The sequence below is a fragment of the Tachysurus fulvidraco genome, chromosome 21 (assembly GCF_022655615.1).
Source record: "Tachysurus fulvidraco isolate hzauxx_2018 chromosome 21, HZAU_PFXX_2.0, whole genome shotgun sequence".
Taxonomy (NCBI): domain Eukaryota; kingdom Metazoa; phylum Chordata; class Actinopteri; order Siluriformes; family Bagridae; genus Tachysurus; species Tachysurus fulvidraco.
The window spans coordinates 14,670,748-14,895,747 of NC_062538.1; the positions used below are offsets into that span (position 1 = coordinate 14,670,748).

Consider the following 225,000-nt stretch of genomic DNA (forward strand, 5'->3'; position numbering starts at 1 on the left):
AAAGGGAAAAAATTGTGGGCTGCAGAAACAGCAGAAAAATACTGGAAACTGTTTAATGCGTCAGCTTAAGCATTTGGTGATTTTATTTAGTTACTTGTTAACAAAGTCAGGAATGCTGCAAAACCCAAGTCGAGACTGTAAATAAATCTAAACGAGTTACTAGCTGTACCTCAGCTCATTATAAAATGAACTAAAGTCATTCCAACTGCATGTGCTCGGTGTTAAACAGCAACAAAGAGTGTGAAGCAGCCCTGATAATAATCAGCACATGTTGCCATGTTCGTGCATCAGCAAAATCTTGAAAAATGTTCCATCAGATTGTAGCATTTTTGGCCACATCCAAAAAAAACCCTCTGAAATCTTTAAAGGATTGTGTATTAAACACCTAACCCGAAGCAGATTGCTTTTGTACAAACATTTATAAAGTTTCATATGACTTGATATAAATGATGCATATTCAGCAAAGGCTGTTAGTTTTCAGTACTTAATTCAGTAATCACACAGATTTTCACCCTATGGAGCTGGATTTCAGGAAAGATAAACCTGCGGGTGTCACCATGGCCGACAAGCCTCTGGTGGTTAATCTGGATGGAACAGTTAGGCAGGTCAGCGTGGCCCAGGTGAATGATGAAGGTAAGCCTGATCACCGGCTATGTGTAGGGGTATGTGAACACACAGTTATCCGTTATCAGCTGTTTATTTTGTACATGTGAAGTCAGTGAATAGAAAATACAGATGATTATCATTAACTCAGCATGTAGCTCACATTGCTCTAGGAAATGTTTTATTAATAATGTAACATATAAATACCTGTTTGAAAATCTTGTTCAAATCGTGCTGGAAATGTGCTTTGTTAATGAGAGTGCATGAAGTTTTCATCATTTCATCTGCTGCCGTTAGAATTGCCAAGATGTTTGAATTTTTAAAAACGTTTAACTGGGATTAGGATAATGTGGTTGAGTAAATATGCTTCCCAACTTAATACAAAGTTTTCTAATATAGAAACAATACCATATGTTTTTAGATTTTTCATGTTTTGTCTGTTACACTCTGCACAACAACGCATTCTTTGTAGAGGAGGATTCTGAGTGATTTGTTCATGTATTTGTTTGAGTAATACATAAATTGTTTTTACGCCGGAAAAGGGGGCAGATAAGATTGTTTACATTACAACCATACTATCACAGTGCAGTGGGACAGTGTTTAGGGTTGTTGCTGATTTAGGTACAATGATTTTGACCTTAGTGGCACACCAAAAGCGAGAAGTTAGATAATATGCGAAGATGCTCCACTGTTTGTGGACAGAACACGAAGGCAGATTAAGTGCCAACTTGAGCTAGAGAGTGCTGGGCAGGATGAACACTGGACATTGAAGCCTTGCAAAAACTAAGGACATAGAACATACAGTATCAAAATGGTATTTACTAAGGCAAAAGGACTAACTCACAGAATACTGGTACTTGGTTCCTCCAACTATTAGTGGGTACAGTGCCCTCGCTCTAATGAAGAAGACGACTACAATACTAAAGAGTACTGTATATCTTAAGTATGTAACCTAGTGAACCAGCATTAATGTATTCAGTGTTAGAGATTTAAGCACTTATGTACGTCGCTCTGGATAAGGGCGTCTGCCAAATGCTGTAAATGTAAGTACTGTACTCAACTTCAAGCACGGAAGAGGGTATTGTACTCATGGCTTGAAGAAAATTATCTAAAACCCTGTTTAATATAAACGTATTATGTTTAATATAAATTCAATAATAATGGCTTTTCAAACATTAAAATTTAGAGAGAGTACAGGCATGCTTGTAGACGTATTCTCTTTGGGGAGTAAAGCTGAATTATATGTTATATTTCCACTGTGATTTATCACAGTATGGCACCAGGAGGTGCTAATAACTTGCAAATCATGACTCTACTGCTCACTCTTCACCTTTTGGGTATACTGTTCATTTGTGTGGGTTTTTGTGTTTGCGTAGCTTATCTAGGCTTGCGTTCAGATCATTGCTGTGCAGCATGGGAAATGAAAGCCTCTAATCATCCTCGTTCTTTAGAGGTGGTGCAGCTGAAGCAACGAGCCACCAGTCTCAACGTCAGGTGTGCGATCGCTTACCTTCCTAATGTTTTTTTTTAATGGTGCTTTTATCATTTTTTAATAAAAGCTAATGCAAAAAAGTTTCGATGATGCTTAATGTGCAAGAATATATTTAAAATGAATCATTTTAATAATCAAGCCAAGCCAAGACATGTGATTTATGTATATGGGTCAGCATGAAGAAAGTTTTCAAAACAGCTTTACTATTTGTACTTTATCATTTCTCTTCTAGAATAATCATCTGTAAACATTTGATAGGTGAAACAGAAATGTAGGCAATTGTTGAACATTATTCACTATATCACAAAATTGCCAGAAAATGAATAATAAGTTAATAATGGACAAAAATATCCATACTATAAGAATTATGCAACAGAAGGTTTTAAAATGTGTGCATTTTGCTGTCGTAGTAACAGTAACTAACATTTGTTAAAAAATTTTTGGGGGCAAGGATTTGTAAGGATGTACATATTTACAGTGAAAACCCTTTTTATCTATTAAACAGATAGATGTTCATAATGTTTTACCACAATTTAAGTTTAGTTCATGCAGGTGAAGTTATTACACCCAAGCGATATCAAACCTGTCAACTTATCAAACTATAGTGTGAACTATAATATTGAGATTTTGTACCACTTGCACCTTGCATTTGGTTGCTTGTGAGCATGTGGAGCTTGTTAACAAAGAACTACATGCCTCAGTTCTGCTGCTTCTTTGCTAGGGTTATAAATTCACTGAACCCACTAAAGCTGATCTACTGTTGGTAATCAACATAACATTAAAATAAAATCCAGCTAACTTCTTCCCTCCTGCCCTAGCAACATTGTTTTCTAGAGACTTTGAGATTACATGGTACCATCTACACGCTGCATAAAACACATTTTATGACCAAAAAAAAAATCTTATTCATTTCCTTAAAGCAATTCATGAGCAGTGTTGATTGCAATGCATTATAGAGTCAAGAAAACCTAGACAAGTGGTAGCATGCATTAAACTCCATGTTCTTTTCATTTCTTTGTTTCTCTTTAGTCCTCATGTTTCTGGAGAGTTTGTCGTAGCCAGCGAGAGTGGAGCAGCCTATCTCTGGATTGTGGGAAAGGGGTAAGTGCGTGTGTGTGTGTGTGTGGGGGGGGGGGGATTGCGTAAGTGTGTTTCTGTATAAAACATGCTGAACTGTTCATGTTGTCTGAATGTTTAAGAACTGTGTGTGCTATCAAGGAATGTTATGTGCACATCATTCTGAAAAACATGCTCCTAAACATTTCAGCAGCCAACCAAGGAGATTCGTTAAATCATTAGATAATGCTGAGTAACAAAATGTCTTCCAAATAAGGCATCTTTTGGCCTTGAGTCTTTTAAGAAACTGTGATATCTGAGAGATGCTATATTGAGTTCCTGAAGTGACGTGTTCTTTTTACACGTCTATATAAATGTCCAGAACAAAAAAAAGTATTATTGTGAAACAGCAAGTTTGGCCGACACCAATATGGCTTCCTGTTTATTCTGTATGCTCACTACATAGTGTGTAATATAGTTGCTACACAGAACCCCATATTGGATTTGGACACAGTAACTCCAACAAACGCTTACTAAAATGAACTACATGCATTTAATCTCTTTTAGCCCACATACTCTGTAAGCTGTATATTTAGCCATGTATAGATACATACCAATAAAAACTACAAGTATTAAACTACAAGTATTAAATGCATTATAATTGGCTTGGTTACTAAAAGTGAATGCTTAAGTAATCATACTTGTACTACATATCATAGTCAAGTGATGATATTTGTAATAGACACTAATTACACATTTTTCTTAGATCTTGATCAGGCCCAGAGTGAAGTAAATAAATAATATATAAATACTAAACTTTGATTTTCCAGCCTGCAAAAGATTCGGGATGAAAAGATGAACCTGTACTTCAATGCCAAGTCACCATGGCGATGGTGTGAGTTCACGGCTCATCCACGCGTGATGGTTTATGCTGATGGGACTGGAGCTGAGCTTACAGACATAAGGGTATGATGGCAACAACCAACCAACCAGTTTCTTCCGTTTGTTTCTTTATTTACTTAATTATTTTCAGTCATTTTTGTTCATCCCAAAATCACATGTAACTAGTTAGGAAAAAGACTAGCAGTAAAGAGACTTCAGCGAGTTCATGCTGATTATTTAGTTTACTTCTGTCAGGGTTGATATGGTTTTAATGTGTATTCTTTTACTATAGGGACCAAATGCTTTTCATTCATTCAAAAAATGCATCGATGTTTATACTGTAGTTTTCTGTTCTTCAGGATTACATTATCTAAAACCCAGAACAGGTTAGCATCAGCTGATCTCTGGGCCAAATTCTGATCACTGACAATGATTAGTTCTGTGTAAGACTTTAAGTGCATTTTGTTTATGGTCAGGTTTTTATTGGACACTGAATGAGACCAATATTTCCACAGAGCAGTGATTGTCGCACGTTGTTCCGGATCAGTGGGGCAGCTGCTTGTAAGAGTGGAGAAAGAGTGGTCTTGGGCAAATACCTGGCAGAAAGCCACGGATTCCACCACCTCATTACTACACAGGTGAAAATAGAGTATTAGATACACACCTTAATAGTAATGCTGTGTTCAGTACAACAGTAACACGTATGGGAAAAGTAGTGGAAGTCCATGTAGGGGTCACACATCTACAACAGATTGTGTATTACTTATAAATTGTTTATATTCGGCTCTGTGTCTTTCTTTCTCGTAGTTCTCCGCATACCTCCTGGATGAGCGAATGCCTTGTGTGCCTGCCCTGAAGTGGGAGCACATGCTGGAGACACCTCCCTGTTTTGCCCATGTTGTGCCAGCTTTGGGCCAAAGCAGCAGCTCTAAAATCCTTCTGGGAGCCCAGAGAGCACAGGAGACTAGGATGCTGCAGTATTCTGGTCAGAGCACAGTTTTAATGGTGTCTTTACTTCATTTTTATATCATGAATATGATGTATGTGATATATGAAATATGAATACAGTGTGTATATATATATTTTTTTTATTCATGTGTAAAATTTGTGCAACTTGTATGTAGTTTTCTTCAGTGCATTTTGCAAAGTGAGCTGTGTAAAAAGTCCAGTCGAGCTAGGTGTTATGTGACAAGGGCAGAAATGTCCAAGCTCCCTCGATGTTCTCGGCTTGTCAAGCATTGCTTACAGTAGATCAGCTGCAAGTCAGGGAGCTCAACGTAGATGGTACATCTAACCTGCTTAGTGCTGTTCCCTAACCACACTGTGATGCTTCCTCTCAGACTGTAATACCCTTTATATCTGCTTTAATGCACACACTCACTTCTACCAGTGTTTACTAATTGTAAGCTTTCAGGAAAAAATAGTCCAAATCCAATCCAAAATGTTGTCAGTTCAGAACTGAAGTATAATTCTCATAATTTCTGCTAGGATGTAATGACTTTTTTATATTTACACTACCTAGATTAGAAGTCCCGAAAATGTTTGTGTACAGACTAGGCAAGATGCACTACATGGCCAAATGTTTGTGGACATTTAATTGGCACAGCATCAGAAGCACACAGTTATATAGAATGCCCTATGTATAATGGACTTTTTAGATTAGATTAGATTCAACTTTGTCATTACACATGTACAAGTACAAGGCAACGCAGTTTAGGTCTAATTCATGCTTTTATCACCTCCCGCCTTGACTATTGTAATTCATTATATTTGGGTCTTCCTCAGTCATCCATTGCACGCTTACAGATGGTACACAATGCAGCTGCGAGACTCTTGACCAGGGCAAAGAAAACAGATCACATTACACCAATTTTAGCCTTTCTATTTTAGAATTCAATTTAAAATTTTGTTGTTTGTTTTTAAAGCTCTTAATGGTCAAGCCCCATCTTATCTCACAGATCATCTTATTCCTTCTTCATCCACCAGATCTCTAAGATCGTCTGATAGAGCTCTCTTGGTTGTCCCTCGTTCACGCTTAAAAACAAAGGGTGATAGGGCTTTTTCTATTGTGGCCCCCCGTCTCTGGAAACTTCAAGGATATATACAAGGGGAACGTTACAATTTCCCTTAACTGGAATAAAGGGGTCTAGTACAAACCTGTTTCAGCATGAAAATGACTTGTGCACAAAGCAAGACAAACCCTGAAGACATAATTTGTCAAGGTTGGAGTGGAGGAACTCCAGTGGCCTTTAGAGTCCTGACCCCGACTCCACTGAACACCTTTGATAAACTGAAATGCTGACTGTCCCAGGAAGTCATGACAGAACCTCTGAGAATTCTTAACCAACGTGATTGGTGCAATTAGTAAATGAAATGGAGATGTAAAAAAGTATTGGAGAAGATTTTGTTTTTTTTTGTCTGTGGAGCTTATAGCAAGTAAGTAGCTCACTGTTTGTTTGTTTTTTCAAGGTGGAAGAGAACGGGCATGCCAAGCAGAAGGTCCAATTCAAAAACTGTACAGTCCGTGTGAGAGCCTGAAGATTCAGCAGCTACCACACAGACGGCAGAAAGCACAAGAAAGGTTGGCCGCACGTGCCGCAGGTGAATGTTGCCTTTATATTTATTTTATATTATACACTGTTTGACCACTTTAACTTTGGCATGGCATATACACATACACACATCCACATCAGTAGGCTTCATTTCACACCAGATGTGGAAAATGATGTGATCTCGCCAGGAATTTTCACACTCAACATATATATAAATTTTTATAGACATAAAGCCAGAAGACTTATTTTGAAGGAATTCAGATGACTAGCATTTAGAGAATGTTCCAGCAGGTAGTTCTTTAATGCCAATTTTGTGTGTTAGGGTCTGGCTTTTGGCAGAACCTAGATTTTGCTATAAAATTCAAGTATTTGAAATTCCAAAATCTCGCATCCAGCAGCTTTACAGTTTTCGTAAGAGCATTTTCAAAACATTTGGTACACATAAGCATGATCATACGAGTAGGAGTTCTGTTTTGCTGCGTGTCAGCAAAGTACTGATTACCCTGTTCTTGCTGTTAAAGCTAAAAGATAATGATTCCATAAAAAATGGTGACACATCAAGTTTTCCAAGCAGACTGACAATATCCCAGAGCGCCTATGTTGGGTATCAGCACTTGAGAATCACCATATGCTATGATGGTCAGTGAAGTTAGTTACATAACCATCAAGTGTTTAAACTGCTAGAGTGACCCTTGGACTTTGTGTATTTTTTTTTTTTAGCCAGTTACATCGGCTTTGTGTTCACATACAGTGACATTTCACGTTTGTGTGACCACAGTGTACAAATAATGTTAACTTTTTTTACAATCTACATTATTTTGCACATACACGCAGATACACAGTATCAAATTGACCTCTGCTTTCCAAATACGGCATTTGAATGACATTTGTAATAGGGATTTTATTTTCTCCATTTTCTTCCATATTCCGTCCCTTGCAAATTATCACCAACCAGCCAGCTCTCCACATCATATGTCAGCTACCTGCTGGGGAAGGTGAAGGCTAACGTGTGCTTCCTCCGAGGCACCTGATGCCAGCCAGCTGTATCTTGCACAGGAAGCACAGTGCACTTGGAGAGAAGCATGAGTTTAGTGTAGACAGCCTCAGATGTCTAGCGTCAATGTGATTGGCAGAGGGAAGAGAGTACGCCATCCCTCCTATTAGAGAACATTTCTGATTTTGGTTTCTTGGCTCACAGCCAGAGATGGCTTTAGCATTATTTGCGATTTGAAGTTGTGATCCCCTGCTGAACACAGATCATGTGCATGGCTATTGAAACACAGATTAACCATTAGAAGCACTTTTATCTGACTACAGAAATGACACTTCATGTATCTGATGCTATGGCGTTATCTCAGGCGCTTGTATGACTGTGGTAATTATGGCACTTTATTATCACAGAAGTGGATTACTTCACTGTTTGCTCAGGTTTATGCTAGAACATATTTTATGCTAGTGATACAGTTACTGTTTTATTTAAGATGATGGTTTATATTTTATGCTTGTTATTGTTCTGTTCAAGAGGAAATTTCTTTTTTTTTCTTTTTGTAGACAAGAAGTTTGCATTGAAGCTAATTGTAATTTTATTTTTCGTTTTTTAGGCCTAACTGCAACACAGAACAATGGCTTTCTGTGTGTGTTCCAGCTCACAGAGGCCGGGGATATTTTCTACCAGCTGCTAAGACATTCTGATCCAACCAACTCAGAGCCACATCAGTCACACTCGGGTGAAGACAGCAACCTTGAAAAAGAGCAAAATCAGCGTATGCAGAGCCAAGTAGAACTGCTCGTCAATGACATTCATGAGGAGAATGACTCTGATACTTCAGATGATGATCAGATGAAGATCTCTAAAGAAGCAGGGATTAACTCCAAAGCTGCTCATGTTCTGGAATCATCCATGCATTTTGCTAAGAGTAAAAGTGGTCATCCCCTGAGGCCAACGATTCCCAAAATGGCTAGCCGCAATTTAAAATTAATCTGGAAAAAATGGCTGGAATCCCTCTTGACAAAATCTAAAGGAAGCAAACGTAGCTTGAGGCACAGGAAAATAAAGACCAGTGCTGTATTACAGTGTGAAGTCAAACAAAGTGACAAGCTTGAGGAGGACAAGTTTAAGAGATTGAGGAAAGACCAGGCAGAGATCTTAAAGACCAAGAAGCTGCTTGTTCATGGGGAAACATACCTGCCTCCTCTAGAGGTGATTCCAGTTCCAGATGAGGTGGACCCCAAGGACTGGACAGATGATTTGAGTCAGCGCATAAGTGCCTCGTGGATGGATGGTTGGAATAACTGGTGGGAAGAAAAGCTGGGTCTAAACCGGGACGCCAAGATTGAAGCCCTGAGAAGGAAACGCCGCCAGGCAAAGAGAGCCAAAGCCAGAAACAGAGTCTCACTTGCTTCAAGCTTCACTTCTTCCATCAGCTACCAGGACGATCTGTCTGAATGGTCATCAGCCACCAGTCAGTATCTGAGTTCAGACACAGAGAGCGTCCATACCTTTCAGAGTGCACCAGAGCTTGACGATATTTCTGAGCACGAGGTATCATCTAAAAACACAGTAGGGTTGAAAAGCCCTCAAAAAACAAAAAAAAGCTCTGAGAAGGATAAAGCCTTTGGTACAGCCCGATCTCCTCCAAGGGACGTCCAAAAACTGCCAAGCCAGGCTCCTACTATGGAAAGCAACTCTGCACTTTTTTCTTCCTCATTGTCCAGTTTGAAAGAGTCGCATCATGGCCATCAAAAAATAAGACGGTGGCAGCAGCATCAGGACTACCGCAATTCTCTCTTTGGCTCTTCTCAAGAACTTAAACAGAATGACGAGGGCAGTACATCAGCTGGTTCAATTTCTACCAAACCAAGACCTTCCAGTTTACTTTTATCGTCACAGGCTTCATTGAGGACTTCTTCACAGGCTTCCCAGACTCGGAAAAAGAAGTCTCGAATGGGATTCTGAATTTGTAAGTCACAATAATCAACACTTTCTTTTTTCTTTAATGTAAACATGATTTCTTTAATGTAAACATGACAGAATTGCTGGTTTTTTCTGCATTAAAAGAAGCTGCCAGAAGCTTTACTCTTCCTTCCTGGTTTAGTTGAAGGAACAAGATATTTTATTTGGTACTGCTCATTCAGGTTTAGCAGCAAGTAAGTGTTACATGCATGGTATTGGCTAATGTTGAGGATTTGTTGTAGTCATGCAGGTCATGAGTATGTAGCACATATTATGATGACATTTTGAGTTAAAACATTTCATTACCAATCGTTGATTTATTTGAGTTGCTCTTTTTTTTTTTTTTTGTCTGTGACCGATAATAAGTTATAGATTACTGATGTTAATTTCATAGTGCAAAAATAAAATAAATTATTGAAGGATATAACCTTCATAAAATTCACTTGTGTGGATGACCTCCCTGAAAGAAATCGCTGATTCTGAAACTAAATGCACAGCTCAGCACATCTTAGTGATAAAAAATAAGGCTTAATAGTTGAGGAAGGATGTGATGATGGATGTCCACAGCAGGATCTAAGAGATTCTCCAAGCTTGAGTCTAGCCCGGCTTGCAGAATAGAACCAACACAATTAATTAGAAAATATTGTGTGCAGATACAGTATCTCACAGAAGTAAGTACACCCCTCACATTTTTGTAAATATTTTATATTTTTTCATGTGACAACACTGAAGAAATGACACTGCTACAGTGTACAATACTGAGTGTACAGCTTGTATAACTGTGTAAATTTGCTGTTCCCTCAAAATAACACAACACACAGCCTTTAATGTCTAAACCGCTGGCCACAAATGTGAGAACACCCCTAAGTGACAATGTCCAAATTGGGCTCAAAGTGTCAATATTTTGTGTGGCCACCATTATTTTCCAGCACTGCCTTAACCCTCTTGGGCTTGGAGTTCACCAGAGCATCACAGGTTGCCACTGGCATCCTCTTCCACTTCTCCATGATGACATCACAGAGCTGGTCGATGTTAGAGACCTTGCGCTCCTTCAGTTTGAGTAACCAAAAAGCATGAGCGTTGACATTACTGTGGTGTTCGAGGAATAAAACACTTCTGGGGTTAGGGTCACAAATTCCTATCATGGTTTATTTTAAGGCTATAAACTTCCCTCAATTATTATCTTTGTTTTTTTATTATTATTTTTTTACTAGAACTAAGGGACTCTATCATGTTCCAGCATGAATGACCTCGCTGTCTCTTTTGCAGAAGGTGAGCGCTATACAGATCTAGAATGGCAAATTTGGTGTAACAGCTTGAGTGGCCTACACAGAGCCCTAACCTCAACCCCACAGTGTGCAAACTTTGAGATGAATTGTAAGACTAAACGAACATCAGAGCTTCTTGCTCAACATCAGTGCCTGACTTCAATAAAGCTCTTGTGGCAGAACAAGCAAAAAAAACCCTACAGCCATGCTCCAATGCCTGCTCAAAAAATTTTAGTCTGTTACAGCAGCAAAGGAGGAGACAAGCGTATTTACCATATTAATGCCCATGGCTTTGGAATGGCATGTTTGACCTGCACATGATCACATGTCCGCATACATTTGGTCATATAATGTATGTTAAAGATGAAGCGCCTGTACAAAAACTAAATGAACTTTGGACACCAACATATTTTTATTTGTTTACAACTTTTAACAGTGGGCCTTGTTACAAAGCAGACGCTTCCTGATTGGCACTTTTGCGGAAGGACAGAATTGGGTACATTTCATTTCAGGACATGATGGTGTTGTGAAGCAATAATAGATTTTTCCTAGAGTTGCTGGAATAAAATTTGCCTGATGCAGCATGATGCAAACTATGATTAAAGTGTCTGGCTTCATGAGACTGCAAGCAGATTGCTGTGTAACTTGTTATCCTTATAAGTCAGGGTGAGGCACTTCCTCTTTTCCACATTGCAGGGTGTATTGCCAGAGGCACTGTGACGTCAGGAGTCAGCTGTTCACACATCATGAATGTGAACAAACAGCTGAAATGTTTTTTTTGTACTGGCTTGCAGACTTTGTGCAACACAAAAATTTCCTTAGTAGGAAGGAATTGAATAAAGCGTCATGCTTGTTCAGGTGCTTTTTCAGTAAGTGTATTTCCTTCCTGAAATCAATTAAATATTTATAGTAAAATGTTTGTGGTTAGTGCCATGTTTTCGTACTCCTATAAGAAGTTGGATGTCTGCTGTGTGGATGTTTCTAACATAAGCAAGCTCAAACCTAAGGGACAAACGGTCAAGCTTTTATTGGTAGCCCAATAATACTTTTTTAATTTACAATTTTCCTGTGACCGTGTCATCCCGTATTAATGAAAAATCTGGTGTAGAGAAAATGTTTGATTCCCAGAATTGAGAATTTACGGGAGAGATGTTGCTGATGTAATATGCAAGATGATGCTGCTGAACATGAAGGTTGATGATTTGGAACGTGTTTGAGCAGAGAGTTGGTTTAAAGGCTGGACGAAGTATGTAGTGGCACTTTGGAAACCCATACCCACAGTTAATATAGTGCAACATATTAAAGATTGAAGAGTCGTATTAAAAATATTTAGTTTTATGTAACATGACAAAAATAACAATAATAAATAAGTTAGTATCTACAACTTACTATACATTTTTTTTGTACATATACAAATTTACAATTTTTTTGTATTGACATTTTTACATTTTGTGGCATTTTTTTTTTCCTCCCCATTTTCTTTTTCTCACATACACACGTTCAATGTTATCGTGTTTTGCTCCATACAGAAACATACTTTGGCTAATTTAAATCTAACCTAATCTGTCAAGTCTAAGGGTCACATCACCACACATATGTAAGAAGTAAGGCATACACACACAAAAACAACTCTACTGTCTCTAGCTGAACACAGTCTGAAGAGTGATAGAACCTGCCACTTATCCATGACTATTGTTATACAAAACTGTGCACAGTACTGGGATAAATGTCTCAGAACACAACAGTACTAAGTTATTGAAGTCTCACGTCTTGAATGATTCTGTCATCATCTGGAATGTGGCAAACCTGAACATGCACCAACAATTAAAACTATAGATAATTTTTTTTTTTTTTTTTAAAAGGTCTCTGGTTGTAAACTTTAAATAGCTGCCTGTGTTGTGCAATTTTTTTTTTTTAAGCTTAAAACCGTTACAAAAAGGAAGAAAGGCGGATCAGTAATGGCTAATAAGGTGAAAGAATAATCAAGAGATTCGAATTAAATAAAAAAAATGGCCATACTACATTCGAGTAAAGTCTTGTGTGGAACCCAGGCACTGTGGCTCTTTAACATGGAGAGGTCTGGGTAGTTCATGACATCACTACGGAAGCTGGATCACAAGACAGTCAACATTCCTGCTGCCATGTTTTGAGGTTACTTTGTAGAATGGCCTCTAATCAGCTGAGCACCTTTAGGCAACTTATTTTTTTTGAAAGTGGGCAGGGAAATAAGGCCCATCTGCATCGCTGCCCAAAGAACTGCTGAGAGACTCCTCCCCTGAGCTCAGATCTTCACTCCAGTCCTCACTAGACAGGGCAGAGAAACACATAAGACTTGCTTCAGATGACACAAACACACCCTGCTTTAGTCACACCAGCTACTTTTGAAGTCATACGTGCTTCTGCCTTTAACCCATAATGTTTTGTTCTGTACCACACCTATGATCTCTGAATGTTCTTTATAAAGTGTTTGTTCCACGATACCAAGTAGTCATCAACAGTTTAGACAAACTTTTATTATAACCAAAGACTGAAGGAAACAGTTTTTGTTTATTTTTCAGTACATGGACATGTATTAGCTTTTACTTTAACAAGTTAAAACAAACTGTATTAAGTTTGTTGGTAACTATGGTGACCTGCATACTAAGAAAGTGACCTCACTTATGTGACGTATCTGTAGCAAATAAAGTGTGTAGAGAGCCGGGCCCAAATTCCGAAAAAAAGAATGACGTGTGGAATTGGAAGAATGCTAGTGTGACGACGTTTTACGAGGGTTGGGTAGTCTCGGTTTATAGTAACGGTGAACTGAAACTAAAAGCTTATCTTTGCTCAGAGAGATTCCCCTAAAAATCCTCTGTTCACAATTTCTTTTTAAAAACTTCCCTAATTTGTTAATATGTATTTGTGTGTTACATAATTTTGAACCTATAATGACATGCTTCACTGTTTTGCAGGTTTTCAATGACTCTATTGTTTGTGATTAAAACTTGCAACGTGATCCGGGTTGGGATAAATCCAGGATAAAAAGGGACTAGTTGAATTTGCTAAGAATGAATAACATTGAAAGTAATTCTAATGAAGCCCCTGTTCCACAAACTGGCTCTTGAGTAATTTAAGCTAATTCGAAACTTTTTTTTTAAATATGTATTTTTCTTTGAATTTGAAGTGTTTATGCGAACCAGGATAATTAACAGAAAACCTTTGTGTGCAGGTCCACTGCTTACCTCTCACTCCAGCAGTCTTCAGGGATCGTGGGCAGCTCTGGTGCACTGCAGTAGCTGCTGTGCAGGTTCTGTGCCGTGCGCCGGGACACGATCCACACCAGCTTCCTGTGATTGGGTTTGGAGCATGTAGGTGAAGAGTACTGCAACAGGCACTGGGCCACAAGGCCTCTCCAGAGCTGTAGCTCCGTCTCCGAGATCTGCACATACACGCAGTGGTGGTTACATAACTAAAAGAGGTGCTTTGGGTGTAGTGTGTCGATAGCTGAGGGTCAGGCTGTTACTGAGCATGCCTGGAATTCTTTATCTCTCAAAGAAAGCAGGGCAGATTTGTTTGACAGACCAATACAGCTTGCATAACCACTGAGGCCAAATGTCAAACGCTTTACTAGCCTTTTTTTTTGTATTTTTATAAGTTTTATATCATGGTGATGACTCACTTATGTCTAAACACATGTTCTTGTAGTTCACAAAATGTGCTGTGTAAATAAACTGGCCAAATATTTGAAATAATCTTACTCTTAAATGTCTTTGAATAGACTGGGTGATCTCAAACAGGTCCACAGACTGCAAGGCCTCGATCTCTTGCTTTATAAGTGACAAAGCTAGCACCGATGGCTACAGGACAAGAGAGATAAAAAGAATGTCATTAATATATATATATTAGTCAAAAGTCCCAAATTGCTCTGATTTGTAGTGTAAATACTTACTTTTGCTTTGGAGAATACAATGCGGCAAAGGCAGGCTTTAAGCTGGGCTTCCAGCTTGTCTAGACTGAGGACTTCTTTCCTGCAAAGGAAAAAGACATGCTTCATTAGGTTCAGCTGACTTAACGTACATTATTTTCAATATTTATAAATGACACACAAGAACCAGCCAGCTTGCTATCTGTGCCCTTTGGTATATGGCAGAGTCTGTTGATAACTGAGTTTATGATGACTAATTGACCTACATAGTGTACAATGGACTTCAGTGGCATTCATCTACATGTTACTTTCTATCATCACCTATTCATGTGTCTCACCTGCTTGAGGTATGTGACAGTATAATCGCATGGTACAGGTGCAGAAACGTTAAGGCAGTGATGGCTTGGAACTGGAAGTTGAGTTTCACAGAGATGATTTTCTCCATGCGCCCGAGATCAGACACGGTGAACTTGCACTGACTGATGCGGATCAGCTCGTGTGTTGACGATACATCACACTTATCTTCCACCACTTTGGTAGCAATGTGGAGGCAGCCAATGCTGATGCAGGCCAGATGTTTGGGCTGAACCTGTAAGAAATAAATGACATTTTAGTTGGATTTTGACACAAAGTGTTCTTGGGTACTTGGTTAGTTTTACAAAAACAAGTAGTAATGCAGTCAAAGTATTTAGAATCAAACTCGTCATTTTTACAATAATAAATGAATGACACTATAGGTTTTTGCAAAACATCTGCGTGTACCTTCATTATAGCTAGAAATCTGTCCAGCAGATTAACAGCTAGGACGAAGGTCTGTGTGCTGTACCCGAAGAAACTGGTCAAGCTCCAGATATCCTCCACTTTGGCGTTGCGACATTTTGCAGAAATTCCCATCCCCTGTTGCAGAAAAAAAAACTTATTAAAAGCATGTACAATGATAACTATCACACATTAAATCATTGTATTTTAGAAATTAATCAGTTTTATGTCTTAATCATTCTGATCATTATAAAAAGCTGCTTTTATGTATGAACACATTAGAATCTAAAGTGTTCATACATTAAAGCAGCTTTTACAAGAAATACTAAAATTTACAGTCCATTATTATTAAACATTAGATATTAATGATTATTAAGCAAAAAATAGCACGTTTTTAAGTCCAGGCGCTTGGTTTGAAATGGATTGATACGTAAACACGGACGATTCGGTTGGTTTACCTCAGGATTCGACTCGATCAGCTTCAGTCCCGACTCTTTGGGCAGGTATTGACTCTCCTGCTCAAGGTTCAGCTTCAGCTCCTTCATGAGTCCGAAGGCCTCCATGTTGAGACTCGGGTTTACTTACGGTTAACTCGAATTAACCTTTTTAAATAAAAAAAAACAACAACAAAAAAACATATTTAGTGTAAATGTTTTCTTGTCCTAGTTAGTTACACTGCTTCGGTCGAAGGGTCAAGGTTGGCCAAGCCCAAGGGCTCAGATTTCTGCCGTCAAAACGCCTCCTTCAGCAAAGAAATCCAAAATAAAACTATACGCTACACATCTACATTCAATACCCTAAAAAACCCACTATAACTCATACCACCGGAAACACATTATACACCAGTAAATAAATCAATAAAGTTATTCGGTTTTATCCGAGCTCGGTAGCTAATGCTAGTTTTTTTTGCCTTTTGAAAAACATCCACGGGGGGGAGGGGAAACGTTCAGCCTCCATTTCCTTGTGTTTAGTATTTAATGTTTCTAGATCCAACATAACGGACCCAAATATCTCCGATCTATCCGATCAGTACCGTCGAAATAAAGCAACTTTAGGTGACAACGTACTCAAAATATTCTTTAAAAGAGCTCAGCACTTCTCAGGGCTTCTATCAAACCGAATAAAACCTCCATTTAACCTTTTATTTCACAGAAATAAATAAAACAAACAGAAAATAATATAATTGCAGGACTCACTCACGGTACAAATAATTATAACGTAAAAATTAAATTAAAGTGTTGGTGTAAAAAAAAAAAAATCAAACTGGCTTTTGACAAACCGAGTAAGAGGGAGGATTTAAAACCCAGCACAAAATATACTATAAACAGAAAACAGCATTAATGTTATAGGGGATCAGATACACTTACTGAGTCATAAATACGCTTTATTGTACATATAAAATATAAATAAAATTACCTGACACGTTTAGATGGACATCTTCTTGAACAAGGTCTTCTGTCTGTTTTCGAGTCTTTTTCCCCTTTTGTTGATGTGGACCGTTTCCACGCCCCCGTATGACGTCACAAGCTGCACGTACGACGCGTACTGTTGATTTTCTCGTCTTTTAGATAATAATTAAAATCTATCACACCAAACCGATACATCTGAGAATGTATCTAGTTTTAACATCTCTATATATCACGTAATTATTCGCGTGTTTTACAGGACAGAAGAGTATTTTTGAAACAATTTGACAGCAGTATTGACGTTAAAACAGACCAATGACGTTCTTCACATTTTCTGCGTTCAAATAGTCCGCCCAAAATAATCACGTCTGATTGGCTGCTTCCTCACGTGCTCGTTGCGACTGCTTGTTTCTTTCCTATTGGCTGTTTATTGTTTTGCGTGCAATGGCCACATATTTCACAGTCAAGCTGTTGTTTTTGTTAAATTTTGGCATATTAATGCGCCATATATCAGTAATATTTCACCAAGCAACAACACGAGGGTTCTAAACTTTAATTAATCCCCAAAATGACAGTATTACATATAAGATTTGACCTTAATAATAAAAAAGGTTGTTATAAGACATAACGTTTTTATGCCTATAGTGTTATTTTGCATGAGGAAATTTGCTAAACGTATCAAACGTCATGATAAATATATTCTCACATATATATATATATATATATATATATATATATATATATATATATATATATATACACACACACACACACACACACACACACACACACACACACACATACCATGTCCTATTCGTTTTAGCGTTAAAAATTTCGTTTTATGATTGTTATGATGATCGTATCCGTGATCCCCGGACTACAGACGGCCATGTAAATGCTGCATCCGCCAGAGAAAGTAGTTCCATCTCCGCCATATATACACATGAATATGTAATCACTAAATTCCACACATAATATATGTAATTTGATTACTGTATTATTATCACAGCTCATATTGAGACATGACTCTTTTTACTGAATGTCAATGTTCTTTATTTTCCAGTGTTTATCATTTTTTATTGTGAATAAAATATACGCAGTAAAAGTGGGCGGGACGTTTTCTTTCTTTTTCAGTCCCCCTCCTCGGAAGTATAGACGCGTTTGTCTATATTCCGTTCGTTTTCTTTTATAATATATGCATTAATCCCCTTAATTTCATTCTACACAATGGAGGCGAAGATGGAATTGTAGTCATGCCTCGATTCGACCTGATTTTGTATTTGATCTCAGTTTAATGGACCGGATGATCTCCGAGTCGGACTGCGTTTCCCACCGCCTTGCAGGGGAGGTAACGCCAAATGACCGTTTGTGTCGCTTTCTATTATCTAATATAAACAAAAAACAACACACTTATATACGTAAATATATATAAATATCATCATGACGACCGTTACAATTTATTTTTCTTTACGACTAAAACATATCGAAAACATATCGTTAGCAAAGCAAGTTAGCTTGATTAAATCCGAACGAAGCTGAAGAACACAGTAAAAATCCGGATTTTTATATATTTTAGCGTTAGCTACATGCTAACGCCAGTTTAGCTCGTTACCTTACGATATCGCTCTCTTGTGTGATATTTGACCTTGTCCTGTCGCCTAAAATATAACAATAATAAGTATTTCGTCGTCTATAAGTATAAGTTTGATGTTATTTCTGACACATATAAGCATCGTACAGCTCTATAGTCGATAAGGATTCATGAAAACAAGCTTTCCGTTTAATGAGACACTTCAATAACATTGTGGCACTTTAAATTGTGCTCCATGGAAACTTTTGTCGAAGGTTTAGTGCATAGATTACTGAAGTGTAGACCAGAGTGTACTGAAATACTGATTACAATTCTACAGTGATGAACACACACACACACACACGTGTGTGTGTGTGTGTGTGTGTGTATATATATATATATATATATATATATATATATATTGTGTGTATGTATGTATGTATGTATGTATGTATGTATGTATGTGTGTGTGTATATATACACTGGTGTAGTCTACGTGATACGCAGGTATACGCCGTATACCCACTAGGAAAGGCCAAGGATTTCCGTATACCCACTTAAAAAGCGTGAGGATACGTAACAATATCGTTTTGTGACAGAACTTTCATTCATAAATTCACCCCGTCTGTGTTGCGAACGAATCACTAACGTTTTTGGATTATTGGGGTTTCCGTGGCCTGTGACCTGATCTGAAGTCACCTACCAAGGAGGAAAATCAGTTGCTTGGCGGTGTTTTTTGGCGCAAATTTGAAATTAACTAACTAATGTAAAAGAAGATATGAAACGAAAGCAGACTCAAACTACACTCTTTGTGTTTTCGGAAGCCTGCGCCTAAAGCTACAGCAGCGTCGGGTGACATTTCACCCACAACCCGAGTACAAATGTATTTGGAAAGCTTTGTAAACTACCAGTTCATTCAGTTCATAATATTCTGCAATGAAAGAGTGTTGGTGATAAAACTGAACAAATGTTTATTGTTCACTCTTAAATGTACATTGAAAATTGACAGCTGATAAAACCTGTGCTCCAGGTCCCATTTTCATATAACATTTAAGGCTAAATGTAGCTCTTAAAGGTTCACCCAAAAATGAAAATTGTGTTATTTCCTCACCCTCAATTTGTTCCAAAACTGTATGAGTTTCTTTCTTCTTTTTAACACAAAAGGTGATATTTTGAAAAATGTTGGTAAATCAGACAGTTGGCAGCACCCATTTACTTTCATAGTCTATTTTTTCCTGTCTTTTTACTGACCTTTTACTGTCTGATTACTTTAAGCCTTAAATGTTATATGAATATGGGACCTGGAGCACAGGATTTATCAGCTGACTGTCTTTTGTTGCTTACAATAAATTGGAATGTTGATAACACATAAGCAGTCTTTAATAATGCTCTCAATTACATGTAGATGCATATTTTATGCATTAGTGAGTGTGGTGGTGCCTATGCGGTGTCGCTCTAGGATGGGTGCGTATGAGGCTGGGAGGGGGGAAAAAAATCACAGTATACTCACTACAAAAAACTACACTACACCACTGTGTGTGTGTGTGTGTATATATGTATGTATGTGTGTGTGTATGTATATATATATATATATAACACTAAGAAGATTTACATTTTGTGAGAGAAAATGTCACTGATAAACCACTAGGAAGAAACCTTGGACATCCAGATAGTTAAGAAGTAATGCTTTATTGTTGTTCTATCAAACATTGACTGTGTATTGATTGGATGTTTATTATGACCGTACTGTGAATAGCAGACCTGGAATACAGAACCGTCTTTATGACTGCAGCAGTTCTTACAAGTCTACAGTATACACATGGATTGTTATTAGTCAAGTCAAATCAAGAAGCTTTTATTGTCATTTCAACCATATATAGCTGTTGCAGTACACAGTGAAATGAGAACATTTCTCCAGGATTTTGGTGCTACATAAAACAAAGACAGGGCTATAAGGACTTGGTAAGTTAGTCCTAGGTACATAAAGTACATTTTTGTAACCTGGTGTAAACAGTGCAGGACAGGACAAACAAGACAGTGCAAAACAAAAGACAGTGCAGATGAAAAGTAACAAGACAATACAAAAAAGACAATACACAAAAGACAATAAACAGAAACAGGGCCGACCAGTGTAAATACTGTAAGTTCAGACAATATTGCATGCAGTAATACTAGAATGAACACAGTTTCTTAGCAGCAGGTCCCTGATATAATGTATAGGATTGTGCAAAAACAGCAAACAACTGAGATATTGTACATTATGTGCAAAATGACAGAAATGATTAGACAGTGTGTGCAAAGTAAAGTTATCCACTGAAGTAAGGATTGGATTTGGGTACAAACTGTTTTTGGGTCCAAAATTTCATCTTTAGGATTTGCAGTGTGGTACCATCCACAGCTATCAGGATGCAGGGTTATAAGGTCATGTTTCTGGTCTTGTATTGTCTTCTTAACACTAGCTCTTTTTATGTTTATTCCAGGTTGCTGTATCCAGTGGGGAGGTAGGCTTTTCCTGGGTTCGTGATGAAGTTTGCCGAACCCACGGAAGGCCAGAAGCTGTCTTTTCTTCTGGAAAAGGCTGCTTCTAGGGAAGCCGAGCTGTGGAGGAGCTATGTGCCTAAGAAACCAGCCAACCAGGTAAACTGATGTAGTTTAGTCAAGTGTTGTTGTTTTTTTGTCATGCTCTTAAATAGCTTTTATTCACAGGGACAAATTCTTCCAGGGAAAATACACACGAGTCCAGGACAAGAAATAAACAGGACGCTAAAACCCAGAGCATTGACTGTAAATTATTTGGTCATGTAGCACCAATACATTTTGCATGTATACACGGCAGAAGATACATTTATAGGCTGTATGTCTGGGATTGCTCTTTTGTGCTGTATCTACAATTATACCTCACACCCATGCTGTTTTTAATGCCCCCTTGTCACACGGACACCTTTATTTAATTCCATTTCTGTACCACTTTCATAATTGCATGGTGCAGGATTGTGTTAGTATTGCTGTAGTTTTGCTGTTCTAGGAATGCTGTTCATTGCTATTAAAATAGCAGGCATAGTGATCTGGTACAGTTTCCAGTTCAAAAACACAAACATGGCAGATAAATGTAAACAAGATCAATTCACTACACAGAAAAGTTAATATATATTTTATCTTTTTATAAGAGCAACACAATTAAGCAGACACACTAGTTTCTTTTGCACCAAGTCATGAAAATTCTCGCAGGCATGATGGCGAAATGCATCAAGACGAGATGTGTCCTGTGTGACATTAGCAATCAGATAGCAAAACGCTGCACACTTTCAATTAGGAATCTAGGGAAGTCCGTAAAGGTGGTTAAAAACGCTAATTAAACCAGGGAATGAAACTTCTACTCGGCAGGATACAGATATTTCCCCTGTCCAGCGTGACGAGGCCGTGCGGTGGCTCACTGACGTGCACTGGTGCTTGAAGCTTTATCCCGAAACCCTCGGTTTGGCTATCTCCATCCTCGACCGCTTCCTCTCCACCATAAAGGTATTCACTCTACTCACACTTTAAGCTGAAAGCTGTGAATGCACCTCTGGAGTAGGGATTTGGTTTAATGCTAAACTCCTTTTCCATCTAGACCCAAAAAAAGCACCAAAGTGCGTAATTACAAAAGGTCACAAAATATCATCATTTGGAAAAATGAAAGTTTGGAGGTTTTTAATATGAAGTGAGAAGTGATAAAAGAGTGTTGCCAAGTCATATGCGCATGTCACCTTTGAGCTGTGTGTGTGAGAGCGAGAGAGAGAGAGATAGAAAGAACATGTGCATGTGTGTGTGCCAGTGCGTGCATGTGGGCCGTGTGTGTGTCAGTGCTTGCCCATGTGTGTGCACACATGCCCGTGTGTGTATGCACTATATGTATATCAAGACTAAATTGAGCAGTTGAAGAGAACACGAGTTCAAATGAAATTGTATTTCTCTCTTATTTCACTGTTTCACTACCTGTCTCAGCATATCTCCATCAGTCTCACTGTGCTTATTTAGTCTTCCTTACTGTCCCACAGTCTAAATCTCCCACGCTCTTTCTGTTCCTCTCTGTCCTTATCCTTCATCCTGTCCCACGCTCTCACTCTCTCACTTTATTCAACCTCTGTATATGAAACTCTTTAATCCCTTCATATGTAACCTGTACAGTGGGCGGCTAATTAATAAGAAGGTGAAATAGAAATGGTGCCATAGATTGTCAGGAAATACAATTCACAATCATTTATAGGGAAGCGGTTGTGTAATAAATAAGCAGGACAGATGACATCATCTACAACCTGCTGACAGTTAACTAAACACTTCGTCATGGACAACGTGAGGAAACGTCTGAAGTGAGCAAAGAAATGCAGGACTTTTTGTTTTTTTGCCCTGAAATACAGTTTAAAAGCTGTAAGTTGACTAAAATCCTAAACATTACCAGTGAAAGTGTGCCTCACATTATGCTCACTCTATATGAACATGTGGTTTATGTGTATATCATTTGTGTGATGTGTGTTGTTTATGTTGGTGAATTGATGGTTCACACAGTGTCTCATTAGTGATGAATACTCGGCTAAGGAAACTCTTCAGGGTATTTCGGCTAATTGCAGCTTGTTGCAGCTCGTTTGTCTGTAGTTTATTTTTGTAGCACAAATAGTTTTTTTTTTAATTATTTGAAAGCAACAGGATTCATAGCAACATACCAATATAGCTTCACTTTTGTTTTAAAAGTGAAACATCTAAAAGTTATGCAAAGTCTGCTCCGTTTTGCTGGGCTACAAATGAATGATTAATATAGTACTAAATACCTAATTTATAATAAAAGTTAGAATGTAACGTCAGGGTTCTGGTGGAAATTAAACGCTTTCCTCAGGTGAGAGGAAGAGATTCATCTGGATGAGATGGCAACACACGCACACCTAGGGGCAATTTATCAGAGCCTGTTGACCTGTTGGTGGAGAAAACCAGGAGAAATCCATATGGACATCTAGGAGCTTTGAATAGAAAACACGCGCACACACGCTCAGGATAAGGCCCAGGATCCTCAGTCAGTAAATTGTTGCTGTCAAATTACAAAAAAGTAATCGTCCCAATTCACGTTGGTGTGTATGTAGGCTTTTGCAGTATGATTCTCTGCCTGTAGTTTCTTTAGAATGTCACAGTAGAATTCATTTCTTCGTATATACCATCTTTGGAGGTTGGGGTCAGAGTGCAGGGGCAGCTATAATACTGCACCACTACAGCAGAGCGGGTTAAGGGCCTTGCTTAAAGTGTCAGCTTTGCAGTGCTTGGGTTCGAGACCCAGACTTAACCACTTAAGCAGTTAGAAGAGAGTAGAGGAGGGTGATGTTAGCAGCTGTGCAGTCGGGAGCTGCTTGCTGGCAGCGGCAATCACACAACTTCTACCTTTTTTTTTTTTGAGTAAAATTTTCAGTGATGTTCACTGAAGTCAACTAGACAGAGAGACCGAGCGCCCTTGGATGATGTATTTTAGGGATATTAGGTATTGTGGCAGTATAATATCATGCACAGGCAATTAAAATTGGCATATAGCACATGCCTAGTATGATCTACTAATAATTAGTGTTGTTAATAATATAACTGATGAGGTATATTGTTCTTAGACAAGGTTACAAAATGTTTCTCTTGTTTTGCTTTGTGTTCCTGCGTGTCGTCAGAGGTTAAGAAAACACGCCGTCCATGGTGTTGCATGTGTCAGGGTTTCTCTGTGTTTCTTCATGCTGCTAAAGAAAGCAGGAAGTAGCATAAAGGAAGTAGACGCAGGTGTTGTGATGTGGTACGAGCCTTGGGACTTTTTTCAGCGTTGTGCATAGTTAAGTCTGTGTACACAGTCTGTGACCTTCAGTAACACAACACAGACTATTGGAAATGACGATGTAATGTAATAATTATTAACATCCCTCCCTCTCTCCCCATCTCTCTCTCTCTCTCTCTCTCTCTCTCTCTCTCTCCCTCTCCCTCTCTCAGGCTCGTCCCAAGTACCTGCGTTGCATTGCTATCACCTGTTTTTTCCTGGCAGCTAAGACAAGTGAAGAGGATGAGGTGAGTTCAATATCACAAAAAAGACTTGGCTGAAGTGTAAACGGTGACCTGTGGATAAAGGAAAGATCTTTATATTGGCAGGGGCTCTTTTTACTCGCTTTATGGTGGTGATATTTAAAACACACACGCACACGGCTCTGAAATGTGCAACACTCCCACGAGACGCTTTATCCTCGTCACTACGTGATGACACAGAACATTCCTTAGCTAAGTTTCCAGCAGGTGTGTAATCCTTACTCACCTTCTCCATCTCCGCCTCCCATTCACAAACCACCGCCTGACCACACCCCCACTTCAACAGTCATGTTACAGAGAAACTCTCTGCTCTCTGTTATGAAAACAGTCCCATGGCAGACTAACAAAAGCACCTTTTTTCGTAAGGTGTAAATCAATCACTATATAAATGATTAGCTATTTATTATTTATTACATAACAGCAGGTTTTTGTGTTGTCTTTATTGTCGACTTTACCTCATATAAGACCATGTGAATGAGTTGCTATAATAGAAACAATATTGTATTATACGTGTACGCTAGTAAGCGAGACAGCGACAGGCAATCGCTCATAAGTAAATCAACAAATCCAAAATATTACCTCGTATGATTCAGATCTCGTGGCACACGTATCTGACACTTAAATACCACGCTCACAGCTTTAGTTCCTACATGGAAATTAATCCTGTTTATGGCTTAATGTATATATATCTGCACATTTTCATTTGCTGATTCCATTATCTGTTTGTTAATTGTACATATTTTACACAAATTGTACCGGCTATATATATATGAGCATACTGCACATTTCACCTGTTGATTTCATTATGTTTGTTAATTGTACATATTGTACACACATATTGCACTAACTATATGTATGAGCAAATTGCACATTTTCACGTCAACTCATTATCTATATCTTTATCTGTATAACTGTATAACTGCAATTTCTGGAGTTTGTTCCTAAGAATTTCACTTACCAAGGCACATGTGCTGACAATAAAAGTGACTTGACTTGAAAAATGGAAGAAAAATGTAACAAATACAAAGCTTATAGCGGGAAGTAGCAGAAAGTGAACTTCCCTCGTTAATCATCCAACAAAGCCAAGCACATGACAAGCAAATCAAAATAACTAATGTTTACACTGATTAGTTTATTATTTAGTGTTGTAACAGACAGCGTTAAATATCTAGAGCTATTTCTCATCGAAAGCCTGGAGAATGCCCACAAGACCTTGCATGAACCTTGTCTTAGAGCAAGCACAATACGATACATTTCAGCTTTGCCTTACAGCCAGCACTACTGTTACTCATTGTCGCTTAACATTTTCTCAAAGCAGCTTCACAGAAGCATAGAAACAGAATAAAAAGTTAAAGTTTAAAATTAATTTATCATTTAACCCTAAAATCTATCGCTAACATCTATCGATATGAGGAAGAAACCTTGAGAGACACCGGACTCAAAAGGGAACCCATCCTCATTTGGGTGACACTGGACTGTAAATAATGTAAATAATGTTCTGTCAGAACTACTGCTATAGAAAATGTATTATAATAATACCTTGTAGAAATATGTTTAAACAGCACATTTTCTGTATAATTTAGTGTAATACCTATAGTTGGTTCAACTCTCTTTGTGTGCGTCTGTGTATGCAGCGTATCCCTGCACTTAGAGAGCTGATCAACAGCAGTGCTTGTGGATGTACTCCTTCAGAGGTGTTGAGGATGGAGAGGATCATTCTGGATAAACTCAGCTGGAACCTGCATGCAGCCACTCCACTTGAATTCCTGCACATTGTGAGTGTCTCCTAAATACATCCAAGGTTACTGCAAAATGGCAGTAAATGTCTACTTTAAATTGCACGCACACTCAATGATCACTTTAGTAGGAACATTAATAGCAGGGCAAGGTGTAAAATTATGCAGAAAGAGGTGAAGAACCTCAGTTAAAGTACACATCAGACATCAGAATGTGAAACAATGAGATCTCTGTGACTTCAACTGTGACATGGTTGTTGCTGCCAGAAAGGCTTGTTTGAATATTTTAGAAACTGCTGATCTGGGATTTCCACACACAAAAGTGCAAAGTTTTAAAAAAAAACACAAAAAAACAACTCCACATCAGTTTCGACTTCTGTCAGCCAAGAACAGGAATCTGAGGCTATCATGAACACAGACTCACCCAAACTGGACAGTTATAGATTATAAATAAATAAATAAATCACCTGGTTTTTTCCCCAGTCTTCAGCTGTCCAGTTTGGCCGAGTCTGTGCCCATGATAGCCTCAGATTCCTGTTCTTGGCTGACAGGAAGTAGAACCTGACGAACCTGTGTGAAACATCTCTTCAAGGTTTGATGTGCTTTTCTGCTCACTTGGATTGTAAATATATAATTGAGTTGACCTGTCTGTTTATGGGAGAGTTTGGAAGAGAATGACCAATGTGTGTTGAGTATGAAAATCTCAGGAGATCAGCAGTTTCTGAAATAATCAAACCAGCCCTTCTGGCACCAACAACCATGCCACGGTTAAAGTCACAGAAATCTCAGGGATATGTTTTCTGCCATTCTGGTGTTTGATGTGAACGATAACTGAAGCTCTTTACCCGTGTCTGCGGGGTTGTATGCATTGTGCTGCCGCATGATTGGTTGATTAATAACTGCATAAATGTGCATGTGGTTGAAGAGTTTAGTTTTGCTATTAAAGCGTGCACCAAGATTAGTTTTGCTATTAGATAATAATGCACCATTTAAAACACATATATTTGAGAAATCTGTGTATGAAAAAAATACCCTGCTTATAATGTTTCCTTTATTTTCTTTTGGAACATTGCCACTTCATTTAACTCTAATAAGGGCCACTGGGGGGCAGAAGAGAGCTTGTGTATAGGTATGCGGACTATCCGGGTTGTGTGGCTGTTACCACACCTGTTTATCTGTAGGTGAACATGTCTCTCATCACAAGACTGATTTTTCTGATTATTTCTATCGTTCTGTGTCTCTCTCTAGTTCCACGCAATGGTGTTCAGCTGCAAGGCTGTGAGTTCGGGCGTGTTATTGGGTCTGAATCGATCACAGCACCTTGCCCTGCTCACTCAGGAGCTGTTGCACTGCCTTTCCCATAGTGCACTGCTGCAGGAGCGTGGCTCCATGTTGGCCCTCGCTCTCGTCACGCTGCAGCTGGAAAAGCTCTGTCCTGATTGGCTCGCTCTTGCTGCCGACCTGCTGCGCAAAGTTCAGGTGAAATTACATACATGCACATCTCAATGCTTCTACTGGAGAAAACTTGGAACTTTTGTTTATTTTTTTAATTTTGGAAAGATGTAAAAAGACATATTTTAGGCTTTATTAAGGAAGTACATCCATTTAAAGCTTTAATACCTATAATTATCTGAAATTTCAATATGTGTGGCCACTTTATTAGGAACAATTCATGCAATTACCCAATCAACTAATCATGTGGCAGCAGTGCATAAAGTGATCACAACAAACATCAGAATAAGGGAAAATGTGATGTTGTTGAATAAATGTTTTCTGGTTGGTGGTCTGGAAGAGTGAAGCAAACAAAAAACATCCACTGACTGGCAGTTCTCAACAGAAAACTGGGCCAGACTTGTTTACGCCGACACGAAGTGACTCTTAAAACCACTTTAGAGCTGTGGTGAATAGAAAAGACTGACAAACATTGAATTTGATGAGTTACACCAGCAGAAATCAACACTAGGTTCCGCTTCTGTCAGCCATGAACATGTATATAAGGCTACACTGGGCAGGTATTCCCAAAAATTGATCAGATGAAATGTTTAGAACTGCATGAATCCATGTACCCAAACTGCCTTAGGGCAACAGTTTAGGCTGTTGCTGATGCTGCTATAGTAATGGTGCAGGAATATAGATATATTTTTTAATGCCCTTAATACCGATCAAACATTGTCTGAATGCCCCAGGCTGAGTTGTGTTGCTGAGCAAATGCATCTCTTTATGGCCACGTGGATACTTTCATACACCATCTCAGACTAGTACCATGTGTACATCGGTGGCCTTTTGGATATGGTAGGTTCACTCATGAATGTGCAGCTAACAAACCTGTTTTGATGCAATCTTACTAACATGGACCAATGTCTGAGTGGAATGTTTTGTGTAATTCATGCTGGGGATTTTGTTTGTGTAAACTGCACTGATAGCAGAGAGGGTTATTATGCAGTATTAGTATGGTGCTCCTAATAATGTGGACAGTAAGTGTGTATTGCATAATATTATCAGAGGTAATATCTTCTTTATCTTTTCATATTGCATTGCCTGAGATTTATATTTATTCTTTTTGTCTCAGATTGACAGCTCCAAGCTGATCGGCTGCCGAGAGCTAGTGGCACGCTGTCTCTCCACACACACGGCATCCCTGCCTCCCAACACTGTGTACGTCTGCCACCCACTGCAAACCCCCCACGACCCTTGTGCGACCATTCACCCCATTCTACCTACTCTGCCACTGCGCAGGAAGCTCTCGTCCAAGCGCAAGGTGGAGCAGATGGATGTGGACGAATACTTTGATGGCATCAAGCGTCTCTACAATGAGGAGGAGCCAGGAGGAGGGAGTGGGTCTACTACAGGGTACATGTCCATAGAGGGTGATTCCTCGCCATGTCCTGCCCTTCAGCCTGTCACCGTATCCTAGCAACGCGCTTGGGGTTGAAATGGGGCCAGACCGCAGTTACGACAGCATCCCGTATTCTTCAGAGCAGAACAGAGCTAAAACACACACATGAAATATTCTGCAGTTCTTTCATAACTATCTCTCTGTCAGGTCTAATCACAAGTTCATAAAATGTGGAAAAAATACTCCCAAGCCCACTCATACAAAAACACCTGTCTTTGTCTATCACTAGCGTATGTCTCGCATATATCTGTGAATAATTTAGATCTAACTTTATCTGTATTTATCTGTTTTCCCCTGCACGCTGTATCTGAGTGCTGTTTAAATCTTTTTTATTTCTTGTCTGAGTGCATAACACCTGAATGTTAAATTTAATTAAAGATGATATTTTTAATGCCATGGCTTAAAAAGCTGGAATTAAGATAACATTTTGAGAATTTATTTTTTTAACTACACATTTCTTTCTTTCTCTCATTCTGTTGTTCTGTTTTGGCTGTTTTTTGTTGTTGTTTTTTTTTTTTCTTTTCATGTCTTGGCCATTTAGGTGTGTGTGAGAGGTTGAACATTAGAGGTTGATAATATCCCTATCACTTCTGTTAAAAGAGCATTAATGAAGAATTCATGTGAACACACCATCCAATCACATGTGGCACAAGAGACAAAAGTTTTAGTGTTCGTTTTAAAAGATAATGTATCTGTAGGTACACTTTAACAAAAAATGTTGAAAAAAATTTACAAAACCTGTTGAAATGGCAAAAAAAGCTTTAGACTATTACCATTCTGTTTTCTCTGATAATCTTTTATCTCTGGCTCTGTCCTTCTCTGAAGAAAGAAGGGATGCCCACACTGCTGAAACATCACCATAAAGGTTCAAATAAATGGAAACTGTAACACACTTGAGAGAATGGAGTTTTTCTTTGTGTGATTTCTAACTCTATAGTCAACTATCCACCTGGTAAAGTGGGTTAACTGTTTCATTTTTGTAATTTGTGGCTCTGCTCATATTCACCTAACAATTTACATCACTCACAGTTCAACGTCACACACAGTTTTTTTATTTAAAAAAACCCTGCCTAACATTTTGTAGGTTGCTCTTGTGCTGCCAAAACTGTTCTGACCTTTTCGAGGCTTGGACTCCACAGGACCTCTGAAGGTGTGCTGTGGTATCTGGCACAAAAAGATTAGCAGAAGATCCTTTAAGCCTCATGGAGGGGGCCTCCATAGATTGGAATTGTTTGTCCAGCACATCCCACAGACGTTCAATCAGATTGAGGTCTGGGGAAGTCAAAACCTTTTCACCCAGGTCCCTCAAGCCATTCTAAGCCATTTTTGCAGCACTCAGCTATTGCTGATGGAATTATTTTCATTTGGAATTGTGTTAATCCTTGTTAAAGGGTGTTTGATGAGGGGGTAATGCTACAAGTGTAATGAATCCAGCTCTGCCTCTGTGAAGATGAAGTCATCATCATCTTCATCTTTTGTTTAATGTGCAGCTGAACATGAGGACTTGTTCACTGTCAAAAGTCCCAGATCTCTGGCAGCCTAAAGCATCATTTCTTGAATCCTTTTTTACATCCCATTTGTGGATACAGCCATCACATTTTGAAGTATGGATGTGTCACATGCTAGGGTTGCTTCACTGACTTCTAGTTTGAAGCTCTAGAAAGGCCCTGAATGTGTAATCAAGCTGCATTTGATCACATCAGAGAGCATTTCCACTGTTTTGGGTCTTCTTGGGGCATTCCACAAAGTACATTATGCTGTTGCTGAGTTATTAAGCCATGACAGATAAAAACTGTCTATCGTTGCTTTTTTGACATCTGCTGAAGTCACTATTCTGTCTATGAGCTGGCATGAGTTGGCAAAATAATCCCTGTGTCATTTTCCACAGAGTCTGAGGAGTCTTTCAGTGTACGTTACTCACCTGCAGTGGATCAATTAGCCTATTAGCTGATGTTGTGATCGGCCTGGGCAAGTTCTTGACAAAGGATATCAAGGCTAAATACATTGTTTTTAGACATCTAGACATCACAGAAAGTATTTTTAGTATTTTAAACTACAAAAAAAAAACGCTAAAGTATTTTTTATAATCACCATCAAATAGAAATGAAAAAAATTATATTTGTATTTGGAATGCATGTATTAAATACTGCTGATCCCTGTCTGAGGTGCCATATAGCTTTTCTGTCAGCTCAAACCAGTCTGTCCATTCTCCAAAGCATTTCTGTCCCCAAAAAAGCTGCTTAATGCATGTTTTTTTCTCAAAAACTACTCAAGCAGCCTGTCATTGATTTTGCATTTGGTAAATACATATTTTCTAAACCTTGTTATTGTTTTGCTGGTCACACTGGAAAAAGGTAACCCCTGCTTCTTTATAGTAGAAGATGAAACATTTTCCTTCACATTTTGATAGTCAACACCTCGGGGTTTTCAGGAATATATCATGTGCTGGGAGTATTTTTATTTTATCAATGATGAGAATGAACAGAAAATGCTGAAACAAAAGCGTTTGACCTTGTTTCCATGAACTAGAAAACATTCCAGCAATATCGCATCACTTAATTGGGTACAAAGTAATCCAACTCACCCAGGTGTGCAGGTGGCGCTCAGAGCGTGCAGGTGGCGCTCAGAGCGTGCAGGTGGCGCTCAGAGCGTGCAGGTGGCGCTCAGAGCGTGCAGGTGGCGCTCAGAGCGTGCAGGTGGCGCTCAGAGCGTGCACGCGCACTGCGAGTGGGCAGGGTTTGTGTTCGAGCGGCAGAAACGTCTGACCGGTTTGGAACGTCGTGAACTTTGAAACTGATCGAAACCCACGAAAGAAAACGTCGGACGTTATCAAGCATGGCCACCGATTTCACACAGGAGTCGGTGCTGCGCTTTCTCTTGCGCAACGGAGGAAAGGTGCGGAACGGGGATCTGCTGACACACTTTAAAGAGTTTTTGCGAGAGCACGAGGACCGACTGCGGAACCGAGAGCTGTTTAAAAGGTACGTGAACGCCGTGGCCACGGTGAAGCAGGAGGATGGCGTGTCTTATGTCTTGTTAAGGAAACAGTACCGACCTCATCTCGGAGACGTCGCCGCCAGGGCGGACTCGTTAGGGAGTGCAAGTGATAAGAAACAGAAAGCAGCTGGAAGCAGTAAAGTAGAAGTTTGCGCTACTAAACCTAATCACAGTGAGGATTCTAATCAGAAAACTCAGCTCTCACAAGTTCGTTACAAGGACCAAATCTTGCCAGTTGCAGGGATTGTAAACAATAGCGGGAATCATATTGAGAGTGTTCATTTGGAGGATTTTCAAACCTCATCACATCAACCATGGGAACAAAGGGTGTCCTCAGTCCCCAGCAAAGACAAAATTATAAATACATGTACTTTGGGCATGTCTTCATTTACTATGGACTCAAAACGCTCAAGTGGGAGCAGCCAGAGCTTTGATAAGCCTTCAGAGGTAAAAGGAGTATCGGAGAAGGCGAATTCGAAACACAATGGTGTTCATGGTGCCAAACCTGAACAATTGCAAGAAGCAGATGGCTGCAACCAGAAGTCCCTTGTTCCTCTTCCAGATTATACACATTGTGAGGTGAGGGTGACCCCTCCGTCTAAGGACACTGGATACAAACAAACCCTGCCTAGCACTTTCCAGTCATTTGACAAGAATTGGTCCAGTGCTTGGCCTTTTCCCATCTCTCTCAGACAGTCACAGATTTCGTCTTCCAGTCCATGTTTAGTTGATGTCCCTAGTATTGCTAACTCCTTTGATGCGTATAGACAAGATGGCCTCAGCCAGAGCAATGAATGTCTGCTCAGGCCAGAATGTTACGGACAGGCCAAAAGTATTTGCATCCGTGAACCAGAGGATTATGGAGCAACAGCAGCAGCTCCAGTCAGTCCTAGTAACCAGACGAACAGTCTTCCTTTGGAAACACCCCACCCACTTGTGGCTTACAGCTACCCAAAGCCCAAATTCCTTCAAGGCCTGTCCTCCAGCCAAAACAACCTCCTCCAGCCTTCTTCAATTAACTCTAACTGGCATCAAGAGTATCAGGACAACTGGTCCAGTGATGATGCATTAAATTATCATGGTGTAGGTTTATCAGAAGGTGGGGAGCAGACTCAGTCTGGAACCCATCGTTTCCATGAGGTCAGGCTGCTATCACGGCTACATTGCCAAGAACGCCAACTCACACCCTGGCACCATTCAACAGGAAACCTTCTTGATGATAAACCACAAGCATCTCTTCCAAGTTCAGCACCCGATGAGAGCACTCACAACGGACCTGTTGCCCGGCGGCTCTCTCACCGACTGCGAAGCAGAATGTGTCGAAGTCTGGGAGCAGATCTGGACCAGGCCTTCAGGGAGGATGGTGACAAAGCCCGACTCAAACGACTGCAACGGATTACCTCTTTTCTTAATGCCTCCTCTAGCCAAACCCACAGCCCCCTGGACAGTGTCTCCCCTGCCAGCTCTGTTCGCAGTCTGGGCCAAGACCCATCATCTTTTGGCCACAGAAACACCCAGGTTCCCTTAGAGCCCCAAGAGCATGAGTGGTTTGTGAAAGCAGCTACAGGACTCTGGACTGATGTTTACTCTCTTTTCAGAGAGGATCCAAATCTGCTGGCCAAACGAGACTTTGTGTCAGGATATACTGTACTGCACTGGATAGCAAAGCATGGAGACCATCGGGTATTGAACACTCTGTGGTATGGTGTGCACAAAGCAGGGATGGCGCTGGATGTGGATGCCAGGAGCACATGCGGCTACACACCATTGCACCTGGCTGCTATTCACGGCCACAAAAATCTGCTGCGGCTCCTAGTGCTCAAATTCAAGGCTAATGTGGCTCTCAGGGACAACAGTGGTAAGAGGCCATGGCAGTATTTGAGAAAAAACATTGACCAAGATCTGTTGGAGATGCTTGGTGCTCCCCAGGCGATGATTGGGAGCAGTGCAGGGGTACAGTGGTCCTTAGATAGACCCCCAGTGGCACCTGTCAACAGATCAGCGGCTACAGTGAAGAGACACGCGTCACTCGCTGCTCTGTTCAAACACAAATCCCAACTTAGAGTTTCTGCCAGTGCAGATTCCCTGTAATAGAAACAAGGGCTTTAGTCTGTGTTCAGAAACTGTAACAATTTAGTATTTTCCCTGACCTTATACAGATGATTAAATTCACAGTGGGTTTTATAGCAGGGTGTTGAGTCTGATTCTGCAATATGTTTGTTTCTTAGGACTGAAGATTAATACCAACTACATTGAGTCTTAAGAGGTTACCTAGCAGGGTGGACGCTTTAAATACTTTGTTTTTTGATTTCATGATGAAAATACATGCACATTCTTCCTTTAGCTGAAAGCATAAATGTAAACTTTAAGCAGTTCACTTATTGTAACTTTAGCATGCAGTATTTAAAGTCTCACTTTGTAAGAAGGTTGTCGGTTTATCCTACACAATATATTAAAATATGTTTGGTGCTTTAAAAGTCATGTGTTCTCATGCTGTTCTTTGGAACAATGTAGTTTACAGTACCTAGCAAAATTTCCCTCACCATAGAACACTAATGAATTGAATCGCTGCCTATACTGTGTGCCATGGTGCTAGCGCCACTGGTCTACATTTTAAATTGAGTCACACACATCCTTATTGTTATCTATTATCAATCGTGTATCTAATTCTTTATTTCTACTCTAATAACATTTTGTTTAAAGTAGTGTAAAGCACAGTGTGTGTTCAAGTTGACCTTGATGGGGATTTGCTCCCTGACCTGTGCTTCTTAATCTAGAGAAAAATCCTGACAAAAAAAAAAAACACCCAGCTTTTGCCAAAGCGTCTCTCCTCTGCCCTTTCACTTTCCTCATTAAACTCCCAGGAATGTGATAAAGTACCTAGTCTGGAAAGTGAAGCTACAATACCCCCAACATCCTAACACTGTTCTTCATGCAGACCTTCGCTTTGTTTTCTGGTTTAGTAATGATCCTGACTTCATTTCAAAACAGTCTCCATAAAATAGCATTTGATTCTAAGTATGTTTGACTTTTATAAGCAAATCTAGTATTTTATGCAAATAAATAGAATAGCATTTGGGGATTTATTTTAGAAATAAGGCTTGCATTCTGAGATATATTTTATAAGACTAATCAATGTTAGCCTTCAGCTCTTTCTTTGTGTGGGTTTAATATTTTACCACCTGTCTCCTGGGTTGATTCTGGAGTACAGTGAATAAAAATTGAGGTCTTAAAGATTTTATTATTAGGAAAGAACATTCCATGTGGGTTGTTGCTGGGATTGATACCACAGCAACCTGCACTTGGGTATATTGTAGATTAAAGGTTTCTAGTTAAAGTCACTCATTCACACTCACTATCTCTCACCCTTTCTCCCTCTCTCCTCCCCTCTGTAGCGTAGTGGTATGTCGGTACATAGCAAATGAAAGGAATATTTGTTGAAGCTTGCCCAAATCAATATAGAGTTTACTGAAGCATGTTAACAAAATGCTTTGTGCTAATGCTCTTAAATAGGAAGGAACTTTTCAGCAATTGGTGGATCCTGCAATATTGAAAGCTTTTTAACGAAACAAAATGAATGTCTTTGTTTCAGACCTAGATATGTCTGCTTCTTACATGCAAAACATCTCTCCATGAGCTCTGGGGCGTGTGAAGTATTGGCACGCAAGTTCCAACATGCACAAATGTGTTTTGATATAAGCTGAAATTCACTGGTGCTGCAGTGTTACCCTGTGTGTTTTCCAATATTATTTATAATATAATATTATGCAACTCCATTATAGAAAAGACAAACTTGACTTTGACCTTTTGCTTCAGCATGGACTGTACTTCCTCATGATTTTTTCAGGAAGCAGATAACAGTTATAGCGGGTAACATAAACCTAAACTGTCCAGAAGAATTGGATTAGTATCTACTTACAAGCTGGATTTTGACATAAATGATCCAACTAAGCAACTAATCTGCTTTATTTATTTTTTCAATGGGATCAACTCCTTATACCTTTAAATGCCTTTCAGTCTAAAAGCTACATTTTAAATGTTTCAGGTCATCACCCTTAGCCAAAATAGCTCTACATTCCCTTTGCATTTGTCTTTTTTCATTGAATGTTCAGTTTGAGATTTAAACCAAATATTACTACAAGGACTTTTTTTTATATACTTGGTGCTTTATTAATGCCACATCTCTAATTGACACTTCAGTGTTTATGTTCTGGCTGAGCAGGTTTTTGAGCAAGTTTCATTTATGCTGGCGTAATCAGGTTTCACAAAACCTTGCTTCACTTGGCATGAACCATGTTGGCAAACATTTAGGCTGATTTGTATATACATGCTATAAGATTCATGTCAAAGGCAAGAAGCAAAAACAAAACCTTAAGCAGGACATTTATATTCAGTTGATTATTGGGGACATATATGACGCTTGCATCACTCACTGACCTTTGATTAAGATGAGACGGAATACGTCACACAGTATACAATGCTATGGTGTAGGTGAAGGAGTGCTTTTCTTTCTAATGCAGATGAACTGCAAACTCTACTGTGTTGGCTTGAGTGTATTGTTGTGGTATGTTTGTCTGAAGTGTGTCAAATAGGATCACAGCAAAGTAAATATGTATGGAATTTAGAGACATATAAAGGATGTCAAGCGTTTACCCTGACAAACAGAGTTTCAGCTATAAGTTCAGTTTATGAAGAATTTCAATCTGAAATCAGTCAGGTTCATCCACCCACTTATTTGGAGAGGTATTATTATTATTATTATTATTATTATTATTATAATAATTATTATTATTAGTAGTAGTAGTTTGCTACCTACCTATTTGTTCTACCTAAGCTATAAAAGTTGATGCTATGACTTGTCAAAATACGGGCTAACCAAAATGATGAGACACAGCTTTATGTTCTAGTTGGGCTGGTGCTCTGTTGATGCTCCTCTTGTTACACCTACAGTATTCAGTATATTCAACATGACAGAAACACATAATGATACCATCTGAATGCCATTTAATGATGACTTTACAGACAGCTCTTATTTTACACAACAGATTTATCTGTAAAATGTGTCTGTGCTTTCTCATTACTGTTTCCACACAGCACAAAGCAAAATCCAACATCATCCATTAACAAAAAAACAAAAGCAAAAATAAAAGTCTTCAGCTCCAAGCTCAGACTTCTATGTCTACCAAAGGCAATGAAAGTGAAGCATCAGTGGTACCTTTATCGGTGTGTATGATCATACAGTGAACAGAAGAGTGTTTTACATGTATCTGTACAGGGTTTCAGAGTGCAGTAAATGTTTACAATTTTGCACTAGAAGAAAAAAAAGACAATGATCCTCAAAGAGAAAGCAACTATTGTATTTGAAATATTTGTTTCAAATGGATATTTATGGGAAATGACAGATATTCTGTGTGTGTGTGTGTGTGTGTGTGTGTATATATATATATATATATATATATATATATATATATATATATATATATATATATATATATAATATATATTTTATCTCTAATAAACATTTACAGATGTTGATATGGAACGGTTCAGCTAATTGCAAATTTTTTAAACTTAATGCCTTATAATATTTATTTAGGCACTCTGAAACAGTTCACAGCTATGTGCACTCTGGGTAAATCTTTTTAAAAATGAGCAACTTTAAAAATCTGGAGAGATTAGCACAGCATATGTACATGTACAAATTACACACATCCTCATATAAAGGCTATTTATAAATAATTCAAAGTTCCATGGTAGCTTTTGTGTGGCAGTTCTCAGATTTCACTGTGTGCGCGCACACACCCTAATATGTGTGTGTGTGTGTGTGTGAGAGAGAGTGTATACAAATCATTCAGAATAAGGAGAACAACAATAAAAACAACAACCCGGCATTCATGAAGTGCTCTGCTGATGCGGAGGATTGAAACAGTGTAATTATTGCAGCAATCTATCAGCATGCTCAGTAAACTCAACGCTATACTATACAGATGTGCTTTGGGCTCTGCTGTTGGCTTTTGTGTTGTGTACTTGCATAACTTGCTGTTATGCTGTTGCTTGTTCACAGTGATTTAATAAAGCGGTACAGAGACTGAGCATATCTAATAAACACTCGTCGTATAACGTGATCTGAAGAGTAGGAGAGAGCTGGAACAATTGTGGGCTTTTTTGGGTTTAAATGATTGTACTGATACATGGGTCACTTGTAACACCACTTAGTACATGCTGTTAATCATGTACATCAGGAAAATCAATGTTGAACCGTCATACATTCACTCTGTGTGATAGCTTTGAGTGTGACTTGGAAAATATTAAGAAGATAAAGTAGATCACTGGATATCTGTCCAACACATTCAGAGAAGAAAAATCACAGAACAGTCACCAATTTAGCCGACTTTTGATGCAGAGCCCATTAATCAGTTTTGCCTCATTTTCTTTTTTTTTTTATCATAGTAAATGCAGAAAAAACATAATTACAACATTTTCCCATTTTACAACAAGTGTCCCGAGAATCTATAAAATGGGAGGGTGCTGAGGCAAATATGCGGATATGATGATCTGCTGTGACAAACCTGAACAGGGAGAACAACTTCACTTGTCTGTGTTTCTGTGTGTGTATTTTGTGTTTGCGTGATGCCACATAGTGCTGTTGCACGTTGCTGCACAATCAGGCTAACAGGAGTTACGGCTGTACCACAGATCACACCTGTGCTTTCTCACAGTCAAAGATTAAGCATAAAATATCATTAGACAAATACTTCAGCCACAGAAAAAAGGGGGCTTTCACAAACATCTCGAGCAACACTGTACGGACCCTGCTGTTATTTATTTATTTATTTATTTATTTATTTATCATCTAAGAAGATTTACGTGTGTGCAGTCTAGAAAACAAATGTCTTACAAGTGTGCCAGCTCTCCTGTGTACTCTGACACATTTCTGTTTAGAATCTTCATAGACTATTATTGCAAAACTGAAAGGCTTTGAGGTGTTCAAAAGAAATGAAATTAGTGAAAAAGGAAATTTGGAGACAGTTCTTAACTTTTCATTTTTGCATCTATTAATGGTGTGCTTGTGTGGATATGGGGCTACAGTACTTATATTCATTTTGAATCACATCAGAAGTAGGAAAAACCTTTTTCTGTCCACGAGACAGGCACAAAGTGGAGTTTTTTTTGCTTGTAGTGCTAAACAAAGCTACTGACACTTGCTAAAGCAAATAACATCATCCTTCATGTTGTTTTTAATTCCTTAAATTAAGGCACTTCCCCACATGTGAGGGTGATGGAATAGTAATAATAGTCTCTCTCTCTCTCTCTCTCTTTCTTTCTCTCTCTTTCTTTCCTCTCTCTATCTCTTTTGTTCTACCTTTCATGTTTATGGTTTTTCTTCTCAGCAGCTTTCAAGTCTATCGGACAGTCAGAGCGAGGTCACAGTGGTTGGATTTGACAAGTTGGAATCACTACAAGAAGATGGAGTGGAGCCAGTTTGTGGATTGAGCTCATGGTCTGTGTTCTCCGTCAATCTGCACACTTGCTCCTCTCCCTGTCGGATGAGTTCGTCCAGGTGGCGTTGGCGGATGAGAAGGGCCGGTTTGGCCCGAATGTAGCGGCGATAGTCATGCAGTTGTGCAGTGCTCAGATAACCACCCAGAAACTGGAGCACGATGCGCTCACGACGGTCCAGGTTCTCCTTCAGCTCACGTGCATCTTCCTGTTGACTGCGCAGCTGCCTTTGTTTCTGCTGCAAGGATGCCTGGTCACACACAAACACAAAAACCAACTGATATGAATATCATTTGGAAGAATGGTGTTGAATATAAGTATGAGCTGAATATCATTAGGAAGAATGGCGATTTTCTCTTCTGTGCAGTTGTAGAATAAATGCAGAAGAAAACTGAAGCTGGCTTGTGGTGACCTAACACCTTCATTTGTTTTGGACTTTGGGTTAAATTGAACCAATTTAAGAGAATGACAATAAATGGCACATAACTGCAGTGACAAAGAAAACTACTAGATTATTATGTTAGCTTGTCTGGAGGCCTGATATGTCTTTTAAAAAAAGGGGACACATTTGCCTTGTGCCCCAAGTCTCCTGGGATAGACTTCAAGTTCCCTGACACACAGCAGGATAAGCAGTTAAGAGATCGTTGGATGGATGTCTTTTAAAAAAACAGCCAACATCATAAGAAAATTCTATAGGTATATCTTTGGCCCTTAACTTTTATCTGCTCAGCTCAAAGGTTGGATAAATCTGCCGAATGAATAAATGTAAATGTCAAAATCAGTACAGGTGTTTAAACAAATACAGCATCTTCAGGTCATGTCAGAATTTCAGCTATATCGAGTTTCTGCCTTTTAAAAGTGTTCATCTCTTCGTCGATCTTATAACAACCATCACAGTATCTTTAGCAGCAGATAAATTTAGCAAGTATAACGTATAATGCCAGGATTATACATGTGAATCAAACACTCCAGGAAGAAACAGGAGTCATATCTGTCATACTAATCATATCTGATCTTGTTCTACACTGCGGTTGGATATATGAGCAATCACTGTTGTTAGGATTTCTAAATAAATGCTGGCCGTTGTGGAATAGTTGTGTTTAGATTAGCTTGTGAACACTATGGCACTACCAGATGAATGAAGTTTTAGATATTATTTTATTTTAAATATTAATTATATTTTAGATTTCTGTCTAAAAGATGTTAATTTATTGCAGTTTTGGAAAAGACGGCAGCTCGGATGAAAACCTTTATCCAGAGCGACCTACATTTATACCACTGAGCATCTGACGGTTAAAGATCTTCCTCAAGTGATTTGAACTCATAACCTTCAGATTAAGGGCCTCTCCTAAGCACCCAATGGTGGCATACAATCTTAGATACCTACAATCTATAACCTTAACCAGTGAGCCACCACTGCCCCTAAAAATGACCATGTTTCCACCCCGGTTCAAATCAAAAGCCTTTTGCTTCCTAGGCAAACTTAATAACCACCACATTTACCTTTAAATTTACATTTGCTGTATATGACGGACTCCCTTATCGAGAACAAGCTACAGAAGTGCTTTGTAGTCTCAATCATAGACATATCTCATGCTACTACAGTATAATGAGGAGATGCATTGTACTACAGCAACAACATGGTGGTGTTATTATTATTAGTGTTATTATTTCTGTCTGAAGAGAGGCAGTGACTCACAAAGCCAGGGGCAGTTGCTTCTACTACCTGGGTGTTAGTACAGAGAAGAATCTTAATGCCTGTCTTCTTTGTGGTGCATGGAATGCTAAGAATGTGCTACTGAGCAGGGTCTGATAAGTGTTTTCATGCAGGTGTAACTGCTCTGGCTTTGTCTGTGATGGTTAAAGTTTAAAGAAGTATACACAGAAGCAGTAACTGGGACAATTTTGGACAGGCTGAAAAAGTCATGCAGCTGGATTCAGATGTAGTAACAAGGGTTAAGTGGGACATAGTGTGAGACCTGCTTGGAGTCGACTGCAGTAGTAGGATCAGAATGATCAAGAACCCTGATTGATAGGCATTTCCTTCTGATGCTGTACAAGATAAACATGCATGACTAAGACTAAGACTAAGACATCATATCAGTGTGATGAGAGAGAAATAGTTGGTTGTCCAAAAATGACACAACCTTCCCACATTTACCCAGGTTTGGACCGGACTGAAAGTACACTGTCTTGTACAAGACTCAGTGGCTGGACTGGTTTCCTGCTCGGAAACAGCGTGCGATCCTAGCCACTGGACCAGCAGGAAATACATATTGTCACGTGCTTGATTTTATTTGAAGTTAAATGCTGACAAAATAAAACAGCAAAGCAAAAAACCACCAGTACTTGAATTAACAGCCGTACACTGGGCCCCAGGTATCAATATTTTCTAATGCTGTGTGCAAATTGTTTTTGTAATTTTTGTACTACGATTTAAAAAAAGCTTGGGAAATACTGATTTTCCTGACAAAGCTCATGTAGCTTGTATATAGTGAAAGACATAGATGAAAGATATCCCTGTATAAAGGCTGAAAGACAGACGTGGAAGTTATTTTGAATTACTTCAATGGCAGTAAAAATATTTAATAATAAGAAGCAGGTTCTATATCTGCCAACGACTGAGGCATTTGTTTACAATTTGTTTACATGCACAGACAGAGCAGCCCATCCTCTGTTTACACTGTTGCATTTCTTCTGTCACATGAATAGTTGTTTTTGTCATAATTTATGGGTTTTCATTAGCTTCCTTTCTTTATTCAAGAATTCTGTCAAATTCTTTAATTATAACACATTATGAAATGACTGGTTTTTACAATATTTTCTTGATGGCATTCTTAGTCCCAAATCTTACATTAGTCTTTACACACACTCAGGAGCATGATTAAGATCTGAAAGTTTATCTGAATTTACAGGATTTTTGTGTTGTTTAAACACTCGTACAAAAGATTCATGAACAAATCCATTTGCATCCAGCTTAATAAATAAGGATTGATTTTTTAAGGCAATACTGATAACAACGAAAAGGAAAAAAATCACTTATATGCTTATATATTGTCAGCTGACAGTCAGTGTTACGTACTGCACATCACTGGTCATGATGGACTTTTGAAAGACCAACAATTAGGAATTCTGTGACAAAAAATAACTAAACACTAAAAATAATTCAGCACTATTTAAAACAATGTGTATTGTCTTTGGAAATATTTTATTCTTGCTTTCTTCTAGCGTTTGCCTCTCAGCTGTTTTTCCACCAGCCAAACAGCTCCCCATGGTAGCGACTGTTCTATGCAACACCTAATGGCCAAGATTCCCAGAGGAACAATGATCTGACAAATAACTGTATCCAGAACTGAATGAGTCCTTGAGCTGTGCTTTCATTGTAAAAAGTATAGCTGTTATGACCCTATGACCCAAACCTATTAAAGCATAACCAGTAATTTTCCTTTCAATCTGATTATAACGATTTAGATATGGTTATAGTATTGGAAATATGTTAGAAATACACTGCAGTTCATTTCAGTGGAACTTTTATCAGCTTTACATTAGGGCAATAAAGAGTGTTTACAGAAATATTATAAGATTAATTGTAGAAATGTGAGCAGAAATGTGAGGTAATTCACATATACACACACACTCACACACAGACACACACACAGACAGACACACACACAGACACACACAGACACACACAGACACACACAGACACACACAGACACACACAGACACACAAACACAAAGCTTGTGCCTTTTCCGGTTCGGAGCAGTATCCCAGGTGAAATGAATTTTGGTGTAGCATTAGCAGTATAATTACATCAGATTTAACTCTCAGTATATCCTTATACTGTAAAATAAATAAGTCTAGTTCAATTAAACCATTTAACTGTAAATGTGGTGCCACCTGGTGGCCACGGCACTGCACACGTCTCCAGATTCATTCTGTGAAAAGACTCACAATTACATTTTTCAGATTACTTCACAATATCTAGCTACACAAATATCATGGGTGGCTTTAATTTGGTAAATACATTTTGTTTTACATGAAGTGACATTATTGTAAATATCGTAACATTCTTACTTTTAGAGCATCAACACAAAACTCTCGGTGAGTTTCTAGTTCCAGTTGTGTGAATAAGTTTTATTTAATAACTAGAAATGAATATGAGTGGAATTTACACTACAATGGGATGTGTAGTAAGCATCATGCTGTGCTTTTAAATAAATGTAGAGTATTTTAATTACAGTACTGTGTCAGCATCAGGAAAATGTGTTATGTTTTAGCTGTATCTAAATTAGACAAATGTTGTTTTTTTAAATGCACATGGATTCTTTTTTACTATAGAGCTCAGGAAAGGTAAAACATAAGCCTGTGTGATGATTAAAACAAATTCCTAAAATCATGCAAATTGTAATTCATAGATTTAAAAAACCTCAATTGATTAAAATGGCTGAACATCCAATAAGACATGTTTTGCTTTGGATATTAGACATTCCCTGTTTCTCTGAATTCACCATAACTTAGTCGCCTTGCCATGGCAGCACTATTCGAGATATCAAAAATCCCTTCGGAATTTAGTAAGTGCAACATCTCGGCAACATGTTGACCACTTTTGATGTCAATCGAATTCCCTAGGAGGACTACTTAAAAGTTCACCGCATGCAATTATGAAATAATCCAAAATGGCCGACTTCCTGTTGGGCGGAGCTCATAGTTTAGAGCGCGAAAGTTGTTCAGGTCGATATTGCCCGATCTGTGCACAAATGTTTGTTTTTGCATTACAGGGGGCGCTACAGAGCCCCACTGCCACGCCCGTATTTCCAGCCTTTGCCCAAGCCTAGTGTCGCCCGACTTTGACGTGTATGCCAAATTTCAAGAGTTTTCGAGCATGTTAAGGGACCCCAATTGGCCAATGTGTGCATTTATTTATAAATAAATAAATAAATAAATAAATAAATAAATAAATAAATAAATAAATAAATATAATAAACCCGAGCAAAAACAATAGGGCTTCGAACCAGTCTGTGCTCGGGCCCTAACAAGAAGGATGTACGAATTCTTACAGAAGTTCCTTTGCTAATCTCTACAGCTTGATGACTTCATTTCATTTAAATGTGTGCCATCTCATTTCTGTCACAACACACAGTGTGATGTCTATTAAGATGTGATGAGTAATGAGTAATAGGTATGAAATAGAACACTAACACACCCATACTGAGAGGTTTGTGTGTCTAAATGGGGCTTTTTAAAGCAGTCACACCCACAACTCCTCTCCCATCACATCCACGGTGAATCATTGAAACGTTCATTAGGATGCCAATGACTGTAAATTCGAAATCCTGAAACACACACACACACACACACACACACACACACACACACACACACACACACACACACACACACACACACACACACACACACAAAAGAAAAGAAAATCTTCCCACACAGCCTACATGCTATTTATGGTACCTTGAATTACTCTTCTGAATAGTATCAGGTATTCAGCAGCATTGACTGGATATTGATCAGTCGCACATGGAAGCAGGATTTAACAGACACTCAGCCTGAAGGAGACACCTACTGTGTATTTCCTGTCCTGTTGTGTTCTGGTTTATTCCTGTACTATTTATTTTTCCTAAGGTTCACACAACTATCTTGTAAATCATCTTCTTACTTTCTTCAGTGTACAATTAGACTAATTAAACTATGAGAATTATTTAAATGTGTTGTCTGCCCTTAACATTGAGTATTTGAAAAACTGCCGAGCTCCTGTGAATTTCACACACAACAGCAGCTACAACTGAAAAAGAATGGTGCAAAAAAACAAAAAACATCCTGTGCACAGCAATTCTATGAGGGGAAGTGCCTAGCTGGGGAGAGAAGAATGGCTGGACCGGTTCGAGCTGACAGGAAGTCTATGGAACATCAAATAAGCAAATAAGGAGAGACAAAAACGTGTTTTTGAGTTATTCAGCTGTTTCATTCTGAGAAGAATTGACTTAAATAATAGAATTCAACTGGAATTTTAATGACTTGATGGAGCAAATGCAGAGTCAAATCTGAGGAGATAACGGTTGGTTTTTCCTATGTATGTAGACAAGACCATTTTGGGTTTATCTATCCAGTTTACGTGTTGTATATAGTCAGAAACTTTCTTAATTCTGATTTTTTTAAAATGAAATATAGTTTATTTTTTATTTAGAATTTTTATTTTTCAATTATTATTCATTTCTAACCCCACCCTGGTGAACCTGCGGAAGGATTCTGTGGTTGATCCTGTGGCCTGGATTCGGTTCAGACAGGGACTTAACCCAGCCACTGAGGGGTTGAATCTCAGTGCCAGTCCTAAGCCTAGATAAAATAGGAGGGTTGCATCAGGAACAGCATGTGGTGTTAAACCTGGGCCTAAATCAAATATACGGATCTGCTGTGTTATGAACACCGTCAAGGTTTTTTCCTTTAAAATCATAGGTCGTTTTATTAACTTGCTTTACCCTACAGTTTAATTTCCCACTTTTTATTTGGAATTTTTCACCCTTGATAACAACCACTTCATATTAGGACTAGCATCAGTGCAGCACATCAGTGTTTGAACCTCTCACCCTCTCCTCAGTGCTCCCCTTCTCTGTCTCTATCTGCAGGGCATTAAGGGCGTTCTCCACACGTGCCAGACGTCCACTCAGAGAAAGCAGCAGGTTGACGATTTTTTCCAAGTCACCAATAAACATGCGGTACTTCTCGCTCTCGTTGGGTTTGCAGTGCTCCTGCACCAGTGCCTCTATCCTGCAGCCCAGAGCGCTGTAGCACTGCTGCTCCTCCACCAGTCTCTTTCTCTCCATCTGCAATGCCTCCAAACTCACAGTCAGAGCCCGCAGGAGCTCCACCTACAGGAGCACAGGATACACTGCACTAAGTACAATCTCTAGCATCTACTGAATTTCATTTTTTTTCTGAAAGGTCACGAAACTCTGCAGTTTCCTATTCAGGATTAACTAGTTATTTATAAACAATGTTACTGTATTTCTATTCCAGAAATATGAATAGATGGAAGTCAAACCTTCTTCTCGTTCAATTCAGACTCTTCTTCATCCAGATCAGTCTCCATCCGTCCCTGAATAGCTTTCACATGAGCCTCCGAAGCAACAAACTCAGCACTCTGAACACTGTGTGAGGTCACACACACACACACACACACACACACACACACACACACACACACACACACACACACACACAATGTACAATTTAAAGATGACAATCTTGTACCACAGATGTCTTTGGACTGGGGAAAGCACAATAAGAACCTGCAAAATCCACAAACGGGGAGGAGGTTGGAATAAAACCCCCAACCCCAGAGATGCATGGCAAAAATACTAATCACGTGCCCCTGCAAGTGTCTACATTAAGCAAATGTAGACATTAAGCGACTTCATAATTCCAACTAAATCAATTCTATTACATCTTATTTGTATAGCACTTTTAACAATGGAAACTTACAGAAATATAACAATTTAGAAGAAAAAAGTAAAAAAAAATGTAAATTTAGATTTATTTTAAAAGAACAAGCCTGAGGCAAAATGGCAAGGAAAAACTCCTGAGACAATGTGAGGAAGGAACCTTTAGAGTAACCAGACTCAACAGGGAACCCATCCTCATCTGGGTGAGACCGGAGAGTGTGATTATAAATAATGTCCTTTCTACATCTCTATATTCAAATGGAGTTGTGTAACCTGGAGCTCGGAGATATTTAATATAAAACACCAGTCAGGTTTCATCATTGCCATTATTCTTTCAGAATCTTACAATGTTTAGTTTTTCTTTTAACCAAGTGACAAACTTTCATGCAGAAGTTAACCTGACCAAACTTCATAGGCTCCTTGTGACTGTTATTGTATCTTCTGGGTCTTCTATTTTTAAGTTTTGGGAGAAATGTATTATTTTAGCCTTTAAAGTACACAGTGTCAGTGTGCAGAACCCTGACTATTAGATTAAAGACAAAATAAAATCAAAAGCACTTAAAGGACAGTCAGTTTTGTCTTTATGTGTAAACTCTGTGTTATAGCTTTAGCCTTTAATGTTGTTGTATTTCTTGTATGTTGTACATACAGCACATTGGATGTTGCTTTTTTTTTAAATTTGTTTCCTCATAATTTGTTTTAGCAAATGAATTTTGTACATTATGATAATGTTATGTGGCTTAAGTTATTACTCTTATTTGTAATTTTCTATGCTTACATGCATGTCCCTATTAAAATATACATTTCATCGATACATCAATCAAAAAAATTTTTTTTTATGTTCTCTAACATCCTGTCCCACTTCAATTGGAATGCAGACACACAAAGTCACACAGTCTCGACCAGACATGAACAATACACAAAACTCTGATCACAGATGAACTGGATTCCACTCAGCAAACAGAGCATAAATAACTAAATAATAATTAATGACGCATATTTCCAGACAGAACAGCTACTGCGTCATTTCATACACAGCTCAATTCATCAAATCTGTCCTCATATGACACAAAGCACACTGAAACATCCACTGTGAGTTTTAGATCCATTTATTTAATAACGTGCTATCCTGTAAAAATACACTGTCACACTGAAGTACTATTTCTAATATTCAGTTTCAAGTGAAGATAATTGATTTTAATAATAATGGATTAATATAATAGTATTTAGTAAGCAGAGGTTTCATCTCTGTCAAGCTGAATATGTTCCAGTACTTTACCACTAGGTGTCAGTGTTGCACTGCTTTTCCATGTAGAACGCCACAAAACGCAAAATCTTCAAATTATACACAAGAAGACAATCTAATCAAATGTCAGTATGCCATAATTTTCTAATCAAATAAGAATTGATAGTGATATGGAAATATGTTAAGCATTTAACATGTGCACTAATGCAGTGATAAAGGCCACTAAAGCTCTTGTACTTGTATTTCTCCTATTGTATGTCCATTATAAGGATCCACTAACACATTCACCTTTTATGAAAATAATCTTTTAAAACTATTAGGCTCATTATGACAATAAATCAATGTTTCCCAAGTAGCTTATAATTTTTTAACTAACTAAATCACTAAAAAAGATTTTTTCAGGGATCAATAAATCGTTCATTCATCAAACTGCATATTATTATTATTATTATTATTATTATTATTATTATTATTATTATTATTATTATTATTATTATTATTATTAATACTACTACTACTAATAATTTAATTAAATTCTATTTATTTGTATAATGCTTAACAATTCCCATTGTCTCAAAGCTTTACAGAAGTATGGAAACAGAAGAGAGAAAAATAAATAAATAATATATATATATATATATATATATATATATATATATATATATATATATATATATATATATATATATATATATAATTATTATTATTAAGAAGAAGAAGAAGAAGTAAAATAATTAAGTGAATATATACAATTAAAGTTTAAAATTAACTTTAAAATTAAAAATACTATATACAGTATCTATCCCTATCCCTAATGAGCAAACCGGAAGAGACGACGACAAGGAAAAACTCCCTGAGATGACATGAGGAAGAAACCTTGAGAGGAACCAGACTCAAAACGGAACCCATCCTCATTTGGGTGACACCCAATAATAATAATAATAATAATAATAATAATAATAATAATAATAACCTCTAAAAGAGACATGGTTTTCTTACCTGTCACCTGCATGAATGCTGCTGGTGTTCCCTTGTTGCCATGGAGCAGATGAGCAGGAAGGGAAGATGTCCTCCATCAAGTCAAGCATAGTGGAGCTTGCCCAGATGTCCAGAAGAGGAGCGAGATCCTCGTCTCTGCTCACCAGCTCCCGAGCCAGAGTCTCCACCTGTATCTCCGCCTCTGTGCGCTCTCTCCTGGCCAGAAGTGGTGACTCAGGGCTTTCTGAAAGCTCTTCTGGCCCAGTTTTGGAGATCACAGCAGTGACATTGGTGATATTGGGCTCAGAGGTTACTGACAAGGATGAGACAGTGTTATACAACTGATCATCTCTCTCTTGGTGGGTGGTTGTGACAGACAGATGCTGAGCGACACTGTAATGAAAGCATACACAGTCTTTAGTTCTTTAGATCTTTTGCAGTTTATCGATTTCTTTTTATTTATTTACTGAAGCAGAGCCACTGACATAGATGCTGAAATACAATTAAGATTTATTAAAATAGATATAAAATAAAGGCAAATAAAGCAGGGGCCCTATTTTTGTGCAAGAACAAGCATATTAGGTTAAAACAGCTTTTCAGTTTCCTTCGTTGTTATTGTCATTGCTAGAAATTACAGTTACAGTTAATTATGCTGCTATGATGTGGATGGAGCTCTACAAGAGGGAAATTTGCATCCGAATCCTGTCATAGCAGAAGGATTATCAAATCTACTTTTTGTCCAAAGTTACTGTTCACCAAGAGTACCTTTAAGTACAATGCTCAAAACTGTAATTTTACTATAAATAAATAATATAATAATCTACTAATTAAAGCTGATTTAATTGATTTATCTACAGTAAATAAGCACAATAAATAACTGCAGTTGTGACTGCCTAATGTGAATAAGTTATATTTCTGTAGCATAATTATGATTTTAAAATCATATAATTAATACAAACAAATAATATGTGCAGTGGGAATGGAGTAATGGGTGAGCTGTACACCTGTCTGTGGTTCAGGGCAGTATATTTATTTGCTCTTTTCTCACTCCTAAGCTGAGCTATTAAACTATTAACTATTAGTAATAAAAATTACAGCTCCACTCTCTCTATTTACTGCCACGTACATCCCCATTCCCAACCTATTTTTCAAGGTTTTCAAATTATTTTAGTTTACAGGTTTTTAGAACAGCAAAAATCTGTTCGGCTGTGGGATAAACTGAATATCAAAAACTACTGAGAGATCTGCAGTGATTGTAAAGTGCAAGTGAACAACTGTATGCCAATAATAGTACAACGTTTGTGCCCTACATTACATGAGCATTAGGTAACCCGAGTGGTCAAGTAAGTAATTATTAACAGCCTTGATAAAGAGGAAAAGAATCCTGGTTAATATCTTCAATCATCTTGTCCAATGTATTGCCTTCAAACTGACTGTTTTAAACAAAACCACTGCACTACTGATGGAGTTTGCATATGATTAACAATGCTATAAAAACCAAGACAGTATAATCCTAAATAACACCTGTAATTGTACCTGTTCAGTATTTGTGATTCTTGAGACACTGTGACATCAAGTGACTCTTCCTTTCTCTGAGGCTGGGCTGATGGGTATGGAATTGGAGGTTCCTCAGAAATGTTTCCTTCTCTGCTTGAGAGCGGCTGTAGTGATGGAGAGGTTGGAGATAAAAACACTTCATCCTCCTCCTGTGAAACAATTGCAGATGAGGCAAAGTCAATACTGGACTCTGAGATCCGGAGAGATGGGAGGGACCTAATGGGAGAGTTGGAGGCTTTGGGAGAAGTGGCCAATCCAAAATTGATTGGCCGGGGAGGTGGAGAGAAAGATGTGACTGACTCTGTGACTTTTTGGCGTGAAGGCGAAAGGTCATAGGCTGTCTTGTCTGAGTTGTTTGGAGCATCTTCGGAGCTATTAACATTGGCAGAATTTTGATTGTCCATTCCTCCTACCAATGGATTTTCTGGGACAGTGCCTGGGAATGTGATGGCATCTAGGTTGGGCTGGCATTGTGTCGTGTTGGTGCTGTGCCACGCTGAAGAGGAGAACGGACAGGGTAATCCGACTGAAGCTGCTAGGCCTGAGGCACTATGGGCTCGGGGTCGGTCTGAGTGGCGCTGTCGCTCCCTCCTTATCACAGGTGGGTTCAGCTGAGTCAGACCAGGGGTAGACAGAGAGCTATGCTCCAGACAAACTTCACTTGATGACCTTTGCTCAGGTGCCTCGCTTCCTGATGTTCTGTTTCACATACAGATAGAACAAAAGGTACTTAGAATATGACAAAAATACCATACTTAAAGAAATTCACAATATATAAAGCATACCTAAGATAACAAACCACTAAATATTTCAAGCCATATGAAGAAAAGCAAAATGCAATATTCACAACAAATTACACAAAAACAAATTTAGGATTTTAATACAATTTTCTCCCAATATGATCATTTGCCAGCTCCCACTCACAATTCAGCTCTTCCATAGCAACTAGGGAGGATGAAGGCTAAAACATGCTGCCTCTAATACATGTGACACCGGCCAACACATCTTTTTGAACCACAATTCCTTCTATATTACAAGGCAGCATAACATATTCAGGAAATTGCTAAACCTTCCACATACATGAGTTCAGAGACAGCCAAGATTGGCTAGTGTTGCACTGAATGACAAAGAAGAAAGTAATGGCATCCCTAATATATCTATTCCCATCCTTTTGGGTGCAGCACTTCTAATGTGATATTGTGGGTGGAAGGGCAATGATTGGGGCCAATTGGCTCATTTAGAAGACAAAGCAAAATCGAACCGGACAGACAAACAAACCCCCACACACCTGTTTTCTTTAAAAACACTCCCGAACAATCTGAGGTCTCCAGCTAAGGCATCCTAGAAGTTAAAAGAACAAGAAAACATAATGGGGAGGTGAACAGCAACAGGGAAATGAATCAGACCAGAGGAAGTTAACCATTATACTGTAATTACAAAGGCAAAAACCTTCTGGGTCTAAAGAGGCCGTTAAGTGAGGCATTATGTGATTACTAACCAACCAACTATTTTTAATGAGAAATATTACAAACATCCACATAATAAGTCTTTACAAGGAAATTTAGTTTTGCTTTGCCTGTCATGTAATGAATGTTTTTTTTTTGTTGTTGCCTTGTTTGATCTGCTATCTGCTAATGTTGATTTGCTCGTGCCCTCAATTTAGTATGTTTCATGTATGTAAAGTATTTTGTAAAGTATTTAAGCAACAACTAATTCAAGACTGCTAGGTACACTGGCTGTTGACTGAATCTGTCAGCCTGAAAAAATGTGTCTTTGGAGCTTGTATTTACATTTGATCACCTCTTGCAGTTCCTGTAGTAGTACAGGACTGTAGTAGTAACTGTCATGTCAAAAAGGTTTTTGTACAAGGCTATCGCTTTCAGAGATTAGTGGAGCTCCTTAACCATGTCTTATGCCTGAAAATATGGCAGTTTATCCATTATCTCTCATGACTCCTCCCTGTAGTCACGAAGGAACTGTGTTTATCACTTTAGCACATCTGTCAGAGCCATGCCTGCGCCAGGCTCAGTGGCACCAAACAGGAAGTGAAGAGATTTGAATACTTCCTGGAGTGGGAACTAAGTTATTTCTTCATCATCCTCAACTGAGGATGAGAAAAATATGGGATCAGACATTGCCCCTTTCACCCCCACATTAAAGCTCATTTGATTAATTTGAAATATAGAAAATTGGTTGGTCATGTCCTTATAACGCTAACGAAAAAGTTATATATATAATTTTAAAGATTCTTTTCTTTACTTTTTTGGAGCACACTAAAACATGGGCTAAATGTCAAGAAAATAAATATAGTGCCTCAAAATCAAGACTTTAATTTCAAAACAATCTGGCCAATATTAAAATATTTTATTTGGCCCCTTGGTCCATTGCATCCAAATAAAGCATGGGGTCCACATTTTGGATGGTGATTAAAATTAGAGGATGATATTTCACTTTAAATATATAATGATATATAGTATAACTGGACGTTATCTAATACCAAACAAAGAAAGATTTATACAGTGCTAATGTAAGTCTTTAAAACATATTGTAGGTTTATTACCAGATTGTGGTTCTCCACAGCTGGAGAGGATTTTGATCTGAAGTGATGAGAAACAGGACGGTCTTGATTGCGATCCAAGAGGTCCTCAGCAGAAGCTGATTTCCCTGAGCTTCTGGCTGGAACAGCTCTTTCAAAAAATTCATCCAAGCTATGTCTAACAGGAGCACTGGGGAAGTGAGCGAAGGTTGGACCTGCAACATGGCTTGTAATGGCTCTCTTTGCTTGCCTTTCTGGTTTCTGTGGTTCTGCACTCTGTGGTACAAAAGCAGACTGATAGACATCAGATTGACTCTGAGTTTGGGTGTTCCTGTTGGGGTGCAAGGGATATTGTGCATTGGCTGTAAAAGTAAAAGACTGGCGGTTAACATCAGAGAAACCCTCTCGTCCTGGCTCCTGAATAGAGCACACACTGGTGGTGGAGGTGCGACTTTGTGAATCCATAGACAAACAAGAATTCGATTGCATGAAGGCACTATGAGGACGATGAGGCCGTCCATCCATCCGCCGACCAGTCTTGCGTTCAACATAATCAGCCAAAGCATCTTGCTGCATCTGCTTTAACTCAGGTCTTAAGGTGGCCAATTTAGTACCTGCATTACGAGTAGCTACAAGTTCAAACATCCTTCGTCGATCTGCAACACTTGTCTCAGGAAGCTGGAATTGCAGTGGTACCTTCTTTTGAAATAAGCCAGAGTCTTTATCAGAAGTTCCAACCTCATGAATGTTCTCTGGCTCAGAATATGACATTTTCTTTTGTTCCATGGTCAATCGTTTCCGTCCACATATTCGCATAACTGAAGGGCCTACAGGAGGGACTCTTGGAAGCTCAGGAGCATTCGTCTTGTCTGGTAACTCAGCTGGAATAACATGCCGTTCTTTAGGAGTGTGTGGAGAGGTGGTGGGTTTTGGGCACATATTGGATTCCTTCCTATTCAGGGACATGTGCTTCACAGGCACAGGAGGAGGGTTTATGCTTAAGTCTCTTCTTCGAAATGAAGTGGATCTCAGCACCTTAGACTGAGCATCCTTGATGCTATCTCTATATGCTCGAGTAAAGGTGGGGTCAGGAACTGTCCCTAAGGTGTCCTGATGGTCTTCTTTCCATTGGATGTCTTTATTGTTTTCCTCAAGATGAAAAGTGCTCTTACTCCTATGAATATCTTTGCCATTTTCCTCATTAAGTTGAAAAGAACTTTTGCTTCTGTGTAGGTCATGTGGTTTCCTATGCTGAGCTTGGCCAGCGCTCACATACCTTGACTGCATATCCTGTGATGATTCTGCATTTCCTTCATGGCTGGTACTCCAACTTCTCAGTTGAGGGACATACTCTTTTTGCAGATCCTTCAGTCCAGACATGGACCTCTTGGCACTTTGGGTATCCTGACTTGGATAAATTGAAGAGCTGTAATTGGAGAGGCTGTGGCAGTGGCTGTGACTGTGACTGCGCGGTTTGGTCTGCTGTCTTTCAAAATGACTGACTTTCTCCATTACTGACATTCGACGCTCACTTTGGGGGCTGCACTGGCTAGTAGTGCTGTGCGGGCTAGAACATCTCTGGACCTCTGCTAGTGCATTCTCAAGTCGGGTTAATGGATGGTCCAGATCTTGGTCCCTCTGTTGACAGGTGCTGGATTCATTGTGGAACCTTCCTGAATTGTTGATTCTCTGATCACTTTTCTGAGGTTGAACATGTTCCTGTAAAACTTCACATGCTGCAAAAGATGGTTGTGGATGGACATTTTGTTCTTGACATCTACTTGGCTCTTCCTCTCTAGAATGTCTGTAGGCTTCCATAGTATCCATCCCATGTGAGTACCTGGGTTTCTCTTGCCGTTGCTGAACTGGAGTGTAAGGGTCCTTTCTTTCCTGGCCTATGGACATCATTAGTGGCTTGAACCCCTGTGTTTGGGGATGAGATCTGTTATAGCCACATTTGGTTTGTGCATCATCTTTCACCTGGGTTGGTTGTTTAGGTTGTGGGAAACCAGAAATCTGGACAGAGCTGGAGTAGGGTGCAATGCTTTGGTATCCATTTTCTGCTGCCATCCTAACACCAGAGTCTGCTCCTCCAGTGTGTTCTTTCTGAGGAATTGGTTTGCTCTCCTTGGCAAGTGCTGGGTACACACTACTAGAGTTAGGGTTTGTAGTTGGTATCTGTGCAAAATGGGGCTCTGGCAGTGGAACAGGGTAGATGCCAGTAGGCAGCATGGCTGATCCAGGTTGTGATAAAGGTGGAAGGCTTTGTTTGGGTTTAATTGTTGGGCTACTCTCAGGACTCTTTTCAATTACTGTGTGAAGTTGACCCTCTGTTCCAAATGATGATTTTCCTGATGCCACAGAGCCACTGGAGTGATGCCAAAAACCCTTGTGAAGAGCCCGCAAAGACCGAGCCTGCTCAAGACTGGACCATGAACTGGGCCGCTCATGGTGTTTGGTGGCTGCATAGCTATCACTACGTAAGGGAGGTGAGGGTACCCCCTTCAGGCTTTCATAAGAGTTGCCATTGTGTGTTTGGCCCCATCCTGGTCCCGCACTGTGACGATGTGATGTGACTGTACCACATGCACTGCTTCCACTGCTACTGCTACTGCCACTGGTACTGTTGGAACGGTGACAAACCCTGCCCTGTATGCTTCCACTTCTAGACTGTGCTTTGGTCTCATTAGCTTTTAGGATTGCTGCAGAAAGGACCTCATGCTCTGCAGACATGCCCTGTTGAGAGTCATAGACAGTGCGGACATAGCAAATACCTGCTTGATGCATGTCCTCTGCAGTTCTATGTTGAGGAACACTGTCCATGGAATATGAGCGCTCCTTGCTGAATGATGGCCCAGCTGCAAGGTATTCTGGAATACTTGAGCTGGTAGAGAAGGAACTGTATGCAGAATCACGTTTGCTATGCAAATGGTCAATGCTATTGGAGGATTTGGAGACCGACAGCTGATTGCAGGAACTGTAAGTAGGATGCGAATGATCTAGGCTGTCCATACTTCCCCTTGAACTGTACTGGTCTGGACTTTTCCTTAGAAATCCTGCATCATAACCTGACAGGTCTGTGGTGGAGGCACTGTGATAAAAAATAAATAGTACAGCTAAGTTTTGTATGGTATATTTGGTACATAAGGAAAATGTAAATATACAATATAGAAGAACATTTAATGGTGCTCTACAAGTTAAAATTTTAATGCATATACTTATCAATAAATCAATATGTTTGTAATTTTTAAATTAACATACACAGCCAAATAATTTACACTTAAAGGTCATGCAGAACAGAAGTATCATGAGGTGACCGGCCAGAAAAAGTTGACCAGAGTGCAATAGCTCTGGTTATTAACATGTTATTGGAATCACTTACAATCTTCTTGGAAAAATGGACAGTGCTAGTACTATCCTTTGTGTTCATTTTGGTTAAATTAATGATTGCTTTTGACTTGGATCAACATGAAAGAGAGTAATTTGGATCCTGTTTAGAGATAATAAAATGGGATATCTTTAAACAAGGTGGTATTATTTTCATTCTTTGGGTGTAATATGAGTTTCCTTTGAGGACTATACAGATATTCACATGTTGAAATTTAAACAATAACAGTGCCATTAACAGTGGATACATTTACTTTTCTTTTTTTTAATGTTTTAACATTGATTTATCTCTGACCTGGCATGGTAGCTTTGGTGCCAGGGAGCCCCCATGGCACCCTGGGATATCTGCATCATGCTGTCAGAGTCCAGAGGGCCCTCACCAAGTTTAGTGGAGTGCCAGGAATGGGGACGGGACCCAGGCTCACTGCTCCTGCAACAGAGACAGAAATGAATACAGTTGCCAGAGGACAAAGCAGAAGGGGACAAGGCAACACAGTGCACTGATGTACATGTCTAAATTGTTTGATTCTTACACATATACTATCATTAAAACATTTTACCTTTTTTACCAAAATTTAACCTTGATTTTTTTTTCTTTGTTAAAATATTATGCTGGCACCCTTAATCTCTAAATATATTGTAGTTAATTAATGTTGACCATACTTTTATTTAATTACATTTCATTTGGAAGTAGTACATAATGAAATAAAAAATATTCTCCATTTTACTTTGACAGAAAGCAAGTCAAGCAAACTTTCATGCAGAGAGCTCAAAACACCTGCTCTAGTATATTTTTTCTAGCATATTTCTAAGTTCCTAAAAAATTAGCAGTATTTCACAGGTCTGAAAAGCTCTGATCTAAAGTCATATGATGTAATGTTGCTTCTGAGACAAATACGGGATTTCCAAAACAAATGCTCATTTAATGTATTTTTCATGTCTCATCAAGCTGGCTGAGGCAAGAATGTGAAAATTTCCTTAAAAATTCTTATACATTCCTATAACTTTAAAGCTATGCAGAAACAGACATTTCAAAGATAAACAAGGCAAAGAAATGCCATTTATACACACAACATTTGACTGACCAGAGACTCTACTGAATTTTTTATGCCTCCAGGGATGCATCCAAATGTTGTTTTGCTAAATGCAAGAGAAATGTGGAATTGGCTCTCTATCAAAAATAGTAAAACATCAAACAAACTTGCACAAATGAAAAGAAATTTCTCCCACGGAGCATCTTCAAAGATACTAATCTGTAACTGTAGCATTAGATCTATCTTTAACTGTGAACCTCTACCACTAAAGACATCCTGGACTGAGAATTTAGACTGTTTATGGAAGAATAAAATAACTGATAAACACAATAAGTTGGCCATGATCTGCATTTTTGCTCAGCACACATACACATATACACACAAAAAACACACAGATTGGAAAATGCCGAACTGATGCTAGTCCTGATGCTACTGTAGTCTGTGGCCTGTAAGGTATATTGTATAATATTGTATAATATATAGTATATTGTACCTAGAAAGCAGCATATGTTTTATCGGGTCTAAAATGGTTATATAAAGTGGGTTTTAACTGATTGTCCTACATGTTTATCAATGAATAAATAATAGATTAAAAATTATAATAAATTAATAAATTATAACTGTAAAAAATGACACTGTAGAAAACTAACAATAAAAATACAGGAATGGTAATAAACCGAGATTTAGTGCTGATCTTCTGACTAGACACAGGACACTTAAAACTGGGTGGGTAAACAGGAAATGGTCTTGTCTACATACATAGGAAGAACCAAGCAGTTATCTCATCATGACCGAATAATGACTCTACATTTCTGACATTTTTGGTCTATAAAGTAATCACATTTCCACTTGTGGGTTTCAGAAAAAGGCTAAACACCTGAAGGGGGTTTTGCTTTAGTGCAAAAAGTGCTTTTTTTAATCATAAAGTGCATGTAACAGAGAAAGATGAAAATGTTCTGAAGACTTACATGTGGTGCAAAATTTACTGTTCATTACAAACCACTAACACTAAATACTCTCACACTTACTGACATATCCTGTTCAAGTTCACAGGGTGATGCAGGAATACACCCGAAATAGGACACCAGTCCATCACCAAACACACATTCACACACTCATTCACAACAGAAGGCAATTTTATCTGAGCTATTCCACATAGTTGACTTGTATACTTGTACACTTCTGACTTGTAAGATTCAAAAACTGAAATAACTCTCACTTAAAAACTGCAATGAATTAATATTTAACTAACTTAAATTGTTGTGGTGACTCAATGCATAGAGTTATAGCAAGGATGGCTATGTGTTCAAATCCTGGCACTTCCAAACTGCTATGGTTGGGTCCTTAATAAGAACCCATAACCTTACTTTTAGTATTCTGCATCAAAAGTAAGAGAAAAAATACTGGACTGTGTGTTATTTTATACTATGTAAGTTATTATAGCTGCTCCCTGTTCAGTGTCACTACAGCGGACCAGCCGATACACATATTTGACTTTTTGGCACAGGTTTTACACCATATTCCTGTCCTAATGCAACTTTTTCAGTGGTGGGGATAGTTCCTGCCTGGGAATTAAACCTGGGTCACAATGGAAAAAAGCACAGGAACCTGCTGCTGGACCTCCAGGGAAATGTAAGATAATTTACTGTAACATTTAATTCATTCCTTTAAAAACACTGCAGACACTGATACCTCAATCTCGATAGTTTCCTGCTTTACATTTAGCTAGCCTTGTTTAAAAGCATTGACCAAAAAAAAATCAAATGTACTGGAGTATGTGTTATTTAATATATTTTACCAGAACCAAAAAAACGCTTTCTGACAGATTTTTTTTAAAGGTATGTTTATATTGCCATGTTTTTGGGAAGTAGGAGGAAACCGGCAAACCGAGAGGAACCTCACATGGGAAAAGTTCACAAAAACTCCACAAAGATTAAAACCATCAAACAGGGGGCCCTGGAGCTATGAGGAAGGAACACTACCTGTTAAACCGAACACTAAAGACTACTTCAATGATTATATGTTGTAATTTCATAAATAACAACACACATTAAACAAGATCTAATCAAACCATAATGTGAACACCTTGTAAATGAAACATAGAATTGAAAATTTATTAGAAGGAATAAAAAATGATAAACTTGAACATCATCTATGCTACCTAAATATATAATAAATCAACATTGCCAGTTTCAGGAATTCATCAATGCTGTGGTATAAAAAAAAGAACAATACAATAGTCACAGACCTCTGTGCCAGAAAAATGGGGTACAATTGCCCCTGATGTCCCTACTTACTGTCATCCAGCAATGCTGCTACAATTACACACACCATTCTAGGAACTGTTACCTGGACGTGAACCTAAGAACCTTGGAGATGAGACTGTTAACACCCGTCTCTGCCGGCAGCTTGCACAGTGCTCCATCAGACCTGCCAAGCTCAGACCTCTTCTGCTTTTTTCGCAGTTTCCTGCGGTAAAATGAACCGAGCAGCTCCATTCTCTCCTTCTCTGCTGAGCTCTGGTGCTGAAATGGCGGAGAACAAGCAGTTCCCAGTGTTGACCAATGTGAAGATGCTTACCATCATTCAAACATGCAATTAAACACCATTACGATGCAATTAAGCATCATTATGGACCAGTAAACATCCGGCCTCCCTGGAACTAACCCTAAGAATGCACAGAGAGGATAAGGGAGAGAGAAACCGCAAGCGAAAGGGGGCTCAAGAGAAAAAATAAATACATGTAAATGAAAATTGATAATGAAAATAGATTTTGATTTTGGAAGTCAACACTAACACGATAGCATGCGCAAACACACAAGGGTAGTCTGTGTTTTCATCTCTCTGTCTGTCTTCTGTGTTCTTTTTCTCTCTTTATACTGTATCTTCATCTATCATTCAACATATGACCCCAGTGTGAATTCATAGGACAGATCACACCCTGAAGGTGGAACAGCCACTGAAAGGGCCTTGTCTGTGGCATCATGCCTGGTGTGTATCTCAGCTTCATTAACTGACAAGTGACAAGGATTTCAGATGATTATTGCCAATGGGGAGTGACAGCCATGGTGCCTGGTGACACACCCACACACACACACACACACACACACACACAGTCTGGAGTAGGAATCTCATCACCTCTCTTTCGGCTTTGACACAATGACTACAGATTTCTGTGCACCTCAATGCTACGTTTCCTGGGAGACTTCAAGATTTTACCCTTGAAAACACAAACCCTCCAAATGTAAGCTGAGCCCCAGGAATGCAGAAGATCTGATACACACACAGACACAAATATACGCACACACACACACTGCTCAAAAAGGCCTAATCTTGCTTTCCACATGTCTGTTTTGTCTTCTGTCTAATGCTTTCTCTCTTGCCACCACCCTCCTTAATTCCCTCTGTCCTCTGTGGTCAAGCTATAACAGGGTGTGTCCGAGTGCCAAACCTTTATCTGAGCTTGGAGAAACTTTGCTCCTAAATCTGTTTTATCTGAGAAAACCGAAACATGAGTGAAGATTAGACAGAAGGAGGGAGAAGGAGAGAGCAGGACAGATGGGATGAGGACAGAGAGAATGTTCAGATACAGTCTGCCTGTATCTGTAGGAGAGATATGATCTGCATTTCCACTGCACTGTTGTGGACTCACAACTAACATCCTCACACTTTTCCCTGGTCAACTTCTGACCTTTGAATCTTTCAACCAATTCTGCAATAGAGTCAAACTTTTATTTACTAATGTGCTAGGATGTTTGGTATATAAGAGGGGTCTATGGCTTGTGTGTGTGTAACCTGTCAGCCATATCATTTTCTGTTAGTGTATGTGTATGTTTCAGTGTAATAAAATGTCATGTCCATTCTGGATTTTAATGATCTATGATAATGTCTGTCTGTCAATGTTTATAATCTGTTATATAGGAACAGTAATAACATTTACCTGTCCACATACATTAGATGCAACAAACCCTTGTAGTCTTTCCACTCATTTAAAACACAGAGAAATTATTTTAATTACATACTCCGGATAATTGCTAAGGTGAGCCATGATACAGCACCGCTGCAGAAGAGCGGGATAAGGGCCATGCTCAAGGGCCCAACAGGGTCAGCTTGGCAGTATGGGGCTTGAGCCATCAACCTTCTGACCATTGAGCCATCACTTCAAATTGGACTTAAAAAATAAGATGAAACTCCAGATGGAAAATATCCTAGGGCCTATATTATATAAATTCTCTGCAAAATACGTGGCCGATTCAGTGAGGTTTTAAAGAAGAGCTTGTTCTCGATTTTCTTTAAGATTTCCTTAAACTCCATTTGTCAGAACCATGAACACACAAAGGCCCTGAACACACAATATCCTACAAGCATGGCCACTCCAGACTACAATCCCCAGGAATCCCACCAGAGGTTTCATTCATCACCAGACATTTAACCACACACCAGCTCACAATTACACTTGCACCTACAGTATATGAACAGCCCATTAACATTTAGCCAGTTGTAAGTAACGCTCAGTTTGTGTTTTCCATGCTGATATGATCAAATCTTCTTGCTATTTGTTCTGGCCTGGTTTTGATTGTTTTCCCGTCTGTCTATTTACATGTGTGTTTTACCTTGTGTGTCCTGTTCCCTCAACACGTGATGTTACGGGCTGTCTGTCGGTTCTGTGTTTTTTTTTTGTTGTTCTTTCCCGCTCTCTCTTTGCTCCGCTATCTGTCTCCTCAGATCCCTGCCATTGGACACCTTTTCTGTCAATCCTGATTACCCTATGTGACGTCGCTCGCCGATTCTCCAATCACCGCCTGATTCCACCTATTTAAACCTGCCACCATTCATTCATGGTTTTGGTTCGCTCGTGTTCCGGTTGAACTTGACCCTGCTGTGTTAACGTGTGCTGATTTGTTCGTTGCATTGTGTTTTTCTGTTGTATGTCCTACTGTTCATATAACCCAACTCGTTAGTCACTCGTTCTGCGTCTGTATGTTAGTGTTCGTTCGCCCTGTGTGTGACACTGTGTATATTGGGGAAAGTGGACAGGTAAATACGTCACGTGACATACATTGTGCAACACGTAGGTACTCATTTCTGTATTAGACACATTAGGTTAGGAGCATGTGCCACCCTCTGTACGTTTTGTTTGGGTAGGTAGTGTAGGTTAGTTAGGGCGTCGTTCGACGCTGAAGATCTGTCTCATTACTTTTCCTTTGTAGTTTAGGATAGAGGGTTAATTTCAAGGTAGAGTGGTTTTTGTTTTGCTTATTTCTTTGTTTTGGCACAGCTCGTGTCCCTTTCCCCCTTTGTGTCTTTTGTTATCTGTTTTTTTGTAAGTATTGTAAATATTGTAGATATTAGCTGTTCTTTCACTTGTCACCACCACTTGTATATAATATACACAGCTTTTGCCCTCTATTTTGTTGTCCTGGTTGTTGATTGCCACATACACGCCAAAGACGATCTAACCTTATCCTTTCATGTGTTGCATCCCATCCATACCCCTAAACACCTTCTGGGATCGTAACACGTGACCTTTGCTTGTGTTTTTACTTTGACTTTGTTTTGAATATTTTGGGTACTTCTGCCTTGATTTTTGTAACACTGTTAAATTACTTTTGCAATCAAATTAGCTGTGTGTCCTTTTTTTTTTTTTTTAGCTGTTGGCCACCTATGAACATGCTGACTTCAACCAGATGTGTCGTGAAATAATAAGTCTGGCAGAACAGTGTATGAGTTCTAAAAATATAATTGAGAATGGATTGTTGATGTTTTTGTATTAATTTACTCTGATTGCTGCTCTGACCCAGTAATCAACCCTTGAAAGAGTTCCCTTTTTAGGTTTGGAATCCTTTTAGATTTTTTGTGTACTTTTTACCACACAGCACAAGCTAACTAAAGTGTACATAGTGTAGTACATAGTCTCAGAAAAGAGCACCACTATCTCCAAGATTAAAGACTGCACACGGATGCACATTCTCTGAACATGACACAGCAAACACAAATAAATGTCTAGATTTCAGTGCTTGCTTTTAGAGATGGCTTTTAAATCAAAACTCCTGAAAGTCACAGTGAACATGGCCAACACACATACCAACACTGCTAAACTTGTGATTCTTCCTTTATTGGGACATTATTATTATTATTATACAACAACACTATTATAATCCTGGAGTGGAGATCAACAGTGACCGTCTCTCCCAGACTCCCACGAGGACTTCAGATCTTAATCTCCTTCTAATTACAGAGAGATTCTGTCACTACCATGCTATCCTGGTCCCAGAGGACACAAGAATGTAATGTCCCCAATGACAGACGACTTCCCAGGGTGGGGACAAGTCGAGGGAGGAGAGGAAACAGAATGAATTCAGGACATAATGTGTAGTCTGTGTTATGGGATGGGTAAAGGCGGTATGCATGGACTTCAGGAATGTACGGAAGACACTGGAGATGAACTGTGTGTGCACTTTATGTCGGTCTCCATGGTGTTAGCTGCTAGGAGGGACTGAAGGGGGGCAAAATTGGATAGTGTAAAAAGAGGGAGAGAAATGAATGGAGTCAAATGGAAAGACAAAGAGAGGTAAGAGATACAGAGAGAGGAACATGAATGATTCAGAGATCATGGATACGGTTTCTGAAACCACTACAGTGTTCATTTGGGCTGCTCGATTTCATTTAATCTGTTTAATCCCCTTTAACTTATAACAGCATGGGAGGTATACAAAAACAGTGTATTACATTGCATATTATACATTATAGTAGACTCACAGCACTAGCATAGAGAGAGCTGTAAAAGTAAAATTTTGTTTATAAAATAGAGGATATACAATACATTGTATGGACAAATGTTTTTGTCCTGCACACATCCCTGACTTTAAAAATACAATGCTTTTGTGGTAAATGGTCACATTTCCACAGATATCTTCCAAAATTTAGTGTAAAATCAAAAGATTTTGCCCATATAGTGTACAAGTTTAGTCAAATTAAATGTTATGTGCCCTGCATTTTAAATGTTAAAAAGAATTGAATGTTATGTTGGCTTCCAGGGGGCATGGAATCTCCCACCTTCTGCCCAGAGTCTCATGGGTGCATTGGTAGCTTCTCAATTAATAAAGTTTGTGGGAGATATATTATTATTATTTAATCATGCAGTAACAAACTCTTATGTAGTTATACAGAGTTTGCACCATTTTATAGGGTCAAGACTGACATTAGCAGGTCAGAGACAAGGACTAACCGAGACCAAGACCAAGCCTTAAATGGGTTTGAGGCCAAGTCAAGATCAAGTCCAAATGTTCAAAAACAATAACCATAAAATGCTTTTTAAAGTAAAGCCCATAAACCTTCAGCTAGCTGGATTTCCTGGTGCACTGCACCAATGGCTAAACTAGAATAAGGAATTATTTCTTGGCAAACTTTTTTGGCAAATCCTCAGTTGAGACCAAGACCATAAATAGCAAGACCAGTGCCTAAGACTGACATAAATCTAAGTACAAATGGCAACAAATACAGAAAATGTCTTAACACCAGGGTTATGCCTATGATTGGATATAAGTCCTACAGCCCTACCAGATCAATATAAAATATTTTCTTAAATGGTTGCATGAACACTGCTCACTGCATGACGCAAAACCCAAACCAAGTGCAAAATCACACCTAATTCTTATTACAACCCGTTAAATATGCAGCTCCCCCTGCTGGTAGCCCCTGGCATCACGGCAGCCTGTAATTTTAGAGAACCGGGGACGCAGGTAATCATCTAAATTTTCTAAGAAATAAATATTTATTGGTGAAACTGATACAATCAACCTGCCATTTGTTAATCAAGTCATCATGCTATCTATCATGCATACAAAATAAACACAGCTTTCAAAATGTTATCCCGATGAGGACAAACCCATAAATTAATAAACAAGTATTTCAAATATGACAAAAGAATTGCAGCCACATAAGTGGAGGACAGGCTTGTCTGTCTGCATATAGCCATAAAAAGGCCATTAAAGTTTTATTGCAGGTCACAGGGAAAGGATGTTTAAACACACACACACATGCACACACATGCACACACACACACACACACACACACACACACACACACACACACACACACACACACACACACACACACACACACACACACACACACACACACAGAGGACAAGGGCACTTTTTGTGTAGAAGGGATATTTGGGTTATTGAAGGAAACGTACTTTGTTGGTCTATAAAAGCTTTTTATGAAAGTGGTGTTTTTTTAAAACTCAAACAATTCACAAAAGGCTGTTTGGAAAATGAGCTTTTAAGTCTAGAGAGTAATGACGTGGCAGAAACAGCAGAACAATTCTAGAACCATCTCAACCCATTGCCATAGTGATGGCCCAGTCCTGAATTCCATGGGTAGGGGCACTGTGGAATCCAGCTGCTGAAGAATTTCCACCATGTGACCTTCGGATTGCCACCTTATTAGGACAAAAGATATTTAAAGAGCAGCCGCTAGCTGCTATATTTATGGCATGTGTGCAAGGTACCAAAGAAAGTATGCAAGAAATCAAGTATTTACATGTAGGGAATATGGATATCCTTCTTTGAAATGTGCATCATTTCTTGTTTCCTGTCATTGTAAAGGAAGATGCACTGACGTTAGAATTGTCCTTGTGTGTGTGAGACGAAACAAACTGAACAACTGAACCAAACAAACATAAATGTTGAGCTGTAACAGCTGAGCACAACAATCAGACTTCCTGCACAAAACAACAACCCACCAAAATTAATTGATTTCTTCACAAAATTGACATTGGGAGATGGAGGACTAGAAGGACAAGGATGGGGATACCCTGTATGACACACACCCACACACACACACGCACACACACCCACACACACACACGCACACACACACACACGCACACACACACACACGCACAACGGATAATTTAGAGATGGCAGCCTACAAGGCACGTCTCTGTACTCGAGGAGGACACCAGAGAAACCCCTGAAGCACAGGGACAACATACAAACTCCACACACACAGGGTCGATGAAGAATTTACCCCAAACCCCAAACAACAACTACACAACTCTAGCCACCTTGTACACACAAATAAAAATATAAATAGTATTTTAAACATATATAAATGTAAATCTGAAACGACATATAAGAATGGCATAAAGGTTTATATGAGTTCAGGCAGACCAGAGGTTATAGCAGCAGCCATCAGTTCCAGACTGAGGACAGAGGACGGAGGACAGAGTCCAGCACAGGTGTTTTCCCTGTTCAGAGAAAGATGTCTGACCTCAGTGGTTAATCCGTTTAAAGGTGAGGAGTATGAGCCGGAAAAATACTGAGATCAGACAGGGTAGACTCTGACTCCTGAATTATAGACCTTATGATGGAAACAGCCATCAAGATTACAATAAAACGTTACGACATAATCGCGTGTAGTAAAGTGTCTTTTTTAAAAATATCTATTTACAAGTAAATAAATAAATAACTAGCCTCATTATTTCATCAGATGACACAGGGGTAGGGATGATATCACTTTATTAAAAAAACTGTAATAAGTGAAATAATATCAGGTGCTGGAACAAACCATAATACCAGATTTCTTTCATTTGGACGTATTTATTAGTTTTATTGCTACTAAGCCACTCAGGTAAATTAAGCAAGTAACCTTAATGCAAATAAACACACACAGACCTGTGTTTGATGCGTATCTGAACTCCTCCACTGCATTGGTATGTATCGGCTCGGTGGCAGGGTGACGCCGTGAGGGACTCAGAACAGCATAAATCTGCACAGTGCTCTCTAAACAAACACACACACTTAATAAGTGACCAGAAGATAACAAACCGATTTAGGAATGCTGATTTTCAGTAAAGATTTTCCTTTGACTAAATTCTTCTATTCTATTATAAAATCGTTCATATTTTAGACTGCCTATCACGCATTTTCAGTCTGGAGTATGGGAGATGATTAAAAACAGCTCTGAGAAATAGCCTATTGTCAGTGACCCCTATTTATATACAGTAAGTGTAAAAAAGTAACCTCTTTGTTGCTGCAAGTCAAACTCTTTTTGTGAGGCTTTAAGGGGCATAAGAGATTCTTTGATTTGAATCGATTAACATACATTGATTCACTTAGGCTAAGGCTCTGAACTTCATATATTCAGTACAGACGTACAGTCTATATAGACTATACTGTACAACTATACAAACTATATGGCCAAAAGTTTGGTTTGCAGACATCTGACAATCATATGCTTATGTGCTACATGAACATCCCATTCCAGGAAGGCTTTTCAATAGATCTTGAAGTGTGTCTGTATTTTGATTTGTGTTCATTCAGCTACAAGTGTATTAAGTAAAATCAGGCACTGATGTTGGGTGACGAGGTCTGGGGTGCAGTCAGCATTCTAGTTTATCCCAAAGGAGTTCAGTGGGGTTGAGGTCAGGGCCCTGTGCAGGATGCTTGAGCACTTCTACAACAGCTTTCGGAAACCGTGTCATATAGCTTGCTTTGTGCACAGTAAGAATGTTATGCTGGAATATGTTTGTGCCTCTATATTACAGTACTACATATAACAAAATCCTTTAAAATTGTGTTTTTCTAAATTTGAGGCAACGGTTCAGGGGGAAAAACATATGTAGGTACGTTAGGTATGTAAGTTACTTTTATACCTTGATAATTTTCCAAAGAACACAGCCATGCGATCAGGTTAACAAAACAGAAGTGGTTCTTGGCTAGCTGTGGTTAGTGCATGGCAGGTTAAGACAGTATTTGTCGAAGGAGGCACGTCTGGTCTTTTTGCCAATTATTCTCTCTCTCTCTCTCTCTCTCTCTCTCTCTCTCTCTCTCTCTCTCTCTCTCGCTCTCTCGCTGTGATGTGTGATTTGTGAAGGATCTGGCACACTGTCCATGCCGGATACATGACTATGTGATACCAGCTTGTGTGTGTGTGTGTGTGTAAAACTGTGTGTCTTTAGTTTCGGTGTTTGAAGATAAGTAGGTAGTAAAACCCATAAATGAGCATCTGTTTATGTTGTATATTTAATCAACAACTTCAAAATGTTGAAAGATTAGACAACTGTGGGTAACAATTCTGACATGGCCTGTGTGATTCCAGTCAAGAATGTGATGATCTGTAGTAATATGGTAGACAAATTGTTTTCTTGGAGTTAAAGAAAAACTCTGGACTTTGAGCTGGACTTTTGATGCAAGATAGAAATTCCACCCCCCCCCCCCCAAAAAAAAAAAAAGTCTGATAAAATAATTAGAACAAAAAATCCAGGAAGCAGCTACAATTTAAAGCGAGTTAAGACATGCTTACACATGCTGACGGTGCTGAATGTAATTAGTGCTCATTATATAAGCAATAAAATAGGACAAAAAATAATTCCCGTCATGGGGGTGTGATATAGCCTGATGTAGAACAGCAGCAACAAAGTTTTTACACCATGTATATTTACATGTAATTTAGTAGAACACCAGTGAGACATTATAGTAACTATAAATAATGACCCCCTTATCAGCCTCTCTGTCTCTCTCTCCTTAAATAAAAAGACATTTTCTTTTTTTTCCCTAAGAAACCATAAACCACATAAACCCTGTTCTGAAGACTTTCTCATGTTGTAAAACTTACTGGTGATACTAAACGCTGACACTGAAGATTCCTTTCATAAACATAGATCTTCCTCCAAACAAATCCCGGTGAACAAGCTGCTACTATTAACTAAAAAATATCCCACTAAAAGATTAGAACATGTGCATAAGCATAAACCTGCAGTTTGCTTTTTAGCTGAAATGACTGTTAGAGCTACTGTTCAAATAACTAACAACACCTGCTGATCACTCACATTTAAGAAACCTAATTCAGTAGGCAAAATCTTTTTTATTCCAAATTATATTTTATTCAGTGATATTATATTTGATATTTGCTTGTTGTCTGTTTGTTCAGTTACATTTCTGCATGAAGTTTGTTTAGTGTTATCAACAACACACACACACAAACTATGTGAAACAGCACCTTGCCACCGCTTCTTGAGGTGATTAGGTCCAAAGGGCTGTGAGAAAGCCATAAAACCGAATGGTATCACACATTTATCTCTACAAATGCCTGAAAACTATTTCCTCACTCCAGATAAATATGTTCCAATTTTCCTTTGTAAAAACTTGAAATCTAAACTATCATGGAGACATGGCAGGCAAAGCCCATCTTTTATTCAACATCATACTTTTAGTTAACATTAACAACACTCAACACTTCCTTAATTCTTCTCAGAGTCTAAAGGTCATACAATTCACAGCCAAAAAAAGCATAACCCTGCTGCCAACAACTCACACACACCTCCTTAATAAAACCCCCAGGATAGAGGATTTGAATGTAATGGGCAAACATTCAGGATTCTGTGTTACAAAAAAAAAAGCCTTGGCCCCTGCACTTGGCGCTCAACCAAAGACCGAAATGCACACAAGTGAAATCCTAATCAGCTTCAGAGTGGTGACATTGTAAATAAATTTCTCTCTTTGCTGGCAAACAGGACCTCACTTAACTACCTGTGTGTGAAGTGATTTTATTAGGCTTGTTGTTTCATTGTGTGTTGTGTGAAGTGGGTCAAGGTGTTAAAGCATAAAACATATGCAGAAATCAGGTGGAAGAATGTGTTAAAAGGAATTTAAGCATACAACGAGCACAGGGTCAACAAAACTGGGTAACTTTAAAAAAAGAACCTAGTGAAGCCTTCACCTGTCCAGTTTTAATGAGTCTGAGTCCACTGCTGCTTGAGTGGAATGCGATTTCATCTTCTGCATCTTGGATGTACAAGGATGAACACTGAGTACTGCTTTTCTGTTCACCACAGATGTATAAAGTGTTCACCTGATTTAGAGATTGTTGTGTGTTCTGAAATACTTAAAGCATCAAGTATGGCACTGTAAAAACACCATGGTCAAAGTCACTAAGATCACATTTTTCCCCTGTTCTGGTGTTTGATGTAAACATTAACTGAAGCTCTTGACCTGTGTCCACATGATTTCATGCGCTTAGCTGCTGCATGCCAGACTTATTATATAACTGCATGAATAAGCAAGTGTACCTAATAAAATGACCATTAAGTATACTCTGTCGTGAATGTCACAACAACAAATGTTGTGGTATAAGTGGAATAAAACACTTGCTGTTATTGGAAAATCTTTCATTTCCAGAGTGGTAACAGTACTGTAACTCCACATGTTATACAAGCCCATAACTCAAATTCACTCAAATAACTAAGTCTTTAATCTCATATACCTTATAAATAAGTTAAACCTAAAAAGGTCATGTCATGTCATAAAGTTTCTTTTTCAGCAAATAATACAATTCTTTTACAGAATAATATATGGCCAAAATTTGAGTCGTCCCCAAATAGTTAGGACAATGTTGTTTAGGATGTGTTTAAATATCACTAAAACTAAGTCACGTCTGAATCTGATTGATTTTTATTTATCATTTATCCATAGCCTTTATCCAGAGCAACTTTATACAACTGAGCAATTGAGGGTTAAGGGCCTTGCTCAAGGACCTGGGATTTGAACTCATGACCTTCCAAGCAGTGGTCCAACACCTGAACCACTAAGCTACCACATCCCACGTCTGGCTTAGTTTCAGACTCACCTGATTCTAGCAAATACCAGTGCATTTGCATTTATCTTACGTCATGACAAATGCACATGTAGAACGCAATGTGACTCATTACATTTTCTGGGGTTTTGTGTTTGTTTGATTGTTGTTGTTTTTTGGGCTATTCTGAGCTGCAGAGTGATTATTCCCTCTATGTGTGTTGCATGTCATAATTCATGACATGTTCTGATTAGCTGTTAAAACTAATCATGTCATCATGCACTAAAACATATGTACAGGTTATTTTATTTCCTGAAAAATTACAGACCTTACTATGAGGTGTGTTCACATTCACAGGAATTGCAGCATATTTCCTGTCAGACTAAACTCATAAGACCACCCCGAGTCTCGGGTTCAGTACCATGGTGCACTTCCTGGTCCACATGACAGCTTTTACATTACCAGTATTTCATGTGAACTGTGTTTTGGACTAAACTTGGCTAAATAAACCTGTTTCATCATGATTGAGCCCTGACCTCAAGCTCATTAAACACCTCTGGGATTAATCAGAAGGTTGATTGCTGACTGCTTAAGGGGCAGTAGTAGCTCAGTGGTTAAGATGATGGATTACTGCTCAAAACATCCCATCAAATTACACCACTACCAAACTGCCGCTGTTGTCCCTTGAGCAAGGCCCTTAACTCTCAATTACTCAGTTATACAGTATAAATCTAAGGGTGTCAAATGCTGCCAGTGATTGTGCTCCAGACCTTCTCACCTGAATGGGCAAATCCCCACATTCAGAACAGTGATGGTTAAGCAGCTAAATGAAAACTGTGTGCCAGCTTATGCCATCCCATTGTTCCAGCAAATCTCCTGATATGTCATGCATTTGTTAGTAAAATTGTCCTAACTCTTGAATTTAAGCTTTGTATTTTAGCCTGGTGAATCCACTTTAACCTCAGAGCTTTTGAACTCCTGCAGCTGGGTCTTGCACATTTTGTTTATCTTTGCATTGCAGATTTTTGTATAACTTTTTTTGAATGTCTTTAACAGGGTACACAGACTTTTTTTTCACCGGAAGATTCAAGCATTCCTCCATTAAATAAAGCTTAATATGACACTTTCTCGAAATATTTCTAGATAGTTGGCTAATGTTACACTAGCCGTCAAGGGGAAACTTACTGGAAATGTTAACACACCATTGACTGCTCTCTGGCATACATTTAAAAAATGTTTAAAAAAGTTCTATAATATATTTCTCTGATAACTTGTATGTTAACTTTCATTTTCTTTTCAGCACTGCAGGCTTGGTGCACATCACATACTAAACATTAAACTCACAAAAGCACAACATGAACAGCACAACATTTACCTTTTGTGTGTTATTTAGTAATGGAAAAATCCAACATGTGATTATTTACATAAAATTAAACCTTTTACTTTAAAGCATTTTAAACACTTTAAATATATAAAACCTTTGTGATAATAGAAAAAAATAACTGCTGGATGCTGAGAAGCATAAGAAAGTGTGCCCTTTAAAACCCTTTTCTGTACTTTCTCTTTTTCTCTCGCGCACCCACACCCACACCCACACCCACATGCGCACACACACACAAACACACACAAACACACACAAACACACACAAACACACACAAACACACATAAACACACACAAACACACATAAACACACACAAACACACACACACACACACATACACATACACATACACATACACACACACACACACACACACACATACACACATACACACACACACACACACACACACACCCTTTCCATAAATGTGGTAGAGAAAGTCTTTAAAAGGCCAAAACCAGCCTGACTTGTTACTGGAATGTTGACCTGATGAGGCATTTAAAGAGAGAGAGAGAGAGAGAGAGAGAGAGAGAGAGAGAGAGAGAGAGAGAGAGAGAGAGAGAGAGAGAGAGAGAGAGAGAGAGAGAGAGATGGGGAGATGATGCTTGGGGGTTAATGCTGGTAAATAGCTACTATTCAAGGTCAGACAAACAAAAGTGCTGCCAATTTTCTCCTAGCTCTACCCTGTTATGGAAATAGAATGCTACTGGACACATTAATGCCGTCCTCTGACCCTTCTAACCAAGCATAACCTATAATATTTTAACACATGTGAATCGGCAGCATTCTTTTGCCCCATAAAGCAGGATAAACATCAACTTCATCTGTGCAGATCATTCTTTTAACTCCCGCTATTGAAATATTAGATATGGTGCGAGTGACTGGAAGATATGGTGCACAGTGCAGGACAGCCACAGAGTTAGAGCTTGGAGCAAAGAATAACTCATGGAAATGACATCATTTCCCATTGTACCTTTGTTGCATATACAGGGTTTCACAAATCACTTGAAATATATTGAGCAAATATGTCTATCTCAATAGTGAGCAAAAGCTTCATAAACATGATACAGCACTACATCAGGCATAAGGGTAAACATCCGGAGTATATGTTGTAAAAATAAACCCTAAATGAAGTAGCATCTAATTTTACTTTCATTCCTTGTTACATAGGAATTGTTTTTTTTAATGGCTGCTGTTACATGTTGACATTCATTGTTCAATATTCTGTAATGACCATTTCACTTTTTCATTTTAAGCATGTTTGGTTATCACTCATCCCTTTAAATTCCCCAACAGCACCTACCATCTCTACATGAATCACTAACAACAGCCAAAAAGGTCATAGAACTAAACTGGAAGATCTAAAATACACTATCTGCACTGGCCACCTTTAAAGATTGCACTCAACATCAGAACATCTTACAGCAGCTATTAGAGACAGAACCCTGTCATATTTAGACATATGTACTGTAGATACCATTTATCACATATTGTTATAAATCTATATGTCTCTACAGGTTGTTAGTGTGCAAAAAAACACTTGCTTCACACTGTGCTGTATTATTGTTTCCTGTTGTTGTGTTCATGTGTTTATTGTACAAATCTGCCTTTACGTGTACGTAATGTGTGTTCATTCATAATGCTTGGTAAAATGGCAGGTTTACTAATTATTTTACTATAAGTACTAATTTGCATAGATACTAATTTGTTTAATTAGATTATTTTTTAACTACTGAGCATAATGACTTCATCAAAATGTCAGGTCTGTCAGGTTACATATCATATTCAATGCACATGAACTGAGAAACATTTGATTTTGCATATCATTTTAAAGCGGTGGGTTGCTCTGGGTTGTTGATCAGAAGGTCAGGGTTCAAGCCCTAGCACGTCCAAAGCTGGGGTATGTGAAAAAAGAAGTTTACTGTGCAGTAATGTATATGCGACAAAAATAAAAGCTTCCTCTTCTTCTAAAATAAAAGTACCTGTATTTGTTTTCTGCACTATGCTAGGACCTACATGCACTAAATATGACTCTTATGACTGTCTCATTTCACTCGTGCATCATACCTAGCATATCTGAGCAACTTGTCAAGCATTATATAATCATGTTTCTATTCATAGCCCTACTATTCTCTTCCCATTATGTGCTTATTCACTGCTTGTGTTCTTGTATAGGTGATGCATGCTGTGCATTGTGTCCATATGGCCTGTGTTTACAAAGCCTCGCATTAGAATTTAGCTCCTTAATGTTTTTTTTTTTTTTTTTTTTACAATTTCCAGTGTTATAACCTGGAACTTAAATGAACTTAACTGGAATTAAATATAAGGGGCATACACAAATCACATAATATTTAAGTGCGGCAAAAATCAATATAGTTTGCAAAATTAATTGCATAAGAAAAGCCCTTATTTTGTCACATTTACATTACAACATAGTGAAATTCTTTCTTCGCATATCCCAACTTTGGAAGTTGGGGTCAGAGTATAGGGTCAGCCACGATACAGCACACCTGGAGCCAGAAAGGTTGAGGGCCTTGCTCATGGGGGACCCAACAGAGGGAGCAATAATGCGTATTAACAATATTAATGAAAAAATGCTTATCAAATAATGTGTTGTAAAACATGTAACATAAAAAGGTTTTCTGGTCTGATGAGATCAAAACTGAACTAAACCACTTATAGTGTCTGCATTGAAAGCATTTCGCAACATGGTAGCAACAGAGCTGTGTTCAATATTGGCAATTTGATATATCACCGAAAAACTAAACAGAACACAGAACACAGGATCACTCGGGTAACTCAAACAAATACTGCACCAAAGCAACACAACCGAGGAAGAAAAATGTTCCACTTGACTGTGACAAGATCAAAAACACTACAGAGATGGTAACTGAATTCACTGCTTTGGATGACCAACCCATCACTGTGGTAAACACAGGTTTCTGTCCTCTTTTGGAGCTTTTGGAGCCATTGTACTCCCCTTGGACAATACATTGCAGACAATACTTTATTAGAGCTTTACCAGGTTTGTGACAGCCTATGAGGTATTTTAACAAATGTCTAACAGTAACTGTAATGTTTTTATATGACTGGGATCAAAAAAATTAACAAAAAGTGATCAGTACATTTCTACAGAGAAGCATGGTGTGCTGAGCATTGGGTTGTGGGGATGCTTTTCAACAACAGAGAAAGTGAATCTGGTCAGAATTGAGGGCAATATGCATGAGTAATCCTAGAAGAACATGTGTTAGAGTCTGTCAGAAACTTGAGACTGGGTAAAGGCTCACCTTCCAACACAGAAGACCAATATCTCGAAAGACCAGACTGAACCTGTAGCAAAACTTAAATATTTCTGTTTACCAATGGTATACATCCAACATGACTAAGCTTGAGCAGTTTAGCCCAGAAGAATGACCAAAAATATAAAGCTATGTTAATAGAGAAACATCCCAGAAGGCCTCTGTTATAACCAACTGTACCAATTTCTACCAATATTAATCTATGGAGGGTTGTATACCTATGGTACCAACATGTGTTTTCTTTGATTAATTAACATTTGTACCACAATTAAAGGAAAATGTAACTTCAGATGTTAGGCATATTGTGCAAAGTAATTACTAATCTATTTTAATATCAGGTTAAAACAATACAAATTATTGCATGTATAATTTCCAGAGGGTGAATACGTATGAAAGGCACTATATATTTTATATTAAATCTGGTATAGATCATTTCTCTGTATGTTATTTGTCATTTGTTTAACATAAAGCAGTCAGTCACATAAAAATTATTATTGTATTGTAGATAATTTTTTCTATTCTATTCATTTCCCATTATGGAGTTCCTCATTACAAATCCAACATCACGCCAAAATGACTCTTTAAAAATATGTATGATGAATTTCAAAAGAGGACAAAAGAAAGGTAAAAGATTACAGGATCAGGTAAAAAATGTAGTCTTGGTGTAATACAATACCGGTATTAGAGGATTAGAAGGTCTGTCCTTTGCTAAAGAGATAACGAATAAGCTGACAGGAAACATACTAATCTTAGGGTAATTGTCATCAAAGAAAATAAATACACATTCACAGCATTCTCATGGCCTTTATACTTAATGCTCATCTCTCTTCACCTTTTTTCTCTCTTCATTCTCCTCTCTCCTTGTTTTGCTGATATCCACGTATCTCTCACTATGATTTCATGTGACACAGACGAATATTAGGAAATATAATGAAGAATGCACATGCCAAACCTCCCAAAGGATACTTATTTCACAGTGATGTGACATACGTTTTAGCTTCAATCCACTTTAATATTAAATGAACACATTAAATATTATGGTCAGAAATGAGTTCTAGACTAATTTATGCCACAATTACATTCTTCATTGCTATTGAGTTCCACACCCATAAGCATAGTTTGGAGCATTACCCAGGTAATGTTTAATCCAGGTCATCTGTCTGTATGTACGAGCTTGTTTTCCTTTGGAAAGCTTTCTTGGGTTAAAAATATACTCAGATCAACAAACAAAACTGATAATGAACTGCAGAATTTCAGTTCCCAGGATAAGGGCTGATTAATTTATGTTTTATTAAGTAGTACTATACTTTCAAAAACAATATTACGAAGTGATAGTAATGAAAACGTAAGCATTTGTTATTCTATGAAAGCAGGGACAGACTACCAAAGAGCCTACTGGTCATGTGTGAACAAAATGGGAACAAGGGGTCACAACAAGCATGTGTTCGCAGATAGACAAGAATAAGATTATTTTAGAGCATGAGCCATTTGAGTAGCATATAAAATGATGGAAATGCATGGCTTTGAATTTATAACCAATGAATGGTCAGTTAGGCTGGAACTCTAATGGAGCAAAATTTTAGAACTCTTATAAGACAAAATGAACCAAAGAAGACTGAATAGTGTCAGCACTTCTCAATGATATGTTGGGCAGGTTTGTGAGGAGAAAGAAGAAGCTAGTCACCAAAACTCAGACTGTGTTCTGCATAGCACAGAGGTATGTACTGTTTTGCATGGGGTGTGGGGTGGGGCAGTCAGGCCACTTTGCTTTGGGCAATGCACAGTATGTGGGCAGAGGAAAGCCCACAGGTCTACGATTTACTAATCCATCCTTTAATATAAGAGTTACTTTTAAAAATTTTCAAAAATGAAAAAGACCCTTGACCCTCATAATAATGTGTGTTAATCATATATTAAAATGTATGCAAAATTCCAGAATGAGCTCATGGTGGCATCACTCAGAAGACACCACTCCACCCAGGAGAAAGACTTCCACCAAATGTCAACTCCATAGTAGCTGAAACAGGCAAAGAAGTAATCCCCGTTTTTGGAAGATTCCACAATTTTACGCAATCAGCATTTTCCTTTCCTGCTTGTAGCAAGGATCGTTATATTTCATCAGACCTGCTCCTCAGAGCTGACAAAAACAAACTTTGGAAAGACCCAAGCTTTCAGAGACAGTAGTAAGAGCTTACAAATCCATTAAACATGGGTGCGGGTAGTAAACATCGTGGCAAGATGTGTGTACACGCATGGTTTTTTTGTTGTCTGTTTAAATATAATAATGGCACCTTGTGACTGAGGTTCTGCTTCAAGAATCACAACATGTACACAGATACATTCATTGGAAAATACGATTTTAAATGTTTCTCAGCCTTCCATTGAAACTGAATAGATGTATGAGTTTTCTCCAACAAGTGAGCTGTTATAACCTCATTTAAAAAATACTGTATAAACAGCTCCACTTCACTGACTTGAAAGAGAAAAGCAAATGAAACTGACCAACACGAACGACTAGAGCAGATAAACACTGCATCCTTCACCTCAACGATTAACTCAAAAAAATGACAAATTCGTTAAGTAAATAAAAAAGGGAAGCGTTTTTCTTCATTACTTGTTGCTTTAAAAGGAACAAAGCGTTCACCTTACTATAAGAAAAGAGAATCAGAAACCTAATAATATAATACATTCTGTATAACTGTAGAATGATAATCTAATCTGTTCTATTATAATCAAATATGTGATCATCTATTCAAATGTATCTACTAGCCAGTCTCAGTGGAGGTTAGAAGACATTTTGGACACATTGTCCCCCTGTAACATGCCTTTCAGATGGAATTTTGTCTAGTCCTTTTAAAATGTTTAACAGTCCAGTACAATGCGCCTGTTGCACTGCAGCCTCAGATTGCTATTCTCTGCTCACAGGAGTGAAACCCAACATGGTTTTCTCCTGTTGTTGCTCATCCACCTGAAAGTTTGACATGTGAGATTGTTTTCTGATCACCGTGGTTGAAAAGAGTTGTTATTTGAGTTACTACAGCCTTGTTGTTAGCTCAAAGCAGCCTGGCCATTCTCCTTTGACCTTTCTCGTCAACAAAGCATACACAACTTCTGCTCACTGGATGTTTTCCACACAGATCACTGTACTCTAGAGACAGCTGTGTGCGAAAACACCAGGTGATCAGCGGTTTCTGAAATATTCAAGCCAGCTGTGAGATCATAGATTTCCTCATTCTGAAGTTTTGAAGTGAACAATAACTCAAGCACTTTGTGCACTTTTATGCGTTGTACTGCTGCCACTTTTCTATTAAGACTAATCATATGTGTTACATTAATGCAGTGATTATTGGGGCAACACTAACAGCATATATAACTTTTTCAGCATTACTCGGTGTGGCAGTTCAGCAAAAAATATTTAACAATAATAGTAAACCTTTTGCATGATTACACACGTAAACGTTTGTGCATGTATCTAAGCATGAGTGGATACTGTGTGTGTGTGTGTGTGTGTGTGTGTGTGTGTGTGTGTGTGTGTGTGTGTGTGTGTGTGTGTGTGTGTGAGAGAGAGAGAGAGAGAGAGAGAGAGAGAGAGAGAGAGAGAGAGAGAGAGAGAGAGAGAGAGAGGTTTACCTGCACAGGTGAGTATGCCTACCTCTCAGATCAGGTGTCTCAGGGAGTGGTGCTCCTTTTATTGTTTTTAAAACCAAAATGTGATCCGCAAACAAAAAATCAGCTGCAAACTCTAAACCGCCGGGCAATTACACAGACCTCCAACTGCTGCTCATTCTTCCTCTGTTTCTTTCTCTCTCTCTTTCTCTCTACCTTTCTATCACCAAACACAGTGGATTGAGAAAGGAATCAAATTACTTCCCTCCCACTAGCCAATCAGCATGCATGAATGGAAAGCATGTTGATGATGTCACAGGGCAGGTTATACATCTCTCTCTCTTTTTCTCTTCTCTTCTCCATCACCTATTTTCATTCTCGTAGGCTTACATTAGTACACTTTAATAGGGGGAGAAAACAAACCCAATTTCTGCTTGTTTGGATGAAAAACTTTTGTTTTGCCTCCTGCTTACTCCAGCTCTGCCCTTTTTATACAAAATTATGTGTCTTTAAGCTCATTGTGTTTAGTCTGCATCACCTGAGTTTTTCTGTTTAGTATATATACACCCTTTTATTCATCATGGTTACTAGTCTGCCTTGTGAGAACTTGTGAAAATCTCAACTCTTATGACATTCTAACTAAATCCTATATTCATATTCATTTGTAGTTTGTCACTTGTGGTTGTCAGCATACTGTATATGTACAGGTTGTCTCTGTTGTCTCTATTGTGGGTCTGTTTTATCCAGTGTTGTTGTTTTTTGTGTGTTTCCATGAGCAACAGTAATGTCATGCTGATCCCGGGAGTAAGATATAAATGCAGGCATAATTTTACTTTAAACTAAAACACAAAACAAAAGACAAGGTTAGTCAAGGTGATGGAGGTGTACTGTTCATGGAAAAACAAGCACAATATTCAGCAACAGAAGAAATGAAGAGTTTACTATATGTAGGGTACTAATCAGGACAAAACACACAATAGGTGTGCAGCAAGGCAATTCTGTCAAGTATTGCGATAATCCAGATGAAGAGATTCAAACACTGATTCAGGTTGACTCTGGAGCTCAAGCAATCTCTATTAGTTATTAACACTCAGTAAAGGAACCAATGATCTTTGTTACTTCCTTCTGAGCTTAACAATATACACATAATTTACCGGACAGAATGCAAAAGGCATTTTCACTGCATGTCGTACTCTGTATGTACGTGTATGTGACAAATAAAATTTGATTTGATTTGATTTTTAATGAAAGGGAATATATGACAGGATAAGATTTTTTTCATAATTTGCAAAAAAATGGGAATTAACTGCAGATAGGGACTAAAAATCACTTATACATTAATCCTTGTCCAGGGAATCGTTTGAGCCAATTAGAATTTTATCTTTACCATGTCCATATATAATTGGCAAGGAGGATAACATTGTCACACTGTGATTATGGGCTAGAGTAAGGTTAGATGTTGGGCCAATTTTATTTATATGAAATGAAACTAACTCAAGCACATCATTTTGCCCATCTGAATTCATATCAATTCCGTAATGAGGATTATCTAAAGCTATGTCCATAATAGCATACTATACACTATACACTATGTATTCATTGATAGAGACTTCAAAGAACTTCATACAAACTAAACTCAAGTGAATTGCATTGAAATTGTGCAAGTACACTGGTGTTCACACTTGCCTGGTAGGCTAGCTAATAGATTTATTATGTGTCTTTACCGTACCCTGTGTGGTAGATGCGGTTCGTTGAGCACCTGCCCTTTTGTCTCTGGATGTACACACTCCACAGTGCTCTTTCTGAAAAGACTTTTAAAGAGTTGTTAAATGGAGCAATTTATGTGTGTTTACACATCCAGGCCTAAATGTTCAAGTTCTAGTGTTTATGCAAGCTGAAGTCAGTACATGTAATTAATAAGTTCTATCTATGTGGTGTATTTAATATTATTAAATCTTTCCCCGAGTAGAATTAAACAAAACATTAAGAACCGCTGTTCATGTCTGTACTGATGATGAAAGAACGGACACTGACTGCTCTTTTGATGACATAATCAAGTTACTTGTTTTCAGGATATTGAACATAAAAGTGATGAAAGCACACATAACAATTCACAGTTTCTTACACTGACATTTTGAACATTTGATTGTTTGGATGGAAATACAGAAATTTCCACTTGACTGTAAACAGTTTTAGAAAGGACATATTTCCATTATTGGCATTTCCATTATTTACTGTCTGGTATCACACAAATGAGGACGGGTTCCCATCTGAGCCCAGTTCATGTCTTCCTGATTTCATCTCAGAGAGTTTTTCCTTGCCACTGTTGCCTGCGGCTTGCTCATTGAGGATAAATGTTAAGGATAAATATTAATTTCATTTTAAACGTTTTTTTATTCTTTGTTTTAGTATTTCTGTAAAGCTGCTTCAATGTCCACTGTTAAAAGCACTATACAAATAAATTGAACTGAAAATTGAAATACAGTTTTCTGTTCTTCTTTAACTGTGGAAATTCACAGACAATAAGAATAAGAGACAATAAGAATAATATGAATCTAATTTCATGAAAGATGTCTCTGCTTTTAAGTACACAAAACTAATCTCATACAGTACACAATAAACCAGAGGAAAGTAATATACCTAGATGCAAAAAGCAGATCATATCTATGCACTTTCTCTTTCTCATTCATCTATATGAGAAATAGATAGGGAATATAGATGAATGAGAAAGAGAAAGTGCATAGATATGAATAAACATCTCTTCTTAGTGATTAATGAACAGGTGAATAGGACTGGAGAAACATTTCGATTGTGGACATGAGAAAGGTACACACAAGCTACATTCAACACACACACACACATATACAGACACACATACACACACACACTCATATGTGAGGGTGGGTCGGGGTAGAAGTCTGTGTTTTGTAAACAGGCGTAAACAGGTTTGCTACACCTGTGCAAATACACACAGATAATTTTACATTCGCAAGCAGGTCCATGTCAGCAGCTTCAGGCAATGTCCAGAATGAGGAAAAAAAGTCTCTCATTAATTTTGACAGTGTCATGAATGTTGGTGCCAAACAGGCTGGTTTGAGTATTTCCATAACTGCTGCTCTCTTGTGACTGTCATGCACAATAGTCTATAGATTTACTCAGGACTGACACCTTGGTGATGGAAAAACTGAATGGAAAATGATCAGAACAGCCTACAGTAACTCAGATAAACACTGTACAATTGTGTTGAGTAGAAAAGCATCTCTTAGCCTCTGTCATAGATTGGGCTTGATTGGCTGCTTCTGGAACAGACTCAATCATTATTGATGATGTAGATAATGACAGTCTGCATAAGAATGAATTCAGGTGTCTATAGCTACATCCTGACTATAGGTCATGGTTTGGCTCATTGACTTATTTGCAAGTAAGAGAAATTCAACCAATAAAAAGTGTTACAGTATATACTTTAGCATACTTTGTATTGTTCTGTTCCAATACAGATTTGTTTAACAAATTTAGATGTAAATATCAGGAAATAAAAGCTGAAATTAATCTACTGATGTCAAATACTTCCAGAAGCTATATTCATGTATATTCATTAGGCATGTACTGTTACACGAATCTGATTTGATAGGATATGGTGTTGTGGCAAACATGTAAACCATTAAGCCACTGTATGCTTTTATTTAATTAAAACTTTCAACTCTATAATAGTACAATAACTAAAACTTTCTAACAAAACAGTGTAGTTTTGCATGGTTTATTTTGACTCTCAGCATCACCTAATGAAACAAAAGCCTTACATTGAATGTAACCCAGTTAAACATGGTTAAGTACATATTAGGTCTCTGGCCAAGCTTTCACTGGTGTGACTCTCGGGGTGGTGAGTCACAAACCTGGGGCTGACAACTAGTTGTGCTTTTAAAGTTAGCAGCCCAAAAACTGGGCACTATTAAATTCTAGCTTTGATGCTGTGTTTGTGAGTTGAAGTGGAGTCATGTTGTGTTGTTCTCTGGAGTCGTTGTGATGTTGCAATGTCCTAATATTGTGGATGTGTAATATGATTATATGTGTCGCTGCATACTGCTGATGTGTTGTAGTGTTGAGCTGGAAGTAATCCATGTTCTTCTGCAGAACACAAACCAAAATACCAAGACAAACAATCAACCGGTCCGACATCATTCAGCTTAGTTCCCAGCTCTGTTTGTCTTTCTGTACTTTTATCTCACACTTTGAATAGAATAGGATAGAATAGAATAAAGCCATTCAGTGTCCATATTGTTTACGTTATGTCACTTTTTTCTCTCACTTTGTCTCTTCCTCAGTCTCTGTAAAGAGTTAAATTAATGACTTAATAATGAAAAAAGATCAGTTAATATCACCAATAATATGGGCATAACAGCAGTTTTCTGTTCAAACACACACACACACACACACACACACACACACACGCACACACGCACGCACACACGCACGCACACACGCACGCACACACGCACGCACACACGCACGCACACACAAACGCACACACACGCACACGCACACACACGCACACACACACGCACACACACACACACACACACGCACACACGGCATGTTGGAGCTACATGGCATATGTGTGTTATAATGTATTGTCTTGTTAACCATAACCAGGAATAGTGAGAAGGAGAGAAGTGTGAGGGGCAAATAGAGAGAGGAAAGGAGAGACAGAGATGCTGGGCAGATGGCAGATATACTGTAAGAGGCACTGTTAAATATTTATTCCTGAGTGTGATGTTTTTACTACTTCTGCACACACATACACACCCAAATCCACCCCCCCAACACACACACACACACACACACACACACACACACACACACACACACACACACACACACACACACACACACACACACACACACACACACACACACACACACACACACACACACCCTGCACACATTACCATACTTAATACTTGTGTCATTAGTGGGCTATTCATTTAACTGCTGATGTTAAAATGTTAAATAAATCTAATAATAAAAATACTTTGCAAATCTAATTTTAAATGTTTAAGTATTTAAGTACATTTTCTAAAACTCCAATGATGAAAATTGTTTCCAGAAGTTTCATACACAAGTTAAAAGCTTAGAATCTCTGTCCGTCTGTCTGTCTGTTTTTTTTTCTTTAATCTGCCAATACTGTTAATGGATTCATGAGCAGCATGGTGCATGCATAAATGCACAGTAGTTAGTGAATAATCTGCTTTAAGATAAATCCATTAATAATAAGAGTTTCAAACGACACATACAGTATAGGGTGTGCCTAAAAAGTAAAACACATGCCCAAATCATGAATCATGTCCAAATCGAATGTTTGCCTTCTGTGCTGCCTTCATCTGGTTCATTTTAAATACAGCATAGACATGTAGTTCACTGACATATTCCACATTTCCCACAATCCAGTCTGTTAATAACATAAAGGGATAGAGGGAGCAGTTTGTATAGATATAGAAATAATTGTAGTGTAGTTTTTTTTTAGTTTTTCTTCTGGTATTTACTTTACTTCATATATTCACTCTAAATTTTTCCAAAGATACTTTATTCTTATTGAGCTTTAAGGTAGCAAGCTATCGAAGTTGGTCTCAAAGTGTTTTCTTACAGGCAACTTCTTAAATTTTTAAGCATTGTGTCATAACACAGCTGACTTATGAGACAGCCAGGCATCAAGGCAGCTGTCTTGTGTTTCAGACACACCTGTACATGAATGAATGGCATCCAAAGTTGCATGATGGTTTTTCGTGTTAGACTGTCTGATCATGTATTTCTGTTTTTGGCCTTAGAAGCAGGTTAGACTACATAAATATCTTAATCAGTTCTTAAGCATAATTTCTCTGGAGTGTCTTCCACTATATCTAGATGCTTGTAATCTACTCTCTGCTGCTGTGGACCGTCCCACATGGACGTCATTACGATTTCCAAAAACAGACAACCTGACTCTTTTCTCTGTGGATAATCTTTCAAAATTTAGATATTAGATAACCACCTCTGCACCTGTATACTGATAATGATTTATAGCCCTGATATCCAGTGTCACTCAGTTTTCTTTGCCAGTGGTGTATCTGAGTTGCCTATTTGGGATCTAAACCTACATCCATCATCCATTCCAGTGAAAATAGGAAAATACACTGTATGGCAAAAGTTTGTGAACACCTGTCCTGTTTTTTTACATCCCATACCATATAACCACTTTTGTAGTTATAATAACCTCCACTATTCTAGGAAGACTTTCCACTAGATTTTGAAGTGTGTCTGTGTGGATTTGTGTTCATTCAGCTACAAGAGCATTAGTGAGATCAGGTGCTGATGTTGAGCAAGGAAGCCTTCCTTCCAGTTCATCCAAAAAGTGTTCATTGTTAAGGTCAGGGCTCTGTGCAGGCCATTCAATTTCTTCCACTCCATGTCTTCATGGACATTGCATTATGCAAAGGGCCAATTGCCATAACAGGTTTTGACCCTTTAGTCCCACTGAAGAGACAATGCAATAATATGGCATATGAAGACATGCAGCTGAGTGCTTCTAATGCTGTGGCAACAGTTTGGGGAAGAACAACATATATGTGTGATGCGTCATGCATCCAGGCTTGCATTGGGGATGTAGAAGCCTTATGGTTTCTAAATGATACAATAATCGTATTTATCTTTAAGCCATCCATGTGGGATAGCAGTGGGCAGTTTCCAAGTAATGAAAAATCTAACCAGAGGAAGGGCATCAGGATAGATCAAGGCAAATCAAGCAAATCAAGCAGAAAGGGTCAGGATTACTGCTTTCTCAGCTGATTATAATTAAAGGGTGCAGCGAGTCATCTATCTTATAGGTGTTAAACATTTCTTCCATTTATATTGTGCCATTTCTTTTGTTCTAATTATATTTATCCCAAATTATGGATTTGTTTTTCTTTTTCTGTAAACTTTGACCAAGTTTCACAAAATATTCAATTTAATTCACTCTCTCTCACTCACTCATTTTCTACCACTTATCCGAACTACCTCGGGACACGGGGAGTCTGTGCCTATCTCAGGCGTCATCGGGCATCAAGGCAGGATACAACCTGGACAGAGTGCCAACCCATCGCAGGGCACACACACACACACACTCTCATTCACTCACGCAATCACACTCTACGGACAATTTTCCAGAGACGCCATTCAACCTACCATGCATGTCTTCGGACCGGGGGAGGAAACCTGAGTACCCGGAGGAAACCACCGAGACACGGGGAGAACATGCAAACTCCGCACACACATGGCGGAGGCGGGAATCGAATCCCCACAATTTAATTCATCAAAATGATAATGCTATTTACTTTTGACAACATAATCTGTACATTAAATTGTATGTATACTCAGGAGATCTTATAGGATATTGTTTTTCAAAACTAATGGCATTTTAATGAATACAAAATACCATAAATAACCCTCACTCCTGCAAATAATTAATCCAGTTTGTATCAAATTTAATAAATGTGGCCAGTTGTTTGGGTTTTGTGTTTAAACAGTATTTTCTTTGTTCACATTTTTTATGAAAGCGCCATCACACGGCATGTGATGTATAAAACATCCTACATATACACTGTAGTTTTGTGAAATTTATCACTTACATCATCTCCTACACTTAGCTATATATTTACATGTGGAACCTGTAATGACTGTGTCCCATTAACTATACATTTCTGCTGTTTTTCTTCTTCCCGTACTCCTTTCCTGCACTCATTGCTTGACAGTGTTAAATGTTTTACAGTGCATCTTTCCTGGTACTGCTGTTCACACATCCTGATCATTTCCTAGGAATGTCACAGGATTTTACTTAACGTAATTTATATTCTGAGAATCTAAATTCTTCCTTATAGACGAGGGCTGCGTCCAAATACTACAAGACTCTTCTCTGTACTGGCATCAAGGTGGTGGAATGAACTTCCCATAGAGGTCCGGACAGCTGAGTCACTGGCTATTTTCAAGTGGCGGTTGAAGACCTACTTATTCAGGAAGCACTTCTTTCCTTATCCTTTGCATTAAAAAAAAAAAAAAAACAAAAAAAAAAAACTGACACTTTTTCATTAACTTTGAACAAATGTTTTAAACTCATGGTATCTTAAGTATGTAACCTAGTGAACCAGCATTAATGTATTCAGTGTTAGAGATTTAAGCACTTATGTACGTCGCTCTGGATAAGGGCGTCTGCCAAATGCTGTAAATGTAAATGTAAATGTAAATATCCCTACTACCCTAATATTCAGTAGGTGAGAAATACTTGTAGGTGCTATAGGCATTAAACATATTCCTTGTGGTTAAACTGTACTTGTTTATCAATACCTAGGTAAATTGTTAACTTGTTGAAGGTTCAAATGAGAAAAAAAAAAGTTTGAGGTTTTGAGCTAAAAATCTCAAAGTTTGGTTGATGTGATGTCGCATCACATTGCCAACATGGTGGATGGATTATATCCAAATTGCCTTCATACTAAAAGTAAAATTCAAATTTTTGATTAGACACATGAGACATGCAGAGAAATCTCTGCACCTCTCTACGATTGCCCATGTTATAAAAATAAAGTCAGATGGAATAAAACATAATAAAATAGAATACAGACTTGAACCAAGGATCTACTACATCACACTCCATGACGCTTATCACTATCACTATCACCATTGCAGGACAAATTCAACTGCTGCTACCACTTCTACCACTAATAATTTTTACCACAAAGATTAATATAATACAAAAATTTATATTAGACTTATATTTAAAGATGATTGTATTTATCCCCAATGAACAAGTCTGAGGTGACTGAGGTGACTGTGGCAAGGAAAAATGGAAGATGAAGAAACCTTGAGAGAAACCAGACTCAAAAGGGAACCCATCCTCATTTAAGTGACAGTAGAGTGTGCGATTATAAATATAAAGTCCAACAATTGTGTATTGATGTCCTCAAACACCACGTGGAGTAGGCACCTCCTTTTTAATGCTACTACCTCTGCTTCAAGTTTCATTACCACTTCTACCATTACTACTTTTTACTACTTCTACTACTACTTCTACTTTTACTACCACTTCTATTAAATTATTATTCTATTTAATTCAATTCAATATATTTATTAGGGCTTTTACCAATAGACATTGTCTCAAAGCTATACTTTACAGAAATAAAAAGTATAAAGTTAAAAATGAAATTAATATTTGTCCCTAATGAGCAAGCCTGAAGCAACAGTAGCAAGGGAAAAACTCCCTGAGTTGATATGAGGAAGAAACCTTGAGAGGACCCAGGCTCAGAAGAGAACCCATCCTGATTTGGGTGACACTGGACTGTAAATTATGTAAATAATGTCCTTTCTACAATGGTATATAGTCCAGTGCAATTGCGCAAAGAGCTCCTGAGGAACTAATTGGTCAGTGTTATTTATGAGTTCATTACAGACTTAACACCAAGCACAAAGCTTACCAATGTGACAGCAGTTCAAAGATGGCATGATATTCCACAAGTTCTACTTCTACTGCTACTAGTAATTTTTCTACTATTTCTACTTCTAACACTAAACACATATTCTGTCAGTAGCCTAGTGGGTAAGGTGTTTGCCTGCTGATCAGGAGGTTGTGAGTTTGAACCCCAACCTGCCACTGCTGGGGTTCTGAGCATGGCCTTAAGTTGTTTAAAATTGCTCAGTTTTATAAAAATGTAAGTCTGCCTGATGCTAAAAATGTAGTACTGTCACATTATGTAATTTATAGTATTTTTATTGTATCACTGTTTCAATTCATAATTGCCTAACATCATTATACATGTCATTATTTCAAAATAATTCTCGATCTTTTAATCCTTCCGTCTTGTGCCCAGTCTGATAGACTCCTGTTATAAACTCTGTATCCACTGTAACACTGACCAATATCAAGTGGTTACTGTGTGGGAGATGAGCGAGTTAGAGTTCCGTCTACACTTAATCTCTTAAGGATGGTCACCAGCCATGTTTTCTCATCCTCTCAGTTCCTCTCTGTTGTTCTTTCATTCCGCTCCCCCACTTCCACCCCCTTTACACAGCCACACAGGTGTCACACAATGCCTGCCTTCATAATTATGTTACTAAGCCTGAGAAAGGTCATGTCTCTGAGTGTGTGTAATAGAGATAGCTGAAGAAGGGCTGTGTGGGAAATGTCCTGTGTGTGTGAAGATTGTGTCATTGTGTGAATTATGCACCCATGATCTCTGATCCCAAATGTCTTCAATGACAATTCACTTAAATCACTGAACCGTTACAGACATTTCCACCAATCAAAAGGTCTGAGAAACACAAGTCTTAAAACTGTCCACCAATCAGAACAATTTAAAAGCTGCACCTCAGTTATGGAAAGTACATCATTTCAGTTTTGTTGAAGCTTAATCATGTGTTGGAGCTACAAATAGTTTGATGCGTGAAGCATATTTACCTCCTCAATTCAGTGAGACCTTTTTAGACTAGACTATGTCTGTATGTTGAGTTATCTAAACCTATAACTTATTTAACATATATATAATATATAACATATACCTATAACTTATTTAAAGGTACAGTAAGATGTGCCACTTTGTTTATTTCCTATGCTATGAGCAGCCATGTTGATTTAAACTTGTGATTTAACATCACTTGTTAAACTCGAGGTTGAGGAGACTATCCAGCATTCAGAAGCAGGAATTCTGAACTGAAGGACCATTTTGTTTAATTTTTCTTGGTCAGAAATTAGGAGCTACAACTATTAGTCGAATGTACTGTAGCATTAAAAATAATAAGCTTCTTTTACCAACCAGAATGCTTTAATAATGTCAGGACACCTTAAGAAACCTCATAGCTGCCTCAACGTAACACCATCCTGCTGCTACAACCAATCAAAATGGCCTTAAAAATTCTTAGCTTCTTCGATTAATCAGAACATCATTAAAACCACCCTTTGCTTATAATCAAAATACCTTATCGAGTCCCTTACACTGATCAGAACATGTACTGTTTTAAATCTGAGTGCCATACACTGTGACTGTGTGTGTGTGCAGTATGTGTGTGTGTGTTTGAGTGTTAGCGGTGTCAATTTCATTGGCCTTAATTACATACTTCCTGTTACCGTTGAGCTCTGTCACACACACACACACACACACACACACACACACACACACACACACACACACACACACACACACACAATATTCATCCTCTCAGAGGATTAACGATTCACACTGTTCCCCCTACAGGACAAGATGTGCTACTGCCAGTCACCATAAATCGGACGTATTTAATTCGTACTTGATCCAGCCTTTTAACCAATTAATTCATAGCTGGACAATTCGAGGATTAAAGTGTGTGTATCTCAGAAGGTGTGTTTTCTGACCTGCGCACTGTGAGTTGGAGAGTTTTATAGGATCCTTTGACCAGAGAGATGGCCTCCTGTCTGAATCCAGTCAGCTCCACACCGTTGATGATGACCACTTCATCCCCGACCAGCAGGGGGCATTGTAGAGAACCGGCTTTTCCACCCTCCTCTACCTACACACACACACACACACACACACACACACACACACACACACACACACACACACACACACACACACACACACACACACACACACACAATGTTAATGATTTTTAAACAGAAACCAACGGAGGACTTGTGGACTTTAGTAACTCACAACTTACAAAAACTTTTAAGGAATGTCTTCTTTTGAGCTGCAAACACCCACATACCCACACACACACACACACACACACAAAACCTTTTAACAGTCTGAGTTTTTAGGGATCTGTTACTGCAACACACTGTGTACTTTGTAGTCATTTGGCAAGCTAATAACATTAAACCAAAGTTCTTTTGAATTCTCAGTTAATGTGGTGATTAATTTTCTTCATACCACAGTGGGCTTGAATTATCAGATCTTATTGGTCAGGTGAGGTTGTATTATTTTTGTGTAAAGTCACAGGTTAAGTCATAGTTCCAGCTGTAACATGATCTATAGATTAATATTACTGCACTCCGTCTAAGAGGTTATTGTTTCTATAATAGCAGCTCATTTACATGGTGTTATATAGTGGATGCTTCACATAAACAAAGGCTTATAACAGAGTTTTAATAAACATGTTCACCTGTTACAACGCAAAATGTTTAGTCGTTGGCGTAGCAGAGACATTTATTTCGCTTGTGGAGGATGTTTTAGTTGAAAGTGCATTGTAAAAGTCACAGTGTTTACAAAGTATCCCAGCACAAGAATGTATTCAGGACAGAGGAGTTTACACTTCCTGTTTTAGGGGAGCTGGTGAGGGAATGACAGATTATCGCAACTATAACATAAATAGCTGAAACTAGCTTGGACAGCTGATCAGTTGATTGTGAGTTTGAATCCCAGGACCACCAAGATGCCACAGCTGGGCCCTTGAGCAAAGCCTTTAACTGCTCAGTTGTATCAATAAATCTAATCGTTACAGAGGCAGCAACATGGAGAAAAGGGCACAGAAACATGGAGATTGTATTGAGTAGTCTGTTATATAGTGACAAGTGTGATTAGGTATAGGTGTGCATGTTTAGATGTCCAGTGACTGTGAATGTAGCAAAGTGTGTGTTTTGGAAAGCGTAGCCCAGGGAGGCCATGATTGTTATCACTCTGTTTCATAACACCAGGTTATTTCCGTTAATACAACAATTAGTTCCAGTCCATTAATTAGATATACAAGTGTTCCAACAGTGCTTATATTTAAAATAAGCAAATGGCAATATTTCACATTTTCCACTGGCCTGCGTGAGACATAACATTCCAGTGCTAGTAACAGTCCCACTGAAATGATCGCTACAGTGGAGTTATAGACATCCACAGCAGACATGTCTAATTATATATTTTTATGAACTTCTATATTAAATAACAAAAGCTTATCAAATAAATATGAAAAGGAAGAATTTTACCAGATTAGGAACACAAGAGAGGAACGTACAAACCCTTATAAACTAGTTAACAAGCCATCTAACAGGCAAACCGTGACTGAGAATCTTCTAGGACAAATTACTTGGCCATGTTGTGAACAGTCAGCAACACAATATATAACCAATATCCCTCCCTAACTATCCAAATAATACACCACATTGTTGTCTGTCTGCTGCTCACTAATCTGGGTCAACACAGCAGATCCACATATTTTCATTTTGGCACAGGTTTTACTCCAATGCAACCCTCCCATTTTATCCAGGCTAGGGACCAGCACTGAGAGATAGCCTTTCATGGGGTGGGTCGGTTCCCTGCTGGGGAATCGACCCCTCTCTGTGGCACTGGACCGCCAGTAACCATAATTAAAAATTAAAAAAAAAAGAAGAAAGGTTACAGTATATGTAACAAAGAAAAACCCATTGACATGGTGACACTATAGTAAGTAGATATTTATCTAATATTTAAAAAAGTTTTCTACCGTGGGAAAATGTTTAGGGTAGACGTTAGCGTGACTCCTGCTTTTTTGGTTTGACAAGCTGAGAGAGAAAACAGAGAGTCTGCTGAAAAAATGGCAATATGGCTGCTGTAACTCGTCTCATGGGTTCTGGCTTTAAAGGCCTGATCACATGGTCAGATGTTCAAGCTACTGTTGGACCCTGAAATCTGTCTTCTCCTCATACCAGCTGAGTTATATGAAGAACATACTGTTTGTACGTACTCTTAGTTCACGTCACATAATGTGTAAAACTTATGTTATTAAAAGTCCATGTTACTAGCATAATAATCTGGAAATATCCGTGCTTTTATTTTTGTAGTTCTTTTTCATTTAATACTGTCCACATGCTAGCTATCCAGAGTCTGAATGCTAATTTCCTGGCAGGTGTTTGTGTAAAAAAAAAAGATCTCAGTAAAGAAACTACTGATTTCTGGATTAGCTGGATTGGATAATGAAACCTATTGGTTTTCACATTATCAAGGTGGGTTAGTGTGTATCTGCTTAGCTCTAGTGTGTGTGTTAAACTTTACAGTTTAATCTGCTCTGCTTCAAGCTGATTTTGTATCCAAGACAAAAAAATGTAGTCTTAGATCAGAAAATACAGGCACGTCCGTCCAACGCCCACTTTGCCCCTGTCTTATCTAAAGAGTCTAATGACAGGAAGCACTCATGCAGTGTAACGGTTCAAACGGTCCCACCGGGAAACAAAGTATGCGACATTTACACTGACCTTAATGGAGTTGATTTCGGTAAAAGCTTTTGGGACCTGCATTAAGACTTGTTGTGACTAAAGCACCATTCGAGCAGTGATAAACACACAGATAAGTAGCCAGATTTATCTCTAGTGTAGGAACAGTCTCTAAAAGTGCTGTTACACAGACAAGGACATTTAGTGTATCATATTTAGGAGAGGCACTGCGGCTAAAAAATTGTGTTAAGAAACAGTTCCTGGAATTCTCGAGTTGCTGTGGTCTAAGCTGTCAGTGCCTTCAGTGATCACAGGATCCTTCTAGAGTGTTGCAGTGTAAGGATCCATGGGATCTGTTCTAGCTACTCTTCAAGTTCCCAGAATAATTTACTAAAGAATGTTCTTAGTGTCCAAGATGCACAAGCACTTTCACACTGAGGTCTATCATTTATCTGAGAACATGTTGTAGAATCTCAAGATATTTTCGGCCATTGTTTACTTCTTCCCATCATGGTTCCCACGGCAACCAGCTCAATGTTCTGAAATTTGTGTTTTTGCACAAAATTTGATTATGTCATTTGCTTACTGCCTGATTGTGTGCACCTGTTATGTATTTGTTTTAAAAATCACGGCATATGAACGTTCTTCCTTTTATTGCTTGACAACGGAAATTGATATCTTCTTAGATTTACAGTTAACGTAGAACTCCACATACGCACAAGAAATAAAGATAGATACTCAATGTCCTACTGCCAGTATATTTTAAGTGACAGATGTATCGTCCGATCAGCACTAAGACTTCCATTTGCAACTATACCTTTTCCGGTTTGTCTGATTTGTTATTTTGTTTTTTGCTCCCTGCCTTTTTCCCTGCAGATTATATTTTGCTGCAATAACTTAGTGGAGATTTATAGCACCTTTTCGTTGTTGTTGTTTTTTTTGTTTTTTTTTGTTGGGGGGGGGGTTTAACCTCTTAACTTCACCATTTATCTCACACCACCTAACCATAATTACCATCTAAATTCAACCCCTTTGTAAAACTCTTTTACTTCTATTACACATAAAGGTACAAAAGGTAAAAAACTGTCAATTTGCAGAAAATGTGATTAAAAGAATGTTTGCATACATGAAAGCCACAAACTAGAAGAAAAAGAACTTGACAAAATGGGTTTTTAAATCTGTGGTTATTTCTGTGAAGGTAATTTTGTCATTTAGTGCAACAACTTTCACAACAACTACTACCAAGAAATAAAAATCTAAGAATAACGCTTCAGTTTGTCCCTAATTGGAAGCCCTGAAGTTTTTTCATATCTTTCCCAAGGTTTATCCTTCCCAAAATGTTTGAGGTAAAAATATAGAAACATTATCTACCTAAGAAACACCATTTTCATGTAAGTGTAAGAATATACCGTAATACATCATGTGATATTTTCAAACCACAAGAAAAATGTTAGCTAGCATTTTGGAGTATAGTGTGTAAACAGAGGAAAAGCAATGAGCTCTACACTGCCCTCTAGCCTTAAGAGAAACAGAAGTGTCCAGCAAACTGCTTACATGACGTGGTTCTCTAATCTCCTGCAAAATATTCACAAGCCTCTGACATGCCAAAAAGTGATCTGACCAGTGATCTGATATTTCTCAACACACATTATAAAATGTGTCACTTCCTGAGATATTCTTCCTTCCTTTTTCTTTTCATCTTTCCTCTATTCAGGCTTTGTTCCATCTGTGCACTGTCATTTACAAGAACACACTCTAACAAAAATGAGCTATACTGAGTGTTATGAGACAAGAATATCAGGAATATTTGAGAGCAAAGAAGAGAGAGCTGGACTACAGCTTGAAGTTATTTCGTTTTTAGAACATTCTGAAAAGATAGGAAAAGTCCAAGAATTCATTTTGTGATACGAATGATAAATGAGGAATGAAAAACATCAGTATGAATAATACGCAAGGCTGTGCGCATGTGAAACTCTACCGCCTCAGTAAACGCCCATGTTTTCTACAGAGTGCAAGCTAACGTGCTCATTTGCTTACAACGAATCATATCAATATTTTTGCTGATTGCACCTGCTGCTAAGATTTATTGTAGCTTTCAATTAGGTTTTGAAACCCAACTCAGCACAACGAGGTAGAAGGCTGAGGTTCGAATCCATAAGCAGATTTATTAACCGTGACATAGGCAAAACAAATCAAAATCAAAAGGCAAACAGCAGAGAGCGAAAAACAGGCACAGTTCGTAAACCAGAAGGACAATGAGTAATAAAAACTGATCCAAATCACACAGACAGGGGAAGTCAAAACAGGTCATGAAACGTGGCAAACAAACAACGGAAATCAAGCGGCTCAGTAAGGCAGCAAACACTTGTAATACTTCATGTTAAGTCAGCATTTGGAGCTTGCTTAAATGTCTGTATACCGGAAGTGGCAATATGACCCGGAAGTAGATATACTCGGGCGAGGGCTCCCTCTGGCAGGCCGCAGATTGATCGTCCAATGGATTACTTGCACTCAGCAACAGGAACATGCAGTTTTGCCTCTTACAATAGAGTTAAACTGTGGTTTACTAACAGATACATTAATGCTAGTCAACTTCCACTTAAATTTTCCAGCAAACGCCTTTATCCAGAGCACCGTACACTGACACCGTACAGTAACACTTATTCAGTAGGTTACAGACTCAGGATATCATCACCTAAACTCTGTTCAGATTTTGTTTTTATTATGTTTTTTTTAAATATACACAATAAACAGGGAAAATAAAGTGAAAAGAAGTGCTAGTTCAAGTATTTCAGGAAGTGGTAGGTCTTCAGCAGTCGTTTGAAGAAGTTCATTCCACCACATTGGTGCCAGAACAGAAAAGACTCAGAGATGGTGGGACCAGAGCAAGTGCTCAGTCATGTATGTATGTATGTATGTATGTATGTATATATGTACGTATATACGTATGTACGTACGTACGCATGCACGCACGCACGCACGTACACACGTACATATGTATGCCAAACTAATTCATCTTTCATGAAGTTTTGTTGACCATCATGATTTTGTTCCATGTTTTCAGTTTTCTATGGTTTTTTGTTACACCAGAAGTTATCCATGAGTGTGAGCTCAGGATCTATACAGAATGGATGAAAATGTTCATTACTGAATTTGTTCAATTCTCAACTAATCAGTTAAGCTCAGTGTTTTCACCTAACAAAGCTATCAACCTAGGTGAATGTTTGCTTAAATTCCAAGCTTTTAACTACAGAATGCGGCCCAAGCGCTTAAAATCATGCCAAACATCGTGTCTGATTCTCTTTAACTTTCCATCATCCTCGGCTCTGGAGTCAGGGATAAGAGTCCGTCTAACAGAGCTGTGGCTGTATTAGGTAACACGGCAAGAAAAAGCAGTACCTCATACTGTAAGAATAGCCTGTTTTCCGTTATCCTAGATACGTGAAGTGCGTGCTTGGCTTGTCAGGGTGTATTTGTGCTGTTGGTGTGTGTGCATCTCTCTTTATTCTCTCCAGCATGTCCTTTATTTTTTAGCAAAAGCTCTTGGAAATTCCTCTGCTGACATTCCTCTCTCTTCTCAACTCTTTCACCCTCCTCCTCCTCCTCTTAAGTCAGTGTCTTATACTCTCTCTCTCTCTCTCTCTCTCTCTCTCTCTCGTTTTCTCTCTGTCTATGTTGGATCCTTGCCTGCATTCCGTTCTTCACTTCAGTTTGTGATGGGGACAATGCATGATAGGAGAAAATATCATAACATCTCATGATTATATTGCACCATATCATAGTTGTCACACACCTTTAGACTGGATTGTGGATAGCTTTGCTCTTCCTAATAAAAGACTGCACAATCACCCAAATAAGCCTGGACTTGTGTGTCTTTTATTTATGTGTTTTTGCAGCGATTCGTCCAATCACAGAACTTAGATTTTTTTTTTTTCATTTATCTTCAGTATCTAAAGCAGGTCACACAAGAACACACTGAGCCGGTTAGTGTGTTTGTTCAGCCTTCTCCAGCAGAAATACTGAAAAGAACAATAATATTATGACATGGTTAGAACATTATAAAAGAAGCTCTATAGAAAGCAAAAAAGAGAAAGCAACAAAAAGAGTGTGCTGGATGCATACAGTACATTTATATCAGAGAGAACTCTTCAGCAAAGGTTGCAGGTCATTTCCTTATTGCGTTTTTACACACACACACACACACACACACACACACACACACACACACACACACACACACACACACACACACACACACACACACACACACACACACACACACACACAGAGAGAATGGAACCTAAATGCACAAGACTACCCTGAACTACCTTGTGTTGCTGTTGCTGTTTTCATTACTCTGGTTTAATGTACTAATAAAATAAACAAGAAGCTGCTACAACTGTGTCTTCAATTGCATTCTCACAATAAGATCGTAAAATAGTGATATGGAAAGTAACAACCTCTCATTACAGTAATCAAGGACATGGTTCAGTGTTATGGTACTTTTTTAAAATAATGAAATTGTAGTACTTTTGTTTGGATTTAATTAAAGAAATTTTACAATTTGACTGTTACAGAGCAAATAAACACTCAGGCAATCCATTCATTCTATTGAAAGACAATAAGTCCTAAACAGTTTCCTGACAATTTCAGTCAAATATTTAATCAGCACACACACTGCTCCAGATACATGTATGTGTTAACATGAGCTAGCTAGCTCACGAATCTCGCCAGCTACTGAAACCCCATAGTATTTGGCTCTGTAACTTTCTCTACATACATAAAGACAGAATAGAAAATAGAACAGTTTCTGGTTAGTTGTATCAACTGCACATAAATTAAACAGTTACTTGTTTAGTTTCTCATGAAATGATTTATTTAGTCTTTCTTGCCCATTACTTTTGAATGACTACTACATAAGCAGTACTTCGACTCAAGTCAGTGTATTGTACTCTTTTCACCACTTTTAAAATGCTGAAAATACATTGCATCACAAGTTTAAAGAATTTTGCAAAACCTACAAATTACAGCATAGCCTATACTATATTTAGAAGAACAAAAAAAAAACAGTTAAGACTGGATTAAATAACAAGATATCACTGAGCGGATATTTATTTTCACCTTCCCGCCCCAACACAGCTGTCTGCATGCCAACTTGGGTTTACAACTTCAAGGTGAATGGCGTATCCCTCCACAAGATCTAAGCAAACTTGTAACGCAAGATCTTGGTACTTTAGTATTCTGGCTCTTTCGTAGTGGCATAAGCTTCCCCTCCATTTCAAACAACACCATGTCTCCATTCTTTTAACAAAGGAATAAAGACCTGCTTCTACAGCCAGTATTGAGGAAATTCAGTATTTTTGGTTTTTATTTCAAATCTTTCTGAAAGCAAAAGTAGGCCAGTCTAAAATCTTCTACCTCTTCCCCCTGATGAAGTTCTTCTTTGTGTTCTCTTGGTTATACCCAATGCTTGTGAAATGGCCCTGACTCTCAGTTTCAAAATGGGCTGCTTTTCTCCCACAGACTCTCTGGTCTTCATGATGGTTTATCTATACTTCTGTAAAGCTGCTCTGAGACAATGTCAATTGTTAAAAACACATTACAAATAAACTGAATTGAATTATCCTTTTTAACAACATATTTGTTAAACCGAGTTATAAACCTATAAAACCTGATATTCTGATCCATGGTCTCATTTATATATTTGATCCTAAACCCAAATGTCTTCAGTGTATATGTAAAAAAATAAAACTGGCATTGCCTTACTAATTCCTTTGGAGGGAACGTATAAAACACAGGATTACCAAAATCGAACCTGTAAAACTAATCACTTGCAAACAGACTTTTGTATTCTGGTGTAACATGTTTGTATTTTACAACAAAATTCATATTTTCCTTCTTTTTCATAGCCACTAACTACGGATTGCAAGGATCTCTGGTAAATCCCATTTCCCTTAGCTGCTTTTGATAAAGATTGGCAGTAATTGTACTGTATGTAAGATATCATAGTGACAGAGCACTGATAAATGTAAACACAATAAGTGTAAATTCTGCCAATGTGCACTGGCCGAGAAATACAAACCTCATACTAATGCTAACATTACATAACAAACAAAACCTGTTTTATAGCAGAATTTCTCTTCAAACGTATTTTGATTGCCCAAAAAACGAAAGTAGCTTTGATTTCCCAAAAATGGAAGTAGCTGATCAGGAAGCTCTACACGTCTCAGGTGTACAGAAGAAACTAGTGTTTACAGCAACAGACCTCTGTTATTTGCCTCAGCCTTTGAATGCTGTCAAAGAATGGCAAGGACTGCAAAGGTGTAGAGTAACAGGATGAACATTCAGTTCAGGACTGAATAGATTTCAAAAAGTTTGACTTCCATAGCTCCACTTCAGGGCACTATGATTACAGGCAAGTACGAATACACTACAAATGTATTTGCCTTTCAGGGATTGTTATTGGCACTCTCGGTGATATGCTTGACAAATCTCTCATAACGATGACATAATAGTACACTCTGACTCCCTAACCACCACAAAGGTCCAACAAAGAAATGAGTAGCATTCCTGAGATATACCATATAGCCAAAATGTCACCACCTTTGGACACCTGACCAAGACAAACAGTGTTCTGTCACGAAATAGCTAACCCCAAAGTTATGTTTCTTAGTGAGCTTAACATCTGGTTATCAACCATAGGCTTATGGTTAAGTCGCGTGAGCAAGGTAAGAAATTAGTAGATTCCAGAGGGGTGGTCAGGTTTCCTCCTGGAGACACTCTGACCACAATCTCCTTCATCAATCAGCCTCAGTGTGACAGTGATGTCATTCATCATATCAGTGAAGTGATAAAAACTTTATGCTTAGTATCACCTCTCATCTAGTTTCCATGTTTCCGCAAACCCATATTATTCTGTCCTTGGTCGACTAAAACACCTCTGGACATCGAGGGATGACCTACATACTGTACACAGTGCCAAAATAACATTTTGGATGAACTTGACCACTTCTCTGACCAGTTTTCACAGAAGGTTCAAAGGAATCTTCCAGTTTCTTGACCTTTCACAAAGGACGCCTGCGATCTCTGATTGACTGCAAGGATTTTGTTCCATATCCTGTGGAGTACAGCATTTATTTAAATCTATTACTGCTTTTGATATTGTAACTAACATAATATTATTAAAACAGGATGATATATTTCAGCATGTGAAGCATGCTGTTATTGATTAATTGACATGTCTACAACTCCCACTAACTTCTAAAACCCCTCAGCCAGTTTCAACTTCACATGAAACGAAGAGAAACATATACACGGTCCAAATCTTCTACATCTTCTAAATCTTAGCCCAACATTTAAGAGTACATTCCATAATTCAGACATTCCTTGTACTCCAGCATTTCCCAGTTTAGTGGATGTGATTTGTCCTCTAATTTGTTTACAGATTACGTGTCTGATTAAACTTTATCTTGTCTATCTTTTTGACAATTTCCTACCACCTTTTTAATAAAAGATGAATTTGTACCTGTATCTATCTGTCTGCCATTTATGTCATTATACCCAACCATACAAGCTTTGTTTGTCTTTGGCAATATAATATTTTTCATCGTTTAAACCACTGTCAACATTTATGCCACTGTGCACACTTATAAAAAATAATTTATATATAAAAATGATTGATAAAAAAGAGGTATTTGTTATTAATCAAATATGTTTCTAATAACAGGATGTTAAATCATCTCTCCATCTGTGGATGCAAGTCATGAGGATGGCTTTGTAAGAGCTTTTCACAAGCAGAGGATGGTGCTGACACATCTAAACACGCACCCAGTACTGATTAGAATGTGAAGCGGTGAAAGAATCCACATGGTGACATTTCCATCAGCACACAGCAAGCCTCTCACCTCCTTAATTTCCCTCTCACTTTCTCTCATGCTGTCAGTTTTTTCCACTTCTTATCCTCCCACATCTTAAGCTTTAAAAGACTTTCTCTCTGTCTCTCCAATGTTCATCTATACTCACGTGCATCTATATTCACTCATAGTTTTGCCAAAGATATCTCATTACACTTTCTCTCTCTCTTTCACCTCGCTCTCTGGTCTGTCTCGCTCTTCTGAGATTAAACTATGGCTCTATAAAAGCTCAGCCACTCCATCCTGCTAGTGCTGCTTATCTCCTCTGTCGCTCATACCCTTAAGGGTCACAGGGTGTGTGTGAATGTGAGTGTGTGTATGTGCACATTTGTGGTACTGGGGGGTTGCTCTGCTATTGTTTCAGATCTGTTCACCCATTCAGCCCTACAAACAGCACAAAAGCCCAGCCATCCAGCGAGACATCAAAGCCACAAACACCAAAGTGAATTCAGACTTATTCTAATGCTATGCCAGTGTTAAAGCTGCACTAAACACTAGCCGCGACAAAACACACAAAGCAAATGACACTCAATCTACAATTGCTTTATTTTGCAGGAAAGTTTCAGAGAAGAAAACCATCAGAAGGTGTTTATACTTCAAGTAGTATTACAGCAAATATTTCAGATCAGATACTATTCCAATCCAGACAAGTATCAACTGAGCATCAGGCACACACTCAGTCACCGAAAGACTTAAAGATGCACTTACTCAAGCCTTTCCTGTGTGCACTAGGTGTGAGGAGGGAAAACACCCTGGATGGATGTGGAAGACACACAAAAAATTGTTTTCCAGTACCATTTACCACACCTCGATCTTGACTATCTGCCTACATTTGGTTATTTTGTTTTACTGTTTTGTGTTTAAGAGAACGTACAGTATTAACCCTATTAAAATTATTTAGATTTTTACACTTGAGGGTAAATCTTTAAACTGACTGCAAATCAATTCAGTTCAACTGATTTGAATTTTAATCAGCTGAATTGAATTTCATATTTAAAATTTTTATTCCTCAAAAGAAGTTTTAAAAAAATCATTGCATTTTTAGTAAATCATGATGCATTGGATTTTTACTTATAGAATATTTCACATTAAAATAAAAAATTCACAATCGTTTTTTTTTTCTCAACAGGAGAATGAACGGATCGTTACTTTGTTAGACTGTGAAGTTCATGAATGAATCAATAAGGAGAGTAAAACCAAAAGTAAGTGTAGGTTATGTGGTATTTATACTGCAAAGAACATTATGCCTTTATATTAAAGTTATTGTGAAATCTATATGGGATATAAGGGAATCGATACCTTATATTTATTGTAACCAATTGATTGCACTGATTCAAAGAGGAACTTGCATGCAGACCTGTAAAAGCACTGATGCTCGGGTCTTTTTCTACGTACACATGCTTGTTTTAGATCAGTCAAAAAAGAAACATTCACACTGACCGTTACAGATCGTTGTTTGAGGACAAAAATTAATATACAAAATATACAAAAATATAGATCACTCATCATTGCAGGCTGGCTAGTTTGTTGTGAACAAAAGATGTACATAAAGTTTTTTTCTACTATGTCTGTTAAATAAGCCAAAGTCGAAAATGATATAATTATCACTTACGAGTTGTGAGTCGAATAGATCACTGCACCAATGTGTGGGTATAAAATCCATTAATCATGCGTCATGTTCACCTACAGAGCCCCTGTGGGTCTTACAAACAGAATAAAGACAAAGAGACCTAGGTGAAATTTCTGTAGATAAAAAAAGTAATTTATAAGGACCTAGTTCATTTCTTTATTTATCATTAATTTTTATAAAGTTTTGTTAATTATGTACAATGCCCTAAGCTGTTTTTGTGATACCATAATTGTCTAATATTTCAAAAATTTCCTATAGTTCTCCTGATTCTTTCTCAGATGTGTTTGCTGTTCCAGATATCTGGCAGTACAAAATTACAAAAACATCTGTTCTGTATAAAATGAATAAATAGTATACACTCACCAGCCAATTTATTAGAGCATAATACTTACTATCAAATATTTATTCATGCAATATTCCAAAGTCAACTGATCATGTGGCAGCAGCACAATGTGTTAATTTTGCTGATAACATGTCAAGAGCTTCACTTAATGCTCACATCAAACATCAGATATCACTGGATCTCTGACTGTGGCATGGTTTTAGCATATCTGAAACTGCTGATATTCTGGGACTTTCATGCACAGCAGTTACGAAAGTTTACACAGAATGAAGCAAAGAATAAAAATCAGTTGATGGCAGTTCTGCAGACAGACATGCATTATCGATGAGGAGAATAACCAGGCTGGTTTAAGCTGACAGGAAGGTTTCGGTAACAAAAATAACCAACCTTTACAACTATTATGAGCAGAAAAGCATCTCAAAACACAAAAGACATCAAACCTTCAGGTCGATGGACAGCAGAAGATCATTTCTGTCAGGCAGGAAACAGTAATCTGAGGACACAGTGGTCACAGACTCAAATTTGGGTAGTTAAAATTTTGAAAAAAAGTTTTTTGTTTTTTTTTAAATGTTACCTGGTCTGAATCTCAGTACTGTAATGATATTTCAATGATAGAGTCAGAATTTAGCATAAACTGCATGACTGCATGGCCTCAACCTTGCCTCGTGTCAACAACTCAGGCTGGTGGAGGTGGTGTAATTGCGTGTGGAATATTTTTGCGATTTATATTTGGCACCTTACTACCAGATCTGCATCATTTTAATTCCAAGCTTATCTGAGTATTGTTTCCTACCATGCAGCTACTTTTATGGCAAAAATTTACCCATCGTACAGCATGATTATAAAAGCACACAAGTCATTTCAAACTGGTTCCATGAACATGACAATGAGTTCATTGTTCTTTAATGGCTTTGCCAGTCAGCAGACTTGAATCAAGTAGAGCACCTTTGGGATGTGGTTGGACAGGAGAGACGTAGCATGTCTCTCTCTCTGTGCAGCTGACAAATCTGTAGCAGTGCTGCGATACAATCATATCAACATGACCCGAATCTCAAAGGAATATTCCCAACAGCTTGTTGAGTCTGTGCCATGAAAAATTGAGGCTAAAAAGAAAACCGTGCTAAAAGTGGGTTCTTCCTAGTGTTCCTAATAAAGTGGCTGATCAGTGTATATTATACAGCCTTATTTCTGTTTTCAGTCAAATGCCGGTTGCATCAATGTCTAAAAATGGTCGATTATTTTTCTGAATAAAGGCAAGAAAAATAGACCAATCTGGAATTGCATCTTTCGAGTCCAGTTACACTGTAACAGTATGTATTCAGATGTCTGAGTCATCACTGCACAAATAGTTAATTCAGTTGAGGTTCAAGTGCTTTTGTTGTTGCATTTGTCACAAAGCAATGCAATATGAAAGGGCAAGATCAGATGAATAAAAACAAAGGAACAGCACAGAGAAAAGAAACAGTGGAGAAGAAGTGGATATGTGGATCAGAGCTGTTTTTAGATGTTTCCTCCGCCTTCTTCTTTTCACTCCTGTGTACTGTAATGTATAGATCAACACTACATTCTGCAATGAATACGTATCATGCCTTGCACTGATCACTGCACATGTTGCCCACACACACACACACACACACACACACACACACACACACACACACACACACACACACACACACGTCACAAGTCGTAGCAGGACCTTGCTCTTGTACATCTAATCACTAAATCCAACTCTAACGTCATTTATGTTCTAGACTGAAAAGAGTAAAACTTTTTTAATCGTAAGCCAAAGTAATATAAAGTGAGTTTCTTGAATGCAGCATTCCAGCTTTGTTATACAAGTCTAGAGGCCACACTAAGAATCTGACCTTGTACTTCTCAATTAGCATCTTTTGGCTCATTTAAGGAAAATTCTTTCTTTTTTTTAACATATCTAAAAAGAAGAATTAATACTAAATGATGATAATCTCTCATAAAGTATAAAACAAATATGTAAAAATATTGTGTATGTTCACCCAATGCTCAAAGAGTGCAGAGTCACTGGATTGCACAAAGACTTGAGACAAGAGGGTAGATGGGCCCTGAAACTGTTCTACACTGTGTAAAAGGGAGGAAAATTCATGTTAAATTTAACCTGTAGGTTGTTGTCATGTTTCCAATAAAATGAAGACTTTCAGTTGAAGACTTTCTAAAGTATTTCCCATAGAGTACGTTACAACATGCTGACACCAAGACTTGATATAAAAATGTTAAAGGTTTTGTAGAATTAAAAAATAGATTACTTAGATCTTAATAAAGGAGGCTGTCAGAGTTGATACTATTGAAAATTTATCAACTTCCGACCAATCAGATTTAAGTATCTGCCAATACTGTTATGTTATGCATATGGGTCATCTGTAATGGAACAGTGGTGCATCCTGAGCCCAGGTAACTGCCTGTTCGGAGTGTAGCACATTTTCACTGCTGTATCTGTTGCTTTCCTGCAGGATCTCAGGTTTTCTCGCACTATTCAAAATCACATAAGCTGACAGCTTGTCCCTAGGTGCAAACAACAGTGCAAGCATTTGAATGAATGCATATAATGTGTCCTGTGATAGACAGGTGGAAATTCTTCCACCTTGAGCCGAGAGTTTGCCAGGATGGGCTCCGATTCCAGCACAGGATTCAGTGGTTACAAAGTCAGAGTGATTGAATAAAAATGTTGTTAAAATGGAAAATTGTAAAAATATTATATATATATATATATATATATATATATATATATATATATATATATATATATATATATATATATATACACATACACAAATACATATTTAAATAAATAAATAAAATAAATTGGAAAAAAAGTCACAATAGGTGAAGCAGGTCCTTAATTGTATTGAATAAAAAATATTATTAATTTAAAATTTTAATAGTTTAAATACTCGGCTCAAACTAGTCCTTTTTTTTTGCTGTGTGCTTTTTAAAGCAATTTTGTCTAAATGGCTTGCATAAAAGCGACATTTCAGACAAATTTCCCAAAACGCGACACTAATGATCACCGTATAGAAAAAAATCCGGTTTCTTTTCGGCACGACCCGAATTTTTGTCTCTCTCTATGCGCGCGCGCGCTGCTGACGTCACCGAGCTCACCCGCGTTCGGGTCGCCATAGCGACGAGTGAGTAGAAAAAACGAAAAGATGAATCGTAAATTGAAAAACCGAAACGGGGAAATAAAGTGGATCGTTTTACAAAACCGGTAACCGAGTAGCCAGCTATACGTACCTTGGAGATCATTAACGGTTCGCGGTGCTCAAGGCCGCCTTTGAGCGTGAAGCCCCACGGTGCTCCGCCGTGCAGGAAAAAGTGCACGAGCACCGAATCTCCGGCCATAATCACTGTCCAAAAGTCAACTAAAGTCCCGCACCAAAGCTACGATGTTCCGCGATCTGCTTAGTCTCTTTCTTCCCCAACCTGACCAACTAGCAGCGCTCACTTCGTGTGTCAGCCCTTTTCCCAGTTCGGACATTTTGATTTTAACATTACAATAGAATTTGCTACGATCCAGCGCGCGCACAGAAAAGTCGAGCGCGCTCTCCAACGGCTTGGGGAAAAAAGTCCTGTCAGAAAGTTTCAGCTCCGCTCGAGCGCTCAGAATCATCCGAATACACAAACAAGACACGACGCTTGGATGTTAATCCCACACACCACCTGATGTTTGTCAAAATCCAGATTTTCCTACATTGCAGTTTGTCCTTCACTGAACGGGAAGTTTGTGTTTCTCGGACGGATGGATGAGGGAATCCGAGGCTCGAGCACCCCCTCACCGCCCTTCGACACACACTTATCAGAAAGGTGGCTTAGAATGCGCAAGCGCACATGACACGAGATTCTCTACTACATAAACATGACCATGAGGCGGATGGACTCCAGGGGTAAAACACTACATATCTGGTTCCTCTTATTAGTAAAGAGCAGGAATCTGAGGCTACAGTGGGCACAGGTTAATCAAACCTGGAGAATTAATTAAATTCAAGTTAATTAAAATTCAAGTTAATTAAATTGATTAAATTTGTTTACATTTTAGTCGCAAGGCATCTTTGCATAAATATATAAATTCAGGAGATATATAACCTATAGTTTTTTTTTTTATAACCACACCCGCCAGTGTCACCCATATGAGGATGAGGTTCCCCTTTGAGTCTGGTTCCTCTCAAGATTTCTTTCTTCACCATCCAAGGGAGTTTTTCCTCCTCACAGTCACCTGAGTCACCTCAGACTTGCGCATTGGGGATAAATAAAAACACATTTAAATATATCTAATATTAATCTTGAATTTTGTATTATATTAATCTTTATACGATTCTTTATAATAACCTTTTGTTCTATGTTTATGTTCTGTAAAGCTGCTTATAGACAACGTCAATAAGCAGCTTTACAGAACATAAACATAGAACAAAAGGTTATGTTCGTGGCAATTGCAGTCCAAAAGCTGTCATAGAAATTGCAGTCCTAAGCCATCACTGCAAAACCGTTCATATCAGTTGCAGTCCAATGCCATCTTCATGGTTTCTTTGCAGTACCATGGACAACTGTCCTGTCCTCTGCTGCTGTAGCCCATCCACCTCATGATTTGTGTTTATTCTGAGATGATCTCACTACAGTTGTAAGAACTGATAAATAAATAGTCTCTTTGTCAGCTCAAACCAGTCTGGCCATTCTCTAAGCTCTCTCATAAACAAGTGGTTTCCACCCACAAAACTTGGATTTTTGTTTTCCATATCATTCTGTGTAAATTCTAGAGACACTTGTCATTGAAAATGCCATGAGATCAGCAGTTTATGAAATACTTAGACCAGCCCATCTGGCACCAACAAACATGCCATGGTCAAAGTCACAGAGATTAAATGATTTTTCTCCGAAGAAAAAGCTGAAATCCTATTTATCCCCTATGAAATGGAAGCTATTGATCTGTATCTGTGATTTTATGCAGTGCATTGGAGCTACATCATTAGCTTATTGGATCATTCCATGAATGTTTAGGTGTATGGGTGTTCCAAACAAATTGACCATTGAGTTTATATCTAGTGAAAGCATAGAGAATTCCGTATGACATAAATAAAATAGCAATAAACTAGTTTTATTAGCATGTAAGTTATAAAAACTTACAATCAACTGCTATTAAGTGGTGGCATTAAATCCTATAACTGTTCATATTTTTATATAAGAATATGTCCCAATTGTGTTGTATTCCAATTATACCACAACAATTTGCCAATGTTGACAATTTTTAATATATTAATAGACATCATATGTTTTAACTGTTTATAGTTACTTTGAAAGTTTTTGAAGGCGAGTACATTTCTGTTATCAATTACATTACAGCAACAACGAACAGCCTTTCCCCTTTTCTTTATTAATAAAGTTATTAAAAATGCATCATCTCATGTTACAAGAACATAGCAGAGAGCAAAGTCTCCTGTCCCGAAGACTGTCCTATGGTGGAAAACCCTCATTACTGCACTTCTGAATAGCATGACTAAAGGTTCATAGAATATGTACAAAATTGCCTAAATTAAATTAACACAATAAACTTGTTTAAATTTTATCCTAATAAAATTCACATACATCCCGCCCCTTTCTGGTTGTTGTACCAAATCTGACTCCACATACAAGTCACACATAAGCATTACACAGTTTAATTTAGCTGTTCATCACTCATTTTTACACACAGCTAGCACCAAGACCGTACATGGCAGCATTATATAAACTTCAGTCTATAACTACAAATTGAAGTAGTTTGTATAAGTAGTTTGGATAAGCACTTCTTTCCTTATATTTTGCAAAAAAAAAAAAAACTCATGGTATCTTAAGTATGTAACCTAGTGAACCAGCATTAATGTATTCAATGTTAGAGATTTAAGCACTTATGTACGTCGCTCTGGATAAGGGTGTCTGCCAAATGCTGTAAATGTAAATGTAGTTTGGTTATCTGTTAAACACATTGCACATCAATTCAATTTAGAAGCTGCTGGGAATTCAACAGTGGTCGTGCAGGTGGTGTTTCGTAGAAAATGTTTAAAATTTCTCATTGCAATTTCACACAAATTTCATAAAAATACTATTATTTAATCACATAATGTCCAGTACAATGTCAGTGTACAATGTACAATGTTTTTTTCTCTCAAAATTAATATTACCTGAAATATCAAAGGTGTCACTTTTTCAGGTATACAGTATGCCATGGTAACAATTTGCTGATAAATAACATGATCCGACAATAAATGAACAAAATCTGACGATAATAAATGATAAGTCTTGTCAGAAAACTTGTTCTGTTAAATCAGTTAAATTGACTCCACAATAAATTTGCTGCTTATGTGAATTTAAAATGGTTTACTGCAAAATATGACTGTTCGATATTGACTTTCACACAAAAATAGCTTGTTCAGCTGCATTGGTTTATGGCAAAAAGGTCTGTGAATAAATGTTACTAATAATACAACATGAGTAGCTGTTAGCCACCTTAATTTTGTCAAATTAGCTCTCAGAGGAAAAAAGGTTGGAGATCTGCTCTATATGGATGAAAAAATGATGCCATTCAGGGGTGCATTTACCCTAAAATGATATGTGAAAAAGAAAGGCCAAAACCAAGTTGTGTCAAGATGGACTTTCTGTGTAGCAAAAGTGGATTTGTCTGTGATTCCCTCTTCCATCTAGATTTAACTATTAATCTCGCCCAAGATGACAAGAAACATCTGGGTACTGGAGATGATGTAGCTATTTGTCAGAGAATAAACAATTCCAAACACAAGTTGTACTTTGACAATTACTTTACAGTGCAGTAGAGATACTAGCTGAGAAGAATATACAGGCTGCTGGAGAGAGCCTGTCACTTTGCAACAAGGCCTCTCAAGTTAGATGAGGACATGTCAGAGGAGTAGAGAGGCAACCAAGGAAAAGAAACTGTAAGCCATGATAGGAAAATTCTGATAAAATAGTATGAAACCATACAATCCTTATACCTTAAAACTTTTTGTGGGTTGGGGAAGACCATGAAATAAAGAGGTAGGACATAATGGAAAGCAAATACTGAAGTTGTGAGGAAACTTGACAAAACCATGAGTGGGTTTATTCACCTGGACAATTCAACAAGCCTCTACCTGAGCAGTGATTCACTCATAAATGTGGACACAGAATGATTGCTCATGCTTTTGATGCATCTAGTTTCCTCTCCAATCCAAAGTCATGCATTGATTGGCATCTTTTATTTGTTCATAGTGTGACTGATTGTGTGATTGAGCCCTACGATTGCCGGTACAGACTGTACCCCGCCTTCTGCCCTGTGTTTCCTAGGGATAGGATAAATGGCACAAAATGAATGGATGCTCAGGATGTCTTTGCTAGACAGTTAACTTTGTAGCAAGAAACATGTACAAATTAACCTGATCTAGCTAGCTAGCTAACAAACCTTGCAAGAAAAATGAAAGAACATTTGAATACATTAGCTAGCCATCTCACTTTATCTTTCTTTGTGTATTGTTGATAGTCTAGTTGGTGTTAATTTCAGCATAGCTTACTTAGTTATGTAACACAGCTGTTTGAAAGTTCATTCCTCAGATATGATAGGTCTGTTTTAGCACATCACATTTTGTGTGGGAAAATGAAGTGTTTATTGGGTTGCGACTTAAGAATCTGAGTAGTACAGGCTAGACTAGTTTAGGAGTTGTAGATTGTGAAATAAATTCAGTGATGTAAACAATTATGTATGTCATGGTTAATATAAAAGAAGAAAAGAGAACAGAATATTTGCAAATAAGATGTGTAGACATGAAAATTTTAAAGACATCTCTAATTCACAAGATAACCTCTTAACTCTTGATTTTCTTGATGACTTTTTTTTTTTTTTTTTACAGTTGCAGTAAAGTTATTTACATTTTCCAACACTTCCAACAGCCCTATTCACACCCCTCCAGCAGATTATAAACATTTTACCAAGTTGATACTAATACAACAGTTTCAGGTTAAATTATATTAGCCTAATTAATCTGGCATTCAGAACACTGTGCCTTTACTTGGCCACCCTGATTTAAAATGCAGAGACAGGATTCTCTGTCTCTTTTGAGCAAACATCAGGTCTGAGAAAAATTCTGAACCTCTATCCTGACAACTGAAACCTGTATTTGTTGAATGGAGAATAACGCTAAAATTACCAAGAGTAACACTACCTTTCGTGTTAAAGTATACCTGAGCACAGCCTTTAATGATACTTCTCAGGTAGCCTACACCTAAAGCACACCTAAATCTAGCCTCAGATGATAGCTCTGATACTAAAGGAGACAGACACAGACACAGCTACCCTTTATACATGTTCCGCTACTAGAAATGGGCTAGAAGGGCTAAGCCCTCCTTCTATTATAAAAATAAGTAAATAAAAATATATTTCTTTTTTTGTATAATTTATAATTACTCTGTAAAACAAGATAGCCTGACTAAGTTAGGGGAAAATATTTCTTCTCTTTCACACTTTGAAACAATGGTTATCTTCAGATTTGTTTCTAAGTTTAACCACCTTGAAATATTTCACAGTGTATTTACAAATGGCTTAAAATAGATTTTATATTTACTTTGCTGGACTAAAAATAAGAGCACCTTCAGTGGTCAGTTCTTTCCTGTCCAGGTTGTTTATGATGTCTGAAATTTTAGGAGACAGTGAGAGGAAAAATGCTCTCCATGTTCATCCTTAAGCTTATTTTTTCAACCTCTGTACATTTTTTTGTAGATCAACATAGTCCCACTGTTTCCTAACTTTCTGGGTAGTGTTGTTAAAATCTCACCCAGAAATGGCCAGTGTGGGTGCAAGTTTTGTTCCACCAATCAAAATCCACAACTTAAAACACATTTTGAAAGGAAAGATCAACAGGTAAACTAAACACGTAAAATAAGCTAGGACTCTTAAGCTAAGAATATATAATTTAAAAACATATGTTTTTCTTTAATATAAAAGTGAATGTTGAAAAACACATGAAACAACTATGAATGCATCTTTATGCATGGCTAAATCTTAAATATAGTTCTGTTGGGCATATAGTGTGTCCTGCATAGATTCACACCAATATGCCATAATAATAAAAAGTGAACAGGATGCCATTTGGTGTTCAGTTACTGGGTCATCCTAAAAACTGTTAGTCAGATGTCCACAATGACTAATGAGAACATCCAGACACTGGCTTGAGTGACTATGAGTTTACCTTTCATATTAATGCAAAATTCAACTAGCTTTTCTCACATTCTGATTCTAAGCTAAATTTGAGCATACACATGGATATTGTATTTGTATTTAACAGTGACACTCTTCAAGTCTTCCTAAAAAACACACAGCATTTCATGCCTGAATTAGCCAGTTTCTGATCTGTGTGAGTGTGTGCATGTGCTTCCTCATGGTTCCATTTTAACAATGATTCATTTTGACAAGAACTTAAACACTGCCTTATAAAAAAAAAAATTATTGGATTTTGTCTCTACATAGTTTTTTCCACATTAAAAACTCAAATTAAAATAAAAATTGTTTTTAAAGGTGTTTAATTTATCTTCATGATGTGGCTGGTCAGTACAATGTCTTTTAAAACTTTCAATAGCACACCTGAGTCTACAAAAAACACAAATGTTGTCTGACAGTAGGTGTGGCTGGGACACACTCGGCACATCACAACATGCTTGCTAATGACCTAATCACACATATCACTGAATGAGTTTTTTTCTGGTACATTTTTCATTTCACAAGAGATGACAAGAAGAAAATACCTGCTTTGTTCTTATATACTTGCATTTGTATTCTGAACATATTTTGACAATAAAGATAGATTTGTGTAAATGTCATGGTGACTGAGATGTCTATTATTAATTCATTATTTTTACTGCATGAAATGTAAATCACAATATTAAAAAAATTCAACGATCAGCGGAAAAATGCATCATCCGAATTTCTTGAAGATCATGGGAAGAAGAAAATTAAGTTCACTCATATTTTTTCTTTACTGTGAAGTCCCTGTAGAACCCCGGTTTGTAAGCATGTGAAGGCAGGATCTCTGTTTGCCCCCATGCCAAGGACAGCCCTAAATTCTTCCCAAACCACATTTTTTAACATCAACAAAATGGGTGGCTGCACAAAACCACAACAACTCTGTGCATCCGGGAAGAGGGAAAAAGATGTCATGAGTTGTTCTGCAGATGCTTCCTTCTGAGGTGTTTGTTGACAACTCATGTGTAACCATTACTGTATTTCCACATTTTATTACTACTTTTCAATCTGATTTTTCCGTTAGTAAAAGGACTTTATTTCTCACGCCCTTTATACTCTCATTCCATCTCCATGTACCGTCCCTACAGTACACTCATCCCTCCCAAGAGGGACCCTCCTCACACTTTGGGAAATGAAAGGTTTTAAAATTCTTCCTTTTTTAGATTGGGTGTTGAAAAAATTTCTTTAAAACATGGAAAAAGTTGAAGAGCTGGAAGGGTTGGTCATGCCTGTTGGTTTCATTATGTATGTATCTGTGTATGCATGTATCATGTTTGGGTAAGAGGCAACATTTTCAGTGTTGTAAGCTATAGAATGTCAGATAAGTGTGTGTGTGTGTGTGTGTGTGTGTGTGTGTGTGTGTGTGTGTGTGTGTGTGTGTGTGTGTGTGTGTGTGTGTGTGTAATTGAAATGTGAACATATGAGATCAGAGAGTGAGCAAAGCACACAGCACACATGGGTAACATAAACACAGAACATTCCTCAATGTATTATGTCACAGTATGGGAGGTTTACTTTGATTATATTACCTTAGAGGCAGGAGTGAAGTATAGACTAAATACATGACATTACCTAATCATTCAAGAGAAAAGTATTTACCCATATTTAAGAGATCTAGCTCTGCAAGAGTATCTTTAATGGGAGTCTCACTGTGTAATATTTATCTATAGCCAATCCGCCTACTGGCATATTTTTGGAAGGTGTGAGGAAACAGGAGACAAACAAGGAGAGAACATTTTAAACTCCTCAAAGACAGTAATCTGAGCTCACTGTTGATCTGAGGATGCTGGAGCTGTGAGGCAACAACAATACCTTCAATGGGTTGTCTTCCATTCATTCATTCCTTCATTCATCAATTCTATAGTAAAGGCTTTTCCTGTTAAGGGTAGTCTTGGATCCACAACCTACATTTGGAACAGTGAGTAATGTATCATAGCCAGTCAATCAAGTGGCATGTATTGTTGGAAGGTTGGATGATCTTCTAATTGTAAAAAAAACTGGACTCTATCCTAGGGGACTTGGGGCATAAAGCAGGGGATACCATTGACAGGATATCAAAACCAAATCACAGGGCACAACTGCACACACACTATCATCCTACAAACCAAGTCTTTTGAATTAAGGAGGAAACTTGAGTACCCGGTGGAAACCCCCATAACACAGCAAGAGTCCATGCACACAGAGCAGAGGCAGGAATCAAACCCCTAATAGTGGTGGCATAAGGCAAACATCTTAACATCCATCCATTCATTCTCTACACCACTTATCCTACTGGGATGCAGGGAACCTATCCCAGGATACTTTTGTAATTATCCCTTTTATGATTCTGAATGACACAGAGGCTTGCTTAACACATCACACAGCAAAAACTGAGTCAGCACTAATCAGATTTCCTTCACTAGCAACTCGCACAAAAACGCAGAGCCAGAACTGAAAACAAGCTCAGAACCCATGATAACAGGTTCTATTAAACATGTTGGTTTGAACGTGTGTTTTCTGCATCGTTCAGTAACATGCAATTATTGGAACAAATGTTTACTCTAAGTATTTTGTGTCATATATTTTGAGACATAAAACAAAGTGTTGACCATGTAGAACTTTAAGCTTCATAATTACCAAAATGATTATCTGTAATATGATAGATATTGTGAATTTTTTTATTGTGGGTGTGTATAAAAAAATCTGTTTTGCATATATGTGTTGGGTTTCCTCTAGGTTTCTCTGTCTTTTTCCCCAAAAAGGCACACTGGCTACACTAAATTAAATGTTATCAATAATGTCCTGTGGTGGACCATTCAGAGTGAATGCATCTTTGTCTTAATGTTTGATCTTTGTGAGCACTTTTTACTCACATTTTCATCTTTAATGCATTTCATTTCTGCTACATTTATGCCACAACTTATCCTAATCCTAACTGTAACCTTTACATGCGAATGAAAGCTTTAAAATAAAAGCAGCAATTTTTTAACCCGACAAAGTTAAAACTATCAAAACAACTACTTTAAGTATGGAGACACACTGTTCTCTACTGCTGAAAAAAACGATATTCTAGAAAAATCTACATGATATGCAGTAAGAGTAATGTGCAGTAATGTGGTTACTGATTAGGAAATGTGTGTTTTGTATACAGCCAGAAGGGGGAGTTAAACTCTAAAGTATCTGTCTGTCTCTCTCCTTACTCAGTCTCACACATATACTGTACATAATCACACACAAACGTTGTGTAATTATATATAATAAAACAATCTTAAAAAGCTTATATATTATTTTAGTGATTTTCAAACTGTTGCAACACAAACGCTTAAACTACATTCCCAATAGACTCAATCTGTGTTCAATTTGTTTGTTCATTCCCCCAGAGTAGTGACTTACTGCAATGTCATATTAAACCATGTTAATCACAACACACCCTTGAACACATGTGCAAGAATAATTATGGATATGTTGCCAAAACCAAGCCTTTTATATGAAATATGTGCCAGATTGACAGTAAGCAAGCTTTATTGAGCAAACCACCATTCCACTGTTCTAAAACCATGAGTGAATCAGCAGACTGTGTGCTCCTGTGAAGAAAGTGTTTTAGTTTTATAGTTATGCAAGCCTGGGTTTTTTACTAAACTAACATTATTGCGCACACGTTAGTCATTGTGAATACACTTTATGTCATTATGGTACAGTTTGGGCATTTTGTCAGGAGTCCACATCTATAAAACTATAGGGACTTATGTGACAGACACTCCACTTAAATTGATTAAGAATGTGTGTGTAATTGTTGATCTAAAGTTAGATTACTGAGGAGATTTTGAAAGTAGTCTTTGAAGTCAATGCTTCATAACAATTAGTTTTGAAGCTGATTAAGATTTTTTTTACGATACAAAGGTCATTTTCACAATATAGGACATTTATGTTGTGCTTTCTAGACGTTTCAGGTCAGTTTAGAGTCCAAAATATATGAGAACACACTGCGACTCACAATAATACAACACAAAGGCATTTATGTCGAGTGATTCCTGCAGTGTGAGGACTGAATATCAGAGTGCACTGGCTCTCTCCTTTTTTAGATGTGAAGGATGGCTGGTGCTATTTCACTACGCAGAGAGAAATACAGTGAGAGAGAGAGAGAAATACAGCGAGAGAGAAAGAGAGAGAAAGAAATACAGAGAGAGAGAGACACACACACACAGAGAGAGAGAGAAATACAGCGAGAGAGAAAGAGAGAGAGAGAGAGATACAGCGAGAGAGAGGGGAGAAAGAAATACAAAGAGAGAGAGACACACACAGAGAGAAATACAGCGAGAGAGAAAGAGAGAGAGAGATACAGCGAGAGAGAGGAGAAAGAAATACAGAGAGAGAGAGAGAGAGAGAGAGAGAGAGAGAGAGAGAGAGAGAGAGAGAGAGAGAGAGAGAGAGAGAATGTTTTATTAATAGTCACTTAGCCATGGAGGAATATCTGTGAAGGCCAGTGTGTGTGTTTTTTTCTGTGTCTATGTGATAAGCATGCTGAGCATATCTTTTTTAGATCTCTGACAAAATAAGTCTGTTTATGTGAATCTGATTTGAATGCAGTGAACCCAATGGTGAAAGGTTCTGTTTGCACACAGAGGATTAATCCTGCTGGCAGAGAGACAGACACACACATACACACAAAACCATAAAAACACCACTGTGTTTGACAACTACTAAACGTAGAAAAGTATATACGGTATATAAATGGAAATGTAAAGGCAAACAGACCATAATATCTGAGTGAATGTGAGCCTAAAATAAAAGAAATATTCCATAATTGGATTGCAAAGAGCTCTTTCATTTTCATCCAGTCATGTTCAGCCAATTCTGCATGTTTTGAATTGAGGTCATGGTGAGACTGAAATCCGGTACTGCTGACCTTTAGACCTTTATGTTTAATCTTCTGAGATTTTATTTCAGCTTTGCATTTTGATCTCAACTGAACTGATCTGAACTGAGTACTGCGTGCAGAGATTTTTGCCTTTATTTTGGGAAAAAAGTACAATTTAAAGACACAAGCTAATGAGCCTCATAGTTCATAGACTATACAAAAAGGCACTAATTTGGTAAGAAATTTATTTCTGTCATAAATACTGTGCTGCATTTCAAAGTTGACACTTTTATACAAGTTGCAATCTTTAATTCAAACAGTTTTAAATAATTCAGTGCTCCTTAATATCATGACGTCTACAGTATGTGTGTGGGCTCAGAGCTCTCATGGAAGCAAAAACACATTAAATAATCAATATACTCTCTTCACCTAATTGTCTGACCTCCTGATGTTTTGCTTCGCTGATTTTAGCCTTATCGTGGGTTCAAACACTTTGATCAAGAAGCCTTTGAACAGATATTATGGTGATGAAATTGCTAGATGTTGTCAGGTTTCAATGCAGACACTATTTATTTAGTTTCCTCTTGGGTCTAATTCTAGATTCCAGTGACAAATTGGAAAATCTTAAGCTTCAATCTCAAACCCTGAATTTTATTTTGTCCTGTATAACATGAATTATAACATTTATTTCACGTCCTGTTTTTACATCCCAAATGTAAACACACCACAGACATCAGTAGACGTTAATATGCATTACTTCCAAAACCTGTATATTAATATCTTCAGTCCTATATTAGGTTCTTCTCTCTCTCTCTCTCTCTCTCTCTCTCTCTCTAACTATTTCTGAACTGGTCTCTGGCTCATTTAACCTATTTGAGAAGTGATTAGTGGTTGTAGGTGTTCATCACAAAAGTAGCTAATTGCTGAAAGCATTTTGGATGTATTAAAAAGGTTAATGTAAAACATTTTTAGTTACAGAACTACTCTGTTCCACTTTTCGGAAATTGCCCCTGCTTGCTTGAGATAAAATGAATAATTTATAGAATCTAGCAGCTTGTGTTTCCTTCCTGTCCAACATCTCTCTATACACTCACAATTTTTTACTCATGCAAGTGTAGACAATTCCAAAAATATACCTCTTCAAATGTAGTTCATGTTTCACAAGAGAAGTTAAGAAAATTAAAAAATAAGCCCAATTTAACACAACTTATCCTGTTCAGGAGCTGAATCCTGTCTGTAATGCTCAACCATCCAGGTTTGTTATCAAGTGAATAAAAAGTATGAACGTTGGAAAACTTGTTAAAACAGCCCATCTGTCAACATCTGTCAAGTAGCTAATGCAATAAAAAACACTATCAAATAACTCTTAATATAATTACTGTAAAGCACACTGGAATTATTTCCCTTCACTGTGAGATGCAGTGCAGTTTAGCAAGTAAAGCATTAAAAATCAATCTTCCCCCAGCTTTTTGACTCAAAGCCAGGAATTGGCAGCTTGAATCTGTGCTAATGAGTTACTAGAAGTTAACAGGGCATGATTAATGTTTTAATTTGCATCAGGCAGTGAATTTGGAGCTTGCTATAATTCTTGAATGTAGGAAAGATGATGTCTGTAGGCACAGCTGGAATAGAATCAAATGATAAAAGTATTCATACACAACAATTGCAATACTATTTACCTCTTTAAAGTGACAGATTATTTAAAAAACCTTCTACTTGACAGATAAGATGATGTTCCATAGATCTTTATCATTATTGCACCTAGTGGTCAAAGCTGGAATAGCAATTGTGCTGATAGAGGTCCACAGGGGGACGACACACAGCTCCCCATGCTCATTCTTGTTCAGCTAGATTAAAAGTACACCAAGAGCTTCTTTTACCACCAATAATAAGGCAATAAAAAGTGCAGACTGTGTTTATGATGTACAGAAGCATTTCTACTCTACCAATCGTATTGCAAAGATTGGGAAGGGGAAAGTCAGATTATAGAGTGAATAATATTCAAAATATCAGATGTACATATGTCTCACGCTGACCCCCTTTCCTGTGTAATGGCTTAGAGAAAGAAAAATGCATCTCAGTTTTTTTCCAAATTTATTCATTTATTTTATTTCAAAAGCGTATCAGATGCTTACATAAACACACATATTTACAATAGAAAACACTAAAACTAACACCAACTGCAGCACATTGAGTTTTTATAAGGCAAAGTTGTGGTAATAAAATAAAATGCATTATTTGTTATATTTTAAAGTTACTGAAGTACAGCTGATAGCAAAATTTTCACTCAGATTCGGATCTATGAGCACCAAAGAAGTGCATCAGTAAATATGGCCAAATCATTGGTGTTGAACTCCTCAAAACACATAGAGAAACTATTTGTGTTAACATTTCGAAATATAACTGCAATACTCACTTAAAGACTAGCTTTCCAATTTGAATACTTTACATATTGTTTTAACTGTGTTCAAAATTTGGTCTAAATTTGCAATCTTGTTATTTAAATGTCCTATTACGTATTTTTGGATCTGTAATTTGTTGCTTTGTTTTTGTTCTCCTAGACACTCAGTTCAGAAGACAACTGCCAACTACTAACAGAAGATGTAAGGAACTAAAGCATGCTCCTAACTTTTAACTCATCTAGAAATTTGCAGGCTGAATCTCATGATGCAGCCAGGTTGCTCAGGAAGCCAGAAGAATATGGATTTATTTGTACGAGTAGCTCACTGCTGATTCACAATTGCAACACGAGCCGTTCCCTGATTACATAAACATCGATGCTGACATGCAAATCTGATTTGCTCACAAGGTTACGGCATGAGGAAAAACAGTGCTGAGCAAGTTTGTGCAAATACTGATTAGCAAACTTGACTACTAATGCAGCTTTTGTTATATATAAGGATTTGTAACAAGCTTGCATACAAAATAATCTAATATTTAGATAAACAGGGGTGGAAAAGTACTAAGAAATTATACTTCAGTGAACATATAAATAATTAGTCAAATCGTACTTAAATTTTGCAAGTATTAAGCCAAAATGAAAGTATTAAAGTAATTTTAAATTGCAATTCAAATGTAACTATTTGTTGTCCCACCTGAGAATTAATCATGCACAATATGCTAGACTAATAGTAAATAGTATAGTAATTTTGTTGATTATTTAATTAGCAAACGGTCATATAAATAACGAAATATTTACCATTGGTAAGAATCTTTGACAAATCATTAGCTGCTGGAATCAAATCTAGTCTAACCAGGCATAAGCCAAGAAAACAAGCTAACCGCTAAAAATTGCCAGGTAATATTAGCAAATTAGCAACACTTACATCAACAATTTTCATGTCATTTTGAGAGGCAAAGACGACACCTCACTCTACACAAGTCTTAGTTTAGTTCAGCATAATGAGGTAGGAGTGCTTATCCTCATGTTCAACACTGTAGTCTTTAGGCTAATCTATGTCCAGAGATATTATTAGCATTAACGCTATGCGATCGATTCAGTTCAGCCTGTTTGATTTCTAAAATGCATACAGTTGATGGCTGGATGAGCAAAGAAACATTCAAAATTTGTAACTAGTTTGAAGATCTGAATAAACATGCAAGGAACAAAAAGTTTGAACCCCCCAATGTTGGAGGACATATTGCGAACACTAGTATAAATAACCCAAAGTAATACTTATGTATGGTAAAGAAGTAAAAATTCTAGAGTATTTTCCATCCCTGCAAACATTTCATTATTGGCAAAATGACATTGCATAACAACTATAACAGACAAGTCACTGGAAAATAAACCATTTCTCTGAGTAGTGTAGGACACCTAATATTATTATTGCTGGTAAGAGCCACAGGACAAACGCTGTCAACATGAGCATATCCAAATCGACATACAAGCTAATCAAAGGTGAAAATGTGCATATTGTAAGTATTATTGCTACATTAACAGTATCACAGCCTCATGCATCATATTTATGCTAACATCTGTTTGCAATAATGCACCTGGGATAAATATTATTGCTATATAGAATGCCACTGATATGATTTTGGTTCACGCATACCCCCAGTTCTTATTCAGATGAATCTCCTCCTCTTGACCAGTTACAACAAAACAGCGGTTTTCACACTCCTCCCAACGCTGGATCTTTCCCTCCTCAACCAGGATAAACTTCCACTCGACCTGGCTGTCCAAGGGGAGACTGATGGTGCAGAACCAAAACCCATTGTCAACACTGCTCAAAGGAACAAAGCTCTCCCAGAACCCGAGCTCCTGCTGGTTCCCAGTTACAGCCAGAATCTGTTTTGGAGAGTGTGTGATGTAGTGCACTCTAAAGCTGACCTTTACAAGCTGGGGCATTGGCAACACTGTTCCTACTTTCTTATTCAACGGATCAACTTCATCCTTAGCCTCAGCAATGGTGGTGCTTTCTGGCAAGTCTGTCTTGTCTCGGTGAGACATCACATCAGCTGGAAGCCCAAAAGTGGCGGTAGCTGGAACTGGAGACGAAGAAACATCAGCTTTGAATCCACAACTAGCCTTACTCAGAGTCTGAGTCAGCCAGGGCAGGTCTCTGGTGTCTGGTGGTCCAGTGCTAAGCCACTCATTGCTGTCCATTATCGCATCCATGATGCTGATCTCATTCTTCTTCTGGCTCATGTCTGCTGGTGTGACCTCTGTTTTATCCTTGCTTTGTTCTGTGAGTCGCAGAGGTGGTAATGAATCCACTTGCAAACCAGCTACAGTAAAGCCCAGGTAGTTATGTGGTGGACTGCTGAGAATATGGCCAAATGTGTTGCTCAGATGCTGTTGAGTGGCCAAACAGTCATCAGTTTTGCTCACTGTTGTCTGCAAGCTGTTGATGCTGCCATTGAAGTCTTGACAGCTTTTGACCTCCATATTTTGCTTGACTTTCTCTGATGCCAAATTATTCAAGGGATCAGACTGTTCAGCAAAGCAGTAGGAGTCAAGATCATTCATCAGAGGAATGTTCCTCTCGAATGCTTTGGTTGTTACCTCAGGGTCTTCCATATTTGTCTTTTTATGCAGAGCTTCTGAACTTGAGATATCAGATGAAATATGCAATACTGTGTCAGCTACAATTATCTCCTCCTCATTAGGCTTGCTCATAATGTCTTGCACTAAGAGTGTGTTGTCTAACAGATCGTCCACTGACTGGCTTTTTTGAACAATGAGATTTTTAGCTTCCATAATCTCTTGGGCACTCTCGGTTTCAGATGGCTCATCCACATCTATATGCTGTTCGATCTCAGACTCCTCATCATCACAGGCATTTTCCTTCAAACTGTTCTCAGGCTTGTCTCCAGAGGGTCTGCTACTATTATCTTGATAAACAAACAAATCTGACTGCACACTAATACTCTCCGCAGCATCAAAGACATCATGCCTGCATATAATATGATCCTTACCGGTTCCAGTAGTGTCTCTAACAGGTGAACCAGTTTGAGATTTTGCAGTAGGTTTTTTCACAGTCTCATGGGAGGTTTTTTCCAGGTTTTCCTCCAGAAGGTCTAAAGATGTTTTTGTATGGCTTGCATAAGATAGGATTTTTGTTTCATCGGAATCCACATCCCAATCCTCAGAGATTCCATCATCACTTCCTTTGGGGGGGGGGAAAAACAACATTTTTGTTTTGTTTATATCTTTAATTGTAGAGCATTTATTTAAATATACTGGAACCAATAAAAATTCTTATGAATAAAATATTCCTGAGGCATTTTTGTTTCCATTGTATATCTATGTATTTTTTTAATTACACCTTATTTTTCTCTACTCTGTTCCCACTTCCTCCTTCACATAGGTATAATTATGAGGTGACACAGAACCTAATTTACCTTAGTAATTCATCATGATAGAATGTAGATATCTTATAAAAACACATGCACATGTATTAAACATGAGCAAGACTTTTTGCCTGGAGAATTTCTAAGGATTTGGGAATTTGTAATTGTAATATTTAGATCATGCTGGGTCACATTGGGATCACGGAGTCACATTGCCACCTCAGAGCTCCAGTGTCCTGGTTTGATTCTGAGCTCAGGTTACTGTCTGTTTAGAGTTTCTGCACATATTCTGTTTTAGTCCCATTCAGGGTCTATTCCTGGGATAGGCTCCAATTATGTTCACAATTATTTTAAACCTTCTCTCACTATTAATTAATTTATTTATTTTTAGTCAGCTCAAATCAATTTCCACAAAACTCTCCAATTGGGGTTAAAGGTAAAATACTGATTTAGGGGCTTGTGCTTGTGTGATAAATTTAACCAAGGCTAGATGCGATCACGTGACTACCCCTCAGGTTCAGTAATGTTCACGTGCGCAGCATCATACGTCACACGATTACACCTTTAATTTTAGTCCTCATCATTTTCTTTTCTTGTTTTGTAACTTTACATTCAAACCGGACTTTAAACAGGATAAGTGTTTGTGAAACCACTAAAACATTAAAATTCACGTCTTAACTGTTTCAACAGTGGTCCATTTTACCTGTTGACTTGCTCCATTCATCTTCATCATCTCCTCCTCCTCCTCCTCCTCGTGGTCTCGTTGCTTCCTTTTCCGTTCCGCTCGTGTTCTCTTCGCTGCACCTTTCCCCTCGTTGACCTTTAACGGCTCGGTAAATGAGAAACGCGCCCCATGCTGACAGCGAGGCGAATATGATTAACAGTACGGCGGCCGCGGTTTCGTAGCCCCACATCACATCGGAAAGGTGACTCATGTCGACGGCTGTGGCTGCAGCCGATAAAAACTCGTCACGCGCGTCTTTTTCACGTGAAGCGCGTGTGTGGTTTCATTCCACGCGCACTGTTGTAGAGACGAGCTCGTGTTGCAGCACGGATTAAAAAAATCCGTGTCCGCAGTCAGATGAGCTCTCTGCCAATGAGCTTCATCTGTGTCTCACTCTCCCTCCCCTTTTCTCTCTCTCTCTCTCTCACTCTCCCTCCCTCCCCTTATCTCACTCTCTCTCTTCCCTTCTCTCTGTCATTCTCCCTTTCCTTCTCTCTCTCTCTCTCTCTCTCTCTCTCTCTCTCTCTCTCTCTCTCTCTCTCTCTCTCTCTCTCTCTCTCTCTAAGGACTTAGTAAGTTAGTCCTAGGTACATAAAGTGCATCTGTGTAAGCTGGTGTAAACAGTGCAGGACAAGACAAACAAGACAGTTCAGGACAAGACAAACAAGACAGTGCAGTACAAGACTAACAAAACAGTGCAGTACAAAAAATACAAGACAATACACAACAGACAATATTCAAAAAACAGTGTCGACCAGTTTAAACACTGTATGTTCTATCAATAATAATCAGTTTATCCACACGTAACAGTTATCACAGCTAGATCATCTGTGCTGAAATACAGTAGACATAGTAACTGAGACTGTCACTTTATAAAATGTCTATGCCTGTCCCACTTCAGTGTACACATTACACATACAACCTCCATATTCACCTTTCCTATCCTAAACTTTCCTACATCATTATACACCTGTCCTGTCCTGCCATATTTTAGAGTGTTTTCTACCTCAGTAAACTGATGTTTTCTGTTATATTCTGTATTTGGTGTGTATTTCTGTTGTATTTTGTATTCTGTGTGTATTTGTTGAATGCTTCTTCTCTCTGTATTGTTTGTGTAAAGTCAAGTTTTTCGTTATAAGAGGCTGTATGAGTTCTGATTACCTTGTTACTACTTACTGAAAGTCTGATGGATTTAACTAGCAGCATATCTTGTGCTTGTTTTGGACTTTGTTATTTGCTCTTCCCCTTTGGTTTTGGCAGTTAGAACCTTTGTATCCTTGTACATTGTAGACATGATCTGGGTCAAACCTGAAAAGATAAAATGCCAGTTGTGTTTGTTACCCACAATCCCGGTGTATCGATGTACTCCCCTTTCATCTTTCATGTTTTTCCCTAATAGTATGAGTCAAACATCCATATATTTTATTCTTTCACTTAACAATTCTGCTGTAGCAGAAAACAATTGGGGAGATATCAAGGCCAACTGAATTTATAAAAACAAGTCTATTCCCAAAAATTATTTTTGGAGATCTTAAAATAAATGTTTGGCTCCTTTCCCATTCACTAGCATCATGGGAATGGATGGGGTTGACAATTGCACTTCATACAGTATCTCAGAGACATTTTGATATACAGTCATTAGTCACAAAGCAAAAGATGATTCAAATTAGTTCCAGGATAATGACAGTGTTCTTTAGTGGCCTCTCCAGTCAGCAGATCTAAATCCAACAGAGAACCTATGAAAGAAAGGGAGAGTCACATTATAAATGTCCTGCTGACAAATCTGCAACATTTGTGAAAGTCACCCAGTGAAATAAAGTACAATTCATGTCCAAAACTGTAAAAACTTACTCAGTAATGGTGGCATGTGTTTCACTATTATGTACAGTCCATTCCAAATGTATTGAAACTCAAGAATTAACTGCAACTATACAGCAAACCAGTCAGCAGAACCTAAAAATAACATTGAATTACATGCAACATGAACATTTTGCCTGCCAATTTACAGAGAAATGCATCCAATCTAATTTGGAAGAACTTCATCATGCAACTAGACATGACTTAAAAAAAGACAAACTGAGCAACATTTCATTTCCCGAACAGGAGATTAAAATGAGAAACCATTCACAGCAAACTAAATATATAGTGTGATTTACCTTAATTTAGTTTAGATTTTTGTTTTATTGTTACCAAAGGTATTGATATCAGATGTGCCATGATCTATGTTATCAGGAATTGAAATATGATCTATAACCTCATATTAATTTTTTTTTATCACAAACTTAAATATCTTCACTGTATAAAACAAGGGTAATTTATTTACTGTCTAAACCCTGGAAAAAAATACTAATAATACTACTGTTTAAATACTAATGTTCTGTAAGGCTTATTTCAGCATTCTTATGGCTGATGAAGGATTGGGATTTCAGAATAAACACCAGGAAAATGGACTCTTGCGAAATTTGAGCTGCCCTTTGCATCAGATAGTGTTATAACTGATTGGATCGACACTTCACTTGATCATTTCACACTTTGTTCTTTGCGGATACCAGTGTTTGTGATGATTAATTTATCCTGCAAATCTTGTCAGATAAACAAAGCTTATTTAAGAGCCACAGCTGATCCTATGTAGATGTAGTTTAGATCCTATGTAGATGTAGATCCTAAAAGACAAATTACATTTTCCTTTTTACAGTTTCTCTTTTTTTCTTCTATCATCCTGACCATGTCGTGCCATCATGGATATGCATCAGGTGAATTTGAAGACCAGGATTCTCCAGATTATCAGCATCTGGATTCCAAAACGCCCAGCCATTTAGAGAAAACAAACAGCAATGTGAAACAAAAAGATAAGGCAAACAAGATACTGAGAAGCCCAAGAAGCAGCAATGAACAGTTCATCTCAAATGATTCATATACCTCAAGACCCAGGAAACATTGCACCAGTGTTGCAAAGAAATCAGGTAAAGTACATCAGTCAGCAACTTTAACATTTGCAAATAACTCAAAGCCAAAACAAAACAAAGCCAAAGTGAGCAAGTCCTTGAATTTGGGTACTGAAAAAAAACTTAAAGTGGAGATCTGGAAGAGATCAGATGACCTGGAGAAAGCCAGAGAGGTCCATCATCAAAAATTCCAGGCCACACTAGATTCACTGGTTGAGGAATTTGAAAGTGGTGCCTTTTCAACCAGGATCCCGAACATAAAAACTGTATGAGTGAGATTCAAAGTTCACTATGTGATGCAATCCCCAAGACAAACTCTAGCTGTAACAGGGAACCATCATAACCTCGGGGCCTGGAAGAGTTATGTTCCTCTAAGGAAAGCAGAAGATGGATTCTGGTTTTGCAGCATCATCTTTCCTATGTACATCCAGGTGGATTGGAAATTTGTACTGGTCGAGAATGGAAAGATTGTGCGCTGGGAAGAATGCAGAAATCGGCTGCTGGAGGTCCCCAGAAAAGTGGAAGAAGAAGCGATCTAGCTTTACTGCACATGGGGATATCACTGAACATTTGTGTAGTTTCTGGAAATGTTGACCATCCCTGTAAAACCCTGAATTTACATACCATTTGTTATTAAAATTTGACTTAACAAGTTTGTTTTAAAACGTGTTTTTAATCACATGCAATTTTTGATACTTAACTGTAAACTCTTGATTAATACAACATACTTTTATCCAGATATAAAGACAATTAAATCTAAAATATTGTATGCTACGAAATGCAAAACGCACGAACAATATATTCGTGTTTTGATTGGTTAACATCGATGCTGTTCATCTAAACCGCTGTTTGATTGGTCGCCTTAATGTTGACGCAAGAAGGTGACATTATAGTAGCGTCAAAGAAGGTCGCGGAAATTTCAACGCTTTTAATATTCTTTTCCAGAAAGATATCGTTTGGGTAAGATTGGAGTGTTTACTCTGTTTTATTATGTCTCGTTTTAACTCACTGTAGACCAACTCAAGGGCTGGTTTTTAGATTTAGTTCGCTTTTAGTGCTTAGCCTGTTAGCTTGTTAGCCTGCTAGCTGAGGCTAGTCTAAGATTGTAGTTTGTCAAGCAACAGCTTTAAACATAAAATTAGCAATTTACACTTCACTGGTTTTATTCAAAAGAACAAAACATTTGACAGCTAGATGGTCGGATTCTCTTTTCTTCTGTTTCTAAAACTATTATTGCCTTGCTAGCTAAAGTTATTAGCTAGCTTTTGTCAGATTGTGTTCCAAATCTCATCATGATCCCTGTATAAGCTTCCTACTGTGGGCGTGAAGTATTTGGTTCTACAGTGTATCCAGTGCACTGTGTCATAGAGACTCAGCTGTTTGGGATCGAACCGCTGCCGATTTTGTAAGATGATTTGAAGCTTTGCATGAACGTCACGAGACGTGCATTTGATCTGTACTGTATTTTAATTATCCTCCTGAGACTTTGGAACACCACAGAAGCACATTGTTAGTGCTGTTGCAGATATAATAGCTTTAATAGGATATAAACATCTCCTTGATCTTAAATATAAGTGATATTGGTCCAATTTTGCTGCTCTCTCACAAAAACAAAAGTGCTTTTATTCCCCCCCCCAACAATTTTAATTTTTAAAGTCTTTGCTCAGCTATGGCATATCCTAAGCTCAACTACTGAGTTACAAATTAACAAGCCTGATGGTGGTGATGGCATATAAGTAGAATCCTTGGAAACTAATCTGTGCACGTGATTAGAAGATTTAATGAGCACTGGAAAGACTAAAGCACTGCTGCATCACTCCCTATAGTGAGATGAATCCCCAGTGAGGCCTTTATCCTCTGGTAGCTGAAAGGCAATGTGGGGAATGTAGGAAACTGTGAATCATGTTTGTAAACTTGGTTGTTAAAAAAACATAAATCCATAAAAATCATGGTGTTTAAAAAGGCAATATAAATCCCTACTAAGGATGTTTTTAACTAGAGCTGCTATGGAAGACTGCAGAATTTCACAGAATTAGGGTTGGGTATCAAAAGAAATTTTCCGGTTCCAGTTCTGCCTTACGAATCCCGGTTCTGATTCCGATTCCATAAAAAAAGAAATGTGAAAAATAATGCACAATACTTAAACAATTCCATTTGTGTTTATTAATCACTCTTTAAATATTTTAAACAGTGCATTTCAAATCATATCAATTTAAATAAATCCAACATCAAATTTTAACATCCAGAATTACAACTTAGCAAAACAGTTAGCAATTTTTCTGAAGAAAAATTAATGTCTGCTTTCTCTGGAAGAAGACGAGACCTTTCCTGGCTTATTGAATCTCCAGCTGTGGAGAAAACCCTCTCAGAGGGGGTAGATTTGCTTCATTGTTGTAGCTTTGGAAATGAATCCACACTTTAGACTTTTTTTTTCAGACATGTTTAACACAAAGTGTAACTCAGCACAACAGCACAAGTGACTGATTTCTGTGGTAAGCTGTGTTAATTTAGTTGCGTGACTGTAAACAGTGTAAACAATTAATATTCATGAAGTAAGACATGGCTATTTAAAGTGACCTCTCCCAGCGTTTTGCCCGTTTGGAACCGAAACTTAAAAATTCCGCGCAGTTCCGGTTCCTGTTAAAAAACAGAACCAGTTCTGAATAAGAACCGGTTCTCGGTTCCCAACCCTACACAGAATACAAAGAAAAGATTTTGTATTAACATATACAATCTTTGGAGATAAGCTGCTATATACATTCATTCAGTTTTGTGCCAATGTCTAGTGATGTACTTTTTTTTATATTTCACACACTTTTGCTTATGTTGGTGAGTGAGTACATAGTTAATGAGTACTATGCAAATTTATAGATGCTGGTGGTATCGCCATTGCACGCGCACACATACATACCTGGGATGCATCGATCTGATACTAACCATTGCACTGGTATTGACGCTGATGTAAAATGCTACATTGGTTTGGGTTTTGTTTGTGTTTTCACACAATATATGCTGTCGTGATTCATGTTGTCAATGCCTGTTATGGCTGATGCAGAAGAGCAGGCTCATGAAAGGACACAAATTGTCTTAAAACCTGCTGCCGTCATGCTTGTGACAAAGCTCACAGAAAGAAGGAAAGCATCAGAATGGAGATATGGGCATATTTTGGAAAGCTGTGATAGTGTTATTTAGAGAATAGAAAAACAATCAATCCCTTCGTAGCACTAGGGGAAAATTAAGAATGTATGTTTATTATTATATAATGTATTATAAACAGATTATTGTTGAAAAAGGACACAGAACAGGTGTGAAATAAATTTCTATACTGGAATTTAAATAAACTAGCAAAGTGATTTGTAATTGTGATTTTGTGGCGATTTTACTTTCTCTACATTATCATTAAATGAACAGTAAGCCTAATCCAGAGTCTGAGTAAAGGTAATCACATTCATGAGAGGCTATTCAATCCTAGGAGTTTCTATAACCTAATCAGATGTCTATATGTTGTTGTTTTTTTTATTCATTAATTTGTAGTTTAAATCAAAACCCACCTTTATATCTGGTCTCCTGATTCGTGGGTTTAATCCAAACCAAATGAATCAAAAACCAATCATTCTGTGTACAAATGGAGGAATAGAAAGATCCATAGTTCAAGTTAATAACCAGTAAATATCTGTACCCTTACAGATGTTTATTAAAAATGTGTTGAGGAAGGTTTGAAATTGATCTCAGTGTAAAAAGGTGGGTCTGTTATAAAAGGATTGAGAATGTTGGTCTTAAAATTAACTGTTGAGAATCAACAAAATATCACTTCCTGATTAAGTGCCTGTACATGTATTAATAATATTGTGGCACTACCCTAATAATCATATTTCATTTAAACAGTATTTCATTTTTGATCTCTGACATGACAATTCAAAATCCCAAACTGAAATTATTTTCGGAGACTAAACCAGTTCATATTCTTGTCAGTTTGGTAAAAATGTCTCACTCTTGCTCTTCTTTTATGATCCCCCACTCCACACTTGCTACAGAGCCACTGGTCATGACGACTCTGGACGACAAGCTCCTGGGGGAGAAGCTGCAGTATTACTACAGCAGCAGTGAGGATGAGGAGAGCGATCATGAGGAAGACGAAGGCCAGTCCAAAACCATCAGGAACCAGGAAGTGATGCAGACTGAAATCGACTACAGTCCTGATGGCACTGCTGTTAACACTGGTGCATATTTTACATTCTCAACTTGCCGATCTTTTTCTTTTGCTAGTAATGATAATGTTTTAAGAAAAATATTTATTATTTGGCATAAAGCCAGATCAGTCAATAGAAATACACAGGATATTACAGTTACAATTATTAGAATAACAAGTGCTTCCATCAACCACACTAATGCAAGGTGACTGTAAGGCTTACATTTATTTATTGATTCCACACAGTTTTTGCAACTATATGCAAAACTATATATCAAGCCAAACTCCACAGTATTTGGAAGAGGCTGCAGTTTTTCAAAGTTACCACAGTTTTTCCTCAGATTTGGGACAAGGTTTGATATGTGACGTCATGACAACATGCATTCAGCCCTAATTGTCTCTGATACACACGCCTTGAACATGAGTACAGCTATTATAGAATTAAAGGAATTGCATGTGTCTCATTGCTGGTAGGAGTTTTTTACTGAAGTATCCTGTGCTTGCAGTTTTGCCGATTCAAGTAGATGTCTACCAAAAGCACAAATTGAAAATCGCATTGCATTTTTGGCTGCGACAATCATAAAAAAAGCTTGGAATCCTGGAGAGTCTGAATTAGGATCAGTTTTGATGTGAACTTGGAGCTGGATGGAGACTTGATGATTTGATAAACATGTATTTGGTATGCTAAAGAAACTAAGGAAATATACTTGACTGCTTACAAACTGTTTGACTAAAATAGCATCACTATTTATAGCACATTTACATGAGCTGAAATACATGCTGTTGGCTGTGATTGGAAGAGAGCCCATGCTGACCTCCTGGTCCACCACCAGATGCACCTACAATGGGCTGATGAGCATCAGAACTTGACCATGGAGCAATGGGAGAAGGTGTGATAAGTCATGTTTTCTTATCACATGGATGTCTGGGTGCTTGTGAGTCACGTCTCTTTGGAAGAGATGGCACCAGGATGCACTTTGTGCAGGAGGAGGCAGTGTGATGCTCTGGGCATTGTTCTGAATTCTTGTGGATGTTACTTGGACATCTACAGCCTACCCAAAGCATGTTACACAAACCAAATACACTCCTTAATGGTGGTGTCCTCTTACAACATGATGATGCTCTCTGCTTCAGTGCAAAAAATATATTCAATAAAAGGTTCGTGGAATATGAAAAAGAGTTTGTGTTTACTTGGCATTCATATTCCCCTGATTTCAATCTGAGCAAGCATCTGTGGGATGTGCTGGACAAAGGAGTCCAATCCCCTCAGGCTCCACCTTGCAACATACAGGGCTTAAAGGATTCGCTGCTAATGTCCTGGTACCATATACCACGGCACACCTTCAGAGGTCTTGTTGAGTCCAAAGCTGTTTTCCAGAGAGATTTTTTAGGGCGTTCTCCCTGTGCTTTGAGAGTTTCTTACTAGAACTAGTCCAAAGACACATGTTTGGCTGATTAGCATCTCTAAGTTGTCTGTGTGAATGAGTGAGAGATTGTGTCCTGCAGAGGGTTTGCACCTTGTCCAGGTTCCCCCTTGCCTTAATAAGCTCCAACTCCCAGTGACCAGATAAACATCCGCCATGTTCAACCAGCAACACATTCTGAATTAGTTATCTTTTTTCTATTTGATTTGTTTTCTGATTTACAGTTACTGCTCACTAATTTAAATAGTGATTTTTTTAATGTATTTATTTTTTTAATATTGTGTTCTTTTCTTTTCCAAAGTACTTTATAGAGTTGAGGTTTTATAGAGTGAATTTGTTGAGGTTTTATATGTTTAATGCATTTTATTGTTTTATTTTACTGAAATCTCTCATGTTGTCTGCTGTATTTGGGTCAATTTAATATAAAAGTATATATGTATATGGGTGTGTGTGTGTGTGTGTGTGTGTGTGTGGGTGCGTACACTTGCAGGTCCAAAAGGTGTGCTCAACGACTGGAGGAAGTACAAGCAGCTTGAGACAGAACAGCGAGCCGAGCAACAGAAGGAGATGGAGCGTCTGATAAAGAAGCTAAGCATGACCTGCAGATCACATCTGGATGAAGAACTGGACAAGCAGAAGCAGAACGATCTGCAGGATAAGCTTAATGGAAAGGTTAGGTGCAGTACAGAGCAAGGAAAGTGTTTACGTCTACATTTACTGCATTTGGCAGACACCCCTTACCAGAGCGTTTTGCATTTTTTATTTTTTAGATGGTTTTTTTTTTTTAAATCTTTCTTTTAAATCTTTCTATTTCTATCTTTTTTTTTTTAATCATTTTATTCAACTGAGCAATTGATGGTTCAGGGCCTTGCTCAGGGTCCCATCAAGCTTGGTGGGATTTGAACTCATGACTTTCCGATCAGCAGGCCAACACTTTAACCACTTGCTACCACATGTTTCTTAATATAATGTGTGGAATGGATTAATGTTGCTGTCTGGAAAGCTTAATTGCTCAATTACCAGCCCAAACTGGCAGCACACTTTAAACCACACTTTAAACTAACACAAACCACCAAAGTAGTGGTTTGACTCCCTATGCCCTGGAGTTCTCCTGTCCAAATAGGATCTCGCCCTGACTCTGATTGGTGCAAAGATCGTATGGGTGCTTTTGTCACTGTACAAAGCTGCAGTTTTAGTAAGGAGAAAACTTTTGCCACAACTGATGTTTCTTGTGTATTTATTTTATTTGGTTGCCATGTATGTACTCCAAAACCAAGTCTAATCCTCAAAAAATCTAACTTCCAAATCCTGTGTGCTGCTTTTAAAGTAACAGCTTTTAAATTAAGAGCAAATTTTGAGAACACAGTCAGAGGTGCATGTGTGCAGATAAAACATTTTCCTGTGGGGGTAAAAACAGATTAAAGCAGTTCATGGCCTTACACCAGACAGCAGTGAGATGTTAAAATGTGTGTATTAAATAAAGCTCCTCAAATACAAAGTGCCATATTTTGAGTATTCCCTTCATTTTTTGCTTTCCTTCAGGTAACGCTGCGAGTCGAAAAGGAGGAGGACAATGACGATGAAGCCTTTCTCCAGCAGTACCGGCTGCAGCGTATGGAGGAAATGAGGCGGCAGCTAAGTGGCGGGCGACGTTTTGAGCGCGTCATCTCCATCTCCTCAGGCGAGGAGTTCCTGCGCGCCATTGATGAGGAGGGCAGAAGCACTCTAGTGCTGGTGCACATTTTCGAGCCTGATGTGCCCGCCTGCCAGGCAATGAAGGGAAGCCTGATTTGTCTCGCTCTGCAATACCCGGAGGTGAAGAGCATCTTTAACAAGCTTGAAGCAATGCCAATGTGGCTAATGTCAATATGTGCTATATAAGTGAGGATTAGAAGAAATCTAACAGGAAACAGAAACCCCTGCATTTTTGCATTTCAATTCAAGTTTATTTGTATAGCGCTTTTTACAATGGGCTTTGTCTCAAAGCAGCTTTACAGAACAAAAACATAGAACAGAAGTTAAACATAAGGAGAAATACAAAGAATTAAAATAGTAAAAAATTAAGATATATAGTTCACAGTGTGTATGTATGTATGTATTTATCCCTAATGAGCAAGTCTGAGGTGACTCAGGCAGCAGTGGCAAGGAAAAACTCCCTTAAATTGGTAAGGAAGAAACCTTGAGAGGAACCAGACTCAAAGGGGAACCCAACCTTATATGGGTGGCACTGGTGGTGTGATTACAAATATACAGTCAAACAAGTGTTGAAATGGTGTATAGATCACATAGAGTTCAGATCTCCTCTTGGTATCATAGAGTCCATAAGCATAAGCAGGGATCTAAGCACTGGATCTAAGGCAGCCCAATTTGCTTTTATATGCTTTATTTTATGCAAGCTGAAGAAACAAATATAGCACTTATGTGACTCGTACAGTTTTTATTGCTGTATTCTTGTTGTCCATGTTGTAAATTCTGATTGTGTTTGTTGCAGGTGAAGTTCTGTGCGGCGCAGGGCACAGTGCTGGGCACCAGTGCTCTGTTTCGCAGCTCAGCGCTGCCAGCACTGCTACTGTACCGCGGTGGCGATCTGGTGGGAAACCTGGTCCGTGTCTCTGACCAGCTGGGTGACGACTTCTACGCCACTGATGTGGAGGCACTGTTACAGGAGTACGGCCTGCTCCCTGAGAAACACCCAAACACACATTCATCCATCCGCACTGGCAACACCAACGACTCTGACAGTGACCTGGATATAGACTAAAGGAAATGAAATACACAATATGTACACACTTCCACACAATAACTCTGCTGACTGAAATGACCAAAATCAGTTACTGCGTACACACACACAAACACAACTCTCCAGCAATTTATACAGTGGCCCAGAATTGGACTGTATGCACTTAATGTGTAGGCAAGGCAACTGTATAACAGTTTACGAGCATTTGAAGTGACCAAATCACAGATAGATGGACACACACACACACATTACTGATTTTTTAATTAGTGGACCTGGTACACAATTTTTTTTTTTTGTACAAATTTTAATTCACTGGACCAAAATGTGTGCAGGATATTCAGGGGTGTGTGTAGTGTGAGGTATAGACAAAAAAATTTTTTGCATGTCCTCTCAGAAATGTTGGATTTTTTGGGGGGTACCAAGGTAAAGGTTGGTCCTAGCACTGTTTTAATACAGTAATACCCAAGCTTATGAAAATCCCTGAAAGAATATTAGACTGTTTCAGCATGTAATCCTAATCAGAATATTATGAAATATGTTCCTATGTTTATTTTAATATGAAAGCCTTTATTTGTGCTCTATGCCATCATGGAGGCAGAACAAGACAAACATCCATGTGTTACTATTTATTCTAGTTTTAGCTGAATGTAAAATATTTTTGTTTCCATCTGCATTGTTTTAGCTTTATATGGAAACACACCTCTGTTAGTTTTTTACAGTTTATATGTGTAATTTCTGTTAACAATGAAATAAAAAAGCTTATGTTCTGATTTTGTTTTTTGGTTTATTTGTTTGTTTTGCTTGCTGTGTTGGAGAGAATATTTGTCTGTAAATCTCCTTGAACTGCCAAGTGTATGACACAGTTGTATGTATGCATTTAAAGTAATGGATCGATGGAAATGTAGTAACAGTGATGGAGACTGATTTAAAGACTGATTGCGGGCCCGTCGTCGGGAGGGCATTAGGGGGCTCAAATGACTCATCATATGCCCCAGAACACAATTCACTTACAGGTGGGGTCTCCGTTGTTTGAGAAATGCTTCAGAAAACTGTGTTGGCCGCCAAACTAAACAAAAACAAAACTAACGTGTAGCCAATGAGCAGAAAGGGGCGTGTTTTGTCAATATGGGCGGAGAGAGTGTGCATGTGTGACAGCAGAAAGCGGTTTTAACATTGACATGGCGGATAAAAACAAAGAAAGAAGGCGAAGAAAGGCTTATGTTAAGGCAAGAAGTAGGACTAACAGAATATATTTTTCTATTAATTAAAGTTCAGAGTATTAAATCAGTACACTTGTGTTACTGCAAGTCTTTGTGTCTGAAACACGCACACATGCTCCAAGTCTTCTGTTTCCATGTTATCGGCAGCAACGTTAAGACCTCTGCCTCTATTAGCTCTGCCTCAGGTTCTAGGTGTTGACCGTCTCCTTCCGCGTGAAACGGAGCTAAACCTTTTATGGTACAACACACAGTACTACAAAAACACATTTGTATTACCATAGTATTACTCATTGAGTTAATTTATTGATAAAAATATACCCTATGTTCGGCTGCCCCAACAGGTTCCGTCATAATACTTTATATATTATATATACACACTCACACACACACACACACACACACACACACACACACATATATATATATATATATATATATATATATATATATATATATATATATATATATATATATATATATATATATATAGTTGTCTGGTGTGTGTGTGCGCGGACCCCACCTTTAACCATATGGTAGATGCTCTTTTAACTACTCAAGAAAGCCACTGGATGGCACTGTGTTCACTGTTATTTGATGAATACTACGCAATAAGTAATAAAGAATAAAACAATACAAATGTTAAAGAGGAAATAAACAGAGAAGTTGATCATATGGAAAAGTGCTTGAATCATTGAATAGAACATGATTGTCTTGTATGTTGGTGTTTTGTTTAAATATTGAACGTGGTCTTTTGATTATAATAAATACAAGTGAATGTTTCTCTGATCATAAAAAAGTGAAATGGCCCCTATGGAAATGAAATGCCCCCCGTTCTGTATGTACTGGCGACAGCCCTGATTGGTTATCTAATAAAAAAAATAGTAATTTTAAAATATGGTCTTGTATAGTCTGTTTTGTTTTGTCTTGTGTTGTCTGTTATGTCTTGTCTTGTGTTGTCTGTTTTGTCTTGTATAATCTGTTTTGTCTTGTATAGTCTGTTTTGTTTTGTCTTGTCTTGTCTCTTTTGTCTTGTATAGTCTGTTTTGTTTTGTCTTGTATAATCTGTTTGGTCTTGTATAGTCTGTTTTGTCTTGTATAGTCTGTTTTGTCTTGTGTTGTCTGTTTTGTCTTGTATAGTCTGTTTTGTCTTGTATAGTCTGTTTTGTCTTGTATAGTCTGTTTTGTTTTGTATAGTCTGTTTTGTCTTGTGTTGTCTGTTTTGTTTTGTATAGTCTGTTTTGTATTGTGTTGTCTGTTTTGTCTTGTATATACTGTTTTGTCTTGTATAGTCTGTTTTGTCTTGTGTTGTCTGTTTTGTCTTGTATAGACTGTTTTGTCTTGTATAGTCTGTTTTGTCTTGTGTTGTCTGTTTTGTCTTGTATAGTCTGTTTTTTCTTGTCTGTATTGACATGTGTAGACTGTTTAGTCTTGTTTTGTCTTGTCTGTTTTGTTTTGTATAGTCTATTTTGTCTTGTCTGTTTTGTCTTGTCTGTATTGTCGTGTATAGTCTGTTTTGTCTTGTCTTGTCTGTTTTGTTTTGTATACTCTGTTTTGTCTTGTCTTGTCATGTATGTTTTGTCTTGTATAGTCCAAGTTAAATGTTTAGTATAGTGTTATTTATGTCTGTACATAGAGAGTCACAAAGAGCTGTATTCTGATTCTGATTCTGATACTGAAATCTCAAGGCAGCAAATTATATAATTTCTGCCACTGTCGCAGATTTTATCTGTGTTCTATCTCTGTTCTATATCTCTGATCTTACATTTAATATGATTGGTCACAAAAATAAAAAGAACGACGAACTGTGATTTCTGTTACTTGGATTGTTGGAATGGATGTTGGTACCAGATGGGCTGGTTTGAATATTCCTGAAACTGCTGACAGAATAGTGTTCAGAAAGGGATTGCTTATTTTGTAAGTAAAAAAAAGTAAATACTAATTGTTTTTTTTTAAACTAAATGCTACATCTGTCAATTTACCTTCAAAACTTTGTTGCACAAGTGACACACTGAAATGCTGTCAGTGTCAGGTTCATGGCTTTATCTGTACCCTGGGATATGCTTGTAATTGGAGAATGGAGAAGAGGAGGTGATCCTGAAGGCATTATCCAAGAAGTGTTACTGTTTCTATAAATTAACACCATGTATAGTGTCTTAATTGCTCCTTGTTACTTCATTCGGATTGCACTGGATCATCAGGCTTTTCAGAATTAGTACTTAAACTTAATAATGTTTATAATAGTTATAATAGTTATAAAAGTGTTTATATGTCTAAAATGCTTAAAGGTCTCTGCAGTGTAATTATTTTTCTAACATGGACTCACTCTATAGAAATTATTCTTTTTTTTAATTCAAATTTCAAATACACCCCTCCCCCTAAACAATTTATGTAGAATATTGCACAATTAATACCTAATATGTAACAGCTTTAATCTCCCAACACACCTACGTTATGATAACCTCCAATCTTCTGCAAAGTCTTTCCGCTAGATTTTGGAGCATGGATATTGTCCATTTAGCCATGAAATCGTTTGTAAGGTCTCAGGTACTGATGTTGGGTGAGGAGGCCTGGGGTGAGCTCAGTCTTCCAAATCATCCCAGAGGTGCTTAGTGAGGGTGAGATCACGACCTTATGCAGGCCATTCAGGTTCTTCTACTCCACCCTTGGTACACCATGTCTTGACAACTCACTTTGTACAAAGGGACATTGTTATGCTTGTGCCACTTAGTTTCAGTTCCATTACAGCAAATACAAAGATGTTCTTAACAACTGAGTTCAAGCTTAAAATTTGTTCACAAACTTTTGGACATATGGTCTATGTCATGAGATCAATAGCATAGAGAAATGCAAATAGTACCCATACATTCTCTTCTATTTTTATCAAATGATTTTTATAAGTAAAAAAAGAGTGATGTAGAGTGCCACAGCATACTTTATGTCATGGTCCAACTAAAAAAATGTTGTTGCAGCCATATTTTAGATATGCTGTGAACTTTGCACAGCACTAATATAGGTATGTGAAGGTTTAATAACTGCCAGGAAGCCGAGTTTTTCTGAAGAAAGCATAATTCTTCATTATGTTATAAAATAGGTAACGCTGCATTCAATCATTTTTGCTCGACTGTCCAGATAAGCGTAAGCACAATCTGAAAAAGCACAATACTTTTTTTCTTTTTGATATATAAAAAAGAAAAAAATATTGTGCTTTTTCACATTCACTAAAGGCATGGGCGAGGCTAGCCCCCTAAAAAGGAGCTCAGCAGCCCTAAAATTTTTATTAATATTTTAGTCCAGCGGGTCGCCTAACCCATAGTCATAAACGAAGAGAAGTAGCGCCGGTTACAATGTTCTTCCGCAAGACGCATGCAGTTCTGTTTATTAACTGCTAGAGCAGTACCACCAGTGTGTGTGAAAATACTCAATGTGGCTTTTTAAATGAATTTTTATTCATTCCTAAATTTAGATCTGTTATCTTTCAGTTGTGACTGACTATCAAACTAGACAATAAAAGAAAGTTTAATGTTTTTCTTTTGCTGTATTTATTCATTCCTCACACACAGGATTTAACCTGAACCAGGCTTAACTCCTGAACTCCTAGCATCTCTCTCTCTCTCTCTCTCTCTCTCTCTCTCTCTCTCTCTCTCTCTCTCTCTCTCTCTCTCTCTCTCTCTCTCTCTCTCTCTCTCACACACACACACACACACACTCTTTGGCCTGCCAGTGAGCAATGGACATACGACAGTTCTTTAAAAGAAAAAATATTCAGGTGAGAGACTAGGGACAGTCCATAATGATCTTGTGAAAGGAACTTGTCATTTAATAAAAAGTTAAAAGCCCAATAATAATAATAATAATAATAATAATAATAATAATAATAATAATAATAATAATAAAGACATTTAAAATGACACGCCTCTGTGTGCCTTTTGATCATAAGCTTAGCTTCAGCATCCCTAAAAATGACCCTAGAATCGCCCCGACTATAGGCGAATGCAAGCTGATGATGGCATGGTGGCTTAATACCGTGCACTTACAGCGTTATGGATTCAATTTCAAATAATCCTAAAGGTGTTAAAGATCAGAGCTTTGTGCAGGCCACTCAAGTTCTTTCACTCTCTTCTTGGCACAGGCTAATCTTATGCTGGACAGACTATCTATCTGTCTGTTTGTCTATTTAATCAAATAAAATGTACATAGACAATCGTTTTAAACCAGCAGGGGGCTCCCTTTAGTGCGCTGACAGGTGTTCTCTTGGAACCACTTCAATCACATGCGTGAAATAAATCCCTTCGTTCTTATTCAACAGGGAAGCAGAACAGCTTAGAAGAATAGAGCAGTTTCATTGCAGCACTTAACAAACTAGCTGCAGTGAAAACAGGACGTGGCGCTCCTCTGTTTGGAAAAGTGACGTCTCCTGAGCTCGTAGACCAGGAGCATCGTGACGTTTCATGTACACGTCGCTCAGGATGTGCTTTGCAAAGATGGCGGCCAAGTGTCAGCCTTAACGTCCTGCACAGCTGAAAGAATAACACGCTGTATCATACACACCGAATTTGTGGCTTAACAGCAAAGCTAAAAATCAAAGGTAATGTTTTGTGTAGCGCTTTTGTCGTCCGACCTTTGTTATATGTTATGTTTCACCGTGTTAACGGTTTTGTCTGGGCTAGCATGCTAACATAAAATGCTAACTAGCTAACGTGAGCTGGGTTACGAGTCAGCAGCTATTTGCTGGAGAAAATGTTCAGGTTAAAACTGCACAATATACGATATGTGTGCAGGTTGCTACTATTTTGGATGGATTATAAAGCACAGTTTGGCTTAAAGCGTTTTCGATTGATATCCTGGTCCATATGCTAGTCAGATGAGCTGCGTTAATTCGGCTTGATTTTCTGCTTCCAGCTGATTCTGTCTAGCTTCACTCAACTATTAGTTATTACTGAAGTAGTTTGACAAGTGTTTTACAAAATTATTTGTTTTCTAATGTGCTTTCTTGTCACACGTAGCTGAACTTTTATAACGCATAATAAGGAAAGCCGGTGTCTCCTGCTAATATAGCGCTAGCATTAAGCAACTTTAAGCTAGCCTGGATTCTAGCTATTGTACCATCGTTTAGTTCCTTGTTTAAACACTGAGTTAAAGTTAACGTCCCGGTTTTCTCGTTATGACTAAAATCTCTTTGGATGCTTTAAAAAAAAAAAAAAAAAAAAAGAATCAGCTGGCTAGATTTAAAGAGACTTGTTTCATCCGGATGTGATGTCAGGATCCATAACAAACGTGCACACAGAGTAAACTGAAGGTGTAACATTTCTGTAAATTACTTTAATTCAATACATATTTGAATAGAAAATACAAAAAAGCCATGATTAGACTTAATTCATGTCTGTTTGTAGGGTTGGCAGTGAAAGTGGTCTTGTGAATGTCAATGAATTTTGTTGTGTAAACAATTAGTAAACGACATGATAAAGGCTCTGCAGGAGGTTGATTTTTTTTTTTGTATGAAATTGTGGACTTTTTTTATTTGCATGATATTGCCTCAAAATACAGCACTTTATCTGTATGTCATATTTGGGATGTCCTAAAATGGTATTTGGGAATTTGTAATGTTTTTATATTTCTTTACTTGTGTATATATGAGAACTATGGTGGCATGGCGGTGCAGCAAGCAGTGTTGCTGCCTCATAGCTCTTTGGCACTTTGTGTGGCACAAGTGGATTGACAACTCTAAATTCTACCAGATATGAGTGTGATTGGGTTATTCTATTCAGTGTATATTCCTGCCTCACACCTAGTGTTTCCAGAATAATGCAACACTGACCAAGATAAGGTGATTTTGAGTTATAGTTGTGTAAAAGTGCACTTTTGTTTCACCTGAAAAGTCTCTGAATCAAGATGCTTGTTTGGAGACAGTTTACTTTTTACATTTGTGTTTGCATGTTTTGATCATGGGAAATGAGAAAACATAGCCTTGTGTGTGTCACTTATCTGTTATTCGTCTTTGGATATTTTTTAGTTTAGACAACTATTCAAATTATTTAATTGCTTATTGAAACAGACAAACTAAGCAGCAAAGCCTTATGGGCGTCACAATTGTAGAAACAGTCAGACCATCCAAAATGTAACCCCTAATATAAGTTATAAATTCAAGATGTCAGATTATCTGTGATGGATATGTGTCATCACTTACTCTGTAGAGATGGCTGCAGATAAAGTTATAGAAAACGTTAACAGAATTGAATACAGAGTTAATCATCAGTTATTTCAACGCCAGTGCAAGAGTGAAAAGTGAACAGTTGAGTCCAGGAGATGTCTCGAATCGCTTGCCTATCATTACAAATGATTAAATTTTAAAGTTATTATTCTTTGTTAAAATTTAAATTTCCCTGATATTATTGCATATGTATATTAGCTTATAAATATCAAGGTAGTCAGGGTGTTTACTTGCAGTATCATCAAGGACTCCAAACTTACTTTAAATATTATAGGTTCTGAAATTACTGCTGGACAGCTTAGACTTCTGAGCTTCAACTGAAGAACCCACCTGAGAACCCACCTGATTCAGCTTATTAGGCAATGAATAATGGCTGGTACAAAGACAGACATTGTTTGGTCATATTTATTATTATATTCAATTAGATGCAAATAAAATCATTGAATACAAATACAATACAAACTCTTAGACATTAATATAGGAAATAGTAGTAAGACTACAATAGTAAGAAACACATACACTTAATGGCAATTTTTTTTTAGCAAACTCATACAAATACTGCATATGACCTAATTTTGCTCTCAGAACATTTCTTAAGACTCTAGAAACTGCTGCTGCACGTTCTTACTGTGGATCTCCCATTCTAACACAATCCTAAGCTACTCTATCTAATGGATTCAGATCTGTTGACTGGGAAGGCCATTGTACAACACTGAACTCATTGTGATATTCATGGAGCCATTTTGAGACTTATGACATGGCACATTATTATGCTGGAAATAGCCATCATAAGACAAAAAGCACCACTACCTGTCAATAAGTCAGTTTGGGACTTTGGGTGTAAAAAGCATAAACTTTTCATGTTGCAGCATAAATGGGGATTAAATTCGAAATATACCTATCCAGCTTTTTATGAGACTGTGCCAACTGTAGCCTCAGATGGTTGATGAGTGCAAATCATTGTCTAACCAATGTTTGTTGGGTGGTTATTGGCATTAACTTAGTCTTCGTTTCAGTAATCCTTTACCAACACCTATTATCAACAAGGATAATCCCACCCACAGGACTGCCAATCACTTTCTTTCTTTCTTTCTTTCTTTCTTTCTTTCTTTCTTTCTTTCTTTCTTTCTTTCTTTCTTTCTTTCTTTCTTTCTTTCTTTCTTTCTTTCTTTCTTTCTTTCTTTCTTTCTTTCTTTCTTTCTTTCTTTCTTTCTTTCTTTCTTTCTTTCTTTCTTTCTTTCTTTCTTTCTTTCTTTATTTCTTTATTTATTTATTGTAGTGTGCGTTCTACAGCAAGCCTGTCTGACATCATCATTCACGTGACAGTCATGAAAAAAATTTTTCTCCGTTATGATGTTTGATTTGAAGATTAACTGAAGTTCCTGTCATGAATCTTCATGATTTTGTACATTGTGCTGTTGACACAAGATCGACTGATTTTATGAAAAGTATAAATAAGTTCCCAGTGAGTGTAGCTGACATGCATTTAGATATGTTTGTACATGCATGTAGCTGACATGCATTTATATGTAAATAAGACTAGAAATGAGTGAAAGTGGTTAAAGTGGCTTTACATTTTTGCATTTAACATTTACACTCTAATACATTATTACAGGTAAAGTATGTGACCGTAATTTTGAGTAAGACAACTGAATCACTGTTAGCATGCTCCAAATATCAAATTAGGAAGTGTACCTTACAGAACTTGGCTAAGATACTTTATAGTATCTTATAGTATAGTTGGCACTCCGTCCAGGGTGTATCCTGCCTTGATACCCGATGATGCCTGAGATAGGCACAGGCTCCCCGTGACCCGAGCTAGTTCGGATAAGCGGTAGAAAATGAATGAATATACTTATTTGACATGGGTTTTTCTGCTCCAATTACACCAAACAATTATTGTTTTGTTTCTCGCAGGGATACTCTGCTGTCTTGAGCTCTGGAGGCCTGTGTCAGTTAGAAGAGATGCAACCCCCTCCTCGTGCTGTGCCTCCTGGAGCATGTGGTACACCACCACCACCTACCTCTGGTGGTTCAAATGCTTTCAGGAGAAATCGACCACACAAGCATGGAGCACTTGCACCCAATGCAACATCAACTCCACCTCCACAGCCACTGACTGACCCTTTTGCCTTTGGGAGGCAAGGCTCTTTCTCTGCAACAGTAAGCAACCAGACTCCTCCACTAAACAGTAGTCCTCTTCCTATGCAAGCCCCTCTCGGAGCATGTTTTAACCAGACTGGTCCACCTCAAGGCCAACCATCAGGAGCACAAGTGCCAATAGCTGGTCCTGTTCACACCTTTTTCCCTCATCATGTTGGCTCTTCAGGATCTCCATTGGGCTCTAATCTACCTTCTGCTGAACCTGGGTATTTCAGCTCCCAAGAACCAATGCCATACATCGCACAGTTGCCTAACTCTGTCCCTTCATTCACCCACACAGTGCATGCTTCCCCTGCAGCCTTGACCCCGTCAGTTCAAAGTACACCTTCATTTCAGCCCACGCCACCTGCTCCATCTCATTCCGGAACTGATCATGGCAGTCGTCCTCCTTCTGTTCAGAACTACTTTCAGCCAACCAGTGATACACCACAGCCATTTCATGCACACCCTCAGGCACAGGCTCCCCCACCTGCCCCCTTGCCCCATCCTGGCCCATTTCAGTCACACACTCTGAATCATAGTCAGTCAGCCCTACTGAATATAGGTGAGCCAGCAATTTCCCAACAACAAAACACTCTATTTTCTGCCCAGAGTTATCTCAGCCAGACTGGTGGTGCCCCAGAGCCATGGTATAGTCAGGTTCCACAGGATCCCTTGCAGCGTACCTGTCCTCTTCCATATACAGTTCCATCTGCTGACCATGGAACACTGTCCATGTTCTTTCATGGCAATGATGTAGAAAATGAAGAAACTCTTTCTGGGGAGGGCCATGTCAATGGGGTCTCTCACCCTCCCCAGGGCAGGGAAGCAAATGAAAACATTAATCCCTTTTTGAATGAAACTGGGAATGTCAACGTGACTACAGGTCCATGTGACTCAGTTGAGAATCTGGAATGTGTTCCAAATCTGGAAGTTTTGCCTAATGAACCACCATCAAGCCATGCTTATGAGGCAGGGCCTAACTTGGAAACACCGGACACTGGCTCTCGTCCTGCACGATCAGCAAGTGTTTCATCCAGCTATAGCAATGTCAGTCACAGTAGTGGCCATACCCCCCACAGTAGCAGCCACCCTCCACGACGATATCAGGGAGTTGTTGGGACGTTTATCCAGCAAGAAAGCCCCCGGCCCACTGATACACCAGCATCCCACCCTTCTGCTGGTGGTTACTTTGAACAGATAGATTCTGCTCCTGCTCCAGAGCAAAGTCCAACTTTCCCCACACCCAGCCCTCCTAAACCAGTCGGGGTGTTCCAGGCCAGTGCTAACTCTTCATTTGAGCCTGTGCGATCACACAGTGTAGGGGTTAGACCTACTGAAGTTGACCGTGCTAGAATGGTAAAGGAAAAAGGTGGAGTTGATATCTTGCCTGGCAACTTGGAGCAGCCTCCAGACAATTTGGAGACAATCTACTTTCCCGGAGGACAGGATCGCAGGCCTTCGTCTCGAGCTCAGGGGTTGCGACGACCCTGTGAAAGTCCTGCCACAACCCTTTGGGCTCAAAGTGATGCAGCTAGCCTTGGTGCTAATATACTTTTGGCACCTGCTGCACCTTCTCTTGCTACTACTATGGCTTCATCATCTAAGCCCAGTACTGAGATCATCCAGCCACCAGAAGATGGGCCCCTGGATCTGCAGCCTCCTCTGACACATGCACAGCCTCACTCTGAGAACCTTGAGAATCCACCTGACTCAGCTCCTCAGGCAAGTTTGGGATATGCTTCTTTGCTAGTGTCCACGCCTCCCACAGAGTCTCTCAACCAGCCTGTTTTGATTGCCACGCCTTCTTCCAATTATACAGTGATTTCTCCTCAAATACCTGTTCCAACAACCAATCAAATGAGTCCCAAGGATTCGAATGTACCTGTTCAATCACCGTCTCAAGCACAAGTGGCTAGTCAGTTGCCACAGTGTTCTCATTCCGCTAATCTTCCACCTCCTCTCTTCTCTCAAACACCAATCGGCTTTCACCAACCTTCAAACCAAAGTCCATTAAATCAGGCACGAGAAGTTCAAGATGCTTCACTTCCTGTCCAACCAGCCCAGTCTACAATTTTGAAGGCCCAATCACCAGGAAGCCAATCACTTCCATCTTCTAATTCACAAATTCCTTCTTCTGTTTCTGTGATCAGTCAAAATCATCGCTCAAATTATGAACTTCTTGATTTTTCTATGCACCAAACACAGAGCACAAATCAGGCCACTTCTCATACAGCTCCTACCCCAGTAAATAATGCCGCTGGCTTTTACTTGCAGGTCACAAAAGATTTGCAGCAAGGGACACGAGCTGATAATGAGCCTCCTCTTCAGCAACCAACCCCAAATCTCCCTAGAGTTCCTAGTAATCAGTCCAGTACTGCCCCTTCTAATCCCTCCAATCCAGCTAATCCAGCATCACAATATCAACCTCCCCCACAGGCTACACCTGTTTCTCAAGCCACCACATTCTCCACATATCCTCCTCAATCTGTTAACTCTGCTGGTACCCATGAGCCCCAGCGCCCCCCATCTGTACATGGCGGTCAGCAGGGTTACGGTGTCCCACCTCCAGTGCCTCCTGAGCCTGGACTTGGCAGCTACTATGCAGAGTACCAGGATGGAAGGCATCCTTTCCCACAATCGTACCCACCCATGGACCCAAGGGCTCAGAGCTACTACCAGGTATTGCTAAGTTTTGTTTATTTCCATGATCTGTAAAGTTAGGGGTGAAAGGGACGTTGAATTAAAAGTTATCCAATAACATTTAAAAATTTAAAAATAATTTTAGCTGTTAGTTGGAGCATGAGGCCACAATACTATGCAAATGCTTTTTGTGTAGAGTGCGCAACTTCCAAGACATATGAATCTAACCATAGAAGCTTTTCGAGCTGCAGTGTCACACACTTAAAAAGGAACTGTAACCCTATTGTGCATTGATGAGCTCATGGGTTGCCATGATTGGCTAGTTTCACTGTGAGTGACTGGAGAGATAGAGTGTATATGATTATCATTTTGAGAGCTGTCTTGGTTCCTGGTCACGAATGGCTGTTCCGTTTTTGGGATTTGAAACTCTTGAGCTTTGAGTGATGAGGGGAATAATTATAAAATGAGTTTCTATATTAAAATGTACCATTGTACTTGCAGGATGACCCATATCGAAGGGGAGATCTGCGGTATAATCGGTACAATGGACCAAATCCTGGGTACCGGGAAGCTGACCGACAGCCAGAGAGGCCAAGTTCTAGGACCAGTCAGTACTCTGACCAACCCAGCTCCAGGTAAGTGGTCAAAAAGTAAAACTGATTTAGTTTATTATTGTAATTAAATACTGACAAACAACTGTGATTGTTTAATACACAGGCTAAAAACTTTTAATTAAATGCTTTTTCATCTATTCTGTTAATGCCTAAAATAAACATCAGTGCAATAATCGTTTAAAGAAATTAATCTGTTTTGCATATTACACTTTTTAAGGATGCAACAATTTTAAAATACATGAGAATGTAAAATGAAAGCTCATGTCCTTCAACTACACCCTCCTTATAGGTTAATGACCATTCTCACAAGTGCAATTGACTGAAGGTTTGGTTTCACCTTGACAAGTGAATACATTATTTGTCTAATACAAGCACGAGATTTAACAATGAATAAATATTTTACAGAAATTAGAAGTTACCAATAGACCTTTTGGATTTTGGAGGAGAAATTAAACTTTTTGATTGATTTGTTCCCTTGCTCTCTCTCTTCTACCCCTTTTCAGGGAGGGGTATGCTGAGGATTACCCCAGGCCTAACCGCAGTGCCTATGAAGACTACTATGCAAATTACTATAAGTATATGGGTAAGTACATAGGAAAACTGTTTTATAACTGTATCTCTCTTTTTTTGTGATTGTGTGTAACAACAAAATCTGTTGATTCTTGCTTTGTTTGTAGATCAGAACAGGTGGTACGACCCTAATGCTCTTTATGATCCTCGTTATCGAAGTTACTATGAGCAGGCCTATGGATGGTATAATTATGACCCTGAGGCCTACAGAAGAGCTGACCCTTACTTTGGCCAACGGTATTCCAACAGGTATACATCCATGCTAATTTGTTTCCCTGCTCCCTTTACCTTTTGGTATACAAGCATGTTTAATCTTTTTTTAAATATCTGGGTCTTTTTATTCTTTTAAAAAACATACCGTCTATTGATTGTACACTTCCCACCCTTGAGAAGGTTTTTGTGTGTGTGTGTGTGTGTGTGTGTGTGTGTGTGTGTGTGTGTGTGTGTGTGTGTGTGTGTGTGTGTGTGTGTAAAATGATTTAGCCTATTTTTAGTGTAAGGGGTGTGTCTACACTGCACTGCATTAGAGTACTGTTTTGCAATAATAGTTAATCATAGTATAATAGTCAAATGGATGATTTGATAATAATGAAATAAAAGAAACAATTTTGTTGTATTTCATACAAAATAAATGTAGGCTTATCACCTCAAAGATGTCTATGGAGTGATTTTGTGGCCAAAATTAAAAAGGAATTGCAAATGATTTTTATCTACTTGTCGTTGTAAAAACCGTTACAAAACCGTTGCAAACCGTTTGCTGTGTAAGTCGATAGGGGCATGACGCTACTTCCAGATAACAAACACGATAATATAATCCCACCCTCCAACAATGATTGACAGGTTTAGGTGCAGACATTGAAAATGGAAATTCATAAGGATTTGCAACTGTATTTGAGTTTTGGCAGGTTCTGTACGCAACAAGTAGGGAAAGCAATTGTGAATATTATTTGCAATTCCTTTTTAATTTTGTCCGCAAAATCACTCCATAGATGTCAGTTAGGTCTGTACTGTTTATAAAAGCTATTGAACAATATATTGGTCATAGCCAAACCTATATATATATATATATATATATAATGTGTGTGTATATGTGTGTGTGTGTGTGTATAGTTATCTCAAATATAATGCATCAACACATTTAATATGTTGACATGCACTGTTATAACCATGTTACCATGTATAAACATCCCAGGCGTGAAGGCTATGATGACCCATGGCGTTACTATCCCGGATATGATTCAAGTTTTGATGATGAATGCCGTCCACGAGAAACGTATGGAGATGAGTTAGAGCGCCGTTCAGTTCACAGTGACAGATCAACACACAGCCGCCGGAGCAGCTTCAGCTCCCGCTCACAGCAGGTTTTTTTTTCCCACTTTCTCGCTCTCTCTGTCTCTCTCTCTCCCTGTCTCTCTCTCTCTCTCTCTCTCCCTCCCTGTCTCTCTCTCTCTATCAGTCCAGTTTCATTTGTAATTTTTAGAATCATGTGGATTTATGCATGTTATTTATCTGTATGCAGCTACGTTTTATTTATCAGGCCAGACAATTGGCCACATGTTTATAGAAAATGTTTGAAAAAAAAAGGAATGTTTAGAAATAACAAATAACTCTTAAAGCTTCTGCTTGGTTTAACACAGTATTCTGTAGCCTATAGCAACATTTTTCCTTTTATTTAGATGTTATAGATAGCATAATGGTTTTGGCATTGTGAAATCTACATATCAACAAAATAGTGTTTTAAATGGTAAAACAAATGCTGCATGATCTGTATTCAGAACCCATGCTAGCAAGAAAGCATCAGAATTGAGTATTACAAGAAACTGTGGTGATTTAATGTACAGTCTTCACTGTACAAGCTAATTATGCATATAAACTTATTGAACACACGTTGATAATAGCAACACTTGTTTCTGTGTGTGTGTGTGCAGAGTCAGGTGTACAGGAGTCAGACGGATCTTGTTGCTGCAGGTTATGAAGCTACAACAACCACACTGCCTGTAGATTATTCGTATGGCCAGTTCCCAGAGCAGTCAACCACCCTGAATTACAGCCAGTATGATGCCACAAACTCCACATGGGCTGCCCCTGAACAGGGTAACTACATTATCCATCATCTTGTTTGTGTGTTTTGGCACCTGTATTTTAGGGTAACCATATACAGTGGGGTCAAAAAAATCTGCTATCACTAGTAAAAATGCTTCTGTTTAGCATTCTTTTCTATATTAATACTGCAGTTTTCATTGCAAATTATATTAACAACACGGGTTCAAATAAAAACTTGAACTATTAGTATTAATTTCAGAGTTAATTCTCCTTTTTGGTTTAATGACTGTGTGCACTGGAGTTAGCATGGACTAGATATTTTGTGCAAATCCATCAGCATGTCACATGAGCACATGCTTCAGAAGGTGAGTTTAGTCGTGAGGAAAATCCGACCTTATGTCCAAAGCAGTTCATATGTTCAGTATCACAAATCTGCTAACATTTAACTACCGACCTAGAAATAGGTCTGTTGACCCAAATCTTTTACAGACTAAGAAAATAATGATATTAACAATATTAATAAATATTTATTATGAACAGTAATGTGCTTACAGTGATGGAAGATTTTTAGATGTTTAGCTCTGTTTATGTTGGTTTCTGCTGTGTCTTGCTATAATTCCTTGTGCTTGTTTTATGTTTAAGATGTTTATACAGTGACTTTAATAGAGCAGTTAGGACAACCTGAACATACATAATTCAGAGGAGAACATGTGCTACAAATCGTACCTTGACTGGTAAAAGTGTAGTTGCCTCACAGAGTATCATGTAATATGCATCGTTAATAGAAACACAGAATTTACACAGAAATAGAAAGCTAGGGCACAGCTGGGACTGTAATATCATTGCACCTACCTATGTTCTGTCAAGATTTAGCTGTGTTCACTTGTGTATGTTTTTGTCTTTGACTAAATTGAATTAAGCCCCCCCCCCTCTTCCTCTCTCTTTGTCTTTTAGCTCCTCCAAGGCCGTTGACACCGGAGAAGTACTCAGTTCCTCACTGCTGTGCAAGGTTTGGACCAGCAGGTCAGCTGATCTTAGTTCAGCCCAACCTGCCCTCAGCTGGGCAGCCTGCCCTTGTCGAGGTTCATAGCATGGAGGTAACAATGGTGTTTTATTTTACAAGCTAATGAACCTTACATTTTTGACTGACTCTTACTATTCAAGCATAGAATGTATGTGCTAATTGTCATTGTTATTTTTCGGACGAATGTTTCAGACAATGATGCAGGATTTTTCAGAGCAGGCCGAGTTACGAGCCTTCCCAGGACCACTTGTCAAGTAAGTCTGAATGCATTTTTCTAGCACATGTTTCAGTAGTTGGATACAGATACTTCCTTTTATTCCTTATTCTCATTCTTCATCTCATTTGTGTGCGTAATGCAGGGAGGAAACCCATAAAGTTGACGTTATAAAGTTTGCCCAAAACAAAGCCCAGGAGTGCACGCGAAATGATGACCTCATTGATAAGGACTCTGCCTTTCTGATCTGGGAGTTCATCGTACTGCTGTGTCGTCAGAATGGGGTGTGTATTTGTGTGTTTGTCTTTTTTTTGTTCTAGGTTTGTTTTATGCTTATCACAGGGTCTAAGAATAACAACCAATGTGACTGTTTAAATTAGGAAAGTTAAACAATCACTATACCTCTCTCTCTTTTTCTCTCTCTCTCATTTAACCCAGACTGTAGTTGGCACAGACATTGCTGATCTCTTGCTGAAGGAACATCGTTCTGTGTGGCTGCCAGGAAAATCGCCTAATGAGGCGAACCTCATTGATTTCAACAATGAGGCGATAGAACGGCCAGAGGAGGAGGGGTCAGGGCCACTCTCGCTCTTGTCCGACACGTTCATGGGTGTGGCTGAAAACGTTGGAAAGGAGACTGAACGCTTCCGAGAGCTCCTGCTCTTTGGGCGGAAAAAGGCAAGACGACACACACACACACACACACACATATATGCATATAATATTGGGGCTGTTTAAATAGTGGAAAACAAAACAACCATGTTACTGGGATAAACATCAATAGCTAGTCCATCAAACAATTATCTTCAGAATGATGGTAGGTTTTATGTATTGGTTGCACAGAAACCCTGAGAAAACCCAGAAATAGTTAATCTGTGAATACTGAATTAAAATGTAAAAAAAAAATAGACTTGATCAACATCACACAAGAAATTATATAGCATGTTCACTGTAATGTAAAGGCCAGTGGTGAGAATAAGCCTACAATGCTCAAATGCCTTTATATGTGTGTGTATACTTCATAGCTGCAACTCAACACATCCTTCATTTACTCATCAAAATCATAATTAAAACCCAAATGGTATTTTCCTTCCTTCCTTCCTTTCCTTCTTTCTTTCCTTCTTTCTTTCCTACTACCTACCTAAATAACTAACTTATCTTCTATCCAGCCTACCTGCCAAGCTACCTTCTTTCCTTTCTACCTTGCTCTATGCTCTATCTAAATAAAGTGACATACCTTTAAACATCTATATACAGTAAAAAGACAGTGGTTGTGTGTTGCATTTAGGATGCTCTGGAGTCTGCTATGAAGAACGGACTTTGGGGCCATGCCCTACTATTGGCTAGTAAGATGGACAATAGAACACATGCAAGAGTCATGACCAGGTAACACACAAACCCAAATAGTGTTTGTGTTTTTATCTATCTATTACCGCATCTGTCTGTCTAGCTAGTTTAAAAAGAAAGATTACTATAAAGTGTTTGTGTCTGTCAGGTTTGCCAACAGTCTTCCAATTAATGATCCACTGCAGACAGTCTACCAGCTCATGTCAGGAAGGATGCCTGCTTCTGCCACGGTAAGTATGCAAGTTAGTAACACAGTATAAAAACATGGCCCTGCAGAATCTTCAAAATATTAATAAAGTACCAAATAAAAGGAGTCCTTTAAACACAATAACAGTTTACATTGATAATTCTGTTCAAAAGTTTACATCCCTCTGACCCTTAATTTGTGTTGCCTTCTTGACTATCGATGAACATTCACATCTTTTGTAATAGTTGTGTACCAGTTCCTTATTTGTCTTAAGAGTGATAAGATGGATCTCAAAATCATGTAGCCACTGTCAGAAGTGGGTCTGGTATGTCGGAGATGCTGGGAAAACCTGGAAGATTTTTCTGAAGAAAGGTTGGGAAAACAAGGGACTCGTGAACAACTATAACAAACATCTTGTGGACTATATTCAAATATCTGTTGTGAAATGGCTAAAAAAAAACCTAACATTTTTTATGATCCCACTTTTTATTATTTTTTTTAATTTTTTAAATGATAAAGATTTTTGAGATTTTGACAGTCATCTAACATAACCTCACCTGTATGTCCACATTACATTTGGTCTACTGTCAGAACGCATGTTTGATTAATAACATGAATACCTCCTTTATTCTGGCAGTGTTGTGGGGATGAGAAGTGGGGTGACTGGCGTCCTCACCTGGCCATGGTTCTTTCCAACCTCACACATGCACTTGACCTGGACACACGCACCATCACGACCATGGGAGATACGCTGGGTAAAACCTCACTTAAAGTGTTTATTTATTACCATTCTTTATCTTGCTAAAATGATAAATCAGAAAGGATAAATGTTTAAGATATTTGATGTGGTATGTGTGTGTGCACACAGCTTCTAAAGGTCTGCTTGATGCTGCTCATTTCTGTTACTTGATGGCTCAAGTGGGTTTTGGTGTCTTTACCAAGAAAAGCACCAAGATAGTCCTCATTGGCTCCAACCACAGGTACACAAGAGCTTTTCACACTTGTAGCAGTTAACCCTTGGCCATACGCACTGTTCCATTTCACACTGTTCATACTGTACTGTACAATTTTACAAATGAATCCTGGCTATTCATAATCAGACATTTAACACTGTACTTTCCTGAACCTTTCTTTAACCTCCTTTTTTGCGTATTTGCTCTGTCAACAACCACGGTTGGATAAATATAATCTGTGACTGGTTTAAATAAAGGCTTGTCTTCTGCCACGTAAATCCTCCTTGTCTGTGTTAAGGCTCCCAAGATGCACAAAATCAAGAAACACAGAGAAGCAAATTATAACTTGTTTAGCATGATTGTAAAAAACAAGGCTCTTCTTTGCTCCAATTGTCATGTTTTTCATCACCATTTGATGTTATTATTTGACACTATTGACATTATTGGCATCAATTTCTGATTGGGTGTTTCTCAGCATCTAGCTGTAACATTTTAACACTTGTATCATACTCTTTAGGCACTGTAGGGCAGGGATAACTCGTGGTAAATCTATGCTTGCTTCTAACTTGCAAGAGTAAAACTTAAAAGCAGAGTTTAGAATGATGATAAATCAAGTTTAAGCACAGAATGCTTTCTCTCTCTCTCTCTCTCTCTCTCTCTCTCTCTCTCTCTTTCTCTCTCTCTCTTTCAGTCTTTCATTTGTGAGGTTCTGTACTATAGAAGCGATCCAGAGGACAGAAGCGTATGAATATGCACAGTCACTTGGTTCCCAGCCTATTTCACTGCCCAACTTCCAGGTTGGTATATTACACACACATGCACCATTCTTGCAGAGTAAAAATGAAATCTTTCTAATGAATTCAACACTATAAACTGTTTTCTAACTGTTTGTATGACGTTGAAGGGAACGGCTCACAGGCAGCCTGCCTGGAATGACTATTTCTCATTTTCGTTGCTCAGACTAACAGACAACATGGAGTAACAGAATTATTTGAAATTGCTTTTACTCTTTTTGTGACTGGTGTAAAAGTCAAACCTTTGACCCTTGCAGGTGTTTAAGTTCATCTACGCTTGCCATCTGGCTGAAATGGGGCTTTGTGCCCAAGCATTTCACTATTGTGAGGTCATTTCCCGTGCGCTTCTGGCCTTGCCTAACTACCACTCGCCTGCTTTCATCAATCAGCTTATACAGGTATATGCTCTCATACATGCTTCACATGTCTACACTGTTTGGTCTGGATTATTCTTATTGTGCCTAGAGAGCTTTTAAAACATACCCCCTCTGCCTTTCCTTTTTTTTAATAGATGTCCGAGCGATTGAGGTTTTTTGACCCCCAGTTAAAGGAGAAGCCAGAGCAAGAACTCTTCCAAGAACCTGACTGGCTACTGCAGCTAAGGAAACTCAGCAACCAGATCAGGGTTTGTATGTGTGCGCGCACACTCGTGTGGATGTGTATGAGTGTGTCTATAAAACTCTAATTGTGAAATATAGTAATGTAAAAAAATTCATTTAAGTTGTCTATATTTGTCTATATTTATTTCTCTGTGATTTTAGGTTATTTTAGTTATTATTAACCGTTCTTGCCATGAAGATAGCCTCAGTAGCTGACATGGCAGTAAATTATAGCAACTAACTAACTCTAAGTGTGAACAGAGTATTCTATGTTGTGTATAATGTGATTTCTTTTGGACCACTATCCTAATGCTATCCTTTTTTTAATACTTTGTGTTCCTAGCTATGTAGCTTGGTCCCAAGGACTACATAAAGTGCAAATATAAAATAGTGTGAGACAATGCAAAATGTTTGATAAATACACAGCAATATCTAAACAGGACACTACCCACACTGAATAGCTGGAGTTGGGTTCTTATGATGTTATATGGAGTGACATAATATCAGGATATGACCACAAAACAATGCAAACACTACAGATTGTGCAAATTATATTTGGATACAAACTTCAATGAGGACCTTGTTGTACTTCTAACTTCCTCTTCTTGAAACCTCCCTGGGAATTTTCAAATGGCTCCTCACAAGGAGTAGAGGAGGTACAATACTGAGGTACAATAGAGAGAGGGAGTTCTTACTGTACCTTCAACCAAACTCTCTCTCTCCCTCCCTCCCTCTCTCAATCAGGATGGCGTGATAACCTTACGGACAGATCGGAGTACTCCCCAGCCATCTGCCTGCACTACACCAAACTCTGAGGGACAAGCAAGTCATGCTGAAGCTCCATCTTTTATTTCTGACTCCCACAACCCCCTCATGACAAGTCTTATGCCCCAGCCTGGCCCATCCACCCCAGGGGTTCAGCTCATGCCACCAGGTGTGTGTGTTTAATAAAAGTTCTACAACATCCATTCTTTACTAATTTGAGTCACAACTTTTGCTGCAGTATCAGATTTTAGTCAGTGATTCATTCTAATATGGATGCTATAGACTTATGTAGTTCTGCTGTGGTCATAAAGAATATTAGACCGTGAATAAGCTCTTCTGGCTCCTCTCTGTTGTCTCACAAGTTGAATTCTCTTCCAGCTCCAGTAACTATTTTGCAAGACGGGACGGCTTCTCTGCACCACGGCCCTCTCCATATCGAGGGTGTCCCGTTTAACCCAACAGCCCCTGCTCCACCCCAGCCTGGCTTCATCCCTCAATATCAGCCTGAGAACCAGTCATATCAATCTATGCCAGCCCAGAGTCCCACTCTTCAGCCACCTGGTATGCCTCCACAAATACCCTTCTACACACCAATGGAAATTCCACCTCAGACATCTCCCCAGATGCCTCCCCAGATGCCTCCCCAGATGCCTCCCCAGATGCCTTCCCAGATGCCTCTCCAGATGCCTCCCCAGATGTCTCCTCAGAATTCCCTCCACATGCACCCCCATATGCCTCCCCACATTCCACAACAGATTCATGGTGTAGAATCTACACCTACTCCTCCATCTCCACAGTCTCCATCTGCTCATGCTCCACCTGCCCAGATGGACTTCTATGACAACATGGCACAGATGGTGGGATTTATTTATTTTTTAAAACACAAATCAAGTATAGGAGTTGTTTTCTATTTTAACAAACGACTGACACCACTGATTTGTGTTTAGAGTACAGGAAGAAGATCCCGAACCACATCGCAGTCTTCAGTGCACAGGGTATGATATCTCTTGTCTTTCAGTCTGCTTGATTAGTGGCGGAACTATTCTGGTATAAATGGAATAGAATAAAAATAATAATATAATGCCATTAATAAACATACAGAATAATGGTATAAAACTCTATAGCATGGTTTTTGTAGGAACTTCAAGCAATATGCAAATTTTTGAAACTATATCCACATTATGGACTTATCAGCCACTTTATTTGGAACCAACGTAGACCCGAATTTTTAGACAGTCCAATCAGCCAATGGTGTAACACCAGCATAGTGTGTGAAATCATGAAGATACGTTGTTTCTGATGCTGGACGAACTCCACTGATTACCTGTCATTTTCTCTCGCAACCGTCTTTAGATTGACTGACTGCATAATTGCATATCTGAGCAGGGATACAGGGTTTCTTTTCCAAGACTCCATTGAAAACCGACTTTTCTCTCTTTCTCACTCAGATCTCTGGACGTCGTTCTCGCACTACGTCGGAGTCGTCCACTCATTCGGCGGGAAGGGAGCGCAGCAACTCTTTAGCAAATCAGAGCTCTCCTCCTCCTCCACCCATACCAGAGGCTCCTATCCAGGAAGCGCCTAAGAAAACCAAGAAGGACTCTCCCAAAAAGGTACATCACAAACTTTGAAACACAGCTTTTATAAAAGAAAAACACGTGTCATTTCTTTTTTAATAACAATAATATTAATATATTTATAACCTCTCTCTTCTCAGGGAGGAGGTGGAGGCATCTTCAGCTGGTTATCCCGAAGGGTTAAGAATGAAGTTCATCTTCCAGATGACAACAATAAATCTGTAAGTATCATCTGTTTATTCTTTATTCTCTCTCACTTTTACCTTTCAACAGAGCTGTAAGTAGTGTGGTTATGTGGTAGTAAGAATAAACGATATATTACACTCATTTTTCTGACAGATTGTGTGGGATGAAAGGAGACAGAGATGGGTGAATCAGGATGAAGGCGAGGAGGAGGTGAGTTTTTTTTATTTTTATTTTTAAATAATCACAGTATAATCACTTTCCCTCGTTTATTGGATTAGTGCTTTGAATTGTCTGAATGTGTCATGTGTTTAGGTCAAACCTGTTGCCCCTCCTCCCAAAACGTTTCCAAAAGCTCCAATGGGGGTCGGACCTGGAATGGGTGGAGCATCAACTGGACCACCTGCAGGGCCACCTATTAATGTGTTCTCCAGGAAAGCAGGTGAGTCACATGCATCTCTGCTTTATGCACGCTTTCAGGGTGTCTGCAAAAATGCCTTTTATTTTACACCTGCTGAAGTTTCCGCATCTTAACATAGACTAGTTTAATAAAGCAGCAGCAACTGCTTAGTTTGGTTATAGATGTTCTGAACATCCTGTGGTGGCTTTGTTATGCAGTGTGTAACAAACTACTTTCTACAAATTATGTAACTTGATGAGGATATAAGAGCCCTAAAACAGTGAAAGACAAAAAGGTTTATCTGTCCGTTGGTCAGTCAGGCTTGGCATTTTCTGTTAATAAGCAAAGAGCTTAGTGCTTCTTCCTGAGCAGTGTTCTAAGCACAAACACAGACACACTCATCTCTTTAACAAAACACTATTTTGAAAGCACATCTCTGCTCTTTGCACCTCAACCCATGATTTAAAAAGATACCACATGGAACTTCAGAGATTTAGCTTGCACTTCAGATGAGATCAATCTGTTTTTTTCTGACAGGCACTAAGGCTCGGTACGTGGATGTGTTGAATCCGGGCCGACGGAATTCCAACCCTACCCCTGCTGTTGCTCCACCCGCAGATCTGTTTGCTCCTCTTGCACCCATGGCCATGCCAGCAAACCTCTTTGTTCCTTCTGCAGGTGTGTGTGTGTGTGTGTGAAGATTAAATGAATGCTGTAAACATACTGCTGTAGATGCATTTTTCATGTCTATTCTTTATCTTGCAATTCAGTCACACTAGAGCTTCTTCTATTCATATCTGTACTTGTATTCATTTAGAACACATTATCTGCTCCTTCTGAATAAAGCATTGGTGATGAATTGAATGTCTGTTAAATCCTCCATTTTTGCACACATCTTCTCAGCACCTGATGACCAGCATCCAGTGGAGGGAAGTGTTCCAGATAGCAATGGAAACACAGAACACATTCAGCCAAACACAGCAGTTCCACAGGTGTGTACTCTCTCTCTCTCTCACTCACACACAACCTCACTCACACACACTCACACACAGACATTAACTCTATCAATCAATTACACACACTCTCTCTCTCTCTCTCTCTCTCTCTCTCTCTCTCTCTCTCATTTAATTAAACAGACACACACTCTGTCTGTATCTCTCTCTGTCAGACTCACACACTCGTACACTAAGCACACACACTTGCACATGCACTCACTCAACACACTCAACTAATTCACACACTCACTTAGTCACTCAACATTCTCAATACACACACACACACACACACCTTTCTCATTTTAACTGTGTGATTACATAATCATGCACATTATTTAAGTTCAGCAGAAATAATTAAACGTACACACCGTTCGGATTGAGACTGTAGTATTGATGAGATTCTGTCTATCTCCAGGGCGAGCGCTTTTCTGTTACCCTTCATGGAAGTTTTTTGATGAACTGTTACAAAATACATTTGCATAATAATTCTACTGGTGTTTGTGTGTGTATATATATAATTTCTTTTTTTTCCCCATTTTTCCAGATGTTTAATCCAACTCTCTTGCCTTCTGTTCCTGATGGCGCTCAATCAGGAGAGGTAGAATAATCCTTTCCCCCCTTGACCTTTCACCTCTCATAGCACCATGCTCTATCCTCTTTGTCATGAACGTGCATCCATGGTAAACTTAGTTACTCAGCTTAATATTTACACATGTTGCATGTTCAGTCTCACTTACACCAACATGCACATATGAAATCACACAGACCAAACTAAATTAAGATTTAACATTCAGCTTCATTTGAATTTTAATGAGCTTTAATGTTTGTGCGATAGACCTAACTTTAATAACCGATCCTTCAATGAGCATGTCAAAACGTGGCACTTTCTCAAGCAGAAAAAATTAAAGGGATGGAAAATTATATCTAAATCATATATTTAATCCGGAACTTTCATATTTTATATTTATTTTTATTTATTAAAATAAAGCTTTGCGTGCTTACCCGAGTCCCTTCAGGATTTCACGATTGATCACAGAAATCACATGAAGGAATTAAAATGCTTAAATTTAATTTATTTAATTTATTCCTCCCAAATTGGATCACACATTACATGATTTGATCTCACTTGCTCTACATAATTCAAACTAGTAAGTATAAACTTGTTTAAATTAAATTTAATATAAGCACTGAAGGGGGGCACGGTGGATTAGTGTTCAGCACGTTCGCCTCACACCTACAAGGGTTCGATTCCTGCCTCCGCCTCGTGTATGTGGAGTTTACATGTTCTCCCCCTGCTTCAGGGGTTTCCTCCAGGTACTCCGGTTTCCTCCCCCAGTCCAAAGACATGCATGGTAGGTTGATTGGCATCTCTGGAAAATTGTCCGTAGTGTGTGTGTGAGTGAATGAGTGTGTGTGCCCTGCGATGGGTTGGCACTCCGTCCAGGGTGTATCCTGCCTTGATGCCCGATGACGCCTGAGATAGGCACAGGCTACCGTGACTCGAGGTAGTTCGGATAAGCGGTAGAAAATGAATGAATGAATGAATAAGCAATGAAATCTCATGTATTTATTAGAAATGTTTCTTCAGTCTGACTGATCACATATTCGCACTAATTCAAGTGTCTGGGGTTTCTACTTACAGTAAAACCTGCAATTGTTAAAGTTACTCCTTTTATTGTTGAGTACTCATCATTAATCTCTTGTTTGACTTAAGACTTCCTCTACAGGTTGGCTTTAATCCAAACATCCATTGAAATTGAAAACTGTAAGCTTATAAGTCATTTTAGCCCAAACTGGATGTGTTTTGTCAGTGGAAAGTTCAGGAATAATGTATGGGTCTGATAAGTAGACAAAAAATGCATAATGTCTCTTATAAGAATCTATGTTGAGGGGCATCTTGAATTTATTTTAGAGTTAAATTAAACCCACAACCTATGCTAAAATCCCAAGTTTGTTAAATTTCAGAATAAAAAAACGACTTGTTCTTTCATGGATTCAGCAAGAATGTTTAGCAACACATTTACAGATGCATCTCAATAAATTAGAAAAGTGGAAAAGTTCATTTATTTCAGTAATTCAACTCAAATAGTGAAACTTGTGTATTATATAAATTTGGTGCACACAGACTGAAGTAGTTTATTTTCATTGTGATGATTTTGTCTAATATTTAACATAAACCACCAATCTCAAAAAATTAGAATGTAGTGAGATGCCAATCGGCTAATTAACTCAAAGCACGCAAAGGTTTCCAGAGCCATCAATTTGGTTCACTAGGCTACACAATCATGGGGAAGACTGCTGATCTGACAGTTGTCCAGAAGACAATCAAGCCACAAACATTCATTGCCAAAGAAGCTGGCTGTACACAGAGTGCTATATCTAAGCATGTTAACATAAAGTTGAAAGGAAAACGTGTGGAAGAAAAAGATGCACAACTAACCAATAGAACCGCAGCCTGAAGCGGCTTGTCAAGCAAAATCGATTCAAGAATTTGGGTGAACTTCACAAGGAATGGACTGAGGCTGGCATCAAGGCATCAAGAGCCTCCACACACAGACGTGTCAAGGAATTTGGCTACAGTTGTTGTATTCCTCTTGTTAAGCCACTCCTAAACCACAGAAAACATCAGAGGTGTCTTAGCTGGCTAAGGAGAAGAACTGGACTGTTGACAGGTGATCCAAAGTCCTCTTTTCAGATGAGAGCAAGTTTTGTATTTCCTTTGGAAACCATGGTCCTAGTATCTGGAGGAAGGGTGGAGAAGCTCATAGCCCAAGTTGCTTAAAGTCCAGTGTTAAGTTTCCACAGTCTGTGATGGTTTCTAGTGCAATGTCATCTGCTGGTTTTGGTCCACTGTGTTTTTTGAAAACCAAAGTCACTGCACCCGTTTACCAAGCAATTTTAGAGCGCTTCATGCTTCCTTCTGCTGACTAGGATAAAGTTGTACATGCTTCCTTCTGCTGACCAGCATTTTAAAGATGCTGATTTCATTTTCCAGCAGGATTTGGCACCTGCCACACTGCCAAAAGCACAAAAGGTTGGTTAAATGACCATGGTGTTGGTGTGCTTGACTGGCCAGCAAACTCCCCAGACCTGAACCTGACAAGAGGAAAATGAGAAACAAGAGACCAAAAAATGCAGATGAGCTGAAGGCCACTGTCATTGAGATGCATCTATATATAGTTTTTTCAATAGTTTTTATTTTTGAAATAAACTTTTTATATTGAATGTTTTCATACTGGTCACATGTGCTGGTCTGAATCTTGTGATTGTTTCCCATGTGCATGGAGAACACAACACGGCTCGCCTTAGTTTTTATTATTTGGTGCTATTATGCGCAGCAGAGCACCTCACCTTCTGTCCTGTGACTCGTCATTCCTCTGCCACCCATAAAACGTGTATTGTGGAAAGTATAGACCAGATAACACACACGTGGGTTACTTTACCTCCTGAACAAGTGCAGACCCGAGTTTGCATTCACATTCATGGGAATCATGGACTGTGCTACACTTTCTGATTCACACGGCAGCTTTCACGCTACCAATTCTTCATGTAAACACTGCTGTTTCCGACTGAACTCCCAGTGTGAAAAGCCTCCAAATCTAGAAGCTAAGATCTTAAACATTCCTATATGTAAACACTATAATGACTGAAAATAGTACTTAAAATTTTTACTGTCATCTTCATTTTATACACTTGCACACATTTACAATTCAAATTAAATCTCATCCAAAGTGTCTTTGGAAACGAACTGTGTTTATAACCAGCACCAGTGTTTAGAATCTTTAATCCTTTTGATACTGCTCTGAAGTGCATGTGTGTGTGCGTGGATGTGTATCAGAGCACACACACACACACACACACACACACACACAAACACCCTGATGAGCCCCTGAATGGGGTGCTACAGTGAGCACCATCTCTGTTTTGGATTTTGTGTCTTGATTGACACGCCAGTTCTGCATGGGATTAATTTTGATCTTGTGGTGTTTGATTTTTCCTGCTGTTCTAGCTCTCACGTTCTAGCTCAATGAGTTCTCTATCACGAGAAGTGAGTCAACATTTAAATCAGGTACCATCAGTTGGGTGTTACTGCACTACACATACCAACATTTTCTGTCTTCCTCTCTCTCTCTCTCTCTCTCTCTCTCTCTAACACACACACAGACACTCACTCACTCACTCACACGTGCACACAGACAGCATTTCTGCACTGTTGCCACACTTCCAGCAACATCCTCAGATGTCACCTGCCTAGGTTGAGTACCCTATCTGGCTGGGAGCTAAGCTGGTGCAGCAATAAGTAATTCTGTCCATTCCCATCAAGCATGCGCACACTAACCCTGTCTTCTCTGCATGTTAACAATCAGCATCAATAGTTGTCCTGTATCTTGGATATGAAAAGATAGATGCCTCATCGAGCAAAGCCAGATTCATCAATTGCACCAGCTTCCTAACTTTTGACACAACAGTTTGAGCTTATTGTCTTGAATTGAAATTACAGCCTAAATTTTTTTTTATATAAATACCTGTACACCTCCAAGCAAACAGAACCCCAAACCTATATCCTTCAGAGAAGGGAACTGTGTGGAATGTGTGTGCTACTGGATAGGTGTAATTGTAGTTCAGTTCTATTTATCTTCATATTTATGGTTCTTAATATCCGAAGCTCAACATTTGGGATTTAGAAGCAGGGTTAGCAGTGCTTTTGTGACTGATTTTTGTGGTTTCGGGTTGTTGGATAAATTTTATATAGATAATGTGCTTCTTGGCCACTCGCTAATAAATCTTTGAATCCCCTTCCAGTGTTTACTCCACTTCTGCTGCAGTCCATATGTGTCCATCAGTGCCAGATGGACTCGTCTGAGTATTTCACTGTTTCCGAAACTGCTGATTTGCTGGAGATGTTTACACAGAATCGTGGAGGGGGGGAAAAAACGTCTAATGTGAATCTCCTTCCATCTGTGCCTCAATAATGAACCTTTCTTCAAAGTCACTCAGATCATTTCTTCTCGTTATTTTGAGGAGGATGTTAACAGATTAATAGTATTCCACAATACATCTTTTCAGAAACTTCTGCACTTTAACTGCGATTTATCACCTATTTCTACATTTGAATTTCCTTCCATAGATGGCAGACTTGTTGGTGTATTAAAATGACTAGCAATAGCTCATGATGTGGCATCTACTCTTTTCCCATCTTCATGGGCTGTATAGTACACAAAGGTAGCTGTGTTAGCTGATCTAAAAATCACTGCTGTGTGAGTCAGAAGTGTTTATGGGTTTAACTTGTTTAAACTTGAGTCTTGATTTCTACAGCTCTCTGAGAATCGCTTCATCAGTAATGTATTCAGATATGAAGAAATGCAACACATGCAGCAAGCGCATGTTTATATCCCAGACAACAGTAAAGGTTCAAGCAGTAAAAGAGATTTTCTTTACCATCCCTGCCACAAGAATGACCGATTTTATTTATTCATTTGTTTTTTATCTTGAAGTGTACCAATAATTTTTGCAGTATTTTAATGGCTATGTAGTTCTTTATTTTAGATTTAAAATTAGAATAAGTAAAGATTGAATTTAGATTTTAATTTGACAAACTACCATACATTTTCAAAATTTTCATCTCCAGAATGGCTATCTAATTGTACTATACATATTCCTGCTGTATGTTTTTGTGTAGTTGGTACACTCCATCATGATACTCACACCACCTGTCTTTTTTAGGTCCCTACAGAAATACCTGGCCAGGGAGCTCCACCCCCAGGGACCGTGACTTTCTATAACCCCTCCCAGTTTGCACAGGTAAGGATTAAGTTCATTTAGTGCAGCAGAACAGTTGCGACTAATCACTTCCTCTGAAGCCTTGAGTATAATAAATATTACTATGGAAACAGCAAAGAAAATGTTTGATTGGCTGACAGCTGTACATTTCATTTATTGTTTTATATCATGACAACTTTTTAAAGTATTCTATAATTCAGTTTTTAATAAATTAGTGCTTGTCATAATTTTTAACCATGTTGGACAGTTACCATAACAACCGGTATAATGGTTTCAAGGTCACCGTGTTGTACAGTCGAACTGTATTTTATCTGTATTCAGTTTGTCGAGATAAACCACAAGAGGTATGAGTAAACTCTTTAAAATCCTGAGTGATTGTCCATAGTCCATGATAATGTCCAGTCAGCTGACCGTCTGGAATGGAGTTTTTTTAGTTTTTATATGGTACAAAATAAATATAAATGTGTATATACTAATTAATAAAATATTTATAAATTCTTTTTCCATATAATTTTCTATTCTTAATAATAAAAGAAAATAAAAAGCATTTATTAAATAAATTCTTAGCATTTTTGTAAAGCTACACCGAGACAATGATCATTGTTACTACACTTCACTTCTAGGTCTGTGGTCAATATGGATCACATTTATTATTAGTAGTATATCAGAAGCTGAGATGTATGTAGCTGAGCAACCTTAAATGCCAATTTTCTTGAGCAAAAAGTTCTATATCCACATTATTAGTTTACACTTGTGTGTCTCCCATATGAAGAGATGGTTATGTACTGAGGTGTCAATGAAAAGTTATTCCCTGTAGTTCACTTTAAAGGCTGTAAATGGTTTGAGGAGCCCTTCCTCAAAGGCCACTAGTGTAGATCCAGTAGGGGAGTGGTTTAGTTTGGGACAGGAGGTTGGTCTGGGTTTTCACTGTAAATGCAATTTACCTCAAGTCAAAATTCTTCAAATTCTAATATCATGATGTCTCTCTTCTCTCAGTCTGTGCCTGCAGCTCGTGCCCGTCCAGGCCGGTTGGGGCAGCGCGAATACCCAACACTGAAATAACTCTACAGAGCTGTGCTTACAGATCAATCTGTGTTTGTTCATCTCATCTGACTGAATTCATCAAGAATTGGACAAGTACCAGAATCAGGCCTCCCAGTCTTCATCATCATTTTATTTTTCCTTGCGTAGCATACACCCTAAAAAAAAAGCTGTGGATTCTTTGTCTGTGTCTTTTTACTTGATTTTCTGTCAGGATTTGTTCCTTTTGTCCTGTGTTTTGACTGGATTGCTCCTGTCAGTATGATCTTTAAGTGCAATAATTTTGATCAGCTTTCAGTTAGATGTTCCTAACTAACTGCAATTCATGTGTGTTTGTGTAACCGTGTGTGTGTGATATAGAGACAGGAGTGCCATTGAGATGCAGACAGTGTTGGGTGTGTTCAACCTGCCCATTTTCATCAGCAAGGGTTAAAAGATTTTAGATATTTATTAAGGCTTTTCAGAACGAGATGCATGATCTTTTTTTTTTTTTTTTTTTTAATCCTCACAAATCCAACATCTGTATATCCGAATGAATATTTATGAGCTGTAGTCTGTCCCTGCTCTCCTGATTCAACTTTTGATTTGCAAAAGTTACATAGATTTGTGATTTATATGAATTTTGCCATATTTGACTGCGTAGATTACTCAGTCATGTTTTTTTTTCATTGCTGATTCTTTCTTAATCCTTCCTCATAAATCGTTCCTAGTCTCGTTCTGTTGGCCACTGGGAGAGAGGGATTGTTTTTCTAATTCCAATGGATTCACAACCCCGTGAAGAAAGCCTGGACTTTTCCAATATGTTTCAAATTCACTGTAAAATTACTCAAAAGGAAAAAAGTGATGAAAATAAACATATTTTTGAGCTCTTTAGCACACTGGAATGTGTCGATGGTTCATTTAAATTTTACACAGTGAATGTTGTCTTCATTTGAACTTTAATATCAGTACTGCAACAAATTTATCACAGAACTAAAAGCTTATGTACAAAATATGTTTCCCCAAGTTTATGGTATCATAATTGTAATAATCCCTCACAGGCCACTTTAAGAGGAACACCAGTAACCCGACTTATTCATGCATTCATAATCTCAGTGCATAAACTCATGCAGATGCAGGTCAAGAGCTTTAGATAACATTCACATCAAATGTCAGTATGGGGTTAGTGATCACATGTGCTCCAAAACTTGGGCAGTGAAATTATAGGGGTGTTGGGAGGGAATAGGCCAGTTTGTGTGAACTTATGTCCACTTTAGCCTCAGAGTCCTGTTCCTTGCTGGGAACTGTGGGCTTCTGTTTTTGTAGCCCATCTGCCTTACTGCTCTCGTGTTGCTCATTCTGACGTGCTTCTCCGCTTACCCTGATTGTAAATGTGCTTCTGTAATATAACCATTTCATTACATTCAGGATTTTGTCACGAAAAGGTTTGTAAGGCTTGAAGAAGAACCCCTACACCTTATGCTTTTTGAGTTAACATGCTGAGCAAATCTCTTCACTGAAAATGTTTCCCAGTTTCAGTTTGTTGGTCTGCCTATGGAAAGAAATCTAGCCAGGAATGCGATAGTCTTTACCACAATCTCTCAGATCACAGATTTATGTAATCAAAATGCCCTCATGGTTGTTAATATGCAGGACACGGATAAGAGTGGGCCAGTCGTGACCTTTCGGGTTTCCCCACTCTTGGCATTGATCTTTCAGATTAAGTATTTATAAAAAATAAGATATTCTGCTGACTTTAGTTCATCTCTGGTTGGGGTTGACTCCGTGCATCCTCCTGTGAACAAAAAAAGAGGAAAAACTCGTTTCAATATGCAGTTTTCTCCAGTATATCTGGACGAAATAGTTCTACAGCCTACACTGATATCTTGTATAGGATTAAAGCTGACACTTAACAGAAACTTAGACACCTAACCATTTTTAACTCAATCATTCATGACATGCATAGATCATCTTGATATCTTTGTGTTTAAACAAACCCTTTCCAGTATTGTCTTGTTGATCTTGTTCCTTGCTTGCCATTACTTATCTGAAACCCTCAGTCAGACGGATAGACATGGTATGAGTGTGTCTGTGCACACACCAGAGCACTCTTTGCTCGCTGCACTGCGACTTCCAGCATGGTCCGATCAGACAGGATCTGGCGCAGTGTGCCGAGGTCCATCTCTAACAGCATCCCTACACACAATCGATACACATTCCATCATTAAGACAAAATTAAAACATAACACTCGTTACTGTGGTTTTAAAAACCTTGTAGCACCACTAACTGTGGTGTGTTAAACCCGAATAGCTCCTTGTGCATGTGGGATCACTGATGAGAATGCTCATCAGATCCGGATACCACCCTTGTTGATGTGGCCTGCTTCTTGATGAGGGCTTTAGGAGATTTACAGCAGTTCAAATACTGCAGAACAGTTTACAGATTTTCATTCCAACCAAGCAGAAGCCAGGTCTGAAGAAAAAGAAGACTATTACTGCACACCTACATACACATATACAACACATCCCAACTGGAGGTTGGGGTCCGAGCACATGGGTATCTATAATATAGCAATCCTGGAACTGGGGCCTGAGCCCTAAAAAAACCCACCACTGCCCTTAAAACTGAAAGCCAAGATCCAATTGTGGCTGATCCCTCCTCATTCTGGTTAACACGTCCTTACCAGTAGCACAGTGATGAACTGGTTAACAGACAACAGGTGAAGTGCACCCTCTATATTTTAACTATACATCACTCAGCACTGGGATTGGTGCTTTGTCTTCTCAGACCAACAGTGACACAACACAAGCATCTACAACAAGCTAAAAGCTTCGTCCTAATGAATCATGCTGGCTTCATGATGCACTATAAAGCCCAGGAAAAGGTGAGCTTGAATTTGCCTAAAATATCCATGAAAGCACTAAAGTAATTGCACTGTGGCACATGTGCCATGTGGAACAGTGCATTTCATGTTGTGGGTCCTTTATTCATAGCCAACTTCTAGGTAGCTAATCATAACTCACTCCAAGTCTGAAAGAAGGGTTTGCAAGCTGGGAAGGCCTGAATCAGCCCCATGCCCAGAGCCGGATGATATGAACTTGTTAAATGTAGCTGTAAAAACAGCATCATCACTCATCAGATAAGGAAGCAGGTAGGCTTAGAGATTTGGAGTCTTCTTCCTGCAAGTTATAGTTGGGGCTTCTGTCAGCTGTGTTTATATACCCTGTTGATACATGGTTTGCTGGTGATCAGCCAGTTAGACACAGCTTCCTCGAGTTGGCAAGGCACAGGAGTACAGAGCTGGTACCCATCTTTGCCTTCCAAGAGATTCAAACGCTTTAGATTAAATGCTTAATTGCAATCATAGTTATCAGTGGCTACACACTCACTTGGTACAATGTGGACGAAGCAAGAAATACAACCAAGTGGAGAAAAAAGACATTTGGTATGAACAAATACTCACTTCAAAAACATTCAGATGTTAAAAACCACCCCTATTCGGGAGTGAGTAAACAGAATATGGATTTCTCCACTATATGTAATTATGTATAAACCACACTAAACCACACATGTAAATGAGAAACATTTTAAACAGGCACATTATGAACCTACAACAAGCTCACCGGTGATATCAGCACAGTGGGCTGGTTCTGTGTCTCGTACGAGTGCAAATAGCTTCTCTCCAATCACGTCCACTTCGTCTTGGTCAGAGCAGTCAGAAGCACAAGCCTCCTCTTGACTCGGCCTACAACTAGAGCTGAAAGTGAGAACCTCAATACATAAAAAGGGCAGAGCCAATAGCACGTAATGCAAAGAACTGTACTGAGTAGATCTGAATCAGTCTTAAATACTTTTTTTTTAAATATCAACTGTGTAAAAATATATTTTTTCACAACTGTCTTAGTTATGTTCTGTCCTATTGGAGTTCTATTTTCTAACTATTAATTACATCTCATAGTAACATACTACTAAAGGATGAAGGCATTTCTTCCTTTATTTATTTGCCATATTCCTCTTGCTGGAATGAGGTGAGCAGCACTATATTGGTAACTCCATATATTACATATCATTAAAAATATGAATGAACTATACATTATTACATTTTCTACTGGTCTAATGATTTTACTTAAATGACAACCCTTATTATTTAAACAAAAATCATGACTTTCTTGTATACTTAGTCAGCAATTTGGTTTCTGAAAACTGTAAAGATTACAAAATAATCCTAAAATATGTAATTAGTTAATACGCTTGTGGTAGGATTTTATTACACACGGAGACAGACACACACAGACACACAGACACCCACACACACACAGAGACACACACACAGACACACACACACACAGAGACACACACACTCACTCCTGTAAAGTTTTCAGGGCCTTGTTGACTTTCTCCTCCAGCAGGACCGGATCAGACAACAGCTGAAGCACCACTTTTTTTTCCTGCTCTAACAACATCCCTGCATTTTTAAAAAAAAATCTATTTAAGTCTTAGCAATTATTTGTATTATATTTAGAAGGTTTAGTGACAACTACAGTGATCGCTGAACACACAAACAGTAATCACCTGTGATTTTCTGGGTGTATCCTGTGTTGTAAAGGTTGATGAGCTCATACAACTGTTCACCCAGGGAGTCGGAAGACACAGAGTCAACATCATCAGCCTGTGACAGCTGTTTACTAGAAAGTCAAAACATCACATACAAAAAACTCTTGTCTTAAAAACATAAAATTATCCTCCTCCTTTGGATGTTAAAACAATTATATATTGGTGTCTTTTTATCTTTGAAAGCCAGAGGTCTTCTTAGCCCTGCTAAGCCAGTTATACAAGCCACTGTTATTCCAAAAAGCTGAAAGTGTTGCTTGTATAAGTGCTGTTGGTGTGTGTTAGCTGTTGGCCAGGTTCTAGAGCTGTGATCATGTGCATTACCTGGTATCGGGGTGCAGGGCTGCCAGTGCCCTCTCCAGCGCTTTGGTAAGGAGAGCTTCATCCTGCAGCATCTGAATAATCACAGCTCCGGGGAGTTCCAGCAGCATTCCTACATCATAGTAGTTTCCAAAATATATCATATCATATACATAATATTATACCGTCGTATGCAAAAGTTTACGAACACGACAATTTCCATGATTTTCATTTAGAAATATTTGGGTGTTTGGATCAGCAATTTCATTTTGATCTATCAAATAACTGAAGCACACAGTAATATTTCAGTTGTGAAATTAGGTTTATTGGATTAACAGAAAATGTACAATATGCATCAAAACGAAATTAGACAGGTGCATAAATTTGGGCACCCCAACGGAAAAATCACCAATATTTAGTAGAGCCTCCTTTAACAGAAATAACAGCCTCTAGGCACTTCCTATAGCCTGTAATCAGTGTCTGGATTCTGGACGAATGTATTTTGGACCATTCCTCCTTACAAAACATCTCCAGTTCAGTTAGGTTTGATGGTTGCTGAGCATGGACAGCCCGTTTCAAATGGGGTGCCCAAATTTATGCACCTGTCTAATTTCATTTTGATGCATAATGTGCATTTTCTGTTAATCCAATAAACCTCATTTCACAACTGAAATATTACTGTGTCCTAAACTCTTGCATACGACTATATATATATATATATATATATATATATATATATATATATATATATATATATATATATATATATATATATATATATATATATATACACACACACACACAGAGCTTCACAATTTTTCATTTATATTACATGTGCATTTCCCATGCAGTTACGTCAGTACCTATACCTGTTAGTTTTGGAGCCATATCAGGGTGTTTAGGATAAATGAGGTCATACAGCTTCTCTCCCAGAGACTCCAGATCATCTTCATTATCCATCACGTGTGTTTATTCGGTTGGTTTTTGAGTTTTCTTCTCTGGATTCATTATAAAGCAAGCTACTGATACTACATGGGATTGCTCAAATTCCCACATGATGAATCATACAACAAACCAAAGAAACAACGACATGAACCGAAATGTGAACTTATCATAAACACCAACCAAAAACTTGAAATGTCAGAGACTCAGTAATATCCTTAACTGCTCCAGTAGGCTTAACAAGGCTTAATCACAAATTGCGTTTTATTAAGCATTCAGTGCACTACAGAATGTGCGGGGGGGAAAATCTTACCATTACTAATATGGCAATAATTTAAGGATATCGAGCTGTTTGCTGTACAACCATTATTTACCCCCGTTCGTCGCTCGAAAATGACGTGTACGCGACTGACATTTCTGACGTAGCCAAACCTTAAAGCCGGTAATATGTAGATATCAATCCGCACAGACGCTAAATACAAATAGTTCGTCCTTCATTCCTATTCACTCAAGCCTTAAAATCTTACATGTGTAATAAAAATAAAATTAACTCTAAATTCTCAGCGTTGTATCAAGTTTTGACGAAATAAAAAGCATTCATTTGCATTTTGTATTTAGGCGCAAGGATCTATATAGTGTTCACCGGAACCGGAACTCCCTCCTTTCTCTCCCTCTTCCTCTGCTGGAAAAGGTAGCGTGGTCGGTTTGTGTTGTACTTTATCTCGTTAAAAAGCTGTTTTTTGTTGTAAAGTCGGTTGTTAGTTTAACTGTTAATCGTGTTGTAAGGTATAAAGTTTGTTATTATTAAGGTGCCGACGTTACGTCTGTAGTTTGTTAAATATTTCATGCGGTTTGCACTGAGGCCTGTTTCAGTAGCTAATAGCTAATGCTAACTAGCGCTAACGTGTTTATGGTCGCCTAAATTATTCCATGAATCCGTTTACACTCAAACTCGAATGACCCCGAAATGTTATTTTTCTTTACTGTATGCTTTGCATTTCCCACATAATTCACGGCAGTATTTGCGAATGTAGTAAGTTTTAATAACCGGTGATATTTACATTTGTCATTTAGCAGACATCCTTAGAGACTTACTATTTGTTTTTAATTTCAATTTATACAACTGAGCAATTGATGGTTAAGGGCCTTGTGCTCAGGGACCCAGCATTGACAGCTTAGTGGAGCTGGGATTCGAACTCATGACCTTCTGATCACCTTAACCACTAGACTACAACATCCCACAGCCCATTACATGGTCATCTGTTAGTGAGCAAAATGTTGTGCTGTTCCTAGACTTCTAAATGTCTAAATTTTAGAGCCGAGGAGTTTGGGTTAGTAAGTAATGCCACTGCATTGTGGTGATGTTTGTTTCATTCTCTCCTTTGCTATCATGCAGGAACCTCCATCATGTCGTCTCACCTGCAGTGGATGGTGATCAGGAACAACTCCAGCTTCCTCATCAAGAGGAACGGACAGACCTATAGCACTGTAAGTAGCCAGACTTCAACTATTTATCAACTATTTACGGTAGACAATTCATAATCTACTAATTTACAAAGTACTTGCTTTTCACATTTCAGTGTAGTCTTAATGATTGGGAAATCAGGGCAAGTGTGCGTCAGTCTTATTGAATCGTGTTATTACATTTCAGTTTCCAAAATCACTCAATCATTGTGTACAAACTAACTTGCCTTAGTATCAGTTTGTGTGTAGCATCCCAGAAGTCTCCATACTTATAGGGTAACATGTCCTATTTGTGTTCAGTGTTGGGAGGGTCATATAAATTTTATCTTTTATTATTTTAGAAAACTCCATGGTATATTTAAATAGTTTGCATGGCCATTGTAGTGCTGTGATGTACTTTGGAAATTGGTCAGAATGTTTAATGGAGTAGTAAGTGTCTTATAACAGTGAAGATTCTTTGTTAAATGTCATTTTATGTACATGGTGTTTCAACATTATTCATTTTAACCATGAATAAAGTGGATTGGCTTGAAGTGTAACCTCAATACTGTTAACATAGACACTGGGTGTTTAATAAATATGTCCAGAGTTAAGTGTAGCATGTCTTTGTAGCAACTTGCTATGATTACTGATTTGGTGTAACTTTGTAATCAAACTTTTAAACCCATGTACTGATCACCTGTGTAACTAAAGTTATAGTCTCCAGATGAGGGCAGCACACAGTCAGCATATGAACACTTGCTCAGATGGAGCTTGTTTGTCTTTTTATTATTTATTTTTTTAAAGAATGGATTATTTGTCAATGCATTACAGATCTGTAACTGTAATAACTGTTGCCAATTTTTTGTTGATGAATCCAATATTTGTGTTGATTTTGTACTTCATATTTTGCATGTTATTCGGCTCATTACGTTTGTTCTGTTTCAGGAGGCAAACAACCTGAAGGCCAGGAATGCGTTCCGCTTTAACGGCCTCATTCACCGTAAGACAGTTGGTGTAGAGCAGGGAGCTGATGGCAAGGGTATTGTTGTCGTCCTGAAGAAACGGTCAGGTAATTAGAAATTCAGTTGCACTGGTGTTGATTGTGAATTGGTGCAAATTGAATCAATGGCTTTTCTGTTTTTATTTTGCTGTAAGTTGTCAGTTAATATGTTGGAGCAGTTAAACACACGTGCATAGTTTAACTAGTCTGAAACGTGTTGGATAACAGTGAGAAAATGGCTGGTTTGTGTAATGAGTTCAAATTTTGTCTAACCACTGTGTTCATGGACATCTTGCACTTTAGCCATAGTTTGATGACAAAGCTCTTGTCCACCATTTAATGAATTTTATTATTATTATTATTATTTTTTTTTTGGTGGACCTTTTGAAGATGTTAGGGTTGTTGGGTAGGACTTTGTTGCTGTATAGTGTTGGAGTAATGTTTATTTCATGAATGTTTTATTTTCATGAACTTTGCTCAGGCCATCGCAAACCTGCAAAAGCGTACGAGAGGATCACGATCAACAAGAACTCTCGCTCCACTCTGAACAGCCTAAGGAACATCATCCGCAAAAACAAGTACAGGAAGGACCTCTGCATGGTGAGGACAGTTTCTTTGTACTGGATGTGTGGCCTGGAAAAACCCATTAATATTGGCAGATTTACAGATTTCTACTTCAGAAAGTTTGTAAAACTACAGGGCTTGCCGAACTGAGATTTTTCTCAGTTTCAGCCTTAAAGTTTGGTCACCAATACAGTGAAGAGAGAATTGCTCTTGAAGATTTAAAAAAGCTCCTGAAACATACCCCATGTCTACATGCTTCTACATTTATAATCCAACATGTGTATAGGAAAATGACATGCATTTAAATGACTAAACTGTTATACAATTTAATGTTTAAATTTAATCACTTTAAGAGCACCCATCATATCAGAAGTTTCATGGCAAGTGTATGGCAAATTTTAAGCATGCTACATTTAAACCCATGCCTCACTGTAGTCTTATCCGTACACTACTGGTGAAATAATTCCTGATTAGTCTGGTCAGTTCTGTTGACTTAACTCAATCAAAATCTAAATAATTATTTTAACTACACAGACAATGGCGGACACAGTGCTTTTTTGACAATGTGACTGCGTCCCTCTCACGAACACGTGGTGTTTAGTGAGAATCACACTCGGAGAGCAAGATTTTAAGAGATCTCCAGACAGTAACTATGTTGCTGCTGGCTAAGTGCACAATATTACTGACATTTTTTTTTTTCTTGGTATTTTGTTACAATGTTTGAGGTTTTTTGAGATGTTGAAGTGCGTTTTGGGCAGAAACACTTTTTTTCGTATCTAAAGACTTTTTTTTTTCTTTTCACTTTTCATGAGTTTATTAACCATTTTACTCTTTAATGTTTTTTGAACAGGAATTGATTGCTCCCTTGATTTTGATTGGACTTGATCAAATTGGAATTTTATTTCTATCTTTCTTTTAGGCTGCCCTGAGGCGGGCCAGCGCTATCCTAAAGAGTCAGAAGCCTGTAGTGGTGAAGAAGAAGCGCTCCAGAGCCGCCAAGAGTGCATAAACATGTGCGCACACATCACAAATGCTTAATAAAAAGATTTTGGTCAAATATCCTGCTCTGGCTCTTATTTCTTGATGAATATGGAAGAACATTTTAATCCTGTCAAAAGCACACAACACTTTCACAAGTTTGTGATGTGTTTAAATAGAGGTTGTCCATTCGAAAAAGTGGAAACAAGCTTTTTGTTGTGCTTGAAAATATAAAAGGTTTAAAAAACATATAATCCAGGATGTAGGCAACTCTGTTGCATTTGACTAAATATAATATTACTATATATAATGTCTTGCACAATAAACAATGTTAAAACAAAATTCTGCCCTACTGTACCCTAATAGCAAATTACTGTAGTAAATGTACTGTGGCTTCATTATTTGATTGCGTTCAGTTTTGCTACTGAAATCTGAAAATTGTTTCTGTTAGAAATCCAAGTCTAATTTCTAATCTGATAGCATTGTGGCTGCAAGGCATGTTAGGTTGGAGGGAAAGGCCAAATCAAACCTGTGAACCCTTCTGGGTCAGAGCAGAACATTATATTTAGCAGCTAAGTTTCTTGGATGGTTTTCCTTTGGCACAGCACTGGGGAATAAGAGTTACAGGTTCAAACAAGACTGCCTGTGCATTTAGCTAGTTTTTACCACACAGCCCCAGCCAATAATGTTGAACTGCAAACTGATAACTATAATGTAATGACAGCAGAACTGTAGATTTTATTCCGCCAACAGGGTCATTAAGAACCACTCTAATGAGGTGCATGTAGGAGGGGACACTGACCTGTCTGGTTAGATCAGGAACCGTGAAAATCCTACCAATAGTCTTTAGGTTGCCTGCAGCCAAATAAAGGCAAGTTAAGTAGGTTGGGTAGCATGTAGAAACTAAAAGACAGGACCAGTGGTTGGGGTTTTCTTAATGGTCCATTTGATAGTTCTAGCTTTTGGGATTCTGTTTTTATTTTTTCTCCACCCCCAGAACCGGGTGATGCTGTTGAGGAATTAAATGTTGTGGCTTAAGTGGTATGTTGACATTGCAGTTCTTTTTAGAGGAACGAGAAGGATGAATGTTTAGTTTTATAATTGATATATGATTAAACGTGCACACATGGGCCCAGTGATGAGGACCATTGCTGCTCCAGATCCAGAATTTTTGCCTCAGTACTCAGTGTTACCAGGATTTGCTTCAGATTATATGTGAGCATGGCCAGGGAAAAGTGCTACTGAAGATGACTTAATAAATTTGATAATGATTCTGGGATGTTTTATGGTTAGAACTGGACTATATCCCACTAACGCTAGCTGTGCTCCGATTCAGACATATCTCAGTCACATAGCATGATTGATCTCTTTGTGTGAGAGAAATGTGTGTGCTCAGAAGTCACATTTTTGATCAGGCCCTGTGTCAGATCAATGGTGTGTGTGTGTGTGTGTGTGTGTGAGAGTGTGTGATGGAATTTGTATTCTGAGCTGTGAGCTTTGAATCAGACACACTGCACATTTGGAACTGAAAGCCACAATCTTTCTCTTGATGTTGGTGTCCTGCATGGATGCCATGTATCTGCTGCGGGCCATGTGTTTGTGTGTATGTATGGGTGTGTATTGCCGTGCATTTGAACTGCAGGACATGATCCACGCTCTAATAGAGGAGAACATCCATCTACATGACCAGCTGGAGAACCTCACAGCTGCACTGAGAGAACTGAGGCAGCTTCTGCTTCATCACAGCTCTGGTATCTATCCATTTCTTTGTATTTCAGGTCTTACTGAGTTAAATATCTAAGGTGAATGTTATGGTGATTTTTATTTGCTTCCAAATACCAGGACAACATGGTATATGACAACACATGACGTGTTTAGAAATCACAAACTCGCTCTTAGCCTCATTAATTTATCAGTAATTCAGCTTTCCTGGATGTGCATTTCTATAACACATAAATGGGATGTGTGGGACCTGCACCATAGCCTTCATTATTTTATTATTTCCATAACTTCTTTACTATAGATTATTTTAATAACTTCATTATTATACACCTGTTTATTTATGCAGTCCAGTCAGCCATACATGTGGCAGCAGAACATCTGCATACAATCATGCAGATACAGGTCAAGAAATTCAGTTACTAACATCAACATGTTCATAAGGGGAAAAAAAGTGTGATATTAATACTTTTAACTGCGGCACGGTTGTTACCAGATGGGCTGGTTGGAGTATTTCAGAAATATCCTTTTTATTCTGAATGGTGCAAAAACCAAACACACATTGAGTGAGTGAATGTTCAGGAAAATGGCCAGTGTTAAGCTTCAAGCTGTTGCAAAGAATAAATAATTACTCTTTACAACCGTGGTGATCAAATAAATCAAGCCATCAGCTGGATGGTTTAAAACTGCAAAAGACCATGCTGGGTTACCACCCAAAATGTGTGTGTCTGTTCTGGTGTTTTTTGTGTGTGAATATTACCTGAAGCTCCTGTATCTGATTAGATAACTTCAAGTTCTAATAAAGTGGATGGTGTGCATATATCAGTATAACTTTTCTGATGCAGTTATTCCAGGTATTATTATTATTATTATTATTATTATTATTATTATTATTATTATTATTATTATTATGTGAGTTTAGTATTGTATTTGAATTTTGATGCTCTGGAGGCCAGGTTCAAGGTGAAAAGATGATGCTCCAGTTCTTGTCTTTTAGGTGACAGTCATGAACATGAACTTAACTTGCAGCATCGTTGGCAAGAATGGTCACAACACAGTAAGTGTGTTTATGCCACAACAATAAAACTGGATATTTGTTTTTGTTTTTTCAGATACTATATTTCTACATTCATGCCTCATTGCCTTCCGCAATACTTTGAGTTCATATATACAGTATATGACATATGCTTTCTTGATTTATTTTCTTTACTAATTTCTAGTGATTCAAACAAGTAGCTCACTTGCTGAATGTTTTTTCCCTCGGCTGCCCCAGTTAGGCGTCTCCACAGTGAATCACTGATCCATGTTTGATTTGGTACAGGTTTTACATTAGATGCCCTTCCTGTTACCACCCTCCCATTTTTATCTGGGCTTGGGACAGATTTAAGAGCAGCGATTTAAACCCACACTACTGTATGTGTACTGACTAAAAATGTTTTCAGACAATTTTAAAATGATAGTTTTCAATAAAACACTGCTATTTAAAAACCTGTTCTGAGGTTATGATTTGAATTTTTACTCTTCAAACTTATGTAAAAAGCAGCAATCAGACATGACAGCAGACATATGGCATTAAATTATGTACAAGAAGCATGTGGGTGTATGTAGGGGATTGAGTAAGAGGGGTTAATGAGCTTGACAAGACGATTATATCCTTAGATCTTTCTGTGTTCTGGAGATCTTCTGTGCTTTTAATTGATTATGAAATCAAGGGGAATACATATTCTTGTCTATTATATATACAATATAAATAAAATGGCTGATGCTTTAAAATGTTCAGTCTGTTAGAAAACTGTTAAACTATTGAATTGATTAGTGTCTACAGTATACTGTGACATTCTGTCACTGTGTAGAAACAGCTGCTGTGTCGCTGTAATGGGTTATCTGCAAACCCTTATCAATACAACCCACAAAAAGCCTAGAGGGAACTAATCGGTAAACCTCACTCTGTCCAAATCCATTAGCAATCCTGTACATTCAGGCTGTATCTACTAGCACTGTTAAATTACCTTCACTGTTTGCTATTATACATACTTTAAAGAAAATGCTATATTGTCACAGAATGTTATACAGTATGTACATTTTTGTAGTTGCATTTGTACAGACAGTTATGAATGTAGTTGTTTAAATCACCTTACAGTGTTATTTTAAGTGCTAATATTGAGCACTTTCTCAGTATATGGGATCATTAAATTGGGACTAAACATCAAGGAATTCGTTAAATGTTATTGCAAATTTACAGCGTTTCTTAAAGATCTGCTGGTGTGGTGTGATTTCGGTTTGTCCTGTTAAACATACTTTTTGTGAATTTTTAAATATTACCGTAAAGACGAGATCATTTTAAAGTCAAATATTACAAAAATAGAACAGTTTTTTTCAGTTTTGGTTCTCACCAGTGAGTGTATTTTTTCTTGCAGATGTCAGTCCAGAGACTCGTGTGTTTTTGGAGCATGCGCTGTGTGGACACGAGCTTCATGGATTTGCCATTTCAACCACTGACCCCCTGCCAACAATCCTCACATTTATCTTTATTATTCTAACACATCTATTGCTATAAGGAAAGCTCTATACTGTATATATATATATACTGTGAGTATATATATATATATATATACTGTGAGTATATATATATATATATATATATATATATATATATATATATATATATATATATATATATATATATAATATAAAACTATCATTTATTAAAGAGTCTCTTTGTTATATTAGTTGTATCTGTTATTTTGTAGCTATGTTTATATATAAATTTAAGAATACTGAACAATATTGAACTATAACTTCTTTGTAATATCTTGGTAATTTGTATTGTTTGCAGCACTTTTTTAAAATGCAAATTTCTTATAGATATGCTTCTTTACTGAAACATATTAAGCATTTACTGTACAGTAATATGATAATGTTACATTATTTAGAATTAAATTCAGGTTTTAAAGTTTGATTACAGAAATACTGTACTGTAAGCACTATAAATAAAATATAAACTGTAGCTGATATACAGTACTGAACTTACATTACTGTTGTTTTGGCATGAAGTTTGTGTCCCAAAAGTCTCCATACACAGTGGAAATAAACAATTTTTGGCCAAATGTTATCCAAAATTATTCATACTCAGTTTTTTTTTTTTTTGAAAAGATAGTCATTAAGATTGCTAAAGAAGTTTCTAAATCTATATATTCTGGTGATCAGGAAAGAGGATTTTCAGTAAATCCTAAATGTTCAAAACTATCATTTTATTCTTTATTACGAGCAGGTAATATATAAACACCGGATTGAAATACAAGAAAGATCAACAACGATACAAAAATGAATGTATTCAATTTAGTGCAAGAGATAAAACATAGTTTATAATTTTTTTTTAACGCACAGCAGGTGTTCCCTCTTGGAACGTTTGGTAACACTAATAAGATGTATTAGTTGTGTGTTCACCATTTGTGATGTCATTTTTCAAGAACATGAGTTCACTCTAGCAAGTGACCATGTACAGTTTTTCCAAAATTCTATAAACCTCATACAAGCCAAACTGTTTTACGGTGCATCAAAAATTCTACATCTTAGGAATGAATAAGTCAGTAACCTGGGGAAAGACACATCTGGGTCATTAATGTACATATTTATAACTGATAGCTCATAGAAAACTGCACACTGCAGGATAACACAGTTACCAACATTTTTTGTCTCTTTAACCAGAGAAAGAAAAAACCCTGTTTAGGAACGACTTTCAGACCTTTTAGTCTGTATATTTAAACTGTGTGTGTTCACATAGGTTACGCTTTTACTAGTTGGATTAATTAGCATACATAGACTACAATCTTTTTTAGAATCAGGAAAACATAAAAAATAAACAAAGATAGTTAATATTTTTTAGGTGTGATGTTTAGACAACACTGTGGCTTAAAGCCAAACGTGGGCCAATGACGTCTCATTGGTACAAACATGATGGGTTTCCTCACACTAATCTAGAAAAGGACACACTATGCCCAGTGGGCTAGCTAATTGATTTATGGTTTATCAAGCCCTGAATAATTTAATACCAGAATAAACCATTATAAGTGTATTTATTTGTGTGTTGGGTGCTAAAAAATAGAAGTTGATGAGAGAAAAGAATTGAGAAGATTTTGCATAATTCTTTACTGTAGAATTGGTTTGTAGTTGTAGTATAGAATCTTCTGGATCCAACTTGAGTTAAATGGCAGTGAGTTATGCATCAAACTTGCAAAGGTATTAAAAAGTCACTTACTACTGTGAATGTGGTGATAGAAGAAAATTGAACAACCTGAATGAATGTTAATCAATGTTTGGCTTTTTTTAATCAATCTGCTCCCTCGGTGGTGACAGTGGCTATGGCACTGACGTAGTAGGGCCCTTCCCTTAGGTAAGTTTTCAGCTTTAAATAATTTTGAGCACCAAAGATTTCTTGTGTGCTAGATGAGCTTAACAGAGCCCTGACAAGCTCAAATTTACAGTCTTTTGCCTCCTTCCCTTTACTAACGGAGCGCTCCACCACCCATTCAGCAAATCCAGGAGATGACATCATCAATCGCTGACCCCAGGCCTGGCATGCAACCGCCTGTGGTTAAAAATACAAGAAAAGATTATGGGTATATTAAGTTGGTTTACTGTTTGGCATATAATAAAACCATCAAATATGTACAGGGCTAAATATGAAACAAATCAGAATAATGGTCTTTTAATCACCTGTTCACTGAAATTGTGTAGAAATCTTTTCCCTTTAGCTGTGTCCCAAATCATGTGCTACACACTACGTTCATACACGAGGCACTGTGCCATTTTTGTTCTGACAATGCAGTGTAAATTGTGGGCCTAATGTCCAATCAGTTCAAATTGCAGCAGCTGGACATTTGGCCAAAAATTTCTAAGGCACATTCCAAATTGCAAATTTTGGTCTCTTTGGTGGACAAGGCAGCTTCTCTACAACATCAGCAAGATTCTGCCATTTCTATCCACACGGGCTGCTCGGGTACTTGTTCAGTCTTTTGTCATTTTGAGACTGGATAGCTGCAACTTTCTGCTATCTACCTCTGAACGCAATTGGTCCTCTGCAAAGGATCCAAAATGCTGCTGTATGTCACTTGTACTTTTTACCCCCATAAAAAAATGGGAACTATAATTTCTCCCAACAGAGTTTTAGGTGATCATTGAACCAATGCTGATGTATTCATTGATAAAGACGTCAATGCACATTTGTAAGTCTCTCTGGATAAGGGCGTCTTCCAACTGCCATAAACATAAATGTAGAGTAGGTGTAGTGAAATGAAATGCATACTGTGACAATTGGGACACAACTTAAGGATAATTAAAATACACAAGATGCCTCTAGTCACAGTTTAGAGTGCCACAGCAATTTGAGTCCACAACAGAATGGCTTCAGAAAAACAAAATCTGCCTTTTGGAGTGGCCAAGTCAGATCCCAGACCTCAACCCAATAGAGATGTTATGGATTGACTTGAAGAAGGCCATGCACATGAGACGTCCAAAGGATATGACAGAGCTAAAGCAGTTCAAGATTTTATTCCTTGTGTTTTTCAAGTTAATACTTTAACAATTTTAGCTTGTTTAAATCATGGTTAGTAACCTAGTTTAACACACTTTAGATAGCAGAAACACAGACTTACAGTGAATATGCGTACTGTGCTGCAGTGTAACTCAGGGAATGGCTGGGTGCTGATGTTCCTGATCATTTCCAATGGCTCTGAGCTCAAAGAGCAGAACCATGACTCCGTTAGCGACAACAGGTCATCCGTCTGCTGCTCCACCTGCACAACACGCATACACGCGCACATTCTAACACTGGTCCTTCTTTGCCATTATGGCAGAGAACAACCAGAAAGATCAACGGCTTCTTTTTCTTTACTCTCGACTAAAGAGCAGGGCCATTTATGGATTTTTGTTACATGTTCTTTTACACAGAGTTTTACAGATCTGAACTAGGCTAACACACACACACAGACACACATATACATACTGGCAGTGTGAGTAGCTGAGCAATGGCCTCCAGACTCCTCACTCTGAGTTCAGTAGCTCCATCTTTGGCTAACCGACTCATTTGCTTTAGCACCTTGTTAAACTGTTCACCTAAGAAACAGAGTGGGAGATCATAAAACAGAACAAGAAGATAAGACTTTCACCAGAAACTACACCACTTTTATGCAGCAAAGTCTGTGACAAACACACACGCAAACAAACCTGTTTTATGCAGGACTTGTTTGCCCTCAACAGTGCCTCCCAGCACTCCCAGTGTATCAAGGGCAACGGGTATCTGTGAGGGATCAGAGGACATTGCCATGGCAAACACCATGCTGAGGAATGCTGGGTAATTCTCACACACCTGCTGGGGACTATCCATGATGGCCAGATTACCAAAGAATTTTACCAAGCCTGCATGTACACACACACACACACACACACACACAAATGCTAGAAGAAATGCACTTTGTTGTATTCTAAATTCATTTAAATATGCATTAATGCATATACACAAACCTGGCAGGTACAAACTGGAGAAAGGATCGGAGTCTGCAGCCACAATCATGTTAGATAGTTTATCCATGATTCCCTGCTGTGCCAGGTACTGACGGCCATGTTGGCTCCGAGCCAGACTGGTGACCATCTCTATAGCCGTTGCTCTAAATGTTTGAGAGATCTGATCTAAGTAAATCATTTGTTTTCAATCATGTTATTTAATTCAAAAGATTTTTATACACACTCTTTTGAACTTTCTAAGTTATTGTTTATTCCAATATTGTCTGGTCTACTGGTGCTACTTTCCTTAACTAATACACACCAAAGTGTAACAAAGTGTACATGAAGTGTGTGTGTGTTACCTGATTAGAACATCATCTCCAGTCAGTTCCTCAAGAAGTTTAGTGACAAAGCCGTTGCTGGCACAGTAACCCAATGAGACAGGGGACACAGATGAAATCTCTACCACCAGCTGCATACAGACATACACACATTATATTATATATATACACAAAGTGTGATATGTACATGTCCATGTGAGTGCACAAGTACACAGAGAGATATCATGGTCACAACACACACACACAACAGTGTCTGTGGACCAGTGGATGGATGCCTCACCTCATACACTCTGTATCTGACAATGTCACTCATTGCCATCACGTCTTTGAGCTTGTTTAACAAATCGGAGCGGAACAGAGTGTCAAGCCCTGTCTTTGTGTTGCACAGCTTGCTGAGGGCAGATATCACCTGAAAGAAAAATATAAAGAAAAATACCGTGACTGTAAGTGAACTGCTTCAGGAAAAAAAAATAGAACTAAGAAAAGAAACGACTTTTCAAAAACTGAACTAGTCATTCAACCAAGGTATCTTATAGCACTCAGGTTATTTAACTACTAGCTCCATATCCACACATTTAAAGTGGATCATTATTCTAGGACTTGGAACTGCATCTGAATTCTGTTTAACTCTTCAAATAAGGTATGTGTAATTTAACACAAAAAAGATACTGTATAATAGAGCATGCAATGGAAAATCAAGAATGTAGGCACAAGGTATTGTCTCATTTTAGGCAAAATGGTTAAGTAAAGCTAAATCTGACAATTCAAAACTGTTAACTAATTTCCTATCATTTAATGTGAGTGTCTATAAATATTCTTATGTTTTTTTAGACACGGGTTCCAATTCCAGGGTAGTATGTTGTGAGTCATGAGTATTTTGTCTTTTGGTATATTTAAATATCATATGTTCAAAAATGAGGACATTTGAAAAAGCAAAAACACCTAAAACTGAATCTAAACTTAAATAAGAAAGTCTTCAGGAACAACAACACAAAAAATTTCCCACCATACCTCTTTAGATACACCTATACTTTCTGCCCCCATGCACTGGATCACATCTTGTAGAATCTCAGGATTATTCATCACCTGTGCTATCCCCTCTGCATTGCCGACCACACGCCCAATCTAAAAAAAATTAACAGGTTCATGAAAACAGTTTCCAGAACAGATAACAGATAGAACATGCAGAACACCTCTTTCAGCTCCTTATAACCATCTGCATATTATGTTCATAGCGCACACACACACATCTGTAAATTACTTCTATATTACCACTTTATTTAACTCATTTAAATCTAGTAAAAACTGTATATCCTGCACTTGCTGCTATTGCATTCTGGTTAGACCTAAACTGCATTTTGTTGCCTTGTACATGTGCATGTGTAATGACAACAAAGTTGAATCTAATCTAATCTAATCTAATATAGTGTTATTTATGTCTGTACTTTTGAGAGTCACAAAAAGCTGGAACCAAATTCCTTGTGTGTGTGTGTGAACACACTTGACCAATAAATCTGATTCTGATTCTGATATACACTACCGACCTGAGTGAGAGCGAGCACTTTGACAGAATTATCTGGATGGTTAAGTCCACTCTGAAGCTCCGTCTTACAGTCGCGAGCCAGCTGGACAGGATCTAATACCTCCAAGACTCGTCCCAGGATCTCCACACATACTTCTATCTGCTCCCTATAAACACACACAGCTGTCATGTTTGAACCAATGAGTGCTAAAGCAGAACAAACATCACTTAATAGAGATTAATGATTAATTCACTTAAACTCAGATATTCGCTGTAAAACGGATTGTAAATAATGACTTCTCCTTATGTATTACACAGGTCCAAAAGAGACTTTTACACCACTATGTAGTCACTGATCACATTTAACAGAGAGCTGAATCCCAAATGAATCCCTGTGAGCAACAGAGCACTTGGTAGGGTATGAGACTGCTTCTATAAACTATAAACATGGTGTACTACATGTTTAAAAGAGACCATTTTGTGCACTACATGTTAATATTATTATAGGGATAAATGTTACTATATACATATACATAGTTTATGGGACTTTTTTCTGTTTGCTGCATTCAGTACAAATTAAACACTGACGCCTGTCACACCCTCATTAACACACTGTGACCAACAGGGAATAAAATAATAGTCGCTACAACCTTTAAAGTTTATTAGCGGTCCAATAATGTTTCGTCAGACTTAGCATTGAAGTTTTTATATATAAACAGGACTGTAACTCTGTGCTTCGCAGCTCAAACCGAATACTGAACCATTTGGACATTTGCTCTGACTCAGCTTTCTGTAAACATACTTATCATTTGTGTTCAGCATCGAGAAAATGATTCCCAGCTGCGCGACGGATAAAGTTTCCCTCAAAGAGCTAACAGGAGTCGCGAAAACAGCCGTCCTAAGGCTTCTGAGTCCCTCAGCCGGATCCTCCACTTCGGCTATTTCTGCTAGCAAACTTTCAATGGCGGCCGCCATGTTGCTCAACTGCGTCAGTTTGGCCCCGCCCCTCTTTGTGAGCAATCGGACATAGATGAGATGCACTTATTTCCAGGGATTTCAGAACAGCGTAACCGGTATTGCGTCATCGGGTGGGCGTGGCCTATTTCATAATCTAACCACATAGATAACTATATATCTGTGATCCGACCCCATAGAATGCGATTTCTAGTTTTTTTTTTGTTCGTTCCAACGGTCAGACATGTATTTATCATTAAGTCCAGAGGAAATTTAAGGTTTTGATATTAAGATAATCTACTTTTTCACAATACAATGCATAGTGCTAGTAGGTGTAAGTTTATTACTTACATTCTTCCACTTTCTTACCTTATAGTCTACTGCATGCAACACTGCTACAATGGTGTGACTATAGACATTCATTTAAACATTTAAATTGTATTGGTTTATTAAATATGATACACAAAGCAATTTGCAGGTGGAAGCAAATCACAAATTTGAGAGGAACATAATGTGAAAGTTAGATAGTTGAGGTGCCAAAGACTGTTAAACCTTTTATTTATTCTTTTCCCGCAATTAAATAAGTATGTAATAGAGTCACATAAGCAAAAAAACAAAACAAAGTTTGACTTTGAGGCTGAATTTGTGTGTTACACTGCCAAGCTAACTGGTGACATCCTTCCAGGACTGTCAGCTGAGTTAACCATTAAAAAAAGGAGTTTAGAGTCCCTGCAACTTGTCCATGACTAACGTCTCTGTTTATCACTTGGGAATCTACAAACAGATTCAGATTCAGATTATTTTATTTAATACCATGTCAGCAATCAAAAGCTATTTTCATGGCAAAAATTCCATTATAAAAACACAAATGTCATATAAATACAATAAAAACAAAACAAATATAAACAGCAAGTCATATTATACTTTTTTAAAAATTAACATACGATAAAAAAAACCCAAAACCTTTTCAGGCATTATGTCATTACATATGTCCTAACCTTCCTATTTTCCCTGGGTCTTTTTGACCCGGCTGGAAGGTTTTAATGTGTCATAACTTGGGGTTTCTTCAATATATTTGCCTGAAATTTACCAGGATTGTTCCAAATTATGAACTTTGCAAGTAAAATTAATTTTGTCTATTTTCATTGAACTATGTGTTCAGACCAATATATATTTTGCGTTTTGGATCCGTTTGGGTCATTTTGAGTGAAAGAAAAGAAAAATCCAAACATTTGTAAATATTTCATACTTTTGATATGCCTTTTTGATATGAAGGATGTCGTAGCTCAGTGGTTAAGGTGTTGGGCTACTGAATGGAAGGGCATAAGTTTGCATTACAGGTACACTAAGCTGCCACTGCTGGGCCCCTGAGCAAGGCACCTAACCCTCAATTGCTCAGTTGTATAAATGAAATGTAAAAAAAATAAATGTAAGTCACTCTGGATAAGGGTGTCTGCTAAACACTGTAAATGTAAATATATGTGGACCATTCATCATAGGCCCAGTGGACTGCAAAAGTGTAAAAAACGTACAGTAGCAAGTCTGACGTTCTCGTGGCTCCCTCTTGTGGACAATACTTATAAGTTAAACACAAACATAATTGCATCACTAAAGTTATTTATTTTCATGGAATAATGTTATTTTTTGTTTTCTTTTATATACACGAAATGACTGAGAATTTTATGTAAATTTAGACAAAACATGCACAACATGCCAGTCAACTACAGCAGTGGTTGTTCATATTAATGATGACCAAGCACAACAGGATAACAAATAACAGAATAAGGTTGTGACTAACTATAAGTATTTCAAATTATAAAGTATATACATCTAAGAAATTAATATTTACTATGTGGTAAGAAGCCCAATTTGTTTCCAGATCTGGTTCACTGCAGGCTTGTTCCATCACAGGTCAAAAAAATATGTCATGATGTCTTGATGTCATTTTAGGGCTGAAGATTGTTGCCAACTCTCAGTAGAGAGACGATGCACCTCAACTCAATATAAAGTCCTCATTTCTCTCCATAGAACACCTCAGTTCCTGAGTACACCCAAATGAGGATGGGTTCCCTTCTGAGCCTGGTTCCTCTCAAGGTTTCTTCTTCATATAATCTCCGGCTTGCTTATTAGGGATAGAAATAGATATATGGTATTTTACATTTTAAGTTAATCTTTTTTAAATTAATTTAAAACTTTTATTGTATTGTAATTTTTCCTTCTTCTTCTTCTTCTTCTTCTTCTTCTTCTTCTTCTTCTTCTTCTTCTTCTTCTTCTTCTTCTTCTTCTTCTTGACCACTGGTTTAACTACCTGTACAGGAGAATACCAACATGGATGTGGTTGTGTATTTGTAATTTCTGAAGCCATGCACACATGCAGCTGTATTCTTTTGTTTTTTCATCATCGTTAAGAAACAACATTTCACTATAATATGACTTATGTTGAATAAAAAATATATATTATATAATAATAACAACAAAACAATTCAGAGAGTGGCAGTTCTGCAGGTCAGAGTAGAATGACCAGACCTTGGGTTCCACACATGTCCGTTAAGAACAGGAATTTGAGGCTAAAATGGGAAGGCTCACCAAAAGCAGACAGCTGAAGATTGGAAACATTCAGACCAACACTTATAACCACCAATAATCATACCGCGAGCCTAGTCAATGAGATTATACGTTTTCCACATTCTGATGTTTTATGTGAATGGAAGCTCTTGACCGCCTTCTGCATGGTTGTATGCATTGTGCTGCTGCTGCCTCATGTTAACTGATTAGTTATGCATGAATGAGCAAGTGTAAAATTGTTCCTATTAAACTCTCAGAGAAAATATGTTTACAGAACTTCATATAGTAGACAATGATAAAATGACATGTTAAGGGTTATCACAGGACACAAATGTGATACATCCAAGTCCCTTCAATAACAGGGTTCAAAAATATTGACAGTGTTATTGAAAATGAAAATTCAGCTTCAGTTTCTTCACTCGAGTTAAATTAGAAGCATATAAGCTATTAAATGCATTTAAACCATGAAAGTAAAATTACAAGATTCATTAGATATACAGTATGGCATAAATCAGGTTAGTGCCCAATAGTTTTGTTCAGAATGAATGAACTTCTTAAAACTATTTGATGCTAAAAATCCATCTTATGATTATATTATATGGATATAATTATTGAGAAATATAATTATGTAGTGTCTGAAAATTAGAGTGTTAGATTTTTTCTTCTGAAATACAGTAATTGAAAGTCAAAAGTATGAGGTTAAAACAAAACTCAAGTAAAAGTACATACACATAAAAAGACAGACAGTACTTTGTTACGTTCCACCTCAGAATAATTATACATGGAATACAGTTAAGGGTTTCTCTCTTTGCTCTTTTCGGCGTTTTTTTCTTGTAGGAGACCTTGTGAGTTGTGCTCCCCCCAAATAGAAAGATCCCTTTACTAAACTTACGAAACTGCTTTAATTCTAAATCCTGGTTGAATGGTAAAAGTAAGCATGAATATGTTATACACGAAATGTGGGCTGTGCATGCAGTAAACTTTGATGAATTGGGCAACAATGTGATTTAGCAACAAAAAAAAGTGAAACACAAATTTCATGAAAAAAGAAAACCTTTTATTATAGGGCATGTAACCATGCACAGAATTAACCAATCATATTCAAACTCATTTTCTAAAGTATTGTTTCTTTAGGATTTTCTTCACATCTTTGTTCTATCCAGCTCTTGAAGTCATGATGTGCATCTCAATTTGAAAAGGTATCAGTCCAGTTAAGGGTATAAAAGAACTTCAAAACATAGATGCCCCATAGAACTGCATGTAGGCCATCATCATCAATATCAGTGTGTCCTGTTCTAGGTACATGACAAATACAGGTCACTCCCCTTATGTGTCAACAATATCTCACGTTCTTCATATCTCTGGAGTAAGGTGACTCAATGAAAGCCAATTCTCACAAAAAAAGAATTATTCAAGTCTCTCAAAACTTTGACAAGAAATATTTCATGATGTGATGAAGGTACAAACAAGACCACTTATCACCTAAAGAAGAAAATTACTTTTTAGGTGAAGCATGGTGGTGGCAGCACCATGCTATGGGGCTGCCTCTTCTCAGCTGGGACCAGAGCTCAAATCATGATAAAGGGAATCTATTTTGACACAAATTCTGAAGTACTCTATATAACAGCTGAATATAGCGACCCACTGAAAGAATTCTCTCAACCAGGATCCAGGTTCCAGCCCAGATCTAAATCCTGTGAAACTGACAAGTAATTGGACAGATATGAATAATTTATACCAGGCAGAGTTTTCCCCCCCTAAAACATTCCTATTTGTTTTTCATTTCAATGTTGCACACACACACACACACACACACACACACACACACACACACACACACACACACACACACACACACACACACACACACACACACACACACACACACACACACACACACACACATTAAGGATAATATATACATATGTATATTGGAATAAATGTATAACATTTAATAACAAAATTACTGTATATTTCTACATAAAGGAAAAATCATTTTTGACTTGCACTTAAATTTTTTCCCCTCCAAGTCAAAAATCATTTTTGACTTGGAGGGGAAAAAATTAAAGTGCAAACTAATAATTTTTTTACTTCTGAAGGTATGTTTTTGAACTTCCCGTCTGTTTTCTGAAAAGTAAAATTGGTTCACTCTGTAATACAGTAGCTCTGTGTGTGTGTGTGTGTGTGTGTGTGTGTGTGTGTGTGTGTGTTCAAAGGCTCTGTGACATATGCTAGTTTTAGAGCTGCAGACGTCAATGCTGCTTTTAGTGCTCTTTAATTTCAGCTTGACACGCCCTAACCCTCAACACACACACACACATATTACGCCCTTATATGCTCAGTACTGGTTGCCTCAGATTTGAGTCTGTAATCCAGACTGATAGTTAGATGGATAGATAGTGAGGGCAGTAGAACTACAGAGAATACAGACTACAGAACTACAGAGAAAATGCAGGGAAATGAAGGGAGAAAGTGAAAAAATTCAAGCAAGCTGCAGGCGTGATTGCTTAGACCGTGTGTGTGTGTTCAGAAATGGGTGTATCCTGTTTCTTATGAATGCTTCAGTCAGGAACAGGCAACCCCCTCACACACTAAGATCAAACCAAAAGACACATTCATCCTTGCATGTGTGTGTGTGTATTCAAGAAGAAACAAGAACTGCACTTATTAATGTCACTTTCATCTTTTAGGCAGGCCTCTTAGGCAGGCCTGTGTGTGTGTGTGTGTGTGTGTGTGTGTGCGCGTGCATGTGTGTATCAGTAGGTCTCAGCCTGTGTGTATAGTGTTTTGGTAGAATATTTTTGTGTGTCTGTGTGTGTGAAGTGTATCAGTGGGTCACAACTTGTGTGTGTGTGTGTGTGTGTGTGTGTGTGTGTGTGTGTAAAAGTTATCAATGGCTTCTCTGTTCTTGTGTAAACTATAGTACTCTCTCTCTCTCTCTCTCTCTCTCTCTCTCTCTCTCTTACACACACACACACGCACACACACACACACACACACACACACACACACACACACACACACACACACACACACACACACACACACACACACACACACACACACACACACACACAGTTTAAAGCTATTATGAAAATGGCTGCAATGAACTCTAATTTCACCCAATGCCTCAGTGTTCAGTACACACACAATCCACACACACATACAAGATTTTAAAGATAGGAATGAAAATAGAACATATAATTGCTTTTTATGTCTAATTTAATATGTGTCATTTCACCTGTTACTTACAGCCAGTGAGTGGCACAATGGGTATCATTGATGCATTGTAGTTCCAGGGTCCTGGGCTCAGGTCTGGTTTCTTTATGTGTCCATGTGAGTTTGCTTCGGGTTCTCCAATCCTCCCACTGTCCAGAATCTGTCGATAGCTAGATTGGCTATGCCAAATTGCCTCAATCTTGGTCTCTGATATGAACAAACCCACATACATATCACCTTTTGCTAAGGAAGTTGGGAAAAGTCAGTTTGTGGCACATGAGGCACAATGTTCAGAAATGTAGACTTGTAAGTGATAGTGTCCTGTTGGTCTGGAATCTTTGTATCATCTACGTCTCTTCATCAATATTACTGGTATACGTTATATACTGATATACATTGAATACACAATTTTGTACATATCACATGCAAACATCTGTACTGACTATGATAAACATGTATTGCTAGTAAGATCTTATGAGGGACATTTATCCAATAAGATTTTTTACTAATAAACAATGAGACTGTACCAAGAGCTGTACCGAGCACACTGCTGATCTGCACCAAATACACAATATTCACACTACAATCTTCCAATATACATCCATGTCTACAGCACCACCCATATCAAACTGTTTACATGCTGTTTTTCATTCCAGTTTGTTTATTGTCTTTTGTGTATTGTACTGTACTGTTTGCACCAGGTTGCCAGATGCACTTTATGTGGCTAGGACTAACTAAGTAAGTCCTTAGCTCTGTATTGCTCTATGTATATATACTGTAATAAAAGTTACATGAAGGCATGAAAGCAATGTAACTTAAGAATGGCTTGATGGTCAGAAACGTCCTTATGAAAATCTCCTTATATGAACCCTGAATAAAGAGAGAGGGGGAGAGAGAGAGAGAGAGAGAGAGAGAGAGAGAGAGAGAGAGAGAGAGAGAGAGAGAGAGAGAGAGAGAGAGTGTGTTTTGGTTGCTTGCTTAGGTGGATATTTTTTTGGAAAAGAACTGAATCACGTATTGTACCGCTGTTGGTAAACTGTATTTGCTCATTTGCAGTTGGCTGTTTTGTGTTTGCTTTTTCAATATTTTTCAGTTTCCTGTTCATTCTGATTGGTTAATATTTAATACTAAATTCTTCCATTTTGAGGAGTATTTTTTTAAAAAATTAACTCATGTATTAACTAGATGATCTACACAACTGTGAAAGTAAGTATAAATGTCAGTATATCAGGCATTTCAAAAAGAAGAATTTGTGCTGTTGACTCTGGCATGGCAGTGTGACCTCGTTGCTCCAGCTCAATCACATCCAACTGCAGTTTCAGTTTCATGGCTCATATTTGGTACTGTATTTACAAACTGACCCCCTTCTGTGTCTCAGTTTGCAAAGCCTTGCACTTTTCCATCAGCTTTTCTTGTTATTGTTTTGTCTTATGATTAACTTTGCTTACCTTATTCCAGCCTAGCCAACTTTCCAACCTTATGGCTGTTTACTACAGTATGTGTCTTTTAGCCTGTTGGTTTTTACACTTGTTATTTTATTTTCCTGCATTTAGTATCATGCAGGGTTCATTAAACATGGCTGCTTTGGTGTTCATACATGGCCCAGTCTGGTTCATTAAAATAAACATCAGTTTGGCCAGTTTTGTGGAGATTAACTTGCAGAAAGGAAAATCATACACACACTGAAATAGACAGATACACATACAGTATGTTTCACACATACAGGTTGTCAGTAGAAATTCCCTATTCCCTGTGTGTGTGTGTGTGTGTGTGTGTGTGTGTGTGTGTGTGTGTGTGTGTGTGTGTGTAGTGTAGTGTGTGTGTGTGTGTGTGTGTGTGTGTGTGTGTGTGTGTGTGTGAGTGTAGTGTAGTGTAGTGTAGTGTAGTGTGTGTGTGTGTGTGTGTGTGTGTGTGTGTGTGTGTGTGTGTGTGTGTGTGTGTGAGTGTTTGTGTGTGTGAGCCAGATTTAACTCTGCCGTGTAATTCTGAAAGAGAAATGGAATGAATTTCACGTGTGTGTGTGTGTGTGTGTGTGTGTGTGTGTGAGAGAGAAAATCAGAGAGACAGAGAGAGTGAGAGAGAGAGAGAGAGAGAGAGAGAGAGAGAGAGAGAGCATTTCACATTGATTTTTATGCTTACATGCATTTTTTGTTCCTTTTTTGTTTTTTGTTTAACTCCTGGAGAATATGACTGTATTTAGTGTTACTGTAATGTCCATTGAGATTTCTGATTGGATTATTTGTTCTTCATTCCTTGCAATAATTGTTGAACCCTTAATCAAGAGTTTCGGTAATACTACTTAAATATGATAAAGGAGTTTATATGAATAAAAATGTTAATATGAATAATAAGAAACCCAAATAAATTGTCAGATCCACCATTTCCACATTTTCAAATGAACAATAGACTCGTTTAAGGAGAAATAAGAAAAAGAAAAAACAGACAACAATGTGGTTATGTGGGCGTGAACACTCCTTAACAAGTTTAGTAACCTCTAGATTTCTTTTTGAATCAACATCTTGATTTTCAAAAATGCACCACATCTAGGTTTTTGCACCAAATAAATATTTATGCCCAAAAGGCTCTACCTTATTCTCAGTAAACCATAATTAATGGTTTACTGGTTAATAACGAATCATATGCCACATGGTTCGGGGTGATTCAGACATGCTTGGAAGTTTTTTGACTATGGAAAAACGCAACCCATTGTAGTCACATTCAGGATTTGACTAACACTAGACTAGTGACTAGTACTAGATATTCCTGCAGCACTTTTAATGTTGTCATAGGTTTCTGTGCCTCCTCCATTTATTTCTTGTTCTTTTATCAATTCTGAAGGGACAATCCTGCTCTAGCCGCTTGACATCTATAATGCCAATAGGAAGACTGTTTGTATGATTACATCCTGTGATAGACTGCCCAGGGTGTGCAGAGCCTTGTGCCTTGAGTCTCCTGGGATAGGCTCTAGGTTCCCCAAGACCCAGGAGGATAAGCGTAGAGAACAGATGAATAGATCCTGTTCTTAATGTCACTGTGGCGTCTTCACATCTTGTAAATGTCTGTCATGTTATTACAACATACCGGTAATGTTTTGGAAATTCTTCTGTAGCCCTCTACTTATTGATACTAGGGTTAGTGTTATCTACGCTATTTGTAGACTATGGCTTTAGCAGCCAAATGCTAAACTTTATATTCACCGCTCCTGCAGAATGCCATATGTAATCCTTGGTTCCAGTAGTTTTTTTTAGTCAACTGAGGGACACTGATCCTATGAATCGTTGTAATGCTGTTTAAAATTCATGGCAACCAGTGAGTTACATTACCGATCAATATTAGTCAATCAAGCAAACAAAGCAGCTGAAAGTATGGTCTTGTTTATGTGTGTCTAATTTTACAACCCTAGATCATTTAGAAATGCCTGTGCCACTGACATTACAGAAGGGACCCTTCACTTTGTAGGGTGTAGCTTTCAGCATGAACTGCAGCTTGTGTTTTAGACCGAATCTCTTTTTATGTCATCTTGTTCCCCTGCTGCAATCTATAGAAACACAATGACTCCATTTTTCTTTGCAATTAAAAAAATCTGAATATGTCTCAGTAACTGTTTATTTAGGAATTTGTGAGATGTGTGTTTGAATAATCACATATGCATTTGAGTAATGCATTAAATACACAAATGTTCATAGACTTTAAGTGCAGACCTGGCAAATGGTCCTAAAGACACAAGTGAAGTAGTGTGTGTGTGTGTGTGTGTGTGTGTGTGTGTGTGTGTGTGTGTGTGTGTGTGTGTGTGTGTGTTGGAATTGAGCTAATTACAAAGCAGCCAAGATAGAAAGTAAGTGCACACACCACACACACACACACACACACACACACACACACACACACACACACACACACACACACACACACACACACACACACCCACACACACACACACACACACACACACACACACACACACACACACACACACACACAGACACCACACATCTACTCATGTGTGTTCATCACACACTAGTACCACCCTGCCTCATGTGGTTTTAACCAAGGTACACATTTGTAGTGGTGCATATGTGTCTGTACTATATGTGTGGGCAATGAAGTGGAAACACACTGCAGTCTCTATAGGATTATAAAATATAAGTAAATGGGAATGTGTTTGTATTTTTGTATTTTATTATTATTGTTTTCCTTTTTTTCTTGCATTGGCATGTAATTGTTACTCAACTAAGAGAGGATGTGGGAGGGAATAGATACTGATAACAGAATTTTAGGAATATTTCCATATGCCTCTGCACCTGTATGCTCATTTCCCTCTACAGAGGAAACATCAAATCTTTTTGTTTACACACACCTTCCTTTCATGAAATACCTAGCACCGATACACTTGAATATATGTACACACACACACACACACACACACACACACACACACACACACACACACACACACACACACACACACACACACACACACACACACACACACACACACACACACACAGAGTTTCTCTCTTATGTAAGTCTGCACAGTGCTACTTTCTGTAATGTAGAGGAATTTCCAGTGGGTTAACTAATAAGTCTGCACAGTGCTACTTTCTGTAATGTAGAGGAATTTCCAGTGGGTTAACTAATAAGTCTGCACAGTGCTACTTTCTGTAATGTAGAGGAATTTCCAGTGGGTTAACTAATCAAACACAACACATACACCTATGTCCAGGCGTGTGGACTTTCACTGTGAATAACACTTTCAGTATTCATCTGTGTGTTTGTGTGTGTCTAGGTGTAAGAGAGAGTGTGAGAGAGAGTGTGTGTGAGAGAGAGAGAGAGAGAGAGAGAGAGAGAGAGAGAGAGAGAGAGAGAGAGAGAGGGAGAGGGAGAGGGAGCATGGTATAAAGAAACGGAAGCAGATGATGAAAATACCAGAATGTCATAAATCATATAAATCAATCTTCATCATCATTGTTCATGTCCATTTTTTTCTGTACTTAAGGTGAATTGCTACTTGTTGTTATAAAACAACAACAGCTACAGTACTTTGAGTTCTTGCCAACACATTTGGATGGTTAATGGTCAGGTTTGTGTTAAAGGTATTTAAAGATACAATTATGCTCGAATATTTGATGGTTTCTACCATTTCACTCTGTTCTCAAACATATATATGGAACTTATGGAACAACACTACAAGTGCTGGTCTAATTTGGTTGAGAGACAAATAAAAAATTCTTGCACCGTATTGTGACAGAAAAGGCTTGAGGCACAAAATTGGAGTAGGAAAGAGACATTTGGAAATTTGGTTTGTAATTCCATAAAGCTGTATTTTCTTTTTTTGAAAAACATACCTATTCCCCAAGTGTGTACATATAATTAAGTGTGGCGTATACATGCCAATCTAATACAATATAACATAAACATAAGGTGATGCTTAAAAATAGACTAAAGCAGTTTCTTATGAAAAGTTAAATGGAAAGCTCAGACATAAATGCAAGCGAGCGATGGAAATTATTCAGCAACAATTTAGATTAACACATCACTGCAGTAGATAGGTAGATGTGTTTTAGTTTTTAATAAGATACATTAGTGCATTGTTTCATTTTAAGGTATGTCAACTGAATGTCATTATAAAGGAAGTTTCATTATTCTGTACATATTTCATTAGTTTGTTCTGGAATAACAGAGCTGAAACCAAAGATTGTTCAGATTGTTTCCTATAATGCATTTGTGTTAACTTGACTGTATATAAACTGGACAGTATGGCACATCTCCAATGAACTACTTAAATATTTTAAACAACGTGCATAAAATACAAGATGGTGTACAGTGTACATAATTGTACAGTGTGATGGTGGTAAGTCTAGATAATACTAGAATTAATTCTTGATATGTAATGTACAAACATAAATTTGGAGCAAACAAGAATTGACTGCTTCCCCTTACATGTCCCTCTTAACTCTATCCCTGTTTTCTTTTCTCTACTGACATGTAAAAAGAAATGAAAGGACATGCTTATTGCATGATGGTTGAAATTGCATGATGGTTGAAAATTGAATAAATAGTGTGTTCTTCACAAAATTCAGATTTCACAATGACTTCCCTGTTCTGGTGTGGCCGCTGGGGTGTGCAATGACATTTCAGGGATGGCAGATTTCAGGCCACACTTTTACACCAACCCTAGACTGCCCTCTTTGTTGGTGATGGTCGGTCATGATTATATACTTCACTATAGCCACAAAGTGTGCAGAAAATGAGAGTGCACAATTGTTATGAGCTCCTCTGACAGACTAACTGTATTTGCACAAGCTTACTACTACTCTTTTCACAAGTAGACAACAATCTCTGGAAAGACAGGCTCTAAAGAACTCTAAATGCAGCCGAATTTGTGAGATTTAGAATTTGAAGATACCAGCTAGCAATAAAACACATAGAGTAAGGAAAGTTCTATTTCTTTCCCTGTCTGTGAGCTGTGTTTATGTCACGTTCAGAGACTGTTTATTAAATACGTTGTGATTTCTGTGGCACCAAATATACTTGGATGTTCATGAATATTCCTGGGCTCCCTGCCCAAGAATACCGTATGCATGAGAAATTATGAGCAGAGCTCATTAAGATCTAGAGAAGACCCAAACTAAATAAATGTACCTCTGTGCGGCTTTTTGCAGTTGATTTTTTTCCTTTGAAACAGACCCTGTAATATTAATATGCAAATTAAAACTGTGATGTTGGATCATATGGTTATTATTTAAATAATGAAATTCATGTTTATAATCTAATTATATTGCTGGACAAACAAACTGTAGACATTCCTGGCTCCTTCACTTCCTCTTGGGGTCTGTACTGAAATGTGAAAATAGCAATTTCTAAATCGCAGACATTGAAAAGATCTCACAAAACTGTGTAGGTGAGTACTTACGGGATTAAGGTCTCAACTACAAGTCTGTCTTTCTATGTCTCTATCGGTGTTCCTGTCTGTCTGTCTCTCCCTCACTCTACTCTGTTATTACAGTTTATTTTAAAGGGAAACGTGCGGTCGCTTCCTTGTGCAATGCTTATATATATAAACATAATTGCTGTATGCTCACCCAGCAAAATATACATCTCCTAGCCTGCAATTACCGCCCTGTTTCTCTCCATCTTGCTCTCGCTGTCTTTCTGTCCCTCTCTGTTTGTGACCGCCTTAGCACACCAGAAGGACTATTTTTAAAGCTTAGCTTGTTTATGTTTTATAGTTTTTTGAGCGTCAACTTTTGTGGATTTCGAAGAATCTGCTAGTCTAGCTTTTTTCTCAGAACATGTTTATGAGCAACACCTGCATCTGGCCAGCAGAAATACGATGATGGCAAAGACTGGAGGAGTTTCCTTTGTTGTTTTGCAAAGATTGCTTATGCACGGTTCTGTCTATGTGGCTAAATTGCAACGCTAGGTAATGAACTTGATCACCCTGTGAATCAGACAATTCCTACTTCTGCCCAGCAGGGGAAGTAGAGTGGCGTATAAATAAAGCATACCAGCTGTACAACCAATGTCAATCTTTATTAAGTCCTCAATCACTACTCCAGACCTTTGCAGTGCAAGACTGGAGGAGAGAAAGGGATATTATAAACTGGATGGTAGACCATGGTGACCTTATTTCCCTTAAACTTGAACTTTCCCTGCCTCTTCCAATGCCTGACATTTCATCTTTTAATTCAGTTCTTTTGTTTGAGGTTTTGTGTTTTTGTTGGGGTGTAAATTTTGCTGAAACTTGGAAAACCTGGATATTAGCTCCTCTTTGTGTGTGCCTCACTGTTGGTGGGAAACACAATTGAACTCATTTGAACAAAGATCATGAGTCAATAGTCAAGAAGAGTCAAGAACCTTTTATTGTCATTTCAACCATATTTACAGTAGCTGGCACACTACACAGTGAAACACAGGTAAGTCTAAAACTATACCCCGGGAAAATCTATGGTCATGAAATGTTGCTACTCATTTTCATCAAGTCCAAGATCCTTAAAGAATGAAACAGTGATTTGGCAGACCTGTTAGGATGATATGTGAACTGCAGGTGGAAGTCAAGGATCATGGGAACTTATTTATTATTTATTATCAATTACTACTGTATTGATAAAGTATTTGAGGCTGGTTACCACAAAACTAATAAGCACAAATCCAAATAAAAAAATACCTCAGAAGAAGATAAAGATGGTATGATGTCTGGGCTCAGAACATATATATATATAAAACAAGTCAAGGTTTGCTAAGTTGGTAGAATCTTACCCAGGTTCCCTTTGCCGGATTACAAGCAAAAAGTGCTTTATAAATGTAATAATTTTATTTCTTTCTTCTTTTTTTTTTAATCTTTTTAAAAATGAATACATCAAATTAAAAATGAAGAAAAAAAACAGACAGTATTTAGCTTGTTTTCTTTTCTTTACATTACAAACACCTTGTGTATATATATTGACTGTACTTCTAAATTCTTACATTTAAATATTAGAAAATTAAACATTTGGAACCTAAATTAATGAAAAGATTATATAAAAACTAGCTATGCTGTGAGTATAACTCTGTCCTCTTCCTAACTTTAAGAACCCATGCTAGTTTGTGTCCAAAACAAATAGATGGTTCTAGATTTAAAAATATAATCTCCGGATGATATGTTCTCCGGAGAACACAGACAGTTTCACCAGTTGGAAGCCCTATGACTGTATTTTTTAAGTCTGGAAACATCAGTTTATTCAAGACACAAATTAGCATGGGTTCTTAAAGACAGGAAGAGGGCAGCGTTAACTGACAATTACAGTCTAGTTAGTGAGAATAATAAAAGTATTTATAAAAACCTTCATTTAGTTTGATCAATTCAAACCAATTTAAATGCTTGTTTCTAATGTGACACACTCATATCGGTTCCTTCTCTAAAACATTAGAAGGATTTGGCCATTTTTGACCACACAGGTTGCTCAGGTACTTGTTCAGTCTCTTGTCATCTCAATACTGGGCTACTGTAACTCACTGCTGGCAGGTCTACCTATGAATGCTGTTTGTCTTCGCTAATGATCCAAAATGCAGCTGAACGACTCGTTTTCATCCTGTTTAAGTTCTTGCATCCCATCCCGCTGCTGCGATCCCCCCACTGGCTTCCAGTAGCTGCACGCATCAGATTCAAAACACTGATGCTTGCCTACAAAGCCAAAAATGGACCAGCTCCCTCTGACCTCAAAGCCCTCATCACTCCTCACACTGCACCTCACACCCTCACTCTGTTTTGGCACCGAGGTGGTGGAATGAACTTCCCCTAGGGGTCCAGAAAGCTAGGGGTCCAGACAGCTGGACCCGTAAAGGATAGTTGAAAACCTACTTCTTCATGAAATGCTTGAACTAGCACTTTCTCCACTGTTTGTTGTATGTGTGTATTTATTTAAAAAAAAAAAATTCTGAAACTTATTTTTTATGAACCAGAGTAAATGTATTCAATAATTGAGACTTAAAAGCACTTTTGTACATCAACAAAGAAACAAAAGGTGTGTGTGTGTGTGTGTTTGTGTATGTATGTGCGCGCGTGTGTGTTTGTCTGTTTGCGTTAATTAGATGGAGAAAGTGGAAAAACAGTGATTCTTCCATACAAATTAAAGTCTAAATGGGAAAAGACAGACTGATATCTTGCCATACTCATTAACATCTAAATGAGAAACTTTTTGTTATATAATCCTGTAAACTCTCTAAACACTGTCCAGGAAAAGAAAAATCTATCTGTAGTTTTCTCTCTTTCTCTCTCTCTGTCTGTCTCTAACTGTTTTAGCCATGAACTAATGGTTTACTACAGTCTTTTCCAGACCACAACCCACAGCGAATCAGATGGACAAACATTAAAATAGATGAAGATTATGAATTGCAGGAGAGATAGTCAAGAACAAAAGAAGGAGAACAAACTGAAACAGGAAAACAGGTTTATACTTCACTACATAGATTCTAATGGAAGTCTTAATGCCAATACATACAGATGCTCCACTGTCTCTCAGGGTAAGAGGTATATATCAAGAAGGTGGAGGGAACTTCCCCTACATATCTGAATAGCTGAGTCACTGTAAATGTATTGAAGTATTGAAGAAAGAAATTTGTGCTGTATTTCCTTATAGTTATAGAGTTATAGTTGATGATATCCTTCCTAAGTCTGTTACCTGATGTATTATTTGACTTCAAAGCACTTTTGTATGTCGCTCTCGATAAGGGTGTCAGCCAAACACCATAAATGTAAAAAATGCCATGTCCTGACATTTACATCAAATCTGTCCATGAATATATGTACTCCTGGCTGCAGTGTGGATGACACCTGCATGGACCAGCTATTACAATATGATGCCAGACATTTGTAAGCCACCCTAATCCAGAGCAGCTTACATTTTATACAATTGAGGGTTAAGTCCTTTCTTAGAGGCCCAACAGTGGCAGCTTGGTGGACCTGGGATTCAAACTCATAACCGTCCAATTGATAATCCAATACCTTAACCACTAGGCTACCACATCCCACCATGCACATGTATATACATACACTCATATAGACACAAATTGCTTAACCCACTCTATGCTGGTCAGTTACCAGTGGCTATGTTGTGTATTTTTCTGTCACCTATTTACATTCCCTCCAAAACTACTCTTACCAAAACTAACTTCTCTTTCTTTAGCCGCAGCTTGCTTTTCTCTCATTGACAGCTCTCTGGTCTTCATTTTGGTTTATCCTTTTTAATAACAATCACAGACTTTACAGGTGTAACCCAGTCCCCACACCAAACATCCAGAGACATTCAGGACACATCTGATCATTTCTTAAATAATGTTATTTGACATATGTAGATAGAAATATCAGGAAATGAAAGCTGAAAATAATGAATTTATTCTAATTGATATGTTTCTCAGAAGCTCTTGGTTACACAGTTCTACATGAATATATAGGGTTGTTAAAAAAAATGGTCAATATTTATAATCACTCTCTCCTTACTTACTTTAAAATGGTCTTAGCCTTGACTGTCTTAAAACACTGTCTTGACTCTCATTTAGTCCTGATCTTTGTAATGTATTGTCAGTTCGGCTGCATGGTTAATTATCCTGTCTCTTTCCTGACCAATCCAGACATACAATAAAAAGTATATAAAAGTACTTTTTGTGTTCTACTTTTCACATTTTTGCAATTTGCACTAAACCTTTTATAAAAGCTGTACCCCTGAAGTGACCTATTTTGACCAGAATAAGAGTCCTGTGTGCTCCTTATGTAAGAGGCAATGAAACAGCTCCCCTCTGTTTGAGTCGTATAATCACCTAATCTACAACCGACTCCACCTTCCACACCGCCTTCTTTCTTTCTCTTTAATATTATACAGTATAAGCCAGCTTGTATGCTGGCCTGAGGAAATGAAATGTTTGTTTCTCCTCACTGGGGTATGTTGGTGTGTGTGTGTTGGGGTGGTGAAGGTGGTATACTTTTAACTTTCTGTCATTCACTTATTAATAAGAGAAGGTGTTGAAAGCTCATGTGCTATTGCGGATATATTGCATGTGTATGAGTATGAGTCTGTGTGAAGACTGGAGAGAGAACTGTGTGGGTGTGAGATGCAAAAAAAGTGTGTGTCTATAGGAGTGACAATGAGTTTGTGTGTTTCTGAGTGAGACAAAGAGTGTTGGGAATGTGTGTGTGCAAACTTATGTTGTCTGTGAATGTAATAGAGGAAGGTAGAGGAAGGTAGAGGTAGAGGAAGGTGTACATGTCAACCAAAATGTAATGTCTGTGAATCTGAGAAAAGCAGTGGTGTCAAAAGTATTCACATTCATTACTCAGGTAGAAGTATAGATACTAGGGTTTAAAAAGACTTCTGAAGTTGAAGTATCAACTCGAGCTTTTTACTCAAGTAAAGGTGTAAAAGTACTGGTTTCAAAACGTATACTGGTTTTTAAAAGTATAAATGTAAAAGTAATGCAAGGAAAAAATGCCATTAAGGACAAAAACTTAGGCTGTGCCACAGGGGCCTATTGTGCACTACCCCACCTCCTCAAAAAACATATTTCTAAAGGCCATAATGACTATAATGTTATATTAATATGATAATGTTGAAAAATTTGGGATGCACTAGGCTAACTGTTTCAGACACATACTGTATACGCCCATTGAAAAGAATACAATTTAGTACAATGTAAATACATTAGGAAGAACCATATACAGTATGTGTACTACTGAGCTGTGTTTCATGAAGCGGAAGATATGACTAGTTAATTAAGACTATAAGTATTGTAATGGTGCAAAAAGTCAAACTTCACAGGCATGTCATCAATAACCTTTATTGAAACAAACACATTGGACTTAAACAACAACAGGGTAATCAACATCAGTTAAGATGCAGAGCATGCAACAACTAGTTACTAATAGGCTTTGTTCAGCCACAAAAGCAGCTGGTTCTCAAAGTTCTTTGAGCCAGTTCATGCTCTTCTTGGCCTGAAGATCAGCCCTGCAACACTAAACAGTCTTTCACAGGCTGCTGAGGCAGGGAGTGCCATATTAAGCTTAAGTAATAGCTGGCACACAGCTGGGAAGGACTTCAGTACCTCTACTGTGTCTCCTGGCACCCCAGGTACGCATCCATATGCTGGGTCGTTTCAAGAAGGCTGGTCTTCTTCAAGGAGGAACAGAAGTTCATCAGAATAAAGATATTCATACAGATTTAAAACATGAGGATGAGAAAATGATGACAGAATTTTTCTTTTTAGGTGAACTATCTCTTTAAAGCTGTTTTTGGACCACAAGCAGCTGCTGGCATGACAGAAAATTAACAGTAAAATCATTTTAAACAGCATTTGGGCAGTAGTTGGGCCTATTACCTCTTTACAAGGACCCATAGATCCTGTCACATACAGGCGCCCACGTGCACTCTCATACACAGACAGGATCATGACTATTTTTAGTACATACCTTATCAACCATTTGTAGATTATAGCTTTGCACAATTAACTTACAAATATTGCATATAGTAACAATATAAGCTCAGCTAACATTTGGTTAAAGTTGAATTTCAAATCTCACACCGAGCCACCAAAAACTAGTTTGCAATGTTGAATCATAGCCTACTGGTAGCAAGCAAACCATTGGCATGTACCCAAGTTTGCCATAGCAAACATTGCAAATTTATCATTATTAGTACATTAATAGGCCACTACAATATTGTCAATAATTGACTGAAAATAACAACTATAACTATAGCTTTGCACAATTAACTTACAAATATTGCAATAATTTAAGCTCAGATAACATTTGGCTAAAGTTGAATTTCAAATTTGTTAATAATTGACTGATAATAACAAAATTTCTGCTTACCTCAATATGCTTTTTTAAATTAGATGGCGTTTTTGAAAGCCATTAGCTCATGGTATTTGTGTGACGTAATTTGTGTCATGTGCAGGTGCGATGGGTCACGTACAAACCAATAGGGTGTCGGAATGGTACAATGTTTATACTTCTCATCCAACCACAATTAAATTCACTCTGTCAGGATGGCGGGATTTATCTTGATAGGCTTTTTTGAATGATGACAAGCCAGAATGAAATAGGAGTAACAAGGCTATTTTTAAAATAGTTCCATTGCTGCTCCCTTACATCAGCTCACCTCCACCTTGCAAACCTTTGTCTGGAACTCTGAGACTGAATGTGCCTTTATCAGACTCGAGAAACTGTTTTGTTTTTGGAACAGTGCTGTCAGCGAATGTGAACTACTGGCCATCAAGTTTGCCTTGTAGAACAAAGCCCTTCACCTTGACACTGAGAGGAGTGTCTAGCAAGCAGACAACCGGTCCACCAGTTTCTGTTGGCTGTCCGGAAGGAAAGTTGTTTGTCTCTGACCATCTCCATTGGTAAGATCTCCATTGGTGCCCAGACTTACACGGGCTGAAGCCCAGGGGCCTGCACTGGGCAGGGGCCTACTAAAAAACATGTATTGAAAGAGCTGGGCTACTAGTTGTCAGGCCAGGATCTCTTTTCCTCCAGCGTTTTTGTACTGGGGATGGAGGTCCACAAGCTGTATGACAGAATGGTAGTGGAGCTTGACCGATTCCATTCATGTGACATTGTAAACCAGCATTTTGGCTTTTTAAATAACATTCTTTCCCTGATTCCAGAAGAGCTTTGATTGTCTGCAGTAAAACTGCAAAATAAATACTGGAGAGATTTGGAAATTGACTTAGTGGATGAACTTTCACGTTTTAAAGCAACCATACAAAAGGAAACTGACACCACAGCAAGAACGCTTATTGATATAATAAAACAATGGAAGTTAACGTCTGTATTTCCAAACATAGACATCGCTCTTTGCTTATTTCTCACGCTACCTGTGACAAATGTTACTGTTGAACGGTCATTTTTAAAACTGGCTTTAGTGAAAAACAGTCTGCTTTCTGTTATGGGCCTTTAATGTCTCTGGAGAGTGACATTCTCCAGAAATTGGGTTTTACCAACCTCATCAAGGACTTTGCAGCAAGAAAAATGGAGAAGAAAACTTTTTGATGGTACATTTTAAATTGATCATCGGGAGGGCGGGGGGCCCATAATAATGCTGTAGCCCAGGGGCCTTTGCCTATTTAAATGCATCCTTGGTGGTGCCACAGCTCCCTGGCTGTTCTATCAGTCCAGCAGCGTGTCAGCCTGTCCAGCCTGCGCTCAGCAGAAGACACCCAGGATTTTGTTACGGGTCTAACCCCTGTCATTTTTTGCCTGCATGATCTCACATGCAATATTGTCTTAGAACAAGGCCCCCGGTTTACCTCTAACTTTTGGATCAGGTTTTGCCAGCTTCTGGGTATCATCATCAGCTTATCATCAGGTTTCCACCTACAGTCTAATAGACAAACCGAGCAGCTGAAACAGAAACTTGAGACACAGAGGAACTGTGCACAGAGGAACCCGCATCCTGGTCCTCCAACCTGGTGTGGGTTGAATATGACCATAAGGCCCTACCATCATCTGTTACAGGTCTCTCACCTTTCCAGTCTGCCTACAGTTACCAGCTGCCGCTGTTCTCTATCCAGAAACTGAAGGCCTCACTGCCCTTGCCCTGGTCAAGCAGTGCCAACGTGTCTGGAGAAAAGCTCGTATGAGCCTACTCAAATCCTCAAGGAGTTATGCCAATTGGCCAATTGCAAGCGCCTGCTGGCACCTCCTTACCACGGTGTCAAAGGGTCTGGTCATCCACCAGAGACTTGCCGCTAAAGGTCACCTGCAAGAAGCTTATTTTTTTTAAATAGACTTTCCACAGTACACAATTGCCTCTCATTGAAACTGTGTGTCCAGACCACAGAATGCTATAACACCTCCTTTAAAAGAGGGGCTTAACATTACAAACAGGTATATGGTGATACTGAATACCGATTAAATGTACAAGAATGACAGTTGCAATTGTGCAGTGAAAGAGTAAAGATGCTTATTTGTCAAATATGCTTTTTTGATAGACATTTCTCATTTCCACTTGTCTATATAGAGTTGTAGGAAGGACACACTCTCCAGTGTCACCCAGATGTGGATAGGTTTCTTTTTGGGTGCCAAGTTTTCTTCCTTATATCATCTCAGGGTTCTCTTTCATCATCATCGTGTTTCATCACCCTTTCGCTTTTTGCGACTTCTGCTCCTACCTCACAGCTCCCTGGTATTTTTTGGACTGCACTCTTTTTGTCTTCAGGAGGACATATCGTTTGATCAGCCTCTGCCGGACTTGCTTGTCCTCAGCCAGGTTAGCTTCGCGAGCCACCCACGCTCGCTCCCCTTTTTTTTCTGTAGGCTGCCTGCCTGCTTTTTTGCCTTTTTTTTCCCTTCCTATGGTGCTCTCCAAAGTGGCTCCGGCTACTCCGGTGGACAACCTATTGCAATCCTGCCTGGCTGCGTGCGGTGCGCTTATCGCAGCGAGGGATTCCCATCCCTTCTGCGTTGTCTGCACGGGTCTCAAACATGCACAAGAGGCTATTGATCTGCCGGAGAACTGTAGCCATTGCCTGGCACTCCCAAAAAAGCTCCTGGCTCAAGACGACTCGGAGGGGGAAAAAGGCGATGTCACCGCGCTCCCAGGGGCCTCCCGTGGCGCGGTGTCCTCTGACTGGGCCGACATGTGTCCTTTCCCATTTGAGGATTTACTACCGGCTGACGACCGCTTCCACGAAGGACCGGCAGGTTCCGGGGATGAGGCCGAGGCAGGCCTTCTCGAGGGCTCGGATGACGAGCCCTTGAGAATCGAGAATGACGCTTCGGATCAGGAGAGGGATGATTACAGGGTCTTATGGCTTTGGCTGTCCATGTCTTGCCTCTAGGTCTTCTGAGAATGAGGGCTTTCATGAAGTGGATTTTGTCCCTTCATCTCAGCCCGTTGCGCAATCTTTTCCGCTTTGTCTCGGCATGGCCGCGCTGTGCCACTGGAGAGCTGCGGAGTTTTACACACATGGGACCCCTCTCGGGGCGATCATGATGCGGAAAGTGGTTACGACGGTTGCCTCCTTGACAGGGTGGGGAGCCACACAAGAGGGTAGATCAGTGAATGGTGTGTGGCTGATCTCACTTCGTTCAGCCCATATAAATTACTTGGAGCTCCTCACTGTGTGGAAAGCTCTAATGCATTTTTCACCCCGCCTGCTCTCGGAAAGGTTCGGCCAGGCAGCCGTCGATCTCTTCACCTCGCGCGAAAACGCCAACTGTCCTATGTTCTTCTCGCTTCGGGACGAGGACGCCCCCCTCGGTGTGGATGCCCTGGCTCATCTATGGCCCAGCGTGCTGCTCTACGCTTTCCCCCCGCTCTGCCTGATATCCCCAACCCTGGCCAGGGTCGCTGTGCAGGCTTATCTCTTATCCTCATAGCTCCTATGTGGCCCAAGGCACCTTGGCTAGCAGAGATAATTCCTCTTCTATATGAGGAGCCATGGCCCCTATCGTTGCGTACGGACCTCCTGGCCCAAGCGAACGGAAAGATCTTTCATCCTCACCCGGACAGGGTGGCTCTCTGGGCCTGGCCCGTGAGATGGCGAATTTAAGCACGCTGTGGCTTCCCCCCATGTTATCGCCACAATTCAGAGCACCAGGGCCTCTTCCACACGTTCTCTCTATGATTGCAAATGACGTGTGTTTGAGGCATCGTGCGAGGAGCACCAGCTCACCTCATATCTGTGCTCAGTTGCTGATATTCTGGGTTTTTTGCAGGACCTTATCGATCGTGGCAGGACCTTTTCGACGATCAAGGTCTATTTGGCGGCTATTGCTGCATGTCACGCCGGTTTTCAGCAACGCTACGGTGGGACAGCACCCCCTTATCCGTAGATTTATGAAGGGCGCGCGCCGCTCTCTGCCGGTCACCAGGAGCGTGGTCCCGGATTGGGAACTCTCCATGGTGCTGGAGGTGTTGGCCCAGCAGCCTTTTGAGCCCTTGGTGGATGGACAGTACGAACTCTTTTCAGGGGAGCGATCAGCTCTTCATCTCTTGGGCCTCGTCGAACACGGGAAAACCCATCTCTAAGCAACGCCTCTCTCGCTGGATTGTAGAAGCCATTTCCTTAGCGTATGAGTCTAGGGGCGTGCAGCCTCCGGGTGGCCTCAGGGCTCACTCCACTAGAGGCTTAGCTGCTTCTGGGGCTCTGTTTGGTGGGTTTCCCTTGCAGGACATTTGTTCCGCGGTGAGGTGGTCCTCTCCACACACCTTTGTCAGGCACTACCGGCATGATGTTACCCGTACCACGGTGGCTCATGCTGTCTTGAGTGTGGGCTCTTCGTAGCCACCTGCTACGAGGCCCGCGCTCTTTTCAGCCCTGTCTGCCCGGCCTGGCTGTGCATGTTTTCAGGCATATGGTCTTCTCCCCGCCGAGCGCCCGGTTTGGTCCATTCGCATGTTTATATACATGTTCTTTTCCTGCAGGCAGCCCGCTTGTTGGACATCAGCGGGGTTCTAACATGCATGTTGCCACATGTTGTGTTTCTCTTTGGCTGAGCCTTTTACCCCTCGCAGTATGTTATGATGTTATGCCTGCTGCTTTGTGACGTGACGTGCACCACCTTTTAGCCGTCCTCTGGCTTACAGGGCCTCACTGTGAGTGTATTGGGCAACCGTGGAGTTGTCTATATCTCCCATAGGTGGATCTCGAACACGAGATGATTAAAGAGCATTAGGTTACATTCGTAACCCCGGTTCTCTGAAACATCGAGTGGAGAGATCCACCAAGTTTGCCCCGCTTGCTGCACGAGAAGCGAATATGCTTACTGAGGAAAGGCAGCGCGTGCAGGTGCATTATGCACTCGGGTAAGGGGCGTTACCTTACCTGCCTTTGGAACGCGCTCCTGTCTGTCAAGCCAGACTTGGTGCAATTGGATGCTTCTGTAAAGGTCAGGGACGGGTGCCCTTCCCATACGTGGATCTCTCCACTCAATGTTTCAGAGAACTGGGGTTATGATTTTTTTCTTGACACTATTGCCTCATGCTTGCTCATTAGGGATGAACATAAATTATTATTTTTTTCTTATTATTTTTACTTTTTTATATATATTTTTTTGAAAAGCTGCTTTGAGACATGGTCTATTGTTGATATGGCTATACAAATAAAACTGAGTGGAATTTAAATTATTTGCAGTATGTATTTTTTCTTCTGTAGACGTATCTACTGTAATATGCTGTTTTATAAAAAATTGCCTGTGAGACTCACATTATGACTATTTGATTTTGTCTTGGTCACTTCTGTTGTGGTCCATGTATTACAGCATACCAACACACCCTCTTTAGTGTCATAGCCTTGGCATAGCTTTATGTGGCTACACACACACACACACACACACACACACACACACACACACACACACACACACACACACACACACACACACACACACACACACACACACACACACACACACACACACAACACTGTGGCTTTTAAACTAACACACTAAGCATCAGTCTGTGTGGTGGTCACCAAATGAAAAACCAGGCATGTTTCTGTCTATGAACATTTCTCCTGATGTGTGTTTACACATTTCCAAAAGAACTTGAAATTAGCATGAGGTTTATAGTTGTGAGTATGTGGCGTGTACATGGGTGTGTATTGTACTTAAGAGACAGGCTGATTTTATAATCTAAAATGTTAAATGGAAGCTGCCAGCATACTATGGGGTACTGTTTTTATGCTGAAAAAATCCAAGATACTGAATCAGTTTAGATATGTGCAGTGTGAATGTATACAAATATTTATTGTTGTCATGCACCTGCCATTCATTAAAGCAATTTTTTTTAACCCCAAATAAAGATCAGCAGTTTTTGTAGGATTTTCTTGACTTCTTGATTTCATCTGACTGCTTAGTATATGGCTTAGTATCAATAATCTTACAACAAAGCATGCAGGGAGTCTCACTGTTGCAAGGGCTCATTTAGAAGAGGGGTACAAAATAATTTCCAAAACATTAGATGAATAATGGAAAGGGAATGTGGAGAAAGTATGCACCATGTTGACATTACCAAGAATAGGACATCACTCTAGAAATGATAAAGGGACAAAAAGCAACATGAGGTTGAGGTAGGATGGCTAGAAGAGTGGCTTATCTCCTTTATTTTTTTGCAAAACTACGTGGCAAAAGTATCACGGTCCCACAGTGAAGCATGGTGGTGGCAGTATCATGTTATAGAGCTGGTCCCGTCATCTGAGACTGGGCTCCAGTGAAGATAAAAAAAATCATGGATCACACATTCTCAAAATGCACATCATCACTTTTTTGCATCACAATGCATCTTGTCTTGATTACTACACACTTACTACACTCTACAAATGTTTGACTTGGTCAATAGTCTACAACGTCTCTTCATACCAGCCTGGGCGATTTTCTAAGAATCACTGGTGGTGCCATTTAATTTTTAAAAGACAAAATCCAAAAGAATCCACTTTAAAACTTTTGTTAACCACAAATAAGATGTTGTGGATATAAAACATACATTGAGTATTCATGTATCTACACAAGTAAATACAAAAATGTAATACAATTTGCAAACAAAATAGAATGTAAAAGCTGTGGTTGCATAAGTATTCACATTCATGATTAAGTATTTATTTAACAGCCATTGTGTTGTGGTGTTAGTTATCTGCAGAGACTGAGAAATTCATCGATTGCAATTTGAACTGATGACAAAATACAGGGCAAACCTAGCAGTAAATCTGTCCCAGTCTGCAAGAGAAAGGAGACATCTACAACAGGACAACAATCCTAAGCATCCAGCCAAAGCTATACTGGGGTTGTTCACTTTCAAGAACATAAATGTGTTAGAATGGGCCAGTCACAGACCAGACCTTAATGCGATTGAGAGTCTGTGGCAATTATCTCCATCCAATCTCAAAGAACTTAAGCAATTATTTGCCAGAAATATCAGGATCCACATCTACAAAACTGAGAGACATCTGCTAAAATGTTTATAGATATAAATTCAGTCAAAGGTGCTTTTACCATGTAGTGGCTCAGGTGGTTGTATACATGAACAACTAAAAAACGCCTGCTTTTCCTTTCATAAATAAATTAAATATTATTAAATAAATTAAATTGTCTGCATTATAACTACAAAACTAACCTGAAAGAAGTAAAAAAACAAAAACAAATGCAATACCAAAATCTTCTTTACCTTTCAGACTGCCAGGGCAGCTGGTTTATATTTTGGTTGTCCACAGTGCAGATTGGCCCATGATGCTTTGACTGCTCATGCTTCTAATGAAGCCATGGGTCTCTACTTGTGGCATCAATTTTAGCCCTATGTTTTCTATCTGCTTTTACAACCATTAAGTGAGCATTTATACTATGCCACAGATTCCTTGCACTCTTGAATGCATATAAGAACTCCTTGTAAGTGTTGCCAAGGTAGCCTATATGCTGGGTTGCAGTGCATTAACAGCTGTTATGCCATATTCTGGGGTTACAGTGTGCCATTTAGAATACTCTATTGGCAGGCTAATAGCACTTTCTTCCAACATGTACATGAATGATATAAAGTCACTGAAAATAACATGAAAGGACACTTGACCATCACAGTTTTGTTTGTCCTTGAGAAGCTAATTAAAAAAACCTTATCATTAATATAGACTTGGTACCCAATTTGCTGCTATAACAACCTCCATTATTTTGGGAAGGGTTTTTACTAGAGTTGTACCACAGGAGTGGCTAAAGGGATTTTGACTTTGACTTTTGACTTTATTATGCTATTTTACATCATGATGCTATTAGGCAAGTGTTGACACATATGACTACATATATGAGATATATGACTTCAGTTCCATTGCAACAGAATCAAATTAGCCATACATATACAGTAGCAGTTCTGGGCCCCAAGCATATGTTTAATGTGATGGTGATGGAAAAGTGCACTGAGGTTTATAGGCTACACACTTGAACTCATGTTGATGATCATGAGGTGATCTACTAGTTCTGTAAGGAAACGGTCCTTGTGATCCAGAATGTAAGGAATTAGAACGGTCCTTTTTTCTCCTGGCAGTGTTCTGTTCTACTCAGGAATTCTTTATGAAAGAGGGTTCTGTGAGTATCAGACACTTGAATCGAAAGGACAATCATACAAGAATGAATCATTAAATACATACATAAGATGGTTGGGACCATAGTGTTTTTGATGCTTGCCTTCTCAGTATGACTAAACATTTATTTAGAGTACCAAGTCAGGCACCAAGAAGTATCAATCAAGATGAGTCATGTAGCATCAGCTCAATACTACACTTCCTGTCTGGATTCAGAGCTCAAACAAGAGACTGAGGTCAAGGCCACTGACAGTCACTAAAACACTTAAAACTTGCTAAACTGTGTGCCTATGAAAGTGTGTGTGTGTGTGTGTTTGTGTGTGTAGGTTATTCTTGTGTGTTATAAGAGAGAATGTTAGTGATTATGGCTTTAGACATAACCACACTAGGGTTTAAACCTCCACACATGGAAATGCCTGTGGTCTCTGTGTGTGTTTTGTGTTGTGGGTTTCTGTGTTCATCTATATATGGCTGTTCTGCTATTACTGATTTTTGTTTAAGGATATCTATATGTTTATATGTGTTTATTGTTTGGTGTTTGATCACGTGCATTTGTGTGTGTGTGTGTGTGTGTGTGTGTGTGTGTGTGTGTGTGTGTGTGTGTGTGTGTGTGTGTGTGTGTGTGTGTGTGTGTGTGTGTGCCTGCGCGCATGTGTACGTATTTAAATCAGTTTATCTCTAAATAAGCATCATGCAGGGTGGAGCCATCCACACAACGAAGCTGTCACTCTTTCTGTTGCTCTCTCTCTTTGTCTATCTCTATCTACCTCTCTCCATGATTATTCTTTCTTTTTCTTTTTTTGCAGACAGAACACAGACATGCAACATTTGCTTATTTATTCATCTTCAATCCCCTTATTCCCCATAAACCTGGAACAGTGTGCATAACACAGCTTACACTAGATAACTAGACATCAGCATCTACAGACTGGTATCATTTCTTTCTTTCTAAAATTCATCAATATACTGAATACAATCAATTGTCTTTCATTCTTAAAGAAAATGGCTTCCTAACCGTTCTGACTTTAGATCAAGATATTCCACAGAATTAAGAAGCCGCATTCTTCATGTCCTTATCATCCTTGACCTTTCAGCAGCCAATCACAAGACTGCCTTGTCCATAAACCTGAGACACTGATATGCCAAAATATTCTCATTTAATTTGAGTTATGGATGGGAATTCTTTAATAAAAAAGACTTTTATTATTATTAAATATGTTATTAAAAAGTGAAGCCATTATTCTTTACACATTACCAGAATAAGCCTATTAGTGTAGATGTAAAAATAAAAAGGTTTAGACTGTAAGGCACAACAACACATAATAATGTCAGAAACATACATATTAATGTGTGCGTCAAATATATATGGCATCACCATAGCTTAAAGAAATAAATGTGCATAAGCATGCTTTTTAGATCAGCATTTGTAGTTAAAATAGATAATAATAAGTCAATCAGCAGAGAAAAATAGCATTCGTGATTGGTAAATGATGAAGAAGATCATGGGAGATAGTGTGTTCCCGGCAGTAAGAGTTCACTGTGATTGGCTGAAGGAGTAGTATTGGCTGTCTCAGCGGGCGTGGCCTGCTTAATTATGGTGTGCATGTGTTTGATCTGGTCTGGCTAGGTTATTTGCAGAGCATGGGGATCGTTTGGTTTGGAGAGTAATTAGAGCATTGGGGTTAGCAAGAGCATAATCAAAGCAGTCTGGGTGCTGAACGAGCAGTGAGTACAGACACACGCACACACACATATATATACAATAAGCTATAATTTAGTGCAATGGCAAATAAACCCCTGATTGAAACACAAGTAAAATAACGGTAAATGATTCAAAGAGTACATTAAAATGTGCTCCCCAAAAGCCAACTAAATGTGGTATGGGTGTGTGTGCATTAAGTGTATGGCCCATGTGTTTCAAGGGAATATAGGCCGTTACACACACCCATAAGATCTGACACACACACACATACACACACACACACACACACACACACACACACACACACACACACACACACACACACACACACACACACACACACACACGCACGCACACACACACACACACACACACACTCACTCACACACACACACACACACACACACACACACACACACACACACACACACACACACACACACACACACACACAAATATTTCATGCCATTCTGATACGTTTGGATAGTGATTCATGAGCAATAATAGGTTCACAGTACAGGAAATGATCTTACAACATGAATAATGTACATTTTTAAAACTGTAAACATGTAATTCTAAATGGTAACTGATAATATTAAATGTAAATGTAAATATAAATATAAATATTAATATAAATTGTAAATTTAAATATAAATGGGAAATAGAAATGGTAAATGTTGACACTAAATGTATTATTCATATATTAATTACCTGCTGATTACTAATTACTAAGTATATAGTCAGCTTAACTAGTTCTACATGTGCTGCCTACCTACTACTCTATGTCTATACTTCATAGCAAATTCAAATGATACATTTAGGTTTTATAAGTTTTAATCAGTGCAAACTTCTAAATCCTAAAAGGTTCTGCTATGAAGTTATATGTCAGGATGCTGTTGCAGCATAGCCGTAACCCTGACAATGAATTTTACATTTTATATTTGACATCTACACTGTTTGGTCAAAGGTTTATTAATATCTGAACAATCATATTTCTACTAGATTTTATAATCTTTTGGGATATGGCCATTTATTAGTGAGGATAGTTAGTGAAGTCAGGAACTGATGTCGCGTGATAAGACATGTTGCATTTATATTTTACATTTACAGCATTTGGCAGACGCCCTTATCCAGAGCGACGTACATAAGTGCTTAAATCTCTAACATTGGATATATTGGATATATACTTAAGATACCATGAGTTTAAAACATTGTTCAAAGTCACAATGAAAAAGTTTCAAAGGTTGATTGTTGCATAGTCACCGTAGCAGTTACAAAGGTGTTCAGTGAGGTTGAGGTCAGGGTTCTCTGAAGACCACTTCTGTGAAGAAAACTATGTCTTTATGGACCTCATTTTGTGCACATGGGCATTGGCAAGCTGGAACATGTTTGGGCCCCTTAGTTTGCTTCATTATTGCAACCATTTGGGCAAAAACCTACATATGGCTGTATTACTCTGATGTTGACATATGTTTGGCCACATGGTGAATAATTACATTTAACATTTAAGATAATATTTAATATTTATATACATTTAAAATATTCAAAACAGCTAATTTTTTATTCTACATTAACTGTGTCACAATGGTCTCAAATGTAAAAAAAAAGGGTCAGAAAAGAAGATTAATTTAGTATTAGAGTATTTATCTTTTAACAAATGGTCTCCAAAAGAAGATAAAATGTTTACCATTAGTAGTAAAGTCTCTATTAGTCAATTAATTAGAAAGTATGATTGTGTCTGATCAATAGGCCTTGACACTGAATGTCAGAAAGCCTTGTTGCATTGGGTATTTGATGTGACAGTTAGCTCTGGCAGAAATGCAGTCACCTCAAAAAAGGAGTGATATACTGAAACAAACACAAAATGACGATGATTTTATAATGACGATGATGGTAATAGATTGATCTAAATTGTTATATTGATCAATGTTGTTCAGTGCCAATCAGCCAAAACTGAATGCTGTTTTATTAAAGCTTTTATTGTGAAAGTGACAAGATCTAACTTTGGGGGATTTGGGGTTCTGAAGCCCCTCACTGGCAGAAGAATGGTGAGCTGAGGAAGACCATTCCATACTGTTATGCTCGGCTCTTCTCCATCAGGTGGATTAATCTGAGCTTTGTAAGTAGCAAGTCTATTAAATTCTATGTCCCAAACAGCATATTAAGCTATACAGTAAGTAGTATGTCCAAGTAGTAATGATACCACTGGTCTACTGACATAATATTTAGTATGGTAGTATACAACCCAAACATTTGAGACCTAGAGGATATAATTACCGGCAGCATTTATCACAACCTCTTCAGTATTAAAAAAACATTTTTCCTCATTTCCTTTTCCTCATCTTAAATTTACTATGTCTATCAATGTCACTTGACATTGAGTCTCATGACCAAAACCCTGGCACAAAAGAGACCTTGTCATTTTAGGCAGACCCCGGGTGGGTTACCCGGGTAGTCTAGTCACTAAATGCATTTTTTTGTACCTTTAGTTGGGGTATTTATGCTCAGTCTTTCTATGAATTGTCCCCTACTGCCTTATGCATTTTTATTATCAAATTTGTGTTCTGCATGTTGCCCACCAATCAGTGTTTTGCTACATGTACCAATTGCTCCAATTATTGTTCAGGTGCTGTGTGTGTGTGTGTGTGTGTGTGTGTGTGTGTGTGTGTGTGTGTGTGTGTGTGTGTGTGTGTGTGTGTGTGTGTGTGTGATGTGAAGTCACAGTATTAAACAGGTGTGGGTGAATAAACAAGGTGTGGATTCTGCAGACTAAAAGTGGATGTATTCAGACCTGAATTCAGCACTAAATTCATACTGCTTAACCTTCCGTGGAAAATCACACTGTGTTAAAGTGGCTAAAAGTACACATAATGAGAGGCAACTGTAGTCTAGCGAGAGCTTCTAAAAGACCCTTTTCTTGAAATGTGTATATTTGCAGTAGAGATAAATCTCTAAAACCCCCAATTCTTTTCTGTGAGAATATTTGCTCTAGTGGGCAGCAAATGTTTGCCCATTTTCATTTACTTAAATGCAGTTCTATGTTCACGCAGGGTCACACTTACTAAAAACATTGCGCTGGACAGAGGACACTTAACCACATTTAAAACATAGTCAATTAACTGTGTGACTCTATCAATTCATTATATGAATATTACTGCTTCCACAACTCAACACTGAACAACAACTGTTACTATTCTATACAGGGTATAATCAATATATGCACATCAGTCACCTAAAAAACCTTATGGATGTAATTTTGACTGTCTCATTAAGTCTTCTCTTTAAGCATGAATTCATTTTGCCAAAACAATGTGAAAATGTATTTATTTATGTTACTTGCAAACTGTGGCTTGGCTCTCGGCCTACAATGCTTGAGTAAGAATTGAGTTTAACATATTCTGCAGTAAATAAATTTAGCCAAAGGCTTTGAATGCTACGTGTGCAGGCTAAGTGTATCCACATCACCTAGGAGCGATTCCAGGAACAATTTCTTAGTGTGTTTAATCATACACTCGATAAAAAGGAGGCTGGGGAGTAACTGTTAAGAATGTCCAAAGTTTGCTGCTGTGTAACGGAGAATGCACTCAACTCCTGAGTCGTGTATTGTAAAAAGTTTGCCTGTGTATGACCCTGTTCTTGTCCTTTCTCTGCTATTACCTGACCCTGGGTATTCTTGATTATTGACCCTGCCTAGCCGTTTGACCATACAAACAAGCCTGGCACTTCCATCCATTCTACTCTCCAAATTCTGCCGCTTTACAATAAATTGGATTACATCTAACTCCAGCAGACTAGGTGGCATGAATTTATAGACTGATGTGTCTTAATTTTTAACAGAGATGTGACTCAACAAGTTCTGGATGCTGCCTTTCAGCCAAACGGAATCACCTTGTTTCGTGCCAACAGACATGCAGCTCTGTGCAGTGCAAGAATTTTGTTGCTCGTTTCCAGTTACTGCTCATCACTGGTAGTGTTTGTTACAGTTAAATGCAGACCATTTTTTGACCATGGGAATTCACTATTGTGTTCATAGTAGGAGTGTACATTCCCAACAGTGCTAATGTTGAGGAGGCACTTTGTGAACTCTGTTGGGCTATTGAACTGCAGAATACTTACCCTGATGAACTGTGTATTGTCCTCTTTTAATGACCGTCATCCATTCACACTCACACCTATTGTCTTGAAAGTTTTCAGGGGGCTCACTGAACCCCATGCAGTTTGCATGTTATCTCAAACACCCAAAACAGATGATACCATTGCCACCACCCTTAATCTGGCCCTAACCCACCTAGACAAAAATGACAAATACGTATGAATGCTGTGAATAAACTTTAAATCAGCATTCAGCATGTTCATTTCTCAGCATGTGATTTAAAAGTTGAATCTGCTGGTCTTGAAGAACTCCATCTCCAACTGGGTCTTGGACTTGCTAACTAGGGACCTTCAGAGCTGTGATCAGTTCACTATTCTATGCTGACTACTGACTATGCAGGAAGGCACAATACAAAATGGCACCCACATTCTTTGTGTCTTTACTAAGACTATCATCTTCTGTAACATCCAGCCAGACCACAAGAGGGTGCCATCTCCAGAATTCCAAATGTCTCATTCAGTTGTCATGTTGATTTCCTTTGTGTCTGATATACACATGCAGTATAGCTTCCTCAAGAATCCTTGCAGGTTGCCAGTCACTGATGCATGTGTATGGTCCTGTTTAATCTTATCAATTTTCTGCCTGACCCTTTTGTATTTGACACTATATCTGACTTTCAGATTACTGTCCCTGCCTAGCATTTTGACCATAATTATAGTGTTCATATTTGTTCTCTGTGATTATTAGTTTTTTATTTGCAATTTTATTTTATTTTATTTATGTTCTGATGCTGATTTCTGCCTTATTAAAACTCCTGAAAATGTACCCTTTGTTACAGAACATATGGATATGTAGTAGGTGTTACATAACTTTTTTCCTTCAAAGAATGATGAAAAAAGCTGTTTTTGGGCTTCCACGTGTTCTATTGGCCTAATATTATAAGGATTTTAACTCACAAAACATTTTGTGTGAAATATTAAAAATGATAGCATATGGGGTACCTTTCATGGCACTTGTAGTATAAAACGTCAAAAATTCAAGTGAAGAATTTGCCAGGCAGAAGCCTTAGTTACATTTTACTATTATTAAGTTTTACCTCAGTAACTTTGTTCTTGATATGATATATAATTTAGGATACACAAACCAAAATTACTTCAATAATTATTTCTTCAAAAAATTCTATAATAAGAGAGGTTTTAGAAGGGCTTAACATAGAGTTGAGATTGGAGTTAGAATTTGTACTTAATTTTCGTAAGTTTTGGACCTCCACTGAGATGAGGCCGACTCTGTGAGAATCCTGAGGCATCTAGAGATCTACCAGCTCCATTTATAACCAGTTACAACTCCATGTGGTCTTTGAGGACAACAACCTCCTCATCAATACATTTGTCAGACAGTACATTTATAACCACACCCTCCAGTGTCACCCATATGAGGATGAAGTTCCCCATTGAGTCTGGTTCCTCTCAAGGTTTCTTCCTTTCCCATCCAAGGGAGTTTTTCCTCCCCACAGTCACCTCAGACTTGCTCATTGGGGATAAATACAAACACATTTAAATATATCTAATATTAATCTTTATATTATTCTTTGTGGTAACCTTTTGAATCTGAATTTAGAATTTAGATCAAGCTCATTCGTTATAAGTCACAATAAGCATGTTATTATATTTTCAAACTGATGCGGGTAGTTACGTAATAATAATAATAATAATAATAATAATAATAATAATAATAATAATAATAATAATAATAATAATAATAATAATAATAATGAATGTTCACTGAGTATAAAAGGCGGTGTGTAACGGAGGGAAACCGGACACCATCCAGAGAGCGCTTCTCCTCACGGTTAGCCTGATTTAATGGAGGGGTGTGTGTGAGGAGGCGGGAGGGTGGCTAAGTAAAAAGAAGAGGGACGACGCCGGTCCGCTCGTGCCCCCAAAAGCCCATCTGGAACGCGAGCGTGTGCGTCTTGCCCGCATAAATGCCTGGTCCAGAGCGGCGGCGGTACCTCAGGAGAGAGAAGAAGCGCTCGCGGAGCCGCGCTGAACGAACGGATTATTTTTTGCTGGTTCTTTTGTCGGGGTTAGAGCGCGACCCCAGGATCCTTCTTTTTAACACCTTCAGTCGATACTCAAGAGGGAACCGGCTGGTGACAGCACATTAACGGATCAGGACTTTGAACTGGCAGGACAAATGAATACAAATGAATTTAGCGACCCGAAGGAGAGACCGCGGATCCACACAACTCCACGCAAAGTAAGTGCACTGTAACGGGCTTTACGCAAAGTAAGTGCACTGTAACGGGCTTTACGCAAAGTAAGTGCACTGTAACGGGCTTTACGCAAAGTAAGTGCACTGTAACGGGCTTTACGCAAAGTAAGTGCACTGTAACGGGCTTTACGCAAAGTAAGTGCACTTTAACGGGCTTTACGCAAAGTAAGTGCACTTTAACGGGCTTTACGCAAAGTAAGTGCACTTTAACGCAAAGTAACCGCGCTCTGTGTCCTGCGAAATACTCTGTGTCGCACGTGTGTGTGTGTGTTTGTGTGTGTGTGTGTGTGCGCGCGTGCGTGTGCGCGTGCGTGCGTGTGTGTGTGTGTGTGTGTGTGTGTGTGTGTGTGTGTGTGTGTGTGTGTGTGCGCGCGTGTGCGTGCGTGCGTGTGTGTGTATGTGTGTGTGTGTTTTCGTATGTGCGTGCGTGTGTGTGTGTGTGTGTGTGTGTGTGTGTGTGTGTGTGTGTGTGTGTGTGTGTGTGTGTGTGTGTGTGTGTGTGTGTGTGTGTGTGTGTCTATGAATGGGGTGTTGTGTTAGGGACTCGAGCAGCGCACTTTACCTGTGTGTAGGTTGGCGACGGTCCGAAGACGCACTGTACAAAAAAGGGTGCAAAAGTCTCTAAATGCTAACCAACATCCGAGGAACTCAGATCATTTTGTCTCTTACACACAAAAATATAGTTAGTGAAATTATATTATAGTAAGTTCTACATAGAAACCCAACCCCAAACCCCCAAGATGAGTGTAGATACAGTAGATGGCACAGATATACAGATCCTCTTATACAGGTTATTAGCAGTACATTAAAGACGAGCCTGTGTGTTATGATAAAGTCATTACTATAAGACATTTCTCCCTGTTCACCATATTATTTATTTATGTTTTAATTCATGAGGTTAGTGATTACGATTTATTCATTCGAGCGCCACATACACACTTAAGATGGTCTTATGCATTGTCGAAAGGACTGTGTGTGTGTGTGTGTGTGTGTGTGTGTGTGTGTGTGTGTGTGTGTGTGTGTGCGCGCCGGCACGATCTGTTGGTCATTCAGTGCACTATATGGGCTGTAGTGCATAAGGACTTATACACTATTTAATATTACTGCATTGTCTATAGCAGGGACTCAGGAGATGCCATATAGCACTCACTGATTATGTGTTGTGCTTTTAGAATTTAAGCCATCATTTAGCTCTTTTGGATCCTAACCTGTATAATTCAGTGTTTTTCGTGACCTGTTATAATCGATGCTGTCCACAAGGGGGCGATTGAACTTCGCCGATCACAGGTGCTTATTATGTGAACACACTTTATTCTGGGAGTTAAATATGTGGTTCTTCTCCTTTCGTTTAATGCACAACCATACAGTTACCAAGTTTAAGTAGTTAAGAAAATATATAACTGTTAGCCCTTATAGATCTCACTTCCTATTTTCATGCAGGTAATGTATTTCCTAATATATTTGTGTTTTATTCTTATACCTGTCTTATGCTAAGATCCTTTCTGTGCTTATTATAAGACAAGTATAAAACACAATAGGGCATGCTTTTATTAGAAAGAATTTTAATTATCAACAGAAATTGTTAATATTCAGCAATCATGGTGGGTTTCCCCAGAGTTATCTAATGCAGTTATTCTTGTATTGGCACCAATCGCTCTGTACCAGAAGCTTTGCATCTGGCTGTTACAAAGTGCTTACACACCTTCCAATAATGTTAAAGAAAGGCCTTATTCCCTTTTACTTCCATTTCCCTTTTTAAAT

At 38.3% G+C, this 225,000-nt stretch overlaps 12 protein-coding genes and 1 long non-coding RNA gene across 33 annotated transcripts in view; 7 read left to right on the forward strand and 6 right to left on the reverse strand.

The window, feature by feature from the left end:
• Positions 1-14,537, forward strand: part of taf1c (TATA-box binding protein associated factor, RNA polymerase I subunit C) — a 20,007-nt gene extending 5,470 nt beyond the window's left edge. Inside the window, exons 7-15 of the mRNA XM_027152836.2 lie at positions 505-633; positions 1,980-2,097; positions 3,125-3,196; positions 3,982-4,117; positions 4,549-4,671; positions 4,841-5,018; positions 6,503-6,634; positions 8,187-9,545; positions 14,015-14,537. Coding sequence (XP_027008637.2) covers positions 505-633; positions 1,980-2,097; positions 3,125-3,196; positions 3,982-4,117; positions 4,549-4,671; positions 4,841-5,018; positions 6,503-6,634; positions 8,187-9,541 — 2,243 coding nt within the window. The 3' untranslated portion in view covers positions 9,542-9,545; positions 14,015-14,537. The remainder of the gene's footprint in view (positions 1-504; positions 634-1,979; positions 2,098-3,124; positions 3,197-3,981; positions 4,118-4,548; positions 4,672-4,840; positions 5,019-6,502; positions 6,635-8,186; positions 9,546-14,014) is intronic.
• On the reverse strand, positions 12,128-17,181 carry ccng2 (cyclin G2). The gene is made up of 8 exons (XM_027152837.2): positions 16,886-17,181; positions 15,928-16,071; positions 15,473-15,607; positions 15,049-15,299; positions 14,735-14,813; positions 14,544-14,642; positions 14,028-14,224; positions 12,128-13,110 (listed from the first exon to the last, which is right to left on the reverse strand). Exons 2-8 carry the CDS (start codon positions 16,030-16,032, stop codon positions 13,005-13,007), a joined length of 972 nt encoding a protein of 323 aa, XP_027008638.1. The 5' UTR covers positions 16,033-16,071; positions 16,886-17,181; the 3' UTR covers positions 12,128-13,004.
• An 810-nt stretch (positions 17,182-17,991) lies between these two features.
• On the forward strand, positions 17,992-30,044 carry ccni (cyclin I). Of its 2 annotated transcripts, XM_047805706.1 has the most exons (7): positions 17,992-18,223; positions 20,926-21,082; positions 21,830-21,964; positions 24,431-24,505; positions 26,155-26,295; positions 27,505-27,735; positions 28,826-30,044. In XM_047805706.1, the coding sequence occupies exons 2-7, from the start codon at positions 20,969-20,971 to the stop codon at positions 29,168-29,170; spliced, it is 1,041 nt and encodes a 346-aa protein (XP_047661662.1). In that variant the 5' UTR covers positions 17,992-18,223; positions 20,926-20,968; the 3' UTR covers positions 29,171-30,044. The 2 variants fall into 2 exon arrangements, with proteins under 2 accessions (XP_047661662.1, XP_027008658.1); XM_027152857.2 differs by lacking the exon at positions 21,830-21,964.
• Positions 30,045-31,737: 1,693 nt separating this feature from the next.
• Positions 31,738-34,630, forward strand: LOC125139860. Its single transcript, XM_047805705.1, has one exon. The coding sequence runs from the start codon at positions 31,988-31,990 to the stop codon at positions 34,238-34,240; it is 2,253 nt and encodes a 750-aa protein (XP_047661661.1). The 5' UTR covers positions 31,738-31,987; the 3' UTR covers positions 34,241-34,630.
• Positions 34,631-37,136: 2,506 nt separating this feature from the next.
• shroom3 (shroom family member 3) lies at positions 37,137-107,638 on the reverse strand. 9 transcript variants are annotated; one of them, XM_027152869.2, is made up of 13 exons: positions 107,021-107,638; positions 104,194-104,246; positions 103,393-103,482; positions 91,102-91,256; positions 67,530-67,637; positions 57,107-57,241; positions 53,449-56,515; positions 52,177-52,229; positions 50,868-51,587; positions 49,353-49,724; positions 46,708-46,813; positions 46,253-46,534; positions 37,137-39,899 (listed from the first exon to the last, which is right to left on the reverse strand). In XM_027152869.2, exons 3-13 carry the CDS (start codon positions 103,441-103,443, stop codon positions 39,564-39,566), a joined length of 5,385 nt encoding a protein of 1,794 aa, XP_027008670.2. In that variant the 5' UTR covers positions 103,444-103,482; positions 104,194-104,246; positions 107,021-107,638; the 3' UTR covers positions 37,137-39,563. The 9 variants fall into 9 exon arrangements, with proteins under 9 accessions (XP_027008670.2, XP_027008671.2, XP_027008669.2 ...); XM_027152870.2 differs by lacking the exon at positions 104,194-104,246; XM_027152868.2 differs by lacking the exons at positions 103,393-103,482; positions 104,194-104,246.
• A 12,320-nt stretch (positions 107,639-119,958) lies between these two features.
• Positions 119,959-124,788, reverse strand: stbd1 (starch binding domain 1). 2 transcript variants are annotated; one of them, XM_027152877.2, is made up of 3 exons: positions 124,373-124,788; positions 123,295-123,486; positions 119,959-123,210 (listed from the first exon to the last, which is right to left on the reverse strand). In XM_027152877.2, the coding sequence occupies exons 1-3, from the start codon at positions 124,602-124,604 to the stop codon at positions 121,919-121,921; spliced, it is 1,716 nt and encodes a 571-aa protein (XP_027008678.2). In that variant the 5' UTR covers positions 124,605-124,788; the 3' UTR covers positions 119,959-121,918. The 2 variants fall into 2 exon arrangements, with proteins under 2 accessions (XP_027008678.2, XP_027008676.2); XM_027152875.2 differs by having other exon boundaries at positions 119,959-123,486; positions 124,373-124,787.
• Positions 124,789-125,792: 1,004 nt separating this feature from the next.
• LOC113646517 lies at positions 125,793-128,043 on the reverse strand. Its single transcript, XR_007139016.1, has 3 exons — positions 127,073-128,043; positions 126,245-126,346; positions 125,793-126,129 (listed from the first exon to the last, which is right to left on the reverse strand). It is a non-coding gene; the product is annotated as an uncharacterized LOC113646517 (long non-coding RNA).
• A 114-nt stretch (positions 128,044-128,157) lies between these two features.
• pdcl (phosducin-like) lies at positions 128,158-136,461 on the forward strand. The gene is made up of 5 exons (XM_027152919.2): positions 128,158-128,298; positions 131,373-131,558; positions 133,442-133,623; positions 134,494-134,766; positions 135,443-136,461. Exons 2-5 carry the CDS (start codon positions 131,384-131,386, stop codon positions 135,710-135,712), a joined length of 900 nt encoding a protein of 299 aa, XP_027008720.1. The 5' UTR covers positions 128,158-128,298; positions 131,373-131,383; the 3' UTR covers positions 135,713-136,461.
• A 2,216-nt stretch (positions 136,462-138,677) lies between these two features.
• Positions 138,678-167,864, forward strand: sec16a (SEC16 homolog A, endoplasmic reticulum export factor). 7 transcript variants are annotated; one of them, XM_047805786.1, is made up of 32 exons: positions 141,138-141,496; positions 145,037-146,986; positions 147,539-147,943; positions 148,406-148,539; positions 149,022-149,101; positions 149,196-149,337; positions 150,281-150,449; positions 151,017-151,182; positions 152,086-152,228; positions 152,348-152,409; positions 152,515-152,653; positions 152,808-153,047; positions 153,658-153,755; positions 153,865-153,946; positions 154,541-154,658; positions 154,772-154,883; positions 155,548-155,653; positions 155,908-156,048; positions 156,162-156,275; positions 156,994-157,183; positions 157,393-157,871; positions 157,962-158,009; positions 158,463-158,627; positions 158,732-158,812; positions 158,931-158,987; positions 159,090-159,216; positions 159,712-159,852; positions 160,078-160,166; positions 160,714-160,767; positions 164,179-164,238; positions 165,894-165,971; positions 166,947-167,864. In XM_047805786.1, the coding sequence occupies exons 2-32, from the start codon at positions 145,085-145,087 to the stop codon at positions 167,010-167,012; spliced, it is 5,988 nt and encodes a 1,995-aa protein (XP_047661742.1). In that variant the 5' UTR covers positions 141,138-141,496; positions 145,037-145,084; the 3' UTR covers positions 167,013-167,864. The 7 variants fall into 7 exon arrangements, with proteins under 7 accessions (XP_027008687.2, XP_047661742.1, XP_027008686.2 ...); XM_027152886.2 differs by lacking the exon at positions 141,138-141,496 and adding an exon at positions 138,678-138,825 and having other exon boundaries at positions 145,037-147,943; XM_027152885.2 differs by having other exon boundaries at positions 145,037-147,943.
• A 46-nt stretch (positions 167,865-167,910) lies between these two features.
• LOC113646558 (polyadenylate-binding protein 5) lies at positions 167,911-173,247 on the reverse strand. Of its 3 annotated transcripts, none has more exons than XR_007139014.1 (7): positions 172,752-173,247; positions 171,907-172,015; positions 171,544-171,656; positions 171,337-171,436; positions 170,595-170,722; positions 168,968-169,166; positions 167,911-168,765 (listed from the first exon to the last, which is right to left on the reverse strand). XR_007139014.1 is itself a non-coding variant. In XM_027152891.2 (7 exons), exons 1-7 carry the CDS (start codon positions 172,840-172,842, stop codon positions 168,727-168,729), a joined length of 681 nt encoding a protein of 226 aa, XP_027008692.2. In that variant the 5' UTR covers positions 172,843-173,241; the 3' UTR covers positions 167,911-168,726. The 3 variants fall into 3 exon arrangements, 1 of the variants encoding a protein (XP_027008692.2); XR_007139013.1 differs by having other exon boundaries at positions 170,595-170,728; positions 172,752-173,243; XM_027152891.2 differs by having other exon boundaries at positions 169,072-169,166; positions 170,595-170,728; positions 172,752-173,241.
• A 195-nt stretch (positions 173,248-173,442) lies between these two features.
• On the forward strand, positions 173,443-176,891 carry rpl28 (ribosomal protein L28). Of its 2 annotated transcripts, none has more exons than XM_027152893.2 (5): positions 173,443-173,515; positions 174,221-174,312; positions 175,216-175,339; positions 175,752-175,870; positions 176,754-176,891. In XM_027152893.2, exons 2-5 carry the CDS (start codon positions 174,232-174,234, stop codon positions 176,841-176,843), a joined length of 414 nt encoding a protein of 137 aa, XP_027008694.2. In that variant the 5' UTR covers positions 173,443-173,515; positions 174,221-174,231; the 3' UTR covers positions 176,844-176,891. The 2 variants fall into 2 exon arrangements, with proteins under 2 accessions (XP_027008694.2, XP_027008695.2); XM_027152894.2 differs by having other exon boundaries at positions 173,499-173,523.
• A 4,870-nt stretch (positions 176,892-181,761) lies between these two features.
• Positions 181,762-187,913, reverse strand: psmd5 (proteasome 26S subunit, non-ATPase 5). Of its 2 annotated transcripts, none has more exons than XM_027152963.2 (10): positions 187,698-187,913; positions 186,918-187,062; positions 186,385-186,498; positions 185,654-185,782; positions 185,395-185,504; positions 185,054-185,196; positions 184,757-184,948; positions 184,536-184,645; positions 184,186-184,326; positions 181,762-183,119 (listed from the first exon to the last, which is right to left on the reverse strand). In XM_027152963.2, the coding sequence occupies exons 1-10, from the start codon at positions 187,868-187,870 to the stop codon at positions 182,862-182,864; spliced, it is 1,515 nt and encodes a 504-aa protein (XP_027008764.2). In that variant the 5' UTR covers positions 187,871-187,913; the 3' UTR covers positions 181,762-182,861. The 2 variants fall into 2 exon arrangements, with proteins under 2 accessions (XP_027008764.2, XP_027008765.2); XM_027152964.2 differs by having other exon boundaries at positions 186,918-187,078; positions 187,698-187,841.
• A 34,939-nt stretch (positions 187,914-222,852) lies between these two features.
• col27a1a (collagen, type XXVII, alpha 1a) overlaps positions 222,853-225,000 on the forward strand; it is a 63,279-nt gene continuing 61,131 nt past the window's right edge. Inside the window, exon 1 of the mRNA XM_047806022.1 lies at positions 222,853-223,224. Coding sequence (XP_047661978.1) covers positions 223,172-223,224 — 53 coding nt within the window. The 5' untranslated portion in view covers positions 222,853-223,171. The remainder of the gene's footprint in view (positions 223,225-225,000) is intronic.

Coding starts and splice junctions, on each gene's coding strand:
- ccng2 (XM_027152837.2), bottom strand. CDS start 16,032: ATGGAGGCCTTCGGACTCATGAAGGAGCTGAAGCTGAACCTTGAGCAG. Junction 14,643..14,734: donor TTGTATTCTCCAAAGCAAAA/GTAAGTATTTAC, acceptor CTTGTCCTGTAG/CCATCGGTGCTAGCTTTGTC. Junction 13,111..14,027: donor GAAGACTGCTGGAGTGAGAG/GTAAGCAGTGGA, acceptor TGCCCTGTCTAG/TGAGGACTGGAGTGAAGATC.
- ccni (XM_047805706.1), top strand. CDS start 20,969: ATGAAGTTTGCCGAACCCACGGAAGGCCAGAAGCTGTCTTTTCTTCTG. Junction 21,083..21,829: donor CTAAGAAACCAGCCAACCAG/GTAAACTGATGT, acceptor TCTACTCGGCAG/GATACAGATATTTCCCCTGT. Junction 24,506..26,154: donor AGACAAGTGAAGAGGATGAG/GTGAGTTCAATA, acceptor CTGTGTATGCAG/CGTATCCCTGCACTTAGAGA.
- LOC125139860 (XM_047805705.1), top strand. CDS start 31,988: ATGGCCACCGATTTCACACAGGAGTCGGTGCTGCGCTTTCTCTTGCGC.
- shroom3 (XM_027152868.2), bottom strand. CDS start 107,128: ATGGCCGGAGATTCGGTGCTCGTGCACTTTTTCCTGCACGGCGGAGCA. Junction 91,257..107,020: donor AACCGTTAATGATCTCCAAG/GTACGTATAGCT, acceptor GTGTGTGTGTAG/GTAGAGGAGGGTGGAAAAGC. Junction 52,230..53,448: donor CTGTGGAGAACCACAATCTG/GTAATAAACCTA, acceptor TTTAACTTCTAG/GATGCCTTAGCTGGAGACCT.
- stbd1 (XM_027152875.2), bottom strand. CDS start 124,604: ATGAGTCACCTTTCCGATGTGATGTGGGGCTACGAAACCGCGGCCGCC. Junction 123,487..124,372: donor TGAATGGAGCAAGTCAACAG/GTAAAATGGACC, acceptor CCCCCCCCAAAG/GAAGTGATGATGGAATCTCT.
- pdcl (XM_027152919.2), top strand. CDS start 131,384: ATGACGACTCTGGACGACAAGCTCCTGGGGGAGAAGCTGCAGTATTAC. Junction 131,559..133,441: donor TGGCACTGCTGTTAACACTG/GTGCATATTTTA, acceptor GTACACTTGCAG/GTCCAAAAGGTGTGCTCAAC. Junction 133,624..134,493: donor AGGATAAGCTTAATGGAAAG/GTTAGGTGCAGT, acceptor GCTTTCCTTCAG/GTAACGCTGCGAGTCGAAAA.
- sec16a (XM_027152886.2), top strand. CDS start 145,085: ATGCAACCCCCTCCTCGTGCTGTGCCTCCTGGAGCATGTGGTACACCA. Junction 153,756..153,864: donor CATGCAAGAGTCATGACCAG/GTAACACACAAA, acceptor TGTGTCTGTCAG/GTTTGCCAACAGTCTTCCAA. Junction 156,049..156,161: donor TCATCAATCAGCTTATACAG/GTATATGCTCTC, acceptor TTTTTTTAATAG/ATGTCCGAGCGATTGAGGTT.
- LOC113646558 (XM_027152891.2), bottom strand. CDS start 172,842: ATGGATAATGAAGATGATCTGGAGTCTCTGGGAGAGAAGCTGTATGAC. Junction 172,016..172,751: donor TATGGCTCCAAAACTAACAG/GTATAGGTACTG, acceptor ACTATGATGTAG/GAATGCTGCTGGAACTCCCC. Junction 171,657..171,906: donor GCCCTGCACCCCGATACCAG/GTAATGCACATG, acceptor TTGACTTTCTAG/TAAACAGCTGTCACAGGCTG.
- rpl28 (XM_027152893.2), top strand. CDS start 174,232: ATGTCGTCTCACCTGCAGTGGATGGTGATCAGGAACAACTCCAGCTTC. Junction 175,340..175,751: donor CGTCCTGAAGAAACGGTCAG/GTAATTAGAAAT, acceptor AACTTTGCTCAG/GCCATCGCAAACCTGCAAAA. Junction 175,871..176,753: donor ACAGGAAGGACCTCTGCATG/GTGAGGACAGTT, acceptor TCTTTCTTTTAG/GCTGCCCTGAGGCGGGCCAG.
- psmd5 (XM_027152963.2), bottom strand. CDS start 187,870: ATGGCGGCCGCCATTGAAAGTTTGCTAGCAGAAATAGCCGAAGTGGAG. Junction 185,197..185,394: donor GGAGATGATGTTCTAATCAG/GTAACACACACA, acceptor TCAAACATTTAG/AGCAACGGCTATAGAGATGG. Junction 184,949..185,053: donor CTCCAGTTTGTACCTGCCAG/GTTTGTGTATAT, acceptor GTGTACATGCAG/GCTTGGTAAAATTCTTTGGT.